The sequence below is a fragment of the Lampetra planeri genome, chromosome 22 (genome assembly GCF_965212315.1).
Source record: "Lampetra planeri chromosome 22, kcLamPlan1.2.h2, whole genome shotgun sequence".
In the NCBI taxonomy this organism is placed as follows: domain Eukaryota; kingdom Metazoa; phylum Chordata; class Hyperoartia; order Petromyzontiformes; family Petromyzontidae; genus Lampetra; species Lampetra planeri.
Window position 1 is genome coordinate 12,281,559 of NC_136128.1, and position 222,628 is coordinate 12,504,186.

Below are 222,628 nucleotides of genomic sequence, written 5' to 3' on the forward strand. Positions count from 1 at the left end.
CTTAGTCGACTCAGTCTTGAATGAGAACCTGGTTCGGTGTGCGATGAATAAACGCTGCCTGACCGTAAACAAGAGTCCACGCAGGACTGCAACCTCGCCGCTATTGCCCGGAGCTATGCGAGCCTCTCGCCGAGTGCCCGAGACGACGCACTCGGGGTCAGCTGCTCGCGCTGCTGGTGGTGGTGGTGGTGACCTCGTAACGTGCGGTTACCGTGCGTTTTCATCGTCACGTGGAACGCTCTGGCGGACAAATTCAGGGGCAATGAGCTCAGCCACGTCGGGCGAGACCTGAAGAGGCGGTCCATGTCCACGGCGCGACGAGAAGGCACTGCTGCTGCTGCTGCGCGTGAGAGATGCTGTTCGCGTGATGTTGGGTTTCTTAAATGGCTATTTACACGTACACATCAGCGGTGAGGAGAGATCAAGGTGGCTGGGCCTGGGGCTCGCCACACACCACCTCCTCGTTTGCCGTGCCGGCCTTTATAGGAGCTTGCTACCAGCACTTACCCCAACAGCCTGCAAAGGTTGCATGGGGGATCAGTGCGTGTGTGTGTGGCTCACCTGGGTAGTGGCAGTGCAATGGTTAGCGCGCTGCGTGACGAACCTAGCGACTTGAGTTTGATTCCCGCTCACTGCCAACACCAGTGATGATTATCTGAACCAGCCCTGGGCCTCTCCTAGATCGACACAACCTCAAATGAGTACATGGTGTGACGTGTAAACTTCGTCACTAGGGAGACAAAGGCGGTCGGGCGTGGTTCTAGCCAGCCACCCCCTTGTGTACCGCTCGCTAACAACAGTATGTGAAGGATCCACGGAGGTTCTTTGTCTTTGCGTGAAGATGATCGTGCGTCGTATTTGTCCTCTTTAGTGTGTGCTCGTTATTGTGCTGTTTAGACTGCCCGTGTCAACAGCAACGGCTTTCCATCTCAGCACCGGGGAGTTCAGAATTCACAATTAGTGGGCGCGCTGCTGACGTTTGCTGTTTTTGTTTGCCACTAACGATGGAGCGACGCTCTCACAACAAAACGAGCTTTAATATCTGCGCGTAACATCACAATAATTGGCCAACGCTAATGATGAAGACTCGCGAGCGATGTTTTATTTGTGAAGTGACGCTGCCACTGGGCTAGGAGGAGCGCTCACTCTCTATCTCTCTCTCTTGAGGGGGAATGCTGAATCTGGCTTCAGCTTGGGGCGCACGTGAAAGACAATTTCACATTTCAGAATTTGAAGTCGTCCAATGAGGTTTCTGCCACTCATTGTCTCCGCTGCTGCGGGTCAGACAGCGAAGGGGAGCTGAATGTGCATCAGTTGCACACGTGTGGCTTTCGCGAAAAATAGTATTGAATGTGCATCGTCAGCGCGTTACGGAGGGAGGAACCCGCCCAGCCGCCCCCGACTGCCCCGAACAATAACGAGTTAGCTCCAAGTGCAGCCCTGGTCACCAATGTCGAAGCGTGGCCCACATTGTACCACCACTGTCCAATTCCATAATTTTTCATCGTTTCATACGATGGATCTCTGAGTCTATGGGTGTCCAGTGCGCGTTTATAGGTTTCGAGTGTAAGTCTATGGGTCTCTGTGTAAGTGTTTTGGTCTCTGAGTGTGTTGGTCAGCGGAAGTATATAGGTCTCTATGTAAGTCTACGTGTCTCTGTGTAAGTGTTTTGGTCTCTTAGTGTGTTGTTCAGTGGGAGTCTATAGGTCTCTATGTAATTGTTTTGAGTCTATGGGTGTCAATGTGAGTCTGTGGATACCCGTGTACGTCTATTCATTCACCGGGCTACCCCTGAAGCCATCCGCCGGCTCACTCTCCAACCTCGACCCTTCTGATCAACTCACCCCCCTCCCCTTCTGCCTAACGAAAGAGGAAGAAGGCTTCCCCTGCTCGTGTGATCGAGTACAGCCTCGAAACATACGCCACAGGTCTCCGCGTGTGCCAACGGGACGTCATTTGGGTTTGAAAGGCAATATGCGGGTGGACCAGACGATCGGGAAATTAGAGAGGCACACACCCAACGGCGAAATGCGAAGGCGTCTTGTGAAGCCCGCCTAGCCGGGCCAAGGCGAGCTTGCTGGCGGAGGCTCATTGGCACTGTGGACGTGTTTGTGGGCAGTTAAGTGGGGTTTTTTTTGTTTAAATATGTTGACTTGTCTATGTAATGCATGTGCGTGTCGGGCGTGATGCTGGCCACCCACTCCCTTGTGTGCCGCCTTCTAGGTGCTACTCGCGACAGCACTTGCCCCAAGAGTCTGAGAATGCTATACGGGGGATCTTTGTCTTTGTGGCTGTGCGTGGGGAGTGGTAGCCTCGCGTTCAGCGTGCCGCGCCACGAACCCACCGAGCTGAGCGATACCTGTGACGATTATCTGAGTCGGTCCTGGGCCTCATCCCGAGGTCGAGTCAGCGTCAGAACAAGTACCTGGGGCGATGTGGAAAAATCATCGTCACTGGGGAGACAAATGCGGTCGGGCGTGGTGCTAGCCATCTAATCCGCTCGTGTGCCGTGCAGGTTTTCACAGGTGCTTGGCTCACAGCACTTGCCCCAAGAGTCAGTGTGGGCTACACGGGGGATCTTTGTCTGTGTGCGTGTGCGTGCCGGTGCGGTGTTGTGTAATTAGTTTGTGCGAAGCGTTAACTCAATACCAGTCGATGCTTTCGTCGGCTGGTGCGAATGTCTCAAAGCACCTGGGATTTATAAGCCCCTTTTGAAATGATTAATGACAAGCACCATATGGATTATGACCGGGTCTTAAATATAGCTTTTCATAATAATTTTCATATATATACTTATTTAACCCTTGTTCATGCATGAATTATGAAAAGCCAAACTAAAATTCGCTGTTTCGGGTTTAATTTGAATTTGGAGTAAAAGGAAAAACCGCGGACGTGTTTAAATCGTTTAATATAAATCGTAGCGGTCCACCCCGGCGGTCGGAAGGCCTCGCAGGGTGAAAACTGTCGTCACAAGTCGACGATTGCTAATTTGCCAAACATCCCCCAAATCAAGGATTACAGATCTCGGGAAAGTTGTTGGTGCGCCTTCTCTGGCTGGCGTGCCGGACGCACGTCTGTGGATTTACGCGCCTTTGTGCGAAAGCCGTACGCGTCATAAATTATGCAGCAGTGTGCGATGCAATTTGCATAAATTACAAAACGCGGAAACATAAAGTATTTACTTATTTACTGTCGCGGTCCGGGATAGCGGACTTGATGCATGACAGTGTAAAACTATCATCACTGTTGTATCGTTGTTATTCGTGATAATGTGTGTACATATTTAATCATACCTTCTGCGTTTTATCTAAAACTGGTTTGTGCCGTCATTTATTATGCATCTGTAAACGTATTGCATTTTCTTCTGACCTTTTCTCAGGAGCTGGGATTCATTTGACGATAGCTCTGCATGTGATCGTTTGTGGAATTCATCTTGAAAAAAAAACCGAGATGCAGCTAAACCAGGTTAAACAAGCAACGCAGAGTGCGGATGGCTGAGTGGGGTAGGTGGAGTTAGGTGAGTGAGGGTAGGTGAGTGGGGCTAGGTGAGTGGGGCCAGGTGAGTGAGGTTAGGTGAGTGGGGGTAGGTGAGTAAGCATTTTATGTGTTTTAGAATTACTTTTTACGGCTCATGATACATTCATCGATTGGCGCATTTAAGCATCAGTTACTTATGCTTTATGCAAATAATATACGATTGAAATTATAATTAATGTAACATTTACACTGGTGGGCTGAACAGAATAAGACAAACATGACTACGAAATATTTAAAAAGTGCAAACGAGATGGCAAAACGAGAGAGAAAACGACCCTTGAATCAAAGCGTCGTCGTGCATCGTGCCAATTCATCGAGTACTCCTGGAAGAGAACCGTGAATCATTAACCCCAAAAGCCATGTTAGTGGGTCCACTGGTGGGCTGAGCGGTGCGGGGTAAGGAGCGCGGATGATGAACGGTGGATGCGTGCCGATATCTCTGCGCACGCTTCGTCCAGTGGAAGCGTGAGTCGCGTGCCGCCCGGTTTCATAGCGCAAGTGGACAAACCACTGGGCCACCGTCCCGTCAAACAAAACAACAAAAATGCACTAGATACATTTATATTCTTTGGGTCTTTAATTTCGCTGGGGGCGCCTTGTGACCAGCTTGGGCTTAGTAGAGGAGAGGCAGTGGGATTTTCACTGTCCACAATCCGTCCACCTGAAGACGGAAGCTTGTGTTGCCTCCGAAACGTCGTGATTTTTATTTTACTTTTATAAATTTAAATTTAAATTTTTGTTACCTACGTGACTTTACCGGAAAAAACCTAAGAATACAAACCGTCCTCACAAGACCCGCACTGGAAACACGCCCGTGGTTGGTGTGGGTGGAATGAACTCATCCGATGCAGCGGCCCGTGACTCAACCGGGTTCTCAAGCCCAGTCACCAATGATTCACCCCCCAAAAACACCCCATCACGTCAACTTGGGCTTGTTACGAAATTTGGCAAAATTCCAGCACCGAGGATTAAACAGGCAGGTTTGGCTGCCTCGTGACAACCATTTCAAAGTGGCAGAGCACGTGCAGCGGTGCAGCGTCCCTCGTGTGACGAAGCTGACGGGACGTTAGAAGTACGTGTGTGATGTCAATTTGAGTGGGCTGTTCTATAACACGGGGCAATGCACTGCTCGACACACACTTTAGCATGGCCACTTCGTCTCTTGGCCTGACAAAAATATCTCATCCATCCATGGGCGACTGCTCGGGGTTCGGAGGTCAATGGGCAGCTCATGCTGACACTTACTCTGGGCAGAAGCCCTCTGCGTCCCACGTGCTGGCCTGGCTCCACGCCTCGATGATGTCACCGTCCCCCCCCCCACCAATACATCCGTCTTTTTCTTCTTCCCTTTGCCCGTCTGCCTTCGATTTTCCAAGCAGCGGGAGGTGTGCGGTGGGTGAGCCTCGTGCCACACGTTCACAGCGTGTTCCATCTTGTCCCGCCCCCCCCTCAAATTACACACGGCCAATTGTAACGCTGTGAGGAAACAAGCCCCCAAAAAATTTGGACAGAAAAAAATACCGAGAAGAGATGTTGACAGTCTGGCATCTGCGACGAGAGGAGGACTCCACGAATTTCCTCGCAAGCAAACGAGGAACTCCACGTGGAGCTGGCGAACTCCAAGCCTCACGCTGGCGGGGATCTCTTCCACCGGAATGATCTCCGTCGGCTGAGATGTGAGGAGATTGGCAAGACCGTCACGCCGCTGAGAAACGTCAAAACATTCCACGGTAGTTGCTGTTTGAAATAACAATAGTTAATGATGACAAACGTATCGTGTTGCCCCTGCCCTTTGGTTATCCCACAGCGGCCCCGCCGCAGCAGAAATACAGTAGCGTGGTAAAGCACGCAGCAGTTGCGGCTCTCTCGTTTCAGGTGAATAAAGGAGCCGCGGTTTATTTACAGAAGACAACACGCCCCAACATTCGAGTGGCTAAATACGCCAAAACCTACCGCAGACAGGCCCCGCACAGAAACCAATAAATCAGAGCGGTTTGGCTTGAAAGCTCCTCATTTTGACCGTGCGGATGTAATAAGGCTGCCGTCACCTCCGCCGTCAGTGGATCGGCTGCGGTTACAAACTAATTGCTGTTGTAGCAAACAACTCGGTGTGAGATTCCGCGGTTTTCCGATCGTAACCCTCGTCGCCTCTGTTGGATGCCGCTCCTTTGTGCGTGGAACACCGCGCACCTTTGTTTTCATGGGCACTTGTTGCAAAGGACATCTGGATTTTTATTTTGTAACAACCTACACCTGAACAGAGGGAAATGAACAGGAAACGGTGGAAAGTTGTGGCTCCACGTTGAGAAGGCTACAAAGTCCAGGAGGTGACTGGCTGAGCCAACCTTCAACTGGGATTTAACCAAGTTCATTGTCCTTGATTTAACCAGGGAAGCCTCGATACATCTCAAGACTCTGTTTTCCAGGAGGATCGCGCATTGACGCGTTTAACACATTTCCATCAATGAGTGTTTCTCGTTTTGTACGCGTGTTGCTGCGAGGCCCATTCCTGCCAGTGGTGTGGATTGTGGAGCGGCCATACAGAACGGGTGAAAACCACTGATTTCACAATTGTTCAAAGTTTCTATGCCCCCCGCCGCCGCCCACAAACAAGGTCACGCGAGAGTGCTGCCTCTGCATCTCGAAGCGGGGCTGCTGCTTTAGTCTGCGGGCGCTGGCGTCTCGCGTCGATCGATCACCGCCTTCGCAGGAGGTCCGAACACCGCCGCGGATGGTAGCGCGCAGCTCTCCACCCTCCCGCTGAGGAATGAGACCGCGGCCCAGGTGGTGGGATCAATGAGATTTGATCGCTGGGGGAAGGAAGGCGGGGAAAGAAAAAACCCTCGCAGGCCCCAGACTCGCCGGTCCGATGACTCTGAAAATTGTTTGACCCACCTCTGAATCCTTCGGGTCTCAACGAACGCTTGGGAACTTTGGGGGCTGCAACGAGCGGCGCGACCTACTTCAAGTGATCTCAGATGTAGTTCTGTGATTCTAGATTTGAAGCTTTCGTAACTGCAAGGATTCATACTCTTAGTTCTTTCGGTAAAGTCACGTAGGTAAAAAATGAAATTATAATTAAAATAAAACAATAAAAATCATGACGTTTCGGAGGCAACACAAGTCTCCGTCATCAGGTGGGACCGTCACAACCAGATTAGCTGTATGATACTCCGAAACGTCGTGATTTTTATTGTTTTATTTTATATTCATATTCTCAGGTTTTTTCGGTAAAGTCACGTAGGTAAAAACATTAAAATTAATGAAAGTAAAATAAAACAAAACAAAATAAAATTCACGACGTTTCGGAGGCAACACAAGTCTCCGTCATCAGGTGGGACCGTCACAGCCGAATTAGCTGCATCAAGTGAAGCAATGATTCAAGATGTAATCCCTTATAAGCAAGTTGAAGGGAGGTGGAGAGGGGGGGGGGAGAGCTTATCAGGCTGTGGTAGCCAATGAATGGAAACGTATCGGGAGGGAGGAGGAGCGGTGATCAAAGACTGCACGCAGTGCTCAACACAATGAATGGAGACGTGTCGGGACGGAGGGCGAGCGGCGATTATTTTAATTTCATTTTTTACCTACGTGACTTTACCGAAAGAACTAAGAGTATAGTTTTGTGATATCCGCTTCCATGCACCGTTCCCTAACACAGACTTACCAATGGATTTTTCATCTCATGACTCGACACCAACAGCACGTTTGGCATAACATTGTGGGGAAAGACAAACATAATAAAGCACGTAGTCACGTTAGATTGTTAAATGCAATCTCGTGTCTTGAAAAAAAACCCACACGGGTCTGTTTACTCGACGATGTGCGGTGAGCGTTCGTGTTTTAGCAGCAGCAGCAGCAGCCTCCTCTCTCGGTTGCACGAGTCGTGGTGGTTGTCTCTCTACCTCTTAACGATTTCATTTACATTGCACGTGAAAGTGACCCCGTGACACGCGGCTGGTGTGTGGGCAGCGAGGGTCAACATGCACCCGGTACATTTGCCGCAACTGACGTCTCTCTCTCAGCTCGGCAGCCTCTCCCCTCCACCGCAGCCCCCCCCCCCCCCCATGTTTACGCTGCATTAGGGATGGCATTTTAATGGAGCGAGTGCATTAAGTGCTCTCGAGATATATATTTTTTTAATGCAGAGTTCCGTAAACTGCGCTTACATTATTAATCCATTTCATGTCCATTTTAAAGAACGGTCGTGTTCGAGATGGCAGAGAGTTGCGAGACGCCCGTTGTTTGGAGACTCCTTCCTCGGGGCACCGCACAGCTCTCTCGCTTTGACCAAATAAATCGTTGGCACAGTAGAGGGCACAGCTGGTGCATCTGCCAGTCCTCTCAGTCGGTCAACCCATGACACCTGGGCCTCTCCCGTGACCTCCTCCTGTCAGCAGCGAGCCTTCGACACTTCACGTGGTCTCAAAGTGCACCTGGCCTGGCACAAGCGCCGTGGTGACGTCCCCGCCACTTAGTGTGGAATGTTGTTGTCAATGCAGTGGTGGCGCCTGCGAATTGAGGGCCCAAAGTAAAAATAATATCGTCCCCCCAACCCCCTTTCCAATGATTACTCCTTGTGAGATGAGAGAAGAGAGCAACTACAGCTGAGATAGAGATGTGATAGGAGATGCAGACAAGATACAGACAAGATACAGAGATGGAGTGAGATGAGAGGAGATATAGAGACAAAATACAGAGATGAAGTGAGATGAGAGGAGATATGGAGACAATATACGGAGATGAATTGAGATGAGAGGAGAGATGGAGACATCAAGTAAAGATGGAGTGAGAGGTACGAATGAGACACTTGTAATTAAATGTGAGAGATGTTGATGAGAAAACGGAAATGTAGCGGAACGAAAGCGATGCAGCGAATATAGAGATGAGATTATTTGAAAAAAAGCAACAGATTCATGAAGATCGCAGCCTTAGAAGGGCAACACAGCAACTCGAGTGCATGGGAGTTGGAGACCGCGCGTCATATACCACGGGACCTGCTCGGAATGAAACGCAGCATACCTGTCAACCCCTTGTCAGTGCCCTACCTTATTACAGACAAATTGAGACCTTATTGGTCACCCCGTGCCCTTATAAATCTCACTGTTCATCCTACAAAGTCACATCACAAGGGATAAACACTAACAGACCACAACATTTGTGTCCGTATTGAAACTGCAAAGTATGATCTTGAGTTTTGATTATAGTGTGCTGATCTTTAAAGGAGCATTGAAAAATGTTGATACTTCCACATGATAGCTCTACTGATACTCCTGCTTATAAGGAGTGACTCATGCTGCCAGCTATGGCTGCAAAGTTTGGTCGGACATGTTATGTATATCATTTATTGTTAAATTTGAATCACAGTTCCTATGATCACTGTTACGTTGTTTTTATAGCTTTATTTTGGTGATTTCGAAAACGTTTTGGATTAGCCATATTTGTTTGTTGTTGTACAGAGTTAGACTGACAACTTTAATCTAAATTGTCTTATGGTTGTTATTGTTTGACTTGCATCCCACTGGGATTTTTGCACGCATCATTGAAGACTTTGCTGTTTTTTCCTGGATTTTTTTTTTCTGGATTTTTCTGCTGTGTGTAGTCACTTGTTCATGTTTTTGTTTGTCGCGGTTGCTCCCGATTCAAGAGCCGAATGGCTCACGGGGCTATACCTAATAAATGAACTGAAACGGCTGTACGCCCCGTATGGACCTGATCCTCAATTTCCCTGTGCAAGGAGGACACGCGGTAAACTCAATGGAAACGTAAAACATGCTTCCTGATTAACATTTACAATTTGACACGTGAATCGTTACCAAAAGGGTAATTGTCTATTTCATACCTCACCTAGCTTATTATTTGCACGAGGAATTGAATTGTTCAATTATTTCGTTCATAAATTATATAAAAAGCAATTTATTAATATATCTCATAATTTATGCGTGACGTCACCGCCCGCTTTCTGATTGGCCCGTCCAGCTTAGTGGGCGTGGCCTCTCGGAACGACATACAACACGAACCCGGCACCGGTAAACTTCCCTGCGTTGCTTACATTTATCAAACATTTAATAATTGCATTGTAAAATATCAACATTCACGTGCCGACGACTTGCAACGTTGTTCCTTAAGTTACCGCGCGCGTTTTGCATCGTTTTGACGTTGGCGGCTTTAATTAAAGCGGGAGCGGCTACCTCGCAGTCTGTCTGAAGGCTTCTGGCCTAGCCGCTTTAACAACTGTAGCATAGATAACAAAGTCTACACTATTTTATTTTTATTACGGTCCTATTAGACGCGGCACACTGATGGATTGAAAAAAATAAACCCCTAGAAAACTTCACTTATCGCTGAATGTTAACATGTGATTCCGTATGCGCCGCAGACTTTGAAAGCTAAGCAAGGTTGAGCCTGGCCGGAGACTTTGAAAGCTAAGCAAATGTTGAGCCTGGTTAGGGCTTGTATGGATAGCAGAGGTGTTATAGGCTGCGTGGTGGACAGCAGAGGGCGCTGCAGCAATGAAACCAACATTAACTTGTACTGAACTCGTATGCTCCCCACATTCACCAACTCGTAGTGACCAGAGTGGTGAAGTATGGTCAAACAAATAACACCCACGAGCTGCCACGGTGTTCGGAGGAGGCCCTTATCCAGCAGTCGTGTTACCATGGCTGGACTGAGCTCGCCATGATAACGTGGAATTTAGACCGCTGGCTCAGCCTTCCAATTCTAACTTGAGAAGTGAGACGTCTCGAATGTGCATTGCTCCACGTGGGCAGTCATCAGCCGTGATAAATCCACTGCTGGATGAAGGCCTCCCCAAGTCTTCGCCATCCCCCAGGGGGTCTGCGACGCAGCAATGCATCTCTGCTCCTCCACACTCAGCTGATTGAATCCTTCCGCCAACTTGCGATGGACGTCCATCTCGGCCGTGTCGTTTCCTGTGGCTGCCACACCATCGTTTATCTCGACCACCTTTATTTAATCCCTTTTCGAGAAGACTTATTCTACACAAACCCACTTGGCAGGCAATATGACGCCCCTAGCTTTTGCATGGTCTTTCTATAAGCCAACTGTTCCATTTCTGCCTCTGTGTAACTCCAATCATTCACTTTTCCATACTTTTGTTTGTGCACTTTACCGCTTTTGTTCCATTTTTTTGTGATTCAGATGTCAGCAGCAGGTATGATAGATTTGTTCTGGCCAAAGGAATGTGTCATTGTCTTGGGGCTTGGCGTCAGGAATGCATGAAACAGCCCTTTTCAACAAACCTACAACAATGTAAAATAGTTTTGTCAATTCACTGCTGCATGAAGAAGACCTCTGTGTTGGTCAAACTTCTCCACGCTGGGTGGTGCAGGTTTTTGGTTGAGTCAGGAAGGGTGCAGGACTAATTCATATATATCTCACACTAATGTTTACCGGTTCGATTACTACACTAATCGGATAACCACAAAACTAGTTATAAAATAAAGTATCTTGTGCCACTGGACGGGAGGTGATGGACAATGGTTGGGGTGAGTTCTTTAGCATCATCAGTCAGGAAAAGTGGGGCCCCATTGCATTTGAGCATGGGGACACCTTGACTAAGATGCAAGACATCTAATAGCCATAATATTTACTTTTTTTTATGAAGTAAACCTGCAGTATTTCTTCAGTGAAAGTTACAACCACTAATATGATGCCTTTGTGTTGCAGATTTCCAAAACACGAGTTGTAGCCATGGCGATTGACTGGTATGGTTTTGGATTTGGCTCCTTGGTGATTGCTGGTGGGATTCTTGGCTACAAGAGGAAGGGTATGTATGGTTCACACTCGCTGCGCGATTCACCCAAAAGTTTGATACCCGACCACGGCAAATGTCAGTGGCATGTGTTCTCTCCGAACTGGTTGCCAAACCGCATTGACCAGCGTATTGATTTATAGCTGCCACTCTGTTCATGTCCATATGAAGTACGGACAAAAAACCTCCCATGACTGACTATGTATGAGGACGCATTACCCCAGGGATGGATTGATAAGGAGCTGCAATGTTAATTTTGTTTAAATGTACTGAACACCCAGTAGTGGAGAGACGGCGGTAGAAAATGATGGCTAGCTATTGCAGTCGAGTTGTCAATGTATGACACGTGAACATCAGTCTGCTGTATTATATCCGAGTACATCTTTTTGTGCTTTGAATATTAAATCTAAAATGTGTGCTTGTTTTGGCTCATGTCTTGTCGATTTTTTTTTACACCAAGGCTTTATGAATAATGGTAATACTGTACCTTCAGTCACATTTAATTAGACATGAATACATAAATATGTAATTTCAAATTTCAAATACCATATTAAATATTTAATGTTGTTTATCTTCGTAATTTTATAGTCTGTAATGTTCAAAATTGGCACGTGCCTTGAGATGACAATTAAAAAAAGAACGATGTAAGACTCAGTTATTAGCTTAGTATTAAATATGAATTACAATTGAAAACGAAATATAAGTGCACATTTAATTTGTTAACCCATTCAGATTTGCAATCGCATTTTTAAAGCCCATATCTCTTGAAATCTACGATATTTGCCATTTCCTTCAGTGCCAATTTCCTCTTGGGTGATGGAGCGGAAGACAATCCGCTGTGGAGATGGAATTGATGAAATCACCTTTTGTGCAGCTGCTGCTTGCTGAATTGTTACACTGCAGGGCCGAGAGAGATGAAGACGACTTGGGGAGAGGCCTCATCCAGCAGTGGATTGAACATAGCCGATAATGGAGTTTTCCACGTCTGTTTTCAGGCTCATTGCCGTCCCTGATAGCCGGCTTGATCTTCGGACTGCTGCTGGAGTTCGGCGCATTCCAGCTCTCCTTTGACCCGAACAATATTCTGCTATCTTTAGGTACGTTTCATTTCCACTACAATGGGCACAGTCTACACGCTTGTGTGTGCGCGCGCGTGTAAGTGGCCGTTTCGTCACCGTGTGTTCTTGGAAGTGGACACTTTCCATTAGCCAGCGTTCTATTTCACATTCCTCCTGCTATTTTAATTTATTTCAAAGTTTTAAGACATGCACAGAAAACCTTATCCAACCTGCTAAAATGAGTAAGTTGGGCAGTGATGTGGCCCAGCTGCAATGGGTTTTCCGCTTGTTGTAGAGGTTAATTGTTTGAAGCCGGAAGGCCACCCTCGATAATACTGTTGGTGTGTTACCTGTAGAATACGTGCCACCTGCTTCACAGTGGGCATTAAAGATCCCTTGACATCATTCTAAAAGAGTATGCCAGCGTCATTATCCACATTTTACAAATTTGAAAAATTATCCACTAATTTCTGAATGGGAATTGCACTTAACAACATTGCCCCCTATAGGCAGACTATATCTTATTGTGAAACATAGTGCCTTCGTGGTAGTCCTGCGCTGTAATAATTACACGAATCGCAAATCTAAATAAAAAAAAATCCTTGTACTCTTGATGTGGAACTCAGAATTCCACGTGATCATGGTTTCTTGTGCCAACTGCTTTATTGTCAGCATAACGATGCACGTGGTCGGGATGTGAAAGGTGATTTAAAAATATCTTTATAAAATATCTCAAAGGAGTTTTTGTCGCACCCTTTGAGAACTATTTAAAAATTACTCTCTTTAATATCAAAGAGTATAGTTTTTACATGAAGACTTAAAGGTGTTGCCTTTAAATATGCAATGGAAGATAGTTCAATCACTCGTTTTTTTCATACCTGGGTGGATCGATGATAAAGGGGTTAGCGCATTGCGACAAACCAGGCCACCTGAGTTAAATTCCTTTCGACAGCCTACATCTGTGGCGAGTGACAACTGGTCTGGTTCTGGGCTCTGGGCTTCCTCCTATTCCTTCACCAACCCCCAGTGAGCAGTGCGGTGTTGTCTGGTCAAACAAACTCCATAACCAATATGTTGTAGGGAGGCCTCGATTCAGCAGTGGACTGACAAAGGAATGTACAATTTTGTAATGTCATGGTTCTACATGGTGTTTTGTACATGTGTAACACTTGTCTGTGACATTAGGACTCCCGAGTAGATATTTAGACAAAGCTTATGCCCATACACCTTTAATACACAGGAGCTCCATGAAATAAAAATTTCTCAGTCAGTTAAATGTTTTGTAGCTGATAAATGTCAACGTGACACCTACGTAGAAATCTTTGTCGAAGTCTTGTTTGTCAGCATTTCTGCATAAATGTCATTGCCTGAGAGCAAAGGAGCTCTGTGTTTAACACAATTTTAGGAAGCTTATTGCAAAGTTACATTCCTAATCCACTTCTTGAAGCCCTTGACACGAGCAGTGACAGTAGCCATGTGGGGTTATGGAAGCCCTAAGGGTGGGTTATTGCACAGCACTGCTTTATTTGCTGCCCTCGGTGACCTAAGCAGTAATGGACCATCTGCGCAAATCTAAAGGCATGATGCCGGTGGAGGTGAGAGCTGTGGCTTTGATGGGGAACGCTCGTGTAGTTAAGACGCATGCGTTATGTAGCCCTATAGAACAGAACACGATTGAATTTACCCCATGCACCCGGGAGGTGATCGTACCCCCCCCCCCGCCGTGTGCTTGCTTGTGTTCCGTATAGACGACCTCTGTAAGCAGCCACCTAATGTGTGGGCCTGTTTGCTTGTACTCTGAGAGCCATCACCACAGAAACTCATTACCCTCTGGCTTTGCAGACCCTGGTGTCAGCATGTTTGTGTTTCATTAGATTTGGTGTTGTGTTTGAAAGTTTGCATTCTGGCATATACTGTACAGTATGTCTACACGTGTGTACATGTATATGATTAAACAGTATGATTGCAATCTTGGCAGTGCCCATATATGGTTTTAGTGAACTATGGAGTACGTGTTAAACAGCTCTTCCCTGTGTTGTGATGTGAAATGCATTGTTTTTTCAGTTGTGCTCAAGATAAATAGATTATACGAATGTGGAGAAAATATATTTTGTCATGAATTGAACAAAAAAAATCCACAAAATATTGATTTAAACAATCACATCTTCCATCGTTGCTTCCGCTGAATTGGCAAGCAGTGGAATTGTGATTGATGTCTGCTCTTGGCTTTGCTTCCCCCCGTGGAATTACATGTCAAATAACCGGCAGGAGACTTAAAACCTGAAGCGAGAGTGTGGCGTGTGGGTTGTCCACGGGCTGAGCATCTCTTCGGGTCAAAGTTCAGCTTGGGTTATAGCCCCGGGATAATAAAGGATCGTTATGTGTGGCACCTTTGTTTCGCTTGCCAATGATTGTGCAAAGAAACTTCGATTGAGTCTTGAGCTGTGCTTACACATCCATTATTTCGTTATTTTCTTACCAGGTAAGGTCAACTGAGCTATATAACTATTTTTTAGAGCAACCTGGCCACAGATCATTGCTTAACTTTAAACTAAACCAATCCTGATCTGTGTTTGGTGAATCTGGGCTTGTTTCTTGTCCCAGTCATCGAATCACCTCTGCATTTGGTATTCACCCAATTCTTTTGGGTTATAGGCTTTCACGAAGGAAGGTACTTTTTCTGCAGTAGTTTCGGAATAGTCAGCAATGTTGCTATTGGTAATCCAAATTGAGTCATTCGCCGATAAAATTTCAAACGTGTCAAATTTGGACCATGACGCCGTCACACAATGGCCTACTTTTTTCAGCTGACGCCATGGGATCTGTAACGTCCACTGTGAAGCGGACGGTGAATAGTATTTCGTGGTTAATTCACCCGCGGGATTAACAGGGCGGTCTGCTGGATGCGAACCGCGGACCTCGACAGCAAGTTGCAAACGAGCTCGCACAGCACCGTGCTACCTCCCCAGCGTTCTTGCCGCGTGGACCCACTTCCCCCTCTCCGTCCCTTGGTTTCCCTTAGCTGCCGCAGGGCAGTTATCGCAATTTATTTTTTTGCAAGATTTAATGCAATAGCCGGATGAGCATTACGCTATCTCAAGCTAAAATCTATTATTTTTTTGTAATTTTCTGCACTGTTTCTTTTTTAAATTATGAATACACAACCCTGAATTCGACCTACTTTGAGACACACCGACTGTGTGACATCACGACTGTTTCTAAGGGCAACCCGGGTAAAAGCAAATAGCTCATCCCGGAAAGTGAGCCCTGTGGCCCAGTGCTACCTGGCCTGGTTGCACATGGCTAGGCTTGGCAAGGCTGCAATGGGAAAACTGGGCTGTGCCCACCTGCCCAGTTTGAAATTGGGGGCCGGCCTGCCGTTAAGTGGTTGTGATAACATGGCCGCTCACCGAGGTATGAGGGTGTCCAGTGTGTTATACGACACAGCGGAAACAAACCATTTTTCACACAACAAAGAGAGTTAGGTTAATGGACCCTGCACAGACTGCCAGGAAAGCCCTGTGTAGTGCCTCGTTGTGGAGACATTCCTCTGCCATGGTATGTTGTTGTGCAGCGCCATACCTCTTACAGTCACCCACAATTATTTCTAAATATTTTAATCCAAATGGTTATTGCTGCCACCTGTTATTACGGCGTTGTTGCGTATGTAAGCCATCCTATTATTTATTACATTTCCTTTTTAAACAACGTGTACACCACGAAGCATTGCTCGCAAAAAATAGATATAGTGATGTAAACGTGAACAGAGTTGCTGAGATTCGGTGCGATAGCCGTTGTTAATTGCGCACGACATCTGCCAAGTGGTGGTGACGTCGGCACGGTGCCGGTGCAAGGCTTGGTGTACTGCGACGCTCAACAGAGCAGTGCAGACACATTGGCACGATTCCCTAGAACAGACCTGTACATAGCGAGGTGTGCGGGCGCTTTCACATGCACGTGTGTACGTAAATTGCGTGGACAGGAATATGTACGCAATGACTGACGGGTGTGTGCAGTTGTGTCAGCGGTGCTGGGCTTGGTGATGGGAATACGCTTCCAAAAGTCGGGCAAGGTTATGCCCGCCGGACTGGTTGCTCTTCTCAGGTAAAGCACTCGGCACGCACGTCACTTTGCTCACCTAGCCTGGCATGCACCATCTCCCCCGGTAGGACAGAATGCGCAGGTGCACAGTGCATGACCCAGATACGCAAGCTTGCAGAGCTCATTCATTTTCATCAGAAGCAATTTTGGTCTCGGGCTATTTTGCGAACGAGCCAATTTGCAACCGCAACGTTTCCCGGATTGCTTATGCGAGAGGCTTATCCGGGACAGTGTAATTGAAGAGTCCATGCCGACTCTTATTTAATGGCATTTGGAGTGGTTGCACACTCCCTGTTAATTTTCATATCACCATGTAAATATGTAAACAGAATTAAGCTTTGCACGCTTTAATTACGCGCGCCGAGCGAAGCCGCTGCAGGGAATTGGCGCTGGCTATCTTGTGGCGCTCCTGCCTTCCGCCATCAGAGCCCCGTGAGAGTCACCGGCTAATGCATCTCCGAGAGCGGCTCTCCGTACCGCGTCTAGCGGCCTTAGGAGCAGATGGGACGGCAGGGTGGTGGCGCAGTTGTAACACTTGTGCCTCGCAGCTAGAAGGGTCTGGGTTCAATTATTGGCTTCCTCAAAGTTCTCCGGATTCCCCCCATAGCTACATGTTTTTAACTGGTATTGGCTAAAAGAGTCTAGAGCCTCAGTGAGGCTTTCCTGTTTGGACAACCATAATAATCATCATATGTTAATAATAAAAATGCAAGGAAAGCCAGCAGGGGTAGTGAATGTGTCACAAAGGCATCTGGGCAGCTGTTGGTTAATTTATGCTTCGCTCTGGGTGCGTGCGTACGCTTACTCGTCGATAGAAAGCAGAGTGTGGAAGAGTAACGCTGTGCCGCATGCAATGTTTATGCGAGCGCCGATGGCTTCCAAAGAGCGTATTGCTCTTAACGCGCAAAAATATACAGTGCATTCGCACACTCACACCGCGACATGTAATAAAGTATGTTATTGAATATTAAAATTAAATGCGATTGTTTATGACAGCACTGAATCCAATCATTCACTGGTAAACAACGCAAGCACAATTGCATGTCCCTGATGTGTGAACTGTCTGTTGAGAGTATGAATTTTCCTGTCTCGTTGCTTAGCATCTTGAACCTCGGACGACTGGTGCTCAGACTGCTGTGACGCCTGTTGCCTGCCGTGGCGGCAGCGTCTCCACACCCGCTCGTCGCAAGCGCTTCTCGTTGGTAATGACTCGTGCAGACGCCAAGACGACAGGTCGCTCGCTGCGGGTGTAAGTTGCGATCGGATTGGCGTGTGCGTCACTGACGAACGTGAAGATATTAACCCTTGAGATTTTTAAGAGATTCTAAAGAGCGCAGTTGAAATTCTATATTTGTTTTGTCCTATCCTCGCTTTCGCGTCAATAATAATTTCCGTGTTTAAACACCCAGCCCGTTGTGGGTTTGTGATGGGGTTGATTACGTAAGTGTATGGCGTGCCTGAGCTCTGTGGCAGCGAAGCCACCGTACGTGACGAGTCGCGTGTTGCTGCTGCTGCTGCTGTTCGCTCGCGTTTCAATTTAAAACGAGCGCTCTGTGCCGTCTCGGAAATTGCTTCACGCGACTGCTTTTTTTGGAAGCCGATTTGTGCGGATCCCATCGAATACCAGCAGCTCGGTCCTGCGTGGAGTGTTTAAGCCGACTGCTCGGGCAATAACAAAAAACACCCATTTAGGGAATAATTTTCAGCCCGAAGAGTAAAAAATTACCTCAAGTATGGAACTCTGCCAGCCGCATTGCAGGATTACAGCTTTGTAAGTTTGGCTCTCAAGCGCAGCACTTCAGACTTTCAACGTGTCAAATTTGTATGCGGGATAATTACCCTATTGAAGTTATTGTTTCCAATGTTGTGTAAAGTATGTACTGGGGTAGTGGGTGTTTTGTTAAACATACACATTATAATGCCTGTACATTTGTATCTTCACATTTTCACCCAATTTTTTCCCAATTGTGTTATCGGCGTCACAGCACGAGACAAATCATCCATTTGGAAATTTCACAGCAGTTCAGCCCCGCGTGTTAGAGAACAGCCTCTTGAAGCAGACATTGCAGAGTTACTCAAAGATCCCTTAAAGTGACCTCTTGTCCACACTCAGAGACAGCACCCGTCCTGCTACGAAAAAATATTCATCACCTGACAGTCAAACAGATATTCTTCATGCTCACAACAAAATATAGTCAAATAAGTGCGAAATTACTTTGAAATAGGATATTTTTTTTAGTGCGACTATATTGGTAACCAATTTCTGAGTTCATCACTTCACTACTCTTGAGTCTGCAGCAGTTGCCTGGGCTTGAACCCAGGCTTGAACCCAGGCAACTCTCATCATCGTTAGCTCAGCGCTCTGACTTCTGAGCCACCTGACTTCCTCACAGAGCAATGAAATTCGTGAGAAAAACATATCTACCACCATTGGAACCTTCTTTGCCAGTAGCAAAATATGATAATTGTTTTTTACCCTTTTATCTGGCAACAAAACTGACAGCTTTTTTTTACTACTGGCAAAGGAGGTTCCAATGGTGTAAATTCTGACCCCGAGCTCTCATACTCTGATGGTGCATTGTCCTTGAGTTGTGCGCCTTTTGGCGTCATCTGGTCCAACACCATGTGAGACTAGGCTCTCAAGAAAGCCGTCTCAGGTGTGGACCAATCAATTTCAAGGACAGTGCATACATTATCAGAGTTGTGTTTTTTGTTTGCATTCCGACTGCAGGTATTGTGGTCAATGCAAACATGACTCCTTGTAAAAAAGGTGTCAGTTTTGTTGCCAGATAAAAGGGTAAAAAAACAATTATCAAAAACATATCTACTCTCACGAGACCATCGACCCACTAGATTAGAGAACCCGTTTTTTGAACCTCGGGCTACTGCCGAGCGGAACTTTGGTATCCTTGACAAAGACCTCCGCAGCATTACGTAGACGTAGTTCCAAAACGGAGATCTTCCATGAGGCCATGTGAGAGACATTGTGCAGAACAGCAGTGCACGATGGGAGTCACTTCCCATGGCTCCCGCAGAGAGCTTGAGTTAACGCGAGCGCAGCTGTGTTTTAAATGACCGTCTCCAATGCTCAATTTGCTTTACTTTGGTATTGCTTTGTCTTCAGTGAAGCCCTGAAATCCTGGATTTAACCACCGCTGTTTCACAACCTGCTGATCACACGTATTTAAAGTGTGAAGCACATTCAGAAGTTCTCTGTTTAATGCGGCAAAGTAACAAAGAGAACCAACTCACGGCCAAGTGAAAAGTCCTGGCATTTTAATGTGCTTGTGCCTCTTTGTACGTATTGGCCGCAGCACCTACAGATGCTCATCGAAGCACGAGTCCCTTTCCAGTCATCGCCACCAGCCGTGATCAATCCACTGCTGGCTGCAGGCCCCTCTCCAAGCCGTCACGATCTCACTGCCATCACAGTACCACGTGGCAATTCAAATGGCAGGTGGCGTATCGGTTGTGTCTTGGCCGGCGTGGCCGACTGTCACTGGCCGCGCGCTCTTTAAGCCGTGTCGCATGCTCTAGCCCTATCGCACGGCGTTTGCTTTCGTGTTAAATCTACGCAGCTTAGGAGATCACCGCGAGTCATTTTATGTGGATCCTAAAAAAACCCGCAGGCAATTTGCGAACGAAGCTGGTGTTATTCGGGATGAAGGTTGTGTTTTTTCGTCTGCGCCGTACTGCCGTTGTGGAGCTTTGTCAGGTTAAACGCCGAGACAACTTGTGTCGTGTAACGACCCGCGGGCACAGGAGCGTGCAGGCTCGATGGCAGGAGCAACCCTGGGGCCGCACCGTGGCGGCGGCTGGCAAAGCACATCACAGCTCGTCGGCACGTTGCCGAGGTGTCGTACGGAGAGAAAATACACTCGTCTATAATTTAGTAATGCGGTCTCGTGAGAGCGCTTTAATAAGCTGAGATGCCATTAGAAGGCGTCGGACACATGCTTAGGGAGATTAGCAGGCACGTGCTCAAATCGGCGTCATATAAAATGGCATGAGCACAAATCTCTGTTGTTGCTCAATGCAGGGGTCCAGATGCGTACAGTTCTTGCGCCGTTTCATTCCGAAAAAATGAATCCTCACTGCTTCAGATGGATGTGAATAATGTTTTGAATTTTATGATTTGTGGGTGTGTTTTTTTATTAAAAGTGCACAATTCCTGGTTCGGGTGATTTCAAGAAGGAATCGTATTCAATGTTTTTTTTCACATTTTGAGAAGTGTTGCGTTTCAGCGTAAGTTGATAATACGTAAGGCTTGTTGCTAAAGCTGCGTTGAGTGCACGTACCGCTTGAATTGTGATTGCTTCGCGTCCGCTGCATTGTACGCTTTGATCTGTTTTACAAGACATACACGTGGTAATATACAGAAAAAAAACGCAATTGATGTTCAACAATCCCTTGTGAAGTCCCACAAGCAAGAAATCTCGGAAAATGAATTCAAACTCCATTTCTCCACAAGTGTGTTTGACGTTGAGGCGAGGTGATTTTATGCACATAATAAATTATCGTGCAGTGCACGGTGCATCTGTGGGGTGCAGCCTGGAGGTAGTGTCTCTCATGAAACGAGACTGAATGTCAAGCCAGCTGTTTGAACTCTGAATGTTGGCTTTCATGCCTCTCCGCTCCTGCCGCTGCATCTGCAGCGGGCCCCGCACGTGCAGCCCTCGGTAGACGCACTGCTGGCTGAGTGCCTCCCCACGCCTGTGCGCGTTGTGGGGGGTTTCATTTCTCTCCGCTTCATGGTGATCGCTGCGGGTTTATGAAGGAGCATTTACGCGGGGGCAGGGGAAGTGCAATGCGATGGATTTTGATCCGCTGCCCTCTGCTGCCCGCAACATAACCTCGCAGATAACCTCGCAGCAGCAGCAGTCTATACCGGCTGTCGTGCATGGCGGTCGCCCATTCAAACACGGCACAGACTCAAACCTGCTGAGATTCTGAAGAAGTATGACGAGATCGGGTTCGTTGCGGATTATTTTGTCCGAGGCTTATATTGTGATGCAATTGAACATTAAGCTGCGAGTGTACTTATGTGCTGTATGTTGAACTTTGTTCGCACCGTACGTAGCCATCCGTGCTAATCAGAGGTGCGAGTGGCGTGTAATCATGCTTACGTAGAGTCGACGTCCTTTATAACAACACTAAGTGTTTTTTGTGTTTATTCTTGAAAGTAAACATCTCCCTTCACATTTGCTCGCATTACATTTTTCCATAACGGTTTTTATCCGAAAAATAAATGGTCTGATGGAGCCCCGTTGTCTTAATACCAGCGTAATAAAACGATTGCTTTCAACATTTTGCATTTAAGTTTTACAGAAAAAGTATTCATACCAGCCAGCATCTATCAACTGCTGGATGAAGTCTTCCCAAGCCGTCACGATCTCATGGTCTCGCGAGGCACCAATCCATCGATCTGTTCACGAGTTGATCTCGTTGTTCCGCCATTGGTGGATGCCCTCTCCGCTGTATTTTCTCATTTGGCTGCCACTCCACCGTCAGTCTTGATCACCGCCCATCATTCGTCTTTGCGATGTTTCCTGCCCAAGCCCGCTTTTATCAAGTAAATACGGGGTCTTCAACTTGCCTACATGCATTCTTGTAATCACATTTACTGGAAGAGGAAATAATTCACAATATCCTTCAATCGTGCTTAAATTAAATCAACCCCACCTCTGTTCACCTGGCCGGGGTACACGTCAGTCGCTCAGCAGGCCCCACGTGTGGGTAAACCCCCCACCCTTTCCAAGACGTCTGGCCAGCATGAAAGAGTAGGCCAAAATACCCTCCCATGAGGGGGGGGGCCTCCATAGAGCTCCCTCTCCTGGAGGCCCCTGCTGTCAGCAGTGGCGTGAGAAAATCATTGCAGGGCTGCACCTTTATACGAATGTCATTTGACAATGTGGCGTGCGCGACGTGTTGCTGACCAGGTGTCGGCGCCCGACGCAATTCCTTTTGTTTCGCTTGGCAAATAAAACAAAGCGGGCGCGACGGGCGCGCCAACTCGCCGTGAGGTGCCTTCAGAGCCGCCGCCGCCGTGGATGAAGACAAATTGGCGCTCCGAGCCGCCCTCGGTCCCCTCCGCCGCAGCCGCCGGCTGGTTCTTGAGAGCGAGGGCTCCCATCGTCCCTGGAGACCACGGGGGGGGGGGGCTAGGACGTGGATCTTAAAGCAACCGCCACTCGCACTGCCAACTCAAGAGTGCTTGTATGCCTGCCAATTTTTACTGTTAATTAGGCGGCGTTTTCGTTGTGTAATTGTTATTTACTGGCGGCATTATTTTTGCTGGAATCTTTCGCATCTGCGTTTGTTTATGTGGAGCGGTGGCACAGTGGTTAGTATACTGCGGTTATGAACCAGGCCACTTCAGTTCGATTCCTGGCCACGGCTAACATCAGTTCGTATTATCTGAACCTGTCCTGGTTCTGCCCTCGTTCGACATGGTTAGTACGATGTGTCAATATCGCTGGGGAGACAAAGGCGGCCGGGCGTGGTGCTGGCCACTCTACCCCCTCGTGTGCCGTTCCGGCTTTCATAGGTGCTCGCTAACAGCACTTGTCCTGCCAATAACAACGTGTGGACTCGACGGGGGGAAATTTTTCTTTGGCCATACAGAATCTAGGTCCAATATGGTGACTCACAATTTTAAATCAACGAGCCCAGGTTTGATTGTTCATAATGAAAAAAATCCATCATGCGTAAAGCACTCAAATGCCAGAACAAGGGCACATTTAGTCGGCAGTACAACAAATCGGCGAGTGCTTCGTATCGTTTGTGTGTGTTCTCGGGGTGCTCCACTCTCCTCTGACACACGCAAAGGACACACTTCGGAGAACGCCGAAAAGTGATCGTTCCGTGCAGCGGCCCTTGGGCGGAAAATAAAGAACCGATATGAAAATTCAGATGTCACCTTGTCGACGTTCTGCCCACGAGGGAACCGACGGGTCCCCCACGGATCGATGAGAAGCTGCGAATTAAAAACAACTCAATTGCAACATTAGTCAAAAGATTTAAATTGATGCATCTCGGCGAATCTTGAAACTATCCCCGCGGGGTTAACACGTGTTCAGCGCTCCCATCACATTCACCGCATTCTCGAAAATGTAACAGTCAATCACGGGGTTTGGGGTGGGAGGTAAGAGACGTCTTGGTGAATCGCGGTAATTTAAATGAAGGCAATTAGGGCGTTACATAAGAGAAAATGTGAAATTTGAAGGTGGCTTCCACGGTGAGCCAAACATCCGTTAACCTCTGTTGTTGTTGCTGTTGCTCCCACTCGATGAAGTTGTTCTTGCGAAAGCTCCTCTCTCTCGGGAGTTGGCAGCGTGCCGCGCGCACGCCGACAGCGCCGCGTTTGTCTCGTGAACGCCTCATCGCTCACGGGGAGCGTCAGAATTGGTTAATCGTCCCTCTCAGCGACGGTCTTGGGGGGGGGGGGGCAGGTGGAGGGAGGTTTTCATCCAGCAATGGATGGATCATGGCTTACGATGATTATCGGGACACGAGTGCTTGGGGAAGAGACGCGTGGACACGTCGACCCAGCCAAGGTGCTGAGTGGGAGGCGCCGGTTTGTAATTAGTTTTTTTACGGCGTGCCTCGTGACGCACGGAGGCACGGGGAGTCATTAGCGATGGTGGCCGCGTCCAGCGGTTTAGTCGCAGACACCGTCGCCGCAGACGCCGTTCGCTGTACAACCCGGACGCCCTGGGCTCCCCCGCGCCGCCGTTCAGTGCTCGGTGATCATCCCGAGCGCGCGCGGCTCGAGACGGGGATCTTCGCCAAATGAGTTCGACTCTTGCGCGTCTGCGGAAAATTCCAGGACGCGCCACGGTGGCAGCGCGAGGGAGCGGCGGGGGGGGGGGGATACCCGCTGCCCAGCGATGGCCTCGTCCCACGGCGCCCGCCCGCACACCGCTGTACGAAGGCCGAAATAATGAAATTGAAGTGTCAAGTAAAGGAATAATGCGACTTTGCTCACGAGCGCCTCGTCGAGAAAGGCCATATAGCTTGCGGTGTGGTGAGAGGAAGTTCGCACTCGCCAGTACGTGCTGTCAAATGTCGCCCTGGGAATTCAACCCTCGGGCCATTAATGATCGTTCTCCAACTCGGGTTCAAAGTGTCCATGCGGCTCTTCTGCCCGTCCGTCTGAAGTCGGGGCGGGGGGAGGGCACATGATTTTTCTCGTAACGATGATCCAATATGAACGGGACTTCAGTGTCAAGTTGTGTTGCTGTTAGCGACCGACCCAAGAGGAGCCGGGCCACACTACTCACAGCGGTGCCCTCGCCGCCCGTCAGAGCCGCTAACGGTGCCCGTCCTCTCGCCGCGGCCTTCAGCATCCCTGCCGCGAACGCTGCCGTGCCCCCTAGCTAAAGACGCGCACTTCTGAAGACAGTGCTGGGCACCATCACAGAAGCCGTGCGTGTGCACGACTCTCCGTGCTGGTTGCGACGTGCGCGCCACGGCTTCGTTGCATTTCACCAACGCGACGTATTTGCGTGTTTTCTACTCGACAGAAGAATATCTCCCCTTGGTATAGGCGAATTTGAAAGCGCACCTCCCCCCCCCCCATTAGTCACGTTCGTTTTGTTTGTGTTCGCATTTAATGATCTTGCCAGAGGTGCCCGGTTCTCCTGGGAGACGGGGCGCTGATGGGATTAGCGGGGATGAAAGCACTGAATCACTGCAGCGCTGCGGTGCACAAGTCCAACAACTCGCTTGGACACACCTCCAGCGCCCGACGGGATAAATAATTAAATGACGGAGAGGGCCTCTTGGCGATGAAGAAGGGCTCGTAATGTCACATACTCTGTTTTACCTTTGTGCTTAGGCAAGTGCTGTTGACCGTTGCGCTGAGATGTTGTTTGATAATTGTTTTTTGACCCTTTTATCTGGAAACAAAACTGACACCTTTTTTACAAGGAGTCATGTGCTAAACAAAACACAAACTCTGATAATGTATTCACTGTCCTTGAAATTGATTGGTCCACACCTGAGACAGCTTTTCTTAGAGCCTAGTCTCACAAGGCGTTGGACCAGATGACGCCAAAAGGCGCACAACTCAAAGACAGTTTTGTTGCCAGATAAAAGGATAAAAAAAACAATTATCATATTTTGCTACTGGCAAAGGAGGTTCCAATGATGTTGTTTGTGTTCGTGCACCACTGCCAAACGCCCAGGGCCAGATGGCGGCTCAGCGGTCTCGTGAGCGGCTCGCAATCTGAAGGTTGTGAGTTCAAATCCAGGTGAGGGTGGGATGGGTTGGGGTGGCGGTTGACTAGCCCCATCATTCCTTCCGGGAGTAGATAACACGGAGTGTCTTTTGGTTGGGGGAAGTCAGCAGTGGTTGTCCTATGGATAGACTCGCCCACGTCATAGAAATGTGGCATTTCCACCGCCGGTTCATAGCAAGAAACTGGAGGTGAGCACCCACCAATGCCTCTGGTGCTCGTACGAGCGAGAAGGCATCGCGCTGGCTTTGACCACGGCCAGTGCAGGGTCACGGGTCGCGTGCACACGGCACGCAGCTGCTGTTTTGTTTCGCAGGGTTTCGGAGGCTGATGTCCTTTGTTGTCTTGTCAGGGAGGAGTGATAACCGTGAACAGCAGCGGCAGGTGGAGGCAGCGGATGTGAGTGGGATAGAAAATGAGACGGGCGGAGAGAGAGGGGGGGAAACAAACGCTGAGAGCAATGCTAACGTCAAGCAGATTGTGGACAATGCAACGTCGCATATCCGACCGTCACAATATGGCAAACTGACGACCCGCACCCAGTGTGGGTGGTTCGTTGTGCATGGTCATTCCCAGCAGATATTCACAAATCCGCCTAATTGGGTCGGAGACGCGACGTTCGCCGTGCATCGGAGCCGCGATGTGTCTATTGTGTGGTGTTGCCACACGGCTGCTCGGCGCAAACAGACAAAGATCCCCCGTACAGGCTACCCAGGCTGTTGGAGCAAGGGCGCACACAACGCACACAGTACAGACACAGGCACTGTATGCATGTGCAGATGCACAGCACAGAGACCCCAAACACGTGCACTCAGGCGTACACACTGAACACATAGAGACAAAGATCTCCTGTATAGCCGACTCAGGCTCTTGAGGCAAGTGCCACGCAGAGCTGCCTTTCCCTGCGCCAGGACTCACGTTTACACACCGCACCAGATCCTCATTTGAGGCTGAGTCGACCTAGGTGACTCAGGACCGGTTCAGATACCACTGATGTTTAGCCTGGGCCAGGGATCTAACTGAGGCAGTTTGTAGAAGCGGAGTGCGCTAACCACGATGCTACCGCTCCCCACACAGACACGTAGTGTTAACCACGACGACAACGACCCCCCGTATAGCCTTAACAGACTGTTGGGGAAATAACCTATGAAGGCCGGCACGACCATCACCAAGCCCGGCCGCCTTTGTCTCCCGAACGGCGATGTTTACACACCGCACCAGGTACTCATTTGAGGCTGAGTCGACCTAGGGGAGACCCAGGACCGGGTTCAGATAATCGTCACTGGTGAGCGGGAATCGAACTCGGGTGGCCGAGTTCGTAGCGCAGCGTAGCGCTACCGCTCCCCACGCAGAGGCACGCGTGGCGCTACGACGCACACACAGACCACAGCTGGTCTGACACTGACCCACACAGAGCGGTTGTCAGAGGCGGTCTCATCTGCCTGGACACCAGCATCTCGCCAGAGGAACACGCGATGCAGCATTTCTCGTTTTTTATGAAACGTTCCGTTTGCTACGGATACAATGTTAATACACCCCTCCTTAAATGCCGCACGCGTGCATCTGTGTCAGCGTACACACCGAGCCTGTTGACCCCTCGGCGGCTGTCCGGCGCGTCACAGGCTCCCAGATTGTATGTGCGCGTGTCAGAATGTGTAATTGGACAGAGCGGTGGCGCAATGGTTAGCGCACTGCGCTACGAACCCGGCGACACGAGTTCGATTTCCGCTCACGGCCAACACCAGTGACGATGATCTGAACCGGTATTGGGCCTCCCCTAGGTCGACTCAGCCTCAAATTAGTACCTGGTACGGTGTGTAGTAAACATCGCCACTGGGGAGACAAAGGCGGCCATGCGTGGGGCTGGCCACCCACCCCCTCGTGTGCCGTGCAGGCCTTCATCGGTGCTGCTCACTAACAGCACTTGCCCCTACAGTCTGGTCAAGGCTATACGGGGAATCTTTGTCTGTTGAGACGCATGACGCACGGGGTGGTGCACGCCGATTGGCTGCCGTGGCTGTCGCTTGTGGCACGCGCGCGCACGCGGCACGGCGCGCCTCGCGGTGCACGGTGCGGTGTGCAGTGTGCGGTGTGTGGTGTGCAGTGTGTGGTGTGCAGTGTGTGGTGTGTGGTGTGCAGTGTGTGGTGTGCAGTGTGTGGTGTGCATTGTGTGGTGTGCAGTGTGTGGTGTGTGGTGTGCAGTGTGCGGTGTGTGGTGTGCAGTGTGCGGGGTGTGGTGTGCAGTGTGTGGTGTGTAGTGTGTGGTGTGCAGTGTGTGGTGTGCATTGAGTGGTGTGTAGTGTGCATTGTGTGGTGTGCATTGTTCAGTGTGCATTGTGTGGTGTGTAGTGTGAATTGTGTGGTGTGCATTGTGTGGTGTGCAGTGTGGAGTGTGCGGGGTGTGGTGTGCATTGTGTGGTGTGCAGTGTGTGGTGTGCAGTGTGGAGTGTGCGGTGTGTGGTGTGCATTGTGTGGTGTGCAGTGTGCGGTGTGTGGTGTGTGGTGTGCATTGTGTGGTGTGCAGTGTGCGGCGTGTGGTGTGCAGTGTGTGGTGTGCAGTGTGTGGTGTGTGCTGTGTGTGTGTGGTGTGCATTGTGTGGTGTGCGGTGTGCAGTGTGCGGTGTGCAGTGTGCGGTGCAACTCGAGGTCCGGTGCGTCTCGTGGTGCAGTGTGGTTGTGCCGTGCAGTGTGTGGGGTGCGGTGTGCGGAGTACCGTGCGGTGCAGGGTGCGGTGTGAGAGTGGATCGCGCTTTGTTTACCGCTGCACCCGTTTGACGCGGCGTGAAGGAACGATCCATAAGCTCATTCGTCTGGGTAAAGTGACAGTGTTCACGAAGAATGACGACAGCCAATATACGTACAAGTACATTCTATTCACCTGCGTCTCTATATCTGTTAAATATTGGCTGTAGACACCCGTCCTTTGTTAAAGTTTGAGCTCGTTCATCTGACAATAGCGGAGTGGTGGAGCTCGAGATGGGGTTTAATGATTGTCAGCAGCAGCACGCCATTGTCCCTTTGTTTCCTGAGAACCCAATCATGATCTTCCAAGGTGGCAGGGTGACTCAGGGGTCAGGGCGTAGAGCCGGCATCTCTGAGACCATGACATCTGGGCAGCCACACGTGGTAGCATCGGGATTTCAAGTGTAGCGATTTGATAATCTCACTCCGATCACTCGTGAACGGACACACACAATTACCATTATAAATTATTTGTTTGCTCAATGTGGCTTAAAGTCCATCTCCGCAAAGTAAAATATTTGACTGTGATGCAACGATGAGTGAGAAGGTGTAAGCCGAGATTGTGAGGAAGGAGAGAGAGCGAGAGGGCCACTCGAATGTGCTGTTTGGGAGAAGTCCCGTGGACAATCTCCGTGACGCGAGAACCACCACTCGTTGAGAGTGCCGAATGGATTCTGGTTGCCATGGTTCCCATGGAACGATCCCGATAGCACAATCGGAACAGAATCACGCAAAAAAATAACCCCTCAATAACATTCGTTTCAACGTTTCAGTTCGCTTGTATATTTCTAAAGCTTTGGAATTGCAAGCTTTAAACCTTTCATGCGCAAAGTCCGGTCACCAGTGTAGATATTCTTTTGCCATTGACTCCGACTTCATGCGACTGGGTGAGCTGCTAAGGTGACGACCACAACGATGAGTGCGCCGCTGCATCGCCCTCTTTACTCCTCTCCTCGCAAGTCCCCGTTGGGCCTCGCCACGAGTCCAAAAGGGCCCCTCCAGACGACCAAAGCCAGGACGGCCCCGTGGCTTTCGTCAATGTGTCCCCACCGTCCTGTAGCTCCCCGGGTTGAGGTGTTCTGCAACGATTTCATGAGCTTGGCACCATCCAAACTTACGACCAGGATTGTCCAAAACAAATGCAGCGTTCTCGGAACGCGGTGTGCTGCCAGCGTGCACCCGGGATGCGGTGGATTCCTTCGCTCGAGATGTGCGTTTCTGGTTTTATGTGCTCATAAATATTTAATGCCGCGAGCTGAGCTCTGGTGTATTTTTACGAGAGGCTTAGCAGCGTTCAGAAAACAACGTCAACGTCAAATAGCCTCCCCGCGCAAATCAGCAAGAGGGAACGGTGCTCATCTCTCGTCTCTTCTCACGGCCCTGAGCCAGTGATGCCAAATCCCTATTCGGCGATAAAGCCTCTTTCTTCTGTCCATAACGCATTCAGCCGTTGACTTCCCTGCACAGTTAAAGCCACCACGCTGCGGTGTCTGGCCAGGACGGTCGCTGTTGGCGGGATGGTACTTTGAAAAAAGAAAAAGCAGGATTTTTGTTCCCAAACTAAAATGTTTTGGCCACGTTCCTGACTACCGGAGTAATGGGCGGGGCCACCTGCGTAGTGGGAGGGGCTACCTGCGTAGTGGGAGGGGCTGCCTGAATAGTGGGTGGGGCTACCTGCGTGGTGGGTGGGGCTACCTGCGTGGTGGGTGGGGCTACCTGAAAAGTGGGTGGGGCTACCTGCGTGGTGGGTGGGGCTACCTGCATAGTGGGTGGGGCTACCTGCGTAGTGGGTGGAGCTACCTGTGTAGTGGGTGGGGCTACCTGAGTCGTGAACAGAGCCAATGTCAGGTATGGAGGAGGTGGCCCCCTCAATGTGTTTGCAGTGCTCGTGGTTGAGTGGGCGGGGCTGTCTAGAAGTGGGTGGGGCTGACTGACGGAGGGGCTTCCAACTCACCATGAGTCCTGGTTGAACCCTCACATAAATGTGGCAGCTTTAGACAAAGTGGCACTTAACAGGATGATGGTGATGAGGATTTCAACTTGTGATTGCTCGGGTTACAATACCATCAATCTCACCTGGCATACACACACCGACACCGTGGGGATAAGCAGCAGCCTTGGCAGTGTAATCAATGCTGCAGCCTGCTACGTGTTCATCGATGTTGGTCAATTGAGGATGTTTATTATCCTGTTTATTATCTGGCAATAAAGCACACACACTGCCAGTGAGGCTATATCTGTCCAGGCTGCGGCATTCCCGTGGGACACGCCGTGGGTCGGTACACACTCACAGGCGGTTGGCAATCGTTACCGCTTCATGTGGTGGCATTTCGTTAGGCTCTGGCATGAGCAGATTCAGTGCCGTCACCCAGGATGACTGCTGGGGCGAACCTCACTGTGGAATTCCCGTCCACGCCACGAATCTGACTGCCGTGCAGTAGCTGCATGACCTGTCCGTGCGTCTATGTGCAGTTGTGTTGGCCTGAAGCAGGGTCCCCACATCTCTCACCACCGTGAGACCGCTCAGGACATGTGTGGCAGGACGTTGTCTTTTCTCACCCAATCGTTCCACGATTGCACGGGTTTGGCTGCTGGGATCTCATCTCTCCATGAGTTTCTACTCTGTGTCTCTTCTTTCATCACGGCCACTCTCGTATCTCACGCCACTGCATCCTCCCATTCCTCTCTCTACTCCCTCTGCTTTGCACCGGTGGCATCTCCATAGCCTCTCTAATCTATGGATCTCCATTCGACTCTATGGGGCTCTTTGTGAGCCTATGTGTTTCTGTGTGAGTCTATTTAGAGTAATTGGCTGCTATAAATGTCCACATGATAAGCCACTTCGTTGAGCTATCATTTGTGGCCAGGTCGCTTCTGAAAAAGAGCTGTACAGCTCAGCAGGCCTTACCTGGTAAAATAAAATAGTTTTTTTAAACACATTTTTTTAATAGTTTCATTTCAATAGCTTCTTTGGCTCATGACTTAGAGCACAATCGAGATAACGTTGGGAAAATAACGAGGGATTGGAACTGAACTTGAGAGTGGTTATTTAAGATACCCTTAACAAAAGTCTCCACGTAGAGCAATTATAATATCTCACTTCTGCCAAGTCTTCAAGTCTTCAAATACACAGTTATTCAGAAATTATCATGATTTTTAAAAACAAGGCCGTCCCCCTTGGGAACTGAAAGAACAGCAAATTAGATTCATGCTCGTTGGCAAGTCGTTTTATAGTCTCCCAGCAGAAGCCTCTGAAATGTATAAATAAAACGCAGGCTCAGCAACAGTGTAATGAGGTCCTATTAACGTGATGTGTTGTTTTACGCACGTGCCTTGAGAGTTGGTAAGAATCTAATTGGGGATTCCGCAGCGCTCTGGTCCACACTGGATGATGCGGATGTCGTCGTTTTGTTTCTGCTGCTTAGAATTCCTCCCGACGTGGGAAAAAAATCACACGACGGTACAGCACTGACAATCCGAGTGATTTTAGTGGCGTCATAAAGAGTTGACCTTTGCCCTCACGACTACGATTCATGCAAGATGGAGAGTCTGGTGAGAGACGCGATCATGAAAAGTGTTTTCAGCTGAAATATATGTTCTTAAAAAATGCGTCCGATGGGTTAAGCAGCTAATTATTACGCTTGGCTACCGAGGCATGGGAACTACTCATTAGCGGTGCACCTTCAGGCACGACCGTCGCCTTTTTAAAGCAGTTTTGCCGGGCCACGGAGGACGTTGCATTCATCTCCGAGACGGTCGCTGCGAGCGGCAGACGCGCCTAATATAGCAGTGGGGAATCACGGAGGAGGCGGCTGTGAAAGATCGTCCTGCAGAGCTGCATTAGAGGCGTGAATGGTCGTTTGGTGTCGAGGGACAGACATGCTGAGAAATCAGTGCGACGCTTTCCGCTAATGATACGGGGAGTATAAAGAGAGCCGTGCAAGGAACCGTGCGTGACCGAGCCGACACGCGGACGCACGCGCAGACTCCTTTGCTGCCAGGCCTCTGCAGAATCTTGCGTCGCCGCCGGGAAGGGCTTTGCGTCTAACCTGAGGCTGCTACTGCGGGGCACCCAGACGAGGCTTGCGACCTGCGCGGCACGTGAACGCCGACAACGGCACCGTGGCCACGCGGCGCCTCGCTTCCCCTTGGCTGACGCTGCCCTCCGGGTTCCCAGAGCTGCGGGACGTCGTGCGTGGAGGAGGAGCAGGAGGCCAAAGCCTCGTGGCTGCAGCAGATCGACCGTGACTCGTGCGACTTTGGAAGAAAAAGGGGGCTCGCTTGGGAGCTTTGTCAGCAGGGACCCCGAGGAAGGGGGCTCTTTTGGGAGCTTTGTAAGCGGCACCCCGAGGAAAAGGGGCTTGTCTGCAGTCCCAGGAAGCCTTCGTGGTGTATTGACATAGGCCGGAATGTAGTTTTGTAATGCTCAGCGTGCAATTAGTAAGAATTGCCGATTAAGTGCGCGTTGAAAGTTAGGGTTACAAGCTTTACAAGTGCTTATTGTGTGAGGATTTAATAAACGCTCCCCTATCGAGTGCTGAGCCTAGCGGTGTAAGTGGGGTAATTGTCGAGGCGGGGATACACGATGACATCGACGCACCCGCCACACATTTCACAGAAGAAGAAAAAAAAATCACCGAGTACCGTGCAACGATTCCACAAATAAAAAATCCCCAGCGTTGCGTCGCTCCGTTGCTTCTTTGCGCACTTTTCAGTCGTCCGCTAATGGGCGCGCTTCTTTACTCTCTGTCATGGCAGGGAGGGTATCCGTCCACAAATTAAAACACGCCACGTGCACTCTGCTTCTTTATTCGCCAGGTTTGGCTTCGTTCAACGTGTGCGATAAATAAAAAACCAGCAGCAGCAGCCGTCATTCTCCACTAAGTGACGGTAACATCACCAAAGCGTCTGTGCCAGGCTAGGTGCACTTTGAGGCCATGGGAAATGTGGAAGGCTCGTCGCCATGAGGTCAGTCACGGTGCAGACCCAGGTGTTATCGGTTGACTGACTGAGATGACTGACAGTTGCACCACCTGTGCTCCCCACTGTGCAAACTCGCTGGGTTTTAGCCCACCCGGCACTACGGCCGTTCATTGTATCTGCACAATCTGAGCAGATACAATAACACACACACACTTTACTAGAGAAAAACACCTCCCCCCCACACTGCTTGCGGGTGCGAATACGCATGCAGACCACCTGCGGTGTGTTTGAATGCGTGGAAGCAAGCGCACTACCTGCTGTGACATGGTTCACTAAACTTGGGTCATCCACAATTAAAAATGGAAGAGAATCTGAATAGCGCGAAGCGTCGAGAAGGTGCATGCTTGGAATGTGCACATCGAGAGACGGGATGAGAGAATGCAGGCGGGTTAACGGCGGCATCCGAAGGGTCAGGATCAAGGCTGAGAGGGCTTGGGCAGGGCTCGTGGTGGTCAGGACGAACGACAGAGTGGTAGCTCAGGGATGGGATACGGACGGAAGCAACACCAACCCCTGGGAGACGGAGCGGTGAAATCGGCTCGTGCGCAGGTGCTAGGTGGATTATTACATCGCAGCAGGATTGCGAGAGATGGCGGTGGCGGCAGCGGCTTAGGGAGGTCTTCATCCAGCAGTGGAGTGACCGTGGTTGACGACGACGACGGATGTTAACCGCTCTGCTGTAAGCTTCCACTAATGAAACCACAGCACAAGTGGTCTGCATCTGTATTCATTATTCCTGCAAACGGGGCATTGCGTTGGTCTCGTCCATGTGTGGTGTGTGTGCGTCAATAACATTCCGTTCGCTGGTGGTCGAGGCCAAACCCTTTGCATTGCCACGCGACATATAAATTGTGTCATTTCAGCGCCAGACTACTGCGTTGGTGGGAGCTGTCAACATCGATGCAGTTTGAGCGGGAGGTGTCGTTAGAGTTTTTCAGCCCCTGGCGGTCGGCGCAGCTGCTAGCGATTACCAAATGTTTCCACGAGAGGAGGAAAAAAACCCAGCAAGCGGATAAACGCGTGAACTCAGCAATGAGGAATGGGTCCTGTGCCAGTGCAGTGCTGACAGACAGCTGGAGGGTCGTTGAGTGGAGGCGCCTGAATGGTGGCATTGGGAGGAGCTGCTCTAGATGGAGGTTGAACTCTCTCCCTCCAACCGCCCCCCTCTCTGCGAAGGTTTTCTCGGTCGCGCCGTGCCGGTAGCGCAGCTCTCCGATCTGGTTTTTGTGTCGCGTTGCTTCGACACGAAGTCCGACGTTTTTCTCCCGAGTGCTGGGAAGCACGTGGATGCTAAAACGTCAGATGTCGTCGCCGAAACGGCACGTGGCGAGAGCTGAAAAACACGCCGGGTAGCCCGCTCCCGTGTTCGACAGCCTCCTCCGTTCACGCGCTCGTCTGGGTTGAAAATCGGTGAATGTGACGATGTGGCTTACGCTCCAGAGCGGAGCACAGCGCTGAGTGGTCGGCCTGTGGTCGCGTCTGCGACACTAAAACTGCGCTGCTGCCGCGTGCCGCACGCGTCTTTTGGTTCTGTGCTTCTATTCTGAAGTCAGCAGCGAAGTCGACAGCCCTTGTACGCCCCGACCCTTCCTCTGTAGGCCCCGACCCTTCCTCCGGATACAGCCTTGGGCTTTGGTGGGGGTCGTTGGTGGGGTGGGGGGGCCGCGGCTTCACGACGACCCTCACCGTTCCTCTTAAGCGCCGTGGTGAGCAGATGCCGCTGCCTCACTGTGAGAACGTGGGTTGATGTCTCCGGTAGGGGCAGGGGTGGGATGCCGTTTCTCGCGAATTCTCTACCCATGTTTACGACACCAAATCCATATTTACCCTGCCTCTCTCGAGCACCTAAAGGCGCACTCGTTTGAGTTTCTGCTGCTGCTGCCGCATCGCATCAGCGATGAATGGGAATCGATTTTGGTAGGAGAGGGCTTCCTTTTATTTACAACGTACAAAATGGAAACAAAAAACAGGCCTTGCGGTGCGCTGCCGCACAAAGAACTGTTGGTGCTTACGAAGAAGCACTGTGGCTCGCAGGGTGCGTAAAGATCGCCGTAAAGGTCGCATTTATTACGTGAACTAATGAAGCATGCGGCGATGAAAAGCATTCACTTTGGGCGACATGAATTATTCAGTGCCCACGAGATGCGATTACACGAGTTTATGTAATTATGCTCGATTACTGTTCACGTTTCGTAGCAAATAGCGTTAACCCTCTCACAGCGCAGCGCTGTCCGCCGACTCGAGTGAGCACGGCGATTCGCACTCGGGGGGGGGGGAGGGGGTGCGGAGAGAAACCCAAAACGTGAAGAGAATACAGTTTTAAGATGACGGACGCTTGTGCACGTGGATGCAGATGTTACTGTCACAGGTCATCGCTCAGCTGTTGGGAAAACAAACGCGAGCCACCCTGTGAGTGCCTTTCATCGGCAGCTGCGTCCGAACGGCTTTTAGCAGTGGCCTAGATATTGAGTGTGCAAGCGGTGCAGCTGCACCGGGAGCCTACGGGCCGGAGGGGGCCCGTGTCAATCACGTTAATGTTTAACCCAACTGGTGCCATGTCGTCTCGTCAAGAGGAGTAGTTGGCTGAACAAAATGTCCAATCGTACCGAAATGTACAAACCTCCCACGGAAAACTTCACTTACAGAAATCTAAACATGCGCCGTTAATATCGGCTGTTACAATAATCGCGGTACAAAATTCCCAATCACAAAATGTGTCGCTAACGGTGCATTAGTCTAATGTCACCGCCACTCAAGTGCTGCGTTCTCAAATACTGGCGGTCAAGATTTACAAAAAATATGACGGTGGCAGTTACAAACATATCCCTTGTGATGCAGTGCCCGGTTTTAAGTTACAGACCCCACGCACCGGAAATGTACAAATTGTGTTACAAAGTATTGGTACTGCTTGAGTTGAGACATTTATATATAAACGCTATCTTCATAATGTACATAAATGTATTTTTTCAGTCAAGTAAAATCTCTCATCAAAAGGTTAAAGGCGTAGCCCTGCAATTGCTCGCTCTCACCATTGCTGGCGGAAGGGCCTTTGCTCGAGGGAAAGTAGAAGAGCCGCCGCTGGAGGGAATTTTGGCCTACTCTTCCACGCTGGCCAGACGTCTCGGAAGAGGTGGGACTACCCACACTTTACCCCACCGCATGTGACTCGCCGATCGATCAACCGTGGTGACCCCACGCGTAACGCTGCGGGGTGCACAGAGGCAGGGGGTATTTGCTTTAACCGCCACGCCGGGAGACCGATCGAAGCGGCGACCTCCGGGTCGCAAGTCCGCTGCGCTGACCCGTTGCACCGTGGCAACGTAGCGCGACCGTCTCGTCGTGGAGAATCGACCGTCGGTGCTCATCCGTCCGCCTTTAGAAGTCCATTTCCAGCGAGCCGGGCACGTCGCAAGGGTCGTCGTCGAAGCTGGAGTTGTGCGCGAACTTGGAGATCATGAGCAGCTTCTCCTTGTTCGTGTACTGGGCCTTGGGCTTGGGCTCGGGCACCGCCAGCCGGTCCACGGCGTCCACGCGCCCGCCGCCCTTCGTCCAGCGCGCGCAGTTTTTGGACGAGCCGTAGAAGTTCTTGCCGTGCCCCACCGTGATGGTCACCGTGTGCGACCTCCTGCCGAGGTCGGGAGACAGGTCCTGCTGGGCTGGCAGCAGGAGGTGCGCGGTGCCCGGGGCCTTGCTGGAGCACGCCGAGGAGGAGGCGGCGGCGGCGGCGGCGTCGTTGTGAAGGCTCGCCATGTACGAGCGGGCTTCGTAGCTCTCGATCAGAGGGTCCTCGCCGACCGGCAGGGAGAGCGTGTTGGAGCATTGCAGTCTCGGGGCGGTCGGAAATTCAGGTCCTGCCACGGAGATCGCCTCGGGGTCGGCCCCCTCCAGCTTGTCGGCGCCCGCTTCCGGCTCCTCCGGGTCGTCGATGACGCAGTTGTTGAGTTTGATGATGGGCAGCGACAGGGTGGTGATGGAGGACGAGAGGCTGGACTTGCCGTGGAATATCTCCAGCTTCTCGGAGGGCTTGCTCTTGAACGGGCTGCCGAGACACATCTCGGAGATGATGAGCAGCGACGTGGATAGCATCGTGTTGAAGGGCGCTTGGAGAAACTTGAAGTGATGCTGCGCCGCGGCCTCGCGCTCCGAATCTTCCGACGAGCCCATCCCGCTCGCCGTCCAGGGGAAGAGCATGTAGAAGTTCGGGGTGGGCTTCTCCGCCGGCTGCTCCTGGCTCTTCGTGTCCTGCTCGTAGCAGCTCGAGAAACTTCGGGACAGGTTGCTGGTGCTCACGCTCGTCTGCACGTGCGGCTTCTGCTCCGACAGCTGGATGTCCCGCAGCGTGACGCCCTTGATGTCTTTCTCCCGGTTTTCGTACAGCGCCGCGATGCCGCAGATGAACACGAAGATACCGATCCCCATGGTGAGCGGGCCCAGGATCTTGACGACGTAGAGGTACAGCTGCTGATCCAGCAGGCCCACGACCTCGCTGCCTCTCGTCTGCCCCTCCAAGCCCGTGGTGTTGTCGTTGACGCCACTGCCGCCCTCTCCTCTGCTGTTGCTGCTGCTGCTATTGATGCTGCTGCTATTGACGCTGCTGCTGTTGTTGTTGCTGCTGTTGTTGTTGTTGTTGTTGCTTTCGGCCAGGATGGAGGAGCCATTGGTGGTCGCCGTGTGGTCGTACTTGGGCCAGTAGCCGATGATGGTCACCGTGATGCCAATGAGCACGATGGTGACACCCAGCGTGGCGCAGCCGGTGGAGAAGAAGCAGGCCTCGATCCGGTGTCGAACCCGGACGGCCCTTTGTCTGAGCGGCAGCCTCACCGACTCGTACTTGCCGCCCTCGCTGTCGTGGCTGTGCGCGAGGTGGTGCGACAGGTTGCTGCTGCTGCTGCTGTTGTTGTTGTTCTGGCCGGGACAGCTCTCGGGCAGGAAGCCGCCAGCTGTTGACATGTTGCCTCAACGCAGCCTCTGCGGGACAGTCGCGTGCCACAAAGAAGAAGAAGAAGCGAGAGATGTTTGAAGAGTCGCCGATTTTTTTTAAATAATTGACGAGTTGAACACAACGCATGCGCTCACGTATACACAGATACCCCGTAAAGCCTTAACAGACTGTTGGGGGCAAGTGCTGTTAGCGAGCACCTACGAACGCCGGCACGGCACACAATGTGGTGGGTGGCCAGCACCACGCCCGGCAAACCTTTGTCTCCCAAGTGGTTGATGTTTACACACCGCGCGAGGTACTCATTTACGACTGAGTCGACCTAGCGCCGTGAGCGGGAATCGAACTTTGGTAGGCGGGTTCGTAGGGCAGCGCACTAACCGCTACACCACCGCTCCCCACAAACACACGCGTCAACACACATTCAGAACACACACGCGGCAACAAACACACAGACACAATACACTCCATCACACAGACCGACACGTCAACACACAACAGACACCCACATAAAACACTCGCGACAAAGACAAAGACCCCCCGCATAGCCTGAACAGACTGTTGGGGCAAGTGCTGTTAGCGAGCACCTGTGAAGACCTCTACGGTAACACGAGGGGGTGGGTGGCCAGGACCACACCCTTCCGCCTTTGTCTCCCTAGTGGCGGTGTTTACGTACTCATTTGAGGCTGAGTCGACCTAGGGGATGCCTAGAACTGGTTAATCTTCACCGATGTTGGCCGTGACCGAGAATCGAACTCGTCTCGTCGGGGTTCATGGTGCAGTCCCCGAACCGCTGCGCGACCGCTCCAGCACAAGCACACACTAACACACACTCACATTCACACACTCACACACACATTCACACACTCACACACACACTCACATTCACACACACACACACTCACACACACTCACATTCATACATTCACACACTCACACACACTCACCCACACTCACATTCAAACACACACACATTCACACACACTCACACACACTCACATTCACACACACACACACATTCATACATTCACACACTCACATTCACACTCACACACACTCACATTCACACACACACATTCATACATTCACACACACACACTCACATTCACACTCACACACACTCACATTCACACACACACACATTCATACATTCACACACTCACACACACACACTCACATTCACACTCACACACACTCACATTCACACACACACACATTCATACATTCACACACTCACACACACACTCACACACACATTCACACACACATTCACACACACACACTCACACACTCACACACACATTCACACACACACTCACACACACATGCACACACACTCACACACACATGCACACACACTCACACACACACACATTCACACACACTCACACACTCACACACACTCACACTCATACACACGCACACTCGCACACACTCACACACACACTCACACACACATTCACACACTCACACACTCACACACTCACACACACACTCGCACACACTCACACACACTCGCGCACACACACACACTCGCACACACCCACACATACTCACACACTCACACACACACAAACACACTCACACACACACTCTCACACACGCTCACACTCAAACACTCACACACACACACACTCGTACACACTCACACAGACTCGCGCACACTCTCAAACACTCTCACACACACACTCACACGTGTACCGGGGCAGCAGCAGCAGCAGCTGGTGGTGGTGTGGGTGATGGTGCCGGAGGCTGTCGTGGTCGCATCGCTGCTCTGTCCGCGCCTCCACGCCGCGCATCGCCCCGCGTCTCGTCGTCGTCGTCGTCACTCAGCTCCCAGCCCCTGACTCCGGCTCCCCACAACTCCCCTGCAGCACCCAGCCCCGTGGCCACACGGCTGCTCCAGCTCCCTGCTGCTAGCCCCTGCCCGGCATCCTGTCGCAGCAACGTGCCCAGCACGCTCCAGCTGGGGCGAGGCGAGTTCGACCTCGCAGGGGAGAGGCTCGGGTCGAACGGGCAGGTGAGGGGAGAGGCGGGTGGGAAAGGAGACAATTGGCGAGGAGGAGGAGAAGAGAGTTACGCAGCGCGCTCGGCTGTCGAATGTGGCTCCTGCCAGAGGCGCGGGGAGGAGGAAGAGGGAAGCGGAGGGTGCGGGGAGGGAGGAGAGGGCAGAGGAGAGAGGCGGGGAGGAAAAGGAGGCGAGGGATTTGCCGAGGGGACGAGGAGGAGAGGGGCGCAGGTGAGGGGAGGGGGCAGGAGGCGGAATGAGAGGTGAGCACGCGAGGGAGGCAGGTGAGAGAGGGGTAGGTGAGGGGAGGCAGGTGAGGGGAGGCAGGTGGGAGAGGGGTAGGTGAGGGGAGGCAGGTGTCCTGGTGACGGTGGATAGGTGACGGGGTGAGAGAGGCGATGGAGGAGAAGGAGGAGGCTTGCCGCTGCCGCTGGAACTGCGCTCCGCGTCCCGTGGCGCTCGAATGATGCCGCTCGCAGGCGCCAGCTCGCTTGGTGATGCTGCTGCTGTTGATGTTGCTGCTGCTGTTGATGTTGTTGATGTTGCTGCTGCTGTTGATGTTGTTGATGTTGCTGCTGCTGTTGATGTTGTTGATGTTGCTGCTGCTGTTGATGTTGTTGATGTTGCTGCTGTTGTTGTTGATGTTTTTGATGTTGCTGCTGTTGTTGTTGATGTTTTTGATGTTGCTGCTGTTGTTGTTGATGTTTTTGATGTTGCTGCTGCTGTTGTTGATGTTGCTGCTGTTGATGTTGCTGCTGCAGTTGATGTTGATGTTGCTGCTGCTGCTGTTGATGTTGCTGCTGCTGCTGCTGCTATCAGCGCTGTGCCGACATTAGCATCGCGCGCCGTCACAATCCGCCTCCCCTCAGCCCTCGTGCCACTCCACTGCTGGATGAGGACCTTCCCACACCTCGCTGGGTGCGCCTTGGTGGAGGTGGGGCGTGGACGTGAGAGCAGATCACAGTGCTTTGGATGTTGCAGCGTCCTCTGCTGCCCAGCGCATGGCCACACGGCAGCCTATAACACCTGCTATGCCTGTTTGTGAGCACCCAGCCAAGCAACATCCAGGTTCAACGCCTGCTTAGCTTCCGAGGTCTGACGAGATCGGGCGCGCATGCTCAAAGGGCGATTTAGTCCTCGAGAATAAAACACTTAATACCATATTTTCAGGATTGTAGGACGCACCCTTTGGCCCTGTATTTTGTACAAGAGTTGGGGGTTCAACTCATAACCCGCTAGTTGTGTGTGCCCAGATTTATACGAGCTGCATGTACACCGGGCACAATGCCAGTGTGGGGAGCGTCTTACTTTCCTGAACAGCGTTGTATGACGCCGAGAATACGGTAATAGTGAACGTGGTATAATAATAATAATCATCATCATGAATAGCCAGGCGCTGGTACCGACTAATACTCAATAGCGAGTGCCGCTTTCCTCAGCACAGTGAGCAGGCGGTGAGCGTGACTGTGGGCTCAGCTCCCCAAGCAGAGCACGAGCACAAATCCTACAGCCACGCACAACAACCATCATCATCATCACCACCGTCGGACGTAGTCTATCCACTGCTGGCTGGAGGCCTCCCCCACGCCGGCCCCCATCGCTCACAGGTCCCGCGATGCCACCCACAATCCACTGCACCACCCAGACGTGGAGCTGGTTTTCATCGCTCCATCTCCGAGGTGGGGATCCTTTCTCGGGCGTGTTTCTCCAGCCCTTCTCCAGCCCTTCACGACCCCTTCACCATCCCTTCTAGGCATGACGTGATCGAGTGGCACTTACTGTCCTCAAATCAATGCGACGTCTCCAGTGTGTGTGTGGCGCAGCAGTTAGCGCGCTTCGATCCGAACCCGGTGTCCCGAGTTCGATTCCCGCTCACGGCTACCAACACCAGTGACACGAATATTTAAACCGATCCGAGGCCTCCTCTAGGTCGACTCAGCCTCAAATGAGTACTTGGGTGGTGTGTAAACATCGCCACTGGGGAGACAAAGGCGGCCGGGCGTCGTGTTGGCCACCCACCCCCTCGTGTGCCGTGCCGGCCTTCATATGTGCTTGCTAACAGCTCTTGCCCCAGCAGTCTATTCAGGCTACACGGGGGATCTTTGTCTTTGTTCTCTGATCGACGCGTCCCTCCTGTCTCGGTGTCGTCTCGGTGTCGTCACCAAGTCATCCGGAAAGCGCCCGAGTCTCGACAGATCTCAGAAGCTAAGCGGGATCGGAGCCTGCTCACAGTTTTTACTCAGCCGTCAGTGAGTGCCTGATGCGCTCGGGCAATTCAAAGGCGTCCCAGCGTGGTGCATCATCTCAGCGTGCCCCATCCCGGCCTCAATAGGCGTTCACGAACTGCACTTGGCCCAGCAGCCAGCCCTTTGTCGGTTACCAGGAGTGTGACCGTGCAAGTATTCATCGATCAGCAATTATGTAGGCCCCAGATAGCTGTCCAGTTAATTCAATTATATTGATCCACCATGATCAATCCACTGCTGGATGAAGGCCTCCCTCCCCACGTCGTGGGGGTTGTTTGGGCACGCGAGAGTGAGATCATCGTTCGTGAAGACAGGCCCCATGCGATGAGCCCGCTCAGCCTCTAGAGGCGCTACTGGATTCACCACCGATGTTGAAACTCGGGAAAATCGGTTTTGGAAAAAAATCGCAAATCTGCACCTCCAGATGTTCGGGGGATCTCTGTTTAGTTTGCCCCCTGCGTGTCTTTATTAACAACCCGAGTGCGCGTCTATTCCCCCGAGATGGCTTCATCGCTGCTCATATTGCCAGCGTCAAATGTCATGTGTGTCTAGTCGCAGGAATACAACGCTTGTCTTGCGTGGTTACGGCTCCCCGCGTGGTCGTGGGGGGTATGTTGACCACACCTCGCCGCGATAGTGAGTGCGGCTCGGTGAAGGCCGGGCGCATAGAGACAAAGCATAGAAGTGCAGTACAACGATGGATTCTGCTGCATTGCCCTCTGCTGTCGTGGATCCGTAGCTGTTGGTGACAGCCTGCTTCTGCACGGTTGTCAGCACTGTCCAGGCTCAAGCTTGCTTGGCCTTCGAAATCTGACGAGATTGGGCGCATTCCAGGTGACTCGTTTGGTCATCGGCACCTCCATCATCCATCGTGATCATCATCAGCCCTGCACGCGCCACACGAACGGATTCCTTCGCTCCATCTCTCCTTTGCGGACGTCCTCCCAGGCGCGTTGCGCGCCCCCGGCTGCCACTCCCCACACCCCGTGGTTCTCGGCCACCTTCTCGCCGTGTCCCTCTGACCAGCCCCGCTCGCTGGCCTCCCACGCCTTCTACCCTTCCAAAGCCACCCAGCCGGCCGGGCCGTGCCCCCCGCTGCGCTCGCTTCAGGAAGATAAACGGGCGCGTGCCCTGGACGCCGATCTCAAATCTACCAGCAGGAAATTATATTCGAATCTAGTTTGGGGGGGGGGGGGGGGGTTGGTGGGCGATTGTACAATAATAACCCTGGAATTCTAAAAAAAGAGAAACGATGTGAAATTGCATGAAGCTGCCAGGGGGCTGGGTGTGAGGGTGGAAAGTCGCGGATTATTGGCGAGGCGCGCAGGCGGTGGTGGGGGTCTCACGGCGGCATTCCTGCAGCAGCGTGGTGTTTGTTTATTCTCGGTGTTTGTTTATTCTCGGTGCTTGTTGGTTGGGCTCTGTGAGGTTATTTAAGGGCACGTTTGGGTCTGCGAAGGGAGGCAGAAGCGTTGGGTATCTAGCTCGAGTGATCCAGTCATGTGATAATGATCTCTCCATCCAGACGTCAGCACGAGCAGCAGCGGCGAGGCAGGAGGAGCCCCGTCCGTGATGGAGCAGCGCGCGATCAACGAAGCAGCCACAGTCCCAAAGAGGCGGCTCCGTAAATTGCCAGAGAGCAGGCAGGTGAGCGGGAAGAGGTACTATTAACATTCCTTCCCTTTATTAATGCTAGCCCTACTCCCTCCCTTTGTTGCTGCTAATCCTGCATACTGCATAATGCACGGGCATAATATGACTTTGAAACCCCCCGCCCACCTCCTACGCATTCCACAAGTAGTGACTAATCCCATATATGCATTTCCCATAAATATGCTAAATTCCTCTTGATATGCAAATTCCTTTGTCAATGCGCTCTTCCCTCTCCAACCCAGCTTAAATATATGCTGCCAAGCCTGGTGGTGTTCATTCAGACGCTGTCTTTCCGACAGACCTGTTCTTCACCTGAGGACGGCTGCTTGCGTTGTGGCCGAAACGTCGTGAGAATTATTTGATTATGTTTTATATTTATTATTATATTATTTCCCTTCTACGTGACTTTACCGTAAGAACCAACAAGAGGTGTGGGAGAGTGATGATGGGAGCCAACGGGCTCGTGCCATTATCATCCATCTCACTCCTGACGTCGTAGCTCCATCTCCTGGGCGGTCGTCCTCGTGGACGCGTTCGTGATGTCGAAATCCACGTTGGCAAAAGCAGAGTAGCTACTAAACAGAGCGCGTGCTTGCAGGAGAGAGGGAGAGTGTTCGGGTGGTGAGATTGCCAAATGTGACAATTAAGAACAGTAGCGCAAAGAGTTCAAATAGTTCACCCGATGTTGTGCTCTGCCCACGTGCTTTTTAAAAGCATTGCGAGAGGCTCAAAGCGTAGCGACGCCTTCCCAGTGGGCTAAGGGAAGTGTTCGTTGTTGGTACGCGGAAGGCACAGATGACCAGCAGGCTGGTGCTGACTCAATGTCCAGCTGCTGTTGTACCACCGCCTTGCTGACAGGCCGATATCCACGGCAGACATCTTTGTTTGTGACTCAGTGGCTAATGGTGATCCACAACGTTTAAAACAAGCCGGTGAATTGCACCTTTTTCTACTCATCCTTGTAAATAGGAAACTAAAAATCATAATCCCAATATAATAAAAAAAAACATTCGAAATCCATGTTTAGCTGATTTGTTCCCTCGCAAATGGGGATTGGTTCCACTCATGGTTATGGTAGGGTCAGCCGACAGTTCTTCATTGCTTCATTTCTCACACTAAACATCGAGAGATATAAAACTCGCCTTTTGCCCGTCCAAGGACGGGGGTATTGCAGTAAATCTGAAACTTGCAAGCGAAAAGCAGACCGCGACCTGATATTCATTGCATTAACGCGTGTGCAATTTGTAAGGGCGCGGTGACACAGACCTATTTAATTTCATGGTTATACTCCCTTGTTGATCTTGACGTCCTTTTTACTTCGATGTCTCAACAGCGTGACGGAGATCGCGTGACGTGAGGGTTCTGCCTTTGTCGTGAGGGTTGTGAGTTGACGCTGAGGAGGGGGGAGGAGGGGCCTAGGCCCCCCATGTGGAGTGACGTCAGCCGCTAATTATTATTAATGGCGGGGCGGGTGTCCATTTGGAGGACTTCATCTTATAATGATTATTCATGAGGAGGGGTTCATGTGGAGGACGTAACCTGTTCATGATTATTAATGAGGGGGGCTGGTCGACGTGGTGTGACGTCACGAGCGTTGCACACAGACATTATTGGCTCATTATAGTAGGTAACTAACTTGTTTCCCCGTCCGAGGACGGAAGCTGCAATATTTACGAAAAAATTGAGCAGAGTATAAGTATATCTTGTGTACATTTTAAGGGTTTAACTATACATGTATACTTATAAGGGTTTAACTATACATGTATACTTATAAGGGTTTAACTATACATGTATACTTACGCGATCTAACCCCAAAAACACAATCTGTATCATGGATGATATTGGTCGCGAAAGCCAACGTGTTAACATTTTGCAAGTTTACTCTTATCTCGTACAAATGCGATAGCGCCATTTGTCGCTAACCAATGGATGCGTTCGGCCCTTGGGCCCCCCGTGCTCGTGAGCGGTGTCAAATAAGAAGGCGCGATGGTGGCCAGAGGCGAGGGGCTAACAGTGCGGGCCCACACAGCCGCCGGGCGTGGCCGCGTGTCGTCCTTGTGACGTCGTCGTGACGTCGAGCCGCGCTCGGCGTGCGTCACCCACGCCGCCTCGTGCGTGCCCAAAGCCTCCGTGCAGCAGCAGCAGCAGCGGTGACGGCGGCGGTGACGGCGGCGAGACCTTATCACCCTGCGAGCATCGACTCGCGCCACGGATATTAAAAAACCTTGACATTCTGAGCGCGAGTAGGTCACCGCGCGCCGCTGTTGTAGAAGAAAAACACCCACACACACACACAAAACACACACACAAAACACCCACACACACACAACACACACACACAACACACACACACAAAACACACAACCGCCCTGCAATAAGCGGTGACCCACCGCATCTCTCTGTCCCCAAGCGGGCCACCACCGCAATTTAATAATAACAGCCCATAGCCGTTGGCCGCTGATAACGTCTGCAATATTGCCCCATGCATTACCAGGCGCCGTGACATTTTGACATTTAAATTGTTTAAGTGCACGGCACCTTCTTTGCCGCGTGTGGCGAGTGTGGCGGTCTTACAAAACGCCGGGGGGGGGGGGATGGTGGCCGGGGTTCTGTTGAATGGTGACCCCGAGCGGCAGCGTCATTCACTGCGCAGTTTTCTAAAAGTAGAAATAACGATCTCAAGGAGTCAGATTGTCGAAACAGATCGTAGAAGGCGGCTGTACATCGGCGACGCACGGCGCCCTGCGTTCATTCGCCCGCTTCAAATCCCCCCCCCCCTCGCAATTCGCGGGTACTTAATTTCAGTCGCTCTGATTAGCATCGTGCATAGTCAATCACGCATTTGTTTCCCGCATGCTTGACCTTGGCAATTTCCAATTAACGCGTTTTTGATCAATTCACCTGCGTGTCCATCTATTCAGGTTTGCCGTCGCCGCCAGAGGGAGTGGATTGTGAATCTGTGACGACTGTCCCGCCCAGAGCTCGCGGGTGGCGGGTGGCATTGTCCCGGTGGAGAAGTGGGGTCTGGATTCTGAAGACAATAAATCGAATATTTTTTTCCATAGCCAGCACCCCACATGTTGTGTGGGGGGGGGTTATTTGACCATACTGCACCATGCTGAACGGTATGTGCTGATGAAGGCTGGGAGCATAGATTCAGAGAACAGTACCGTACAACAATGCATTTGGCTGCACTGGCCTCTGCTGCTCACCACATCGCCTCCATGGTCCGATGACAAGCTGGTGACCCATCCAAGCACAATCCAGACGGAACGCTAAGGGCGCATTCCAGGTGATTTGGTCATTAAAATGCGTGTCTAAATTCTAGATTTGAAGTTTTCGTGACTGCAAGGATCTTTGGGTTTTTTTTCGGTAAAGTCACGTAGGTTAAAAGAAAACAAATAAATTAAATCACGCCGTTTAGGAGGCAACACAAGCTTTCGTCTTCAGGTGGATAGTCACAGCAAAAAATACTGTATCAATTACTGCATCACTTGAAACTACTGTATTAATTACTGTATCACGTGATACAGTAATTGTGCTTTGATGGTTCCACCTGAAGACGGCAGCTTGTGTTGCCTCCGAAACGTCGTGATTTAATTTATTTGTTTTCTTTTAACCTACGTGACTTACCGAAAAAACCCAAAGAGTATGCGTATCTTAATCAAGTCAAATGGTACATATTCATGTTATAAAATTATACGTGAATTCAGTCATGTATGTTTCATGGTAATGGTTGAACATGCAATGCAATTGCCTATGGGAGTTCATTATACTGTTCCTTGGATCGTAATAGCACACAGGGATATGACGTATCCACGTATACACAGATCAATCAATTCCAATTCATGAAATAAGTACCACGCTTTATGTTAGAGCAGGGGTTGGAAACCCAAAATAACAAGAAGAGCCAGTTTTTTTTGTATTCATTTCAAAAGCCGCAATGCAATTTGAATGACGTCACGAAGCAGTCATGAAAGAGCCGCATGCGGCTCCAGAGAGCACCACTGGGAGCCAAAAGTAGGTCACGTGTTTAGACCCCCACCCCCTCCACCCTTTCAATTAATAAAGTGCTGGCGAGATGGCAAAAGACGTCTACAAACGGGGGGTGTAGTGAGATGAACAGCGACACAGATGAGCCAGTGATGCCGTGTCATGAGAGCGATGTGGACGAGAGACATGGCGTGTTAGTGAGACGAGTGAAGGCAGCCGTGGACGACGGAGACATGAGAGAGATTCATTCAATATTTATGCACATTTTATTTGCATGTGATTCGGATTTTTTATCCAAGCGGATATTTGGTACAGCTGTTTCCATTCATCCAGGTCCCCTTGAGCCACTTGGGGCTCCGAGCATTCGCTTATTTTGCCGAATGCCACCAATGCGCTCTATGGTGGCATGTATTGTTCGGCGCTTCTGAATCTGGAAGCAATTCCATTAGCTTAGGAATCTCAAGAACATGTCTCTGTGTTAGAGTGCAATACATTTTTTTCATCACAACTATTTCAAGTACAGTATGCACACCGTATGTGGTCAATTATGAGGCAGCGATTATTGAGAATGCTTGGAATTCCATCGAGAGAAAGGGGGACGACGCGTGGAGCAGACAACACACGCAGGTCAAAGACATTATTCAAACTGTTAATGATAAAAAAGTAACTGGGGCTTGGGCAGAACACGTCGCTACAAGGGATGATAATCGATGGCCGATAATAATAACGGAGTGGCAGCCGAGGTGACGCATCCGAGAAGATGTCAACCGAGGGAGATGGAGCGATGAAATCAGTTTAGTGGAATATTACATATCCGGATCGTGGGAGATATCAATCAATCGCTTGCGGAGGCCTTCACCGAGCAGTGAATTGATGCTCATGGTAATGTCAACAACTGTATTGGTGCCGACAGAATCCCAACGTGCGCTATTTGACCCTATTGAAGGGTTCACGAGCAATGTTAAACGACTCCAGCTTCGTGTGTGCGAAGGTTGGAGAGCCCAATGGTGATTGTTCTCTCGCTGCCACGTGCGGGCCGAGATGACGCTCAGCTGCTGACCTCTAGCGGACATCCTGCGGCGCTTTCTCAGCCGGATTGCTGCCACTTGCCCGCGACATCAGCCCGAGAGTGCCCGATCATCTCCATGATCTCGTCGAGATCTCGCAAGCGAAGCAGGATTTTTTGGGGCCCGAAAAAGTGCTTAGATGGGGTGACCACCATGCACAGTAGATTTGCCATAGGACTGTCGGACTTACGTGGTGGGCCAGTCGATGGTTCAGTTGCGCTGCATGTATATGCTCCCCGCCTTCACGAACCCACATGAACCAGCGTGGGTGACGTGTGGTCAAGTCATCCCAACGACCCTCACGGTGTGGGGAAGCCCTCACTCATCCAGCAGTGAATTGATGTCTACTGCTGGATGAGTAATTAGAATAACATTGTAGAGAGTGTGTATTGTATGTTCATGTTAATACAGCACTCGTGTCAATACTCACGCTCGTGTGAAGAGGATTGTACACACGAGTTAGACAATTAACTACAGCGATGTCAATTAACTACACTTTTATCACTTCATATTATCATAAGCGGTCAGGAAGAGGAAGTAATATAGCAACTGTTATCGCCATATAACCATACACTCTATTTTTCATATAAATCAAACTGAAACTCATGTTTTAATTACATTTTGCGATAATAGCCTCAAGAGCCAGTAACACCTGCTCAAATATTGGTTTCCACATTTATTTGGGGGAAAACCAATATTTGTTTACACCAGCAACGCTCTGCCGAGCACAGAAGATAGCAGTAGTGCCATGTGGGTGACACGATCATCATTGTTATGGATATACATCGTGGCTTTGTTTTGGGTTGGGAGGTAATACCCACAAACACAATACTGGGTTAGGGTCACCGTGACCCAGGTGCAAACATGAACCAATCGAGCTTATTAGTAAAACAGCTCTACGGTGAAGAGCCTCGCTGAGCAAATCGAAAAACTTTTGAACAAATCACGATGATGTTAACCTGCCCCAATTTCCATCCGCCACTCGGCGGCAGCAAGGGGCCCCCTAAACGGGAGGCTCTCGTGTGGACGTGCGCCCGAAACACCGGGTCTCGGGCTGGGTGGGTGGGTGGTGTGAAAACCGACGCATCGCCTCTGCGTTGCGTTCCGCTCCCCTTCTTCCTTGCCTTGGTCACGGCACCGCGCGGAACGATGAGAAGGTGCCCTCGGCACCACCCTCCTTGGGCACCACCCCGCTGCCACGCGTTCACCAGAGGGAGCCCGCGCATGGCCGACGTCGGTACCAATTTCTGCTTTGTTAGGAGCAAGGGTGTTTTTGTTTTCATGCGCTTGTATGACAAGCTACCATTCTTCCCCAGACCACTGTATTGTCATGTGTTGTAGCTTTTAACAGAAATGTGCTTATTATACACGGCATACTAATATCCAGCTCTTCTCGGATAATATATTAGGTTGCATCAGACTAGAGCGCTAAACAAGCAGCGCAGTCAGAAATGAACTGCCACGCATCCCCAACGAGGTCACCGACGCCGCCACTGCTGCGTGCGTCACGCGCAACCTAACTTTCGGTTCCTTGAACATTTTAACAAAGAACACGTCGATTTTAAGGAGCGTTCGGCATGTGGGAGACAAGGCAGGGAACGTCACTTTTCAGTGGCTCTCTGAGTGAGCTCCGAAAAGCGCTTTCGAATCCGCTGCAGGCACCGTCTGCTTGAACGACGAGACGTCAGCAGCACGTAGTGGAAGTCAAAAGACTCGACACGGGCGAGCAGCCCTGCCTTCCGAGGAACAAAACGACCTCTTGGGCACACACACACACATTTTACATTTTCTCCGAACAATCATAATCAGGAAGCAAGAGCATGTATTTTCCACGTGGAGGCGGTTTATTTTTTTTTTTAATAATGAAGTATACAGCAAAGGGTGTAATTTACTGTAATACAAATCAATAATTATCTTCTTGGCAACAAGGAATTCCAAGATTGAAATATGCCTGGTTAAGTACTCCACACAGCTCTCATTTAGCAAGGTGGACATAGCATCAATTGTACAATAAATTTAATGCAGAAATGTGCATGGCACATGATACTATGTTCTGTGTATCCTTGCAGTGGAGTTTGTCTAACCATCAAACAAAGACGGTCGCTGCATTGCGCGCTTTCACGGCCGTCTGGAACACTCTTCCTTCCAATAAGAGGAAGCCACTGGATCTATGGACTTGTAAATCTAAATAAAAAAAAAAATTTTAGAACTGTTCTTATGTTTAGTTTATTGTCCTTCCCCTGCACGTCCGGTGAGCACGATTTGCTACGTACAGTGCAAAAGAAGTTCAACATACATATGTACCGAAAAAAACACGTCATGGCCATTCACTCAAAAATGTCTGGGCGAGTGAAAGGACTGCCTTATAAAATCACAATTTCGTGACTTTTCACCCTTCACAGGAACGAAGAGGGCACACATCACAGCCGAGAAAGAATGCATGCTTGTATCACCCTGTTGCCATCTATTGCAACCCTGGAGTCGTCATTTTTGAAGATTGTTCATTAACACAGCAACAAACCAAGCTCCTACGGAAATGATTGCCTTATGGGGGGAAAAAAAACAATTCACAAAAGCATGAGGGGCTCAATGCAGACAAATCAAACATCTATTAAAAATAAGGAGTTCACTATAAATGGATTACTACCTCATTCATACGAATGCCAGTGTTAACCTGTGAAGTGAAACGGTAAAAATGTTTTTGATAATAATAATTACAAACACCCCCTTTAACACCCCTTCAAAAATCCAATGTAAGAAACCCAACAATTGTTTCTAATGCTTAGCGGTCGTGGGGCAGCTCGAGTTGGAGGCAGGTTTCGGGCAGGAGGGAGACCTCGACTTTGACCTTGTCTGAGACGCGGAGCGAGACCGAGACCTCTGCCTCGACGGTGATGGCGACTTGGATTTGGAGAGAGGCTTCATCTTTTCCTTTTCCTTCGGAGATCTAGACCTAGAGCGAGATGGGCTGTCTTTCTTTCCCTCGGGAGACCTGGAACCAGAGCGAGGCCTGGTGTTCTTTCTACCCTTAGGAGATCCTGATCTGGAACGAGATTTGCTGTTTCTCTTTCCCTTCAGAGACCTGGAGCGAGATCTGCTGTCTCTCTTTCCCGTGGGAGACTTGGAGCGAGATCTGTCATTCTTCCCTCTCTTAGGAGACCGTGACCGAGAACGAGATGCAACTTTTTTCTTTGCCTTTAGAGACCTGGAACGAGACCTGCTGTTTTTCCTTCCTTTGGGAGACTTTGACCTAGAACTAGACCTCACGTTCTTCCTCGCTTTGGGAGATCTAGACCTCGAGCGAGACCTGGCAATCTTCCGTGCCTTAGGAGGAGATACAGATCTGGAGCGAGACCTGGCATTTCTTCCTCTCTTGGGAGACCTAGAGCGAGATCTAACCTTCTTCTTCATTCCCTTAAGAGATCTAGACCTGGAGCGAGATCTACTGTTTTTCCTTCCCTTGGCAGACCTCGACCGAGAACGAGACCTGATGTTTTTCCGTCCCCTGAGAGATCGAGACCTCGAGCGAGACTTACTATTTTTCCTTCTCTTGGGAGACACAGACCTGGAGCGAGACCTGCTGGTTTTCCTTCCCTTGGGAGACCTCGACCGAGAATGGGACCTCGAGTATTTCCTGGCCTTTGGGGATGGAGACCTCGAGCGTGACTTGCTATACTTCCTTCCCTTGGCAGACGCGGACCTGGATCGGGACCTGGCATTCTTCGCCCGCTTGGGAGATCTCGACTTGGAGCGAGAGCGCACATTCTTTGCGCGTCTAGGAGATCTCGACTTGGAGTGAGAACGCGATCGCCTGACCCTCTTGCGAGACCTGGACCGAGACCGAGATTTTGTTCGAGACCTGGATGCCGACCGCTTCCCGCCGTTCCTGCCGTTTGTTTTACCGACAGACACAGAGCGGCTGTGCGAGCGACTTTTCTTTCTGCGAGACCGTGAATGGGACCTGCTGTCCCTGCCTCGTTTACGCTTTGCCGGTGAACGAGTCCTGAAGGAAAAAAATAACATCACAACGCCGCACCCGATAGCCATTAGGTGGATTTTTAAGTATTCTTACATCGCGATGTATAAAAACATTTCTGAAGTGCATGCATTTAAATCTAATTACAGAAACTCCAACAGTGCTATTAGTAATCTGTAATGAACATTTCTGGAAGTGTATAATTTACACTACTGAAAAACATTGAAATTTATATCATCAAATATTCCACTATCAAGTTCTCCCAGCACGTTACCTACAAGGTGCATTACGATATTTCGTGTCTTACGACGTTGTTATCGTGCCCAACAATGCGTTGCAACGTTGCACGTCACGCCCTGCGTGAACGCCAACTCGTCGTGCGGCTTGGACAAGGTACCCCCCCCTTGCGATCGTTCATCAAACGCGAGAGTTTTTAGATTTATTTTTTACCCCCAATTTGCTTTTGTGAAGCTGTTAACGATGCCGGCTGCAAGATCTGACCTGGATCGGCTGCGTGTGCGGCTGCGTCGTCGCGCCCTCCTGCCACTCCTGCTTCGCGAACGTTTTGCCCGGTTCAGCCTTCGGCGGCGGTTTCTCGAGCGTGACCTGCCCGACACGATCAACACCGGCTCAACACAACAACCCGCAGCACGTGCGCCATATTGCACGCAACGGAATACACGCACGTCATGGCAATAAGTGCCGATAAAGTTAAAAGTTATTTTGTGACCGAGTAAAAAAACCTGGAGGCATTTATCCAGCAGTATATAGATCATTGCTGGTGATGATGAGAAACAGAGAGAAAAACTGTTCCCATGCTTTCATAAACACAAATATTCTTCGCCAGTCAGGCCCTTTACGATTAGCAGTAACCATATTATTCAATAACAGAGTGGGTAAGGCTATACCCAGCTGGTACAGCAGAAACTCGATGTACGCACACCCCTTATCGCCCATGGGCCCGGAGCAGATATTTACTTGCCGGTACCACCTGAGGTGGCAAACTGTTGTGGTTCCAATAGTGAATTACGTGATAACCATTTGAAATGACTGGGTAACCGAATAATGAACTCTTATGAGATATAAACACATCGCTACAACTCAAATCCTGCTACCTCGGTACAAATTTCTGCTTTATTGGGAACAAGGCCGTTTGTGCTTTCAAGCGTCGCTTGTATCACAAGCGAGCCTTCTCCTTCCCCAGACCACTGTACTGTAAGATAAAGTGTTTTTGCTTATAACGTAAATGTGCCTATCATACACGGCATACTAATATCCAGCTTCTTCCTGTATAACTATCCGATATTTTAGATTGTAACAGACCAGAACGTTAAACAAGCCGTGCAGTCAGGATAAATTAACTGGCCCCGCATCCCCAGCTCGGCAACTGGTGTTGCCAGTTGCTGTGTGTGTCACGTGCAAGTGTTCTGTCGTGTACTGAACTCCAAACCTCGATCGACTGCGGCGTTTAGCGCGCATCGTCCGGTTGGAGCGCTCCTCCCTCAGCTTGAGCTTGCGGCCAAAGAGCTCCATGCCGTCAAGCTCGTCCAGAGCTCGCTTCATGTCCACAAACGTGCGGAACTCCACAAAGCCCTCATTGTCTCGCTCCACGTGCGCTTCGCCATACATTACCTCGCCAGCACGGCGCAGCGAGTCCTGCGGGAGAGTTGTCGGTGCGACCAGAGCGGATTGAGGCACGAGCTACCGTAATGTTTTATTTGAACGATACATCGACAAGATTTGGTAAAATTGGAAATATATATCCTAAGAAATATATACATATATGGGTGTTTTCTGCACCATAGAAATGATGGCAAGATTGATTACTGAGATCCCAAGACTGAATCGGGTCAGAAATTAGAATAGACGGTAAGAGTGGTGGTGCACATCTCAGAGAAGACGAAAAAAAGTTGACTCAAATGGCGAGGGCACGTCGTAAGATGAGAGGAAACCCACATCGCAAAGGAAGGCGATGTTGAACATGGTAACACCAGGCCAGTGACCAAGAGGCAAGCCTTGGTAGAAGTGGTTCTTAGTGGTGATCTAAAATATGAAGGACTGTGGAGTTGACCTCGAGATGGCCCAGGACAAAAATGAGTGGAGAGGAGCAAGGACACCCACATGAGTGGACCAATTAACTACAATGCGTGACTCACAATACAGGTCTGAATATGTAACCTTCAAAAGCATAGAGGTCTATTCTATCATCCAGCCAAGTGCTTTACAAGAGAAAAACACAATTTGGTATAAAACCACTTTGAAAGTTACAATAAAATGGAATTGCATTGTACATATACAGCCCTTTTGCCTATCTACTGCTGGATGAAGCCCCACAACGCCGGATCGTGCGAGTTATTTGATCATACTTCACCATGATGGTCAGGACATGATGGTGTCGGTGTTGGGCAACACAGACGTTGCAGCATAGTACAATAAAACTATTTATTTCATTAAAACTGTCCTCTGCAGACGTGGTAGTTGCTGATCTAAGCAACAACATAATGCAAAAAGACAAATAAGAGGTAAAGATGCAGCCCTGCAAGTAGTTGCTCGTGCCACTGCTGGCAGAAGCGACTCCCACGAGAGGCATGATTTAAGAAACCTGGCCAATGTTTCAACTGGGGCATCGGGAGACAAAACCAGTGGCCAATGGATTTCAAGCCAAGTCTGCAAACCATTACACCACGGCAACATCCGCACAATTACAAATATGTTACAAACATAAATGTTGGTGAAGAATTTGCGATGGTCAAAGTCGAGCGATTACCTTCAGCTGTTCTGCATCGCAGCGGGTGGAGAGGTTCTCCACTACGAGCCGGTACTCGGTGCGGATGGGAGGCCTGTAGAGTCCGGAGCGTCCTCCGAAAATTGAAGAAGCACCTACGCCAAGTGGACGTAGATTACAAAGCGTCTCATTCATGCCAAACAGCAGACGTATTTTAAAAATAGTAAATAAATATGTATGCGTGAAAAATAGCAATCATAGCAAGGTGCAAATACATTGTATGTAGTGTATAAAGCATGAGTTAGTTCAAAAATAGCTATATATAGTGGTTAAAAGAAACTATTTTCTGTGCTGTTTTGATTATACAGTTTTGTTTGAGCAAATTATTGCAACTATTAATGATAAAGTTGGTTCATTACATATTGTTCATCTTGTGAATGACACTGAAGATTTTTTATATTATTTTAAGCAACAGCAGAATTACTCAAACATAACCATGCATCTTGAAAATACAATATGGCAATTATACTGTGTGGAGCAAAGTCAGTGCAATTGATTCTATATAGCATACTAGACAATATGAATTAACGATACAAAACTGTGTGCGTGCATATTACACTTACGTCGTAAACAGCACAAAACAGTTTTAAGCTAATTCTAAACAATTAACAATGTACTGTAATGCAGTATGTGAAAAAGCACGGAGTTCACCAAACCAGCCAGAAATGACACCTGGCTGTTCCTCACCAACCGGGTCTAAAGGCAAGTGAGGCCGCAGGAGGAGGCTCCGGCAAGGGCAGCCAAGGGCCATGGGAATGGAACGGGTAGGTTGGTACGGTACGGAGTGGATGGGTTGGTGCGGTTGGTAGGTTGGTTGGTAAGGTAAGGCCATGGCCATTGGAACAGGCATCTTAGAGATTCTTGATTCAAAACATTGACGACTTTGTTAAATCGGTGGTTAAGTTTAAAGAGAAAACATTCAACAATTCATAGAAAAGCTCAAGAGCACGGGTAAATTATTTAAGTAGACTGGATGACGGGTCATGTAAGATCACATTAATGCTATAATTAATCATTTGCAGTGTTTGCAAGGAACCACCGCATGAGTTAACTCAGATATAAATATTAACTAGGCAATAGACCATTGTTAAATATTTAGTTGTTACTTCTAAATAACAGTTCCAATATTGAAATAACCCGTGGTCTTAAGAACATCAGAAACACTTTAAAATGCAAAACATACATTTCCATAAAATATAACAAAGTACTGTGTAAGGCATTTGCAATATATATGTAATGTACATTTAAAAACAACCGCTCATCAACACAGTTCAGCAGGATAAACAATGCATTTTCAGTAGACTTTTAACTGCACTCGAGGAAAAACACAGGCGCGAGTTGTTTTCTCTACTCCAGGGCAGGAAGCGGTGAGTCTACCTCCCGGCCGCCCCCGGGCGTGTTCCACCACCACCGGGTCCCCACACAGGTCGCGGCCGTTCAGCTCGTACACGGCACTATCCGCATCCCGGCCATCTTCAAGCTCCACAAATGCATACCTGAGAACAGCACACATCAGCCATTGAAGGACAGACACAGCAGCGTTCGCCTCGTTAACCACATGGGGTCGAGATGAAATATTTTGGTCGAGGCTGTCCCAGAAAATGCGGGTGTGAAAAAAATGCTTAAGCACTACGATCTCGAACCTCAGATGTATATTTTAACCATAACTTTCACAAAGAACACCATTGGAACCTCCTTTGCCAGTAGCAAAATATGATAATTGGTTTGTTACCCTTTTATCTGTCAACAAAACTGACACCTTTTTTACAATGAGTCATGTTCGCATTGACCACAATACCTGCGGTCGGAATGCAAACAAAAAACACAACTCTGATAATGTAGGCACTCTCCTTGATATTGATTGTTCCACACCCGAGACAGCTTTTCTTAGAGCCTAGTGTCACATGGTGTTGGACCAGATGATGCCAAAAGGCTTGTGATTGGATGAAAATCTGATATATAATTTAAAACCAATTTGGAGGAACAGTATTCACTTCCAAATATTTTAGACTCCAGTTGCGCTGAAAGTGATTCCAATTTTTTTACATGGGCAATGCAAGTGTGCTATGTAATAGCATACAAAACATTGGATTGATACATTTCACTGGATTAATTTGACGATAAATCATTACCAGTTAAAGTTTTTTCCACCTCACCGGTGGTGGCTCCTTCTGAATGTGCCCCAATGTCTGCAACTCATCTGTATTACCCTGTTCAGTCAAACTGACTGACGGCCTCTTCATTTTGAAGACTTAAATAACCAACTCCCTATCTGCCCTACAGTCAAACAGTTGAAATTTGTACGGCGTACATTTATACACATTGAAAATACAAACTTTCTTTATGCTCAGGCTCAAGGGCTAAAATAATCATGTTTTGTTTTCGGGCACCGCTATTAACTCCAGCACGAAAATATTCAAAAGCTGTGGCCATAATGGCCCAGGCAGCGATAATTGGACCCTCCTGAAAACAGCAACCCGATTCAGCTGAGGCTTTATTTGAAATACGTATTTCAAGTTAGCGAATGTTAATGAAATCAATTGCATAACATAGCCGAGCGCACTTACAAGTCAAACTTACATGTTGCAATATTTTATCTAAACATGAACACGTGTTTCACGAGGGCTGTCCAGCTTTGTTGGCAGTCCCGAAACCATCACATATGTAGATTACACATTACATATTAAGGCAGGACCAAAATGAAAGGCTCGAGTTCCTTTGACGGTTTGAGACCGCACGAATATGGTCTCACAATGGGCAGCATTTGACTTGACGGTGCTTTAGTTGCGCGGTGTACATCTCCGCTGGAGGTACAGAACCCGCGGTGGAAATTCCACATTAACATGGCCAGAACTCAGGCTACAATATCAATGTTCTCTCTGTGTTTCCGGGTTGTTAATGCGTGTTGTTCCAGCATCTTGTTCCACGTTCGCTCCACGTTTAGAAAACACACTGAAGCTATACAGCACAGACGCGAAAATTCTTCGTAACAATACAGAACTTATTTACTTAGAAAAAAACCTCACCGAGCCAATACTATTTTTAGGAAGGTCCTGTATTGAGTGAGATATATGGGCAATCCTAGATGTGGGAGAAACCTGGATTACCAAGACCCCCACGAATAGGAGTGAATAACCTTCAAATCTCTGCACGCAGATTCAAAAATCCATCGCTCAATAGTACCATTTCCTGGTCACTTCGCAGTCCGATAACTTCCGTTCATCAAGTGACACTTCGTGCAATGATGTATATCAACCCCGAGAGATTGACGTATAGTCATATTATATTGGAAACGACCATGCACATGAAACACGGGGGAACTGTAGTCTGTATAGCTTCAAAAGCTAAGTTCAGTACCGGATTATGCCGCGTACCAGAGGCTTCACCTCGAATGCTCCATACGCGCCGAGTTGGCTCCATTCGACCATTCAATAGCCGATTAAGGAGTAAACGAACCACTGTTTATGTTGTCCCACTGGGGCCTCATAATCAGCCGTGGTTAATCTACTGCTGGCTGATCCGGAGTGCGCAACAACCCACGCGGATTTACACTATGAGATCTCTTTTACCAGTGGCAAAGTATGATAGTAGGTTTTTACCCTTTTAACTGGTACAAAACTGACACCTTTATTCAAGGCATCATGTCTGCAATGACCACAACACAAGTAGTCAAAAAAGCAAACAAAAAGAAGCAACTCTGATAAGGATGATAATATGCACTGTCCTTGAAGTTGATTGGCCCACACCCGAGACGGCTTTCTTTAGAGCCTAGTCCCCAATGGTGTAGGGCCAGATGACACCAGAAGGCGTACAACTCAAACACAGTGCAATATCAGAGTATTGAGAGCTCGGGGTAAGCATTTACACTATGAGATCTCTTTTACCAGTGGCAAAGTATGATAGTAGGTTTTTACCCTTTTAACTACTTTTTTTACCAGTGGCAAAGTATGATAGTAGGTTTTTACCCTTTTTGACTACTTGTGTTGTGGTCATTGCAGACATGATGCCTTGAATAAAGGTGTCAGTTTTGTACCAGTTAAAAGGGTAAAAACCTACTATCATACTTTGCCACTGGTAAAAGAGATCTCATAGTGTAAATGCTTACCCCGAGCTCTCAATACTCTGATATTGCACTGTGTTTGAGTTGTACGCCTTCTGGTGTCATCTGGCCCTACACCAATGGGGACTAGGCTCTAAAGAAAGCCGTCTCGGGTGTGGGCCAATCAACTTCAAGGACAGTGCATATTATCATCCTTATCAGAGTTGCTTCTTTTTGTTTGCTTTTTTGACTACTTGTGTTGTGGTCATTGCAGACATGATGCCTTGAATAAAGGTGTCAGTTTTGTACCAGTTAAAAGGGTAAAAACCTACTATCAACCCACGCGGAGCTTCCAGCCACACACGAGGCCGATTTCATTGCTCCATCTCCCCGTGGGACGTGGACCCTCTCGAACGAATTTCCATTCCTTTGCTGTGTCGCTGGACACTTTGTAAACGAGTCGATTCACGTCGAAGGGGAGTGATTTTATCCACGTGATTTTGTTTTCATCATGGGCCCTCCTTTGCCAGCATCAAAATATAATAATAGGTTTTCCCCTTACTGGCAATAAAACAGTTGTTAAGATGTTAAAACACCAAACTGAAACCTTTTGCAAGAAATAATGTCTTCAATAACCACATATACTTGTGAAAATACAAACAAATGCATATCTCAAAGCATGTTTTTGTTTGTATTTTCACGAGTATCTGTGGTTAATGCAGCCTTGATTCCTTGCAAAAGGTTTCAGTTTGGTGTTTTAACATCTTAACACAACTGTTTTATTCCAGAAAGGGGAAACCTATTCTGATATACATTTATTTTTAAATCTTTGATACATTTGCAATAAACATTTCTGGACTCGCGGGAGGCCTAGCAGAACATGAAAAGCCTGCGGCGTATTTCCCAGCGCGGATAAGCGCGGAGCGAGCTTCTCGCGCGCCGATTGGACGAATCGCCGCACGGTCTCGCGGCCCAATTGGCTGTGCGCGGGCGCGTGCGGCGCGCGGACCAATGGGCCGAGAGCGCGTAATGGCGGCCGCCGATGTGAACTGGGGAATTGAGACTCACCCGTTCTTGAGGCTAATCTCAATGATCTTGCCGAAGCCTCTAAGGAAGCGTTCAATGTCCCTCTCGCTCGCCTTGTAGCTCAGCTTGCCCAGGTAAAGACGAGCCATCTCTACGTGTCCCTTTTTTTGAATTGGCGGAGTTTTCGAGCGAAACGCGGAGCGAGCGAGCGCCGCCGCCGCTGCTGCTGCCACAAAGCGAGGGGCTCCCCTCACTGCCGCATCCCCCGCGCGGTACCGGCCGGTGACGTCACCCGTCAATTAACATAATCGCCGTTTGTTCTTTCGCGATTATATCAACGCATATAATAATAATATATAACTTTAAATAGATTAACATGTCTGGCGCAACTACACCTCATCCTCTAGCGCGGACAATATTACACAAGCATACAATTTTTTTGGATATTCCATGTTCATGTATAATACATGTTCATGTATTACATTTGTGGCAGTATATGTTGAGTTTATGTTAATTTATGCGAGGGCTAGGGGCTCCTCGCTCAGCTGTGGGGTCTGTCTTTCCGACAGCCCTGTTCTTCACCTGGTCCTCACCTGAGGACGGCTGCTTGCGTTGTGGCCGAAACGTCGTGAGAATTGTATTTTATTATGTAATATTTTTTTATTATTTTATTATTTCCCTTCTACGTGACTTTACCGAAAGAACCAAGAAGATGAATCACTGCAGTCACGAAAGCTGTAAATCGATACTATGCAATACATCTAAGAACCCTACTTTACTCCCAGAACGCGCTGTCTTGTTTGGCCTATAACAATATCACCATCAATTATGGACCAACGTGAACATTGTTTTGTTCTTCTTTGATTTATTCCTCACAATGCACATATCATATTTAAAAAAAACTAGAACTGATATAACCTCGGTGAATAACATCGGAGTGTTCGTCACTTTCCATTGGTGGTGGCAACAGTCAAGGGAAGCAATTGATAATCAACACGAGGTCCCCTTGAAACGGTAACAGCCCAGAGCCCCGCATATGGGGGGTTAATGGTGTTCATGCCCTTTATTTGCTCGACTATTAAGCGATTCAGCAATTCTAGACAAGACTCGTGAGAGAATGCGTTGTTACACTCACACTTCCATGCCAAATAAGTAGACAGTAGACTTTTGCAGATATAAAATATGGGGATTTATTCAACGAATCGATACTGTGTTTGTGAAATAGTAAATGTGTCTCATACGATCTCAGCATCTTAAGGGTAGGGTGCTTTAATTTTAATTCATTACAAAAGCGTTGTAGCAGCAGGTGAGTCATCAAATTGCACTGCTTGGTAATTTCTTTCAAGTATTGTTGATTTCCGTGTGATTGTGACAACACTCAATAACACAATGGCTTTTTTTTGCTCAGTTTTGCTCTAAATCACTGTCAACATGGAAACGATCGTCATCCGTCATGATGTATGGCTTGAGCAAATTTAATGCACTTAAACCGCCACGCTGCTGTCAATTTAACGTCCGCACAATTTTCAGTACACTTGTAAATTGGAAGCGACTACCACGTGTCTTTTTAGCAGCTCCTTTGGGGTTGCATCAGTGTTGATTTGGTGCCAAATGTCCACTGCTTGAGGTAGGGCCCTATCGCCTGTGATATCGATGCGCGCCACACTAACAGCTCCTTCAAAAATGAGAACAGGGTGAAAATACAAAAACACCCCACCAAGACCCCACTGGTAGTTGCCTTGGCCCTGCATTTTTTGCGAGCATCGAGTTATGTGCAATTGAGGTCTTGAGTGTGCGGACAAATAGAGGTTGTGTTTGAGGAGCCCGAAAAGGGTTCCTCCTCTGCATTCCGTCAAGTTCCCCAAGATGGATTGTTTGTGCATCTGAATGGACGGAATAACTGATGCCGACACGTTAAAGTGTTCAGTCGTGAGCTGGTATAAACCTGAATCACCATGTCCAGCGCAGGCAAGAAGGCCACATCATGGGTTGTCACTGAGTTCTCTCGCAAGTCAGCAATGGCTGTCTAACAATTGATTAGATGCACCACATTTATCAGGTGCTATTATGAGTTAGAAGCACATTTACAGTTAGTTTGGTTTTAAGGTTGCCACCTCTGAGATACATAAACTTGTGACACATCACGGGAAGAAGAATATATCTCACAATACCAGATCAAGGGAATAGCTACTTGTAAATGCATAGTCTTGAGTGGCGTATTCAAGTTAACCAAGTGATAGGTGAAGAGACCAGGTTAGTTTTAGTTTGCAAGGGTGACTTGGGGTGTTAGTCTGCCAGTTGGTGGCGACGGTCGCTGTGTGTAATCCCAATTCGAGTCGCTTGCGCAACTGACAAAAACCGGGACTTTTAATGTTCCGGAAAGATTTACCGATTTCTCAGAGCAGCTACCTCAACAATTCAAGAAAGGTTTTAACAGTTATCTGTTACAGATAACTGTTAAAACCTGACTGTGACGGTCCCACCTGATGACGGAGACTTGTGTTGCCTCCGAAACGTCGTGATTTTTGTTTTTTATTTTATTTTACTTTCTACGTGACTTTACCGAAAAAACCTAAGAAGATGATTCCTTGCAGTCACGAAAGCTTCAAATCTAGAATCTGTTACAGCGTTGATCGTGCTGTTTGTTGCTGGCTCTTTGAGGTTTTGGGCCTTTGCGTGCGCGCTCAGGAATTGTGTTAAATGAAGCGGACGATCCTGAAAAAAAACTCTTCAAATGTGTGCGTTCAAACTATTAAAAAATAGATTTACAATTTTTCCTAACGATGTAGAAATGTGATCAAACCTGCGCACCTTAATACAGTGGGCATGTGTTGAGATTGGTCAGTTCGTTAAGAATGCAGTTTCTTTGGGAATTTGCAGCATTTGTAGCATCGTAGCTTGTTGCATAGGTCAAGGTCAACCGACTTGGGTTGCATGGCTGCACAGCCACAGAGCGAGGCAACTCCATCCAAGTCTAACCGAACTCGGCAAAAGGGGGGAAACTATACAGATACACGTTCTTTGAAATAACACTGCGTACATACTTTTATGCTTTTAATACTGTTGTGATACACACGCTGACATGCGGCCAGTCTCACAAAACACCTTCGGTCAACATTTTTCTCAAGTTGCACGACTTGAAAATGACGTAGGGAAACTTGCAATGTGTTTCATGCAACTGTACACTGATATCTTTCCGACTGATGACACATTTTCGTTTAGCGACGTTGAGAGGGACCTGTCCAATATCGACCGGCTGGAAATTGGTGATAGCATTTATAAAAAAAAAGTTGCATAGCTGGAAAAAAATATATATGTTTTTGATTTAAAATAAATTCACCAGAACACTTTAAAAGAGAGGTTATTTGACCAAACATTACATTATCAGAGCTATATTTGTTCACCTGAATTTAAAATCGAGAAGGCTCTGTATGCCGTCTGCAGTCGAGCTTTCGGCATTGCTAGTTCGAAGTTCATATGCAGTAACGGAGCCCACCCATTGCCTGGCCGACGCGATCAGCTCACCCCTTTGATTACACTCAATCCACAAACATTGACTTCATAATCAACGTTTTTGGGTTTAGATCGCGTTATTTATAAATGTGTCGTAACCCTCCACCACCCGACACGGCCAATCAGTAAAAAAAGTGTCACGTTGACAAGACAAATAGTTCACTGCTTTAGCCCACCGGTGTGTTGAAGTGTGAAACCACAACATTTACAATTTTTGAGTACGACGTTTCGCTGGTAATTGCATCCAGCATCATCGGGCAATTCGCCAGAATGGTGAGGCTTTGCTCTGGCTCCCGGTCTTATATAGAGCAGCAGCAGGGTGACGTGATCATTAACTCATCAACTCAAACATTGACTTCTGGGATTTAAAAAGTATTTTTAATACTGCACTTCTACAACTATTACATGTGGTACTGTCAGAAAGTGGTATCAGCAAACACATTGGAAGGAAGAGGTGAGAGGAGGCAGCCGTGAGGAAATCTTTCCCCAGCCGAGCCCAGCGGCGTCGGCGTCCTCACTGCGAGGGGCAGGCGAGCGGCTGCACCCCGCGGAGGCTGGCGGCCTTGGTGAGGTCCACTGGCAGCGTCTGCTGGGGCCTCACCAGCTGCAGGCGCCGCATGCAGCCCTGGAAGGGCGTCTTGCTGCTCAGCGCGAACTGCACCGAGTCGGCTGCAAGAGAAAGGCAGAGGATGGTAGCGTTCCACGCGTGCACGCTCGTTCTCTTGCCAAGCTGCTCCTCGCTCAGGACTCGGTGACCAAGCTACTTTAGGGAACAGTACACACGGGCGACACACACTCTACCCGTGGTCTACGTCAAGTAAGCAATGCGCATGTACACAAGTGTCTAATTTGCACACGTTTTGCATTGTCTGTGTATTTGTTTTATCCTGGCCATGTTTCCCCTCCATTTATCATCATCATCACTGGTCAGGATCTATCCACCAGTGAATCAAGACATTCTTAAGCCGGTGCTAACTGCCTCAGTCTTGTGATAAAGTAATGCATTTGGCTTCTGTACGGAAGATTATCTCTTGGCTCCATCTCTGCATCGTCTCAGGAGCATTCCCTCCTCTGGCTGCCACTCCATCCTTACTTTCGACCACCGACCATATGCTGCTCCTGCCCAAACTTACCTCTTACTTTTCTTTATTACAATTGTCACCATCAGCCATGACCAATGCACTGGGAGTGAACTCTTACCCCTTTGGCTGCCATTCCTTAGTTAGCCTCGACCGCCGGCCACAATCCCTTCCAGTGACACTTCCTGCCCAAGCCCACGTACTTTTTCTTAACAGTCGACATTACGGATTTAACCCGCGTACATTCTCCATAATCCTCGTGTTCCAAGCACGCATCTCATCGCTCCGTGCTTCCTCATGTGAACGAGCATCGGGACCGTGCCGAGCGCGGGGGGCAGCAGCGCCGTACCAGGGAAGCCGCCCAGGTAGACGGGCCGGTTGGTGTCGGCCGACGTGGAGGACTTCACCGACGACTGCGCGGTGACCATCGCCCCGTCGACGCGCAGCTCCAGCTGGTGCTTGATCTTCTTGGCGCTGACGGCGTGCCAGCGTCCGTCGCACAGGGAGCCGCCCGCGCCCGGATCGTAGACGGCCGTGAACCGGCCCGGTCCGTTATCGGCACTGAACAACAGCTGCGGGGGAAGCGTGGTTAATATAGGGCATTTTAGTTATACCTTAATCCATGTTATTTGTAAAAATAGTTTTTTTTCAAGTTCAGCTTTGTTCATGTGATTTTTGTTGCCACGTATTGAAATGTGTCCAACATCGAGATGCATTTTTATAATGAGTGCATCACCGTGCGCTGTGGTACACTAGGGATGTGCGCTCGGGATTCCACACTTACCTTGCCGTCCACAAGTTCCAGACCCACGGCGTCGCTCATTTTATTGTGGCTGATGCCGAGCAGGACCCCGTTGCTCTGCACGGAGCGGAACTCCAAAACGACTTCAAAGTCCGTGCCGACTTTGTAGGCACTCTCGGCTGAAAGAGATCACAGTAGGAACGGTCACATTGTAAAGAGTGACAATCTCACAGCGGGTGCGCGCATTCACCCGAATTGAAACCTCCATCAGCCATGCAGGCGGCCGGGTGGCTCAGAGAGCGGAGTGCTGAGCCGATGCCACTGAGATCTGGGGCTCGAATCCAGATTACCGCCTGTCATTAAACCGCGTTCTTGAGTGTGGCGAGTTCTATGTATGTACGTTGAACTTCTTTCGCACCATAAGTAGCCAACCGTGGTAACCGGAGGTGCGAATCACTGCCTGGTTACCAATGACTGGACTAAAATAACACATCACAAACATTTGGTTTTGCACTTAGATTGGATAAGTTTGAGCTCTGAGAAGTATAACATCAAATTGACTGTCATGCAATAAGGATTACTCTCATACGCACAGCAGGTGGGAAAATGCTGTGCTATGTATGGAAGAGTGATCACTTGATGGGATCTCAGAAATAACTCTGTGATATCCGTTTCCGTGGGCCGCTGTATAACACGAAGGGTTGCACTGCACTGCTGTGACTGGATTCTTCGTCTCATGCAGTGATGCGAAGAGCAGAATTGGGATATACGGCCAAAGTAAATAAATAGACGATGTCCATCAGCCATAGGGTGCCTGAAGGTCGAGGCATTGGCTTACCCAGCTGTGCATATCCAGTCCCGTCAAAATAAGAGCCCTCCTGTGGATTGACGTAGCAAACTTCCACGCGGTAGCTGGAGGTCGGCTTGTCCATGTCCAGCTGTTTGCCGTTCATGACAAAGTTTTTGATGCAGCCTGGAATGCTGTTGGTCACCTGCATGGGCAACAGACACAGGGTGTTCATTCTTCAACCTGATATCAGATTTTTAAATGTGTACACCCCTATTTCGGATCTGATTTAGTTTCATCGCGTGTGCATTTCAAATTGTCATGTTAAGAACAAATGTTTAGGTATAAAATAAAAACATCGGAAAAACTGAGACAATGAAAAATGTAAACGTGATTTTACTCAAGGTATTCCCAGGATAGCAATCATGTCAATTTAAGAATGTAATAAAAAAAAAATCACAAAACTTGCGTCACGTATGGTCGAAATGAATTCACGTAATGTCGCTTTTGGTCGGAAGATCACGAGAGATGTTGTCATGGAAATAACTTCACTTTAATATTATTTGACACCAGGACCACTGCCTTACATTTTGCCTGGCCTGCATGTCCTAATGTGTTCTGCACACACCGACTGCGCTTGATGATCATTCACTGAGGAAAGAAGAACTGTGAGAAGTCACTGGGGGGACCGGGTGGTTGATATCATTGTCGAGGACTGTTTTTATTCTCAGATAATTCAATTTGAACCCATTTGTGTGGTCAATGACCGAACCACCTGAAATAGGGCCTAATTTAATCACATCTCAGAAGCTGAGCAGCTTTGAGCCTGAATAATGCTAGGATGGGTGGTCATCATGCACACACAGGTGGTCATAGGGCTTCAAATTTATGTTAATTCGTTTAACCATCCATAATACAGGTTTTTGGGTTAGATCGCGTAAATATATAAATGTGTCATTAAACCCACCAAAGCAAATTAGTAAGGTTTGTCACGGAAACAGAACATGCCACTAGTGCAGCACACCAGTGTGTTGAAGAGCAAAGCCGCAACAAATAAAACCTGTATTATGGATGATATTGGTCATGAAAGCCTACGTGTTAAATCGTGTAACCGTGTGAGAACCCAGAAGAGACCAGGAAAGCCCCATTGCACAGGTGACCTGGATCACCAAATTGACAAAAGCAAAATCAAATAAAGTACAGGAAGGAGGTTTGCGAGACCATGTTGTTGTTGGCAGCAGAGGCCACAGCGGTGAAGCACGTTGTACCGCATGGCTACACTCCCACATCCCACATTCACCAACCCGCGGCGACACCGGGGGGGGGGGGGGGGGGGGCGGCCTTACGTTGCCGATGCGGCGGAGGGTGTAGTTCTGTGGGACGCCGCCGACGTACATCATCCCCACCACGTCCAGAATGGTGGCGCTGGATGGGCCCTGCATCGTCACCCCGTGCGTCTTGTCCAGGGTGAGGGAAGCTCGCTCGTTCTTGCGGGTAATCCGCACCTGCGAATAAGAGATGGAACGTGTCGTTTAACCAAGTGAGTTCCTGGGGCGAAACGTCGGGCGTCGTGCCGAACAATGCACGGAACGACGCGTTAACGCGTGGCAGAGATACAAGGGCACGACCGCACAATGCCTACACGGTAACAAGCGTAAATTGCCTGCTGCGATACGTAGATTGTAAACATGGACATGAACGAAGAAAACAGAAGGTCCCCATCCACTGTGGAGACGGAGGGATGAGATCAACTGGAGTGCAGGTGCTGGGTGTCTCGTTCCATCGCGGAACCGTGAGAGATGGCGACGGCTTGGGGGGGGGGGGCAGTGGGGGCGGGGGGGGCGGTGGCACTCACGCTGTGCCACTTCCCGTCGTTGACGGTGCGTGGGATGTGCTTGGTGGACGCTCCCCGGCCCAGGTCAAAGCTGAAGTGCAGCTTCCCCTCCTTGATCTGCAGCGTGAAGAAGTCGGCGTGGTTGATGCGCGCCATGTAGAACACCAGCCCGTTCTTCGCCAGCGTCCGCAGCTCCAGCGAGATCACCAACCTGCCGTCGGAGGGCCGGGGGTTTCAGGTCTCAAGTTCGTTTCGTGTAACCAGGCAAGAACTCAGGGGATCAGGGAGAGGCCCATTCGCAAGAGAGACGTGAATTGCCGAAATTTACAAAAGGCGTGTGCGGCATCCGTGGCGCGCGTGTGCACGCACTCCTTCTTGACGGTGGTGTCGTTGAACGCGAAGGCCGTGTGGCTGTTCCTCGAGATGCCGAACTGCTTGGCTCCGCCGAGCGTGACGGGCGACACGTGAGCCGCACACTGCCCCTGCGGGATCGCAGGCGCACGGTCAATCCACTGTTAGATGAGGGCAGCCGCTCATGGGTTGTAAACCATTCTGTGTGGACCTTTGCCTCCCCGACCGTAAGTTGGATTTTTCTCTGGTTACTTCGGTTTCCTCCAAAATGCAAATCAATCCTCTATGGAATTCTCCAAACATCCCCCAATTGCAGGGCCGTTTCTAACAAGATGTATCGGAGGACTCATTGAGGCCTCCCTGTTAATATAAATGACATCACTGTTATAAGCTTATAGAGAGGACAGAAGCCTGGAGACGACCAGCTGGGTTACGCTTTACAGGCCTTTGCTCCACCGTGGGCACGAGCGCACAACGACGCTGACACCGGACTCGCTGGCCCTCGGCCTGGAGCCACCAGAGGCCCTGCGAGACCCCAATGGGGGGGACGCGCGACGAGCCGGGGGACTCACGGCGGCGGCGGTGACGGGCGGCGCGGCAGTGGCCACGGCCGCCGCCGGCGCCACGGGCGGGGACGGTCGCCTGGTCGGGGGCTTCCTCTTCGGGGCGTCGGGCTCCGGGTAGCCGCCGGGAGCCGGGCCCCGGGTGGGACGAGCGCCGGCCACGGGGGGCGACGCCGTGACGCGCGGCGAGGACGGCAGCGGCTCCAGCTCGGCCGACTTCTCGGCGCCGCGCGTGCCGCCCTCCTTGGGCTCGAAGCTCACGCACTTCCCGATGTCGGCCTTGTCGAACGTCACTTGGTTAGCGAAGTCTGCCAGGCTGCGCAGGAGGAAGAGGAGCAGGGATATGGAGGGGGTGGGCGAGTTTTTTTTTTTAACAAGAACAACAGCGAGCCCACTAGGCACCGTGCCCACCCTGTGCCCACCCAACATGCGACACGGCACACTGCGCAGGAGGCATGCCGCACACGTCCCACACGCACTGCGGGGGCCACCGAATGGTGTTTGGGAGACTGGCGGCAAAATTCCGGATGATGCCCCATCTGAGACCCCCCTCGGCCTTTCGAAAGGCTGCCTTCTGAAGCCCCCTCATATAAGGGGTCCGGGACAAATATCCCACCTGCCTCTTGCCGCAGAGCCGGTTTAGGCCTCAATTTGTAAAACGATGGCACGGAGCGCGTGCGATGGCGGTGGTGGTAATGTTGATTAGACGCTTGGTAGCGTGGTGGTGCAGGCGCGTGCGATCGTGGCGTTGCGGCGCGGTTGCACGGCGTTGCGGAGGCGGTGCGGCGGGGGCGGCACTCACACAGAGTTGACGATGAGGTTGCGGATGCAGCCCTGGAAGGACTGGGTGGTCTTGAGGAGAGTGGGGGGCACGGACGGTGGGACGCCCCCCACGTACATCTTCTGCACACGCACGGACGCGGTGCTGGCAAACACCGTCTCCTCCGAGTTGTCCTCGTCCACCTGCACCTTGATGAAGCTGAGGAAGCCAACGTGAGGAACGACAGGTGATCACGGGTGTCTATAGCTACCTGCACAGGGGCAATCAGTTCCTGAACAAGCTCCCATCATGTGGAGCAAAACGTCGGATATTGTGCCGAACGGCACGTGACACGACTAGAAAACATACCGCAGAGCTGCCTCTGATGTCCCTACAAGTAACCGCTAGTCCACATCGTTGTCTCAGCTTTCATCTATGATTTTGGCCTTGGGGATGTGGCGTCAGTCCTGAAATTGTCCTGAGCCTAAAAGTCTCTTGGAGGATCGGCGAGTTTGGACTGAGGTCACGGGAGTTTGGTGCCGAGCTCGGGAGGTGAGAGGCGATCTCGCTCACCCCTTGCGCCGCGAGACGGTGAGCGAGTGGTCCTTCCCGTCGTAGAAGATCCCGGCCGTGGGCTGCGCCGACACGAAGGCCTGGGAGCCGTCGGGCACTTGCACGTGGAACATGACGCGCCCGTTGAGCAGCATCACGGCGTAGTGCGGCTACGGGAGACACGCGGCGTGGACTTATTTTTACCACACCCAGCACAGACACATCCAGTATGTGTGCGTGTGTTGTTGTGTGTGTGTGTGCGTGTGTCGTCATGTGTCGTCATGTGCGTGCGGTCCTGCGTGTGGGCGTGTCGTCGTGCGTGTGTGTGTGGCAGCGTGCCAATGCCATTCAAAGTCCTATTCGGCTCTTGGTAAGGAAAGGATTTCCCACCTCTTTTTATGAGTGATAATTTTTATATGTAGTACATAATGTATATTAAACGCACGAGAATGTATCACGTGATATATAATGTATTGGAAATGCAGTAGAATCCCGTGAACTGGTACAAGTTTATTTTTTTCCCGTCAAACCCGGCCCTCGTCCCCACACCGCCGTGAACCGCCGTGTCACGGCGAGACCCCCCGGCACTCACGGCAGTGGCCTGACGCCGCGGCCTGCCCACGCGCCCCGCGCCCAGGCCCAGCAGCAGCAGCCCCGTCCTGTTGAGGGTGCTGAAGGACAGCGACACGTCGGCGTCCACCCCCAGCGTCGCCGATTCCAACGAGGGCAGCTCCAAGAAGCCCTTGTCCTGCAGGCTCACCGAGTGCGCCGCCTGGGCGGGTGGGGGGGCGCGGTCGGGGGCGGTGGGGTGGGTGGGGGGTGGGGGTGCAGGCCGAGAGACCAGAGACGAACACGTGGGTCACGTGGTCGGACGTTCTGACACGGGGCGGCACTCGGAGCACGGGACAGAGTCAAGCCGGTGATTCTTTGTCACAAAACGGCAGCACCCATTAGCAACCTCCACTGACCAACATGGTGGAGTACGGTCAAGTAATCCTTTAAATCTATACGGGGATCTCTGTATATGCGAGATGGAGCGATGACATCAGAAGTGAGATGAGATAGATTGTGAGGTCGGAGGGCAGTGAGCAATGACTTTGAGGCATTTATGGACCGTGGCTGATGATGATGATAATGATGATGACAATATCGAGATAATAGACACAGTCCGTGCGTGGGAATGCAGTAAAGCAACGGGGCCCAGCAGCCGTTCCGTGTCCTCACGTCGAGCGCGCAGCCCTTGCGGATGCCCAGGGAATCCTGGCTCCTGAGCAGGCCGTGGAAGCTGCCCGCGATCTCCACGTCCCTCAAACAGCCCGCGAAGTTGCGGGAGGCCAGCTCCGACCTGCGCCACATGCACGGACACAACGAGCGGCTCGAGCCCGGGCCGTCGCGCCGCCGGTGGCCGTCGCGCGTTCGCCGCTTGTGGCGTGCACCCGACGGGCCGCCCTGGTTACGACTGCGGGTCGGTTATCGGTTGTTCGTCAATCCAGAGCGCGTCTGTTTCACGGTGGACGTTCAAGATCCCGGGACGTCATTTGAAAAAGTGTTGGCCACGCTTTGCCGGCGTCACTGCCCAAATTCGCCACGTTTCATATTCCGCCCGCAAATCCCTTATTTGGGAATCCACTTAGCAATGTTGCCCCCTGCTGGCAGAGCAATGCTCAGCTGATGCCTGGTGCTCCGTTCATAGGGACAGTTGCTATCAACGCCCCCCCCCCCCCCGGCTATATTTAGAGCAGGGAACCTTGAGACACCCTGCACGGGAGGCGTGAATATCACGCGATGGTGGCGACGGGAGGGAGAGACGCGCGACACGGGGCTGGGGGTCCGCGCACGTGCCACCCCCGTGGCTCTCCCCGCCAGCGGGCCTCCCTCAGCGACAGAAGAGGGCTCAAAGCTGAGGCTGCTGCGTCACATGCGGTGGCTGTTAGCCGTGCACAGGCAGCCTGCGGGCTCGGGTGGCGGTGCAGGAACGGTGTTAGCTGCAGAGGTTAAACCGCGACCGGCTGCGAAGGCGGCTGCCGAACGCTGTCCCCGTTTGGCCGGGACAGTCCCGGTGCTTTGCGGAAGGCCCTGGTCGAGGAGTAGGCGCGGTGGTCAGTGGAATTGGCGACGTTTTGGCAACAGGCCCTTCTTCAGAGCAAATAGCTAAAAAAGGGTCATTGCCTGAAATGTCGCCTATAATATTCTTGCTTCTCTTCAGACAGTGTTATTGCCGAACGCGTAAAATTTTCGTTACACTAGTCTAGAAAGCGTGCTGCCGAGATGGCCGCAGCTAAAAAAGAAAGCACGGCTCGAGGAAGATGCGACAAGATCCGAGTGTCGGATCGTGGCGGCGGGAAGGGTCGTGGTAGCGAAACGCGTTGGTAATTGAGTGTCGTTACCTCACGCGCACACTGGGGCGAGCACCGCGGTCCAAACGGAGACAAAAAAAACACAGCAACACAGATCGTGAGTATCGAGTCACAGCAAACAACCACGGACAACAGCGCACACAGCACATCGCGGAACGCACGCGGCGACCTAGGTCGGGTGAAATGCAGACGCTGGTTCATTTTCATTTGGCCGTTCATGTGATGGGGTGCACAGGACCGCTTCAGATATGTCAGCCGTGACCGGGCATCGAACTCAGGTGATGCCAGGTTCATATGTGTAAGAATCGCAAGTGCAACAAATCGACGTTTTTTTTTATTTGCACGTGATGTATGTGACGGGTTCATTCCACGCGCATCGCGGCACCCCTGCTACTAAACACTGCGGGCAGTCCCATTGGGGGGGGGGGGGGCACTTACTGTGTCACTGCGAAGCACGAGGGGGCAAGGCAAGCGGACGGCACGCACACCGTGCTCCCCGCGACGCCGACGGGGCATGGAGAGGGGGGGGGGGGGGCGAGGGGAGATCGGCGCTCACCTGGCGTTGTGGCCGTTGGGGATGCCGCCGATGTAGATTTTGTCCTTGCTCTGGAGGTTGAGGCCGGTGGCGCCCCCGGGGGACGAGCCGGCCATCTCCTCCGTCTGCTTGCTGTCGCGAATGTCCACGAGACGCAGCCTCCCTGGAGGGGGCGCACGGCCGGTGACGCACGCACGCATTCACGCGGTGCGCGTGTCCGCACCGTGTCGAACTGTGCAGTGTCTCAACGTGCGGCCGGATTGACACACTGTATAGATCGGCGCGTACTGCCTCGTTCAGAGACGCGGTCATTCCCGAAAAATATGGAGCGAAAACTGAAACGTGAGTAAAGAGGCGTGGACAGACACATGCTTGGAACCGCACAGGTGAATGACTATCTAGACTGTTCAGAGAAGTGAAGCAGGCTTGGGCAGGCCAAGTCATAGGGGGGTGGGGGGTCCAGGGCAAATCGCACCACGTGGGCCCCCCCCTCACCGGCGCGTTCAAACTAAACGGGAAGGATCACATCCGACACCGTGACGTAGACGCGTGGGGCCCCCCGGAGCGCGGTACCCTAGGGACGACTCTGGTGAGGAGGTGAAGGTGATGAGGTGAAGGCGAGGGGTGAGGAGGTGAGGGTGAGGAGGTGAGGGTGAGGAGGTGAGGGTGAGGAGGTGAGGGTGAGGAGGTGAGGGTGAGAAAGTGAGGGTGAGGAGGTGAGGGTGAGGAGGTGAGGGTGAGGAGGTGAGGAGGTGAGGGTGAGGAGGTGAGGGTGAGAAGGTGAGGGTGAGGTGAGGGCGCGAGTGCGGCGAGCCGCGGAGGAGGCACCGGTTTTGCCGTTGCGTCCGAAGTTGAGCGACTTCCAGGTGCCGTCGTTGTAGCGACGGCTCGTGCTGATGCGGCCCACGCCGCTGCCCAGGTCGTACATCACCCTCACCTGGCCCTCCACCAGCTCCACCGACAGGAAGTCTTTCTGTGGGTGGCAACGCGGCACGAGCGCTCGCTTAGCACGGTTGGCTACGTGCGGTGCGAACAAAGTTCAACAAACAGAGTCACATGACGACGCGGCTGAGGCTGTGCGGGAGTGGCGGCGCGGTGCGTCGCGTGCCACCCTATGAACCCGGTGACCCGAGTTCGATTCTCCGCCAAGGATAATGTCGGTGGCGAGTCCTGTGTATGGGGCGCACAGACGTGGCTAGACGCGGCACAACGGTGGATGTTGCCGTACTGCCATTTGTTACGCACCACACAGCCCTGCAGGCGCTGTGACAGCATCCCCTGCATGGTGGTCACTGGTAACCCATCCAAGCACTGGCCAGGCTTAATTCTGCTCAGCTTCCTCAGAGATTGGGGAGCATTCCAGGTGATTTGGTCAAAGGCTTGCAACGTTTATCATAATGAGCACCGGCACAATAGAATGGAAGAACACTTTAGGGCACAGCTCAAAATGGGCTATGGCCTGCAATCAAAAGCCACCGGGTACTTGAATCGTCCACGCGAAATGAAGAGGAGCATTTGAGACGATTTAATCCGTGGAGCCACGCGTCGGCCACACGGGGCGGCGGCGGGAGGAGCGCACCGTGTCCTTGGTGGCCGAGTAGAGGAGGAGGGCGTTCGCGGCGAAGGTGCGGAACTTGAAGACGAGCACGGTGGTGTTGACGTTCCAGCGCATGGGCCGCGGCGCCGCTGAGTACCCCTCGCCGTCAAACTGCACCGTGCCCTCGTCCTCTTTGGGCTGAGGGCTGCACACGCGCACACAAAGACAAAGATCCCCCGTATAGCCTGAACAGACTGTGGTGCAAGTGCTGTTAGCGTGCACCTATGAAGGCCGGCATGGCACACGAGGGGGTGGGTGGCCAACACCACGCCCGGCCGCCTTTGTCTCCCCAGTGGCGATGTTTACGCATCGCACCAGGTACTCACCGTTGTTGGCCGTGAGCGGGAATCGAACCCGGGTCGCCGGGTTCGTAGCGCGGAGCGCTAACCGCTACACCACCGCTCCCCACACGCACGCACACATACACGTGCATACGTGTACACACGCACACACAGGGCCAAGACACAGATCCCACGTGAGTTGATTATGCAGCCACATCGATTAGAGGGGGCAACGCTTCTGAGACCATCGACTAATTACATTGACAGACAACCCAGTTTGGTCACAGGCGGCTGCCTGGCTTTGACCCCAGGTTCTCAGGGGTGGTGGCTCAGCGCTCCGACCTCTGACCCACCCGGCCTCCCCCCATCATCGCCTTGCCCTCTGTTAGAGGCCTGGAGCCAGCGCTGTGGCGGCAGGGGCGCAGCTGCGCTGTGGCCCCCTGCCAAATAGATGACAGACGCACAGCCAATGCGCTTTCGTTTATCGGTGTTGCCACCCTACGCGTAGTGCTGACAATATCCTAAATAACGACGTCTAATGAAACTGAACTAAAATCATTGCATCACATCTACGATTGAACACTGCGCCCACTGTTTGTGCGCCGGTGTGTATTTAAAATAAAACATCGTGAGCAGCACGTGGCACTGGCAGGAAGTAAAGGTCTCGGGATTGGCTGTCGAAATATCCGGAGATGAAATCACGATAATCGGAGAAAAGGATCATCTTGGAGATCTCACCTTACGCATAATTGTTCGTGTGCATTCAAATGTTCCGTAGTCGGCTGAATCAAGATCAACATTTGCGTGATTTTGTTTTGTCACAAACGTCACGGGTGCATCCGAGCCGGAACATCCTGGGGGTGTCCGGACGCCCACGGTGACCCCCACGGAGGCCTCACCTCACGACGCATCCCGAGCAGTCGCCCCCCGTGCTGCGGAAGTTCCAGAGGCCGATGGACTTGCCGTCGAGGAACGCCTCCCCCATGCAGCCCGTGAAGGCGGTGAACTTGACCGTGTCGTGTTTCTGCGGGGGAACGGAGGAGTCGAGCGAACGGTCACGGCGCCGTGGGCGTGCGGCGGTCATCGCCGGGCCGCACACTCCACGACGTCGCCGCCTTGAGATTCACTCGAAGCCCAATGAGTCGTCCTTGTTGAATTTTCAGGGAATCGTCACGATTCAGAACCCGATTCGGGAAGAGATTCTGTTTCGTCTCGTTAGCATGCATTTCAACCAAGGTTGAATGTGTATATACGCTAGGCACGGTTACTTTACGTGTCGATTACTGAATATGAACAATGCTGTATAGCATGAAGGTGTGTTGATGTGAAGTATTTAAATCAACAAAATGTATCAAAATCTGGACACAAATTGGAGCAAAAAGGACTTTGAATACAATCCCTGTTGTGCGCAATATTATTTATAACTCGTTATTGTGCATGCGCGTGCACATGAGTATGTGGGTGTGTGCGTGAGTGCGTGCAACAATGACTGCACGAGTGAGTGTGTGAGTGAGCGTGTGAGTGAGTGTGTGAGTGAGTGTGTGAGTGAGTGTGTGAGTGAATGTGACTGCACGAGTGAGTGAGTGCGTGAGTGAGTGCGTGAGTGAATGCGTGAGTGAGTGTGTGAGTGAATGTGACTGCACTAGTGAGTGTGTGAGTGAGTGTGTGAGTGAGTGCGTGAGTGTGTGAGTGAGTGTGTGAGTGCGTGCGTGCTTCACCTTGACGGTGGTGCCGGGGAAGCCGCCCACGAACAGCTTGGCGTTGCTGTCCACGTCCAGGATGGTGTAGCCCTTGGGGGACTGCCCCGTCTGCTTGGTGGGCTCCCGGCCTCCCACCAGCGCCTTCACCGACAGCGAGCCGCTGATGCCGGATCTGGCCGAGACGATGCAGCGGGGGGGGGGGGGGGGCGATGGGGAACAACAACAATGCACTTTCACTTCGTGTTCCCCCAATTAACTGCCAGTGGAGCTCTTGGCAAGAGGTAAAGGTGCAGCCCTGCAACTGCTTGCTCGCATCACTGCTGGTGGAAGGGTCTTCACGAGAGGGATCGCTCGAGAGAGAGGGACTGTCTTTGGCCTACTCTTCCACGCTGGCCAAACGTATCGGAAGAGAAGGGAGTGTCCACACTTAACCCTGCCACAAGTGACCCACTGATCGACCGACCGCGGTTATGTCAATCCATACTGCTGAGAGCACAGCGGTGTAGAATAGCAGTTCACGGAAAGTAACCGTTACATTTAATTTCATCTAAACACCGCTGGGGGCTGCCCTCGAAAGACGGGCACCACCTCGCGTCGAGCGCATGGCCCGCTGTGAACATTTCCACGTTGGCAGAGCGTGCCCGTGCACGGTCACGTCGCGAAATGCGCACCTCTCCGCATCGATGCGGTACCACACGTTGTTGTGGATCTCCAGCTCCGGGTAGTCCACCTTGCCCACGCCCGAGCCCACGTCCCACTGGAACACGACGCGGCCGTGCCGCATCTCGATCGCCATGAAGTCCGTCTGCGCGCGGGGCAAGCGGGACAAAGATGCGCGACGCTGTCAGCCCCGCCCACTTTTACACAGCCACGCCCATCCACCCACTAGCACTGCCCACTTCGCTAGAGGCCCCTGGCTGACTTTTATTGATGTTGGCTCCACCCACTATTCAGGTAGCCCCACCCACTATTCAGGTAACCCCACCCACTCTTCAGGTAAACCCACCCACTGTTCAGGTAACCCCACCCACTCTTCAGGTAGTCCCACCCACTACTCAGGTGACCCCACCCACTACTCAGATATCCCCATCCACTACTCAACCCACATTTTGCCCCGCATCACAAGCCTTTCTGAAACCACAGGGAACGTCCAGACCACGTGAGGACATTTGGCCGCTTAATGTGGGTGAGGTGCGCCGCACGGGGCGAGTGGTGGCGTGCCCCACCGTGTTGGCGCTGGCCAGGTAGAAGAGCAGGTTGTCGGGCACGGTCGTCTTGACGTTGAGCGTCACCGTGTTGTACTTGCCCTTCTTGATGTCGGCGTGGTACGTTCGCACGCAGCTCCCGCCCGACGCCACCGACACTTTGATCTGCGAGCGGAGTCGAGGCGGCCAGACCGGCGTCAGCACTGGGGACGGCCGCGTGCACAGCCGGGCACAGCCGGGCACAGCATCTCACAGCGGTGGGCTCAGGGACACTGCCACGAACCCGACCCGCACATCCACTCGCCACCGCTGGCGCGGCGTGGTCGGCGTGCGGCGTGGTAGCCAGGAATGTGGTGGGTTACTCCGTCCGCTTACCCTGCCCCTCCAACACGTGGGTGCCGGTGCAGTTGCACCGTCACCAGCGTTAGGCACTATCACGAGATTGCAAGGTACGCATATCCATCATTATCTTATATTATAATTGTACCAAAATACCTATAGTCCAATGAGAACACGTTCGTATCACGAGGGCAAAGCAGGTGAGGTTAATGTGACTGGGCGCAACATTTATCCCAGAGCAGTGATCCGGGCCGTTCGGGCCACAACCAATCGCGGACGGCGCGGTGGCCCAGGCGTGAGGGTCACGGCCACTCACCGAGGCGGCCTGCTTGCGGGCCTGGTTGATGAGGTTCTTGATCTGGGACAGGTTCTTGTTGAGGTTCGACTCCAGCACCTGGATGGGCTTGAGTTTCTCGAGGAGGCGGTTCACCTCGTCGTCCACGGCCTTCGCCTTGTCGGCCGCCTCGGCAACTGCGCAGGCCGCACCGGGCACACGGTTACCGCGCGTCGACGGTGTTGCCACGGTTACCGCGCATCGACGTTTTTACCACGGTTACCGCACATCGATGGTGTCGCAATGGTTACCGCACGTTGACGACGTCGCCACGGTTAGCGTGAGCGTCGACGACGTCGCCGACCAGCGGAGGAGAGCGTCGCTGCGACATCGTTTGTTACGAAGCGACGTCCATTCTCAAACAAATTGGGGGGCAGATGCTCGAAAGGAGGTGAGGTGGCCGAGCATGCAGCCACAACGCGCGTCCCTTACGCAGGCCACAGCGAAGTGCACCGTGCAACTCATGCTCAGGCGAGGAGGGGGAGGAGGGGGAGGAGGAGGGGGAGGGAGAGCATGGGGATGAGCGGGAGGAGGAGGGGGGAGAGGAGAGGGAGGAGGAGGTGCGATGAACAGACACGAGGTACGTACTGATTCCTGGCGAGCATGGAAAGGAGACAGGAACCAAAACATGGAAAGGAGAAGAAGAGATTAAAACGACATCAGTGGCTGTGAACGATTCACCGCAAGAAGCTCACGCGAGTGTGGTCAGCAGGGCACCGGGTGGCGTGGGTCATTGAGGGTTAAAGTGAAGGTCGAGGCAAGGAAGGCTCCTGCACAAATGGGCGACGGCAGGGGCGGCGCTCATTTCCACCGGCGGCCCTGAGCCAGTGCGAGAAATTCCACATTCCCATGGCGGAGACTCGTCTCGACGAGTCCACTCCTGGATGAGGGCCTCGTCATGCTGTGGGGTCGTGGGGGTCATTTGACCAGACTCAGGTTGGGGAAGGCACGGTTCGTTTTGCTACTCTGGTGGTGGTGATGGTGGTACAGCTCAGGCTACCCAATTTCTCCCCCCCCCCTTGTCTTCTTGGCCCCGGTGCCAGGGCCCCCTTCCTGCCCACGGGACCTCGGTGCAGCTGTACCGCCTGCACACTCCATAGGTGACAGGGCCGACCGGCAAAAGCGGTTCGTGTCTCCGACTCAGCGGCCGCCCCGGTCAACACTGCGGCTGTACTGTCCACCGTATAAAAGAGGCGCCGCCGGCTCCTCCACGGGTGACGTCACAGATCTCCTCACGTGGAGCGCAAAGGGGATGGGCGCGAGTGCCGGCGTCGCAGCCACAAGTTTTATTTATTTAGTTACAATCGATCGCCTGCACCGCGAAACTACCGCGAACTCTAGCCACCTGCGCGATTCCGTCACCGCAGCCTGGAACGGGGCGGTCGCAAGAGCGACGTTCACGTACTGTTCTTGCCGGAGTCGTTGATGAAGTCGTTGGTCTTGCGCGTGTCCTGGTTCAGCTTGTTGTAGTCCTCGTTGATCTTGGCCAGCTGCTTGTTCAGGTCCTTGGTCTCGGCGAGCAGCGCCCCGGCGGACTCGTTGGCCATCCGCGCCTTGTCCTTGGCCTGCACGATCTTCACGCCGGTGTCTTCACAAACAGCCACACGTGACGGTCATCTCCCGTTTACAGCCCAGAGTCAGCGGGGGGAATTCCACGTTCACATGGCGGGGGTCGAGTTCATCCATGGGAAATTAACCGTTCACTTCCCCACAGTGGTACTAGTTTTATGGACCCAAGAGAGATGATGGGGCGAGGTAAACCCCTCAAAACAGGGTTGGAACTCACAACCTTCCAATTGGGAGCCGCCTGCTCTACCGCTGAGCCACCTGGCCAGGTTCACAAACACATTGTAGACACTTGCACGCATGCTTGTAGGTAGCTATGCATTGTACGTACATGTGGAATCCCACCGTGAACCCTTGGTAACAAATGTTTAACCCTTGACCCTTGACCGTTAGGGGCCCCCGTTCACGCGTGTGGCACGCGCGTGAAGACGCCGGCGCTCGGTGCCGCAGCGTAGTCGGCATGGGCCCCGGTGGACGGGTCCCCCTCCCCCGCTCCACCCCCACTGAGGCCCGGTGCAGTTGCACCGCCTGCAGGCTGGATAGCGGAGCGGCCGCCCTGCCCTCTACTCACCGTTGGGAATCATCCGCAGCATCGCCACGGCGTCGTTCAGCCGCCTCTCCAGATCCTTCTGCTCCTGGTTGCCTTTGGCGATGCGGTCGCTCACGCCGCCCGTTTGGTTCTTGAGGCCTGCGCAGACCGACGATCGCAGCTCGCGACGGCAGCGGACACGACGACTCGCGACGACGGCCAGCACCGCTGGACTGGCGGTTCAACGGTCGCCGCATCGGTTCGATCTCCCGGCGCGGCAGTTGAATCGATGGCGCAAGTTTAATAAACCGGCCCCACCCGCCCCTGCGCCCCTCCTCTGTCCAGCCGTCAGTGTGAATGTGTGCGGCGCGGTTAGTCGATCGGAGGGTGCCGTGTGCGGTGGGGTAAAGTGAGGGCACTCCCACTTCTTCCAAGACCAGCGTGGAAGAGTGGCAAAACTACCCTCTGTCAGGACTCTCCGAGCTCCTGACAGCGGAGGGCCCCTTCTGCCAGCAGTGGAAGTTTCGTGGCTGCGCCTTTACCTGCCACCTGTGATTGTAACGCGCCAGGCGAGCGAAGTCCGTACCGTCCACTTGCTTGCCCAGCTTCTTGGCTTCGTTGTTCAGGCCGAAGCTCTGCTGCAGGGAGCTCTTGGCAGCGTCCTTCAGGGACCCATCGAGACCCGGACCGGAGGCCTGGGCATGGCGCGGGGGCCACAGGGCACCAGAGTTGATGACGTGATGAAAAAGGGTGAGCGAGTGGTGGCTGGCAAATAGCCGGGTGGAATAATAATAATCATAATACAAATTTATTTTGCAATTTATTTGGCGAAATTGCTGCTACGAGCATTCAAACTATTGGTTTGAGTGTTATTAGAATAACATTACTGTTGGTGCAGGTGGGAAGTTGATGGGGATAGAGTGGATGGGAGGGTGATGTCCCCTCCTGTGTGTTTTATTTCAACACAATCGTAGAGCACAGGCACAACACGTTGTATGAGATTAAAGTTGTTCACGCATTTCTTGATGCAGATGTCACTTGAAGTGATCTCAGTGATAGCTCTGTAATATCCACACCCATGGGTTCGCTAACGCGGGGGGTCAAAAAGGATTCTTAGCCTCGTAACGACACTGGTAGCGGCACCACGAGTCGCGCCGCACCGCAGTGATCACCCCTGCGGAGTCTGCTCGCTCCACCACGCTCCCACCAGCCCGACCACTCACCATGCGGTGGGCGTCGTGCGCCACATCACCCGCCTCCCGCGCCAGCCGCTCGGCCTCGTCGATGTTGCCCTTGATCTTGGTGTAGGCCTTCACGGCCGCCGTGGCGTTGAACGACACGTTCTTCGCATCCGCCAGGATCCTGTCGCGACGGAGGAGAGTTCAGCGGGGCTCGTGAGCAACGCCGAGGGCGAGCCGAGTGGCGAGACGATGAAAGTTCAGAGGCGAGGGTGGTGGGGGTGGTGGGGGTGGTGGGGCTCTGCGTACCCGGCGAGGCGATTGGCCGCCTCCTGCAGATGTGCCGAGTGGTTGGCCGCGCGGTCGACGAGCAGCGGCAGGCCCCTGTCTCCGATTTCCCGCACCAGCGCGTCCACGTGCAGCTGGAGTCGCCCCGCCGCCGCCTCCAGCTCGTCCTTCTGCTCGTCCAGTCGCTGCGCCGGTCGACACGGGCGGGCGGTGGGGGCAGGAGAGGGCCTCTCGAATTCCGGCGACGGAGCAGCCGCCCGAACTTCTCACAGAATAGATTCCCTATGTATTCTATTCGCCTCCCTTCCTCCTGACGTTCACATTTCATTACACGTTGCCTGTGCTGGATTAAATACGGTGGCGTGTCTGCTTTTGTGTGTGTGAGTGACGTGGCGACACACAAGACAAATATTTCCCCCCTTGTATCCTTCAGCAGATGGTTGGGACAAGTGTGACGTTACTGAGCATCTAATGAAGACCGGCACAGCACACGAGGGGGGTTGGTAGCTAGCATCACGCCCGGCCACCTTTGTCTACCCAATGCTGTTTACACATACTACACCAGGTACTCATTTGAGGCGGAGTCGATCTAGAGGAGGCCTAGGATCGGTTCAGATAATCGTCACCCGTATTGGCCGTGAGCGGGAATTGAACTCGGGTCGCCGGATTCGTAGCGCAGCGCGCTAACCGCCACTACTCCCCACACACACACGCACACACAAGCACACACACACACGTACGTCCAGTCCATCCACGACGGCGTCGGCCTGCCCGCGGGCCGCCTCCACCATGCTCTGTCCATCCTCCAGGGCCTTGTCGGCCTCCTTGCGGCCGTCCTCCACCAGCTTCCTCTTGCCCTGGCGAGACCATCCAACAAGCAGCGTCACTCGGCAGCGACGCAGACCGGGCCCGTGACGGTGGTGGCGATGGTGACGGTGGTGGCGATGGGGATGGTGGTGACGATGGTGACGGTGGTGGCGATGGTGACGGTGGTGGCGATGGGGACGGTGGTGGCGATGGGGACGGTGGTGACGATGGGGACGGTGGTGGCGATGGGGACGGTGGTGACGATGGTGACGGTGGTGGCGATGGTGACGGTGGTGGCGATGGTGACGGTGGTGGCGATGGGGACGGTGGTGGCGATGGTGACGGTGGTGGCGATGGGGACGGTGGTGACGATGGTGACGGTGGTGGCGATGGTGACGGTGTTGGCGATGGTGACGGTGGTGGCGATGGGGACGGTGGTGACGATGGTGACGGTGGTGGCGATGGTGACGGTGGTGGCGATGGGGACGGTGGTGACGATGGTGACGGTGGTGGCGATGGTGACGGTGGTGGCGATGGTGACGGTGGTGGCGATGGGGACGGTGGTGGCGATGGTGATGATGATGATATTGTTGTTGGTGCTGCCACTGTGGAAGTTAATGGTAATGATGGTGATGCTGATAATACTACTACTGCTGCTCGTGCGGATGATGATAACGATTACATAACTACTAATACTCATGATGAGCTGTGACTAATGATGTACGTAAATGTAACTTATTTCACACTATACGGAGCCAACCGTGCTAATGATGACGATGCTATCCGCCGCTAATAATAGCGACGATTCTGCCCGCTGCTGTTGTGACAACACTTCTGCAATCGTGATTATGACGACGATGATCCCCTCACGTCGAGCTGGCCGATCGTGCGGAGGTTCGCCTCCGAGAGCCGATCCGAGTCGCGGATCTTCCCCTGCGCCTGCGCCAGCAGCGACTCGGCGTCGCGCAGGCGGTCGCCGTGCGCGCCGAGCGTCGCCTCGGCCTCGCTCGCTCGCTTCTGGTTCTCTCCGTGCGGCTCGGCGAACTCCTGCTGCACGCGCGCCAGCAGCTCCTCCGCCTCCCTGCACGCGGCGCCGCCCGGGGGAAGGGGGAGGGGGGGACGGGCGCGACCTTTTGACCTCGCGTCGATGTTTAATTCGTCTAACGATATCGCAACGGTGATTTGTGAAATTCACCACAATGATCAAATATGTACGCACAACACAGTTCGGCGTCACGCCCAGGCTGGTGGTGGTGGTCGAGGCAAAGGAGGTGGTTGATGCAGGGTAGAGGAGGTGATGAGAGTGGTGGCCGTGGCGGTGGAGGCAGTGGGAGTAATAATGGTGACAAGTCTGGGCCACCCAAAGGTGGGGGCAAAGTGGGAAATTTGGCCTGGGGCCTCACAGAAAAGAGGTCCTCACTAAGGGCCTGTTTTAAGTGGATCGCGAATTCAGGGTGGGATCCCCACGTGGTATTATTCTACTCCGGGGGCCTCCTGCAGCCCCCCCCGTGCGGCCCTGGATGGCAGCGGTGGTGTCGGTCGCGACGGTGGGGGCCGTCGGGTCGGGCGTGGGGGGCGGGGGTGGCGGGCCGCAGGCCTCACTTGTGCTCTCCGCGCGCCGCGGCGAGCGGCTCCACCAGGCGGCGTGCGCGCATCTCCTGCAGCATGCGGCCAATGTCGGCCTTGATTTGCGGAAGGTTCCCCTCGGGGGAGCCGTCATGCCCGCTGAGCACCGCGTTCAGCTGCCGCGCGTTCTCCACCAGCGCTGCGGGGCCACACACGCACGCAACACGAGCGCTGGCCGTGAGCACGAGGCCGTGCGGACCGAGGCCACCGGGAAGGCCCCCGGCGAGGCTCCCGCTCCTGAGACTGGCTCGGAGGAAAGTTTACGCTTCTAAAAAAGAGCTAATAGCTCCATGGGGCTTACCTCGTAAAATAAAGACAGTTTAGTTTATGGCGCTGTAAGAATTGTCATTAAGCAGTGAGGGGCAGCCAGCAATTGCCCAAGCTCTGTGGACCTATATGTAGATGTTGACCAACTCCATTAATGAGTGAATTATTCATGTGGGAGAAAACCGGATTACCCGGAGAAAATCCATACGTGCGGGGGGGGGGGGGACCGACAATCCACGTACGGATGTAAATGAACAACCCCCTTGCTGCTGCTGCCAAACGGACGACATGCGGAGGAGATGTCTCCCTCACCCTCGGCGGCGGTGGCCGTTTTGCGGACGAAGTTGTCCACCTCCTGGGCGCGGGCGAGCGTGCGGTTCGTGTCCTTGTCCACCTGCTCCCCGTCCGCGTACACCTGCGTCGTCTGTGCGGGGAGGAGAGGGTGTCAGGATTCACTATTGGTGCGAAATCAAGGGCTCTGACCAGTAATCCAGAATACGCCCGATCTCGTCACATCTCGTAAGCTAAGCAGGTTTGGAGAGAGCTTGGAAGGGCGACCACCACACACACGCGGGGTCTCATAGAGCGGAGCTCCGCTCGGTTTGGGCAGCAGAGGGCAGTGCTGCACAGTCCACTGCTCTGCACAGTTACCGGTCAGACTATGCTCCCCACCATCGCCAAACCCACCCTGCCTAGCGTGGTGAAGTACGGTGAAAATAACCCCCATGACCTGCACGATACGGAGGGGCCCTCAACCAACAGTGGATTGAGAAACTCCTCTGGCAGGGAACAGGGTGATCCGGGAGTGGACGTCTGGGGCGTGACGGACAACCACACCTGGTGGCGGTGGCACCTGGAACATGCTGCGGGAGGAGGCAATGGCACAAACCTCCGACTGTAACGCGTACGTTTTCACAGGCAATATTATGATTCAAAGATAGTTTAACTCATAAATTATCATCGCTAAAGTTCACCGGTAAGTTAAAGAACAACTCTCATAAACATAGCAATTTGGTGACCGGTGTGAGCTGAAGCGCTACTAATTGATGCATCAACTGCTCGCACGCGCGACAAATTCATGTGTTTGGCTGTGTCGGGTGGTGGAGGGTCTCACGACACAAAATTGGCCAGATCATTACAAAGTGGCCAAACCCATGATTTCGAACCACTACCGGACTCCGCTTTCCTGAGCGGCGGCTCAAGAGAGAAAGCTCTAAAGAGCGGCGAGGACGGAGGGATATCGAGGCAAAGCGCCGTCACCGTGCTGAGGCCCGCACACTCGGGAGCAGCGCGAGGTGGCCGTGCGTGCCGTGCGGCGCTGCGGCGCGATTGCAGCCGGGGGACACGGGGGCCGGGCGAGGTGCACCCACCCGGTTGAGCAGCTGGTCCATTTCCGTGACGAGTCCGCCCAGATTGGTCTCGGCCACCGTGAGCAACCGCGTGGGGTCTCTCTGCGGGGAGAGCTGGTGCTGCGGGGGGCGAGACGGCGGCGGCCGTGGCATCGTGAGCGAGACGGCCTCGCGGGTGCAGCGCGAGTACGGTACAACGTCGCGTGTGCGACTCGTTGGGGGGTGAAGGGCGTGGGCAAATACGCGATAGGGTCGTTCTTGCACGCACACAGACACGCACGCACCTTGAGCAGGTGCGTGGCATTCTCCATGGCGGTGAGGCGAGGGTACGGAGCCGGGATGGTCCCCGTCACGTTGACGGACATGAGCAGCTGCCCCATGGAGTCGAGGTCGCTCAGCAACACGCCGGTGCACTCGTCGTCGCACGCTGTGGGGGCAGCGCAACGCACGCACCGAGCAGGAGCACTCACGCGCTCATGCCCTCACGCGCATGCCCTCACAGTCATGCCCTCACAGTCATGCCCTCACGCTCATGCCCTCACGCGCATGCCCTCACGCGCATGCCCTCACGCTCACGGCACACGCACGCAGCCCGTGGCCCCTGAATGGCAACCGGAGTTGAAATTCAGCCAGGCCTGTTTGGGTCGCTGACCCACAAAATAGTTACCCACCCGGCATACCACATCCAGCAAAGCACCTCTTGCATTGGCTGTGGCTACCAGTGACGTGAAACCTCCACCAAACTAGTTTCTATTCTACAGTCTATATTGTCTGCGACAGACAATGCTACAGTCCATATTACAGCGTGTACAGTCGATGGTCGTACAGTTTCTAGTCTAAAGTCCACAGTTTAATTTTAGCTGGGCCTGTGTGATTGGTGATCAAGAAAATACGTCCACAGGCAGCACACCACGTCCAGCATAGCTCACGTGGCTAGGGAAAGGGCTACTCGTGAGTTGCCTCCTGCTGCAGCTATCTGGATCGATGCTGAGTGAGAAACAAAGTCCCTGAGCACACTGCTGGTTCCAAGACCACACAAGCACACACGCCTCATGCATGGGGGATGCAGAAACACAGCGATTAGGTTATTTTAACACGAACAAAACAGTTATGTTGCATGTGGTATTTTTTGCTTCCTCCAAGTTATGGTATCGTGATGGTTACAAAAAGTTGTTATCGTTAAACCAATCCGTCGTCACGTGCACAATCGCTAGCAGTAGGCATGTTACGTTCATCTGAGATCTAACCCAATGATATGCGTTTTTTATTTTACATAAAAACTGACATGAAGTTGGTTTCATAATTGGCCAATCAAGTCTTGTGAATGCAAGTTATTTTTGGCCATAAGTTGCGCCTTTGGAACACAGCCCAAATGAGCTCTGGGCTCTGTAACGTCGCGATGTCCCTCAAGCACACGGCAAGCGCACGGCACACGGCGGAGACACCGCACGGGGAAGGAGAAGGCAGAGGAGGCCCTGGAGGCCCTGGAGGCCCTGGCTGGCCTGGAGGCCCTCTCTCCCTCCGTGGACGCTGCTCCTGGCCATCGCTCGCCCTCCGCACGAGGAGATGCGCTCGTCACCCGCGACGAGCGGAACCTCGCGCGTTCTGGGCCGGGGCGAGCCCCTTGCCGCGGAAGAGTTGACGCTGCCCTGCCGGCGCCGACCCCTGGCCAGGCGGCTCCGTGGTGGAGGAGAAAGCGGACCGCTAGCGGAGGGTTGTGAGTTCGCATCCTGGTTGGGGGTTCACTCGGCCCATATTCTATCCGGGGCCGATAAAGTGCGGACCGCTTTGTGGGGAAGTCAACAGTGGTTGTGATATGGATATGATACTGGACATCTGTGACAAAGAGCTTGAAAGCTCATCGCATTTCTCCAGAATAAATAAATTCCTAAATTCTGGTTTGAGTAGGAAGCCACTTGTGACTTTTTTTACTCGCGCTTCAGCCAATGCAGTCGGCTTGCATTCGCGCAGCCACCCACGACAAGCGGCTTGCGCACGGCGCGATCCAGGCTCCATCCTGCTTGGCCCCCGGGGTCTGACGAGATTGGGTGCATTGCGGCGGGTGGCTCTGCGTCGGTAAGGAATTGAGGCCACTCAGGAGGCCCTTGCAGACAGGCATCGAGGCTGTATCGTCTTGGACTGTCTGCCCCACACCAACATGAAGGTTCGTAAATACAGTAACATAGACAAACGTTCGAGCGTGCCCAGAACTGTGTGTCAATTCTACACGGCTGCTGGACCTTGTGAGTCGCGAACAGCTTTACTCGGAGCCACAGGCCACTTGGGCCGTAACACTCGTATCTCCCGTGGCAATCGGAACGGCCTGCTTCACAGCGAGCGGAGCGGCCGGGGAGTGTGGAAGGTGGGCGGGGGGGGGTTAGTACGTACACAAGCAGCGGGAGGCCACGAGCACGTGGCGCGGCATGCACGAGTCACACAGGCGCCCCATCACGCCGGGCCGGCACGAGCACTGGCCCGTGTGCGGGTTGCACGGGTGGTGCGTGCTGCCCGCCACGTGGCACCCACACGGCTGGCAGGATCCGCCCGGAGACGTGGGGTCCCCGTAGAAGCCAGCGGCACACCTGCGCGGGGGGGGGGGGGGGGACGAGGTGAGCGAGGAGGACGGGGGAGGAGGAGGAGGAGGAACATGTAAACGTGGCGAAGTGGGGCAGGTCACCGCGTGGAAGGGAGGCCGACTGCCAGAGATGTCGGCAGCTGCCGTGATGTAACGCTAAACTGTTTAAGCAGTGGACAAACAGGGAGGCTGCCGTGCTGTGACGGTTAGCACACCGGTTCGAGTCCATCTCGCGGCAGGGAAGTTGAAGCTTTCGTACAAGTCCCTTCAGTCGTCCCGCTGCTGGCCATGCGCCAGTTTAAACGTGCGCACCGCGGCATCGTGACGTGACACCGACGAAGAGAAGAATTGTCACGCACGTGGCAATTACACCTCGGCGGAGTTGCTCTGCACAACTTAAAGGAGCCTCTAGCAGCGGAACGGCTCTGGGAAGGGAAGGCAGCACACAGCTGCTGCTGCTACTGCGACTGCTACTTGCTGTTACTGCTGCTACTGCTGCTTTTCGAGGCACTCACTTCTCGCAGCGTGGGCCCTCGTACCCCTCGGCGCACGCGTCGCAGAAGTAGTCGCTCTGTCCCACGGTGACGCACGTGGGGCTGAAGCTGTCGGCACGCAGGAGGACAGGGCACGTCAGCCGCAGGCGACTTCACGAGCGCCACCACGCACGCCTCCACGCGCACACCGCACACACCAGCAGCATAGCGGGTGGGTATGGGCCCTGCTGCAGGGAATGAAACGAGGCCACCCCATTCCCACCACCCCCCCCCCCCTGACACATGCTTGCTCGATCCCTCTTTAGCCGCCACTTCGTCGTGAGTCTCCACCACCGGCCATCGTCCTGGCGACGAGGTGCCCTGCCCAGGCCCACGCACCGTCACTCGTGCCCAAGGAGGCCTCTGACCGGCGTGTGTTTTCTACCCCACGTGATCCTCTCGCTAACTCCGAGTGTGGGTCTCTGTCCACACTTCTCTGCGTGCGAATTTCCATGGTCTGGTCCACATACCATAGCAAGTAATATATATATATATTTTAATTAGCTAAATTTTACATGCTGCATGAATATAAATATTTATTTAAAGCAGACTTCAGGGAGAATTGTGCTGCGGTTAGCACACAAAACTGACCAGTAGAAGGGCGTGCGTTCGAATCTCAGCCGGGAGTCAACTGAGCTCATTATCCCTCCAAGGTCAATAAAACGAGGAAGCCAAATAGGCGATCGTCGACGGAGACGGCCTCCAAGACCCCAAGGGCACACGTGTCTCTGTCTCTGCTGTGATCTGGGAGACACTGCGTGTCGGAGCTCGGGGCTAGGGGTGGGTTTCGTGGGTGGGTCCGGTGCCAGACCACCCTGTTTCGAAGGAGGAAGGGGCATCGTCATTGCCAGATGTGTTCAGTTTGTAATAATTGTGTTTGTGCACCTCTACCAACCCCCGAATCTCTCAATCACTTTTTGTTCAGCGTTTGGGGCCATGTGGCCGGGTCGGGTGTCAGCGAGCGGTGACGGCGCTGCCAGCAGCGCTTACTTGTTGCCCGGATCCTGGGAGGGGCAGGCGCAGCGGCGGCAGTCACCCGGCGAGCCGCGCACCACGCCGTAGAACCCCGGCTGGCAGAGCTCGCAGTGCGCCCCCGCCGTGTTGTGCTGGCAGTTCTGCGGGAAGAGCGTGGGAGGGCCGGCGTCACAGGTGGCCATGGTATCACTTTTCACGCAAAGGCACGATATCGACGCTCACGATTTAACGGGATGTAATTTTCGTTACGATACGATACCAGTTTTCACGAAACTTTTAAAAATCAGTTTGGAATCAGGTGACGAACGCTAACAATGCCGATGTCGCTGGCTCGGTCCGTCAGCAGCGGCGTAGATTTTAGATAGTAATGATGATAATTATCCTGCAGTAGAACTCCTCCTGTCCGTGATGAACTGGGAGGTGAACTTCACGGATCCCACCTGTGAGCTGCCCAGTCCCCACCAGAGAGGAGCCCCTCGTGGGGCACCTCCAGCCTCCACAGTGCGCTAGCACCGCCCTCATAGCAGAGCCACGGGGGAGGGAGCGGGAGCGTGAGGGGAGGGAGCGTGAGGGGAGAGAGCGGGGGGAGGGAGCACGAGGGGAGGGAGCGGGCGGGAGGGAGCTGTGGGAGTGCTGGGGCTGGCGGGGTATATTTATTGCTCACGACGTGCCCTTTACAAGTCCACTTGAGTTCCTTTTCAAAACACAAATCTTTCAAACGGAGGAAGGGCTCTCTGTCGATGGTAATCCCGGAGATCCTGTCCCATTCCCTACAGGAACAAATGCTGCGCCAGTATCCCTTGTGGAAACAATTGTTGGCTGCCACGAGTTTCTGTCGCGGCCGGCGGGACACGTAACCCGGCTGCGTGGCGCAGCGGTAGAGCGAGCGGCTCGCAGGCGGAATATTCCGGGTTCAAACCCCGATCGGGGTCAACGCAGCCCTCCCTCCCTCTCCAGCGGGTAGAATGAGAACTGCTCTGCGGGAAGTAGTCACCCTCTGTCATTTACAGCTCGTTTTTTAGCCACTGCTGGATGAAGACCTCCCCATGCTGGGTCAATCATAGGGATTGTTTGACCTTACTTCACCACGTTTAGTCAGTGCGAGTATTCGAAGGGAGGGCCCAGCACCGGTTCAAATATCACTCGGCACTAACGTCAGCCGTGGCCTGGGATTGAACCCAGCCCTCTGGGTTCATAGCGCGGTGCGCTAATAATTGGTCCGCCGGCCCACCCGTAACCACAATAGTAACGTGGAGTTTCCGTAACTGGCTCAAGAGTTGCAGATCACGTTCACGTCTCTCCCATGTTAATGAACCCCACGTCGGGGAGAGGGGACGGGGGGCCGCGTGACGGTGGCCGTGCGGTGCCCACCAGACATTTCCCCGTGTCGGCGTCGCAGCTGCCGGAGTGGCCGTGGCACTGGCACGCGACGCAGGGCGGCACGACGTGGTGCGGACGCGCGCCCCGCACCGTCAGCTCCATCCCGCTCTGCCGGAAGTACCCCTCCGAGCACTCCTACGGGGGCGGCGCGGGGGGAGCACGGCAGGGTGAGGAGACGGAGGGGGGAGGGGGCAGTCAGCGGGCACCGACGGTGGGGGGAGGGCGGCGAGCGGTGCAGCAGGAAGAGAGGAGGCAATAACAAGAATTATTACATTTTATATGGCGTCATTCATGCCAACAGCATCCCGAGGTGACCGAGGGGGGCATGGGTGGGGGGGCTCCGCGACGAGGGGTCGTTCGAGGGAATCGCCGGCGTGGAGTCCGCGAGAGTTTTTTATGTTTTGTGATTTTTTTTCTCTCCGTAAACAGTCTGGCTGCTGAGCAGGGGTCACGTCGGGTGAAGTAAACTGAAGTGAGCACTGTCCCCGCGTGCTGTCCGCACGACCTGTGCACACGCGGTATCCCGCAGCTGTCCCGCAGATGGTGGATGTTGGAAATTGAAAGAACGCACTTTTATTGATTTCACGCGAATCACGCAGGCGTGCTCATCACGCCGCAGGTGCACACGGCAGTGATGCGTGTGGTGTGGTTGAGATGAAATTCAACACAAAAATAGCTCAAGTCAAAGATGCATGCCAATACCTACAAGAGACAGAGATCCCACGTGTAGTTCACATATTCTATTACAGCAACTATTAGCAAGCACCTATTGAGGACTGCATGGTGCATAAAGGGGTGGAGCGGCCAGGACCACGGCCGGCCACCTTTGTCTCCCTCGTGGGCGACACAGACACACACACACACTGTCCCACGTGAGCGTGCCGCACGTCTCTGGTACCTGGCAGGACAGCCCTGAGTAGCCCGTGGGACAGACGCATCTCTCGATCTGCCGGGCTCGCTCGCTCAGCGAATTCCCGTTCTCCTCCACTCCGACCTCCAGAGCGATGCCCGAGATCCTGCGGAATTACCGCCGCGAACAAAATCCCCGTGAGAGAACGCACACCTGGACACCTGCACACCTGGACACCTGGACACCTGGACACCTGGACACCTGCACACCTGGAGCGGCGTGGGGGGTTCGATGGCAGCACTGGAGCGTGACGGATGGCGTCAGATTCTGTTTCGTTGTTAGCTCACTGATCCAGGAGAGCCACACACAAAGTCGTCGCGGGACTCTCTTTAACGAGGGTCCTGCCGTGGGATTTTGCTCAGAGATGTTTCCAGTCGACGAGTGTTCATTATAGACGTGAGAGGAAAGTGGATAACCCAAGGAAAAGCGCACGCACGCAAGGAGGCAACGCTCTATCCTCGTACAGATGGGGGACATGACGATTAGTCCACTTGCTGTACTGCGCGCGCACATTGGGGGCTCTCACTCCGGCCGGCGTCACTCACCGGGACTGCCTCATCTGGCGGCCGTGCGAGGCTCTGATGAGGATGTAGTCGATGTCGTTGATGACGGAGAGGAAGTCGGAGCGGCTCACCGCGTGTTCGGAGCCGCCGCTGAAATACTTCCAATTGTACTGTTGGGTTCAGAGGCACGGGGAGCAGGGGGAGCAGGGGGAGGACACCGCAGCAAGGAGCTCACAACGCCAGGTAACGAGCCGCCCTGGCACGGTCTCGACGCCCGTGAGCTCGCCGGCCGCGCGGTACTTTTATTTTCATTTCAAAACACAGCCCAGGCCCAAGATCGCGCGTGGAACGCGTGGATTGTGCAACGGTTATCAGACGTCCGCTTTGCTTTTGGGAGGCGTGCAGAGGTTAGCGGTAAGGAAGCCGATGGGGTAGCTCCCAGGACAACATGCGTTATCATACTCGCAAAGTTTTGGGCAACCTTTTGCTGAACGTGGCCGGCTATCAACGGGACAAGTCCCGAACAGCAGCACAACTTCGCGGTCAAGCTGTGTTCGAAGGGGACAGACGGGGCAGATCACGGCCAATGCATCAGCACTTTCAACCTGAGTGTGAAAGGATTCGAAAGACAGAGTGGAGACCCCCTCCCCATCCCCATCACCGGCCCCACGAGGTTCTCCCCCCCCCCACCTCAACGAGCGCGACGGCGTGCTCGGCACGCTGCGCGGCCGGCGGGCCGCGCTCCTGGTACGCGATGACGACGTGGTTGCGAGCGCCCTTGATGATGACGAGCGGCTCGTGCGACGACGGGCCCACCTCCTCGCGCGCCTCGAACGAGAAGCTGTAGCGCAGCGTGCCCCCGTAGGCCGAGAGCTGCACGCACACGCGGCGACGGTGGCACCGACGTCAGTGGCGCTGGCCGGGCACACGGACCGGCGAACTCGGCCTCATCGCACGGCCAGATCGACACGCCGTCGCGGTCAAAACCGTTGATACCGCGAGCAAAAAGGCAAAGATCCCCGCATAGCCTTAACAGACTGTTGGGGCAAGTGCTGTAAGCGAGCCCTCACAGTACGTGACACTGCACAGTCGTGAATCACTGTGAACACATTGTGAGTATATGCATCAGAATATTGATTTGTACTGGAGGAATCTGATAAGATATTTAATACAGATGTCCAGTGCATGGATCTCTATGCGAGTCTGTAGGTCTCTATGTGAGTCTATGAGTCCCTATGTGAGATTTCACAGCAGTGAACCACTGTGGTCTCAAATAAAAAAAAAACGCATTGGAGCAATTCACCACCTCGCATCAACTGAAGCCATTTTCTGTACAACTACTAATTTGGCCAGAGCGTTAGTAGTTCAAGTTCATTTATTAGGTATAGCCAGAGGTGGGACAAAGTCATTGTTATGCAAGTCCAAGTCGAGTCGCAAGTCATCAAATTCATGACTCGAGTCTGACTCGAGTCCAAGTCACATGACTCGAGTCCACATCTCAGAGGTGGGACAAAGTCATTGTTATGCAAGTCCAAGTCGAGTCGCAAGTCATCAAATTCATGACTCGAGTCTGACTCGAGTCCAAGTCACATGACTCGAGTCCACACCTCTGGGTATAGCCCTGTGAGCCATTCGGCTCTTGAATCGGGTGCAACCGCAACAAACAAAAAACTAAAACATGAACAAAAAATATCTTAAAGTGAATATGTGACTAAGTGCAAACAGAAAATCCAAGAAAAGACAGCAAAATATTGCAGAAAAAACACCGTACACCAACGCGGTGTGCAAAAATCCCAGTGGGATGCAAGTCAAACAACAAGATTTCGATTCACACGGCAAGAGGAATGATAGGAAGGGAAAGAATCAGACGAAGGAGGGAGTGACCTTGTGGCCCAGGAACTGCTTGGGCAGCCTCCAGTAGAACGGCTCTCCGGGCAGCTCCAGCAGAGCCTCGTCGGCGCTCACGACGACGTCCGGGCGCTGGTAGCGCACGCCGCGCGTCGTCTCGCGCAGCGCGGCCTGGTCCACCACCGGCAGCACCGCCTGCTCGTGGCCCAGCGTCACCTGCACGCGGCGCGACCACACCGGGAACGCACTCATCCACGCTTCTACTCCACGTGGAGCCCCTTGGCTACTCCACATGGAGCCCCTTGACTACTCCACATGAACCCCCTTGGCTACTCCACATGGAGCCCCTTGGCTACTCCACATGAACCCCCTTGGTTACTCCACATGGAGCCCCTTGGCTACTCCACATGGACCCTCGTGGCGTAATGGGCCAAATTTGTCAAATGTCATATACTACTCGGAAATTACTTAATTGGGAAATTTCACATCACGACATCGTCCCCTACTGGTGGACTAATTCTACTCGCAGATCATGGGCACACGGGGAAAGCTGCTACCTGGGGTCCGCTAGGCTAAACTGCCGCTGGACCCATGAAATGTACTGCATGGGAAGCGTGTGGCATAAATAATTCGCGACGACGACGATGATGACATTTCAAGCGAGCAGAGTAAAGTTCCGTAAAGCGGTGGCGGTGGCGGTGTTCATAGTGGTGGCGGTGTCGCACCTCCTGCCGCACGAGCCCCAGCGCCTCGGAGCACTCGGAGGAGACCCCGAAGCAGAAGCACTGGCTGCAGCCCTGCGGGTTCCCGGCGTGGAGGCCGAACATCCCCGGGCCGCACGTGTCGCATTTGAGCCCGTGGGCGTTGGGCTGCACGTGGCGGTGAGGGAGGGAAGAGAGGGGCGGTCGGCACGCGGTCGGCGAGTGGCGTCGACGTCGATCGGGCACCGATTCAACAGCTGTCAGTCGCCTCCTGATCACTCGTCTACAGACACTACCGTGGTCAATGTTCCCGTGAACTTCACTCACTCATTCGCTACTTTCGCTCACTGAAGGTCAGTTACCTCCTCATAACTATTATATCACTGCGACGATAATTACTGTCCCTATGAATCTCCCTCATTAATTCAGCCACTCATCCACACATCTCGTATCTCTCTCTCTCTGCACCGTCCCTTGCATCCATCCACTTTGGGATTCCCACCTATTGTCGATTTTCCCCGATGTCTCACAATAACCCTGCCCAAGTCAAGAAGCCTGTTGACCATTTTCTACAACTCTGCTGCTTATTGGGTCTGCATTCAGGCACCGAGATTTAAACCCAAGACAAATTGAGCAGCGCGTGGAGCCGCGTCACGCTGTGTCTGTGTGTAGTCTGCGTACACAAGCGGTGCCTCTGCGGCACACCGGGGGTGCGTTTGGTTGATCTTGAGAAGACGTGGGTGTTCGTTCGCAGACTCAATAACTTTGCCGGGAAGTTTACACTTGTTGTCTTTGTATTTGGTTTGACGCGTTTCCATATCGCCACACTCGCTGTCTCGCTGTAAACCTGGGAGGCCGGCCAGCCATAAACATCTCCTAATACGACAAAGAGCAGCTCTCTGCAGTTCCACCGCTGTCAGCATCGTCGACCGGTGAATTTACCGCATCACATCATCCCCCTGGAGGCACTCAAATTTGAGTGCTGCTTTCTCGGATAAGGACAGTGGTCGTCCCATAGACAGATTGTACGTGAGATGAGAATGTCATTTTTTTGCACCGTAGCATCAGATCCTCCAGTGGCAAAGGAGTGCCACCACACGCTCGACTGAGCATGGACTTCTCTACTGAGTAGTGGTGGTAGATAGACTGTAGTGAATTACAAAAATGTGGCTGCTGACAATTAGACATTATTTGGGGCACATGTCTGTAACAGAGTGAGTAATTGTGCGATGATGAAGCTCAAAGTGGTCTGCCCGAGTGAACTTGTGTTAAGGGGGATTTATTATTTTCAGTTGATTTATGTTTGTGCAGTGTGTTCGCGGCACGATTGAATGCCTTCCGATTTCTAATTGTGCTTCATTGCTGTACTCTGATTTATTTGTTTTTCATTGGCTATTTCGGTGACCCACGTCTCTCTTGCAAACGAGACTCTCTGAAACGCTCACGCGGTCCCCACGAAACAAACTTGAACACAACTCGACGTCGGGAAAGTGGCGGGCACAGCGGCTTGCCCGCCGTACACCGTCCCGGCGTCGACCGGCGTGCGGGCGGATTACCGGGCGCACGCGATCGGGGTCGAGGGGTCAGCGCTGGCGGCCACCGACCGCGCGACCTCCTCACCTTGCACGGGCACTGCCCCGCCGGCTCCGAGCACGAGCAGGACCCCGAGACGGCGTCGCAGGCGTCCGCCCGCGTGCCCGCTGGGTCGCAGCGGCACTGCGCGCAGCGCGGGTAGCCGTAGAATCCGTGGCGGCACTCGCCGCACTTCTCCCCCGAGTACTCGGGCCGGCAGTCGCAGCGGCCGCTCCGCTGGTCGCACTGCGGGCTCAGCGTGCCCGCGGGGCTGCATTCGCAGTGCTGCGGGGCACAGGGGCACAACTCCAGGCGGGCCCACGCACGGAAACCCGCTCCCCCACATTGTGGCATTGAGAAGAGCAGCATTGATTATAGGCACTGTCGTCTCTTTGTCAGTCGCAGTAAAATTCAAGTGTTTTAACTTCATCCCCAAGCTCAAAGTTGGCATCATTTTATTTGGTTCACGTGATTTACATGTTAATGTTTATTTAGCTCTTGACTGTAGCAGAAATTTGATTGTACTGGAGTGCATCCCGGCAGCAAGGTTGGGGATTGTGTGTGAGTGTGGGGAATCTTTATGTCTAAATGTATGGGGTGGTGGCAGAGTGGTTCATAATAATTACCAGCGAAACGTCATACTCACATTATATATGTTGTGGATTTACTCTCCAACACACCGGTGGGCTGAAGTAGTAACTATTTGGCGTTTTATTTACGTGACAAACCCCTTACTAATTGGCTGTCTCGGGTGGTGGAGGGTTTTGACACATTTATACTTATGCAATCTAACCCAAAACACCTTTAGGAATAATATTGGTCGCGAAAGCTTGCTACGTGTTAAACTGGCATAGTGGTAATCGCCCTGTGCTACAAACCCGGCATTTCCCGCTCATGGCCAACACCAATGTCAATTATCTGAACTGGTCCTGGCCTTCCCGATATCGACTCCCCTAGTACCTGGTTCCGGTGCGTGAACATCGCCACTGAGGAGACAAAGGCGGTTGGGCGTGGTGCTGGCCACAAACTTATTTGTGCACCTAGCCGGCCTTCACGGATGCTACTCGCTCACGACACTTGCCCCCCGAGTCTGTTCAAGGCTACACGGGGGACCTTTGGTCTTTGAGGAACCCGGTGACCAAGGTATCCGACTTCTGTCCCCGCGTGCGGGCACTCACCTGGCAGCCATGCGCCGGGTCGTGACCCCAGCAGTTGGGGGAGCAGCGGTCACAGCGCGCCCCCTCCGTGTTGGGGGGGCAGATGCATCGCCCGGACACCGCGTCGCAGTTGTGGCCCGTGTGGTCGCACTCGCACCCTGCGTGACGCACAGAGACAAAGACATTCCACTAGTTCGGCTCCTCTTCACTTTTACTCAGCTCCACGGTTCGTTCGTCGCATGTGACTACAAGATCTGAAGTAACCCAGGCTGAAATTACAAATGGGGCGTTTGGCATCATCAGGACATGGGTGGTGGTCAAACCGTAAAGGAAATGCACCAAATATACAGAGAGGGGGCATACAACCGCAGCAGCCTGGGGCCCCTCTCACGAGACACCCGGAGTAGATGGGGAGCGGTAGTATAGAAGTTAGCGCTATGCTGCGCTACGAACCCGGCGACCCGAGTTCGATTGCCCCTCACGGCCAACACCAGTGACGATTATCTGAATCGGTCCTGGACCTCCCCTAGGTCGACTCAGCCTCAAATGAGTACCTGGTGCGGTGTGTAGTAAACATCACTATTGGGGAGGCAAAGGCGGCCGGGCGGGGTGCTGGCCACCCACCCCCTCGTGTACCGTTATGGCTACACGGTGTGGGGGGGTGAGGGTGGGGGGAATCGTTGTCTTTGTGTGTCACTAGTAAACTGCAGCGACTCACTGGTGCAGCCGCCCTCCTTGAAGTCGTAGTATCCCGGCGCACAGCGGTCGCACTGCCGTCCCACCACGCCCGGCTGGCAGTGGCACTGGCCGCTCTCGTCGCAGTCGAACGAGAACGCGCCAAACGAGTTGCAGTTGCAGGGCGCGCACCCCGTGGGCTGGCTCATCCCGTAGTGGCGCGCCTGCAGGGGCACGGAACGCACGGGCGGAACAGAACGCGGGTCCCGTTTGCCGTAACCCAAGCCGCGAGACCCGGTGCTTGCTGCGCTGACGCGGGACTCGTGAGGAACTCTAGGGGCGCCTGGCGGGGAAGCTACGGCCCGTGACTTCACGTCACGACCTCTTACACACGGAGACCACAGACGACTGTTACCCGTGCATCTTACTTGGGAAGGTAGGTAAAGGGGTAGTCCTGCAATTGCTGTGCTCGCGCCACTGTCGGCGGAAGGGCCTCCACTGGAGGGAGCTCTAGAGGAAATGCTCTCTCGAGGTTGTTTTTAGCCTACTCTTCCATCCTGGCCAGATGTTTTCAAAGTGGTGAAAGTACCCACACTTTACTTCACTATCGCTTGACCTGTTGATTCGTCTGTGGCCGTACCCATGAATACCGTTGGGGCGGACAGAGACGGTGGGGTTGGGGGGACTTAAGGAATATGCGACGAAATCTCGCACGGAGAGCGAATCGATCCGGCCACCTCTGGATTGCAAGTCGGCTTCTCGCTGTCGCACCATTGTGGCACGCCGCCTCGCAGCGTAGGAGCGAGAACGCCTGCTGGCACGCACATAGATCGCCTGCGCATTACGGGAGGCCACAAGAACGAAGATTGCAGCAGCTGCCTATTGGTGCAGCACAGCCCACGGGGCGGGAGCGAGCGCAGTGCGAACAATCAGAAACCGCAGCCCGTCGCGAGCGAGCAAAGGAGCTAGCGTGAGAAGGAGCGAGCGAAGGAGCGAGCGAGTGTGAGCTTTGGGTGGGGGCGCCGCCCGCTTAAGTACCCCGCCGGCGTGCGGAAGGCCGGCCCTGCGGTAGGAGCCGCGGGGGCAGCCCCCGGCGAGGCTGTTCTGCTGCTGCTGCAGCAGCTGCTTGTTAAACTCGCAGCGCTTCCCCGAGAACTCCGGCCTGCAGGCGCAGCGGCCGTGCTTGTCGCAGGTGGACGACGCGGCGCCCTCCAGGCTACAGCGGCACGGCTGGCACTTGCGCTGCTGAGCGTCCCACCAGCAGTTGGGCTTCGCCGGCGCGGCGTCGCGGAGGCAGAGAAAGGACAGACGGATGGACGGAGGGAAAGAGAGAGACAAGGGAGGAAAACAGAAGGAGCGCAGAAACGAGGACGGGCAGTGTGAGCAAAGGCGCAGCGGTGAAGTCGCAGCGTGGGAGACGCTGGTGGCGAAGGTTGAAATTCAGCAGCGACTACGTTTGGAAGGTTTCCAGCAGAGGAAAGGGAGCCAGCGAGGGATGAAAGTAGAACAGCAGATATGGGGATTGTTTTTTTCAAAGATTGTTCAAAAAGTAGTCCAACCCATCCAGACACGTTCCTAGGTTTGCGAGATTTATGTGAATAATTAAAAGTAATAGGCAACTGCCAGTTCGCTCACGAACGCATCCCCATGCCGTGCTGGTTTTCGGGTTTCTTTAACCGTACCGAGCCACAGTGAAACATTGGTAAAAGGGCACCCAGGACAAGCCCATAGATCCCACGCCGCTGACGTTAGCCGTGGCCAGGATTCGGGTTTATTGAGCAGTGCCGCCGGGTTTTGTTTGTTGGGCTCGGCGACCAGGAAAAATATTTCCGCACCCGGCAAGACCACATCCAGCATTCTTCTCACTCTGGCACGTGGCTGCTAGAAACCACGTGCCACAGACTCCACCGGCGGCCCCGGAAGAGGGCGGTGTGAGATGTGCAGGGCCGGTTCTCACCACGCAGTGGTCGCACTGCCTCCCGGCCACGTTGGGCTTGCACTCGCACTGGCCCGTCACGGCATCGCACGTGTTCGACTGCGAGCCGTTGGAGCTGCACTTGCAAGCTGAGAGCGGGGTGCACACACACGCGTACACACACACGCGCAGAGGAAACGCGCGAAGATTTCATCCGGTCAACATCGCTGCCAAAAAAAGCCTACGCCAGCCCTGGCGAATATAAGCGGCAGGCCGTCGCTCTCGGAATGCTTTAACCGCGTACCGATTCCACAAAGCTGAAAGCTGCACAACGACATCTATATCCCATAAAGGGGTGCGAAGTGCCCTCCGAGTCGGCATCCCCTGCCACCGCCGTCGCTGAACCCACGGGGTTGGTGAGCGAGACGCGGACGCGGCCGCTGGGACGCAGTTCCCCCGTACCCTCATGCCGCCTCTAAGAAGACGACGACCTAACGCCTTCTCGCAGGCTATATATACATTGCTGGAGCATCGATTTTAATTGCCCGTACTTATGATATTAAGACAGACCGTGGTGAGACTATAAACACAAGCACACGCCGCTGTAATCATGGTTTCCCCAGGGCCCGATAACGCACGCGATAGTTCTGGAAACATTTTAGCGGCAGGCTGTCATCAAACACTCGGGGAATTCACAAGAGCTGGGGCAATTTTCTCGTCTCCCGTTGTTTACACAGATAGTGGAATCTCAGAGCCTGTGTTGCTCAGTGAACTGACAGCTTCTCATCCCACCCACTGAACACAGCCCTGCACAACTCACCAGAATAATGGCTGAAAAGTGCCCCTTTTATCACGCAACACAGCAACAGGAGACGTGGGGACACTCAGTGAGATACAGCCGCACTGCTTTTTGTGTTTAGTTTGTTGTCCTTCCCTCGCACCACTGATTAGCACGGTTGGCTATGTACGGTGCAAACTAAGTTAAACGTGCACATACAACATCCAAGGCGGAGAAACTAACATAATGGGGACACGGAGACGTGGGGACACTCAGTGAGACGTTTGGACACCATCTCTATACCAGACAGACAGAGTCCATTCCCACGTAGTGCTTGTCCTGTGGACAGCCCTGGCCTTCGCAAAGACATGCGGGACCTCCACCACGAGCTCGGGGCCACGGAGATCGGTACGGCCCCACCGCCTACCCGAGCGGCATCAACGCGGCCCATCACCCGACTCCGCAGCCGACGGCGTCCCGACCGCTGACAGGCACGACGGCGACTCGGCGAGCGATGAAAAACTCTGGAGATGTTCTGTCAGTGACGGAGAAGGTGGCGGTGATGGCGGCAGGGTCTCTGCACTCACGCTGGCAGTTCTTGGCGACGATGGCGTCCCCGAAGTAGCCGGTGGCGCAACGCTCGCAGTGCCGCCCGGACGTGTGGCCCACGCAGCGCAGGCACTCGCCCGTCACCGCGTCGCACGCGCCCGGCGTGGACAGGTCCACGTTGCCATTGCACTGGCACGGCTGGCAGGTGCTGCCGGGCACGCCGGGGCTCCCGTAGTAGCCGTCGTCGCACCTGCGACGGAGCAACCGCGTGAACGTGAGCGCCGCCGCGGCGGAGACTCGCGAAAATATTTTCTGACGGAGCCAAACCGGTGGTAGGCATTTACAGGTTATAAATGTTTTTTCGTTTTACAACAGTTTTCGTCACAGGGAAATGGGGAGGGTTCACAGAGCGTGTGGAAGCAGCGCGTCTCGCGACGACGCACACCACGGGGGAAAGCGCCGCCATCAGGGGGGATTGGATGAGGTGCTCCTATACAAATAGCTTCCCAAAACACTTTTTGTTGATGAGAGGAGAGAGTCAGTCATAGCCATAGGCAATGGCACTCACACAGCTACACAACATATCATCGTGGGCAGGTTATTAAATTGGTCACTTTCCAATTTACATTCACAAAGAAATCTCAAACCGTCACACACAGTCACATTGAAACATTCCCTCGGGGTCAACTGCTCCGCTGGTCACCCCACCCTGCCCTCCCCCGCGGGGTCAACTGCTCCGCTGGTCACCCCACCCTGCCCTCCCCCGCAGGGTCAGCTGCGTGGACAATCGCGACATTGAGCGTACAACCACGGGCGCCTCACACACCACCCAGCCCTGGTGGTGGTGGTGGTGGTGTTGTTGCTATGAACTCGAACCAATGTTCCGGGACTTATCAGCGCTGCGAGCGATCTGTAACAGACGCCCTCGTCAGCATGAGCGATGCATCCCAGCGTCCCGCCTCAGCTGTCCGCATCCGTGAGCCTTCAAGGGCCTCCTTTCACAGGCGGGCAGAGCGGACGGGCGTCAGGTGGCGCCTGACCTTCGACCTCCCTAAAATACATCGCCGGCCGCGCTCGTAAAGTTTCGAGGCAGCTGGGACGGGGTTAAATCTGCCAGACGGGCTCCGTGTGCCGCAGGTCATTCTCTGAAGGAGGCTCGTTGTCTCCGTGTTGACGCAGCACAGACGCGCGCGTCGTGCAGTCCGCCTCGAGCTGCTCTCGCTGCTAACAGGGCCCCGCAGCGCAACACAAGGGACGCCTTTTCGGCCGCGATTGCTACCAGAGGAGGCCGCGTGGTGGTGGCTCAGAGTGCTGAGTGCTGAGCCGGCACTGCTGAGATGCTGGGTTCGAATCTGGGTTTCAGACGCTACCTGTGATTTAGTTCGTTAATTCGTTAATTCGCTAATTAGTTAGTTTGTTGATTACGTTTTTGAACCAGCTGGCCACCTAACATTAAAACTAACAATAACATATTTAAGAATCACAGTTAATAGACAAACAACATATAAACTGTACTCGTAAACATACGAAATGAATCTATGTTTATTAGCCCGCGTTCTCAAGTCCAACCAGTTGATGGTAGATATCTGCGCGATCGCTTGCGCAGATATCCGCCTGGTTAGTGAATGCCGGCACGAGAGACGGGGATTCGCGTGTGCCGCTAGCATCGCTTACATCCGGCGTGCGATCGTGATGGACAGGTGGCATGCCGCACACACACACGCCGGCACAGCGGGCGACGGACTCTACCATTCTGCCGCAGCTGAGCAACTCGAGAAGTTAATCAGGATTGAGCCGGGGTAGCGCCTGGGTGGGCGACCACCAAGCACAAAACGGTGGTGTAGGCTGCGGTGCGGCTACACTCTCAGCAGAGTGCAGGGCAGCAAAATCCATTGCTGCCCTCGACTGTTGCAACATCTACTCTGTCCATTGTCACCAATCCGCATTGGCCGGTGCGGTGAAGTAAGGTCGACTGCCCCCAAGATCTTCCCGGCGTGGGAAGGCCGTCATCCAGCTGTGGATTTCTAAATGTGCATGGTTACAGTATTCAAAGTGAAGACAAATAAACATCGACAGGGGTGAAGATCTGGGGAAATTTTTACAAAAAATAACGCTTAAGATCGATGGAAATTACTGCATTACCAGTGAGTCAAAGTGTTGGGTTAAGGAATTAATCAGTAAATAAATAACAGAGGTCACCATCGTGCCTGATGAGATTTAGCACCGCTTATTGTTAACAATCTCTTCTTCATCTTTCAAACAAAGCAAAACAAATGAAGTGGAGGCGAGCAGAGACATCACGAGAGCAACTGACGAGGGTTGGACACACGTGACTCGGCTCGAGCGGTGACTGAGAGGGGAACGGAGCACAGGGAGACGGCAGAAGAGACGGCAGCAGCAGCAGCAGCGGCGGCGGTCGTAGAGAGATGGCCTCACAGAGGTCAGAGGTCACTACTGGACAGGAGCAGCTGGGGAAAGGAGGGCATGGGGGAGGCCTTTGCCTGGCGGTGGGGAGTTACCGATGAGAGCAACAACAACAGCAACAACAACAGCAACAACAACAGCAACAACAACAGCAACAACAACATGTTCATTTGTTCATTAGCCAACACGGCGAGCGTAGAAGATAAAGTTGGTGCACAGTGGTTAAGACAACCTCCGCTTGAAGTTCTATTCTGGGAAAACGACGCAGCGTGCTTTACCCTAAGAGGCAGCACAGAAAATAGAAAAGCCTCAGCCTACTTTTAGAATTTCAGTGGCACAACTTCTTACGAGACTCGCACAGGCACCGCCAAGCCAGTGAATATACAACGATGCATTGTAGGCCACGGAATGTAAATACTGTAACTGCTTCTTAAAAAATTTGTTTGCAATACAAGCAAACATGTAATGCTACTATGTTCAATTCGATTGAGGTCATGAAGAAGCCCCCCGCGCATGTGGAACAAAACGTCGGACATCGTGAAGAACAGTGCGCAGAACGACATGACAACGCATTGGAGAGCTCAACATTTTAATACATTGCGGCACTGAGGATATTTCAGAGAATTAAAATCGTAAACGAGCACTGCTGTTAAATGTTCTACGGTGTTGAAAACATAAACTGATCTGGGCGTATGCATCGCGCAGAGATAGTGAAAGACAGCGGTACACGTGCAACACGGTGCTCGACGTTACGCGGCACGGAAATCAATTTTCCACGCTGCGCCACGGCCCAGTGGCGGCGCACCCCACGGCGCCTCTCACCTGTCACATCTTGCTCCCGCGTAGCCCGGGGCGCAGCGATCGCACAGCATCGCTCCGCTGGGCCCCACGCGGCACGTCGGGCTGAAGCTGCGGGACAGCGATTGCGGGAGGGCGGGGGTGGCGGTCAGGTCGAACAGCAGCAGCCAGAGCAGCAGCGCCGGCGTCGCGGACACACGGCGCCACGACGCCGCCATGGCTCTGCCGCGGCTGTCGGCTCTCTCTCTCTCTCTCCGTTCCTCCGCTCCGTTCCTCCGCTCGCGGCCCTTGAGCGCATTCTTCCGCGCCCGCCGGCCCCGTGGTCACGGCGCTATTTTGGTGAAGCCCTTATTTTTGGCACGGCCAGTTGCTGCCGGGATTGGTGCGAGTCGCGATGAATCACGCGGTGTTAGCGCCCGCGGCTAAAGCGAGAGACCGATGGTTTTTTAATGGTTCGGTCTGAATTTCTGAATTATCAAAATTAGCTGCAAATGAGTTTATTGGGTAGAACCATGTCGCGGTATCGTTAGCAGACGCCTATACTCGTCTGTGAAACACAACGCATGCGTAATAGCGTTCGTCCGATAAGACTGGCGGGGAGTGGCGGCACCTAACTGCCACAAACATCGCGGTCCTTTTACTTCTGATTTAAGCGACGCCCTCGAGATGTCAGGCAGTTAAATACAGAACCGCATCCGGCAGCTTGACAAGACCGCCGAATGCAGTAGCACCGCCCGTTCTCAACGACACGGATTGACTTTTTGAGCGGAGGAGGAACGTGACAATGCAGGTTCAATGGAAGGATCACTTCGCACGGTTTCCATTTGGTTTCAACGAAGCCAATCAGAGCGAACCGAACGTTCTCCAACAGCAGGGCCCAACAGGCGCTGGCACGGAGGCAGTGCCTGGGTTTCCGATACCGACATTGAAGCAGCACAGGGAGCAACAGGCAAACAGCGCAACGTGGCACGGCCAAGGGATGCCAAACAAAGAAGCGAGAGGGCGCGTTAATTCCGAGACCATTAATGTCCGATTGGCAAACGTTCACTACGGTCCAATTTAGCCTAAATGTAATAATTAATTGATAATTTCTTAAATGGGAAACACAGAGCAATTGTCAGCCCCGACTGTAAAACAAACAGAAAGAGACTTTGCAGGGGGAGAGGGGAGAGGGCACAAAACTCAACACAGACAGACGCCCCGCTCGGAAATCAAATGCAGGCCCTCCTTGCTGCGGGGCACGAGCGTGACCACTTGGCCACCGCCACCACCCTGCACCCAACGCTCCATGGACGGCGGTGCTCGTCTCTCGTTCACGGCGCCGAGTCAGCGGTAAGCATTGCAGTGAAATTTGTGAGAAAATCACCGCTGTTTCTACAAACCCTCTAAACCCTAAACGACAAAATGTTATTTTGAGCTGGTGGTTTGCACAAGGCCGAGAGCTTTTGAACGCGTCGCTAGCTCCGCGGGGACTCCGCGGCCGCTGCCTCGGCGTGCCGTGCCACGTGTACGCGCGTGCATGCGTACGTGTGTGCGTACGTGTGTGCGTGCGTGTGTGCGTACGTGTGTGTGTACGTGCGTGCGTGCGTGCATGCGTACTTGTTGGAGGGGATGGAGAGAGGGCAGGCGCATGGCTGGCAGTCGTGCGGCGTTCCCTCCTGGGCGTTCCCATAAAACCCTGGCAGGCATCGCTCGCAGCGCGGCCCCACCGAGTTGTGTTCACAGTTCTAAGGGGGGGGGGGGGTGGCGAGGACGCGAGAGGGAAGAGAGAGGGAGTGTCGTCACGCGTGCACTTGGGGCCCTTCGTCAATACACCGCGGGATGAGGGCCTTCCGTGCCATACGGGTAATGTCGGCTGTTGACAATGCTTCACCGTGCCGATCGGCGCGTGTTGGTGAATGAAGGGGTGGGTGTGCAGTACAGATCGGGCGCAATACATCGCTCGCCGCGCGTGGATCGCTGCGCTGCCAGCGCTCCACACTTAGTGAGATCCACAGAGGGGGGGCGGGGGTTCTAGATCGATCGCTGCGATGCACAAATTTATGTGGCTAGGTCATGGCTAGATCACGGCCAGCAGTGGCTAGATCACTGCTGCTGCTGCTGACGAAGACGACGAGCAGGATGACGATCTACCCCCCGAGCGACTCCCAGCGTGGGGCGCGCGAGCTCACCAGGCAGTTCCCAGAGACGTCATCGCACTCGGTGGCGTGTCCGTGGCAGTCGCAGGGCTCGCACGCCCCGGCGTAGAGGCTGCCGTTGACGCGGCGGTGGCCCCGCACGCACGCCTGCCGCCGCCGGGGACACAACGGCGAGTCAGGGGCTGCAGTGAGGGTCACGCAACTCGGTGGGCGGTGTGGGGGGGGGGGTGCCTCGAGAGGGCAGGGGACAGGGGAGCCCATCTAGGGTTGCCGCATGTTCCCCGTTTCCCCCGGATCGTGCCCCTTGTTGAGGAGGCAGCTGCGCTGCTGTGCTGGGAAATCTGTGAGTCTTCCCAGGACATTAAGATAAAAAAAATGTTGTCGGTTGCACAGTAATAATAATTATACGTAACATAAGACGAAGTATGTACATGATTACCATATTCTCTGGATTATAAGACACTCTGGAAAGTAAGACACACTCCAAACGTGTACCCGGTGTCAGTAAAGTGATACAAATCTGGTCTCTCACACACACAGACACACATCAACCTTATTATTACGACGCAACCCCCAAACTTTGCTTTAAAACACAGGGGAAATCGAGTGCGTCATGATCCAGAGAATACGGGAGTCGTTCTCCCCGGGCATTGTGAGATATTCCTCCTCCTCCTCCTTCTTGCCGTGACAGATCTCGGTGTTTGTTGGCCTGCCTCACAAGTGGCGACCCCAGCCCGTCCCGTGTGGCCGATGCGCAGGGGAAGTTCACACGTGTCACGGGCCGGCGGGAGTGTCTAGGAGAACGAATTGAGAGCAAAGGCGTTTCAGGCGGGGAGAGAGTGCGAGAGGGAGGGAAGAAATGAGCGCGAAGAGAAGGAGATGTTACAGACCGTCTCCAGGGGAGCTTGGTGAAGAGCCGTGTCAGAAACATCGAGCTCCTCACTTATCTGGGGTCGAGGCGCAGCATAGAGAAGGGTTTTACTGACGGAGGCAGAACAGAGAGCTCAGAAGCACGCATTGTATGTAAGAAGGTGAAAAAAGCAATCGGTAAGGTTGCACAGTGTGCCCAAGAATTGAGGTTAAACCCAGGGCATCAAACCTCACGACAGTAGAGAAGGCCACACTTCGTCATTGTCAAGCAACGTTAGCCGGCGGTGCCTTCCAAGCCGGTGTGTTTCTGTTTTAAAAAAATATATTTTAAATGGTTCCTCAATTTTTATCCCGATCGCGCTGTCGGCTTCACGGGACGAAGAATCCATTGGCATCGCGCAGAGCTGTGCGACCCTTCGTGTGAGAGAGCGGCCCACAGAAGTGGATATCACAGAGCTGCCTCTGAGATCCCTTCTTCAAGTGACCTCTGATCCACACAGTCAAGGGAGGCACTATCCTACCCACTCCGCCTGAGAGGGTCATTCTCAGAGCTGGAGTTTATTCAAATTAAGTGCTGAGACCAAATTCATCGCGCTAACAAATGTATTTTTGTCCAGTCATTGTTGATTGTGCTAAGACCATCGAATCACTGCACCGGAAAACCTCGGCTGTAATCGCAGGCACTTTGCCTGGATTTGAAACCCGGATCTCAGTGGTGGCAGCTCAGCAGCGCTCTGACCTCTGACCCACACGGCCAACTCCCTCATGCCCATATTAGTATCACTTGACAGCCACGTGTTGTGTGGGTTTAAAGGGAGACTTTTTGGACACGCTGTGAAATTAATCAAAAACACCAAAGCATCAATATTTTAGGCAACACGTTTAAAGAAAGGTTACAGAGAAACTCGAGGAATGGTGTCATTCAAACCCTGACATAATATCTGCTGTCGACCTCTCGTGGTGCGGGTCCAATAAGAGGCTTCCCATGCGGCGACATTTGAAAGCGTTTACCACGGCTGCTGTTTTGAGTTTGTGGCTATGACAGGCGATCGTAAAACTCTTTGAAAAAGCCACTTTCCAAAATGTTTTAAAACTGCAGCCTCCCTCAAGGAAACAGCTTCACAGGCTCCGCTGAAGAACATCAAACATTTCTTAACCTCGCCTCGCGAGAAGGGCAAATGGAATTTTATTAAATGTCAACCTCGCTTACAGTCCCGGCGCTGCGCGTCGGCCGTTTACACGCAGTTTTGATCTCCGCACAGATCTCTTGATTGAACACAGGCCGGGCCTGAGACTCCTCGTGACCCTGAGCGTCTACCCTGCCACTCGTGGCTCATCTCACGTCTCTAAGTCAGCAGGACAAGGTCCGCAGGCCCTCTCAAGGGAAACTTCAGCCCTCCCAGTTGCTTCAGTTGTTTTTCCCTCCCCACATTTGTATTTTCCCTACTGTGCTATTATCGTTGTCCCGACACGAGGAGCCCATTCTGAAACGCTCGCACGGCCCCCCGCGACTCTCACGCCTCAGAGCCACGGCTGCCTCTCTCCATAAAATACACGTCCACCAAAAGGCTTCTAATGAAGGGGCCGCTGGGACAAAGAAGGGCATTGCCTCATCCCGCTCGGGAAGGTGGCAAGCTGGTGCTGCGCACTAATAAACCTCGTCAGGGATGAGCGAGCCCCGAGGCTGGAAGTTTCTGCTTCTGTAGCGGAAATAAGCGCACGGAGGCATCATTACGTGAAGCCGCGCTGCTAGATACGTTTGCGAACGTGGTCGCACGCGGACGCTCTCTGAGCCCACGGTGTCGCGTGACGGTACGTGGACCGAGGTTGCCGTCGTCACCTCGCACGACGTGCCGCTGTAGCCCGGCGGGCATTGGCACAGCTCCACATCGGAGGCGGCGACGGCGCCGCGCGTTCCCTCCGCCGCCACCTCCAGCGTCACCGAGCTGAGCCTGTGCGGGGAGAGGGGCGCGGGAGGAGAGGGGCACAGGGAGAGGGGCACAGGGAGAGGGGCACAGGAAGAGGGGGGCGTGGGGAGAGGGGCGTGGAAATAAGCAACATCTGTGTAATTCTAGTTTTTCCCCAACAAGGGCGATCCTTAAAGGTTCCTGTTAATGTCATGAATGCCTTCATTCTTGGGTAGCAGAATCCATGCGCGTGTGATGCAGGTAGGCAGAACGCAGGACTCGAAGGGTTGTCCTGGTAAAACTTTACAATAACCCACGGGTGAATCTATTTATCTTCGTTGAGCAGTGGATAAGTGTCTTCCTCGGCTTGTCTGTTTGCCAAGCCCACCAAGAGGCGGTTTACCAGCCTAGAAGTAACCTATCCTCGCTTCACTGGAGCACAGAGATAGCACTAAAGCTCTTAGCATTGTCCAGACCACCAGTTCAAAAGAACTGAATGCGTGGCCATTTTGATTTTTTTAAACCACCAACGGGCAGCAGTGAAACACAGACACAAGTGAAGCCGGTTTGGTCCTCATTAGGACTCATCGGCACGGTACAGCCATCAATGTACGCTGCTGCCATGCGCCTCTGGCAGCCCCGTACACGGAGAGGGCTGTAACCACTGCACTACGGGGGAACACCATCAGCACTTGCGTGAAGCATTTCATTCGATCTCTTCACAATCCGTATTCGTCACTTTGGATTGTACCAGCTCCCCATAGATGGGGGACGCACAACGAACTGGTCATGATTGTCGTCGTAGTGATCGTGACGACGACGACGACGACGCTCACCGGTAGACGGCGTGTGGCTCGGAGCTGTACGGCACTCGGATGAGGACGGCCGCGAGGTCGGTCAGCACCGTCATGAGGTCGTGCTGCGTCACGCCCGCCGCGAAGGAGGAGGGCAGCAGGCGCAGCGACACTTGCTGCTCCTCGAAGGGGTTCATGGGGGCCTCCTCGCCGTGCCACACCAGGTGCTGGCCGACCCCCTGGAGACGCCGCGGCGTCGCGCCACACGAGGGCGCGGCGGCACCACGCACACGCACGGGGGGAGGGGGGGGGGGGAGGGGGGGTGGGCGGGTGGGTGGGGGACCGCGTGCGTCAGTGGTTTTGCGTACGCATGCGATTTTGTATTTCCCCGACCATAGTCGGGTTGCGCTGTCGGCATCATTCCACGAGGCACGGTGTCCTCATTCAGTTCTCGGGCAGACCACTTCAACTCTTCCTGTTGGAGAGTGGCCCACGGTAGTGAATATCACAGAGCTACCTCGGAGAGCCCTTCAAGTTCTACAAAATAGCAGGCAGCACTTTCTCACCTGCACTGCCAATGACAGTCGTGTCCACCACAGAGTAATATCCATCACGTGTATTTTTTAAATCTTAGAAATAGGATTGAGTGAAGTTAAGTGCAGGGGCAAATTGAATTCGATTAGGTTTGCATTCTTTGGTGAACGGGCTGACACCTTCACCTCGCTACGGCTGGTCAACTCCAGATCTCAGCCGTGCTGGGTCAGCACTCCGATCACTGAGCCGCCCATCCAAAGCCCTTCACGTGGTGGCTAAGCCCCCTTGCTGGGCCCTAACGTGTACGTCCGCTCCATGTCGCGCTGCTTGCCCCCTTACCTCCAGGATGACCTCCAGCCGGGCCCGCACGGCCGGAGCGAACATGTCCGGGGGTAAGTCGTACGACAGCGTGAAGCTCAGCTCGCCGCCGTAAGCGGTCAGCTGCAAGGGCAGACGATGCACCAGAGTTACTACCATCGCCATCAACATCCATCATCAATCATCATCGTTATCACTGATTATAAATTAACTACGGAAAATGATTAGCAAATCCCTGTACTTTAAATGAGAAATGTGGGCCACGTCTTATAATCCTGAAAATCTCCTTCTGGAAAACGGTTCTCCATTGCAAAACCTGACCCCCCAGAGGACAGAAGACGCCACGAAATATTCAGAATCATCTCTCGGACGGCACCTCTCCCCATTGTAAAGCAGCGCCTTCATCGTCATCGTCAGCATCTTCACACTCTCTGCGTAGTAGCGCATTCTCCCTATTATACAGTACACTATTTTTCTTTCGAAAATGCCTTCAAAAGTTTATTGTGCGTTTTAATTTCCGGAGCGTCTTATGGTCTGGAGAATACGATCCTGCATGGGAGGCACCTTATAAATACTAAGCAACGATGACAACAACGACGACGACGATGTTGATGATGATGACGATCACCTTGTTTCCCAGATAGGGGCTGGAGGCAGCCCAGTAGTAAGTGGCCGGCAGCACGCGCCGAGCCATCGTGTTGTTGACGCTGAGCTGCAGCGGCCCGTCGAAGCGGTCCTGCGTGGGCAGCATGGCCTGCTCCCCGCGCCTGTCCATCAGCCGCCAGCCAGACATGTCCGACACCTGGCAGAGACGATGGGGGAGAGAGGGGACGGCCGTATCAGCTAATCAGGGTATGGGACACGGGACACGTGGTACAAGACACGGGACACGTAGTACGGGACACGGGGCACGGAGCACGTGGTACGGGGCACGGGGTGCGGGGGCCTCACCTTTGCGCGTGCCCAGGGGATGCTGTCGCACATTCGTGTGACTCCGAAGCAGAAGCACTCGGTGCAGCCCAGCGCGTTGCTCTCCTGTAGGTTGTAGTGGCCCGGCTTGCAGCTGTCGCAGTGTTTCCCCTGCACATTGGACTGTGGGAGCGGCGACAGCAGCAGCATCATCGTCATGAGCCATGACCTATCCACTGCTGCTTTTATGCCTCGCCATCTCTCAAGGCCTCGCAGTTCAACCTTCCGTCTCAATTATGCACGCGGTTCCGTTTGTCTCGATCTGTTTTCATTTGGCGCCTTCAACCGCGCCACACGTAGCACTCTACTTCCATGCTCCCCGCCCTTGCCAGCTGGCCCTGACTCGGGCACCGAAGTGCGATGGGAGGAGGCCCCGTCCCCGAGGGGCCGCTCGCGTCTCTGCCCTACCTTGCAGACGCACGGCTCCTTGCAGGGATCCTTGTTGATGCTGCCCTCAGTGCTGCACTTGCACTTGACGCAGTTGGGGAAGCCCTTGTAGCCAAACGCGCAGCGGTTGCACCGCTCCCCGCCGTAGCCCGGCTTGCACCGGCAGCTCCCTGGCGCCAAGCCTGACGCACGCACGGGGGGGGCAGGGATGTTACCGACGGGCTTTCGGGTCGTGCCGAGCGACGCGCTATTCATGCAGAAGCTCCCAGCACGTGGAGTAAAATGTCAGACGTCGGTCCGAAAGGTTACGACCCAAACGCGCGTCAGAGAGCTCGACTGCAATGCAACCATGGCAACAACCTAAGTCAGACCATCGCGAGCTTGTAATAAAAATTTACCGCTTGCCCGATGTATTTCTCTTATTTATTCCAGTACGCTCAAAGGGTTGTCTGACGAGTCTCTCATCGTTTACAAAAAAAAAAATATCAGTTTGAACGTACATGTAAAGGACAGCCACTGAACATTGCAGACCATGGGGAGAAATGCTGTTAATGAGCACCTATTAAGGCAGGCGTGGCACACAAGTGGGTTGTGTGGCCAGAACCGTTCTGATATTTAAACACCACACAATAGATTATTTGAGTCAAAAAGCCAACAACGCACTGCTCTAGGAACCTGGCGCCATGTGAGTTTGATTTCCGTCCGTGTTAAACATCAGTGGTGAGTGACATCTGAAACGGTCCACGGAGCTCCCCGTTCATGAGTCCGCACTGACTAGCACGGCGAAGTACAATCAAACAATCCCTGCCGCCGACTCCGCGACGGCGCGGTGAGGCCTTCATCTAGCAGTGGATCGACGAAGGGCCTGGAATTATTATGGTGACTACCCTCACAGGGCAAGGAGGGCGGCCTCACCGTCGGCGGAGGAGCTCTCCTTGTCGTCCTTGACGCAGACCTTGCTGACGGAGCCCACGGGGTTGCAGTTGCAGGGTCGGCAGGGGTTGGGGTCCGTGGGCCGCACCTGCGTGTGGACACGGCAAGCGGGAGCGCGAGGTCACGCCCGGCTCAATTCCCTCGCTTCCCTTGCTGGGGGATTTCACAGCCGCGACCCTCGCGACCGTTGCGACCTTCGTGATGCGTTCGACCGTCACGACGCGCGAACCTTGCGACCCTGGCGACACTCGCTACGTGCACAATGTGCACGACCCTAGTGACCCTCGTGACCCGGGCGACCCTTACGACCTTCGCGACCCGCGGGGCCTTCATTCCGAGTGCAGCGATGCGGCCCAGCCGTGGCGACTTTCAAATTAACTTCCTGGGCGCAAAGGTGCATCGTGGAGGGAGCGATCGAATACCAAACCCACGAACGTCGATGCAGCCAAGATTCGTCGTGCGGCGCGTACCGATTGAACCCGGATGGCGCTAATGCGGTTCTCAGGTTACAAGCGATACGATGCTACGCGCCGCTTATGCTTCACGGTGGACGTTAAACATCACGCGACGTCACCCCAAATGAGTCGGCCATTGCCTTCACGGTCCACAACTGAAGGTTTACCGACGAATTAGACGACTGGGATCACCCAGAGCAACACCGTCGCCCGCTGCAAAACTATAGAACGCAGCACCTTTGTGATAGCCTCGCACTGTAAGAATGGCGCGAATACTAAATGTACTCACGATTCCATTTGTTCTTCCCAACTCGCGTAAAAAAACATTTTGTAGAATGTGTATTACATCCTGATTGTGATTGGTGAGCACGTGCCAGTGTCTCCATCGCCCGACGACAGGATGAATGACCAGGACGGAGTGTTTTTGGCTATTTGGTCAAAATGTGACATTGGCCCACCGTTGTTTATGATTATTGTCGGTTAGTGGGACCATGGCTGGGCCCGGTAACATTGTCAAGTTGTGATGGGATTCTATCCTGGACACCTTTGCTATTATGATTACAACACAATTACACTTATAATTGTTATTATCGTGCGTCTTTACTCAGGAAAGCCTCACCGAATATAAATAATCTTTTTCAGGAGGGTCCTGCCAAGTTTTTGCAGAAGGAGAACATGATTGCTGCGTATGATCGCAATTGAGTAATTTGCAGATATTTATTTTACTTGCCAAATTAGGATCCTGGCGGCAGCACACAAAGGCCTACTGGCATCACAGGGTATCTAAGCTCCATTGTGAAGCAGGCGGCGTGCACTTGTATGGATAACACAGACACTGCAGCATTAACCAGTGCAGATGCTGGAGCCGAACCGTGAACCTCTACGAGTGGGCGTACGCCCTTCTGCTGTGCCAAGTGTCTAAACGTGACGTCACCCCAAGACGCTGTGAGGACTGTACAATTGGAAGACTCAAGACGAAGTGGCAGAGGGTGGGTCGAGATGGAACGGAGACAGATCAGCGCAGAAGAGGAACACAGAGCAGCTTGGAGGCAGCGACACATCGAGGCAAACGAGCGCAGATGTGCCGCGTCGGTCACGAAGCTGGCGACGATGGCGACGGCGAACGTGGAAGGTCGCGACGAGCACCTTCGGCGGTCTGAAGAATTCGTCGACGCAGATCTCGCAGTTCACGCCGGCCGTGTTCTGCGAGCAGTTGAGGCAGACTCCGCCGCCGACGAACTTGCCGGCCGTGTTGAGGCTCAGGTTCCTCCGCGCGACGTCTGGGTCGTAGTAGCATTCGCCCGCCTTCCCGTGGCAGTTACACTCTGCCCGTTTGAACACACGATTAATAGCGGGTACAAGTTAAAAGCGCAGCCCTGAAATTGTCCGCTCATGCCTCTGCTGGCCCAAAGGCCTCCGCTGGAGGGCGAGATCGTTTATCTTTTTAGAGCAGGGGTCCCCAACCCCCGGGCCACGGACCGGTACCGGTCCGTGTCCTGTTAGGAACCGGGCCGCACAGCAGCAGGAGGTGAGCGGTGAGTCCGCGCGTGGCCCGCCCCCATTGTTTTATTATTCACCACTTCAGTCCGCGCCTCTTTCCCGCACTGCGCACTTGTCTCAGTCACGGTTTTGGTAAGGCCACAAGCTCTAACCCCTAGTAGCCACAATGAGTAAAAAACAAACGTCACTGGAGAGCTTTTTTGAAAAAGGGGAAAGACCCAATGATGACCCCCCCCCCCCAGTCAGTAAAAAAATTGTCTTCCACGAAACTGGTCCCTGGTGCCAAAAGGGTTGGGGATCGCTGCTTTAGAGGACATTGCTGCCTGCTGTTCCAGCGTCCACGCTGGCCAGACATATCAGAAGGGGCCGGAGTACCCACATTTTGCGCCACCCCAAGTGACCTGCCAATCGACTAACTTTGGCGAACCCATTTATGCCAGGGGACGGGATCGAACCGGTGATCGCTGGATCGCCACGGCACTTTGGCAGCAGCGTCCGTGTTTATCCGATGGTCCGAACAGATAAACATCCCCTCTTGTCGGAAACGGAGTGAAGTTTCCCGGGCCGTCCCCGATTCCACGACGCCCCTTGCCGCTTCTGGCAGGAAAGGGGCACGCTCACCGCCCGTCCGCCGACGCGGCCGTTAGACGAGAGGAGCGGCGAGAAAGGAAGCGAGGGGCGACTCTTACTCTCGCACAGGTTCCCACTCGCCACGGTGCCCGGCTGCCAGGACATCTGGTGGTACCCGGGGCAGCAGCGGTTGCAGCTCTCTCCGCACGTGTTGTGCTCGCACTGGCACGTGTGTTTCTGCAGTGGGAGAAGAGGAGCGGATGTGTGGGGGGGGGGGTGGGGGGCCCGGGGGAGTGGGGTCAGTCAAGCACAACAACGAAGAATTCATTGAGTAAATTAATAGATTCGATATGGTGATGGGTAAATGGGCAACCCTGCAATTGCTTGCTCCAGTCACCGCTGGTGGAAAGACCTCCCTTGATCCATCACCCCTCTCGAGGGTAATTGGCCTGCTCTTTCACACTGGATAGATGTTTCGGACGAGGTGAGAGTGCCCACACTTGACACCCACCATACAGGACCTGCTGACCGGCTAACTGTGGCGAACCACAATCACACGTACCACGTGACCTCAAGACTGTAGCCTATCAGACAAAGACCGCCCGCCTCCCCTGTATGTCCACAACCGATCATAATGATCGTTGAAATAGAATTAGTTTCGGTTAAGTTATCGTCGGGGAAAAGGAGTGGGGCAGGACACCTAGCCAGGGGTCAGATGACCGATGGGTGGAGATGAACAATGGAATGAAGGCCGATGGAGGGGAAGTGACACGCCGCCAGGGTCATGGCTGTACCTTGGTGCTCGAGTCGTAGAGGCAGGCCCTGGCGTGGCCGTAGCAGATGCACATCCCGCCAACAGAGATGTCTTTCACCGAGTAATAGTACTGGAACGACATAGGTGGCCATGACAGCAGGGGTGAGTAACGCGCGGCCGAGGTTTCCACCTCCGCGGTACAAAACACCGGGACGTGTCACAACGCCGTGAGAGGGGAGAAAACAACGGGCCAAGTCGTCGTCTTGGAGCAAGGTTTTCTCGTTGTTACTTTTTACGCAACGAACAATAAATGTAACTTGTAATGGATTTATCATCACAGCAGCTGCCTTCTCAAGGAGAGGGACAATCCTGGGAAAACCAGGACAGGTGGCAACCCCTAGCCGAGCCCCTGAGGCAGCATGCAGCAGTAGGCAATCACCGCACGGATGGTTTATAACAAGGATGGCACCACTGTGCACTTGTCTTATTGTCCTGCCGCTGTCTAAAATAATTACCACAAATTTGACTCTTTAGAGTTGGTGGCCTAAACAAGGCTGTGTGCTTGATACACGTGGCACGGTGCCCAATGGCCACCCTTGGTGGGTTCAGAATGTGTATTTTGACAGGGAGGCTTCGCGAACACACGCTCGCCTCTCCCTCGCCAAATCAGGAAAACCATTCGTGAGGAGCATGGGGGGGGGGGGGAGGGGGGGCACGGGTGGACCAGGAAAGCAAGCGACGAGTACAGTATTTACTCGAAGGTCAGCGTCGGATATAAACATCGTCTGGGCGTACTGCACGCTTTGTTTGATCACGGTCGCGGTGGTGAGTAAACATCCGTGGCGGTGGCGGTGCACGTGCGTACGCGGCGGGTCACGATGGGGTCGAGCTCCTGCGGGCCGTGGTGGTTCAGGGTCATCAGGTCGGCGTTGAGCGTGCGGATTCGCTGGAAGCTGAAGCGGATGAATCGCGCCGACGTGAACTCCATCAGGGCCGGGGAGGGGTCGTCCGCGCTCGGCCGCCCGTTTATCATCGACGTGTGGATCTGCGCGCATCATCGGGGTTAAAATCGTCATCGTACTCGCCGTCATCATTATCGTCATCACCGTCGTTGACATCAAAATTGTCGTCGTCATAAAATTCCATGATGATTGTCATCGCCATGGTCATCATCGTCGTTGTCACCATCGACAGCCACGATCTAGTCACTCCGTGACCAAGGCCTGCCCAAGCTGTCACTACAATCCCACTGGATCCTGCACGCGAGCTCATTCCACGGCTCCATCTCTGCAGCGGCGGTGCTTGTCGAGGCAGCGCAGCGAGGGGTGTTCAAATGGTGTGGAGAAAAAAGTGGCAATTCTTTTCCCGGGCCTCACACCAAAGAGAGGTCCCTACAACGGGGGCTCCTCATCTGTCGCTCACGAATTAGGGGGCACCGCGTGGATTTCTGCCCCGGGCCTCCAGGAAACTCTGGAAGACCCTGCGCCGAGCTGATAGGCGGTGGTGATTACGTGTACACCACACCCGCGTCTCGGAATGTAATAGTTTGCGTCGGAGCATTTCCTTCAGGAAGGAGAGCCTTCAGCAAAGTCATTAGCCGAGTCTCTGCAGACCAAACAAATCCAAGGCTACGGACGCGGCTTCGCACGTTCACTCCCGAGCAGCCCACCTCCCTGGTGGCGTTCGCGCAGTCGTCTCTGCTTTAGATTTACACTTTGCAAGAAAAACGACGCACGAGTCGCGCCGGCTGTATTCGTGCGGGAATTCACGGCAATTAGGCGCGGCCTGGGAAATGAGGGGTGAAAAAAAAACTGGGGCAGATGTTCAAAAATTCAATCGCTCTCATTGTGCGTCGAGTTCTCGTTTCATCGCGATGAATGATTGCACCGATTTTTCTTTTTTGAACACGCAAACAAATTCCACGCAATCTCCGGCCGCCTCGCCTTGCGCGCTTGTCGGGAAGTTATCGTTACGGCGCGGAAGCTTGAGACTCGCACGTGAACTTTTCAACTGTTATGTTTATATGTACGGTTTATTGCATGTATAAGTTCACTGAAGCTGCAACCGGATATAGTAATTCGTGACTGCTTAGTCGCAGAGTCGGCAAGTTTTTAAAACAGACACATGGCGAGGAGTGCCGGGGCAGGGATTGCCAGCCAGAGTGTCCCACGGCCCTGTGGCGTCTGGGATTGAGCCGTCTTGGAGTGTAAACAAGGAAGTATTTACGCGTATGTAAATCACCTTTTACTAACAACAAGGATACATTGTTTCTAATTATAGGACTTTGGGACAGAGTTAATTTAAGACCAGCAGAGATGTATAGCGGTGTGGTCACGTCAGTACCATCTACGCCCAGCCTTATTCGTCTCTCTGACATTCCGAAGAAAGTGCTGCCCCCTATGCGCGTCGACTTTGGGATCTATTGAAGGCTTCTCAGAAGCATCTCTGGGACATCTCCTTCCGCGGGCCGTTCTCGAACACAAAGGGCTACATCCGAACGCATAACTATTCGTCTCGTCACACGATGGCGATCACGCAATCGTGCTAATCTTTCTGGAAAACATTTAGAAAGATACAAACGGACCAGCACACGCGCGCACACACACACACACGCGCGCACACGGTACGCGTACCTCCCCGTTCTCGAGCGGCACCAGCCGGGAGTAGTAGGATGTGCAGATGACCTCGTCGTCGCGCCGGTAGGTGGGGTTGCCGATGGTGGGCATGACGCTGTAGCGGATGAGGCAGTCGGCGTCGGTGACGGCGTAGTACTGCCACGGTGTGTACGCCACGCCGTCCAGCGAGCGCTCCAGCACCCAGCTGCCGGGCCGCGGAGAGTTGGCCGCTTTCAGGATCACGTAGGCGATCTGGAAGACCTGCGCGCACGCACACACGGGGAGAGGGGGCCCGCGGTGGAGGTGGCAAGCGGTGGGGAGGGAGATCGTCATCGTCGTCGTCGTAAAGCCATGGTCAATCCACTGCTGGACGAAGGCTTCCAAGCCGCTGCAACCTACAACAATCCTGCAATGCGACAATCCACGCAGGACCTGCGCACGACCTTATTCTGTCGCTCCATCTCCCCGGTGGACGTCCACTCAGATGCAATCCACCTCTTGGCGACCACTCCGTTAGAGATAATGAATCAAAATTAAATAAAAAGTCCAAAACTCTATGTTACCCAGACTTAACCCTTAACTGCTACCAGCTGTCACGTATCTTTGTCAACCGCTTGATCGTAACTTTTATTATTATCATCATCATCAGCCATGATCTATTCGCCGCTGGATGAACTCGGGAACCCCAAGTTCGATTCCCGACGACGGTGAACATTATCCGAACGAGTCCTTCGGCCCTCTCCCATCACCAACCCGTATTGACCAGCGTGGTGAAGTAAGGCCGCATCTAGCAAATCATCCCGGGGCCCCATGAACGTTGCGGTGTGGGGAGGCCTTCATCCAGCAGTGGAATGACGACGGGCTGCGATCTCAAATGAGCGCATCGCGTTCCGAGGTCGGCGCCCAGGTGCAGCTCGTGGTGGAAGCAAACAAGAGCGCCCCCCGGGCGAGCGGCTAACGAGAGCGCCCCGGGGGCGCGCGGCGGCGAGTCGCTCCGTCTCCGCAGCTGCGCCGCTCGGACGCCCCCGGGACAATGGCCGCATTTAGCACCGGGCGGCACGGGGGGAGGGGGAAGACAGCGCCGCGTGGCATTCCACCGGGCACGGCGAGCCGGCGCCGTGGCGCGATCGTGACCGCCCCCTGCCACGCGGCACCCCGGTTGTGGGACGCTGTAGCCGGTGCGTCCGCCAAGCCGCGCGCCGTGGGGTTGGAGCTCAGGCTGAGAGCCGCGATCTTGTCCGCACACTCCGCGTGAAGTCGAGGGAATGCACTTGACACATTCTGGAGGTTGGCTCGAGTCAATCATCCCTCCCGGGTCGATAAAACAAGTACCACTGTGCAGGGGAGTCAACCGTGGTTTCCCGATGGATAGACTTGGCACCGGCCATACAAATGAGGAATTTCCACTGCCAGGTCAGAACCATAAACATAAGATGAGCACCGTCTCAATTTTCAAATGATTAAGAAATCACTTTGACTTGATTTACTTTGACGATGAAATACAATTCGGATTCACATCGTGTCTAATTGCGATTGCATTTAAATGCGATCGCACTTAGACGCTGCACGGATGCGGTAGTGCAGTGGACGAAGTAAAATGGCACGAACGCAAAAAGGCTCTCGGCCCCGAGGCATCGTGGGATTCCTGCCACGCGGAGTGTCAGCGAGTGGCTTCGGGAGGTCAACCCGCCTTGGCGGGCGCGCGGCCAGGGCCGTGTATTTGTGGCTGGGAGGTGGCTCGCAGCCGGGCACCAGTTTGACCCGCGGTGACCCCCGCTGTAAGAAGCGGTTTGACCTCGCGAAGCCTCTCGCTCGGCTCTACGGCCCCACGCCCCCCCCCCGTCCGCCAGATGTGCCCCGGCGCACCGCGTGCTACGTCTCTACTCTCGCCTCAGGGGCTCTTTGGCGAATATCGCAGTGTAGGAGGCGATGGTGCTGGGAGGTATGGTGTAGGAATTCCACATGTAGGAAATTATAATATAGGAGGAAGTTATTAATAGTACGGACCCTGCTTCACGCTACAGCTGTGAAGCCATGCAGCCAACGGGGTCTAAAGAGAGCGATATTCGCGTGCCAAGTTGAGGTGTAACTCTGCATTACCAACGAGGTGAGCACAATGTTTAAGCAACCTGACAACCGATATGTAGTACACCAGGGATATCATTATGCAGTATACAATTGATGCTCAAACCACCGGCACACCATTACATGGTACGTAATGCATATGAAATGCATTAGCATGCGTTACGTAGTACATTTGATAAATACATCGATCGATATATTTTCTCGTGTGTTCGCCCGGGAAGTTTTTGTAAACAACGTTAGACACGAACAGACAAGCCTGCTGGCACTCGCTGCTCCGAGTGTGAGTCGAGCGACGCTGTCGAGGTAAAGCTCCTCGCCGTTTCACTCGGACGGAGTTCGCCGCGAGCTCGTCGCGAGATCAAAGCCTCCTCCTCCCCGCTCCGCATCAAGGAACTGCGACGTCGCCGCGACTTCCAAACGGCCTCCGTCGAAGACGCCGGGCGATTATTCGGGAATGGCGCACGCGACGCACGCGACGCACGCGACGCACGCGACTCCGCCGTTTGATGCCAGTAAGGTCCAGGTGTATGGGCGTGCGTATTGTGCACGGCCACGATACGCAAGTACGGCGCGAAAGAAGTTCAACATGCATACACAAGTGAAGGTGCAGCGCTGCAATCACGAGCTCGCTCAAATGTCAGCTAATACGTAAATCATTCTTCATATATTGTTAACATCTAAAAATCCAGAGTCCTGATGTCACACTAACTCCGTAACGCTATGATTAATAATCACGAGCGGGTTAGGTCACTCCGCATGAAGGAGCCCCCCCCCCCCCGCTCATTAATAATCATGAGCGGAACATGTTTTTCTCTTGAATATTTCATGTTTACTGCAATACACCCGGGCTATAGGCTGTATGAACACGAGCCAATTCACGTAAAATAATTAACATAAAACAGCCAATTAACATCTCATTTTAATCTCGTCTGCATCTCTATTCTCATCTCCCTGCATGTCTGTATCACGCAGTGTGCGAACCACCGTGGTACCCCTACCTCCATCACCCCCCCCCACCACCCCCCCACCACCCTCCCTCCACCCCCCTACCTCCAGCCCCACCCCCCACCCCTACCTCCAGCACCCCCCCCCCACGACCCCCCCACCACCCCTACCTCCAGCACCCCCACCCCTACCCCCGCCCCCCCCGCCCTTACGCTACGGGGCTCCCGCGCGTTACCTGTCGGAGGTCGAGGGTGATGGTGACCCAGTGGTACTGCACGCCGTTCTGGATGCTGGGGCTCTGCCACCAGCTGTTGGTCCCGTCGATGGCATGCTGTATCGAGTGGCGCTCTGCGGAGACGGGGTCACGGCCGGACCACGGGGGGAGGGGGGGGAGGGGCGGGAGGTGTCAGGATATGGCACGGTCACCCACAGTGTACTTGAGAGTTTCTGGGATTCATTCTGATAGTGGTCGAACACGGCAACATTGCCCCTTACTGGGAGACTATACCCGTATGGGAACAACAGTACCTTTGTGAAAGCCTGGTGAAATTACAATGGCTGGAATTCCACATGTAGTAGTTCATAAGTGTCACGATTTATGCAGGCGATTTGATTCCTAACATTGTTTTTATCTTCCCCTTGCTTCCAAGCTACAGATGCCACTGCTAACCTGCAAAGTGTCTTGAGATGCATTCCATACATCCATTAAACAATGACCAAAACATCCGTGGCACTGCAATTCCAGTGGTGCAACCGGCGCAACCGGACAAAGGGCGCACAACCGCCAACACCCACGCGCGCGCGCTCGCTCGCGCATTTGTGCGTCCGCGCGTCCTACCGGCTGGGTTGGCGCTGCGCTGGTCGCACAGGCGGCACTGCGGGTTCCTGAAGGGCCTCCCTGGCACGTGCTCCACCAGCTTGCAGTAGGTCTCGGGCTCTCTCACGCCGCACGTGGCGTTGGCTGTGATCTCCGAGTTGCTGGCCAGGTTGAAGATCGCCGGGAAGAGCCCTGCGCACGTCACGCACGGCAACAGGGAGTGCCCATACAGTGTCTTTGCTGGCCGTAGTGATGGCTGCTACACGTAGACATTTGACTTAAGTTGGTGCTGTTCGTTGCTGTCCGTTTTCTTGTTTTGTTCGTATGGGAATGTGCTCGGCAAATGTGCATGATACAGTAATACACATTCACACTGGCACTGCTGTCAAGTGATACAAATAAGAACACCGTCAACTCTCGACTATCCGGGCTCGTGGGGGAGGGTCCAGAAGACAAACACGTGGATCGTTCAAGACGTGTAAATTAGGCTGTGCCATCAACACGTACAACGCACCACCACCACCACCGTCTGTTTTATTGCTTCTGCCGACGTGCGTGCGGTCAAGTGGGCACCGAGTCACTGACCCCTCCGTGAGTGAGGAGCAGCTCATAATAGAACTGCATTGCGAAAATATTTTGTTAAATTTTTTTCGGAAGCGCGGTTAATCCCCAACCCGTACACCACCGCGCACTAGTTGACTTTATTATAATCGCAATGCTCGTTTGCCGATTAAGGGAATTGGTTGGCAAATCTCACAGGAGTTGAGGTGAGGGGGGCACGAGCCGGGGATTGAAACCGGAGCTGCGGCTTGACCTCTCAGACCGCGGAAAAACGCCGACGGGGGGGGGGGGAGAAGGAGGAGGGGGGGGGGGCCGCTTTCACTGAAGGCCGCGCCAGCAGCTGTCGGCGCTATTCTGGGACCGCTCGCAAACGCGCCGCACCGGCGCCTCTTGGGGTCGCGCCGCGTGGATCGCGCACGGCACGACCGGCACGACCGGTGCGGCCGGCGCTTTCTCTGAATCAGCGGCACGTGCCCCGGCTCTCGCTGCTGAGTTGTCCGTCCCCCCGGTTACAGGTCTCCGCAGGGCGCCAGGAAAGGTCGCAGACGTTTGTACGACCGTCGCAGTGCGCTTCTCGAATGCAACGAATGAGCGGTTTAACAATTAATTTGATTTACGAAGAGCGTGAACCTATGCACATGTAACCTGGGATGCGCCCCATCTCATGGGAGGAAGCCGGAGATCCCGGAGGAAACCCACGCAGAACAAAGCAACTCCGCACAGAACGGCGCCCCAAGTCAGGATTCGAACCCAGGCCCTTCTTGATGTGGGGCACAAGCGTCACCACTGCACTGCCACCCTACAGTTCCAAATAACATAGCAGAATTATGTTAAGCAACATAGCGCTTGTGGTTGATTGCCAATGCAGTGGTAATGATTTACGGCCAACGGTGGAAATCCAACTTCCTTCCTGAGACGAGCGGCTGATTGGAGCCACCTAAAAAACTCGGCTAAGCCATGGAGGGGGAACAGCAGACATCACCATGAGCCGCGCGGACTCACGCCGCTGGGGCAACGCTTCCGTGCGCCCGCGCCAAGGGACCGCCTCACGGGACAAAGGAGGTGAACGGAGTGACTGAGGCCACGCGTTTTTGGAACTCTCACGCCAAAGTGCGGCATAAATGTCAGCGACCAGACGCTCTCGTCTCAACGGTTTCCTGTTTACTGCGGGTTTACTGCCCCGCACTCAGACTAAGGGATCTTGGACACGGGCAGATTAAGCGAGAAATGCTTTGTTGGGTGGGCTGCCTTTCCGTTGCCTGCTGGCAGAGAAAAAAAGACCACAAGTTTGGGAAGAAATCACTGCGGAGAGTTTCGCGGTCGTGCTGCTCTGCAGCAATCTTATGGTGCGTCCGCGTCATACCGCACGTTGTTCGTAACGATGTCCGACGTTCCACTTCACGTGCTGGGGGCTCCTTCAGGAACTGAATTGAAGAAGCCCCCACACAAGAATGTCTTTATGATGTGCTTGACCAGAAATTGTGATTATGTTTTCTAACGGATTAGGAGCATTTTTGGAACACGGCTGCTGAGCACAGGCCTGAAATGTCAAGCATCCAGCAACAAACAGCACTATAATCAGTAAGGTTATTATTATACGAGCTTGCGAATAGAGACGATGATGACGATGGGAGGAGGAAATTCCACAGTAGAGCAGTGCAGACAGAGCAGTGTTGTTATGACCTGCAGTGTGGTGGGTGAGTGAGTGTGTGAGTGTGTGGGTGTGTGGGTGAGTGTGCGAGTATTATTGTGACCTGCAGTGTGGTGGGTGGGTGGGTGTGTGGGTGAGTGTGTGGGTGAGTGTGTGGGTGAGTGTGTGGGTGGGTGTGTGGGTGAGTGTGTGGGTGAGTGAGTGGGTGGGTGAGTGTGCGAGCATTGTTGTGACCTGCAGTGTGTTGGGTGAGTAGGTGGGTGAGTAGGTGGGTGAGTGTGTGGGTGAGTATGTGGGTGAGTGTATAGGTGAGTAAGTGGGTGAGTGTGTGAGTATTGTTGAGACCTGCAGTGTGTTGGATGAGTAGGTGGGTGAGTAGGTGGGTGAGTGTCCTACTGTGTAGTGGTTGAGCACATCATGGATGAGAGATGAAACATACATTTTGGGAGATGGAGCCCTTGTTAAAGGTTTAAAATGTATTAAGCAGCCAGGGACATATGGCCTTGATACGTATCTACCAAGAAAAAAACGATGTGTATTGGATAAAATCTTCAATTCATTAAATCAACAAACGTGAAAAACATAAATTTTGTATGTTTTTCAGCTGAATGTGGGAACAATTGAACGGGCATTACGAATTATTTGCTCACTGTTCCATGGGGCTAGCGGCGAGCCTTGGCGAGGTAGCCGCTCCGCCAACTCGCAAGTAACCTGCCCCGTGGTATTTATAGCAATTCCTGTGAGCTTTTAACGAAGTGCGAATGGGCTAACGAGTGAGCGAGGCACGGAGTGGTGCAGAACGCTGCCTAGGGGCATGCCCGGCTCGCGAGGGGCCGGCCGCTCGCCACGGAAGCCGACCTTTGGCGTCACGAACGGCACGTCCGCACCGCTGGACCCAAGCTCTTGCTATCTCGCTCAGAATCTCTCTCTCTCTCGACTCTGTAGGACCTCAAATGGTGACTGTCCCGTATCTGCCATCCCCCCGTAGCCCAGCTGGAGGCCGTCGCTCGTGGGCTCACCCACACTCTAGCACGCCCTCCTCCAAACTCGGGATCCTCTAAAATGCCGATGTGGAGACGACATCATCTCGATAGGCAACCCTTCAACCCTCCAGTGGCCCCTAATCCAAATCCAGGGTCAAAGTCAATAGCGCACTCACCATTTACACAATCCTCCATTAACTCGCTCTCTCATCTCACTCGACTCCCCTCCACATCACTTTCATTTATCTCCCGTCTCATCTCACTCTCCTCCCCTCCACATCACTTTCATTTATCTCCCCTCTCATCTCACTCTCCTCCCCTCCACATCACTTTCATTGATCTCCCCTCTCATATCGCTCGACTCCCCTCCAGGCACTCTCTGTTCCAGACAGCGAGGGCTTTCTGTCAAAGTCTCCACCAAACCTTCGCTCAGTGGGAGGTCTCGCATCCTGCTCTGCTGCCCTCGCTGTCTGGAAGTCGCTTCCCCCCCCCCTGCCCTCCGTGCTGTCGACTCCCTGCCTCTGTTCCTCGTGCAGGCTCAAGACCACCATCTCTCGTCTCCTCTGTCCCCTGGCTGACTGCCCCCCTCTCTCTGTGTAAACATCGCCACTGTTTCCATGCAGCATCTCGAGATGGGATCGCATTTACAATACACCCTGCGTTATTTTAACACGTAGGCTTTATTTAGTTGAAACTCAACGTTTACAAAGGAGGCAGTAATAACGGTAAAACGCGAGGGAAAATGTGCCTAAAGTATTTTATATACACAGAATCCATGCTATTGTACAATAAAGATTGATATTCAAGTTTATTTATATACATCACTGAAACTATGTAACAGCATGTACCCAAAAACATGGAGACACACTCATAGATAATCTCGATATGAGATATAATTCTAAATGCCAGCTCTAAAGCCATATTTCGTGGAGACCAGTAGAGCATTACATTGATTTTATCAGCCCAAAAAAAAGCCGCAGATGAAATACGTTTGCTGTATCCTTTTATCTCGGCTCGGAATATTTTTGGCCCAACGCTCCCCATCGCAGAGGCCGCGCGTGCACAAGACTCGGACTCGCTGCTGGGAGGCACGACCAAGGCCCTACGGGGGGGGGGGGGGGACTTCACGGGGACCTCCGTAAGGGAAACGCGCATGTGGGTCCGGCGCAGTGGAGGCAGGGGTTGGCGGATCACGTAGTGATCTAGGCACAAGTGGCATTGAGTGGGCATCACGCTGAGAAACGTCACATGCGGTGAACCAGACGGCTCATCAGTAAGGTGTGATGAACAAGGTGCAGTCCAGACGGCTCACTCATCTGTAAAGTGTGATGTGCAAGGTGCAATCCAAGGGCCACTGTAGTGCACTTCGCGTGTTTTTGTCTGTGGGTTATGTCGCTTACTAACCCAGGTTAAGGATGTTAATGACTTGGTTCTGTCCGTCTATATCTGTCCGTAAGCTGGGGGCTCGGTAACTCGAGCAAATATGACCCAATGTAAATAAAACTTCAGTCTAAAGATGTGTTTGCTATTCGGGACTTATACTAGAAGAAACCCAGACACGTTGATCAAAGGGTCGAGCAAGGAGTTGGCGACAAAAAACATTGATACACAGATCCACATTTTTCCTTTTAGCCTTTTCGGCGTATTTAAGGGTGACCTCATCTCGCCATCGCGCGGCTTTAACCATGTAACATCATCGTCGCTGATGAAATGCCATACGCTGGAAAGTGTTATCGAACCCGTGCGTGAGCATGATTTTTCTTCCTCGCTTCTTTAGGCGCACGTGACGTTCTTGCCACAGAGCACAATCGGACGGCACCGCGATCATTTTCACCCCCGCATGACGGATGGGTCCAGACAACGCAACGCCGCTCAGAGTCTGGGCGCCTGCATCCTGTCCGGGGCTTCAGGCTCGTGTATTTATAGCCGGTGTGGACGTTCCACCGGTGCCAGAAATGGAGGCGACAGGGGGGGGGGGGCTTCTCTTTCCCCAATGCCCTGCGAATGATAAACCTTCGCGTGAAACCACGCGGCCAAGCACAACTGCGGACTCACGCGGATGGCAACGCTTCTCCCGGTGCCCCTGCCAATTAACCTTCTCACCAGCGCGCGAGTTCAGTGGGTGGTCTGAGGCTTGCCCACGTTGCACGAGTTTCAAAGCTCGCTCCGAGTTGATTTATGAGCTGCCACCAATTCTGGTTCAGTTTCATTCGAGGGCAGCGTGAGCCGACGCCGCGCGAGGACCGTTTAACAGCGAGGCGGCGTGCTCCGTTTTCTGCGTACAACCGTGCGACTCGGACATACGACACCGGGAGCTGGGGGGGCGTGCACCCTCACTCCGGGAGGAGCTCTCAGGTGTCCGACACGGAGAGTCCGCGCAGTCAACGGTGCCAGACCATCACCCCCAACCGGCTCGCGTTGGCATCTCAAGACAACTCCTAAATGGATGTCAGCCTCTCCCCAATAAATCAGAGACGAGGGCAGCTGGTGCTGGTGGAGCCGTTTAACGAGGCTGAGCAATTTTGCCGCTCGTTGCGGAGGTTTGCGGTTCGAGACCAGCGACCGTCCTGGTAAATACTGCGGCAGGTATATTAACCATGGATACTGCGCGCCATCTCCTCACAGCAGATGTTCAAGAAAGAGACATTGTTCTAAAAAAAATGTGGCCATGTGTGCCGGCATCACGGTCCAATGATTTCCAAATTTGGAAATGAGTTAACATAGCAATTAAGATTACTACTATCTTACTAGTGCTACGACAATGATCCATTTTTATGATCATTAGGATCTGAGTTGGAGCCGATTTAGGATTTGGTTCGCCCCAAGTTTCGTCGTGAATCTGGGGCCTCTTGAGCCGCTCGGAGCCCCTCGAGCCGCTTGGGGCCTCTTGATACGCTTGGGACCCTGAGCTCAGCGGGCTCATGGCCAGCGCTGCGAAACGGCCACGAGCAGCGCGGAGCACGCAAAGTCGTCTCAACTCAGCTGCGCTGCAATCGGCAGACACCGTACAACTCGCGCGGCGGTTGTGCATCCTACACCCTAACCACGGGCACGTCCGAGCATTGCGACGTTCGGCAGTGGAGCTCCTTGGAAGCGTCCTCACGTTCACGCCTCGCGCACTGTGGAGCGCGACCTCGGAGTGACGCTTCGTGTGGCTCTCGCAGAGCACGCCGCGTGCGGGCGCGCCCGCCGGGGCGTTCCTGCGGCCCGCCGCGTGTTTGTCCAGGTGCCAGAGCATCCTGCCCGCGTGCTGCATCCTGCGCCCGCGTGCTGCGGCGCGCGCGTGCGTGTGGTCGCGCACGCGCGAGAGCGCAGCAGCAGCGGCGAGCGCACAGCTCACGTCGACGCTTCTTGAGATGTAAACGGCAAAACGAAAGAAAAATGCGCAGCCCTGCAATTGCTCGCTCACGACACTGCTGCCGGAAAGGCCTCCGCTGGAGGGAGCTCTAGAGAGCCACTCTAGAGGGTGTTCGGCCGACACGTCTATTCTGGTCAGATGCCTTAGAAGAGGTGGCAGTACCCACCGAGCGTGACCTGCCGATCGACTGATTGTGGTGTACCCATGTGCACTGCTGGGTGGACAGAGGCAGCGGGGATTTCAGAAACCTGCCCCGTTGTGTCAGCTGCCGACAGATCGCCAGTCGGATACGCTGACCGTGACGCCATGGTGGCAGCCTCCCCTCTTGGGGACGAACCGTTGGGGAAAATAGCACGACCCATGGGATGTACATGGTGCAATGGCACCGTTTCGTTCGATAAATCGATGTTATCACTCGTGCTAAATGCATAATATTGTACGTGTAAGAATCCGATATTAATGATACATACATGATAATTTTCACCATCCGGGACGATTGCTCCCATTGATGGATGAAGGCTTCAGCAAGCTGTCACCATCTCTCATGGGATGTAAGAATCCACCCGGCTCATGCACACGAGCCGAGTACATCGCTCCGTCTCCGTGGTGGACGTGCCCTGCCTTGGTTGCCATTCCGCCATGAATCTTGGCCACTGGCCAATGTCGTCCCATCTCGGGTCATGTTCTACCCAAGGCCACTTTAAGCTCCTTAACTTTAACTGCCAGAGTGATGTCTTTAACCTGTGTACGTTTCCTATTGCTGCCTGAATTACCAACTGTTTTTCTTCCGCGGTGAACACTGGAAAAAAACAGCGCGAGCATAAAACCTGACGATCAGCGCTAATGTCTAATCCACATGCCCCAGCTGTTAGTCTACAGTTGGGATACCCAGGGCTACTGGTGCAGAACAAATGAATGCACTTGAGTCCATAGGAAGTGCGTGGCTCAATGGGACCCATACAGGATGAATGGGGCCCCAGTGTGGGATGATTTTGTCTCTTAGAAAAGTAGCTGCAGACCAACAATGGCCCACTGTGACGGACCCTAATTAGCGACACATTGCAACAGCACGAGCCTTGATGTTCTACAACTGCACGCAGCTTATTTAGCCAGGCGCTCCTTGCCGAGCTTGATGAACGTGGCGAAGGCTGCGGCAGGCGTGGGCACGTTTGTTTTTCATTACGAGAACATTCAATAGTGGCTGCGCGTTTAGGTCAATTGAATTAATCCATCCACGGGGCAAGAGAATGGAGGTCTCTGTTTAAGGTCTTTGCAAAGGGATGTACGCACCATCGTACAACAGCAGCTGCCTGTCTTAGGGGACCCTTTCTTCCGATGATGATAATTATTATTTTCTTCTGTAATGTTCACTCGGGGACGTTGCTGCGGTGTGATGGTTATCTCACAAGTCGTGCGATCCGGGGGTCATGGTTCGCAGGTTAGATTTGATTCCCATGCCTGGCAGGTGAAACAATGGGGGAAGTTTATTTTAAACCTCACATCCTCTCTCCACCCAGCAGTAGAAGTGAGTACAGGTTGTACGTAGTGGGGTGAAGTGTCGGTACTAGCACCGCTTTGAAAATGTCTAGCCAGAGTGGAAGAGTAGGCCAAATATCCTGTAGAGGCGCTCTCTTGAGCGCCTTCTTACAATTATGTTGTAAGAAGGATTTTATATACCACACCAGACTGTCGTATTCGTAGCGATAAGTGTCAGATAAAAAAAAAATCACATTTCGGATTTTAAGAATCACTTTGGATGTTTCTGATTTTCGCATCATTCAATTTACGTATGGATATTTGTGACATCGCTTCCAATTTACAGATACATTTGGAGAATTGTTTTTGAATTATCTGAATTTCTAATCTCGGCCTATTTTTCATTCAGTTTTTTTTATGAATAAAAAAATCTGGAGCACATCCATAACACATGAAACAAAGACACACACACACGTGCGATGATGTTCAGGAGTAGGTGCTGTCAAGTCTGAGCAGGTTGTTTGATCTGTTACAGGAGTGGCGCTGTACATCGGGAAAGTGGATCACATATCAACTGCACTCTCTAAATTCAAGGCCGAGCAAGGGGATAGTGTGGGAGGTGTGACATGTAAACGTGTGCCTGCCTAATTAACGACTGCAGACTGGCCCGGCTGCTTCAAGACAGACTGTGCGAGTCGTGTTCTCCCTCTGTCTCAACTGGAGCATTACGTGCTGCTCGGCTAAGAAACAAAACAAGGAGATCGCCAAGTCGCTGTGGGGTCGGAGCGCTGAGCTTGGCACCGCTGAGGGCCTGGGTTCGAATCCAGACAGCCGCCGGCGATCACACCGACTTGTCACGTGGAGCGAGTTGGTCTCAAGCCCGGTCGCTGCGTTAAAAACACGAAAATCACGCCGCTTTCCTTCAAGTTCTGCGCTTTATTTAAATATCAGTTTGGCTGTCGCGTGACGAAGTGCCGGCGGGAAAGTGCTGCCCTTCAGCGCGTGGACCAGAGGCTACTTGAAGGGATCTCACAGGTTGTTCTGCGATACCCGATTCCGCGGGCTCTTTTCTAGCGTGAGACGATGCACTGCTCCGGGAGAGATCTGAGTAGATTCGGCGTCTCGCGAAGTGACGCCGATAACACGAGCGGTATAAAAGTCGTGGAAATTACACGCAAAAAACCGTAAAGGGAAAACAACCCCATCTCAGAGGCAACATTTAGGGACCCTTCCCGCACCGGGGTGGTATGTATTGCAGAGCCAGGGAAGTCGCAAGCTTAAAGAAATAACCCGAGGAAGCGGAGGCTGTTTCCACATTTGATTGATTCCAAGAGCTATGCAGCAGGTCCAGCAGCAGCGGAATTCCCAGAAGCACAGAGACGCCGACCCCCTCCGCTCCTGCCCCTCCCCAACCACACGGCTCCCCCCCTCTCCCTCCCTACCCCCACCCCTCAACTCCCACCACCCTCACAACCTTCACCCCCACACCCCAACCCGCACGTGAGAGTGAAATTACAAATTGAGCTCACGAGGGACCAGAGCGCTCCGCTTTAAAATAAAGAAATTGCAATCGCCACATTTGGCGTCAATGAACGCGTGACCGACGGTCCACTCCCGTGACCGACGGCAACGACCCAGCCCACAAAACAGACATCGATACGTGTCTGCGTCACCCTCTATGCGCGTCGAGCAATTACAGAGCCACAATTATAATCAGGCGGACCCGCGTGCCGTGTTTACCTTGGTTGACAGCGACCTGAAATGCATCGCGCACGCGCAGTTTACTCAGAGACCGAGGATGAAGAAGACGCGTCCGCACTCAAAATGTCCGAGCGATGTAGCTCCCACAGAAACACTCGCTCCCGTGCTCACTCACTCGCTCGCTTGCTCGCTCACCCGCTAGCCTGCTCACCCACTCACTCGAGAATCTCATCAGTTGCTACTTCTCTCTTCCGCTCACTCGTTCACTCAGTCACCGCCGATCAGTCACTCACCCTCTCATTCATGCACTTGTTCATTCACGATCTCACTCACTCGTTCGCTGACTTTCACTCACACCCTCACTCAATCGTTACTACCTATGCTCACTCATTTACCCGTTCACCCACTCACCAATTTGTTTGTTCGATCACTTGCTAACCCACTTACTCGCTCGTTCACCCACTTACTCATTAGTTCACTTGGTCATCCGTTCACACACTCACCCACTCGTACACTCACTCGGCCATCTGCTAACCCACTCTCCAACTCGCTGGCTCACTTTGGCTCAGAGGGGAGCACCCTTTCCACCGTGAGCTCCACTCCGCTGTCATTTAAACCGCGGGGGTCACAGGGTTGGGTTCTCAACATATATATAGAGTAAGAGCAACGCTCTCTTCCGAAGGGCGCATTAACGAATCGGCGAGGGGCTGAGGCGCTGCTGATGGAGCAGCGTGGAGCGAATCTGTGTTGACCTCCAACACAGAAGTGCTTTGGCTGTGCAGCCTCGCAGCGATTTTAAGATGACCCCCGGTGGGAGGGGAGAGGTTAATGATTACGAGCAATTCATGCGGCTCTGCTGCGATGCTGCTAACGTTGCCCTCCTAGTCCAACTTGGCGAGGAGCAACGTGGAATCTCAGCGGGGTCCTCCCCTCGCACGCTCAGCGCGCCGCTCTGGGGATTTACTACCCCCTCTGACTTGGTGGGGATACACGGACAATCGCATTCTCGGCATTTCCAATAACATGGGATTGCACAAGCAGTGGGATATTATCTGAGAGACTCGCCTCAGCCACATCCCCGCAGTTTCCCATGACTGCGGGACACAGCTGCTCTGTAATGAGCAGGCGATCCAAACCGTCGCCTTTGTTCCAAAAGTGAGAGGAAAATTCAAACAACAACATCAGTTCCGGACATGCTCACGTTAATGCTTTTGGCAATCGGTAAATTAAATGTAACGTATTCTTTGGTTATTTCCATTCAACTTGAGAGCTTGGTGTACGTGTTCGAGTTCACTGGTTAGGTGTTCATGGTCGGAGGTACATTGAGCTCTATGATGGAGCGTTTTGAAGAGAAAATTCTTCTGGGATGGATGGTGGTGGGAATCAGGTTTTAGGTAGGCGTCAGTATGGGTTACTTTCCTGTAGACAGAATGGCTCATTGAGCCATCTGGTCTCTTCTGACTACACAATCCGCAAAGACATAAGGTAGAATTGAAACACGGTAGGACCAATTCTTCTGCCGTGGCTGATCATGAATGTAATGCGGCTGGCTCGCACAAAATGTATTTCTCTAAGACGATGGTACTTTGCAAGCCTACTGGCTATCAACGATGATTCGTTCATGAAGCCATCCATATATACAGACACAGACACAATTTGAACTGAGAGGATGGTTATAAACTCAGCAATCATTGCAAAGATGTCATCAACCACTTTGGGGCATGACTTGACTTGTGCTTTATTGTCAATCAACCTCCACCGTCAGCAGTGTGGTGTGTGCAGCGGGGTGCAGGGATTTCCTGGCGGCCCTTTGCTGCATTGGCATTGCCGCTGCATTGACATTGCTGCTGCATTTCCACTGCTGCTGCATTGACATTGCTGCTGCATTGGCATTGCTGCGCATTGACATTGCTGCTGCATTGGCATTGCTGCTGCATTGGCATTGTTGCTGCATTGGCATTGCTGCTGCATTGGCATTGTTGCTGCATTGGCATTGCTGCTGCATTGGCATTGTTGCTGCATTGGCATTGTTGCTGTATTGACATTGCTCTGCATTGGCATTGTTGCTGCATTGACATTGCTGCTGCTGACATACTTGGGCTACGCCCATCTCTAAACCTTTATAAACAGTTTGCATTTAGAGGCAAACCCCATTTCCTGATGACGACCGCTTGTGTTGCAATCGAAACGTCGTGATTTTTTTATTAACTTTCTTTTTATTATGATTATATTTTCTATCTACGCGACTTTACCGAAAAAAGCAAAGAATATTAATTGCTGCAGTCACGAAATTTAAGTCGAAAAATGAAATGTGCAATTGCAGGAAAAGTGCGGATCAGACGAAGGGACATGATACTCAATGCGTAGGTGTTTCGTGGTTGTGCGACGTCGCTTTGCAACGCGCTTTTGTTTATCGGCGCGATGTGCGACGCTCCGCTCAACGCGCCGGGAGCTTCATGACCCGAAGAGGCTTCGGGCACGTGGAACGAAACGTCAGACATCGTGCAAGAACGCCGATGGGCTCTTGCAGGCGCAACCCTAAAACACAACGGAGAGAGAAATGACGTCGTCGGGACTCCAGCAGACGACTTCCTGCGGCTCCCTCCCAGAGCCCCACGGCTCGCTCATCGGCGATGCCCCCCGATTCCCCTCTCCCACAACGAGCGCCACCCACCGCTGCCGTCGTCCCCAACGGACGCGCGCCGCCTTGTTAATGAGCGGCGAGACAGAGGAGGAGTTGACCGTGAGAGCCGTGCGGAGCGCGGCCGCACCGCTCACTCCACCGCTCACTCCACCGCACGCCCGTCGACACGCCGCGCGCGGGGCCATCTCGCCCTCGCTGCGTCTCCCCGCGTGCTCCCCGCAGACGCCCATTCCGCCTGTCCTGGTCAATTACGTCGGCGCTGGCCGCCACCATAGCCAGGCCGCTTTGTCCGTCACCCCCCCCCCACTGCCACGCGAAGGTTTGGCACCGCTTCAAATCTTTCGGCAGCGGGGAGACGGCGCTCCGCGTGGACTCGGCGGACCGTACACGGCGCCGCGGATTTGCGGTGGCGATCTCCGTGGTGGCGCGCGTCTGACGGAGCCGCCCCGGGGCGCTCCACGCGCGTCGAGCGACAAACATCGGCGAAGGGCACCGCCAGTGGCAGCTGCCCCTACGCGGCGCAGAGCGACTCAGCAGCTGGCCCGTAGCTGGGCAGTGGGGGCCCACGGTCGCCGTGCGCAATCCCCGTGTGAGTAGCTCGAAGGCGCGGTACGCCGCTACCGTTCTCTAAAGATTCTACAGACACCGCGAGGACGACTCACGCTCCCCTGTGCTTCACTTCGCCTGCAGCACATGTGCTCGTGTTTCATGGGAAAACTTGATAGCCAACATAACAAACAAACAGCATTTAAGATAATGCACGCATTGTACGGCCTGCGATGGCTGCACAATGACCTTAATAATTCACTGTTTTCATCGACATACTCCCTCTACTCTGGACCTTGATTTGCTGCGAGTTAGGTTTTTTTATAGGACATCCGCCAATTCTAAAGACATGTTTCCCTCTTTAAAGTAAACAGTCAACCTTCGCTCGGTGGGAGTCGCACTTTCTCTTCTGCTGCCCCCACTATCTGAACCTCTCCATCCATCCGTGCTGTCGACTCCCTGTCCGAGTTCAAGTCCAGAGTCAAGACCTTCCTATTCCCCCCCCCCCTTCTGCCTAATTACTAAATGCCACTTTCTCTTACGACACACATACAAATTTCTCCTTTCCCCAGGATGCCCGTCTCCCATTGTCATGCACAGCATCTGTAGCTGCGGTGGCATTTAGACGCACGATGAATCCAAATTATATCGCGATAAACAATTCTGGGTTTCTACTCTGAATAAGAGCCATTTTCCAATTCTCGACTTTCTATCGAGTGACTTTTCCACAACATCGGCAATGTCTGTTCCCTCTCAGTGTTTTTTTGTTTGTTTAGAATTGAATGCAATTATCTGGTTGAGGAGTTCGAGTGCAATATCTGTCATCATTATTTCTCCACCACCAAGTCAGCGCAATGCGTTTCCCTCTCAGTATTTATTTTCCCTCTCCGTTAAAACATCCACGAAACATCTACGAATTTGTTTTGATTTGGGTTTAACTTGGATTGCTGTAAAATTGTGCGTGTGCCTCTCTCTCTCTCTCGTTTTGCTCAAGCTTTGCACTGCTGGATTGTCTCGCACTGTATTTGCCTGTACTATTGCACCTCATTGGTTGTCACTTGCTTCATAATTCGACGGCCCTCCTGGAGGAAGACACCTCGGGTCGCAATGAGAGTTCTCGCTCGAACTGCCGGCAGCGCTTGCGACGAACGAGTTGTGCCCCAGCACCGCTTCAAGCGCGGCGGCTGCCTCCACGCGCACAGTGCCCCACTTCGTACCGAGAAGACAATCTGCTGGCTGACACTTCACCAAAGACTTGCAAGGGGAACTCGCTGGCGAGGCGTCGACGTGACGTGCGCCACATGGCACCCACATCGCCGCTGCGGAGGAAGACGCCGAGACGCGCCAGCCCCACGCACATCCTCCCCGCATCCTCCCGGGGTGGAGAGGGGGGGCACGAGCGGCACCAGCAGCACCCCCCTCTCCCCCCCCCCCCACGTCTCCCTTTAAACTTGCAAATGTCAGAGCTGCTGTTTCCCATCAGCGCCAACCACTATCACCGCCCACCCCGCTCCGGCCGTCAAGAGCCCGCGTCGCGCTGCGTGTTCGGGGTCCGCGTGTCGAGCCACTCGCAGGCCTCTTGGCTGGCAGTGCAGCTGCTCTGACACGCGTGGCCTTGTGGGCAGCGTGCACACACGCAACGTGCACAGGCCAGACGAGGCCATGCAGCGTGTACACACGCAACGTAAACAGGCCAGACGAGGCCATACAGCGTGCACACACGCAACGTAAACAGGCCAGACGAGGCCATGCAGCGTGCACACACGCAACGTGCACAGGCCAGACGAGGCCATGCAGCGTGGCTGTAACCTGCACCTCACTTTGCTCAATCTGGTGCTGGATGAAGACCTCCGTAGGGGTTGTTTGGCCATACTTCACCACGCTGGTCAGTGCGGGTTGTGTTGGCCTGCTTGCGCGAATATAAATCGCTGGATAAAAATCCATCATCTTGGATTCGGAGGTAGCGCAGTAGTTAGCGCACCAAGCCGGCGAGCCCAGCTCAATTCCCAGTCGTGGGCTAGCGTCGGTGGCAATGACCAGCATGGAATGGCACCATATACAACAGACGATAACATGATTATTATTATTATATTTAATGGTGGGGAATGAATACGTTGTGCAATCCAACGTATTCTAACTTCGTGGGATAAATATGTACCACGAGTGGAACATGAGTCTCAGGGACATCAGTTAACGCCCTGACCCGAGCTGGCCGTGGTATTTCAAAGACAAACCCACGGGGCGTGTGACCTTGGGAGAGTGGGGCCCCCTCCTAGCCAACGTCTACAACGTCCTCCCGGACCAGCCCAACAAAATACACCGACCCCGAGATCGACGAGACTCAGATCATCGTGGCCGGGGCCACGCTAACCAGGCTACAGGGAACTCCGGTGAGGGTCGGAGGTAGCTTACCGGGCTACACATCCGGCCACCCGAGTTCAATTCCTGATCGTGGCGCGCATCGGTGCCGAGTGATACCTGAACCCACGGTATGCTCCCCCACCTGAAGCAACCTGTATAGACCAGCATGGTGAAGTATGGTCAAATAGTAACCTCCCGGCACCAACACGGTGTGGGGAATTCTTTATCCAGCAGTGGACAGTCAAAGGGCTGTAAATGATACGTTAATATTTTACAATAATGTATGGGAATACAAATTGTATTGTAATATAATTATCAAATGCTCGTGCATGAATTGTGCAGTTAAATTCCTTCTCAAAGTTTCCATTTTCCCCCCAAGTCACCCGATCTTTCTTAATTTTATTCAAAAAACTCTCCCGAGCTCAAAAATAAATAAATAAAAAGTATAGACGAATGGGAAGAGAATTTAGAATAACCTAAAACTCCATCAGACTCGCTTGGAAAAACAATCCGTCCATTCTTTTTTGACATAGGTCAAAGGTCGTATGCAGAATTATCATAATTGCCATAAGTTCCCGGTTACTGACTCGATTCAGTACGCCGATAATTACTCAGCAAGTGCTGTGGCTGACAAGCTGCCTCAGGCGGGGAAAATGAAGTTGATTTTATAGTTGGAACAAAAACTGGACAGTACGCAAAGGAGCACGGAGAGCTGCACAATTGAATTGCTATCGGGTACGTAATTGAAAGAGCGCACGGATTAGAGAGCATGCGCAGGATCAAGACATCGTTGTCAGGGGACTTTGGGCAGGACACGGCGCTGGAAGGGACGGTGGTCAAAGGTCTATAGAATAGTGACGGAGTGGCAGCCGAGGGATGGAACGCGTCCGTGAAATCATCTCGTGTGCAGGTGCTGAGATAGATAGTGAGCCTCACAGGACTACGAGGCACGGTGACAGCTTGGGACCGCCTCTACCCAGCAGTAGATTCATCATAGATGGTGATGACGATGACCGCATATGAAAATGTCCTGTTGCTATATGGATGCCCTGCTCGAGGCTCTGCCATGTGTTTTAGTGTCGGTCTCTTTAAAGGCACGGAGCAACCTTGATATCGACCCATGGTCAAGTGCAAGAGGTCACACGAGATAACAGAGCGTGGCTTTCGTGGCCTACTCTGTGGCCGATGACACCTCATTAGCAATGATGAACGCTTGCATTCCTCTTCTCCTTTGATCAATCGAGAGGCAGCCCTCGGCTCTTTTCCGGCCGGAATCCTTTGCCCGAGACATGAAACGCCGCTAAAGTTTCGTTTTCCTTGCGTTTTAAATGTCAGCATGTGGATTAGGTTATGAATGCACCGCCACAAAACACATCGACAATGAGAAGAACGTCAACAACAACAACAAACGGAGGTGCTCTCTGTTTACGAGAACCGTCTGGAATCGCTGTGCTTGGACGGCCAGCCGTAAAGGAAAAGTCAAGTATTCACTTGAAAGATGCCAAGCGCAGAGGCCATTATTCTCTGAGTGAACTCGACCTGAAGCCGCATGGACTTGGCAGAATGTACACGGAATATGCATCGTTGTAAAACCCAGAGCTACAGTGTTCCTACTGCCATCGCGGATCGTCTGGCTATGGGGCTTTGTTGTCCTATAAGCCTTTAGAAGCCTCGTTGGGATCATCCCAGACTTCTGGGGAGGAAGCGGGGGTGGGGTGGGGAAGCATCCCAACTTCAGAAGCTGCTTTTACAAAAATGCTTTGAATAAAAACAAACGTAACGCACACTGGCGATACCCGAGTCACCCGGACGAGTCTGGCTCAGCAATACGTGAACACGTAACCCTCTCGTGTTCACGCTGTTCTTGAATTGCAAGGCTATCACATAGGTGCTATGTTTCACAGGTGAGTCTAGTATGCCAGTAGAGATGCGATCTTGCTCTTTGTTCTAGTCAACTATATATCCATAATCAACGATTTTTGGGTTTAGATCGCGTTATTTATAAATGTGTCGTAACCCTCCACCACCCGACACGGCCAATCAGTAAAAAAAGTGTCACGTTGACAAAAGACAAATAGTTCACTGCTTTAGCCCACCGGTGTGTTGAAGCGTGAAACCACAACATTTACAATTTGAGTACGACGTTTCGCTGGTAATTGCATCCAGCATCATCGGGCAATTCGCCAGAATGGTAAATGTTGTGGTTTCACGCTTCAACACACCGGTGGGCTAAAGCAGTGAACTATTTGTCTTTTGTCAACGTGACACTTTTTTTACTGATTGGCCGTGTCGGGTGGTGGAGGGTTACGACACATTTATAAATAACGCGATCTAAACCCAAAAATCGTTGATTATGAACAATATTGGTCGCGAAAGCCTACGTGTTAAACTCAACTATATATGTTTTGGCCGATTTGTTTTTAAATTTGGCAAATTTGAATCGTGATGATGGCACACACGGCATACATTTTTCAGATGAACACAACGGAATCTTTAACATCAAGTGATTAAAACACCCGCAGTATTAACCGGGGTGTCCGTTGGGCTTGAACAGCTAACCATGTCAAACAAAGCGGCACATGTGCCACTACTGGACATCTGTAAAAAAGAGCTGCATAGCTCATCGGATTATTCCAGTATAAATACAAATCCTGATCGTGACAGCCATACACAGCCGGCTGATATCAGCTGCGGGGCTGTGCTGTTGTACCGTACTTATTCGCTCCAACATCTATGCTCCCCGCCTACACCAAGCTTCAATGACCAGCGTGAACACGTGTGGTCCAACGGCCCTCACGACCCGCGCGGGGCTCCAGCAGAGAGCTGTGCACGCCATTCCTGCAGTGAAGCTGGGGTCACCTACTAATAGCTTCAAATCAAGATCACCTACTAAATTAAATAATTTACAGCTCCCGACTTCCGCTTCAAGTGCAAACAAACAATGAGCACGAAAACAACTTGAACTGGATGTGAAATTAGCACAACACATTTCGTGACAGTTATGCATTACTTAACACATGCATATAAAAACAAAACGGACTGTCGATTCTAAGCTATTGTTTTTTATTTCCAGCTCAAACTTCTGTCTGGAGCTGCCAGCTGGAAGCCGGAGGAGGAGCCTGTGTTCGTTCCTGTGGCTGAATGTTCAGCCAAGATCGGAGGCCCCCATCGTTTTGCTCGTCTCAAGTTCAAAAATCTCTCTCCGCTCCCCACTACGATGCCAAATCACCCTGGGATCATCGCGTCTCAAACAAATGGAAAGTAAAAAAAAGCACAACGAGAACCAGACAGCGCTACACTGGGATGGAACAATTCCCTACACCACCTCCGCTCTGTAACACGAGGGGCACGATGACTTTCGCGGAGATGATCCAAGACGAATGGAACTTCCGTGGGAAATTGCGCTGTTGTTGTGCTGCCTGGAGGAGACCGGCCACACTCACCGCAGTGTTGCCCTCCCCGGCAGAGCCGCTACCTCGGCCCGGTCGTCTCACTGCGGCCTACGGGTTCCTGTGCACATGGCACGGGGCCCCTACTCTCATTACCTCCAAATGAAACCCTTTCACTCCACGAGGACAAGCTCACGTCGGAGAACCGTTGCAGTGAATGGTAGCGTCACTAGTGGCTGCAGGGGCGGTTTAAACCCATAGCATGCGACTTGAAAAACATTGATTGTTACAACCGCGATTTGATGCACGGAGTTCGCAAAATGTACGAAGCGTAAATATTCCTCGTTCCTCCAGGTGTAAAAATAAGTATTCAGCTGTGAGCTTGCCCTACCACTACTCAGGTATGTACGTATGTTGAACTTAGCCAACCGTGCTAATCGAAGGTGCGGGAAATGACGTTCAAATCAATTGTCTAACTTAACTGTACCTGTCCCTGGACCTTCTGTCTGAGCAGCGTGCCCTACAAGTTGCGACTGCGCAGATTTCCACGCTGTTGGTGCTGCCGCCGTGCAGATGTGTTGCTGGGCACGATGTCCGATGTTCCGCTCCGCCTGCTCGGAGCTTCTTCAGCAAGTCAAGCCCCCAACACCGTGGAGCTAAACGTCGGACAAGACCCCGATCGGCACGCGGTAACGAACCCCAAAACACGTCGGAGAGCTCTGCCTAAAATTGTCTTTCAAAGATTTTCCTTTTTGTTGTATTTCACTTCTGTGTGACGCTTACATCGTTTTTTTGTTGCAAGCGAGGCATTCATGCACCGCCCCTGGTGACCCCTGACCCCGCAACGGTCGACCCACAAATTCACCAAAGCCACAGAAATGAATGAGTGGATGTACACTTTTGTGCCCAATTAGAAAGCAAAATGTAACACACTACTCATTGTTGGCGGTACGTAGACTGGCTATTACTGTGTCGCTAATGGAGGTTGTTTGGCCATACTTCACCATGCTGGTGAAGAGAGGGTCCCGGGGCTGATGCAGCTGTCACTCACCAGTGACATGAGATAAAAAAAAATAAAACACGTGACATCAACAAGACAAACGCGCTATAGTAAGACGTTTAAAGAGCTCATAAGTCGTCTAGTGTAGTGGGCAGCCAACAGCAATTCAGCCAAAATGCATCATTGTACTGCACTTCTACGCTCCCGCGCCTCAACCTCTACGCCTACACCAACCCTGCGCCGATCAGCGTGCCGCGTGGTCGACTAACCCCCTGTGTGGTCGACTAACCCCCGACTAACCCTTACCCGCGTGCGCTGTCCGCTCGTCCGTGGGGCTACATCGTTGAGAGGATCTCTGCCCGGGCTGGATTCACGCGACTGGCGGAGTGCCATCGCCACAGCAGGGAAGAAAACCTCTCGAACGAAAGAAAAAAAACCTTCTCCCTCAAGGATATTACAACAACAATTCCCGGATGTGAAGGCTTATTTTGCGACTACTTCTTCAAAAGAGATCAGATTTATTCATGAAAGCTGTGTAGCCTAAAATGTACACGTTGCGTACGCTCACGTTACATACGCTCGCAACACGTATGCTCACATTACGTACACACACATTACGTACACACACATTACGTACACACACATTACGTACACACACATTACATACACACACATTACGTACACACACATTACATACACACACATTACGTACACACACATACATTACATACACACACATTACGTACACACACATTACATACACACACATTACGTACACACACATACATTACATACACACACATTACATACACACACATTACGTACACACACATTACATACACACACATTACGTACACACACATACATTACATACACACACATTACGTACACACACATTACATACACACACATTACGTACACACACATTACGTACACACACATTACGTACACACACATACATTACATACACACACATTACGTACACACGTTACGTACACACACGAGAATAGGTTTTCCCCTTTTTTCTGGCAGCAAAACAGGTGTTAAGATGTTAGAACACCAAACTGAAACCTTTTACAAGGAATCATGTCTGCATTAACCACAATGCTTGTGGTCAGAATGCAAACAAAAAACATGATCTGATAGTTTATGCATTGTCTTTGAAACTGATTGGTCCACACCAGAGACAGCTTTATTTTGAGCCTCTGTTTAAATCTCTCACTCCCTGCTGATGATAGCCACGGTTGGGAATCGAACTCAGGTGGCTTGGTTCCCCGCGGAGTGCGCTAACAGCCGCGCCACCGCTGCCCACCAAATGTATTTATAGAATTTAAATGACAATGTTGATCCACACGGCGCCCCTTAGGAAGGGTGAGTGAGCTGTGCCGAGATGGGCCACGCGAATGAAGCCGATGGGCAAGGCGAGACACGGAGTGGCAGTCAGTGGACGGAACGCATTAAAATGTAGACGATCTAACGTCGCTCCACGCCACACGCACAAATGAAGGCGAGAGATGGAGGAGAGTCTCGACTGCGGGCGACGTCAACAATGAATATCCCGTAGAGCCTCCTACCGTCGAACCTCGCCCCACTTTCAAGCTTCCACGCCGCCAGTGGCCGAACATCAACCGAATCGGGACGGGGCCACGTGACCGACGCGGCCACCCGATGCCACAAATGGCGCCGTCAAAGATTCGGCGGCCTGCGAGTAGTGCGGCCACGAATCCCGAACCATCGACGGGCATCGTAAACACTCGGCCGCTGCTGCTCCGGTCATCCTCGAAAGGAGGAATGGACGAGATCCACACTGCGTCTGAACAGACAATTGAGTGGATAACAAATCTGAAATTGCATCTTTAATCTGCTGCTATTAATCCGGACGAAAGAAGAAGACCCAAAAAACAACCTCTATTACGGGTGGAACGCGTCCGAGAGGGAATCAGTTTGTGTGCGAGTGCTCGCTGGATTATCGCATCGCGGCGTCTTCTGCTGTGATGGGGGTTTCTTGGCATGCGCAAGCTTGGACTTGGCGAGGATTGGGACAGATAGCGGGCGGGTTGGGGAGGCCGTCATTCAGCAGCGGATTGACCATGGCTGATGACGACAGCATGTTAACACAATTGCAGCTCAAGATGCTGTTAATTTAAGTGATCTTAACTAATGTAGAAGGCTCTTTTATTGTGAACAACCTTAACATATCTATCATGGGACCTTTTTGCCGGTATCAAAGTATGAAAGAAAAGGTTTTACTTGTTCTGGCAATCGACGCTGCAAATATTACCAGAGCGCGTGTGTGTCTGCATGCCCACCACAAACACGTGTGGTTCATGCAGTAACTTGATTCCTTGAAAAATGTTTCTATTCGGTGTTTGAGCATCTTAACATTTGTTTTATTGGCAGAATGGGCAAAACCTATTCGTATTTTTCACACTTAGCAGATCTTGCGGTAGATAGGATATGACACGAGCTCGACCCTACAGGAGGCTCATATTTTATTATTCTAATTGTGTGGAACATTAGCTATTAATGATTACAGTCACCTACAAGCTACCATAAGTGGGTTACATTTTCAAACATTAACCAAGGATTCATTTTCGCCAAGAAAATATAATTAAAATTAGGTTTGAAAGCGAATCTATTTGCTGCACCGATTGCCCTTTGGTTCAGACCACTCATACGGTGCGGGGAAGGACAACATACTTAAACGTAAAAAAGCGACACTACCCTTAAACAATTATGTCTCGACAAGCATAAGGAATATATTAACGCCATTGAACGGGCGAACCAGAAAGTTCCCAGTCGGATCTCGGAAGGCAAGCAGCTTAGAGCCTGCAATGCCGTTGCTTGGCGAGCACGCTTTACACGCCTTGCCACGACTCTTGCGGGGCCATGTGGGCGGTCAAGAGAGGGCAATGCACCAACATCCACCGTTGTACTGCACTGCTACGCATCCACGTCTATGCTCCCTGCCTTCTGACCGCCCCGCACTGACCAATGTGAAGACGGCGGTCAAATCATCATCGCGACCCTGCACACGCACGAGAAGGCCTTAGTCCAGCGGCAGATTGACGAAAGTGGTGCACGTGCACATGCACACAGGGGCCCCGTTCGAGCGGAGGGTAGCAGTGTGCATGCCGCAACATCTGTGAGCGCAGCACACGAGCAGAGTGACATCGCCGATGCACGCGAGCCTCCAGCTCGGCGTCGGCTCTGGAAACCATTTCTCAAAAGTTGGCTTTGGAGGTGAGCGCATTGCCTCTTTCTGAGCAAACCCTGCTGCTGCTGCTGCTGCAGTGAATGGGACAATTAACTTAAGCACACTCTGAACATGTGCAGTCGCCCAATGAATGCATCTGCTCTAGGTTGACAAAAATCTTCATAGTAATAATACTACTACTACGCCGTCACTGCTGTGCTGCGGCTGTGGTCCGTGTCCGTGCACCCACACGGACCGCTGCGTTCACTGCCAAGCGGTGGCAGCGTGCGACCGACTGTTTTCAAGGGATGGCGCGTTATGCAAATGTGGGAATTCGGGCAATGGGCAGCATCAGCGTACTTGGGGAACGACAAGCCACGACCAACGGGTGGCGGCTGGCGGTGGCCCTCAGGGCTGTCCCCACCCCTGCCTGTTGGTCAGCTTCGCGCTCCTACAATCGCGACTGCGGACCGCCACGCGGGCACACGACGGCCTGCTCTTGTCGAGCGACGGGCACGTTCATTTGTCCGGCGCCATACTCCAGAGACACCGTCGTGGGGGCCTGTGGCGGTGTTCGAGTGTCGAGGCGCCGGTGACTTTTGGACCGAGATCCGAAGGCTGCTCGAAGCAACGATGATGTTTAAATGCTTTTTTTGCATTTCGTGAGATGATACACGGAGGGATCTGTCGGCCATCACGGTTAACATCTTACTGCGGGCCAGGCAGTATTAACCCGGGTGGCCATGCTGGATTCGAACCACGAAGCTCTGCAACAAGTTGCCAACGCGCTACGCCCAATACCCCCCTGAGGCCAGACTGCACATCTGTTGAAACCCGACAACCACGTTACTGCTCTCGGGGCTCGATCGATGCGCACCGCACGACGAATCTCAACCCCTGTCGTCGCTCGGGGTTTGGTATTCGATGGCGCATGCAGGACCGACCGTTGCGCGCCCACGAAGAAAAATCACCGGCGAAATGTCAGGAGGAAATGAATGTTGGCGTGACGGCTAAAGGTCAGGGGCTTTTACCTTCGCGACCGCCCGAGGGACTGAGTGCCGTTTATCGCACGACGAGCGCGGCGGCGTTTCGCCCACAGATGGGTTGATTCACTGCTCCTCAGCACGCAGGGACCCAGCAATGCGCGGGGTTCCTCCACTCACACACTCCACTCACACACTCACACACACGTGTGTGTGTGTGCGTGTGCGTGCAACATGTGTTTTCCTTTAGCGTTGGAATCTGGGAGTGTTTTTTTTCGTTTTACAATGAAGAACTTTTTTTTAAGGGGCGAGCAAATCATCTGTTTTCTTGCACAAAGGCCTCTATGGGTATACAGATCCCCAGTGCCGTGTGATATCCGAGACATTTTTGCTAATAGCGGAAGGGTGTTGTTCGCACGTGAAAACTTTGGTATGGAATAAAATATTCCACTGTGGAGCTCCACTACTGTTAGTCAAATTAAAATTGCACCGCTCTTGATTGTAATACATACGTGTAATTAGATAATTTACTTAAATGGCTACGCGTAATGAGACCAGGGGTCCGCGCGCGGCCTCTTGCGCTCTCAGCTCGGCGGCTTGGGTTCGATCGCCGGCCACGGCTCACATCAGTAGCGCGAGATTCCCTGCCAGTTCTGATTCCCCAAATGCCTTCACCAATCCACAACGACCAGAGCGGTGAAGTATAGACAACCCCCCACCATCATGATGATGACACACTGTAGGGAAGTCGTCATCCAACAGTTGTTTGATGAAGGGTTACACATTGTTGCCGCCACTATTGGGAGATGTTGCAAATGTCACTTTCTGAGCTGTCGAATGCTTAATAAATAATTCTGGAAAGAGCTTTTAAATAAACAAAATGTGAAAGCACACCAACCACGCCTGATGATTTGTTTTTAAGTTGCCAGTATGTGTAGATATAAACAAAGTACAGCCAATGGGTCAATCCACTGCTGGACGAGGGCCTCGCCATACGGTGTGGGTCACGTGCTCCCATGACCATGCTTCACCATGCCGGTCAGTGTGGGCTCGTGGAGGAGGGGCCCAGGATGGGCTCGGATATCATTGTCCCCACTGATCTCAGCCGCGTCTGGGAATCAAAGTCGGGTGGCTGGGATTGCAGTGCGGTGCCCGAACCACTGCGAAACTGCTCCCCCCCCACCCCCCTCACAACCTCAGCTCTCTCCTCGTTATGATCAGCACCACAGGTTCTATAACCGAGACTCGGTCGAATAAAACAGGACCCACTGGAGGTTACGATTTCACGTTAACTCGAGCTCGACCCCGTGGCCCCAAGGGTAGCAAAGATAAAAGTCAATTTACCGTTTTAATTTCGAGGGCAGTAATTGTATTTGGCTCAAGATAATTGCTGCTATTACTGTGAACACACCCTGTAAAATGACATTTAATTAAGAACTTAATTAGCTTCAGCATGGCAAAAGTAATTACTGTTTTGATTGTGCTTTGACAAGTGAAATTTGCTCTCAAATTAACCGAGATTGTGTTGTTACGTTCTGCCATCGAGCCGAGAGACGGTAGCGATGAGTTTTTAAATACAAATGTAGTATTTTGGATTTTTATGGACAAGTTTTGATATTTTTCCGATTTTCATTTTATTTACATTATCTTACATATTCATGTGTCTGCACACGAACAAAAGGTACTATCAATGTTAATATTATGCTTGTTTATCCTAGAAAGCCTCACGAAGTCTTGTGACTCCTTCGCAGGATGACCGTGACAAGTTTTCACAGCAGAGGAGACAACGATCACCGTGTAATAATCCCAGCGAGTATTTTGCGGTATAACTTTACAAACTTGCCCAATACGCCGGGACACAACTGCCTGGCATCTCGAGTGACGTCACAGGGATATTGAACGTCCGCTGCGATTCCGACAGCACGCGTGGTGATTGCACACCACAGCAAGAGCGAAATGACGTCACCTGGTGTCACGTGAGACCATTTTTGGAATATTAGTGGCACATATCAGTGACATCACTTCCATTTGTCAGATTAACCAGAAAGCGCAAAAAAAATCAGTGTCCAAAATTTGATATCCAGGCCTATTTTTATTTTCATTTAACATCCAAGTTTCGAGAGCACAACTCCACGAAGACGATTCATGAAGCCGTCACGGAAGACCAAGTCACGATTCCTGCCCAACAAAGAAATGTGTCGCCTCTGTCACGAAATGTGAACTCGACCGGAAGTCAAATAAACCAACGTATACATTCCCATTACGAGCGGCACGGTCCTTTGCTTTGAATGACCGTCGTCCACTCGCGACGAGCGCGTTTACATTATTATTTTAAACGCTCGGCAAACAGCGTCTCATTAGAATTTCGGGAGAACAAGAATGTAAACAAAATACTGCCAACGATAACAGATGTTTGTTACAACGCAGAGCCGTGAGAGATGTCGACGGCTTGTGGAGGCCTTCATCCAGCATGATGATAACCGATTTGTAAACGGCTGAACGTGATCGCTGATTAATATGACGAAGTTCTGCGAAACCAGTGGCAGCGTGGGACAGCTGCTGCCACTAGCGATGCAGGAAATGTCTGCTCAAAAGCATTTGCAAACATTCACTCTCAGCTAGTCTGTGACCAAATCACACACAAGTTGTCCGATATCATTTGCATCTCACAAGCTAAGCATGCTTGGGCCTGGATCTCGCTTGGATTGCCGTCCCCTCCAGGCACGAATAGGTTGTCATTGGGATGGGGCCTACGTTACAGGCAGCAGAGGTCTACTCGGCAACACCCATTGTTGGTATGTACTTATGCGCTCCCTCGTCTATGCTGCCCACCGTCACCAGCCCGCAGTGACCGGAGTGGCGAGTTATGGTTACAGAGTCACCGCGACTTGCACAGCGTTGGAAGGTCCTCATCCCCCCACGGCCCATCCTGACTCCTCCCCCCTCCCCTTAACCAGTATATAAGGTCGTGTCTCTTAGAGCTCACTTGATATAGTAATTTTGCTGTGACTGTTCCACCTGAAGACGGGGGCTTGTGTTGCCTCCAAAACGTCGTGATTTAATGTATTTGTTTTCGTTTTCCTTTTTTTACCTACGTGACTTTACCGAAAAAACCAAAGAGTTTGGGTCCTTGCAGTCACGAAAGCTTCAAATCTAGAAATGGTCCTCATCCGTGTGTGGATTGACAAAAGTGTCACTCACTCTCCGTGCACGCGGAGTGTCGGGTCAAGGTCCCCTGGTGGACGCGGGCAGTCAAATACGAGACAGAAGCTAGCCACGGTGACCCCACACGAGGCTTTGTCGAGTGACCTCACACTCAACATCGTAACCACTCCGAGCACCAACAAATGACAAAGATCATCTGTATAGCCTGTAACAAACTGTTGGGACAAGTGCTGTTAGCGAGCACCTATGAAGGTCAGAACGGCACACGAGGGGGTGGGTGGTCAGCACCACGACCAACCGCCTTTGTCTCCCTAGTGGCGATGTTTACACACCGCACTGGGCACTCATTTGAGGCCGAGTCGACCTATGGGAGTGGGGGGGGCAGGACCGGTTCAGATAATCGTAACTGGTGTTGGCCGTGAGCGGGAATCGAACTCGGGTCGCCAGGTTCGTAGCGCAGCTCAGCGTAGTGCTAACCGCTCCACCACCGCTCCGCCACTCTTAGCGCCGCAGCACACAGAATGACCGCCCACGACTGCTCAGCTGCCAATTTGGCCTCAGCCTCCTCCGCTAAACTGGGCCGGAACAAGCACGGGCAGGACTGCTGCTGCTGCTGCACATGAAGGTGATCTTTTTATAGAAACTCTCTTCCTGGACGCCGTGCTGCTGCTGCTACTGTGCGCAGTTCAACTCGAGCCCCAGCTCTTCGTGCTATGGTCAAAGAGCAGAACTCCTCTTCTCCGCGGTGATTTGGGGACGAACATCACGGATACTATTATCCGCGAGGTTATCCGTGATTTTTTTTTACTTCATTTACCCGCGGAGGAATTAATTCCTTGCGATTTAAAGGGCAGGGAAATTTTCGTCTTAAATTTTCACAGCTGGAATTTAGCCAAATTATACGCGGAATGAAATTTAATGTTGGGAGTTAAAAAATAAAAATTGGTTACGAAGCTGGGACCATAGTCACCTCGCTTTAAACCCCCGTTATTCACCAGCGGCTGCCTGGATTCAAACCCAGGATCTTAGCGGTGCCGGGTCCGTACTCTGACCTCTGAGCCACCCGACCTAGCAGTGAGCCAATCATTTATGGTTAACTTGAACAAGACATGGAGGTTAACCCTGAAGGACCCCGGGTCTTCATAGCACTTTGAGCATCTAAATGACATCTACGTGAATGTCACTTCGCCTTACGACGTAAGAACCGTGCAGCCTGAGCAGCGTGTGTTCGCGAGCTCTCCGCCAGCCGCGGTGGATCTGGTGCACGCCGCTCCACGTCTCTTTGCCTACTGGCCACGTGGTGACCGCAGCGCAGCAGTTACTCATTCATTTTAATATGAAATAGGACAGAAAGTCTCGTGGGTCCATTGGCTTAAGAGGCAATGCATTGGTTAAAGGTGTGGATCTGCACACTTGTAATACATCGTCATAAACTGTTTGTCATATCCCTTATAGACTGTAGCAGCACTCCTCTAACCCTATTACCCGTCAATCCTATTATCTACACAATGTATAGGGTCCACAGGAACTGTCACTATTATATTATTATATTATCCAGACAATATTCTTCCTTGTATCTGCATGTTTTTGCACGCAGCACTGCCGAATGGCTTCCTATAATACACACATTTTGCGGATAATTGGAGTTCATCCTCAGATTAATCCTACTATCGCCTCGAAAAGGACCCGCGACCAACGTCCCGTACATTGCCTCGGATACGGAGAACTCTACAGTATAGATCGAATGTAGAATCACGTCTGTATTTAAAAATAATACGCACAGATATAGCTACGCGCACTGCTAAACAATCGCAGTCCGATGACAAGCGCGCCGTGAACACATGCAAGACCCCCTCTATTATTAGGCCCTGTTGCTTCTAGCCAAGGGCAATGGGCAGACGGCACTGCCCATGGGCTTAGCAGGAGCCCCACACACCAACGCTAAACTCCCTGCACACGCGGGCCATAAACACGTCAACGTGAGCTCTTGCCCAAATGAGCATTGAGGCCCTGGTGCTCATCTCCTGTTTGCAGCCCTGAGCCCGTGCTGGACATTCCACATTCCTATGTTGGGGGTTTTAGTGTCACCATTGGACGACCACCAAAGTTGACTTCTCCACAACGTGGTAGACATTTTAAGGACCCTGGAGCGATGATGGGCTGTCAACCCCCAATCGGGATGTGAACTCGTGACCTTTCGATCGCGAGCCGCTTGCTCTGCCTCTGAGCCACGTGGCCGGCAGGAGCCGTGCACAGACCGCACGAGTGCAATGGCCGCGCCTTGCTCCGTCAAACACGCGGTGTACACAACAGGCCAGGGACATCACGAAGAGAGTCGCTTGGCGTTTAAAAGACATCAGCCACGATCTGTCCACAGCAGGATGAAGCGATCCCCTCGCTGTCGCCGTGTTGTGGTGGGTGTCCTCTCGGGGCGTGGTCGCTCCCTCGACTGCCACTCCGTGCTTAGTCTCGACCACCACTAGCAACGTGTCCTGCCCAAGCCCATTTACTTTTCTTAACGGTCAATAAGATGCCCATAACTTGCCTATGTTCTCCAACCCACGTGTTCCTCGCTCTTCCTCAATATAATTCAAAGTTTGCTAAACTGATATGCACTGACAAAGCAGCACTTTGAAATGACGTTCGAGGTATAATTAGAGTCACGACTTCATGATGCAGAATGAAAACACTGTACATGTTTAGCCAATCATAAACAAGAAAGATTCAACACTCGAGGATAAATGCAACATCAAGACTACATTAAAACCACGAAATTACACTGGGAGATCCATTAACAGATTTATTAATGACTCTATTTTACTTGCCAACAGGTGACTGAATGTTGTGAATGGGATGGCTCCGCATCTCAGACGAGTGGGATTAGAGCCGCATGCGGCTCTTTAAGGAACTGCCTCGTGACTTCATTGATTTCAGGACCAGCGTCTCGTATCCACCACCACAGTGCGCTGCGGCTCTTGAAAAAGAGGTTCATTTCAACATAGAATTCGAAAGAGAATGTCTCTAGTTGTTGTTGTTGTGGTTGCAGAGCCCCCGAGTTAGAAGACTGATGAAGTGCACGACTCAGCGGGAGCCGTGTCGTGGCGTTCAAGTCAAAAGGTCGTTCTCTCTTTAATCTCTCACCATCGTTCTCTCTGTAATCTCTCACCATTGTTTCCACGGGACACCTATAAATAGATCAGCCCGTATTAAAATGATGACACGTGTCTAATCAAAACCCCGTGCTGCGTCTCCACGTATAAATACAGTACACACACACACATTGTTCACCAGCCTGCAGGCATTCCAGACCACTATTATCAAGCAGCATTTGTTTTAAGGCAGCAAACTCTAGACGGGTTCAGACTTTCTGCGTCTCATCCGCAAAAGTCAGGCTCGTTAAACATATGCTGCTGGATTTCCAGATGGCAGTGGCAAGAGCACTCCACACACACACACGCACGTGGTGTTGTCTCGGTGTGCTCCAGCAGCACACACACACGATGCGACTGTGTACACCACGCGTGCGTTGCGGCGTTCGTCAGAGCGACGAAGGTGGACAGGGGAGAGACCGTCTCACCTCTCTGCTGGGCTTCAGTGAACCCGGCACAGGCGGCACAAGTGACGAGCAGCAGCAGCAGCGCGCATTCTCGTGCCTTCATAGTTCCAGCCTCAGCACCGATCACGGTGTGGTGGCGAGTCTCCTCTCCACAGTCACCCTCGAGTGTTCACGCGGCGAAGCTGTCCAGCGCTGTCGATGTCACAGGCTCCGAGACGACGACTGGACGATGCGGTTGATGAAGATAGCTGTGATGGGGAACGCGTGCGAGAGTTTGCCACCGTGCCGAGCCATGCAATGAGTGGGGCGCCCCGCGTCGCAGTTGCGCGCTACTGCGCCTGCACAGGAACGCGGCAGCTTTAAAATAAAAATAAAACTCGCGCCTCCAAACAAGGAGAGAGAGAGGAGAGGCTGGGTGCGTGGTGGTTGGTGGTGGTGGTGGTGGCCACTGCGTGACTGGTGGCATGCCAGGAGGGCAGGCGGACTCACTGACAGTTTATGTACCACAGTCTAATAGATTACTGACGTGGTGCAATGGCTAGGACGCTGGACTTGCAATCTCGGAGATCGCCGGTTCGATCTCCTGTCGCGAAAGTTTTTTTTTTGTTCCCCTTTCGCCAGCGGAAGAACTTCGCCAGTGGAAGAACTTCGCTGGCGAAGGAGAAAATGCCGACGTCCAGAATAAACGTCTGTACCGTATGTACGGTGAACTTCTTTCGCACCGTACGTAGCCAACCATGCGAATCGGAAGTGCGTGGAAAGGACAAACTCAACTCAAAAAATATTTTAAAAAGCAATCGGTAAAAAAAGAAGCTATCCAATGCACACACTTTTATTTGCACTCAAAAGTAGAAAATAAAAACATGCGACCCCTAAATTAATCAAATATCGATGTGCTAAATAAAAGTGTGTGGTTCGCATAAAGAAAATGAAACGCATCGAAAGGAAGCCACCCACTTTTATTAAGCACTTTAAATTGTATTAATTTGTGGGTCTAAATTATTTACTTTATCCTCTTGAGTGCAAATAAAAGTGTGCATTGAACATCTTGTTTTTCTAATATAACGTAATAGTTAGTTTAACACGTAGTGGGGCTTTCGCGGCCAATATTATCCACAATAGACGTTCCTAGTGCAGCACTAACCGGTGCGTTGGAGAGTAAACCCACTGCAACATTTACCATTCGAGCACCGTGACGTGTCGCCAGTGATTACAACCAGCATCATCAGGCCACAGCCATAGTTGTGGAGAATTCCTCCTGTTTCGTTCTTAAATGTCGGGTGTTGGCGGGTTTAACGATTCATTTATATTTACGCGCTCTAACCCAAAAACCTCTCTGTTATGAGCCTAGTAGTTGTTGTGTACTTGGGGCTCTCGCGCTGAGGAAGGGGAGGGCAGCGTCCACTCCGGCTCCGTGACGAGTGGCGGTAGGAGCGGGTCACCTCTCATTCACCGCAGGATGGCCGGCGACAGCCGCTGTGGATGGACGTCGAGACGTTTGGCGTTCGTAGGTTGGTCGCGGCCATTCGTGATTTAAAAAAGGGGGTGGGGGTAAAATGTCGGATTATGAACGAGTCAAAATGTAGCTAAGAACAGGAATAGGGCCACGACGGGCAGGCCCTGGACCCGGTTTCTTCAATTAAATCTTGAATTGTCACGCGAGGCGGGTCTGTGTCGAAAATGTCAGCTCGTTAGGCTTCGTATATCCGAAGATATGAAGCGTCAAAGATTCCAAATAATATAAACCGACAACACGGCAAGTTCAATAAAAGTGTATAGTACTAAATAATAAAATAATGTCATAAAAACGAGCGTTCTCATTCGAGAAGCAGGCATCAAACCTCCTGGCGTCGACACTACTTCTCGTAGGCACTGATGGAACCATCAACGCACCAGAACATCAACATGCCGATGCGCCCATCTCCTTGATGAATGAGAAAGTGAAGGTCAACCACAGTAGCGCGATTGTAACCAGCAGCCCAAACTATGGACCACTGCAGGCTGCGCCCCTTCGACTTAGGAGGAGGAACAACAACCGACACGAACCCTCTCCCTCCCTCTCTCTCTCTGCTGAAGCCCTCTCGTTGCGACCGCCAGCAGACCTCGAGATGGCATTAAGCACGTGAACCACATTGCTGCTGCTGCTGCTGCCGTGATGTGAACATGGAACCCCATCACACGCAACCTGCCGACGGACACAAGACGAGTGGGGGTGGAGACGGAACCGACCTGCGCCGTCACTTCGGCTCACGGGATCCTCTGGCGATGGTACTTTTGTTGCCACATCGCTGCAGTTCCACAAACGCGGCACTCACGCAATGTTCAATGCAGTCACTAGCAGCGTGTCCAAGTCATTCGGTTGTGAACTCTGACAAAAAATACACTTCTCAAAATACTAAATCCCAGTTTAACACGTACGCTTTCGCGACCAATAGTATCCATAAGAGGTTGTTTGGGGTTATATCGCGTAAATACAAATGTGTCGTAAACCCGCCACCACCCGACACAGACAATTAATAAGGGTTGTCACGGAAAGAAAACACGCCAATTCGTTAATAATACAGCAACGCCTCTGTGTTGCAGAGTAAACCTACAACATTTACAATTCGAGTACGACGTTTCGCCAGTAATTACAACCATCAGCATCATCAGGCGACAGACAGATTTATGGAGAACTCCTCCTGTTTCGTTCTTAAATGTCGGGTGGTGGCGGGTTTAACGACACATTCATAATTACGCGATCCAAGCCCAAAACCTCTATTATGGATAATACTAAATCCCCATCAGAATGGTACATATTTTGATACAGTGCGATATGCCAACTACCTCGCCTGGTGTACAGGAAGTCGTTGGTTCGATCCAGACCCTGACGCCTGCTGCTGCATATTTGGAATGTGCGTGTCTCTCTCCCCGTAGTCGCGTGGATTTTTCTCCGGGTCCTCCAGTAAATCCCTACACGTGTAGAATCATCATCACGCGTTTAGAGCATTTGGCTGCTATACATTTCCACGGGATGTTAAGCCACTACGTTCAGCTATCAGTTGTGGCCAGGTCGCTTCTGAAAAATAGCTATATCGCTAAGTGGGCCTTACCTGGTAAAATAAAAAAAAATCATAGTTTCTGAAAGATTTAGTTATCCTTTAAATGCCACAGCGTATTGATTAATGTGTTGATTTATTTGATTACTATTGGCTGTGCTTGTGCACCCACTGCCAAACGCAGTATTACCACATACATACAATAATTCGCGTCCTTGTTAAAACGTGTCATTTCGGTTCTTCTGAATTACAATCCTGTCGAGGACACCGACAGCCACGCGTGAAATGCGGAGGCGCTGTGGAGCCTTTGCCGAGGCGGTGGCGCCCTCTGCAGGGCGCGTGAGGGGCCGTGCCGATTGAAATGCAGAGGTGGTGGCGGGGGGGGGGGCGGGCTGCGTGGTGAACGCCGACAGGGCCGGTCGTGCAGCCATGCGGTTGCTGGCTCACGAAAACTGCCGGCGGACGGACTCCCACCAGAGGGAGCTGTCGCTCTAGAGAGCCCCTCTCTGGACGGTATATCGCCTGATCGTCCACGCCAATCTGTTCTTGTGTACGGCGATCTGGCTCACGAGCGAGAGGTCCGTGTGGTGGTCTGCGCCTGGTCACGACGAGAGGGCTTCAGGAGAGAGAGCGTTGTGCAGTTTTACTTTCTAAATTCAATTACAAACTTTTTATGGAGTAATTTATGACATGGGCGGTTGTATAACGTCATCATTATTGCAATTCCTTGAATTATGTATTGGTTAACTGACAGCATGAGAATCACAAGGCATTACGGTGTGTAAAGTTACAATGATTAAAATACGTATTATGGGCTCATGGTGAGTGGTCTGGAGAAAAAATAATTTTCAACATTCATTAGCACAGCATAGCACAAGACAATACAAGAAAAAATTAAGAACACAATTACAAAGTCCTGGGAAACCGATATCGCGATGAATGGCATTTCCCAAAAATTATCGTCTCGTGCGTGGCGCGTTCACGTTTCACCATCGCAGGTGCAGAAGCGCACGTCCACGCAGAGAGACAACACACGGCCTGCGGCATGAACCGCACAAAATGATTGCGTCACGGTGTAACACGTGAATATACAAATGCACATTTTAATTAATTTCACAATGTCTTGACACTGCGTCGCTTGCAGCAAATAAATTTTTTCATTAAGTCAGAGAGACGTGTGACATTTTTATTGCAGTGTTATTAGTTACATTTCCGAGAGCGTTAAAATAAATATTGCCACTGTAATATTCCTTTCATCAATTATTGTGGTAATTGCGCTCTCTCTATCTCGCAGGCTTCAGAGAATCTCTAATCTCCCCTAACCCCGTGGGATTCTGGAGTGGCCGTGGCGGCGTCTGTACAGAAGAAGCCCTGCAGAGCCCACAATGAACGTCAGGTGGCAGCCAGAGAATAGCATTGCGATTTTGCTCCCGCTATTTTGGTAGACCCCGCAAACGAGGACACCACTGCCGTGCGCTTGGTGCTGTGTAGCTCCGAGACGTGTTTCCGGGTTGTACCGCGTATTGCTCAAAACGATGTCCGACGTTTCGCTCCACGTGCTGGGAGCTTCTGCAGGAGCTAAAATTGAGCTTCTCACTTGAATAGCGTTGCCAGCTGCAGCAGCAGTACTAGCACCAGCTGCAGCCCCAGCTGCAACCCCAGCTGCAGCCCCAGCTTGCAGCCCCAGCTGCAACCCCAGCTGCAACCCCAGCTGCAGCCCCAGCTTGCAGCCCCAGCTGCAGCACCAGCTGCAGCCCCAGCTTGCAGCCCCAGCGTGCAGCCCCAGCTGCAGCACCAGCTTGCAGCTCCAGCTACAGCACCAGCTGCAACATCAGCACCAGCTGCAGCCCCAGCACCAGCTTGCAGCACCAGCTTGCAGCACCAGCTGTAACACCAGCCCCAGCTGCAACACCAGCCCCAGCTGCAACACCAGCCCCAGCTGCTACACCAGCACCAGCTGCAGCACCACCCCCAGCTGCAGCCCCAGCACCAGCTGCATCACCATCACCAGCTGCATCACCATCACCAGCTGCAGCACCAGCTTGCAGCACCAGCACCAGCTGCAACACCAGCCCCAGCTGCAACACCAGCTGCAACGCCAGCACCAGCTTGCAGCACCAGCCCCAGCTGCAGCAGCAGCTGCCGGTTGTTGACGCTGAGCGTTCACACAGCAGCTGGCAACGCGATACAATCAGAAAGGAGGGGCAGAAGAAGCTCCCAACACGAAACGTCGGACGTTATGCCGAATAGCAGGAGGTACATAAAACACATTGGAGAGCTATACTGCAATGGAGGTGTCATTAAATTACACGATGAAGTAATATCCAGTGTGATAAAAAATGATATAGCCAGTAAAATTAACTTTTTACGTTTCATACGAGGTTAAAATGTTTAAGACTGAGCACTTCATTAAAATTAAATAGATGCTTCTACTGTGGAGTGCTTGTGGATGCTTTGTTGCAAACGACTTTCCTTTAATTCTATGTATATTTAAAATTTGCAGTTCCTACAGTGTTGAGGTCGAGCCGTGAACGTTGCGTAAATGTTGTAGATAAGTTTGAGGTCGGTCGCTCATCAATCTGCACACAATCCTACCACGAAGATTTACTTTAGTGCACCGAAAAATGTGTATCACGTGCATGTAACCGCCGGGGAGCCCAGGAACATTCTTTATTTGCGAAGGTCTATTTAATATTTATAATTGAACAATGAAGCCAATGTAGGAAAGTGTTCAATAAAAAAACATTATTGTTCCCATTTGTTTCTGCAGGAGGGCTACAATTAATATAAATAATTGACCATGTAATGTAGTCATTACATGTATTATTTGGCACGCAATGGTAAACGATGACACAGCGTACTCTCCATATATCCTCATGGTGGGGTGGCAAAGTGGCACCGTGCTTACTGCACTATGAAGCCACGTGACCCGCGTTCGATTCCTGACCACGGCGAACATCATTGGCGAGCGACATCTGAACCGGTCCTGGACCCTCACGACACCGACACCACGTGGGCTCACGCAGGGCGCTCTGCACCTGGCGACCCGAGTGAGATTCTCGGCGGTGGCTAACGGCTAACCTCAGCGGCGAGTGATGTCTGAATTGGTACTGGTTCTCCGACAATTAATTTTACTAACCAGCGTGGTGAAGTATGGTCAAACAACAACCCCTACGACCAACACGGCGTGGGAAGGCCTTGTTATAGCAGTGGATTATCAAAGGGTTACAAATAATGGCATTTATAGTTACAAAGAAATACTCCATACAAATAAAACTGTACAGCCCACTAAATACGTGCTTTGGAATTAACGTCAATGCCAAATGTTTGGGGTCAAAAAATATGAATGGTGCATTTGATGAGAGCAGTAGAGCTGTTCCACTTGACACACGACTGATGTCATCTCATCAATGCGTGGTCATTATGGTGTTGTTCTCATTGCCTCAACACACTTTTATCCTTTCAATTTCAACCTTTACCAACCCTACAGTATATTTAGCTACAGTTATACACGATGAACCATTAGACTATAAATTATGACATTATTTGATGATGATGGTGGTGGTTCTGCGGCGTTGGCAGTGGTGTACACGCCTTTTTTTTATTTCAGGCAAGAGCCATTGGTGGCGCTATGAAGAAGTGACATTGCGAGACACGCCACCTATTATATACTTTTCATTTTAAGGCCACACAGAGGTTTTTTCCAATTAAATAATAGAGAGAATTACGTATAGAATTTAATTTCAAAGCCTCTTTTAATCAAATATTTTAGCACTCTCCTCTGTGAGATATGCAGCGTACGCTTCCTCAATAGCCCATCACCTGTCGAGAAGAGGGTCATTGTGAACCAGTGGGGCATCGATAAATGGATCGCCCTGTTCAACATATGCACACACGAGTGCGTGCATGTGAATGAATGCGCACGTGCAAGTAGAGGCCTCGGAGTATTAAACACAGGGTCTGAGAGATGTGATGTTTTTGCATATATAATATATATCAGAATGCAGAGCTTCAACAGCGCTCAACTTTTTGCAGAAGTTACAACACAACTGTTTTGGGGATTTTTTCTTCTTCTACAAAATATTTCCGGCCGAAGCTGCTTTCCACGCTGGCTGGCGTTGTGCTTCAACGCAGGTAATTGCTGCGCCACAGCAATGGCCCTTAAAAAATCCCTCAAACGGCCTTGGCACTAGTGCATGTCCACGGTGCGCTGGGTTCAAAGTTACCGCGTGTTCATAGTTCTGAGAGCGGCAATAAAACGCCACACTTAACCACACCACGCTGCAAAATAAGAGAGTTACGTTGACATTTCATGAAGTCAGAGCAAGCCTCAAGAGCTAGAGGAAGAGCTGTCGGCGAGGCAATGCGTCCCATTGCTACTGTATCGATGCTGAACTTCCTTCGCGCCGTACGTAGCTGACTGTGCTAATCGGACGTGCGATGAGGTTAACGCGGTTGTGCTGTTTTAGGGGTTGGATTGCTCCGTGTGTTTTTTCCGCGTTGCGTCCCGAATGGTTCGCTCCAGAAGCTCCCAGCACGTGGAGCGAATCGCATCAGAGGGTTCCCCTCGCGTCATGCGGCAGTAGTAGATGCGTTCAAAAATTAGAGCTCACAACGCGAAATCGCGTCGTATGGCTCGTACAGTCACCCAACCCACAACACACCGCACGAGGAGACAGCTGTCTGCCGTGTAGCGCACAGTGTATACACGCAGCACACACACACGGCATATACACACGGCACACACGGCACACACACACGGTACACACACCACACACACCACACACACACGGTACACACACGGCACACACACGGCACACACACACTGAATCCGCACACAGCGAGGGAAACCTGCGTTTATAAGTCTTGGAACATAACACCACACGTGACACCGCATTTAAAAATAAAACATCAAATTAAAATTCCAGAAATGGTGGAGGAATGGCTCGTGAGTAGAGGCAGAGTGCGCCATTGTTAATATCACAAAAACTTTATTTGTCAAAAAAATGCAAACCACGGCACGGACTTCTCCCCCTCTGGTTAAACATTTGAACCACGATAATTTTATTTTACTATGTTTCATTTTTATTATTTTATTATTTCCCTTCTACGTGACTTTACCGAAAGAACCAAGAATATGAATCCCTGCAGTCACGAAAGCTTTACATCGAAATTTGAACCACGGTTAAATAACTAAACAACCACGGCGTGGCCAGCCCACACATCCGCGAATTAACACCGCGAGCTCATCAGCGGTTGCAAGAGAGTGGGGCCGTGCCTGAGACCGGGCTGCTACGCAGGCGGCGGCCGGGACTTGGGAGTCAGAAGCGATCAGAGTTGCGAACGCGAACAATGATGCACTTTTAGTGACAAGAGCGACGCGGGCAGCGATGGAATAATAAAATAAAAAAATAACGTGCCAGGTCTGCCAAAACGTGGCCTGCGGAGCCGTTGCATTCAAGCGGCGATCTTCATGAATTATGCAGCCAAGTGGAAAGATAATCTTGTCGGGGGGGTGGGGGGGAGAAGTCCGTGCCGTGGTTTGCCGCAGGCCTCTGCATCCGCAGCCCACCCCTCCGACCGCGCGATGCCACTTCCAATTGTGCGCCGCATGAGACGCGGGGGGGGGGCGGATGGGGCGCTCGGCTCCTCGTGCTTGAGCCCAGACCTCCGCTCTTCGCCACCGAGGCGTCTCGTTGCGAGCAAGGCGAATGTCTGCCGTGAGCAGTCACTGGCCATGTCCCACGCGTTTCCAGACACAAACTTTGTCATGTCATTACGTGGCCTAACCACAAAAAATATGAATTGGCGTAAAAGAGTTTCACTTTTTCACTTTAGCAAAAAAAATCCCGCGTCCGCTTGGAGAGACTGAATCATTATCTTTATTTAATTTATGATCAACATCAAGATCTCATCGTGGCCAAACAAAGCCTGGTCTCACAGCAGCTGCTGCTGCTGCTGCAGGGTAAGCACGCGGCGACCTTATAGATCTGCCCTCACAGTCTCCCTCCACCCGCTGTGAGGTCCTGGCCCTTGGTCGTTGGACACGTGGAGACCGCTTAGGCAACGGGCCCTCACCCATCCTGCACGCGTCCCACCCAGCGTGGCCGCGTCTGCCGAATCAATATCCACAGACGCTCACCTGTCGTGCTCTCTTGCGGACTTGTGCATTGCTTCTCCTGTCTATCCACGACATGCCAAGCACCTCTTTCAGACGCCGGGGCTCAAATGTCGACACCTTCCCGACTGTTTCTGTTCACATTATCATATAGAGAGGCAGTGGTGGCGGAGTTTGCTCACGCACTGTTCCAAGAAACCAGAGACCCGAATTCCAATCTAGCCACACCTCACATCAATGAACCAGGTGCCCTCCTCTACCAACCCAGACTGAATAGTCTGGGGAAGTGCACGGTGCAGCCGAGTGTCGTGTCTGGGGGTCTCCACAAAAGGTGAGACTATGTAATCGCCGCAGCCACTGTGGCTGACCTGACGCGAATCCAGTGTACGCAGCCGGATTAAAGACATTTGGCTGCTGCCAACTCTGCCCACACGCGGGTGCTCCTCGGTTACCGCGGCAAAAGTGCATCGCGCCGCACACCACGCTCGCACGAAGGCGTCAGGCCTCGATGCTGCGAGTCGCAAGGCTGCTGATTGACAGGCCCTGGTGGCAATAAAGGGGTCACGCGATATCGTCACCGCCTCGGCATCCGCTTGGGGTCACGAGCACGGCCAACAAGGGGGAAGCTCAGAAGGGGGGGTTTAAGCTTCAGACTCTTTGGTTCTTTCGGTAAAATCACGTAGATATAAAACTAAATAAATTAAATGACCACGTTTCGGGCGCAACACAAGGGTCCGTCATCAGGTGGGACAACCATAGCACGAAACAACTGCTGAGGCGGGCAAAGGGCTGCTTGTAACAAGGGGCTAAAAAGTAAGAGCGGGGGGGAGGGGGGGGTCAGGGAGGAGATTGAAGCTTCAGACTATTTATGAAGATGCGGCCGGGGCAGAGGTTGTGGTTGTGAAGTTGTTCAGCACGGGTTCGGCATTCCGCGTGGAAGCAACCTGACTCTACTGAACATCGAAATCTGGGTTTTCTTTTACGCTTTGCAAGCAAAGTTGAAAGCGTTAATGCACTAGCTATGACTGTCGGTCGGTCCGGTCCAAGGGGTCACGAGAACCTTCGTTAAGGTGACCCAATGCAGGATACATTTAAGATCATAATCGTATTTTGACCGGGTACTTAACCTATACAAAAAAATCTGCCAAATTGATTCAAATGTTACCCAAAACTTGGCGATAAAAACCTGCGATTATGGTTAGACCTTTTCAGCCAAAGTAATAGATTGCTTTACAAAAATAATCATTGTAAACCATGAAAGCATTTCTCCAAGATAAGTTCCATCTGCTTTCCCATGCCTGGTGACATCATCAGGCACGTTACGCTAAGCGTGGCTTGTAGGGGGTTTCCCAGCTTCAGAATTTAGGATTTATGGGCGGCTGTCATTGATCGATAAGTGATTAATCGTCGCAGCTTAAGTAACTTTCGCTATTGCACAAACGCACACGCAGTGCACTGCCAGGGTTGACACGAACACGCCACAATTCGCAGAAAATGTTCATCCACGTGATTTTTCTCCAGACTGCACCCTCAGGGATGAAGGGGTTACAGGTCGTTGAGCATCCCATGGCAATATAGGTTTAGAGGTAACACCTCGATAATAACAAAACACAATTCCTGGGGGCAATATATTTTCTTAAAATATCGAATTCTGTTAAGAAAAAAAATTTGTAAAACCATGGACAAATTTTTTAAAAAGGTAGCAGTGGAAACGAAAGGGGAAAAAGTGAAATTTTTGTTACATATTATATAAGAAATGTTTAAATGCGTAGGTTACATAACTATAAGACTAAATGGCTCCTCTGAAATACAGAAAGCCTTTTGGAGCCGTGGCTGCCGCATGGCATGGGGAGGGAGGGGGGGGGGGACTGTGAGGGGGGGGGGGACTGTGAGGCCGCTACAGGCGACTGTGAGCCGAGGGGAGGGAGCTGGGCCAGGCGGCTTGGGTTGACACCTCTGAGAAGCAAATACCCGGGGCCAGTCACGGGAAGAAGATAATCTCACAACACTTGAATCAGGGAGAACTACATTAAATGCAATTCATTTTTGTAATTATATTGTATAAGTTTCCTTTTTAAAACAGTGTAATTGACCAATGTGTTGAGTTTTCACGACATCTAATTGCGTTGTCTTGAGCGGTTTATTATTAAACTGAGAACGTTTAATGGAAGAATGACATATTTCCCATGATGGCTTACTCATCAGCGAGAGGACAGATCCTGGGAAAGCCAGGACAGGTGGCAACCCCTAATGTTGGGCCCAAGATGCTGACAGCCTCAGAGACACTGCGGCTGAACGCTTCCCAAGAGGCACGGGTTTTCCCATCAAGGGCAGTTCTTCGGAAATTGTTACAACCTCAACAGCAGTCGGAGCAGTAGGAAGAGTACCGACGTATTACACGTCCATCCAGCGCGTTTTCTTTACTGTGATGGAACTGCAATTTTAGCTCCAACACCCCAAAAATAATAACATACACAGCCCCCCCCCCCCCAGCTCCCCAATTGTGGAAAGAAAAATCAATAATGTATTTTTTCTGCATAAAAAGGCGATATAATATTTTATTTAACTCGGCGCCCTTAAACAGTGTGTAGGTGGCAACGTGCAGAGAGCTCCAGGTTGACAAAGAAAATGCTAAACTGTTGCCCCTTCAAAATGTTCTGAATGGGGGCTCAAGAATCAACAATCGAGGCATTTGAATCTGATGCCATATTCTGGAGTCGGCGCCCGTCAACAAAACCTCCAGGTACAAACTTCTGTAGGGCCGGGTTCAAAATCTCAAACGTTCAAAATCTTGCCCTTTAATGTACTCGGCTGGATGCGCCCTGCGAGATGCATTCCTGCACTGCTGCACCGACACACGGAGAGAGAGAGGGGGGGGTCAGCTTGGGGAGGCGTTCCTGTAGCACCTTTGGGTTATTTTTACTCATTTAGAAGCTGAATCTCCGCTATATTTGCCCCCCAAATGTGAGGGTTCTAGCCCTTCTAGTCTGCAGCCCTTCTAGAACATCAAGACAATGCACATCAGTCACAACTGACTCTCCAAAGGCATTGCTGTGCATGGGACAGGAATAGTGCACTGGCACACCGAAACTCAGCCACAGTATACGCGTTTATTATATCGCTAAATAACGCAATTATTAGGAATACATGTTATTTATTCAATATAATACGTGCACTAATCCTTCAACAGCGCTGCATTTGCGACGTTATTCAGAGACGCGCTGCATACTTGTGGGATGAGGGGGGGGGGGGGGGTAGGACAAGATTCAGTTTCATCGATATAAAATGTACAAATATTAACTCCGAGTAATTCTCCCCAACTAAGGTTCAAATCGTCAACGCATTAGCTCTGTCGAAAACGTGGAGGCACTAAAACTCTCATAACGACGACCCGATATGAACAAAACCTTTCATGCTATTTTAGGGACTTGCATTGAGAGGCAACAGACCAAATCGATCAAAGTGTTGCCCAAACCTTGGACGCAACAGATCCCGCAGTGCCCACGGCATTCAAACTCGCCGGTTGGACACGCGCCTGCCCGCCCCCTTTCCTCCCTCGATGACGTCACAGAGCCACGCGCCACGTGACTTCGTCTCCTCACGCGGCTCGAAACGGAACGACGCTGCTAAGCGCGTGCGTGCGCGCGCTTCGCCTTCCTCGCTTAAAACGTGTTCGCACGCATACTATAGCATTGCCCAAACAAAGTGAGCGGAGCCACCCTGCCAAGATTAAAGTGCAACCCTGAAACTGCTATGCTGGTGGAAGAGCATCCAGCTATTGCCACCTTTTGCCACGATCGCTAACGTTCTAACGAGGCTCCATCATGTCTGAGGCTGAGCAAATATACACGGGTTGTTCACGAGGGTCTGTGCTAGGATTTTCTGATACTGTTGTTGATTGATGTGCAAGCCCGGCTCATTGTTTATCCTCTCTGCAGTAACTTCTGGCGTGGGTGTCGAACAAACAATTTGTTGTTGTTGTTGCTGGTTCTTGTTAGCTTGCACGGTTCCTCCCTGCGATGTCCTTCAACTGCCGCCAATGCCGACGGTCTTGGGCCGTGGTCCCTGGGTCTCTGTGCAACTCCATGCGCCTCTGCGCAACTCGTCTCTGTGTAGCTGCAATGTCCTGCTACCACTGCTGACGGTCGTAGATGTTCCAGAGTTGCTTAGCTCAATGGGGTCATGCCGGCTGTAATAACGTGAGAATTTGAACTCATGTATTTTACATAAACATACATTTCCTTCGGAGAAAAAAAAAACATTGATGTAATTTCCATTGGAATGCACGACCCATGTGAGAAGTCCTTGACTCTCCCGTCAAAGCAGAGATGAAAGATCCTAATTAGCATGTAAAGCCTTCCTTCAAAGGACCACATGTTCCAACAGAAAGGCGTTACACTGCAGTGTAGGTACGGGTAACCATTAACCCGCTATCAAACGCACAGGAGTGATAATCACTCGCACGGGAATAATTAACGGGATTGATCTCAGCTGCTCCTCCTCCTCCTCGTCTTCCCATGATGTACTCCGTTGCTTTATTCTCTGGATGCTGACTCGAGCCACACCGACCATGCCATCCATCGCCAAGCTCCGCCTTTCCGCGAGCAATGACTTTTTTGAAAAATTGCATGCCCCTGACAGAAATGGCCTCAAATTATTGGTTGCCAAAGAAATTATGAACTGCACCGTGCCTTATGTTCATTGTGGAGTCGCTATGTTTTTTTTCCAGCTGTCATATTAGTAAAAGTTATATTTGCAGCAATCAATACTAGTTTTTCTTGGCCTCCGATACAGACCTGCTGTCAGGAAATGCACTATCCATGAAGAATTAACTGCTTTAGCGATTTAACAACCCTACAGCTCCCGATCCATCTTGGCTGAAACCCCTCCCCACAATTTCATTTTGCGATGGAAAGAGAGGGCTGCACATTCATGCGTGCAAATGCATTCAGCAACGTACAGAATGTATTTCCATCGGCTGGATAAACTGTCAACGACTGTGGCTCCTGCCCATTCTAATTGCTCAGTGTGCATTGCCCTGCGATTGCAGGTGGCACGTGACGTTACAAACGCGCTTTGCAAGGAGGACGTCGCCTGCCGGCAATGACAGGGAGACCTACCACCTGTCCACACAGACTTGTCAGAACTTCAATCTAAACTTGTCAGAACTTAGCGACTTTACTTCCAGCCTTAGGGCAAACTCCACTCGGGATCCCACTCACCGTGAAGCCCTCCGTGTGTTATTCCTCCACGATAAACAATTGTCCTATTTACTGGTGTGTTATATAATCAAGTTCATGAGGTCTTAATTGGAAACGTGAATAATTTCCGGACGAGATTTCGCAGCCCAAACTGTTGACATATTTTTTCTTTATATGTTTTTTTTTTCTCCATAAAATCAGTCGAGTGGATATGGGCAGGACACAGAACGAGACCACCTGACGGGGCGGCGAGAGAGACGACAGTGGCGTACATACTGAGCAGGCACAGGGGAAGAGACGGCGGCAGCGAGACGGCATCACGGAGGTGGGAAGGTCAGTGCTGGACAGGAGTGGCTGGGGAAGTTCAAGTTCATTTATTAGGTATAGCCCTGTGAGCCATTCGGCTCTTGAATCGGGTGCAACCGCAACAAACAAAAAACAAAAACATGAACAAAAAACATCTTAAAGTGAATATGTGACTAAGTGCAAACAGAAAATCCAAGAAAAGACAGCAAAATATTGCAGAAAAAACACCGTACACCAACGCTGTGTGCAAAAATCCCAGTGGGATGCAAGTCAAACAACAACAACAACAACAACCACAAGACAACTTAGATTAAAGTCATCAGTCTAACTCTGTACTACAACAAACAAACATGGCTCAGAAGAGGGAAGTTACCAGCTTTCGCCAAAACCAGCAATGAGTGGTGATGACGAGACACCACCTCTTTGGAAAAACAACGCAGCACTTGACGAAACGAATTCTGCGCGGAGAGAGAGAGAGAGAGGTCATCATAACTAGCAAGGCGAAGGGCATGTCCAGAGAGGGTGTGTTGTTCTCTCTCTCTCTCTTCGCTACGAACTGGACGGCATCGCTCGGCAACTCACGGACAGTCGCGTGATATCGACTCCGGGCGCTGCGGAGCGAACGGCCAGTGGCCCTGGCGCACGCCCCCACGGTCCGACGTGCCCTTGAGCTCGGACAACGCGAACATGTTTGTCCCGCGCGGGATTCGAGTGGGACCGCGTTACCCGCACGGCGCCCGGTGATGGCGCACAAACGTTTCAGCGGCGCGGTTAGTGATGGGCGAGCGTGGTGAGATTTAAAAACACACACCGTTGCAATGTCATTGGGAGTATTTTGCCAATAGCTCACCGTCATTGAGCAGAAAGGATAAAAAAAAACATAATCTTAGTTGCTGTTCCTGACAACAATAGCGCTTTTGCCGCGGCCGTGCGGGTTATGTGACTTCATTCAATGTGCCATTATCGCTGCGTTGTAAGTGATTGCTGGGAACATGGAATGTAACCACTGATGAATTGCCCTGTAATTTAATGCAGCAATGGGGAGATGTGTGTAATGATTTTCGAACGTGAACATTTCCTATGCAAAGCCGTGCCCATTGTGACACCGTTGCGATGAAAATGCTGCGAGCTGCAAATTGCAAATGTTTAGTTCCGTGACTTTAGTTTATAAGAACTTTGCGTACTGTGCGATGTCTTTAATAAGAACACAGCGATATGTTCTGAAGGTGTTTTAATATTATTTCCCCCTGCCGCTTGAACTGCGTCATTATTTTATCGCTACTTTTTTTTATTTTGGCTTCGGGCTGTATTATGCGCAGGCGTTATTTTTTTTAAAGCACAATGTACTTGAAACCAATTTATGAAAAAGTAAAGGGGGGGGAAATCCCATAAAAAATTCATAGCGCGAGTATAATATTACCTTTGTGACAACGATATTGCGTCATGAAACATTCATGAATTGCCTTATTGCGAGAAAATAGAGGGGGGGCGGGGGGACAGTGGTGATAGCGATTTCCAAACTAATATCGGGGTTGGACTTCTCATCTGCGCTGTCGTCAGGGCCGTCCATAGTGGGGGGCCAGGCCCGGGGCAACTCACATCGCGTAGGAGCCCCCCAATGCCTTCAAAGCAAACGCGAAGTCTCACATCGACACCGCGACGTCGGAGCGCGTACGCCCCCCCCCCCCCCGCCCCTGAAGCGCGGGGCCCGGGGCGTCTCTGGGGACGGCTCTGGCTGCTGGAACGTTCCTGGTCACAGTCCACCGCCGCGTGGGACGGGCAGTGGCAGCTGCCCCCCCCACCCCCCCACCGTCGCCTCGTGCCGTGACACTGCCCACGGTGCGGGTGTCGTGACCTCGGAGCCGGCTGGGTCAGGGCGTGCGCTCATCGCTGCCGGCTTCTGTATTCTGCCATCTTCATCATCGTCAACAGCTGCAGCCGTTGTCTCTCCACTGCTGGATGAATTCCTTCCCCACGCCGTCGCCAGCCCTCAGGGTCCTGCGATGCCACAATCCACACCGCTCCGGCGCCAGAACGCATCTCGCCGCTGCATCTCCTTGATGGGACGTTCGGCTGCCGTTCCGTCACCAGTCTCGTCCCACGGCCATCGTCCCTTCTAGTCATGGACGCGCCCTGCCCAAGCCCCCTTACGTTGTCTGGAAAGTCGAAATCATGGCTCCGATTTGCATTTGTTTCATCATCCAAGTGCTGCGCTCCCTGCCTCTCGAGTCACTGAGCGTGGATAGTGCCGAGATGGGCGACGGCCGTGCGTAGCAGGTGTTGTCGGCTGCGGAGGGCTCCACGGTGGGTGGCAAAGTGCCACCATTGTCCTGCCCCGCACTGTTATGCTGCCGTGCCTACGGTGCCCTCCTCGACGGAGCCGCACTGACCGGCGTGGTGAAGTATGGTCAAAAATTATCGCGCGACCGCGTGGGGAGCCCTTCAACGAGCAGCGCAGCGCAACAAGGGGGGGACACACGAGACGATACCGAGTCCTCGTTCTGCACCCCGAGAACGACGGCTTCATCTCGTGGCGGGGCTCTTCCCTTTGTTCTTCGCGTGGCCGCGTGGCCTCGTGGCTTTTGTATTCAGGCCTCCTCCGTTCTACGGGATTCCGAAACCATCTGGAGCCAGAAATATAACCTACCGCACGCTCTCAAATATACGCTCCCAAGTTGGCCGTTTCATTTTTTAAGCTGCCGTAGTCAATAGCCGCTGCACCTAAATATGAATCATCCCCAGCAGCTGCTTTATTGCAGTCAACAAGGAAAAAAGCGCAGTAAAGACGGCCATAAATAAATGAATTTCAAGCAGCCAGAATGTGACAATGACAGAACATGCGGTAACACCACCCAGGGGAAATCGCATGCGACTTCAGGTTAATATTCCATCTTGTACGTTATATACTGCGTGGCTGATTTGCATGGCTCACTTTATATCGTCCTGCCGACGATGACTTACTTCCGAGAGCGATGTAACGACAGCAATTCTCAAGATGCTGCGCGTTGCGCTGCAGAGATGCAAATGCTCTCAGACAGACGTATTTTTTTCGCAAGTGCGATTGCAATGGCTAAATAAAGCGAAAAAGCCTCTCGGGAAATGGATTAAATTGGGTATTTAATTGAAGGCGACAGTTTAACTGTGATTAATGCGGCTTGTTTTCGCGCAATTATAGGTGCTGTGGTTTAGGCAGTGTAAGCTGTGGTACAACTATGCTTCATTGTTACAATCCTTAATTCCCTTCTGAGACTTTCCAATGAAAACCAATAATAGACGATTTCCCAATTAACTGACAATTATACAATAATTATACACAGTGCAAATTCCACACTCCTGAAAGCATTTTCTTCTTCCAATTTGCTGGGCTAAACGTGAATTATTTAAATTCCTGCTGCTTTTATGCATTGCTTTAGCAAAGAATATAATCACGTATGTACTTGCTATGCAGAATATTCGCATCGCTACAGACGGAGGTCTCCTTTGAGTGGGCTTGGGCACGGCACGTCGCCACGCGATGTGGCGGCCGCTGGCCGAGACTAACACCAGTGGCAACCGAAGGAGGTTAAAGAGGTCTCATGTGTTCATATTCTTACGAGTGGAGATGAACGGTTACAGTTGAACCAGCCCTCGGATGAGATCTCCTCTCGATTGGCGAGTAGTTTGATTGTCATCGTGTCTGCGTTCAAGTGGAGGTTGGCGTGCGAGCCAGCGGATAGCTGCAGGAGCAAGCTGCTGAATATTCGGAATTCTGCTGCTGCCAACAAGCGATGGAACCGGGCAGCGGTGAAAGTTGGTGCGCCGTGGTTTGAGATTGGCGACCGGAGTCACACTGTGGGCTATGATGAATCGTTGTCCATCAGTGTCGGAGAGAGCTGGACCTGTCGTGGGGATGTGAGAGGTATCTGAACAGGTCCTGTGGGGCCCATTCATCAATCCGCACTGACCAGCGTGGTGAGGTATGGTCAAACAATTCACACGACTGGGCAGGTCTTCATTATGCAGTGCATTGACACAGGTCTGGGAATAAATCATTGATTTGACTATATTTACCTTACTTTGAGCATTAGTCTCATCAAATTTTTAAACGCTAATCTTAATATTGTACAATCTAATATACATCAAGAGTGTACTGGGTTGTATTTTTTTACATTTACAACGATTATATGAATTATTTGTTGCGCATCATCCATATATGTATTCATCACCAATATATGTATTTGTGTCAATCACAGATGAACCACGGCACGGTATGATCAGCTTCGGACGTGTCCCGAGAATATAGAGCCCGATCAACCTCCCACGACGCTTCTCACATGCAGAGAAACCACAAATCAGATTCTGCACGCTCCTGCATCGGTGTCCACGGCCGTGGTGTATGGCGCCGCGATGCGTTGTGTGGTACAACTCGAGACGCATCCATTTGAAAGTCTGCATGTTTCAAAAGTTTCAGAGAATTCCAATGTGATGCGGCAACATCACAAGTGTAATCTAGACCAAGCTTAAAGCCCCACGCTGATAGTCAATATATCAGGAAGCCAAGTCGGCAGCGGGCTTCCCACTCCCAAACGCCACGCTGAATAGGCGAGAGACTTCCAAACACTATGTTACATGTGTTTACAATGCATATGTGCAGGGAATGCTCTCGCGGTGTGACGGTTATTAGCACACTGGGTTTGCAAGGTCGACGCTTAGATCCCTCAGGGTGGCACTTGAATCAATGTCCCAAGCATCTTAAATTCTCTCCACATCTGTCCAACCGGCAGGATAAATGAGTCCAGCGCAGCTCGTTCATTCCACAGGTCGTGTGTGTTGGGGTAAAGAGTGGGCACTCCCACGTGTGTCAAGAAGTTTGGCTAGTACGGAAGAGGAGGTCAAATGCCCTCTAGCGGGGCTTGCTGGAGCACCTTCACTGGGAGGTCTTTCTTAACTGTTTGACCTTTTTGTTCAGTAGTGAACTGATCACTTACTCGCTCACTCCCACAGGGAAGTGGAGCGACTTCCAAATACCATTTTATATTTTGGCACATGCATACGTGCAGCATTGTCGTATGTATGACCTCAATACGATGACCGTTTGATTACGGTGAAAAAAAACACCATATGGAAATTACAATCTATTTCACATCCATAAAGCATTTCGTAAGCAACATTTTCTAAATCACCGTACATACGGGTATGCCTTGGCTCACAACAACCCTTGTGGGCTTGTCAGAGTCCCCAGTCCTCACAGACTCTTTATTCTGCACATTACCGACTCTGAATGGTTTCCAGAAACGTTTACAAATTCCCCCGGTGGATTTACCCAGAGCGTTACCCTTGATGGACACGTAATGCCAGCATTTCGGATCTGTGCACACGTATTAGATTGACGATTGACGCGGCTTTATGGACATTTGTCCCGCGCAGCTAGAAAGCCTGGGGACATCGGTTTGGCCCCGAGCGTTCTCCCCCTGAGAACACACACACAAAGACAAAGATCACCCGTGTAGCCTTAACAGACTGTAGGGGCAAGTGATGTTAGCGAGCACCTATGAAGGCCGGAACGGTACACGAGGGGGTGGGTGGCCAGCACCACGCCCAACCGCCTTTGTCTCCTCAATGGCGATGTTTACACACCACACCAGGTACTCATTTGAGGCCGAGTCGACCTAGGGGAGGCCCAGGACCGGTTTAGAAAATCGTCAGTGGTCTTGGCCATGAGTGGGAATCGAACCCGGGTCGCCGGGTTCATAGCGCAGCGCGCTAACCGCTCCCCACGAGCACATACAGACCCACACACATACACAGACCCACACACCAACACACACGTGCCCATTTGAATTTGTACCGAAGCAGACACCTGCAAGACAGCTGCGTTAGAGTCCCTTCTTTCTAAACGAAAGTCGTCATTGTCGTTAAGAAACGATAGAATGCCGATGCCCGATATGGGTTCGTAAAGGTTTATTTTGCGCAGTTTTGTCCATGCGGAGCTCGTGTCATTCCACTGCTACACGAGGGCTTCCCCATCCACGCTGTGCTGGCCGTGGTGGTTAGTCGACCAGACTTCCCCACGCTGCGCGGATTCTTACTCCGTTACAATTTTAATCGGAGTCTCAGCCATTTCTCAGTTGCAGTTCGCAGAGCATTAAATGTTCAGTACGTAAATATTCTTTAAGGCCAAAATGCACACTCGAACATACGATTTAAATTCAATGTTTATATTGGAGATTTTTTTTACTGTGTTATTTTTTGGTTATTTTATGACCCTTTTGCCACCATAAAGGCGATGTTAACAATTCCACATAAAAAGCCACCCACCGCAGTGTGTGCGTGCGTGCGCGTTGGTTTAGTTCACAATATTTCTGTAGCGCACTACGCTCCAGTGAAATGTACTCTTCAAACATCACAAGTATATTATTTTGCCATGAAAATCCATAGAAGAGATAAATTTAGGAGAGGCAGAGTAGATTACCGGAATCCCTCGCGACCTTGGTCAGCGACGCGTAATCTGTGAAGGTCTGCGCACAAACGTGCCAAAAATGGAAAAGCTGATGGAAGAGATGCGGAACCAACATGATTCAGATTATCATCTCATCCCACACCGCCCACATCACCTGTGCCATCAGATAAGCCAGTTCCATTTCACTGCCCCACACACTGGCGCTGGAGACACTCCAAAACAAATTGACGTTCTGCGATGTCTGAACGTATTTCCCCAGACGCCGGCGCGCGCCGTGGCCCTCCCTTGTCAACATTGCTTGACGTACACTGGCGGAACTTAACAACTACTGGCAGCGAAATATCAGCCTCCGAAAGTTCAACCGCATTCGGCGTTGGCAGCGTGAGGACAGCCAGACACCTCGGATTTATTTTAAATCGCAGCGCACTTAGGGCGAGTTACCGCGATCTGAATATTTCATCGCTACGAGCCAGAGCCCTGCCCACGGCTTTGCGGATGCCGTGAGGCCACAAGGGATTAATATTCATGCAGGGAATTTTTCCTCATTTTTTCATTTTTACGAACGTATTAATCCACCGCAGCGTTTAAACATTGTAATGTTTTACGGTTAAAATGTTAATTGCGTAGCTGTGGCCGGATTGCTGATAAAAAAATACAAGCGAAATGCAGTGGCTTAACCATCACCTTACACAGCTTTAAAAAGCTGAATCCTTAAATACACGTGGGAACCATCTGTGGGCAGATGGAAAGCTGTAGCTTTGGTTAACAGCTGGGTTGTTATTTTCCCAGCCAAAATGTAAGTATATTTGTACGTTGGTATATGGTCATCATTATCATCATCATCATCCATGATCAATCAACTGCTAGATGTAGGCCCCATCAAACCGTTGCAATCTCTCATTCTTCCGCGATGTAACAATCCACCAGCACGCGAGTTAATTTCATTGCTCCATCTCATAGGTGAAAGTGCTGCGTACAATTCCTTGGCTGCCACTCCATCATTCATCTTCACCATCGGACACCGTCCCCACTCGCCGTGACGCGTCCTGCACAAATCAACTTACATCGTTATATAATTATGAACTATGTCTTTGATCCGTGCATGTTCGCTAATCGATGCGTCCATATATCTTATATCAATGTAATTCCAAGCACGCATCGCTCAACGGTGAATGGTAATGTGCAGCGAAATGTAAACAACGTTCAACTGCAGAGAATAATTGTAATCGGCACAAAAAAACATGCGCTCTGCGTAGCAAGCATCAGAGTCGAGCGCGAGTGTTCCTGAGATATCGCGGCAATGTTCTCACGAACCGCGGAGGTCAGGACGCCGCGTATCTCTCCGTTTACCCCCATGAGGCACGCGAGCCTCGTTTAGCTTCGACTCGATCTGGACAGAGCCGGGACATTTTTCAATCAACGTGGCTCTCACCTGCGTCGGACCACATCTCTCGCGTGGAAATTACCCCCGACCAAGGGACCGGGGGAGCCTCGCTCCCAGCGTCGAACTTAATTAGCATTTTTACCCGATTTCTCATCCCCCGGGGTTTGTCTCCGTGGCCAGAGATGCGATTAACAGTTTCACTCCGTCACCGGCCCCGCACACTCGGCAGCCAGATGTGGCTGCGTCACGTGCCACCACGGCCCACTGCGGGGCCGCGTGGCTTTGTTGCTCAGCCCTTCGCTACAAAGGTAAAGGTGCAGCCCTGCATTTGCTTTCTTGTGCCCCTGCTGGAGTAAGGGTTCTAGAGAGCACCTCTAAGGCGGCAGAGTTCAGCACCTTCAGTACCTTGTAGAAGGGCGTTCAATAAATGGTATTCGTTGTGAATCACGTGGCCTACTCTCCTACGCTGAGCAGGCTTCTTGGAAGAATTGGAAGTACCCGCACTTTACCCACCACACGCGAGCTGCCGATCGGCCAACCCATCGATATCGCTGGGTGGACACATGTGGGAGGGTCAAGGAAATCTCGCCCCATTGTTTCAGCTGCCACACCGGGAGATCGAATCGAACCCCAAAACCGTCGTATTGGACGACCAACGTGCCGACCGTTCCACCATTGCCCGCTATGCTTGGGTGTCCGGCCGAGCTCACCACACTCACCGCACATCGCGACAGCGGTGCTCGTGCTCAGCAGGAATGTGACACCAACACTTTGCAGGTGCCTCCATGCCATTACCTGCTGCGAGCAATAACCCTCCCGTATCACCAACCCAACAACAATACTTTGATATCGATTTATTACTGCCATTAGTTACAGCGGCTAAACTGAACATCATAACCATCGTTTACAGCCCCGTGTGAATTCACTGCTGGATGCAGCCCTTGCCACGGCGTGTTAGCCATGGGGCATGTTAGACCATACTTCACCACGCTGGTCAGCACGAGCTGGTGAAGTAGGAGGAATGCCCAAGATCGGTTCAGAAATCACTCGCCACTGATGTTGGCCGTGGCTAGGCTTCGAACTGGGATGCCGGGGTTTTATCGCGCAGTGCGCCAGCCACCGCGGCCCCACTGCTATCGGCGCTACTGCTACTTGCTCTAAATGGTAATAGGATTCGAGTGTGAAAAGTTCGAGTAATAATAATAATAACGCTGTCACGGTGTTTCTGTCACGCTGAATGAAGTTCACTCCCCAGGGGGTGGCCAAGTGCCTCAGGAGGACGAATTCATGTTGGAGTGCTGAGACCCTGGGTTCACATCCAGACCCCCCCTCCCCATGATTAAACCAGGTTCCTAAGTATAGCGAGATGATGGTCTCAGCCTGGCCACTCGTGCTTTAAATAAGAAATATGCATTCATAGATTGTAACTTGTTATTTGACACATGTCTTTGTTCAGTAGGTTATTTATTCAGTAATTCTCAATCCACAGATGGATGAAGCTCTCCGCACGCCAATCGCGGGGGCTATTTGACCAAACTGCACCACTCTGGTCAGTTGCGGGTTGGTGAAGGGGCAGGGGGGGGGTGAAGGGTACCGATTGATTCTGATATCACTTGCCACTGATATTAGCCGTGGCCAGCAATGAAAGTCGGGCTTCCTGGGTTCGTTGCAATGTGTTGGCCAACCCGCAACTCCACTTGGATAAGTTCCAACTCCGAAAATTTGAATACTGTAGATCTTTATTGGCCCGTCACGTGCAGTTCTGGACCCTCGACCGTGCGGATAGTCTCTGGGCACACCCGACACGGCAGAGCGCACAGCGCGCGGCATCACCGCACGACGCCTGTAGCGCAATGGGGACGAGTTAAGGGGCACAAGGCGCGTTCACGTGCTGCATAGCGAGTGCCTCGCGATACAAGTGGGACACGCGCGGTTCCGTGAAAGGTGCTTAACGTGTCGGCTATCGAGCCAATCACACAAAGGTGGGCAGCAGCCCATGGCCACCTCTCACACTGAGTAATGAATACAGCACTTAATTGCCTAAACGTTGGAGGGCCGCATACACAAACGTGATCTTCCCGAGCTGTACAAATATACTAAGTGTCATCGGCGGAATGTCTTATTATACAATTATTACGCGGTGCGCTCGTGCGTGGAGAATGTCTCCCAATTATTGCGCTCGAATCCCACCGCAGCTTGCCAGCCGAAATATTTTGTCAGCTCCGAGCTCATCAACACTGCGGATGACGCCTTTGATGAGCGGCAGACACACGGACCAGGTGGCTAAGCGGTGGAGCGGGCCGCTCGCAATCGGAAGGTCGCAAGATCAAATCCTGGTTGGGGTTGACTCAACCCATCATCATCATCCCTCTGGGGGTCTATAAAATTAGTATTACATTGTGTGGAAATCTACAGCGGTTGCCCTATGTATAAACTCTCCCCCGCCATAGGAATGTGGAATTTCCGCCGCTGGCTCAGGGCTCTGAACGGGAGATGAGCACCGCCTCGATGCTCATCTGAGCAGGAGATCACCGTGAGCGTGGCGTGAGCACACAGCTGTGTGGGCGTGTGCTCAGCGCAGCGTTTGAGACACCGCCAGGAGGCCTCTGGGTAGGTGGGCCAGACAGTGAAAGCGCTGCCTCGCCTCCAAGTCATGCGGGCTGCATGCTTGTTTGTATGAATGTAAATATAAATACTTGATGTTAACTTAATATTCCATCTGACGCACACCTCGCACGCGTGCGCGCGGGCGCATCACCTCCCTCCTTATTCTTATCTCACAAGGCGCGACTCAGAGATAAGCGACTCGTGTTATTAAGCGACGTCGGCGTTCCTTAAATATCTAACGGCACTGGGTGAGAGCTTTGGTGCCCCCGTGCACTGGTCTCGAAGGGCAGCAAGTGACCACGTGCTCCAAAGGGCAGCAGGGGACCACGTGCTCCAAAGGGCCGCAAGTGACCACGTGCTCCAAAGGGCAGCAAGTGACCACGTGCTCCGAAGGGCAGCAGGGGACCACGTGCTCTGAAGGGCAGCAGGGGACCACGTGTTCCCAAGGGCCGCAGGTGACCACGTGCTCCGAAGGGCAGCAGGGGACCACGTGCTCCGCTGGCTGTTCTGCTCCGCAGTCGCGGGGACCACGTGACTCCGCACATTCCTCGTCCATGTCTCACGCACCTCGTCGACGATGGCCACATCACTCAGAATATGGATTCGACCTCTCGGACGCTGTGCTGGGGTTGAGCCTGGATAGTGCTTTGGGCGTTTGACCACCACGCAGAGCAGGCAACTTTTCCGACACACATGTAGTGGGCAGCCGGAGCCAGTGCGGACACATCCACTGTTGGACTGTATTTATGTTTTTCCACATCAACGCTGCCTCTGGAGTCATCAACGCTGCAACGAGCAGAGTGGTGGGTTTCGGTACAATCATCACGCGGTGTGTGGGCAGGTCCTCATCCAGGCACAATCATCGCGCGGTGTGTGAGCAGGTCCTCATCCAGGTACAATCATCACACGGTGTGTGGGCAGGTCCTCATCCAGGTACAATCATCACGTGGTGTGTGAGCAGGTCCTCATCCAGGTACAATCATCACGCGGTGTGTGGGCAGGTCCTCATCCAGGCACAATCATCACGCGGTGTGTGAGCAGGTCCTCATCCAGGTACAATCATCACGTGGTGTGTGGGCAGGTCCTCATCCAGGTTCAATCATCACGTGGTGTGTGAGCAGGTCCTCATCCAGGTACAATCATCACGCGGTGTGTCGGCAGGTCCTCATCCAGGTACAATCATCACGTGGTGTGTGAGCAGGTCCTCATCCAGGTACAATCATCACGCGGTGTGTGGGCAGGTCCTCATCCAGGTACAATCATCACGCGGTGTGTGGGCAGGTCCTCATCCAGGTACAATCATCACGCGGTGTGTGGGCAGGTCCTCATCCAGGTACAATCATCACGCGGTGTGTGGGCAGGTCCTCATCCAGGTACAATCATCACGCGGTGTGTGGGCAGGTCCTCATCCAGGTACAATCATCACGCGGTGTGTGGGCAGGTCCTCATCCAGGTACAATCATCACGCGGTGTGTGGGCAGGTCCTCATCCAGGTACAATCATCACGCGGTGTGTGGGCAGGTCCTCATCCAGGTACAATCATCACGTGGTGTGTGGGCAGGTCCTCATCCAGGTACAATCATCACGCGGTGTGTGGGCAGGTCCTCATCCAGGTACAATCATCACGTGGTGTGTGGGCAGGTCCTCATCCAGGAGTGGACGGACAGCTGTAGCTTGTACGACGAGTCACAGGGATCGGCACGTGGCTTGCTCTGGTAAGTTGGGCTTGGTATCGATTTGAAGTTGGGCTTGGTATCGATTTTTAGAGGCAACCTGGGCAACCCTACGTCATTGCCAGATGTAAGCGCCATCTGTTAGTCAAGTAATTTTAAGCAATTAACCCAGCCTCCTTTCACGTTCTTGATCAGTACAGGTACGTGGACAATTCTACACTTGCGACTCTTCACATTGCTTGTGGACTGGCACATTATTATTATTTAGCTTTGCCGATGCGAAGTTTATTTCTTACTTTTTTTTCCATTAGACGTAACAATTGTTGACAAAAGCATGCACTCTCACGATTAAAAAAATCCCACCCTTTTCATTTTGTGCAGTATCTGTCAGAAATGTAATAAGCCTCATGCTGGGGGTTTTCAGGTGCTGCGAAAAAGAGGCAGAATAATTCATATCACAGCACGGAAATTGCCATCCAAGCATAGCCGATGCTGCTCACATCTAATGCCGTCAATGTGTAACAACGACCGTGATCCGGAAAATCGATTTGATTGCTCGCGGCCACATTTCCACCAGCAAAGTGTAATTCCCATGAAATGAACCTTGCCGTTGCAGAATTATCTTCAAACGTGCAAAGTTGTGCCGCAGAAGAGGGAAATACAACTCCGGGGCTAAATCATGTTAAACGGACAGCCGAGATGCAGTGCCTAGGTGTGTGGTGAAATCTGTGGGCTTTTATAACAATAATACCAATAAAGCACCCTGCGCAGAGGAGACTGGGAAAACGTCTGAGCAGCTGCATTATCGCCTGACTGGGAACACGTCCAAATAGCCGAGACAGGCAACGCTGCGCCGTGTTGTAGTTGCCTGCAACCGCTTTCAGGGAAGCTGCAACAGCGGTCCAATGGTCAGCAGGTTGGTCTTGCAATTCAGATGTCACCGGTTCGATTCCGGTACAGAAACAAGTTTCTTAAACCCACCGCCTCCTCTGTCCACCCAGCAGCGGTGTAAATGGGTGCAGCACGGTTCGTCGATGGGGGGGGAGGGGGTGTCGCGTGGTGGGGTAAAGTGTGGGTACCCCCACCTCTTCCAAGATGTCTCGTGTGAAAAAGTCGACCCCAACTTGCTCTGCAAGGGCTCTCGAGGGCGCACTCTGGCGGAGGTCCTCGCACAAGCAGCTGGTGCGAGCAGTGGCAGGACTGCGCCTTGACCTTTAACCTCTAAGTTTCGGATGGTGCGACCTCTGTAGCCAGTGCCGCTGACCGTTCGGCTGGCGCTATTGACAGAGGTTTTTTTTGTTGTTGAAACGTTCACGAACGTCACGGAACCATCTTCCAGCACAGCGTTGGTGATGAACCCCTCGGTCGGGCCTCTTTCGTGAGATGGCCTTTTGGTCTGAGCGTGGCTCGTGAGAAGAGCGAGTTTGTAAAATTGATCTGCGTCTATCCGTCTCGATGCAAATTGACTTGGAACGGCGGCTTGTGATTGGCCAGGGGTGCAGCCATATGCGCTTCTGTCGCTTCATAATATGGGGAGGTCAGAAGGAGTGCCCCATAGAGATTGTACTTGAATCGATTCTAACCGCGTCAACAAAGAAAACATGGAAAAAACTACTTCACTTCCTTTTCATACCGTGTGCGTTAGATTCACGTGAACCTCTGCGTCTGCTTGCTTCTGTCCTGTTGTAGAAAATCAGAAGGAATAACATTTTAAGGACTGAAATCATCAACTTGCTTTAGGTTTCTTTTGAACGTATTCAAAACCGTTACTAATAAAAATAATAATAAAAAATTAATATGCATTCCAAATAGAATTAAGCACATTTGTAGGTAGTGTACCACCCACAATGCCCCGCACAGACCGGCTGCCACTGCGGGACATACTTCATCGCGGCAACAGTAATGGATCGTTGGAAACGTGAAATAAGGATGAAGGAATGTATCATTTAGCGGCACTGCGATTGCACGGGGCTCCCGGGATTTAATGCGTATTTATCTCAGCGTGCGTGCTGCCTGCCAGCGCCTCTAATGAATTTGGTGCCCATTTGCGTCCCACGGTGAGATTGGCAGCAGCGCTATGGGAGGCGGAGGATTTACATTGTATGATCGAATTTAACCAGATGCTATATTCAGATAGAAAATGTCATTTGGTGGATGTTGCTTGGTGGCCCAGGGTGCTAATGTCTATGTCGGAGCACCTATCCCGTGCCGCGGAGATGTCTGGTTTGACTGTGGGCAGCAGCCACCGCCGGCTGCTCGAGCCACGGACTCTGAGTGGCCACGGGGAGTCGATGAGTCTCGGGCAGGTTTTCAGGTGACAGCACCAAACCACCAACCTCCCCTACCCCCCTCCCCGTCCCGTCAATTCCAAAGTTTTCACTTCACATATAACAATGATTATTTCATTCAACCTGGCCCAGATGTGAGAGAGATATGCATGAGAGATACTCAAATGTAATACCCTTTTTTCCTCTCTCTCTCTCTCTCTGTAATGTTTTTTTAAGGAGCTGATACAAGCCGCGCGATAGTGGCAATGTCATGCACGATTTGCTATTTTCCATGCACTTGAACCAAAAGTGGGGAGCCGGGGCTAGCATTCCATCAGGGTGAAGGATTCATCAGTGTCATGCAATTAGAGGGGGGTACGGAGATGCCACCGGTGCAGGACAGAGGGAGACCCAGGGAGAGATGGGAGGATGCGGTGGGGCGAGATACGAGAACCGTGCATTGTGAGTCGAGAATAGGAGCGCGTTGGGAGTGAAAACCCGGGCAGCAGCTGGGCCCCTGCTATCGTGGGATTTGTAGCTGAGAAGAAAACAAATGTCACGGGATCATTTGGGAATGATGAGAACAATTTGTCAATGGTATGCTGCCCTTCAAAGGGCTGAACAAAGGAACATCTCAGGGTGCCGGATCTGGGCTTTGAAAACGATGTGGGCAGCAAACAGCTCACTGGAGCTGTGTGGTGGCCTCTGGTGTCCGCAGGCTTGCGAGCGGTCGAGCGTGGTGGGCCGACTCGTACCATCTGACGAACGTTCATTTACATTCACGACATTCCCATTAATGAATGCAACTTTTAATTCGTTCAATGAGAAAAAAGTTAACGAGAATGGGTTTTTATCACGAGGCACGAATTTTATGGCATTCGTCATCAAGCGTGTGGGGCCGAAGGCTGCGCGGGGTTCAGCCGCCCTGCGGGGAGGGCCCACGGCCCCTGGGATGAGAATCAGCGCCTCACTTACCGGGTGGTGCGCGAGACCTCGCGGTGGGGCTCTGTTGTCTGAAGCGCACGCTCGAGGCCGCGTGTTTTCACCTCGTAACCTCGCGCTCCGAGCACAATGAGAAAACAATTACGCACGGAATCTCATCTTGCATGCAAATTTTTTTCAAGTAAAAACTATCATTGGTTGTACGAATAAATGCAAAGTATCTCGAGAACAGAATACAAAATTGGGTCTAGACACATACAAAGACAAAGATCCCTCGTATAGCCTTAACAGACTGTTGGGGCAAGTGCTGTTAGCGAGCACCTATGAAGGTCGGCACGGCACACGAGGGGGTGGGTGGCCAACACTACGCCCGGTTGTCTACCTCGTGGTGATGTTTACACACCGCACCTACTAATTTGAGGCTGAGTCGACCTAGGAGAGGCCCAGGACCGGTTCAGATAATCGTCACTGGTATTGGCCGTGAGCGGGAATCGAACTCGGGTAACTCGGTTTGTAGCGCAGCGCGCTAACCGCTACATTACCGCTCCCCGCACACACACACACAGACATATACACACACAACAACAACCGCCGGTGCCTTTCCTGGTCTCAGACTCTGTATCGCCTTTAGTACTTGAACAGATGGCACCTCAGCCAGCCACTCACATGGGGTGACTACTTCTTCCAATATTTGAGGCACCACGGCCTTAGCAGGGTTATCCCCACTTTGCCCCACGATGCTTTCCAGGTTGAGGGATTTCCCCTCCCCAAGATCTCAGAAATGCTCAGCAAATCGGCAAACCGGTTCCTGGAGGTTGGAGATTAGATCAACTTTCTTTCCCCTAATGATGGTGATAGGTGTGGCACTATAAGTTACTTTTTTGATGGAATTAAAGAGTGATTTGTGTTCGCAGGCCACCGAGGCAGATTCCATATCCTCAGCAACCCATGACCACCAACCATCCTTGCAGCACCTCGCGGCTCTCTGAACCTCCGAGCGAAGGCTGCGGTAAGCCTCCTCATTTTCCGACGTGGGATGCTCTAGACGATGAGAGTGGGCCTGTTGCTTTTTCTCAGCCAGCTTGACCACCTCCTCTTTCAGCCAGGGTCCCTGGGGAGGTCTGGTGCCAGACGGTAACGCTGTGATGAGCAGTGCCATGGGAGAAGTTGTTTTGCTGGACACACACATGCGCATTGGCCACGACCAACCTTTGTGCAAGGTGGTCACCCGTCCAAATGGTGGTTATATTACCCAGGCTCCACTCGGATTAGCTTCTGAGAAGTGGCAAGTTCATAGGCGTAGCACCACTGTGCAAAGGTTCGTCTCCAGATGATATTCGAACACAAATACGTTGTTATTTAATGGGGGGGGGGGGTGAATCTCGGCTCCCGAAGCGAGTCAGAATTTGCGTCTGGCCCATGTGAGATGGAGCGTCGCAGGAACTGGAGACCTCATCGCCAATTTCACGCACAGCGTGCGAAGCGCGGCGCAGCAAATGTTTTTTTCAAGTTGTTTATCAACAGCCACAGGGGGACGCTATTATTTACGATGTTGATTGTTAACTCGCTCAAACGAGAACTAAGGCTGACCTTCCCCTCCCCCTCACAAATGCAATTCTTACAAAGCCCACTCTCTCTCTCTCACGTTGTTGCAGCAATAATTTGATAATAAACAAATAAGATTCCACCAACGAATGCAAAGCGGAGGCATGCGGAGGATTGGGCCGTGGAGCGAGAACAGATTTCGTTTAGCAAAACTTCTCTTTAAAAATAAAGTGCCAATTATGTTAACGATACTTTGGGGCGAGCAATTCAGATTGTCTGCAAAGGGATACGTTTACTAGCAATGCTGAGGAGAGAGAGAGAGAAAACGTAAAGATGAGAAATATATATATATATGCGTCGTGTCTTTTGTGTAACAGCCCCAAAAAAACTTTGGAGCCCCTTTGCCGCAGGCGTGGATCCATCTTGAGCACTCAAAGTCAAAGCTCCACTTGTGTAAAGGCTCCGGAGCGACAGCTACAAATCTCGCTTTGATGTCACAACCGGCGACGAGATTAGAGTGACACGCAAAATCACTAGAATGAATCCACGGATTGGACGCGATGGGAGGGAAGATTCGTCTGTGTGTGGACCGAGTTCACATCCATCGCTCGCCGGACCCCGGCTATTGTGAAATTTCTTGTTACAGTGTTTCACACATTGGCTTTGACACGAACATTTTTTTTATGTGTTTTTAATATATATCTTTAGCCTGCCCAAAAAGGCATTTTTTCACTCTGCGATTTTGGTTTACATTTTAAAACATCGAACAAAAGGCCGTCTGGAAAGGTGCAGACCTGCAATAATAATAGTAATTTTATAGAGAGTAATTCATGCAAATTGCATCCCACAACGCTGCACAACAATTATCTAGTCCCTTACACAGATCATACAAAAACAAACCCCTACTTACTTAGGAAATCAAAAACTAAAAACGTAAATAACGAGAGACAAAAATACACATAGCGAAAAAAATCACGGAGAAAATAAATTTAAACAAATAATGTCTTGCTCATGTCACTGCTGACGAAACGGCCTGAACTGTAGCCTCTCTCGAGCAGACCGCTGTTGCACGCCGGCCAAGAGGTCTTCAAATGTGGGAATGCCCCACACTTCACCCCACCGCTTGCGAGCTGCCCATCGACGTGCCGTGGTGTAGACATTCGCACTGCTGGGTGGACAGATGTGTCCAGAGGATGGGGGACGATTAAAAGCATCGTAGTTCCAGCTGCCGCGCCGGGAGATCGAATCGAACCAGCGAATGTCAAGTCCAGTACGCTGCCGACCAATGGCAAATGCTGAACTAACAATGCACACTAATGTGGGCGTTCACTACAGACGGTGCTGCTTTGGTAAATGATTCGATGGGGCGCGTTCTGAAAAATGTTGACAACAATGCAAGCATTTCATCTCGGGAGTACACAGGGTGAAGAAGCAGCAGGGGAGATTGCCGCTCGTCATTGAAAAATGCAGAGGCCATCCAAAAGGGGGCAGCAATCAACTGTGTTTGTCAAAAATGCGGCCGTAAAACGTGAGCAGACAGCCCTGGCGCGTTGCTGCTGCTCTCCGTACAAACGCAGCGCCTGCTGTGCGCACGTGCTGATGCAGAGTTTGTGTTGCGGCCACCGCGGCGTGCAGTAGACAGCACTCGGCTTCACGGTGCCCTCTCCCTTTCTCTCGCAGTGATAAGAAGAGGCGCCCGCACGGAAGATGCCTTTGCAGGCGCTTTCAAACGCCGCTTTCAAAACGGGGAGACACCGCAGCGTTAGCCGTGTCAAGTTAAACCGCGGGTCTGCTCTTGCGTAGCGGGCAGACGGCGAACACGGAGAGCTCGGATAAATATCCGCAATTGCGAGAGACGCTGAAAAATGTTTGGTGCGAATTGGCCGCAAATGGGAAGCGTGCGAATAACTCAACGCAAGTAGGCGATCCGTCTTGCTCCACTGGCGACGCGACATGAGCGGCTGTTTATCCTTCTAAGCAGAATAATAAAAAATCTAATTATTTACCGTCGATCAATCAAACACTTGAGAACCACTTTGTTCTTTTCTCACCACGTTTTATGTCACTGTTGTTCGCAAGGTTCCGTGGTAATGTATGAACGTATATAACGTTGACGCCTGCCGAAGAGCTGCGCCCGAATTTGGGGCATGTTGTGGCTGCACTCATCACCACGTGGCAGAGCTTTATTTTAGGAGACGGATTTAAATTGTCAGCGGCGCTCTCTGTTCAGGCGTCCGTCCCATCATCGTTCAAAATACACACATCCTGAAAGCAGTGCTCGTTATGTGCTGATGCTGCTGCTGCTGCATTGGCAGTACTGCACGAGCGCAATTGACGGACAACTCAAACAGCTATAAACACTGCGGCTTTAAAAGGAAATGTATATATATACACTTGGCATGCTCTATGTTTTATGAAGGAGAAGGACCATTGCCCAAAAACACGTCACCTGTTATATATTTTTATTTGAAGACCACAGTGTTAATGGCGACTGTGTTGAGATGACAATTTGTTTACGTCTGCCACTGCATACAATCAAGAAGAGAGCATGATTTCATTAAAATACACCAATGAATATAGTCATAAGTCGGTGCTCCGGCTTCATAGTGGAGCATGTTAACCGCTGCACCACCACTCCACTCCTGGAATCTTTACTGTATTAGTAAAAAGTATAATTTCCGAATGTAATTTATTTACAATTTTTAACGTCGATTCCCCTCCCCCCCACTGCGATTTTGCTAGAATCGAATGCACAAAGGAAGAAAATGAGCATCCACATGAAAAGGAACGCGGTGGAATCTTCGTGCCGTGTGAGTGTCTGCGTGTGACGGCCTGGAAGCGTCGCGGTGTGAAGGCGAAACCGCCAGGGAAGATAATGAAACGGTGGAATTGTTGCAGTCCGATTCATTTCAAAAACTCCCAATTTATCTGCATTCAAAAGCCATGCAAACAGAAGACAAAAGAGTGGGAAATGGCCAATTTGATACGGTGTGCATATTCGCGGTGCTTTCGTACGTGACCCACTCCAATTGGCGAAGCCAGTGGAGCATTTCAACTCCGCCACTTTGCACTCGCACACACACACACATATACATATAATAACTAGCCCTGCAGGGCGGTAGCCTCGACACTGCGAGCGGTGCGCGGCGTCCCTCCACACACACACCGCCAGCTACGCTCCGTGACAGCTGCACCACTCACGGGAGGGTGGTGGAAGGCAGCTGACACCGCACCAGAACTGGGCAGGACGTACCCCCCCCCCCCCTTTGCCGCTGTGTCGCGGTTAACGCGCTACGCTTGGAATCCAGAGGGCACCGGATCGAGTCTATCTCCCGGCGCGGCAGCTAAAAGAATGGGAGCAAGTTTTTTTAATCCACACCTCCCTCCGGCCCCGCCCTTGCTGCTTCTGTCCACCCAGCAGCGTCAATTGACTCACCACAGTCAGTCGATCGGCAGGTTGCGTATTGGTGGGGTAGAGTGTGGGTCCGGCCAAGTGGGCATTAAGAAGCAGCTCCCTCTTAGCGTAGGCCCTGTTGTAAGCAGTGGCGTGAGCGACGATTTGCACGGCTGCGCATTTACTACCCAGGCCTGTGGATCTGGGGCGAATGACACATTTGCATTTCTTTTTCTCCATGTGACCTGCTAAAACTCGACAGCAGAGGCCTTACAGCATGACGAGCTAGTAGTGTTTATAGAACACACAGCGAGTGTAAGGGTACAAGTGCATCTCTGCACCACCCTGGCCAGATGTCTTGGGAGAATTGGTAATACCGACACTTCACCCCACCATCATCACACGCAAGGGCCTGCGACGGACCCGTTTGCAGTGCCCTGCTGTGTGGACGGAATGAGGCGATGGGGGTTAAGAAACTCGCCCCCATCGCTGCAACTGTTGCGACGGGAGATGGAGTCGAACCGTTGCGCTCTCTGGATTCCAAGTCAAGAGCTGACCATTTTACCACCGTGGCAGCATTCACCAAATAAATAAAAAGCAGGATCTCTTTACGTAAAAGTACGTGTGAGGATCTGTGTTGTAAGAGTCGCGTATTGTTAGGCGAGTCAGGTTGCTTGAGTTTGGCACGTAACAAAAACATTTCGAAAGTTTTCATTTTTAAAAATCCCATTATTTTTCGAGCTTGCGGCGTGACCTGCCAGATGTACAAAATAACCTTTGCATATTTCCTCATGCGTATAAATCTCATGGCCTGGGTATCATTTACTTTTGGTCTTTGCAAAACAAACACTCCCGATTGGAAAGTTGCAGCGTTCGCCTGGACACCGCCCCACACTCAGCCCCAAAACATCAAACACGTGGAGACGGCCACCTCGTAAAATATGCAACAGGGAAAGGAAAAACCATGGCAACATCGGGGGACAATAACAACAATAGACATCCACACGTGCATTTGGTCCGATGGAAAATGAGAGAATGTAATGAGTGTCGTGTGATGGTTATCGGGGGGAGGAGGAACACAAGGAAACTCTCCCTCTCAAACCGGCGAGTGGGGCAACTTCGCAAATCATTGCAATGAATTCAACAGATGCCGATGAAATCGCTTGACAATGAAATGCTGGACGGCTTGCAAGTGTTCGCGGGCGCGAGCTTCAACGGCAACTGCCGAGTTCAAAAGCCGGGCAAAGTTGGAGTGCCCGCCGGTCACTCCTCAAAGTCGCGGCCCGCAAGCCTCGCGCCTCTGCGCCGTGCGGCTGCTGCCGTCTCGCGAAGTCTCTCGCGGCCCCCCCCCCCCCGCACGCCCTGAGAAGCCACGGGGGGGGGGGGCAGAATCGTGGAATTGCAGCGAGCGTGATTTGGTCACAGATTTCGCTTCGGCCAATGCCCATAAAAGTATTAAATAATGCACATTTACAGCCCGTTGACAGTACCCCGCTGCTGCCGCTGCTGCTGCTGCTACTGCTGAATAAATGGCTGTCCCATGCAGTGTCGATCCTGCGAGTTGTTTGACCATACTTCCCCTTGGCACTGCTCACAGTGCGGGTTGACGAGTGATACAGAACGTTGGCGAGCCCTCTCTACTGGCACCAGTGCTGTCCCAGTCAACGTCAATTACAAGCGCACGAGTGTGCCACTGATTGAGATGAATGCAAAACTGCTGCTCGAACCCAGATTCAATTAGCTGCACCTGGCGAGGAAACAGAATTGTAATTAAAGTTTTTTTCTATCTCCAAACGTGATTAGGGCCCTTGCTTATTCATGGACAGAGACTGGAAATATAGTCGAGTTTAGAGTGCGCATCGGACTCAATGTGTCACGAACACCGGCCACGTTGTCTGCTATATACTTTTACGGCTACAGTGTTCATGGCAAATGCCTTGCGCGTGTTATTTTCACTTTGTGCACCACTGCCAGCACAGAATCACCAAACTATTTGTTCCACATGACAGACGGATCGATGCACATATTGCTCAGACACAATGTGAGAATGTAAAATATTATCCAGTGAAAAGTAATTTCGTATCATTTCCGGCCCTCGTCTAACAATTGTTTTATAAAGGACGATACCTCGGTGGACACCCTCTGCGTTGCACACCTATACAGGCCTTTGCCTATCCACTGCTGGATGAAAGCCTCCCCAAGTCATCGCCACCTTTCGCGATCTCCGCCCTGCGTGTGCAGTTGTGTCTCGTGTCATCGTCGTCATCGTCATCACCGCCACCACCATCGTTGGGTGGCTTAAACCCAGATTCTAACTCTAGATCCAAGCAGGGCCGGCTCGGTGTTCAGTCATCATGAACCCGCCTTAGCCGCGTGACCACCTCTTGAAGCTTTTTTTTTATGTGGAAGAAAACCGCACGTCACGTTTCATCATACTTCAGCACGCTGGTGAGTCAGTGCAGGTTAGCTAAGGGAGCACTTGACACGGATGTCAGCCATAACCCCGAATCAAACTCGCGTGCTCACGTGCGAACTGCAGTGCGCCAACCAAGTGCACCACCGCTCCAAAAGTGGAACGAAGTTTTTTGGGCAGTAAATAAAACGGCGATGTACTTGGGCCGATCAAAGGAAGCATCACATACAAGCATCTCTTATCAGCCGCTGCGATGTGTTTACCTCTAGGAGCCGCAATTCTTTACCGGCGCTCAGGGAGATGGGACGTTCTCAACCTCTTGATTTCATAGTTTATATTCGAGGGGCGATTCAAGCCGAGAGCTCTCGCCACCACAAAAAAAACATCATTCTTCTTCAGCACGCGGTCGCACCCGCGGTGTGCGCACGGGCACGGCGAGCGAGCCGTTTCGTTGTACACCAACAATAAATAAGAACAACCTGCTCCGTCGCGCACACGTACGGCTAACGGAGGCGAATATCTCACCGCGGAATCGTAATGCCACATCTGTTACCGCTCTCGCATTAATATATTTGTTGCGCAAACTGCATAATGATCACCCATAAACATTCGTTACCGCGCTCAGCGGCTCGCTCGGTGCCGCGAATCCATCGCGGCGCGTGCCGAGCTCCGCGCCCGCCTCTAAATCACCCTTCCTTGTGAAACGTGCGCACGAGTGTTTGTTACGTATTAAAGCCAGAGCCCTTCCCCCCCCCCACTCGCCTTCATCTGGAGCGCACGGTATTCCTCATTTCTTCCGATCACTGAAATGTAACTGCTCGTGAGCTCACTCACGCGGCAATTAAGCTTCGGTCGAGAGGGCCACTTCACACCGGGATTGGCCGGAGAGGGCGGTCCCTGGGACGAGGCAGGCGGTCTCCCTTAATCCGCTCCGATGCCGAGTGGCTGCAGGCACCGCCGCTCATCGCAGAACAATTGCTTTTCTTTTTAATCCCACGCAACACTCCCCAACCCCCACCCCCTCCCCCATTTGCTACCTTGAGGGATCATGCAGATTAGAGGCCATGCTGACAGCGGACTCGAGTTGTGTCTGAATGCTGCCACTGTGATGTTATGTGGCAAGTTTTCTCAACGCGCTCCACCTCTGCCCATGGAGGTGTACACCACCGTCGGTTGGCAAGCGTGGGCGTGGTGGGGTAAAGTGTGCGTAGTCCAAATACCCTCTAGTGAAGGCGCCATCCGCCAACAGAGGATTTGTGAAAAACATTGCAGGGCTGCGCCTCGACTGTTCTACAATTACGTCAGGTTCTGTTAAACAACATGCACAGGTCGTTTTGGAAACGTGACAGTTTGCTTTGGTGTTCAAACCGTTAGCGTGAAACTTGATTTTATTATGCCGATATATTAATCCTGGTGATGTCACACCTGCAAACTGCGCCAAAACGACTGTCACTGCAGCTCAAACAAGCCCCTCTCTCTCGCTCTCCCCGTGTGGCCCCGAACTGGAGTCTTCCACCATCATCATCATCATCGTCCTCATCGTATCTCTTCTTGTTCTCGGCCGTCCTCCGCCTCACACCAACGTCGCCGATGCTTTTCCAGAATCCTCTCCCGCGGCGGCGTCTTCCCGACGTCACCGCAAACGTCGCCATCTGCGTCCCCCCCCCACCCACTCAAAATCATTCGTCGCCTTGGCGAGCAAAGCACGACGAGAGTCGTGACCTTAGGCCTGCTATTTTATCACCCACCTTTGTCTTGTTTGGCCAGAGCGTTATTTTTAAATCGATATCCGACCTCGGGAGCGTCTTCCCCAATACGGCCTACGAGCATGTCCAGCCGAGTTCATTCGAAGGTGCTTCGAGCAAACAAAACTGTCCCGTGGGCTCCTGTTCATTCTCAGATGCACAGTTTGATTCAATAAAGCATTGCGCGGAGTGGAGCGGTGAGTGGCGCACTGGTGCACGCGGTGCGCTCTCGACCTGGCGAGCCGAGTCTGCGTTGCTACCGATTCTAAACCACAATTCATTTCACCAACCCACTCTGACTGGCGTGGTCAAGAATCGCCAAACAACATCCTTGATGGACACAGTGGGGGGATAACTTCATCCAGCCGTGCATTGACAGAGGAATTGTAATCATGAATTACTATATTATTGTTTTTTTCGGTAAGAACCAAGAAAATGAATCCCTGCAGTCACGAAAGCTTTAAATCAAAATGTATGAATTACTATGTTAATAATATTTGCAGTGCTGCATTGTATACCAGTTTTGTGCACATCGGCATCTGTAATTTACAGCCCTTTGACAGTTATTTGTTGGACAAAGGTCTCGCCACACCGTGTTCATCGTAGGGGTTGTTTGGCCATACTTCGCCCACACTGATCAGTGTGGGTTTGATGATGGTGAGTGCCCAGGACCGGTTCAGACATCACGCGCCACCGATGTTTGCTCTGGCTGGAGAATTGAACTCAGAGCCGCTGCAGTCACAGCGCAGTGCGCGACCCGCTGTGCGCCCCCGCTCACCCCACGACAAGCTTCACATCTACGGGTGCTGCTATTCACCTCGGACGTGTGCATCAGTTCAAATTGGAACGGGATTTATAAGAGGAAATTGTTTTTCTATTTCCAGAGAGCCTGAATTTACGTGCTACACACAAGGGATCTCTAATGCTTCTCTTAGCTGTTATTTATTGCTAATGCGTCCCCGCTGCTCTTCCCGCTTACCAACGAGAGAACAGCTGATGGCGTAGTTTGTGCAATATATCCATTCCTTAATGTGCAATGGTAGAGCAGCTCCTTGTTTCTAGAGGTGAGTGCACAGAGTGCAGACGGGCCGAGCGGGCATCCTAGAGCAGAGCCACCTTGGCACTCGCACGCCGAGCAGATTTCGTCTCCGCACGCCGATGGCCACGCGCGCTCCAGCATCTCGGCAAGATGCCATCCCCGACATCTCAACACCGAAACAACGCGGCCCGCTTCGTGAATATCCCCCCCCCCATCCACCACCACCACCACCATCATCCCCAACCCGCCTCTGTCCACCCAACGGTGTTCATGGGTGCACCACGGTTAGTCGATCGTCCGGTCCCGTCTGGGTGGTGTGGTAAAGTGTGGGTTCTCCCACCTCTGCCGAGACGTGTGGCCAGTGTGGTGCACAGCTGCACATGTACCCTTACCACTCACCGTGTTTTCTTTATACACTGCAAGCTGGTATGGTGTAAGGCCTCTGCTGTAGAGTTTTACCAGGTCACGTGGATAAACACATATACAATACTCTGCGTGCAAATTTGTCGCTGGGTCCAGATCCACAGGCCTGGATTGTGAAGGCGCAGATCTGAAGTTCGTTTCTCACACCACTGCCGGCAGAAGGGTCTCCACTCGAATGAGCTTCAGCGTGGAGGAGTAGACCAACTTTCCTCTGGAGGGGCTCTCTAGAGCTCCACCTCGTGGAGACCCTACCGGCAACAGTGAACTGAGCACTGCTCCTGTTTCCCTTTATTTCACATTGCTCCCAAACGCCCCCCCCCCCCCCACATTTTATTTTCATAAAGCAGCATCATTACTTGAGATGAAGAGTAGACACGATTCAATTTCATTTCCACCGTCGATTGTCGTAGCCAATACAACGATGCATATCTGTTTTGGGACGAGGCCAGGTGGTGGGTATAGTTTGATGCGAAAACTCGTGTCATCAATAACGACGACGATGATGATCGTACGGTGAATAAACCAGCAGTAAGGGCATCATCATCACCACCAGCCACGATCTATCCACTGTGGTATGAAACCTCATCCCACGGTGCCACCACCTTTGATGGTTTTCCGAAGCAATACTTCATCTTGCACCTGCACACGAGGTGATGTCATCGCTACAGCTCCCCCATGGCCAATCTCCGGCGCGAGTTTCCTCCTCTGGGATGCCCTCTCCGTGGTTCGTCTCGGCGACCGCAGGGCCACGGGCCCCGGGGAACCGCGTGCCAGGAGGTGCCCACGCACCGGGCTGCGAAGGGGGGGGGGCATCGGAGAGGAGCCCCCCGCGATTAATTCATTGCGCCAGGGACAGAGCCAACCGCGCGACGGCACCGACTGCGCCAGTTGTCCCCAATCTCGCGTGGACCTTTGGAGATCTGCACGAACGTGCAGGCTATTAAATGCCACTGTCACGGCTAAATTAACCACCGGCTATAAAATGTATGCTTCTCCCCCCTTCCCCCACACCCACCAGCTTGGCCTCTCCTACCCCGCCCCCCTTGTAAAACTAGCCGTTAGCATGTCCGCGGGGCTATACGGTATCAAGACGTTAATTAAATCCAATAAATAAATCAAGAACATGCCTCTTACAAGTGTTAACCTTCAAGGTCACTGAATATGTCTTCTCAATTTCAACATTTCATAAAGGCTATCGAGAACTGGCCTCCCACCGAGAGGACGATACATCAAATCAAGCCTCGATGCAGGACAGCAGCAGATGTCGAAAATATTGCCAAACCCAACACTAGAATGTCGCGAATCGACTTAAATGGGCAGAGTCTCCATGCCGGCCCAGGCCTGCCACCCACCACACGGGGAAAGATTTATCGGCAGCTCTGGCGTCATTTTAAACGGCCCCGTTCGCCAATATTGGATTTGGATCTGCAGCGAAATTAAATAAATAACCATTTTCTTCAGCGCTTTGCAACGTGGACATACGAACGTGAAGCGTACAGACTATTTAAATTCTGTCAATTTGCGAAATAAGTGCGAGTTTCCTTTCAAATAATTAAAAACAGACATTTTTAGTTTGTGCACGCGATTCCTAACGTTGGTTTGCTTTGCAAGCATCCCATAATCTAATTTAATCCTCGCATAGGAGTTTATTTTATTAATCTTTTGCTTTGCGTGGTCAGCATGAAAGTTTCATCGGCGATTTATAAAATGCGCAGCGCTCCCTTCCTCCTCCTCCTCCTCCTCCCGATATTCGGACGCCACTGGAGCTATGGAATTTTAAATCTAGACGCTGCTGAACATTCATTTCTTTGCAACTCCGTTTTATGTTAAGTTTGTTATCCTTCCCCCACACCTCTGATTAGCACGGGTTGACTACGTACGGTATATACATACAACGTTAATTCTCCACTTTCAAAATAACACCGCCCAACTTTTTTCCGCTGCTGACAATATTTGCGGGCCAACACTCAGCGCATCTGTCTTGACAGATTTGTAATTAAAGCGCCGTGAAGGACCTGCCATTTACCACCGCTTGCAGCTGCTGCTGCTGCTGCTGCTGCAGATGTTTGCTCTACACTCGCAACCGCGTCGCCACGCTCCTCGGAGGGTTCGTGCCGGGCGACGCGGGAGCGGTGCGCGCAGCCCGACGATCTACGGGCACCAAAAAAGGCCATCAAGGCACGGCGCCTCGGACTTTTTTTTTAAACATCAAACGCGTTTCCACATCGTTTATCCATTTTCATCGCCGCACTTCGAGGCCATTTCTCACGCGGTTTGACACACGTTTAATAAATGAAAGCAATCCAGAGAGCGCGTGCGTGTGTGCGCGTGCGTGCGCGTGCGTCACACGCGAGACGACGCGCGCGCTGCTAAACGATTCGCGGACGCGGCTCTGCGTCCTGCGAGCACGGCGAGAGAGACCGCGGGGACCCGCGAAGTTTACTTTATCGCCCTACAATTACGGGACTTTGCTGCACTGCTACATGCGGTTAATTAAGTTGATGTACCGCAACGTGTACGACGTCTACATAAATGTACAGCCCCTTGCAAAACCAATGCCGGGTTAAAGACCTCCCCCACGCACGCCTTTGTCAGTGAAGGCGGTTGTGCAAGCGTACTCGGTGAGTGTTGGTGAAGGGGGTGTAAGCCCAGAATCGGCGCAGATATTATTCGCCACGGATGTTTGCCATGGCCGGGAATCGAACTCAGGCTGTGCAGTGCACCACTGTGCCGCCCCTCCACCCACCATACCGCCACTTATTTACACACACACACACGCATGTGTACGTGTGGTCGCAGATGGGGAGCGGTGGTGTAGCGGTTAGCGCTACAAACCTGGCTACCCGGGTTCGATTCCTGCTCACGGCCAACACGAGTGACGATTATATGAACCGGTCCTGGGCCTCCCCTAGGTCGACCCAGCCTCAAATGAGTACCTGGTGTGATGTGAGCATAGCCACTAGAAGGACAAAGGCGGTCGGGCGTGGTGTTGGCCACCCACCCCCTCGTGTGCCGTGCCGGCCTTCATAGTTGCTCGCTAACATCCCCAACAGTCTATTAAGGCTACACGGGGGATCTTTTTTTGTGTTATCGCAAAAGCATCTTCAGGTATGTTTTTTTTTATTAACGTGATTTTAATACAATCCGAAAGTGCGTGTGTTTTTGATAGGAAGGTACACGCAGATTGATTTACAACAAAACTACTGTGTGTACATGTTGAGGATTAAGAAGGATACATTCAAAATGAAATAAATTCCAATAGACCAACGTATATCCCCGCTCCTTATTTGAGCACAATGTGGAAAGGCATTAGATAATATAGATTGCTCATTTATTGCTATTATTTAAATTCATTTTAGTCCAAGAAAACAAATAATTGTATTGACACATTAGCTGTCAGCGCTGAATTATTAGGGCTCATGTTTGCTTGGCCCCGCGCGTCCCATTAAGGGGCTCGGGTGAGTAATTTGGGTCAGAACGCCTGAGAAGAGGACTCCATGAATAAAAGTCAGGGTTGGGAGGCCACGTGTCCCAGAGTTCTCGCCGTTTGCAGGCAGCGTAACATACGGCGCGGTGCAATTAACGGTGACAAAAGCCACGCGCGGGACAAGATTGAATTCTCAGCAGGAATTCCGCCTCGTTCACGGCTCGCGTTGCACCAGCGCAGGTCTCCGCGCTCGTGTTCTCGGCTTGTAACCGCCCCTCCAATCAGCACGGGTGGCTACGCACGATGCACGAGAAGTTCAACACACGTGCACACGTGCACACGTGCACACGTGCACACGTGCACACGTGCACACGTGCACACGTACCGCGCGCGTGTCGTTTGGCGCGGCGTCCGAAGTTTCACTTTCACCTGCCAAATTTGATTCAGTTTCACGCAGGAAGCTCCCAGCACGTACAGTGAAATGTTGAACATCGTGCCGAGTGGTGTGCAAGACAACCCGAAAACACATCCGAGGGGCTATTACTGCTGGCGTCGTCAAATGCCAAAGCCGAGCGAGCGAGCGAACGTGCTTTGGATGCTCGCGCGCGCGGTCCCAAAACGTGCGTGGGAACCCGCGCACCAATGTCCCAAACAAAACTTCGTGGCATCTTGCCGTGGCCCTCGGTGCTGACAATGTGCCAACAATGTGCCAACATTGTCAGCGTTGAGCCCCCAAGAAAAGCCCTCGCAGGAGAAACTCCAGACCAGAGGTGGATTCGTGTCGCTAAACGGCAGTGTCCGGTGACGACAAGGTATTTTCCGTTCGCGTTAAAAACTTTCACAATTATCGCCCTTGCGGTCACGCACGAACATCTCAAGTGTCCACTGAACACGCACATAGATGTTTTTTTTAATAGATTTTCTCAAGCGATGTTTGCTATTTCCTTGTAAATATGTGGCGAGTCGCACATCTTTCATTACCGCCTGACCAAGCGAGCGACTTGAGTTCCCTTGTTTTAAACACACATCTGTATGATGCTTCGGTAGAGCAGTGGTGGCTCTGCGGTTAGTGCGCTGTGCCATGAGCCCAGCCGCTCGATTTGAACTCCTCGCTGTGGCAAACAACCTGTTGCCACGCGGTGCTAAGAGTCGCATAGCCTAGCACAGAAATTGGATCACGTGTTAGAAAGGAGGCGTTGCGTAGTCACAGAAACTTTTCCCGTGATTGCGGTTGCGAAGCTGCCCTTAGAAATTATGAGATATAAATATAGTGCAATTCATTTAGAACGTGACAGGGTCTGACACGTTTCAAAAAGACTATTTAAGAGACGGATGTCTGATTTGGCATGGCCTTTAGGAAAATTGCTGCCCCCCTTTAACATTCAATTCACAGCGTCGTCGAGCTGGTCCGGCTCCCCGCTACGGCAGACAGCCATCACTTATAGCGTCACCACCGCGGGGGGGGGGGGCGGGGGGGGGCACTACCCCAAGGAGCAGGCCTGCGAGATCCTCGTTGAAAATGAGCACTGAGAATGTGATCCTTGTTAGAATGTTTATGTTGTTGTTGTTGTTGTTGTAATTTCTACCCCGAGTAAAACACTCAATGGTTGCCGTGGTGTCACGATTCACTTTCCCTTCAACAATTATCTCGTTCTTCTTATTTTCAAGGCAAAGTTCTTGGAGGGCGACTTTTGTTGTTACAAACATTGATCTTCGAGGTCAACTTTGCAGCCTTCTATATTCCGTTCTTCAATCGCGTTCCTGGAATTAGTTTCCATCGATCGTTATAACGACCGTGTCATTAGCAAATGTGAAATTGTGATTAATTTTTCCATCTATGTTTATGCCCCCTTGATTTCATCCGATCAAAATGTCGAGAAACATGTTCTCACGCTGCTGCGAATAACCCTGGCGAGGGTAAATCTCCACGCCAGACTCCTCCTGCCCACTCCTCGTGTGCCGGTTATCTTCGCGCAATCTCCTTCGAGCCGTTCCGTCAAGCGTAACGGTTTTTTATATATAATTTATAAATATTTTAAATTCAGGACTTGATTAGGATGACTGAATCAATTTGCACCGCGTAAAATGCTTTTGAGAGTCTACAAGAGCCAGCCACAATGGCGTTTGATTATCATTTGTCTTTTTCAGTATCTGATCGATCGTGTGTATTTGGTCAAATGGTCGCAGGCATTCTTAGATTTGGCTCGCTCATGTGGTTGATTTGCCTCGAAATTGTCCATCATTCAGCTCCCCCATGATCTCCATGGACACATGCGTGACAAGAGGCGTGTGGGTCCATCAGTTTACAAAGTCGATCATCCGTTGTTGAATATGATCATGTTTAAGGCCCTCATTCCCGAATCGAGTGACACCAAGTTTAAGTATCCTACTCCAGGATACATTCACACTTGGAGCGGTAAACAGTATTATTACGAAGCGCCTGGTGCCAAGAGAATAAAGTGTGGACATCATCCAAGTAGCAGCACCAGATGTAGAGGACCCCTCTCCCACTTCAGCAAAAAAAAAATATTCCTGTGGTTTTCCCACCTGATGATGATTGCTTGTGTTGCAATCGAAACGTCGTGATTTGTTTAATTTTATTTCAAAACTACGTGACGTTACCGAATAACCAAAGAGTGAGTAGATGACCTGCATCTAAAATTATGTCCAAACTAAAATGCAGTCGAATATTGTGAATTATGCTCAGACACGCGCTAAAATGGCCATCATCACACGTGATTTGAAGCATTTGAAACACACATGCATTTGGAGTGTTATCAATTCAGGCTTAATTGCTTTTTGAAGCTACAGTCATACATTATACATTGACAAGGCAATATTCTTGATTTATGACTTAGCAAAGAAACACTCAAATGTGTTATTTGAAGACATATCAAAAGAAACTGATTTACACAGCGATACCCTGTGTATATCAGAGAAAAGAGCATTAAATAATGTACACGGACATAAAATATTATAATTACGTCTGAGACACTTTGAAAAAGTTTTTTGCATTTTCCTCGCAAAGTAAAAAAGCAATATATGTTGCCGGATTAAAGTAGGTTCATAAAAATAATAATGGCAACATTAATATGAGGCAGTGGAAAGCGCTCTCAGAATGGAATATTAAAGCGCGTGTAAATATTTACATTCATTATCCAGTCGCGTTATTACAGCCGCCCTGATTCAAGCAGCCGCGCGGCTCAGCCGCAGAACGAGCGGCTCGCGATTGGAAGGCTGAGAGTTCAACTCCTGGTTGGGAGGGCGAGTCCACTCGGCCCACCATCCCTCCCAAGGTCGATAAAGTACGTACCCGCTTTGTAGGCAAGTCAACAGCGGGTGTCCTCCGTTTGGCACGATTTGCTACGTAGGGTGCGAAAGAAGTTCAACATACATAGCATTCATAACAACCCTATAGGTAGACTCGCCCCTGTCATAGGAATGTGACATTTCCACCGCTGGGTCAGGGCTGTAAACATTGCCCGAATGCTCATGCAAGCAAGCACTCACGTGGTGTCGACTCTGCGTCTCTCATTGGGTGACAGATTTCACACGAACGCAACCGTTGTTCGCTCAAAGCCCGCGGTCGTCACTTTAGCGGTTTTCAGATTTCGCTTTTTCGAAATACGAGAGGCGCGTTCTGTTAACGTCGCTCATGCACTACGTTGCTATGTACCATTTCAGTTTTATGTTTAACGTTACACATCGCATTAAAGTAACTCACCTTGATATAATTACATCGTAAATTAAGTGCCGCATTGAAAATATTAAAAGTAAAGAAAAGCAGCAATTTATCGACGTTTCCCGTAACCTACACCGCTACATGCGCTGCTACGGTGAGCAGCGTCGCTGGACTTGCAACCCCTCAGGTCGACGGTTCGACTCCACCTCCTGCCGCAGCTGCCGGAACAATGGCGTTTCTTAACCCCCCTAGCAGTATTAAAAACGGGTACAAGCGCAGTTAGTGTGGTGGGGTAAAGTGTGCATAGCCCCGTATCTTACAACACGTCTGGCTAGCCGTGGAGAAGTAGCCCAAGAGACTCACCAGCGGGGCCTCTCTACAGCTCCCCCTCGTGGAAGCCGTTCTGCCAGCAGTGGCGTGAGCGAGAGATTGCAGGGCTGCGCCTGTGTGTGCGTGCTTTTTTATGCGCGCCACACCGCCAAACTCTTTACAGTCCTGGCACGTCCATTGCAGTGGCCGTATTACGTGAAAAAGTTTACTTCGTGTGATAAATGCAACGCCAGTAGTTTATGCTAATTCCTGGGCACCGCACCGCGCTTTGCTCCCAAGGTAGGATTTAAATGCTATGTTTATGCCGCAGGTAACAGCGGCAGTTACGCTCGTCCCCGTGAAGTAATTTCAGCGATTTTGTTTCGACATGTAAATGGTAATTATAGTGCATCCTTTAGCCCAGAACGGCCAAAATTGTCCATTTAAAAAATAAATTCGGATGCCTGCGTAGAGCTCCTTTTGCACGCGCCTAGATATCGGTGTCTAATAAAACGCAGCGCGTGGAAGGAGCTGCGTGTAACACCAGCAGTTCTTGACTCTGGCGTGGCCGTGTTATTTCTGTGTTGCACTTGTTGTACTGTAGTTCTATGTTCGCACGTCCGTGCTCCCCCCGCCTTCGCCAACTCGCACTGACCAGCATGGCGAGGTGTGGCCAAACATCTCCCGTGGTCCAATCGGAGTGTCGATGCCCTCGTCTAGCAGTGGATTGACAAAAGGGCTGCACGTGTACTCCTTGCACTTTACTCGCTGTGTTTGTCTTTTGTTTGCCGTGCGCCGCCGGTGTCATTATCAACATCAAGCAGTTGCATCTCGGTCCACGGTGGCAGCACTGGGCAGAAGCAGAGGAAGCAAATCTTCGGGGCTCAAGAAGCCCCACGCGGCCTGGATGTATGATTTAACAATACAGTATGGGTGCACTAAACATACATTATAATCCTAATACTCATAATCAGCGAATCAATACAAAAAGAGCCAATTAATCTCACCTCTTCCTTGCCTGCATCTCTTTTCGCTCACCTCACTCCATTCTTGTTTCGTCTACGACTCCTTGATCTCACAACATCTCCATCTCTTCTGTCGTCTCACTCTTAGTCGACACATTGCGAGGTAAGCCCGCAGAGACATAATGATGAATCCTCAGGGCCCTCCCTCCCCCAATGTGGCCACCACCACCACCACCGCCACCACAACCGCCACCACCGCCACCACCACCGCCACCGCCGCCACCGCCACCACTACCACCACCGCCACCGCCACCACCGCCACCACCACCGCCACCACCACCGCCACCACCACCACAACCGGTGACCTAAACGAGAGGCGACCGCTGCCCGAGCGACTCCACGGCGAGGGCTCTCGCCCTGACAGCCCCTCCACGTGGGCAGCGTGATCGTGTTAATGGCCACGGGACAGACGAGCACAGGGCCGCCTCCTCCCTCGCCTTGACGTGCACGGCAGGAGAGTGGCGAGCCTCCCTCCCGCAACATCTACTCGCCCTCTCGCCACACCACTCACGTTTTCGAGTGTCAAAGTTTATCTTCCGTTTAGCCCGGTGACAAGCTCGAGGGACGCAGATTTGCCAGCGAAGTGCCTCCAGTTACCAACATGAAGAGAGCCGAACAAAGTGCAGCAACGAGACAAACCCATCAAACAGAGGTTGGAACAAAAACACGAAAAAAAACACCAAAAAAACCCTCGGTGATGTTTCACTGCACTGATGATCACAATTGAAGCTGCTTTTGACAGCCGACCGGCTAATTGCATGATAACTTGTATGAAGAATACAAATACGCCTGCATAGGTTGACCTGGTTGTATCGCTCTCCCATGTGAGGTCAGGTTGTACCGAGTTGCATTCAGTTCCTAAGAAGGCAAATCGTCTGATATTGTGCCCGACAACACAGGGAACAACCGGCAAACGCATCCGGGAATCTCATCACACCTCAGGTGCATTCCCAGCAATTTGGTCATCTCTAAAGCTAAGCAGATTTGAGTCCGGATAGTGCCCTGGATAAAAGCAAGTGCTGTAGGATCCTCAGCGCTACGTTATGAGTTCAGGGCGGTGCAGCAGCAGATGCCATCGTTGCATTGTGCTCCAGTATCTGGTGCGGGAATATGGCTTACCATGTTATAGTGCTTTCGGAGTTATCATCGTTATAGTATGGGAATTAATTCACAGAAATGGCTGTAAAAGTACAAATACATTAACGTATCGGCCTCTCAGATGATTAAAGTTTAATGTGCACACAACGCAGACTGCAGCGTTCGTGATGAGCATGGCTGGAGATCGCTCGGGAGATTAATCTTCAAAAAGCATTCATCGCGTGGCATCACTTTTATTCAGCAACTTTGAAGCCAATGTAGGCGTAATACAAGGTGATCTGTAGAACTTTAAATTACATCGTGTCTACACTGTTCAGACAAGTCGCAAGTCAAAGCAGCGTCTCCCCCCGCTGCGAACGCGTGCAACGGTACAGCCACGCATGGAGCGAGAGCCCAGCAACGCGTGGGTGCGGCAGCGCACTGCGCAGAGCACGTGTCCCTCCTCACACCGATTGAATCAGCCGGGATGGCGGCGCTTCGTGTCAAGGTCAGAAGACGTCACAGGAAGCGTGACGCGTAATGCCGTGGGGCGACGTCACGCCTCGCGGTGCCACCCGCACGGGAGGAGATGCACGCGATCCGGTCAGGGCGCAGATACCGTGGCGATCCTTTTAGCGCTGGTTTTTGTTGTCTTTCCTTCAGGCTTGAGGCAACTCCGTTGATACCATTCATTGCATTTTTTGTAGGCCAAGTTCCAAATAGCAACTCAGCATGCTACTGCTGAACGTCCATTATCGTTTGGGATCGTGGTTAAGAGCGTCATAGCCCTCCGCGCCACAGATCACTCGTTATTAACGCGCTCAGCCTTGCTTGGAAAGTGTTTAAACAAATAGCTTCATTTTATTACTTAAAACAACAACTTAACTGTGCCTATGAACGAATGTCTATGAAGACCACGTGTCTGGCGTGCCTAGCAACACTCCCTATTATGCCATTCTGCTTTAAGCTCGGCCTCGATTTGTGGTTGAAAATTTCATCGGTAAAACTTCAAAGAGCTAAGAACAACCCCCGCTCGCTGCGAAACTTCACGCAGGGCAGCTTCACGCAAGTGGCGTCTCGGGACGTGCTGTACACTCACACAAATGGTGCTGTGCACCAAGGCCGTAGCCATGGAGTCAACATTGGAGGGGAACAAATCTTCCAGGGGGTCTGGAGATCCCCCCCCCCAGAAAAAAAAATCTAAACTTGAAAACGAAATTCCTGCCTAAAATATAGAAAATGCACTAACACATGGGATGGACTAATATTGTATTGTATTGCATTGCTCTGTTTTTTTCTTTCTTACCTTTTCTTGTTTCATTGTATGTAATGGCAGAGATGAGGGATTAATAAAGTACAACCATAACCACAATCATATAAACAGAAATTTATTTTATAGCAATATATTGGGGGGGACATTTTGAGCATTTTTGAATATTGGAGGGGATGTGTGTCCCCCCAATATATATATTATAATTACGGCCTTGCTGTGCACTCACCACGTCTCATTTGGGAGGCGGTCACGTCGCCTCGCCGCGCGGTGTGGAGATTGCGTCCAGGAGCAGCAACGCTGTCGGCTCCATTGGCGATGCCACGGGGAGACGGACAAACCAACGTCACTGCTGCCACGGGGTTCCCTCGCTCGTGCTGCTGTACCACCGCGTGTAGTTCGGCACGATGTCCGACGTTTTTTTCTCCACGTCAGTGTCAGCTCGTGCGGAAGCTCCGCAAGCACGTGGAGCGAAACGTCGGGCATCGTGCCGACAGAGCCGCGCTACATTTTGATTTTTGCAAAATGCCCTGCGTGGAGATTTTCTCGTGGGCAAGGGAAGCAAATGGGCAGACCACGGGAACGGTATTCTACGAACGATGGCGATCTTGGAGAAATCGTGTCTATGCCGCACGTTAATCGGATACGAGAACGGGAACTGTGATGCGAAATCGTGGGCTGGGAGTGAACTTATTTCCAACTGGACCCAGCCAACAAACTCCATCCCATCTTTTCACGTTTGCCATAGGTGAGATGTTTGCAAAGTACAAAACTGATTCGTGTTTTCGTGGAGATTACTGAAGAACATCGGGGTTGGGAGGAGTTATTAATGTTCAACTGTTTTGCCAATGCACTGGTGAGATTAAATCATCTCCATGCTGCGTCAGCCATGGGGGTTGACACCGCATGGTTGAGGCGGGGGTGGGAGAGCAGACGGGTTTAGATGTCATTCCCGGGAATTGAACTCGGGTTCCGAACCAGTTAACCACTGCGCCATCGCTCTCCCATTGCATACAGGGTAATGTATAACTTGTGTGTGGACCCTGTCTTCCATGCAGTTAAGATGCAATGTCTGTTGGCTCCGTCCCTTCATTGAGCTGTAGCGTCACGAGATACGTAACTGCAGCCCGTAATTTGTTCTCTTTAGTTTTTTTTACGAGGAATGAACATTTATATTTGCGGTCACCACAACATCGCATTGCGCGCAGAATTGTGTAAGGAAAAAAAGACCTCCAAGGAATGACCATTTATGATACGGATTAAAGATACTATTGGACCGATAAGTGGGATTCCTAAGTAGGATAGTGGCTCGCAGCGCCAGTGGCCAGCAGGCTAAGTGACATGTCATTGTAAAAACTGTCATCACTCGCTGGTACATTCATTACCCCACCCCCTCGCACGCCCGAGCAGCGGTCACATTCGGAGGGGTCACCGAAGCCCGACACTAGAAATTGGAGCCGATCGTCTAAGTGGTGTCCATGTAAATGACTGCATGAAACCATCGGCTGTGATTTGGCTTCAACTGCAACGTCACGTGATCCTTATGGAGGTACTCCGGGGCACCAAATAATACGAAATGGGCGAGGCAATTAAGTATTTTATTTCTGGGGCACTATATTTTTCCAGGGGTGTACTTCACTCCGCGACTGGGGTACCAATCAATCCGAAATCAGTGCTACTCCGCGATGTCGAAACGCAGCGAGGACGATTGCGCTGAAACCCTGAACGCTCGTACACACCATGGTGGTGCATCGTGCACAGCTCGTCGAGAGGAGTCGATTGTTGATGGTCGGCGATGCGACAAACTAAACATGACTACATCACGGACATTATGCGAGTGCTATGGTACCCCGGTGTGCCGCCATAATGTTCAAATACATCTTTAAAATATATAGTATAGCGAGTGCGTTTAGTGCCTGCGACCAGGCGGCCCGGAGCGCGCGCCCACCGCGGTGGATGCCGCAAGCCAAGCGGGGCCATGGGGGGGGTGCGGCCGCCGTTCCCGCAGGCAATGCCCGTCACAGGACTCTGCAAGGCTCTCCGTAGAGGCCATCGGGGGGGGGGGGGGGGCAGTGTCTGTTGTTGTACTGTACTATATGTATCCAAGTTTGTGCTCCCCGGATTCATAAATCAGTGCTGACCAGAGTTGTGAAATTCTGTGCGGTCAAATAACCCCAGGAGTCCCGGCACGGGCTGGGGGGGGGAGAGTCCTAGCATGGGGCGCAGTGAGATGGCCGTGTACAAAAACAACCGGAATGGGTCCAATATTATGAGATCTCAGAAGCTAAGCGTGTTTGAGCCTGGTTAGTGCTGCGACCAGTGACCACACCGGTGTTGTGGGCACGGGGCTCCGAGGTGGACAGGAGAGGGCATTGCCGAGAGCGGCAGCCCTGCGTAGTCGCGGCTTCTCTCTGGGTTCTCCGGTCATTCCCAACACGAGGCCAATCAGTCGTTGCTTGCCATGTGTCCAAATGTAGCAGGACCCGCCAGAAAACAGATGCTCAAAACTCAGCGAGGCATTCGTGGGTAAATGAGTGGCATTATAAATTAGTCACCACCTGTAAGGGATTGGGACCGGTGTAGCGTGGTTGGCATGGGCTCTTGTGTGCAAGGATCGAAATTTGCCCCTCTTGGTCCATTGCCCCTCCCCCCCCTACTCGTAAGCCGGGCACCTGGCGCCCTCCGATGCACTGGCGCTGGTGCAGCTGCACCACAGGCGCTGGTGCAGCTGCACCACAGTCGCTGGTGCAGCTGCATCACCTGCACACTCGATGGCCACGGCTCTGGGGAGCTTTTACTCACCGTGAGCAGCACGACGTCGACACCGCGAGCACTGGAATGTGAAGGCGTTTTACTGCGTTCTAACGGAGCGAGGATATTATGCGTGATTAATTTGAAAAATCATGTAGAGTGGGGAAATGGATGGCAATAAATGCCGAGTGCTAGCCATGACTTACGCTTTTAAACGGAGGTTGAAAGCGTGTATGACTATGATCTATCCGCCCTTGTGTCCATCTGTCCCTATTTGTGTATTTCCATTTGTCTGTAACTTGGGATCACGATACGTATCGTAAAGATGACGCGATATGAATGAAACTTTCGTGTAAAGCAGTGTTGCTCGTCTGGACTCTGACCCCAGGAGGAGACTGGCCACAGTGACCACAGCGCTACCCGCGCCCTCCCGGGCAGAGCCGCTACCCGAGACCCGTCGTCTCACCGTGGCCTCGGGACGGCAGTACCGCCTTCTGCGCGCCTGGCGCGACTGCTTAAGGGTTCTGTCGCTCAAGATATTCTTCCCGGGACACACACATGACAAAGCGTGACAGAATTCACGGATAAAATCACGATTAAGCTTTCTTTTATTTATATTTTCCGTATTAAGCACAGTTTCTGCAAATATAACCCGCTCGATATTGCACAGGGGACGGAAATGATAGCGAGATGTGGTGGCATAGGCCCCGATAACCTCTTGACCTCCAAAACAGAAAATATCCAGCAGGCTAAGATTGGACAGTGGTCCTTTTTCAGAGCCGTTAACAAGCATGGCCACCGATTCACATTGCGCGCTGTTGACGTGCGAGTGCATGGGCCCTTATACGGATTCACAAAAGGATCCGGCACTTAAAACAAAAAAACAGCTCCTTAATTTGCCTCTGGAGAATTTCCGAAGTGAGGCCATGAGTCCCGTGGGGGGAGCACGGCAGGAGAGCGCTCCCGTGGTTATTGGTGATGGATGACTCTGCGCGGAGCCCCAGTCGCGAGACTTCACCTTGTCAGTGCGGTTTTAACGCCCACGCTTTAACCCCATCAGGAGCAGGGCTCGCGCGGCTGTTGCCACTCTGCTTCGGAACGCCGCGACATTTAAGCATTCCAGAGGCTTGGAGGTAAATACTCAGGGGCCGGTGGCCCAGTAGTCAGGCGAGTGGCTCGAAATTCGAAAAAGGTTCGAAGTTCAAATTCTGGGTGGGATGGCACGAAGGCTTGGGAATGGCTTTTCACGTAGGGAGGCGAGTCGAGCACGATCATGCTCATGAAATATTACTTATGGAACAAACATTATGGGGGAATTTAGGTCTTGGTCAAGGTCACAAAGCAACGGGTGGAGCTTCGCGTAAACCACCAAGCAAAGGCGTGGAGGCACACGCAGCTCAGAGGCCCCAGATTCATAAAAAAAATAATAATCATAAACCAATTATCAGCTCGAATTCAAATCCTAACGTGAACAATCGAATCCCATCTCGTCTGTATCGGTCTTCTCCCCTCTTATCTACATCTCTCTAATTTCACTGCATGTCTATCTCTTGCCTAGTTCCCTCTTGTCAACTCTCTATGTGTTTATGAATCTGGTTCGGGCCTCAAATAGGCTATAACCAGCGCCGTTGGAAGTCAAGCTCCATTACGTAACTTTCTTGTAAAAATGTGGCTTGTAATTGTGTGTCATGCCATACAGAAAGGTGGCACTCTGCTTAGAGCAGCTAATACATCATTTAAGACAAAGCCTGCTGTTTGGTGGACCTATAGTTGTATAATTAATCTCCCCAGTGTAAGTAATGTCAAGCTACAGACATCATCCATCACTCCAAATGTGTATTTGTGTCAGACAGTATCTTCATACACGGCAGCTCAATTAGGATGCATCTTGTCTGAGAACATTACACCGAGAGGTTGGCTTCAGCGTGAGGCAACAAACAATGGCTCACGAGTCAGGGCCATCCAGGGACCTCAAAACATCCATGCGCTGTCACCAACGAAGACTCAACGTTGCTCTAAAGGACGCCGTGCTTCATGATGCTTAATGATGCGTTGGGCTGCATTAAACAATAGATTCTTTGGAAATGATTTTCTATTCACACAAGTGGCTCGTCGGTTTGTTGAGGTGTCAAAAGTGAACCGTTACGGTCATGATTACACGGGCTGTCGGGAAGATTGGGTCATTGTTCCATGATGCACGCACGTCGACGGGCATAAATTAATGGTTATGCAAAGTAAAACAGCCTGGATTTCACAACCAACATAACCGGAATGTACAGATTTTACATTTTAAGCAAAAGGCACAATTTCACTCGTTTTTTGGGTTATTCAGCCAGCCTTTCCTGGAAATTTTTACTTCCAACTTTTTTTAAGCTTTCCAACGAAGGCTGATCGCGTGTTTTGCGTCGGCACTGTCCGCAACAGCGGGGGGGGGGGGGGGGAGACAGCTCTCATGAGGACCATCGACTCGGGACGAAGTCAGTGTGAAGAAGTTGCCATTGGAGATATTCCCGAGAGGAAACGAGCCACATTAATCAGAGGGTTGCCCAAAACTTGGAGACACAAACCCGAGGAAAAAGGACCGGATGCAAATATTCTAATTAATGTTTACCCTCGACAGCCGTGGCTTCCACGCAGCTAATTGCATGCTGTGTGGAGACACGCGTGCTAGGAAGCGTCAGATGATGCTCGCGTTCGCGCAGATTTACCCCCCCCCCCTCCCTTGTTATTTCCACGATAAGCGCGCGACGCTTTCGCAAGGACCGGGGTGGCCACGAGCGCTGTTCGTGAATCGCGAGCCGGTTGTGGGGGGGGGGGCGCTCCAGAGCTCGGTGAGAGACGCGTAGGGCTCCCCAAGCAGCTCAAGGGGTTCCCAGATTCATGACAAACACAGGGACGCAATTTCGGCTCAAACGCAGATTGTAATCAACATTAGCTCATTAACATAAACACGCGATTCTATTTGATTTCTGTTCTCTATATTAACTGTACGCTCTTCTCTCATCTCGCTAAGAGATTACAAATCAGAAGTGGGGGGGGGGGGGGGAGCTAATAAACTATGTTCAGGGCCCCAATGTTCACTCCATTGCCGACAGTGATGTGCATCTTTACCTTTATTTACACACAGTTCCTAAAAAAACCCACTAACTTTGCTCACCCAGAACTTGCCCATGAGACGATGCAACTAGGCATGGCCAAGTGCCAATCAAGTTGTTCACTGCCAAAGGAAAAACAAATGATTAAGTGTACATAAACGGAGGGCGGCACGCACATCAATTGCATGCAGACCAGCTGTCATTTGCTTACCTGGGCCACAGCAACAAGGACAGGGAGCTCATGGGCGTGGCTATGTGTAGGAGGCGGTTTAACTCACAGCTGTTCATCTGAACCAAGTCAATTCCTGGTTGGACTCGTCGTCTAGTGCAGTACAAAATCAAGCCTTGGCTTGACCAAAAAAACCACGAAACAAACGTCATCATCATCATCTCCATCATCAGCAGCCATGATCAATCCACTGCTGGATTAAGCCTTTCCCAAGCCGCCACCATCTCACCTCCGATTATCACGGTTGGCTACGTACGGTGCGAAAAAAGTTCAACATACATGTACGTACATCTCTCACGGCTCAAAGATGTAACAATCCACGAGCCGGCTTCACCTGCACATGCCCCCCGGTTTCAATCGCTCAATCTTTGTTGGTGGACGGCCGCTAGGATGTGTCCAATTCTTCTGCTGCGACTCCAACACGATTCTTTACCTTCAGTCAGAACCCATTCTAGCCATGGACGTGTCCGACCCAAGGCCACTAACTTTTCCTAATAATTTGAATCGTCATTAACCGGAACATAAACAAATGTAATGAACAATAAACTCTTTGGACGTTTGAAACATCATATTATACACGCATATTAATTTGAGCGATTGAGCCCACTTTATATTTAAATAAACATCTTCAAAAGCATTGTTTATTGCAAATAGCACATATCATGAAACGTGGTACATTAAAACGGGCGCGATAATGACATATTTGAACTTTAGCTCAACTTCATAAAATTAGGCGCGCGCATGCGTACGTACGGACGGTTCTCATGTTTTATATATTTTTTTAATAATTGAAATTTTAATTGTTCCCTGCAGGCATGACGGAGCCCTTTGATAGAGCAGGGAAGCGACCGCGGGGGCTTTGATCAGCTACAGCAGTGGTAGAAGGGGGGGGTAAGTACATAGTGATTGGGAGAGCCAATTGAAGTCACTCCAAAGAGCCGAGGGCAGGCGCCGACCAAAATTGATTTTATTATCTTATCATTCTCACCAATCCTGCGACGCTATTAACTCACTGTGGCCATGGCAAGCCACAGTCGTCCCAGTAGACCAAACGTCTAGAGAATATCCACAGACATTAGCATCAACACATGGCCAGGCTCATCCTTGACAAGTCAGCCCTGTGGCAACAAGGGGGCTTCAGGGGGCTGCCCTAGTCCGCCCGCCCCTCCTAATTTGTTTACAGTCAAGTCAAATAATAATTATAATAAGAATGCCTTTCCTCATATGCATAGAGGGCGACAACTAGAGGAGCACGCACGGCAGACGAAGCAGATCGAATCTGTTTAACATTTGGCTAATGTTTGTTTAACGTTGGGTTGTGTGTCCCCCCCTCCTCCACCACCCCCTTTTCAACAGGGTCACGGCACAGGGAAGCAACAGCACGCATTCATTATTTGGTGATTTGTGGAAATGCAGTCGCATGGGTCACACATTCAATGTTTGTTTTATTTTAATACTGAAATTGCTACATTTAATTCGCAGTAAACAATGGCACATATATATGTAAAAGTCTGAAATGCATCACAATGTCCTGCTGCTCAAATAGGCAGAGGCATTGGTGGCCATCTCCCGTGTACAGCCCTGCAAAGCCAGTGGGGGAAACTCGACGTTCCTCTGGTGGGGCGAGTCTCTCTCGAAGGCGAGCCACTTTTGCACCACACAAAAGGTGAACACACGTTATCAACCCCAGGAGGGATGGTGATGATGATGATGATGGGCCGAGTCGATCCCCAACCAGAATTTGAGAACTCGCAACCTTCAGATCGTGAGCTGCTTCCTCTTCCACTGTGCCAACCGGTCGGATTATTTATATATATAGACAAGGATCCCCCGTATTGCCCGAAGACTGTTTAACACGTAGGCTCTCACGACCAATATCATCCATAATACATGTTTTTTTTACGCGATCTCACCCTAAAAAACTGTATTATATATACGCCTGAAGACTGTTGGGGCAAGTGCTATTCGCGAGCACCGATGAAGGCCGGTAGGGCACACGAGGGGGTGGGTGGCCAGCACCACGCCCGGGCGCATTTGTCAGTTTACAATGTTCTCTTTTTACGAAGAAGAGATAGAGTGTAACTTTAGCGACATACTAATAGGGTTGCCCTTTGTTGTCACTCGAAACAAAATTGAGCAAACGTAGATATAGGAGGGCAAACTTTCCACGGAAGGTGGTAAAGTCTGCGTACTTTGTTTTTGATTCGCAACGCGCGTTACAACGTGCCTGCTTGTTAGGCCTGGCGCGTGCGCGGTGCACCAACTTGGGCACTTTAACCCATCGCACACGACCTGCCAATCGACTAACGGTGAACCCAGACCGTCGGGTGGACAGGTGGAGCGGATTTGAGAAACGTTCCCATTCCTTCAACTGCCACACCAGGAGATGCAATCGACCTCTGTATTGCAAGTCCAGTGCGAGAAACCGTTGACACCGCTGTGGCGGCTTCGCCAGTAAAACAAAATAAATCAACAAAAACCACAAAAACCACAGCGCGTCTCCTCCGCCGCCTGTTCCCGTGATTCCCGGCATATCCTCTGCTGCTGTCTCGGCTCCGTAGTCCGAACACGAGTGGCGGCGCGAGTGTCGGGTCTCTGTGCGTGCCAACGCCACTGTACATGCACGCATTGCAGACCAAATAGAAATTGGCAGTCCTTCGTGGCCAAAGTCATAAAAAGTAATGGATATCAATGGCACTAAGCAGGTCGTCTGGGCTGACAGACGCTGGGCTTGTGGAATTCTCTCGAGCCACAGATGGTTAACCCGGGCGAGTGTTGGGAGGATGTCCCATCATCTGGAGAGGGCGGCTTTTACCAGCTGATATTTCACATTCTGTTGAAGAGAGCAATCTTTAAGGGCTATCAGGGGCTGCGCGCGTGATATAGGGTCACGTTCTACAAATTGGCAGCGACAGAATAAGGCAACTGGGGCGGGGGGGGTGACGCCACACTGCAACCGCCAAAGTGATGTCAGGCTAATTTTTGTCACGCTTTTTAACCAAAGGTTGAAAACATTAATGGATTACTTCCCTTCCACCCCTCCGTCCGTCCATAACATGGGGTCACGATAACTCTCGTCAAGATGATCCAATACTAAATCCAATACTAAATTACATTTTAGAATAAAGTTGTGTAGCTATTAGGGACCTGCCCAAATGAAACTTTGGTAAAATGTATCGAGGTTTCCCAAAACTTGGCGCAAAAAAAAACCCCAGCGCTAAATGAACAAAGCCCTTTCTTGACGAAGGCAAACCTATACTCTTTGATTACATCGGTAAAGTCACGTAAAGTCACCGAAAGAACCAAAGAGTATGGATTCTTGCAGTCACGAATCTGGAAGGCAAACCTGTCAAGCCACGCGATCCAACCCAAAAAACATCCTGTATTATGGATGATATTGGTCGCGAAAGCCTACGTGTTAAGTATATATATATTTTCTTTCACCATTATAAACACAAAGCTCATAATGTCATGCATTGTGACGAGTAGAGAGCTCAAACTCCGCGAACTCAAACATCATTGTCACGTGGCTAATGCCACAATGTTTTCATTACAGCGCCGCATATTACTTTCTCACGGCAAATATTTTTAAGACTCGGCCGGCATCTCGCACCTAATAATTCACCGGTGGAAGTCGGCGGGCTGCGAGGTTTTGCACCGCATCAGCCGTGGATCTCTGCACGGGTCCCTTCGGGGAAAGAAAAAAACACCGCTCAAGTGTTGAGCAAAACACGGCAGTGGCATTCTGGATCGCAGATCAACCCGGCCACGGCCGTGTTTGCACGGCGTTTAATGAGCGCTCATGTCATGTCCGCGTAGGGCCAGATTAAGGCATGGGCTGCAGCCCAGGGGCCTCCAGAGATTAAGTGAAAAGTTATTTAATTTGCGAATGCTGAATTTGTTGTTAGCCTTGTAAATATGTGTTTTTCTTTCACTTTGTTTTCCTTTTGAAAATATTACTGGGGGCCTCACAGTACCTGTAGCCCAGTGTCCTACACAATCTTAATCAGGGCCCTGGGTCCGCGACACGCACTGGTGTAACAGCAGTGGTATTGTGAACTTTTTAGGCCAAAATAAAATGGCCAGTGACAGTGTGTGCAGCAGCTACAGGAACTGTATAAAAAGTAGGGGCGAGTTCTACTCTGTGCAATATAGAGAGAGAGTTTGGTTACATACTGGGAATGATCTCGTCTACAAAGGAAGTGGAAAGAACGGAACCACCATATCACAGTTGGCCAATCCATCTTTCACCGACGACCATATACGGACGATGATGCCGAAGCATAGTATCTCAGTTGAATGTACGGCAACGCAAGTCGCAGGGAAGTCGTAACAACGAGGCCTTGGTGGGGGCAGAAATGAAGATAAAACCAGAGAGGCTGACATGCTCCAGGGAATTCATTATTTAGTACTGATTTATGTGTGGGCAATGTTTTAGATTTCTCATGGGACGGTTGTTTTTGCATCGATTTTTATTGGATTCGATGCTTTTCTCATTTTGGCGACCCATGCCACTCTTGCAAACGAGACTCATCCTCTTGAGTTCTCGCCTGGCTGTGTCACTCATACGGGTTGTTTGACCACACTTCACCACGCTGGTCACTGGGTTCGTAGGTTCAGTGCACCAACCACTCCCCCCCGTTCTATGTTGTATACAGTACGCAATTTAAATCAGTGACGTTAGCTATCGACTGTGTAGGCACTCGATATCCGCGCCAGCACCCACGGCCCAGAAGGGCTCAGGCCCTGGGCTAAGGATGGCGGAAGGGGGGGGTGTAAATTTGCCAGGGGTGGGGGGGGGGGCGTCATTTAATTCCTTGCACAGAGCCCTCCCTTGCCACCCACCCTGCACTACGACTTAAAACTGGAGCAATAGAAAGCGTTAATAGCCGCAATGCATAGGGGAAGGAATATTTGCATATCATTTGCCGAGCTCTGCGACTGTTAATCTGTAATGCGCCTCCACTGGTTGCGTCGGTAAAGAAAGAGGTTTGTTTAGACAAATCTCTTGTGGCACCGTGAGCACGGATGTCGTATATTATTAAAAAAGGATCAATTTGCACATGAAGGTGCAATTTTGTTTCGTAACATAACCCATCATTGCATCAAAAGTAGTATTTTACCCCAGGCATAGCTGCTCAAATGGGCATAAAACCATTATTCCGGTAATGTGCAATGTGTTCGGAAAACAAACAGCATGTTTCTGTGCAGGGCAGTTATGTCGTGGTGTTTTTTGATGTTTTTTTGGGGCCTATATAGTGCAGGAGCTGGAGAATGTCATATTTGTAGATTTCTCTTTTACATGCATCATCACCCATGTTCATTCTCCTGCTGGATGAAGGCCACCCCAAGCTGTCACCATCTCTCATGGGTCCAGCAATGTTACAATCCACCAGGCACCAGCACACGAGCGGAATTCATCGCTCCATCTCCAACGTGTTCCTTTCACTCGGCTGCCGTTCCGTAACATTTCTTGACCATCAGCAGTGAAGCGTCCTGTCGGAGCCTTTTCCTCCGAACTTGAAGTACTGTCTTATCTGCATGATCTCTAGTCCACGTGCTCCTCCCAAATGTCATTCCAAGCATGCGTCTCTCCGCGCCACTTGTACACTTTTCAGTTTGCGTTCCATTGTTTTTACCGTCTTTCTGAACCACGTCCTAGCGGGTGGCACACACCGATCAGACACACACAAACGATCAATCGGCCTGTTACGATTATGGCAGCTATCGAATCGTTTAAGAAAAGGCACTCCTTCAAATCATGGCATTGCCAAATAAGGAACCCCGCCTTGGTGGGTAATGTACAAATGTGTAGGTCATTTCAAAGTTTAATTTCCTGGCTTGATAGTGGCAAAATAGCATCCTATTGGTCCAGAGAGCATGCCCACGATTCTCAAAGAAGGCAGCGCTGTGCTGGATAGCAAAGTTGCATTCCCGTTTTCCTGGTGGCACCTCCTGGGCACCGCTAATGTGCCCTAATGATTTGATAAATGTGAGTAATTAGCTGGCCCAGTGAAGCTAATCAATGACTCCTCTAGCCAAAGTACATCTGACTAATGGAGTGTGATGGGGTGACTGAGATTGATAGGAAGGTAAATGATGCATGCGTGTACACAACTGGGCCGCGCATAACCCATCGTTTTATGCTCAATTAGTCGATGTGGCCATCACAAACAACAAATCACTTCGGGCTACGGAGTAACTTTCATGCGATTTTTGTCTCACTTTTCTGAAATTGAGAAATGTTTCTCCATCACAATTGTGGGGGCGAGAGCGGAGGGGGGTGTGCCACAGTGGTCACGTGGCCAGGAGCGTGCTCAGACAGGTCCCATGTATGTTTCAATCGTGCCGCTCATTTGTTACCGATTGTGATGAGACCGGACCGCTGTGTTCATGTAATACAAAACAAAACAATCACCGAGCTGCAGCCATTTTATGAACCAAAGCAGCGTACAGCATCATCCGTCCGTGTGTGCACGCGCATCTCAAATTCAACTAAAAAACGCAATTTTTGCACCGAAAACTTTGCAACGGACGTTTGACATTTGAGCGCATGAACGTACGTTGCAAGCAAATGAACGAGGAGACGAGGCGCACGCACGCCTGGACGGAGGCCGGGCACGCGACTGTTTAGGACGGAATTGGCTCTTGATGGGCAATTCCACGCGTTTACACGCATCTCACATGAAACCGCCGTGCCATACAAACTTTTAATGCCTCAAAAACAACATTTCTCATAGGTCGGTGATCTTCGCAGCTCAGGCGCAACTCAAGTCACACAAATGGCCCTGGATGAGGCGTCATTTATTTATTTATTCAATCCTCCTCCTCTCCAGCGTGAATGTCAGCAGTTTTGTCGTGGCGCGTTCCCTGGCGGGTGTTGGGAGGCCGCGGCGACACGCGGCCGCCGCGGCGTGCGATCGGTCGCACGCTCCCCGCCGAGCGGACGAAGGCGGCGGAGCAAGAGCAAGTGTTTCCGAGCGGCGTTCCCGACATCCTCAGACTGTGTCTTTTGTATTTTCAAACTACGGGGGAGAGACGGTGGGAGGGGGGGGGGGAGAGACGGAGGGGGGGGGAGAGACGGGGGGGGGGTCACGGCGATCGTAGCGCCGTGACAAACGCAACGAGGAGAGCTCCCCGGGTTACGAGCTTGGAAACAAATCAGACAAAAGGAGAGAAGAGGACAGGCGGAGGACGGGAAGAAGAGCGAGAGACGGTGGAGGGAGAGAGACGGGAGAGCGAGAGAGACGATGGAAAGCAGACGAGCTTTGCGAAGAGGTAACAGGGTCCAATGAGGAAATAGTCGACAAAAAAAGGAAAACCACTCTTCCTGCGAATAATCAGCAGTCCCTACGATGGTGCGCCACTTCACATTTTCAAATCTGTGCAGAAGAACCGGCGGGGAGAATTAAACATCCCCTTGTTTCTGTTGGCCTCAATTTTTGATATTTTGTTTTCCTTCCCCGACTGCCAAGTACGCGGAACGAATTTCATTTGTTTCCTTTGCACAAAGCGTCTAGAATACCAGAATCTATAAACCGCTCTTCTTCCCGTTCGTGCGGACACACGACAGAATAATCACAATAATGACAGCTGCAGGTCGATCCATTTACAGATACCCCACCGGTTTATAATCGACTCCCAAACTTTCTGCTCAACAGGGCGACTGGATGATTCGGAATTCGTTGTTTGGGTGAGGTTGTGTGGCTATAATGTCAAGTAGAACTAATAATTAGACATTATACCCACACAATCAACCCCAAAAATAGTATGAATCTTATTGCCCGTTTAAGCCTAAGAATGAGACTAGGTGATTCGATACTGAGAAAGCGATAAAGTTGAACTTTTGTATAACTATTATAATTTAACCAGGTAAGGCTCACTGAGCTAAGACACTTTTTCTCAGAAGCGACCTGCCCACGAATGAGAGCACAACGAGGTGGCGGCTTATCGCGTGGAAACGTATCGCAGCCAAGTCCTCGAAACGCGTGATGTTGATTATAACATGCCGTGGGAACAGCCGGAGGACCCGGAGAAAAATCCACGCGACCACGCAAACTCCAAATATACAAGCGGGATCGAACCCACGACCTCCTGTACACCAGGTGAGGTAGTTAACATCTCGTCCCCCGTGGCGCCCGAGTTAACTTGTGGACTAAGTCGATTGAGATTGGTGAGACATGCAGAAGCTCTGAAACGAGTCGGTTGTTTTTCTCTTCTCAAATATCTCCCCGTTGTTTGAGTGGGGTGTCTCTAAATGGATCGCCCTGTATATCCCACTGTGAAATCAGCAGCGGTGCAGTTGATGCAGCGGCACTTATCCTGCCCGTTCTGAATACATTTCTCTTGTTAATCCCCAGCGTGGCTTTAATGGCATTCTACAAGGTCCCTTTTGGGCTCAGGGGTCTTGTGGGGTCCGCTCGTGATGTATCGTTCCTGCAAACACTGCAGTGCAACTCACAGTTTCCCGTGCAGGTATGGGCGGCTGCGTTCTGCCTCTGCTGGAACGGGAAGCTCTCGTCACTGTTCATTAATGTCTGGATTAAAACCACTTGTGAACAAAGGCCTTCATTGCTCGAGCCCAAGACACATTTCCATATGCTGTACGTGGACAATTCCACATATGCGGGAACCTCAACAATTATTTTGTTTTCTTGGTTCTTTCGGTAGAGTCACGTAGAAGGGAAGTAATAAAATAAAAACATAATTATTTTATTATGTTACATTTTTATTATTTTATTAATTATTTTATTATGTTTTATTATTATTATTTTATTACTTCCCTTCTACGTGACTTTACCGAAAGAACCAAGATGAATCCCTGCAGTCACGAAAATTTTAAATCGAAATTATTTTGTTCTAAAATCATCCGAATAATGCACGCGCCCATGTGCAGCCCTTTCGTCAATCTGCTGCCATGCGAAGACTTTTCCACACCGCGTGGGTCTCGTTGTTTAACTTCACCACACGGATCCATGTGGATCTGTGACAGTGGGGAGCATGTACGTGGGTGTAGCAAGGTACGGTAACAACAGCGGATGTTGCCGCACCACCCACAGCGTCGTCCCGCAGCAGTCTACAGCAGCAACCTGCCTTGTTGTATGCACGGTGGTCACCCATCCAAGCTTCATCCAGGCTCAAAATCTGCTTGGGTTTTGGATATTCGCCGAGATTGGGCACAATTCCCCATGACTTCATTGAAAATGTACCATTACAAACTTACACAGTTGGTATTCAAGTACCACCACAAGCAATACATACATAGATCATGATTACACAAACTCAACCCCATTCTCCCCCGATCGGGTTAATAGCACAGTGTGCATCTGTTAACCCAGCAAGAACATCCTTTCGGATATCGCTAGTGAAACAATGAAACACTTAAGTCAGCAGTTTTTATTTATTATAATCGGTTGACTTCTTAAAAAAAACAAGGTGAGAGAAGTTAATGAATAAAGTTAATACATCAG

At 51.7% G+C, this 222,628-nt stretch overlaps 4 protein-coding genes and 1 long non-coding RNA gene across 8 annotated transcripts; 1 reads left to right on the forward strand and 4 right to left on the reverse strand.

Annotated features, from left to right (window-relative positions):
* Positions 1 to 9,505: 9,505 nt before the first annotated feature.
* On the forward strand, positions 9,506 to 18,038 carry LOC144725060 (transmembrane protein 14A-like). The gene is made up of 5 exons (XM_078604508.1): positions 9,506 to 9,563; positions 11,227 to 11,326; positions 12,307 to 12,408; positions 16,386 to 16,473; positions 17,571 to 18,038. The coding sequence occupies exons 2-5, from the start codon at positions 11,251 to 11,253 to the stop codon at positions 17,608 to 17,610; spliced, it is 306 nt and encodes a 101-aa protein (XP_078460634.1). The 5' UTR covers positions 9,506 to 9,563; positions 11,227 to 11,250; the 3' UTR covers positions 17,611 to 18,038.
* Positions 18,039 to 35,346: 17,308 nt separating this feature from the next.
* LOC144725061 (transmembrane protein 200A-like) lies at positions 35,347 to 38,431 on the reverse strand. Its single transcript, XM_078604509.1, has one exon. It carries the CDS (start codon positions 38,382 to 38,384, stop codon positions 36,810 to 36,812), a length of 1,575 nt encoding a protein of 524 aa, XP_078460635.1. The 5' UTR covers positions 38,385 to 38,431; the 3' UTR covers positions 35,347 to 36,809.
* A 12,732-nt stretch (positions 38,432 to 51,163) lies between these two features.
* On the reverse strand, positions 51,164 to 61,445 carry LOC144725062 (uncharacterized). Of its 3 annotated transcripts, XM_078604511.1 has the most exons (6): positions 61,209 to 61,445; positions 57,479 to 57,597; positions 56,084 to 56,196; positions 54,767 to 54,972; positions 53,818 to 53,922; positions 51,164 to 53,343 (listed from the first exon to the last, which is right to left on the reverse strand). In XM_078604511.1, exons 1-6 carry the CDS (start codon positions 61,313 to 61,315, stop codon positions 52,116 to 52,118), a joined length of 1,878 nt encoding a protein of 625 aa, XP_078460637.1. In that variant the 5' UTR covers positions 61,316 to 61,445; the 3' UTR covers positions 51,164 to 52,115. The 3 variants fall into 3 exon arrangements, with proteins under 3 accessions (XP_078460637.1, XP_078460639.1, XP_078460638.1); XM_078604513.1 differs by lacking the exons at positions 57,479 to 57,597; positions 61,209 to 61,445 and adding an exon at positions 56,789 to 57,396; XM_078604512.1 differs by lacking the exons at positions 57,479 to 57,597; positions 61,209 to 61,445 and adding an exon at positions 56,774 to 57,396.
* An 886-nt stretch (positions 61,446 to 62,331) lies between these two features.
* LAMA2 (laminin subunit alpha 2) lies at positions 62,332 to 156,130 on the reverse strand. 2 transcript variants are annotated; one of them, XM_078604514.1, is made up of 64 exons: positions 155,781 to 156,130; positions 125,211 to 125,381; positions 124,608 to 124,720; positions 121,361 to 121,603; positions 119,593 to 119,772; positions 118,768 to 118,857; positions 118,093 to 118,210; positions 117,050 to 117,228; positions 115,431 to 115,536; positions 114,537 to 114,697; positions 114,111 to 114,251; positions 113,788 to 113,961; positions 113,181 to 113,282; positions 112,350 to 112,546; positions 111,447 to 111,558; positions 108,770 to 108,883; positions 108,198 to 108,325; positions 106,623 to 106,709; positions 103,415 to 103,626; positions 102,092 to 102,198; positions 100,178 to 100,358; positions 99,481 to 99,617; positions 98,351 to 98,587; positions 96,755 to 96,898; positions 96,066 to 96,245; positions 94,872 to 95,054; positions 94,224 to 94,351; positions 93,667 to 93,784; positions 92,760 to 92,903; positions 91,404 to 91,528; positions 90,396 to 90,482; positions 89,694 to 89,887; positions 87,590 to 87,732; positions 87,327 to 87,425; positions 86,269 to 86,380; positions 85,666 to 85,828; positions 84,934 to 85,144; positions 83,997 to 84,113; positions 83,278 to 83,441; positions 83,014 to 83,152; positions 82,377 to 82,485; positions 81,833 to 81,949; positions 81,101 to 81,283; positions 79,678 to 79,832; positions 79,044 to 79,187; positions 78,489 to 78,622; positions 77,836 to 77,989; positions 77,017 to 77,141; positions 75,819 to 75,981; positions 75,068 to 75,212; positions 74,261 to 74,402; positions 73,735 to 73,746; positions 72,572 to 72,692; positions 71,940 to 72,119; positions 71,369 to 71,517; positions 70,838 to 71,014; positions 70,045 to 70,351; positions 69,491 to 69,603; positions 69,143 to 69,332; positions 68,634 to 68,792; positions 67,339 to 67,492; positions 66,543 to 66,679; positions 66,108 to 66,330; positions 62,332 to 65,348 (listed from the first exon to the last, which is right to left on the reverse strand). In XM_078604514.1, the coding sequence occupies exons 1-64, from the start codon at positions 155,860 to 155,862 to the stop codon at positions 65,194 to 65,196; spliced, it is 9,471 nt and encodes a 3,156-aa protein (XP_078460640.1). In that variant the 5' UTR covers positions 155,863 to 156,130; the 3' UTR covers positions 62,332 to 65,193. The 2 variants fall into 2 exon arrangements, with proteins under 2 accessions (XP_078460640.1, XP_078460641.1); XM_078604515.1 differs by lacking the exon at positions 73,735 to 73,746.
* A 28,014-nt stretch (positions 156,131 to 184,144) lies between these two features.
* Positions 184,145 to 193,724, reverse strand: LOC144725137 (uncharacterized). The gene is made up of 3 exons (XR_013586624.1): positions 193,350 to 193,724; positions 185,768 to 185,852; positions 184,145 to 184,205 (listed from the first exon to the last, which is right to left on the reverse strand). It is a non-coding gene; the product is annotated as an uncharacterized LOC144725137 (long non-coding RNA).
* Positions 193,725 to 222,628: the final 28,904 nt, after the last annotated feature.

What these genes read in the sequence shown, in the direction of transcription:
- LOC144725060 (XM_078604508.1), top strand. Translation starts at nt 11,251, where the DNA reads ATGGCGATTGACTGGTATGGTTTTGGATTTGGCTCCTTGGTGATTGCT. An exon ending in TCTTGGCTACAAGAGGAAGG is followed by an intron (nt 11,327 to 12,306) that starts GTATGTATGGTT and finishes GTCTGTTTTCAG; the next exon opens with GCTCATTGCCGTCCCTGATA. An exon ending in GGACTGGTTGCTCTTCTCAG is followed by an intron (nt 16,474 to 17,570) that starts GTAAAGCACTCG and finishes CTCGTTGCTTAG; the next exon opens with CATCTTGAACCTCGGACGAC.
- LOC144725061 (XM_078604509.1), bottom strand. Translation starts at nt 38,384, where the DNA reads ATGTCAACAGCTGGCGGCTTCCTGCCCGAGAGCTGTCCCGGCCAGAAC.
- LOC144725062 (XM_078604511.1), bottom strand. Translation starts at nt 61,315, where the DNA reads ATGGCTCGTCTTTACCTGGGCAAGCTGAGCTACAAGGCGAGCGAGAGG. An exon ending in CGCCCGGGGGCGGCCGGGAG is followed by an intron (nt 56,197 to 57,478) that starts GTAGACTCACCG and finishes CACTTGGCGTAG; the next exon opens with GTGCTTCTTCAATTTTCGGA. An exon ending in CGCACACGCAGCCGATCCAG is followed by an intron (nt 53,344 to 53,817) that starts GTCAGATCTTGC and finishes TTTTTCCTTCAG; the next exon opens with GACTCGTTCACCGGCAAAGC.
- LAMA2 (XM_078604514.1), bottom strand. Translation starts at nt 155,862, where the DNA reads ATGAAGGCACGAGAATGCGCGCTGCTGCTGCTGCTCGTCACTTGTGCC. An exon ending in GAGTGGGAACCTGTGCGAGA is followed by an intron (nt 117,229 to 118,092) that starts GTAAGAGTCGCC and finishes TCAAACGGGCAG; the next exon opens with AGTGTAACTGCCACGGGAAG. An exon ending in AACGGCCACCGCCGCCGAGG is followed by an intron (nt 85,829 to 86,268) that starts GTGAGGGAGACA and finishes GTGGCCCCGCAG; the next exon opens with CGCTGGTGGAGAACGCGCGG.